The sequence below is a fragment of the Rhineura floridana genome, chromosome 6 (genome assembly GCF_030035675.1).
Source record: "Rhineura floridana isolate rRhiFlo1 chromosome 6, rRhiFlo1.hap2, whole genome shotgun sequence".
NCBI lineage: Eukaryota > Metazoa > Chordata > Lepidosauria > Squamata > Rhineuridae > Rhineura > Rhineura floridana.
Genome location: NC_084485.1, coordinates 23,370,397 through 23,611,934, shown reverse-complemented (window position 1 = coordinate 23,611,934; position 241,538 = coordinate 23,370,397). Strand labels below are relative to the sequence as shown.

The 241,538-nt window shown below is 42.3% G+C and overlaps 3 protein-coding genes and 1 long non-coding RNA gene across 10 annotated transcripts; 2 read left to right on the top strand and 2 right to left on the bottom strand.

The window, feature by feature from the left end:
- Positions 1-15,114: 15,114 nt before the first annotated feature.
- Positions 15,115-79,720, top strand: CASS4 (Cas scaffold protein family member 4). Of its 2 annotated transcripts, XM_061631200.1 has the most exons (8): positions 15,115-15,401; positions 20,298-20,384; positions 49,714-50,145; positions 59,650-59,754; positions 63,423-63,572; positions 71,295-72,656; positions 74,601-74,678; positions 78,225-79,720. In XM_061631200.1, the coding sequence occupies exons 1-8, from the start codon at positions 15,366-15,368 to the stop codon at positions 78,636-78,638; spliced, it is 2,664 nt and encodes an 887-aa protein (XP_061487184.1). In that variant the 5' UTR covers positions 15,115-15,365; the 3' UTR covers positions 78,639-79,720. The 2 variants fall into 2 exon arrangements, with proteins under 2 accessions (XP_061487184.1, XP_061487185.1); XM_061631201.1 differs by lacking the exon at positions 20,298-20,384 and having other exon boundaries at positions 78,225-79,719.
- On the bottom strand, positions 49,682-73,986 carry LOC133387110 (uncharacterized). 2 transcript variants are annotated; one of them, XR_009763371.1, is made up of 3 exons: positions 73,900-73,986; positions 58,439-58,484; positions 49,682-49,996 (listed from the first exon to the last, which is right to left on the bottom strand). It is a non-coding gene; the product is annotated as an uncharacterized LOC133387110 (long non-coding RNA). The 2 variants fall into 2 exon arrangements; XR_009763370.1 differs by lacking the exon at positions 73,900-73,986 and adding an exon at positions 58,667-58,729.
- Positions 79,721-86,761: 7,041 nt separating the features above from the next.
- On the top strand, positions 86,762-165,189 carry RTF2 (replication termination factor 2). 2 transcript variants are annotated; one of them, XM_061631206.1, is made up of 10 exons: positions 86,762-86,912; positions 87,362-87,394; positions 88,993-89,087; positions 89,191-89,284; positions 90,415-90,554; positions 97,970-98,048; positions 159,038-159,151; positions 162,140-162,194; positions 163,254-163,346; positions 164,198-165,189. In XM_061631206.1, the coding sequence occupies exons 1-10, from the start codon at positions 86,844-86,846 to the stop codon at positions 164,383-164,385; spliced, it is 960 nt and encodes a 319-aa protein (XP_061487190.1). In that variant the 5' UTR covers positions 86,762-86,843; the 3' UTR covers positions 164,386-165,189. The 2 variants fall into 2 exon arrangements, with proteins under 2 accessions (XP_061487190.1, XP_061487191.1); XM_061631207.1 differs by lacking the exon at positions 87,362-87,394 and having other exon boundaries at positions 86,763-86,912.
- Positions 89,492-153,904, bottom strand: LOC133387108 (beta-1,3-galactosyl-O-glycosyl-glycoprotein beta-1,6-N-acetylglucosaminyltransferase 7-like). Of its 4 annotated transcripts, none has more exons than XM_061631204.1 (6): positions 148,979-149,084; positions 143,266-143,428; positions 142,749-142,882; positions 140,286-141,324; positions 138,050-138,145; positions 89,492-90,239 (listed from the first exon to the last, which is right to left on the bottom strand). In XM_061631204.1, the coding sequence occupies exons 4-6, from the start codon at positions 141,262-141,264 to the stop codon at positions 90,226-90,228; spliced, it is 1,089 nt and encodes a 362-aa protein (XP_061487188.1). In that variant the 5' UTR covers positions 141,265-141,324; positions 142,749-142,882; positions 143,266-143,428; positions 148,979-149,084; the 3' UTR covers positions 89,492-90,225. The 4 variants fall into 4 exon arrangements, with proteins under 4 accessions (XP_061487188.1, XP_061487187.1, XP_061487186.1 ...); XM_061631203.1 differs by lacking the exons at positions 89,492-90,239; positions 148,979-149,084 and adding exons at positions 127,829-136,161; positions 153,817-153,904; XM_061631202.1 differs by lacking the exon at positions 89,492-90,239 and adding an exon at positions 127,829-136,161.
- Positions 165,190-241,538: the final 76,349 nt, after the last annotated feature.

Sequence of the window (241,538 nt, the reverse complement as noted above, 5' to 3'; positions counted from 1 at the left end):
AGGTCAATGGAAGGATTGCTATTAGAAACAGTAGGCTTCAAATTGGATTTAATTGTTAAGAACATGAGCCCTGTTGTAACAAACTAAAGGCCTATCTAGTCCAGCATCCTGTTTCCCACAGTGGCCAACGAGGTGTCTGTGAGAAGCCCACAGGCAGGACATGAAAGCAATAGCCCTTCGGCTGTTGATCCCCAGCAACTGATGTCTCTAGGCACGGTGCCTCTAATCTTGAAGATACCATATAGCTGTCATGAGCAGTAGCCATTGATAGCTTTTTCTTCTGAATTTGTCAAGTCTACTTTTAAAGCCACCTAATTTGTTAGCTATCATAATATCTTATGGCAATGAATCTCATATGTTAACTGTGATGTGAAAACAAGTAATTTCTTTTTGTCTTCCTGAATCTCCCACCATTAAGCTTCGTTAGATGACCTCGGGTTTTAATAATAGAGAGGAAGAAAATCTCTGTAATAACTTTCTCCACACTGCATAATTTAATGCACCTCTATTATGTTTCCCCCTCTCTTACCTTTGTTCCTAAAAGGCCCCAAATGTTGTAACTTTGACTCACAGTGATGTTGTTCCAGCCCCCTGAAAGTATCTGTTCTAAGATGCAACAACCAGAACTAGACACAGTACTCCAAATGTGGTCACACCATAGATTGCTATAAAGGCACCAAAGTTCTCTAGAAAGGCATAGGTTTCTGTTAGACTCAGCCCTCATGCTGATTGTCTGAATGAGTTGAACATGCAAAAGAGAGGACAAATTTTAGCCAGAGGTATGTATCCTCAGTGAAAACACTGGCATCAGGAGTGTAATGATCTTATGACCTCAGCAGTTTAGAGCTGATTAGAACTTTTAATTTCCTTTTGAAATTGGATTAAAGCCTTAAGAGACAACAGCATGGGAGATGAGATGTTGTTTAGTAGATACTAACACTTATCAGCCATTGGCTGGTGGAATGTCTGCTTAACAGCAGTTTGAATAAATACTAATTTTATATAATGCACATCTAAAGAGCACACAATAGATCTGATAGGCTGCGGGATTCAAGTTTTACTAGTACAAGGGTTCCCAAACTGGTCTGTGGACCACCAGTGGTCCACGAGCCTCATTCAGGTGGACTACAGCATGTCTATATTAAATATATTGATTTTAATTGTATTTTATTGCTTTTATTTCTTATATTGTATTTTATTTCTATGGAATTTATTTCTCATATTGTATTTCATTGTGTTAAAAGTTGAATTCTATGGAATTCAAATTGTAATGCAATAAAATGCAATATAAGAAATAAAAGAAGCAATTAAAATAGAATTAAAAATCAAGGGGCATCTAGCATAGCGCATGACAACTGCTATAACAGGCAGGAAATGGTTAAGTAGTCCACCAAGATCCTCAGCAATTTTCAAATGGTGCATGGGGGGAAAAGTTTGGGACCCAAGCTCTAGTAGATCTAAAGTTACAAAATAAGAAATGGAAATAGAATTAATGTGCACCCGAATGAGTGTACCTCCTTTACTTTTTCCCCCTTAGAAAGAATGGCACTATCCCTATATTGGACATATGAAAGTACTAAACTTGGGGACAGTGTTGCAATGAGGACAAAAAGTGCTGCATCCCTGACACTCTGTGAGTCCACCCTCATGGACAGGGATGTGATGTGTCTGTGCAGAGTGTATAGAAACACTTCCACCAGAGGTACTTGCAATCTGCAATATACTTCACATTCATCATACCCATCATAACTGACATTTTGTCAATATCAAAGTAGCATTGGTTTTTCTCATTGATAATGCCACATTACAACGCATTAAACACAGTGAAATACTGTATATACTACTTCTAGCGTTCAGCTTCTCAGCTTTTCAAAGTTGCTTTTTATGCTCTTTTGGCTAACCGTTTAACAGCACCAAAATAGTCTTAATCCTAACAGGAAGTGAAACCCTTGTTGGTATAAACAATACCCAAGAAAAGCCCTGAGTTACTTTTACACATTTCATTTAGCTTGTCCTCTGTTTTAATGTCTTCTTTGACCATTCTCAATTTCAAAGCTGTTTCAATGCCCAGCTTTTATATTACTATGTCTTACATGATGACTATTAGAGAAAAGTAATCTAAAACAGCAATTCCAGTTAAAAAGGAGAGTGGTGTATCAGTGTAATTTTTAATAAGTGGCTGCTTATACACCCAGTGATGTACAAAAGGTGTGTGGATGTAAGTGTGTGTTTCAGTGTTGTTTTCATCTGGAAATTCATTTTAGATAACTTTTTCATTGCATTGCCTCAAAATAATAATGATAATTGCCATCAGCCTTACCAATAAGTGTAGAAAAATACGTAGCTGTCAACTATTTCTTTTAACTATGTCACCTTCCTAAAAGCACAAATGTTAATCATTAATAACGTAAGTGAACAAGCCATTTCTGTAAAGTTTCCTAGCCTGCTTTCCTGGAGCCAGTTTTTTATCAGGGAATCAGACTACTGGTTAATGATAACACATGGCTTAGATTACATGTGACTCTAGGAAGTTGCCTTCTACCAGGTTTAGAGGATGTGTCCACTTAGCCCAGTCTACTTGGACTGGTAGGATCTCTCAGGGTCTCAAATAGAGGTTTTTTATATCAACTGGTAACTCTTCTTTTTTCCAAACCAAACATATTTTATTGCTTAAAGCTAGATAGCCGCCACAAGAGCTGGGATTAAAATACATAAAATACATAAATATATAAAATTTGTAGAAGAGCTGGGTAAAAGGTAATAAAATCTGCCGTCGGCCATTAGAGTAATACATACTTGGACATCAAAGCTGGGTAAGGACAATATGGTCTACCGTCAGGACAGGAGGGTTATTATGTGTATAGAAGGTGAAGGTCTGCATAGGAATGAACGTGAGCATAAGGAACCTGCTCCACATAGCCCTATAATTAACAATTACAAGCCTGCATTGATTGTTTAACAAATGTAGACCTGATCTTCTTGGCTGCAAGGGCAAAATTAGCAACACGTGTTGTGACATGTTTGTCCATGCCAACCAAGAGGGTGGCTATTTGTTCCGGGACAGGTCTATCTAACAGTGGGTAAATTAGGGGGAAGATAAATTTAGATCTAGGGTCATCAAAGAGTGGGCATCTCAGGAGGTAATGAGCTACATCCTCCAGTTCACCAGATTGGCAGATGCACACTCTAGAGTCAAGGGGAATATTAGCGTAGCGGCCGTCTAACATGGCCATGGGCATAGTTTGGAAACGGAGGGAGGTAAATGCCATTCTTAACTGTGGGGGAATCAGGAAGGAAAGGTAGGGTTCCACCCCAAATGACGTCTTGTACCAAAGGTACCATAGGGAAAAAGGTAATTGAAGTGCTGAGTGGAGGGTCCATCTTTGGGCGTATAGTAAAATCCTTTCCTTAAGCAGTCGTCTAGCCCTTGGTGAGGGGTAAGAGGGTAGGAGAGCTATGGCAATCCCATAGGGAGACAGTTTGAATTTGGCTTGGGAGAACCAAGTAGATTGATGGTATGACTGCATTTGCTCCAAAAGGCACTTTTTGGGTAAGTGGGAGTCATCCATCCCGGATAGACGTAGCCAATAGGAAGCCAAAGCATCGTGGACCATAGCCTCCAAGGGATGCGAGCCAGTCTCTAACCTCAGCATGGAGGCAGGAGTACCGCAAGGGGTTGCCAAGATAAACCTGAGGAAGCCATTCTGGACTACTTCTAGCTGTGAAAAGTTGCTGTAGCCCCAAATTTCAGCCCCATAAAGGAGCTATGGAATGATTTTCCAGCAAAAGATTTGCAACGCGGGGGAGATCAGTTTGCCACCCCTGCTAGAAAAGAAGCGGCATAACTGATGTACAGACCGGGAGGCCTTCAATTTAGCAGAATCACAGTGAAGTTTCCAGGACAGGTTGGAGGTAAAGTGTACGCCTAAGTACCAGTAACTCCGTTGTTGTTGAACTATTGCATTATTAAGTCTCCAAACATGGTTGGTCCTTTTCCCCCCGAATACGACTACTTTCGTCTTAACATGGTTAACGCGGAGGTGCTCCCTAGTACAAAAAAGGCCTAATTTATATAGCAACCTCCTCATGCCGATTTGAGTTGTTGAAATAAGGGCCAGATCGTCGGCATACAGTAGGACAGAGAGTTTGGTGGCAATTATAGTCAGGGGGAAAAACGTTGGGTCAGAAAGTTCGTGAACGATGTTATTAATAAAAAAGTTGAAAAGAAAGGGGGCCAAAAGGCAACCTTCACGGACCCCCCGGGAAGTAGGGATCACGTCAGAGAGGAGACCATTGGCTCCCAATCTGACTCTAAGGGATGTATCGCAATGCAGGATTTGGAGCAGCAGGAGTAACCTTCTGTCTATATTGGTATCCCCAAGTTTCTGCCATAGGCGGCTCCTGTCAACCAGATCAAAGGCAGAGGAGAAATCCACAAATGCAACAAATAGTTCTTTCCTGTTATGGAGAGCATATTTTTGGATAAGGTGGGAAAGAACATAGCAGTGGTTGATTGTAGATTTGCCTTTAACAAATCCTGCTTGTTCCTGGGCAATAGCACCATTCTCGTCTGCCCAGGTGACCAATTTAGCTAGGAGATACCTTGTGTAAAGTTTGGACGCTGTGTCTAATAGTCTAATCAGCCTAAAGTTTTTAGGATCTGATTTGGGGCCACTTTTATGAAGCGGGATCACCGTGCTGGAGCACCAGCCCTTGGGAATAACTCCATGGGCATTAATAGATGTAAATAGTTTGGTGAGGATAGGAGCCCACCATTCAGGGTTAGATAGAAATAGCTCTGCCGGGAGCATATCCTCTCCCGGGGCTTTGTTAATGGGCAGTGAGCCGATAAGCAGGGCAGCCTCCTCAGGAGAGACCGGATCCCAATCTGGGCAGCAATTTAATAGACTAGCCAGGGATACAGAGCGAGATTAAAGAGGGGACGGGAAGGCGTTTTATAACTCAGAGAAATGAACACTGATCAGAAGTTATCTGATTATCGGTAATAACACGTTCCTCCCTCATTCCCCTGGTGACCAGTTCCCAAAATTTAGAAGAATTTTTCTCTCGGGAGGCTAGACCTAATTCTCTCCATGGCAGTTGAACAAAATTTGCTTTTTTAGAATTAAGTTTTTTATAAGACCGTCTGAGCACTAGATAAGCGTTAAAATTATCTACTGACTCATCCTGTCTTAATGTCCTGATGGCCCGGTTTAGCCTACATTTTGCCAGGGTACAACAATTATCGAACCACCCACGTGTCTTTAGGGGGATTGGTTTAGAGGTAACCAGTAGAGGTTTTAACATCCGGACTAGGGTATCATAGAGATTAAGAGGATCCTTAGAGGACAGGAGACGGTCTCTCATGTCCAACATTTGAGGAGAATTTAAAAGGGAGTTGATGGACTCACTCACTTTGCCACTCCAGCAAATCCTTCTATCTCCCTGGGGCAATAGGGAATTGGAAGGGATAAGGGCACAAGGAGTGAGGTTAAGGGAGAAGGAAAAAGCAGCATAAATGGGCATGTGGTCACTGTCTGGTCTTGAAATAACCTCAAAGGAATTTATAAAGGAGGTAAGGTTGTAGGAGAGGACCATATAATCAATTGTACTCCCGCCCCTCGGGCCCAAAAAGGTGTAAACATTAGATTCGGGGAACAGGTCGGAGCCATTACAAATAAAAAAGTGAAATTTGAAAATTAATGTAAAAAATGAGAGCCCTGCAGAATTTATAGATGAATCTATAGAATTCCTGCAGGGGAAGACAGAAAGATCGTCCAGGGAGAGCCCCAGTTTGCTGCCAATAGCTGAATTGTTAGAGCCTATCCTGGCATTAAAGTTGCCGGCTAATAATATTAAGGGGTCTTGAAACTGATGAAAAAGGGATGACACTGCTTGATCTAATTCCCGCCAGATAGAGAGATGCTCGTCGCCAGACTTTACACTCATTGGGGGGACATAAACATTGATTACTATTAATTCAGGGGAGTCAGGCCAGGAGACTTTTATGATGAGAAAGTTATTAGACAGTATCGTCACAATCTCAGAGGCCGTTGGATTCCAATCCACCGAAACTAGCGTAGCTAGACCTCCCTGGGGTCTGCCCCCCTTGGTGGAGCTAATAGCAGGGAAGAATAGGCAATATAACCAGAGGGGGAAGGGAAGTAATCCAAGATTCCTGAATACCAATGATCTGAAAGCGTTTACAAAATTCCATAAAGCCATAATCCGCCGGCTTAGAAAGCCAACCCGCTACATTCCAAGAGGCCACAATAAGGAGGGGAGGAGCAGATCTCGTGTCAGACACTGCGTGTCATGTCGGGGTAGGTTCCTCCTGGTGAATCAGGGCCTCACAGTGCGACACAGGATTATAAACATTCGGCCCAGTCTGCAGAAGGGAGGAGGAGGATGGCAGCTGGTCTGAAATAACACCCTTAGAGGGTGAACCTAATTCAAAGTCCTCCAGAAATCTGGAAGGCGGCCTTTTGCCTTGGAGGACTTTAAGTAGGTTTTGTAAATTGTTTATAATATCCCGTTGGGCATTTTCAGACAATGTTGGAAAACTATTTACCAGCTCCTCCACCCCTTCACAGGAAAAAACAAAGGATTCATCCTCTAGGTCACCGGTGCAAGCCCTCTCAGGGGGTTGTAACTGAGGCTCACACGGGGACGAAGAGGCAGGGGAAACACTTATCTCGTCCACAACAATAAAACTGTCATTAGATAAGTCTAGTCCAAGGCGGTCGGACTCATTTAGAGATCTAGAGGGTAGTAGATCCATGTCCTCCTTTGAGGTGTCAGTTCCAGTAACTGGGGCGGAGAGTCGCAACAGATTCAAGGGCAGGCTAGATTTGAGAGTTACCAACACAGGGGACTGGGGATCCTTTGGAAGTGGTAGAGCCCTTGCGGAAGAAACTGGCTGGTCTCGAAAGGAACACAGGGGGCGGGGTTTCGCCTGGTTTAGAAAATGTCTTTGCACATGGATTCCACGCCTAAGTAAGGAGGACCGTCTAGCCAATATGAGACTAGACGACAGCTGGTGTTTAAAGGTGAGAAGGACTGACAGTTTTGTATCGAAACTAGGCAAAAATTCCACCTTTACAATATCCTCTGATTTGATGAATGTCAGGTTCAGGGAATGTAGGATTTTATAAATGTACCCTTTCTTGTTAGCATTAAAGGATCTGAAGCAGGAGATGGGTAGATTTAATAGAGCAATCAAGTTCCGATTATATTTCAAAAACCAAAAGTTCACATCCTCAGAAGGGTGTGGGCCCTTAAAGAGGCCATCCATGGCAGCCCGCCATTCAGGACTCGAGTTTACCACAACTGGCTCATGGGCCATGGAAAGGGAAATTTGGGGATGGCAAAACAGTCTTGAGGTTTACGCAAAGAGTCTTGGAGAGGGAAATGTCGAATGGAGTTTTCCTTTGCCCTTCCGGTATTTAACAATGTTTCTAGTAGTTTAAAAAGCTTCTGAAAATCCATCTTCTTACCTTTAGGGTGTTTATATCCTTTAATGTTTTTGGATTTTTTAACATTCAGGGCCGCTTTGGATTTCTGTTTACGTTTGCATTTGTTACCACGAAGAGGGATTGAACTTGATCTGATATTGGTGAAATTTTCAGGCTTAATGATTGAAACTATTTTTAAAAATTCCTCTGTGAGGGTCCTTAATAAACCATTAGTCTCTGAAATAAAGTTTTTGATACATACTATCTCCCTCGAAGCAATTGTCAGTTGAGTGTTTAGGCGTAGGTAATCAGACTGAAGCCGGGTCTGTCTCACATTGTCACTTTCCAACTCCATTGTCTCTGGCGTATAATGAAGAAAAGATAACGGACCCTGTGAACGTTGAAGATTCAGGACTTCAGGATTATCTGTAGCCAAGACAGAAACCCCCGACGGGATCCCTGAATGCAAATTTAACGGATTTGATGGAAGCTCAGCCTGAGCTAGCTCCTGTACAAGGTTTGAGTTGACTGGTGGGGACGACTCCACATTTGTGTGGATATCTCTGAGATCTAGTGACCAGTCTAGCTCAGCACCAGGAGGGAAGGCTGACAAAATGGAATTAGAAATGCAGACTGGCTCCTTTAAATTTAAAACTGCATCTCGATTGTGGGAGCAAGGAGCTTTCTTCTCGGCATTAAATGAAGTGAAGAATTGGGTGATTTTAAGTTGTTTCTCGTCTCCATAAAAATCTTCCGAAGCCTCTTCAAGCTGAATAACCTGGTCTTGACACATCTTCCTTGTAAGCACCATGATTTATAGAAGAGAGGCAAGGCTTTCCACCGGGGTGTCTTATCATGCCTTAGGCCATAAATCTTAATACCCTTAATGAGAGGGAGTAGAGTATAGAAAATAAAACAAAACGGTAACAAAAAGAGCAGGTTCAAAACAGGCGACCGACCTTCATAGATAGAGGGAAACAGTTGGTAAACTGAATTCAGCACAGAGCAGCGTTAATGAGCTGCAACCAGCTCGGCAGCCATCTTCGTCTCCCCTTCATCAACTGGTAACATTCAATTAACAAAAAACCTTTCAGTTTAGCCTGTTGTGATACGGCTTTTGTGTGTTCACTCAAGCTCCAAATTGCCGGGAAATTGCAGGTATTAAGGGCCCCACCCTTAATATTTGCATTACTTGGGCAAATTGCATATGGTATCCTATGTTGTGGTTAGTTCAGGCTTCACCACTACTTTTGAGCTGGATAGCTGTCAATGGCAGAGGGGTGGACTTCAATTCCAAGATTTGTCTGTAGGAATAGACACATGGAGTCTTATGCAACTGGAGCTGCCCTTCCACATTAGAAGGGCCCATGTTACAAAAGTGTCCAAATAGAAGGATGGAATTGGAGGGGTCCTTGAAGGTTATCCAATCCTGTTGTCATTCCCCACTCCCTCTGTTTGATGATACAAAGCAGTGACATTGGGCAGTATTCAATTAACTCATCCCATCAGTGCAAGAATTACTGGTAGTGCAACAGGACTTTCCATGTCTCCAACCCCATGCCCTCCCCATATCTTCTCCAGAGGGTTGGGGGAACCCCAGAACAGATTTAGGGGATGCGCGGGGGAAGGCGAAGGGGAATGTCCCGTTGCACTAGCTGTAATCTTTGCCCTAATGGGACTCTGATTTAGCACCAAGTTGGGTGCAACCCATAATCTGGAGGGAGGACACCATGTGGCAGCTGACTAGTTTGCATAACCAAAGTTGGGGAGAGGGCAGAGAATCTCAGCAGCATTACCAGTGGCAAGAAGAAAGGCCAGCATCGGGTTGGCATTATTGGGCATGGACCCAGGTCCAGGTCCCAGTATGGAGCCCACATCCTATCCCTAGAGCCTCAATACTGTTGCAGCTATCTCTTCGCCTGCCTTTTCTGAGTCAGTGACCAAGGCAAAGAAGCAATAGGTTCCACGGGCCTTGTCCTCTCTTGCTGGAAGGTGGTGCAAACTGGGCTCAGAGGAATAGGCCAGTGAGTGGGCAGCATCACTGGTGGTGAGGAAGTGGGCCCTCTGAGAGCATCTTGTCAAAGAACACCCCCAACTGGAGTCCCCCTGGAGCTGGCACTCTCCAGACACCAGCTGGGCAAAGTCGAGAGTGAGATGCCGGAAGGCAATATTGAACTGTCTGTTTTCTAGTTGGAAAGAAATAGGGTGTCCATGCCCAATATTCTAGGAGCTGGTTTTGAAAATAAAGATGTATATATTTTTTGAGTGCAAAGTGAAGCACTCCTCTGATTTTAATCCAGGAAAGAGAGAACAAATACATTGTGCCCCACGCATCCAAACCTTTCCAGCAAGCTATACCAGCATTTGGAATGCTTCGTGCCTGCCAGCTAACACTGATTATTGGATCCTGGACCTCCTGCAAAAATCTATAAAAGAATAAAAATGAAAAAGTTTAAATTTATGGTAATAGCATGTTGTTATATGCCAGGACTGGGTGGTACTTTTTCTTTCTTTTTTTCCTATTATTATAATTTTTTATATGTACCTATTTGTTTAGGCTACATCATGTTATGCTACATTAAAGTTTACTTCTGTGCTACCTTTCAGCCAAAGGGAAAGGGCAGCCTGCATAGTTAATGGGAAATTAAAGAAAAATAATTTTTAAAAAGCTCGGGAAACATTGGCACAGAGCTTGGAAGATTACTTTTAAAAAGTAATAAATTACAGTTAACATTACATGGTCCAAAAAAAAGTAGTAATTACCGTTACAATTACAATTGTTCTGAAAGTAACTGCTTGCTTTACTTTTCCTCCAAAGTAATCACTACAATTACATTTTAGTTACTTTAAAAAATGGCTACAAGGTGCTGGCCTTGGCTGCTGCACATCTAAGTAGCCTAAAACAACATTAAAAATAAACAAACACATACAGAGCTAGCAGAATAATTACTTTTATTCATAAGATAGCAATGGTGGTCTCTCCGCTGGTAAGGGTGGTGGGGAGGGAGGCTGAGGCTACTACTCAGATCTTTGCAGATCAAACAAAGTGCAACCCCTCCACTCAGCCAGCCAGCATAATCTCTCTCACTTAACCACCTCCCAGACCCTGCTCTCCCACCAACTAAGGGACACTCACTCAAGCAAACATTTTCCCCTGAGATACAAAAGAGTTAAAATACTGCAAATGCAGCACAGTAGCCAGAGAGGGTGGTGGAGGCCACTTTGTGTGCCAAGTGCAAACAAAGTACACACACACACGTTGTCATCTTTCACCTCCACAGTTCTTTATCTCCATTCTGCTGCTGCCTCCTTCTCCTCCTTTATCCATGTTCTTGACCTCCAGATCCTTTTTCCCTCCACTCCATTCTTCACCACCACTATCCGTTTTTTAAAATAATTGTTTTCTCTACTCCACCCCGTCTCACTCTCCGCCTCCTCCCTCGTCACCTCTGACCCATCCACAGAGCATGAGGAAAGAGCAACACTGCACAGAAGCCCAGTTTGAGGCACATGATTTTCATCCACAAATCTGTCCTGTTCAGAGCCAAAAGTATGAGGCTGGAGTGTGTGTGCAAGTAAATCTCGTTTTATTAGAGTAATGGATACATCAAAGGCATTGCGCTTCATAGGAAACCCTACACTAACTCACTAAAGTCCCTAACTATACTCTAGACATGTTCTGCAGCGTGTGAAGGAAGTTGACTCAACGACCCCCCACTGGGAGCGGCAGGCTTATATAGGAAATGTTTTTGAACGTAATCTCTGACTCCTTCGTAATTCCTGTCTTTGCCCTGTCTGTTTCTCGCGGCGACGGGAACGAGGAGACAGGGGATGTGCATCCAACAGCTCATCTGAAGACACCTGCTCCCAAGTAACAGGCTCGAGGTCAGGGGGCGGTGCCACGCTGGAATCCTCCTGGGAACTGCTTGGAAAAGGAGGAGCTGGCACTGACTCTGAAGCTTCCTCCCCCAAGTCCTCTGCATCAACTGGGGGCGGTGCGCTCGGCTCCTCAGAAAGGGTGTTACTCGTGGGAATTGGCTGAAGAGCAGGCTGCCCCCCTCCCGCACGATCCTGCTCAGACACAACAATCCCCAACTCGGCTTCTTCTGGCTGCGGAGGTGCCTGAAACTCATGCCTCCCCCCTTCCTGTCCCTTCTGAGTTGGCTGCAGCACAACAAAATCAGAGGAGCAGAAGACTTCCCCTGCCCCCCCAAGTAATGCCCAAAAGTAATTCTGGAAATGTTACAATTACTCCACAAAAGTAGTAAAATTACTCCTAGTTCTATTACAATCAAAATGTAAAGGAATTACCCACTCGTTACTCAAAAAAGTAAAGAATTACAAGTAATTCGTTACTTGTAACTAGTTACTTCCAAGCTCTGCATTGGCATAACACAAAAAGTGAAGTGAAGCAGAAAAGGCAGATGGAAAGGATTTGGAGCATTTGCTAAACTCTGGATGTTTTCATATGAAAAGGAAGCTGCCCTAGGTGACAGCTCTAAGTGTTGTTCTTTGTTGCATCTCCTGCATATAAATGAGAAAAGTCAGCAGCTGGTCCATTTTTCTCTCTTGCTTCCTCTGCTATCAGCCTGGCTTAACCAGATGTGCCCAGCAGTGGGGGGGGGGTTTGCAGGGAAAGGAGAAGGAGGCCTGGGGAGAAGTAAACTATCGAATATGATTATGGGAGATGATGAACAGGAGCATTCTATGCTGCAACATTTTGTTACAGGTCCCACTTGTAAAGTGATATGTGTGCTGCTCTGTGAAAGAGACTAGAGCTACTTTGAGTTCCAGCGATTAAGAAAATTGTTATTTTTTGAGAGCTCCACAAAAGGGATTCTAATCTTGAAATATCAACTTATTAGAGAAGAATTGGCCAGAAGGGGAGAGAGAATTGTATTGAGCATGTGGGAATTGGCTGGAGGTCCATCTTGATTAATCACCCATTCTTTGTCTTGTCTACAGATATTAATGAGGTTGCTTTGCTATAGTCTGGGGCCTGCTGTGAGAAAATAATACTTGGACTGCAGTCCTTTGCACACTTATATGGGAGTAAGCCCACTGAATTTAATAGGAATTACTTCTGAGTAAACATGCATCAGATTGGGCTTTAATGTTTACATAGTGCTTCTTTCATGTTCAAAGTACTTTGAATTTGTTATCTCAGTAATTTTTACAACCCACAATGTAAGGAGCTAAGTCCTCATGGTGAGGTGTGTCTCCCTCATTACTGATTTTCAGGAGAAATTTAAAAACATTCCTATTTGCATTAGATGGCTGAAAGATACTGGCCATGGCAACCTTGAAACAGCAAACTGTGAGGGTATGGTTACTTTTAAAAGTTTTTAAAATCTTTTTATATGGTTTTTAATTTTTTTATTTAATAAATTTAATAAAATAAATATATTTTTATTATAATCATCGTCATTATCGCCCTCATATTTCAGGCAGGGAATGGTAACAGTAGCTTGCTTAAGGTCACAGAGTGAAGGCTGGAGGTCATCTGAGAGCCAAGCTTGGCACCAGGGATTTCCCAGATCATAGTTCAGTCAGCCACTGTGCTAGCATACATCTATTTTTCTCTTTAAATTATCACCTGGCAAACTACAGATAGCCCCTGTATCATTTGCAAGCTGCTATGCATTCATTTATACACCACCTTTCCATAAAAAGATGCCTAAGGTTGCTAACATTAAAATCCACAAAGAGAGGGGATCCAATACACATAACATAATAAGCAATTTGTTGTTATGTGCCTTCAAGTCAACTACGACTTATGGTGACCCTATGAATCAGCAACCTCCAACATCATCTGTCATGAACCACCCTGTTCAGATCTTGTAAATTCATGTCTGTGGCTTCCTTTATGGAATCAATCCATCCCTTGTTTAGCCTTCCTCTTTTTCTACTCCTTTCTGTTTTTCCCAGCATTATTGTCTTTTCTAATGAATAAGCAATAACACAATAAAAATGTATACAAATTAGGTAACAGCAGATAATTTTTTTAAAGAAAAGCAGCCAGTTAAAAACATAGAGCAGCATCCAGCTAAATAGATCCAGTAGCAGAAGGACTTTGGGCTGCACAAAGGAACTTCCCCTCCCTCTCCTCTCCCCATGCACCCACCTCCTGTGCTCCCCTAAAGGTTAGGAACATTGGGAGGAGCCATACGCTGAATCAGACCGTTGGTCCATTTAACTTTGTACTGTCTACACTGACTAGCAGTGACTCTCCATAGTTTCAGGCAGAAGCCTCTCCCAACCCTAACTGGAGGTGCCAGGGACTGAACTTGGGCCCTTCTGCATGCAAGGCAGTTGCTCTCTCTGCCCAACCTTTATGAACAGATTTGGGGAGGGAGCACAGGAGGAAGAGAGAGGGGGAAACGTCTGGTACACATGGGGAAGTCCTTGCGCTAGTAGATCTGTTTAACTGGATGCGGCCACCCATAATGGATTGTATCCAACTAAATTTTACTCAGAGTAGATCCCCTGAAATTAATGTTCTTAAATTAGGCATGGTCCAGTCAACAGCCTGGATGTAGCATTCTGATCCAGCTGAACAGTCTTCGTGGTCAGCCCCAGATAGAGCATGTTACAGTAATCCAAAGGAGCTGTAATTAAACCATGTCATCACGGCCCGAACCTGACACCTCTAGGAATGGGTGAAGATGGCACACCAGCCTCACCTTGAGCAAAGGCAATGCTCGCATGCAGTTCCCCGCATATAAGATTATCCTTGAAGGAATGCTGTCCTCAACAGGAAAAGACTTCCCACCCATGCCGTAGGGAAACAGCCAAGGCATCAAACAGAAGGTGCTGTTGGAAGATTCCTGAAACCGGTCCTAGAGGAAGCACTAGAATCACTGCAAAACGGTACCACTCAATCTCATCCCAGCCAGGTGGGCAAGGATTCCATGGCTGATGGTATGAAAAGGTGTGTAAGTGTTCTAGTGGCACCAACATGGAAGCGCTCTCCCTGTCTCGCTCCTACTAAGGTGACTGAATTTGTCTTGGTCCTATAATTGGGCCTGAAACCAAACTGAAATGGCTCTAGATATATCACCTAAAAAATCTGGAGTTCAGATGCTGCCATGCACACAAGCATATTAGGGACTGGATGGAAATTGCAGTCGGATTCAGAGAGGTCTTACCATATCTTCTTTTGGGCCCAATGGAACAATTTATCCCTCTAGAAGAGAGACATTGACCACTCCCATTACCTACTGGGCCAGTCCCTTCCTTCCTTGGAACTCACTGGGACTTCCCTCTGAGGGAAGAATCATTCTCATGATTCTTGCTAGTAACATTTTACATTCTCCTGCCCGCCCCCTGACCTCCATCAATAGCCTCAAGTCCAGCATTCAGCTGTGTTGTATACAGATCACATGTGCAGAGTAGGTATGACCTCCAGCTCTTGTTGCATTCCCAGCATGGCCCATCAAGAAAAATGCTCTTTTAAAAAGGGTGGCTGTTGAGTTGTCCCCTGCTGAAAGTCAAGCACCTGCCATGCCGAGTTCTTACAAGAGGTTTGCAGCGAGCAAGCTATGCTGTTCCTCCTATCAGCTTTTTAAAACAGGAACTACAGGAAGATGAAGCAAATGAAAATTGTGTTTACGTGTGTGTTTTCCTGTGTGTGGGTTATTTGCAGAAAGGCTGTGACCAGTCATGAGAACTCACTGCATTTTAAAATTAGAATCCCTCCTCTGAGTCCTTAATGAAAATGTTTTGCTTTTGTTGTTGCCGTGAAATTCCCTTTTTCCAGGAACTTTTTTCCCCCACCAGTATCTTTTGAAGAATACAGTTTTGAATCCTATTTCTTGAGAAATACTTTGTGACATAAACTGACTTTGCAAAACATAGGCTGTACTGCTTTGATGATGATACAGGAAGGTGCACCAATTGTTGATAACAACTATGGATAGATCTATTGGACCCAACAGACTTGCAAAGGTAGGTCAGCAGAGACCACTGTGACAAAATTTAAGAGACTGACAGAACAATCCTTTGGATGCCTACTCAAAAGTAAGTTCCATAAACTTCAATGTGACTTAGTCCCATGTAAGCATTAGGTTGCAATCTTACTCACACTTTGCTGGGAGTAAACTCCACTGGACACAATTAAGTGGGACTTCTGGGTAAACATGCATCGAACTGCATCAGTAGGCTGAAATCTATAAGCACAAATGTAAGAGTAGCTTACTTCTGCTCTACATACATAAGACTGTACTGTAAGGCTGGGAGGATGTGTTGAGGAAATTCAAATTATTGTATTGCTAATATGTTCAGGAACGAACTGGGCAGAGAAAACACCTCTATTTGTCCTTGTAGATTGGTCTAATAAAACTGTTGAATATATTCTCTTTGCATTGGTATTTGTGAGCGTTTCACTCTTATTGATTCCAGAGAATGAAAGATACAAAATAAATTGGAAATGATTGCCTTAATGTTGTTTTTTTAAAACCATTTTATGTTCATGAAAAAGACCTGCAACCTTTACATGAAAAATCTGACGTGGATGAAAAATGCACTCAGCTGATGAGGTGGGATATAAAGAGTTAATAGTAAATAGCATGCAAGTTACGTAGTGTGTGAGCCTGCCAAAAATTAAATATTCCTAGTCCCATAGATGTTAATTTCCATTCAGATGGGATGTTGTATAACCTGAAACCTAGCTTCTCTCAGACTAGCCTACCTCACAGGATTGTTCTGAGAATAAAAATGGGGAGAACCATGTATGCTGCCTTCAGTTTCTTCAAGGAAGGTGGAATATAGGTGTAATAAATAAATAGATAAATAATGGCAGAAATGTAAACCCATGCTAAATTCTTTCCTATGGAAATTAATAGGGCTTTAAAATGCAACTTTTGGTTGGATCATATCCTAACAACTGCATCCTAATCGTGTTAATTCAGAAGTAGTAAAATGTGTTGATTCCAAGCAATTGTGCTTGAGATTGTAATCTGCAGTGTCAAGACCATGTGCAGCCTGATCCTATGCATGTTAGAAGTGTGCATAGGATTTTCAAACTTAATGTGGATTAGTCAGAGCTTGGAAAAGTTACTTTTTTAGAACTACAACTCCCATCAGCCCAATCCAGTGCCCATGCTGGCTGGGGCTGATGGGAGTTGTAGTTTTAAAAAAGTAACTTTTCCAAGCTCTGGGATTAGTTAGTCCTTAACACCACTTCATCCTAACTGTAGGCAGGATCAGGAGGGTAAAATGGTAGACTTTACCCACACTATTTACTCGTGCTTATTTTTATGCTTCTGAGTAAAGTGGAGAATCAAACACACTTTAGTGATAACTAATATAGAACAAGTGATGGTAGTTTTCCCCAGTTAAAAAAATACACGGGTGTGATCTTACTTGATGAGGTGTAGAAATTAAGACTGCATCCTATGCACACTTATCGTGCACATGCACACTCAGAAGCAAGCCCCACTGAGTTCAGTGTGACTTACTCCTACGTAATTGTGTACAGGATTGCCATTTTTACCTAAGAATATGCTCCATTGAACCCAGTGGGACTTATATCTGAGTGACATACATATAGTGATGCCATAATATGATTACCACACAAACGTCACGCAGCCAACTAAGGGTGGCCCTTTGTCCATCTGATGAAATGGACACTGGTACATGAAAACGTATGCCACCAAAAAACGTTAGTCTTTAAGGTGCTACAGGGGTCTTAATTGTTATAAAGACAAGTGGTGCTCACTTTAGCGCAGGAATAGGGAACCTATTGCCATCTTTGTATCGTTGGACTCCAACATGGACTCCAGCATGGTCAATGGTCAGACAGGATGGGAGCATAATCCCACAGCATCTGGAGGGCCACAGGTTCTTTGGGTCTTGGGTCTCTGGCTAAGGTGGCACTCTGTGGATGGGCTGCTATGGTGGCAGCACAATGGCTCTCCTTCAGGCAGACTCCTCCTCATCAAAGGGCCGTAGTTCAGTGGCAGAGCATCTGCTTTGCATGCAGAAGGTCCCAAGTTCAATCCACAGCATCTCCAGGTGGGCTGGGAGAGAATCCTATCTGAAATCCTGGAAAGCCGCTGCCAGTCAGTGTAGACGATACTGAGCTAGATGGACTAATGGGACTTGCTTCATATAAGACAGCTTCCTATGTACCTTCTCCTTAGAGATGCTTAATCTCCAAGGAGGCTTTGCTGTGCAACTGGTGTCTTTTAATCGAGTAGATTGCAGCTCAGTCCCAACCCGGTTGATCTCTCCGAAAGTCCCATTGAGTTCAGTGGGGTTTTCCATCTGGTAAATGTGTGTTTGGGTTGCAACTGTGCAGCGCAGCCTTATGCAACAAAAGTTTATTCCTTTGTTCATTCCTTCCTCTCCCTCCCTCTTTTCAAGATAAGAGCATGTAGGGTGAGAGATGAAGGCTGCAATCCTAGACAGTTACATGGAAGTCTCAGGTGTGTGTGCATTGTGTTTGTCCCCCTCTGTGTGTGTGTGTGTGTGTGTGTGTGTGTGTGTGTGTGTCCATGTGTATGTGTATATATATCCATTTCACACACTTTTAGCTGTGGCCACACTCGCCATTAGAAGATATTTCTGCTGAGGCCCTGTGGACTTTGACAGGAAGACTTTTCTCACCCCTGCCTAAGGTAAAAAAAAAAAGCAATAGCTTGAAGATTTTGCTAAAGCACTGTAAGGGGTTGTGCTCACCTTTGACTGGTTATTGTGATGACTGATGGCCAAGAACTACTACCTGACTGGCTGATAAGGCCAACTCCTTTCGAACTTGTTACAATGACTAACTGGTGGGTTTCTGTACCTGCATGGCTGTCTTCCGGTTTCTGATTTTAACTTGGACAGCAACCGTAGAAAACATTCATCGTTTCCATGCTGTATTTGTAGTATGCAAAGTCTTCTTCTATCTTTTCTGTCTCACAAAAAGGTAAATTATTACTATCCTCATTTTCAGTACAGGGAACTCAGGCTGCAACTTAAAGGCTATCATCTGCATTGGCGATGGTTCAGATGGCTAGCAAGGTGGCAGAACTCACCCATAAAGCTCTGGGTAACTTTGGGCCATTTGCTACCACTCAGCCTAATCTACTTTGCAGGGTTATTGGAGAGAATGGTTGAGGATCCTCATTCCCTGAGCTTCTTGAAGCTAGGGTAAGGTTCAAATGTGACATATGAAAACATTTGAACCCAGGCTCTGGTTTAACCCTGCTTTGCATATAGTCACAGTGGTCCTTTTTTTAAAAAAGTACCTTTTGTGATCAGTGGTACTCTCCTTAGAAAGCCCAAGTGGGACCCGCAAAAAAAAAATGTTGCAGTTTGGAGCACTCCTGCTCAGGTTTCCAACCAGCCAGCCTGCTAACTATATCCTCTTTTTACATACTCCATTCCACACATATCACTTTTCTGTTTTATTCTTCCCCTTCTCAAGAGTAAGTCAGCATTCTGTGGCCATTGAGCATGCTCAGTCCTCATTGGGCTGTTTTGGAGGAATTCCCCTGTCAAGGCTTCCCCCTTCCAAAATATTTTGTATACTTTTGCAAACCTTGGGGTTCTCCCAAGCCTTCTGATTCCTCTCTCATGAGTGAGGGTGATGCCATTTGGAGGACATAAGGATGCATGCTCATTGAATGAGTTTGTCATATATTTGTTGTTATATGCCTTCAAGTCAATTACGACTTAAGGTGACCCCATGAATCAGTGTCCTCCAAGAGCATCTGTCATGAACCACCCTGTTCAGATCTTGTATGTTGTTGTTTGGCCTTCCTCTTTTTCTACTCCCTTCTGTTTTTCCCAACATTATTTTCTTTTCTAGTGAATCATGTCTTCTCATGATGTGTCCAAGGTACGATAACCTTAGTTTAATCATTTTAGCTTCTAGTGATAGTTCTGGTTTAATTTGTTCTAGCACCCAATTATTTGTCTTTTTCGCAGTGCATGGTATCTGCAAAGCTCTCCTCCAACACCACATTTTAAATGAGTTGATTTTTCTCTCATCCTTTTTTCACTGTCCAACTTTGTTTTATATATATACATACATACACATGTGCATGCATTTTATTCTCAGAAAGACTTTTTCCCCCGTAAAAAGAGTAAGGTCTAATTCAAGAAAAGGAAAGGGGGGGAGGAGATAAAGGAAAAGGGTGATGAGTAAAAGGAACGAGGGGTGCAACTGCACAAAACCAGGGCATGTTAAAAAGTGATTAAGCAGCAGATTCCAGCCAAGGAGACCAGATGGTCAATTTGAATAGTCAGGCCCCAGTGAAAGTATTTCATTTTCATGGTGCTGATGTGCTTTGTTCTTTCTGATTATCTCTCTCTGCCTCTAAAAACGATGTCATTAGGGAGCCTTGATTTTTGTAGCTTTAAAAGGAATCACTGAGGCAGGACAAGGACGGTGGAGTAAGCAAGGGAAATTCAAAGCCACCCTGCACAATCCTGAACCTAAAACATCGACTGGGTTCTTGGAAGTCTACTGGAAAACCGCTTCCAAATCCGTGCTGCTCAAATTTCTCTCAGTGTATTCATGATGCGTTGTTTTCAAAGGTGTGAAGAACTAAAAGAGAACTCTCTCTTTGTGGCTTTTATTTGCCGCCCCCTCCCTTGACATTGGAGACTCCAAATCTCCACGGGGGTGGGGGAACTTCTGCATTTCCAAGTACAGGCCAATTGCAACACTGGGAGAGGATTTACTATGTGATTAGCTCCTTTCCTTTCATCCCCGAGGGCTGTTGTTCACTTCACTCAAAAACTACTTCCCGTGCTGGGGAAGAAGAGCAACATTAGGGAGTTAAGCTTACCAGTCTGCAACCCAGCCTTACCATACGGCAGGCCTGATTGTCTGCTCCCGTTTGATAAAAGGCAGAAAAAAGAGAATCTGTTTGGAGAGTGCCTTTGGGTGATGGACTCACTGAGGGTCTAGGTGAAGACAGCAAAATGAAAGTGAATGTGAGTATTGGACATTCCTTTTAGCTCTGTTCTGCTCTATGGGGATGGGGGCATTGTTTTTTCCAAGGGTTATTTATTTGATTACGGTGTGTAGCTGACGTTAAAATTATTTTTAAAAATGTATAGGCTACTGTTTTGAGCAATATAGGCCGCCTCTATAGATGCTGCAATATGTTTTTATGTACATGCTTTTATTGATGAATGCTAACACTTCATAATCACGCACTGGATGAAAGAATGTTTTCAACTGTATCTGTTTTTAGAATGTGTTTAGATGCGTTTGGGAAGAAGAAGGGAGGAATATTATCAATCAATAATTAATAATAACAATAATAATCTTTGCACTCACCCTCTTCAATTCAATCCAGCACCAAGCATGTTTATTCAGAAGTAAGTCTGACTGAGCTCTATGGGGCTTACTCCCTGGTACTCAGGATTGCAGCTCAAGCCTCTGAACAGATGATAATGCAAGAACCCAGAGGAGTTTCTGTGTGTGCGTGCTTTGGGGAGAAGTTTGAATTTTGTTGCCCTCTGAAAGACAAGAGGTTTATTGACTGCAGATGCTCCATTCCCTGTTTTAATTTTATAATCTTTTAGATGAATTGTAATGGAGTATTTCCAAATGAATGGCTGAGCATTTGTGGCATTCACAAATGTCTATCCCCCCTCCCTCCTTTTTGAGACGGAACACGTTTAACTGCTCCTGAGCAATACTGGGAACATAGGAAGGTGCCTTATATCATTGGTCCAGCTACCTCACTATTGTCTACATTGACTGGCAGTGATTCCTCAGGATTTCAGGCTAGGGTCTCTCCCAGCCCTACCTGGAGGTGCTGGAGATTGAACCTGGGACCTTTTGCATGCGGAGCAGGTGCTCTGCACTGAGCTACAGCTCCTCCTATGGCTTCACAATCGATTAGAAGTTTTCCCGAAGGAGCCCCATTGAAATAAACAGGAGCAGCTCAAGAGTGTAGGGATATGGTTGGTTGGGCTGGCAGATTGTATGCTCTTTTTATTTCAGCGAAGAACACAGCTTCCACTACAGCTGCCTCCTACAAATCCTGCTGGTTGCCTCCATTGTCAATGGGCCAGTGTGGTGTAATGGTTAGAGTGTTGGACTAGGACCTGAGAGACCAGAGTCCAAATCCTCACCTGGCCATGAAACCCACTGGATGACCTTGGTGAGGGTGAGCCGGTCACTCTCTCTCAGCCTAACAGAACTTACAGGATGGGAGGATAAAATGGGGATAATATCATGTGTGCCACCTTGAGCTTCTTGGAGAAAACATGGGATAGAAATGTACTAATAAATAAAATAATGTCTTACATGAATAATCTCCTGCCTTTCAGCTGGCATTCTGACTATGTGCCTGATTACATAACGTTATGGCAAAACTAGGGTTGTCAGGCAGGTTCTAGCCTGTCTTTTTCCTCTGCATGCTACTTTTCTATGTGCAGGGGGCTGTGAGCTTCATTCAGATGCCCCATGGCTTGTCCACGTTAAATATTCATATTGTTCTTAATTGTATTTTTATTGCTTTTATTTCTTCTATTGCTCTTTATTGTACTACAATTTTAATTTTGTAGATTTCTATGGATTTTATTTCGTGATTTGTTTCTATGGAATGTATTTCTCATACTGTGTTTTATTGTCAAATTGCAATGCAATAAAATACAATCTAAGAAATAAAAGGAACAATTAAAATACAATTAAAAATCATGCAGCATCTAGCACAGTGCATTGCAATTGCTACAGCAGGCAGAAAGAAACATTAACCAAGACCCTCAACAATGTTCAAATGGTCCATGGGGGGAAAAGGTTTGGGAGCCACTGGTCCATTTATTCATAACCCCATCTGCTGCCTCAAGTGGTACAATCTACCTAGAGTGGCACCATGTGATTTGTGTTGGTTCTGAGCTAATAGATGCCATTGCCACATCTTATGGGAGTGAATTCCATGTTAATTATGTGTTGAATGGAAAAGAGCCTGTCTTGGAAACTACCACTAAGCCATTTAACCACTTAAAACTGAGCTCTAGCATTGCTAAGAGAAAGAGACATTTATCTCTATTCAATTCACAGTAAAATTCTTTTGGTGGGGAGGGGGAATCTCCTGATTTCTCACTAAAGGGCATTGGGGCTGAATGGGAGGGGAATTTACCTCACCTTTGGGGAAGGGCTCAGTGGTAGAGCATCTGACTTGCCTGTAGAAGATCCTGGGGTCCAGCAGTGGTTGGTGGCTCCATGTCAGTGGGGCAGTAGAATCTACTCCAGGTATTAGTCCGAACTTTCGTGGAGCTGTCCAAGGACCACATTCAGTTCAGTGGGGTCCAGATAAGCATCACATCCAGATGCATATATGCATGGAGTGCAAGTGTGTAAGCCAGTTTCCACAGGTATGTTTCTCCATGCTGGACTGAGGTATATGTTTTTAACAAATATTTCAAAAGTATTTCAGAAACCAAGTTTTTAAAAACAAATTCAAAAAGTCACATTTTTTGGTGACTCAACTTTATGATGGTACATAAGGACAGGCTGCTAGCTCAGGCCAGTGGCCCACATAGTCTAGCATCCTATTCTCACAGTGGCGTACCAGATGCCTGTGGGAAGCCCACAAGCAGGACCCGAGCGCAACAGCCCTCCCGACTTGTGATTCCCAGCAACTAGAATTCCGAGGTATACTTCCTCCAATAGTGGAGACAGAGCATACCCAACATGGTTAGTAGCCTAGCCACTGATAGCCTTATCCTCCATGAATTTGTCTACCCTTTGAAAACCATCCGAGTTGTGGCCATTGCTACCTCTTGTGGGAGCAAATTTATTTTGCCTGTCTTTAATCTTCCAACGTTCAGCTTCATTGGATGTCCCGAAGCTCTAATGTTATGAGGGAGAAAAGGAGTTTACACATTTTCTCTCGTTATGCCCGTATATATACTTGCCAACTTAGGATAACACTTCATGCATTTGATGAAGTGGACTGTAGTCCATGAAAGCTTATGCTGTAAAAAATTGCACGTCTCTTTGATGATTTACTCAGTGGGATTTATTCCCAAGTAAGAATACACAGGAGTGTTGCCGTAAAGTCAACAGAAACATAAAATAGCAAAGTTTTCTGTGTCTGCAGTATTCCACCACCAAGTTACACAGTCTTTAAAACTGCTAAGTGCCAGTCTGCCATTAGCTGATTGTTAAACTAAAGTTATGAAGTTTAGGATGCTGTTCCTATTTGATTTGTCTGGGAAACCTCAGCAGGAACTCCATGTTTATTTGCTCAAAGGTGAGCAGTTTAAACAGTAACTTCTGTCAGCTTCAGAACAGTTGCTATGTTGCACAAAACAATAAACAGTCTTTTGGCACCTTACAGACTTAGGAGATTTATCGTGGCATGTAAGATTCTCTGGACTACAGAGCCCACTTTTTCAGATCCTGAAGTATTATCCCCGATTTGAAGTTGTATGTGCATATTGATACTATGAGTGGGTGTTGGAGAGGATTGCAAATACTTGACCCATGAAATTCAAGGGGTAACAGTACATCTGTGACATTTTTATGCAGAGCCCAAATGTATACAAGACAAAAACAAACTGACCCATTAACAACAGCAGTCACTGTGATAATACTATCACTAAAGATAATACTATATTTCTAGCTATGCTAGAATAATTTAACAAGGGCATGTTGTGGGAAAGATGCCCACAATCTAGATTAAGTCCGAATTGACTTTAATTTACATTTGACTCAGCAGTTTAATGCTGAGCTTTCCTTTGAAGTTTGTTGTTGTAGTAGTTAGAAACTTCGGTGATTAAGCAGGACATAAATATCTGAAATGAAATAAATAATACTTTGACTTTGAAGGCAGCCACAGAAATGTTCTCCCACTGACTTCTGGGTTGGAGTTTCTGTCAGGTGGCCTGTTGCTGCTGTTGAGTAGCCTTTTTAGATTAGGTATAAGGTAGTGTTGATATGGCAATTGCATAAATATAAATAAATAGAGGGAGTATCCAGAAAGTGAACCTGTTACACAGATTCATCTTAATTTTGGTTGATGTTGGGGGTAGAAATTATGTATTTCTTTTAAACATTTGCCCTCTGCATTACTACTCCCAGGTCTGCTGAGAGATAATAATGCTTATTTTTAACAGTAAAAGAAGATATAAAAATAATAAATAAGACATAGCAGAGGTTGTAAAAACTTAGCAGCAGCAATATCGATTCAAACGTTTTAAAAGCAATGTTTGAATACAATATCTTCACTTGCTGACAAGATTACATGAGGTTGCTGCCCGGCAAATCTCCCTGGAACAACTGGTCTAAAGATGGGGAGGGGAGGCATAAACAAGTAGAAGGTAGGATACCCGGGGAAGGCCCTCTAGAGATGACATCAGTCATCTTGTTGTTGAAGTCCTGATGGAATTCCAAAATGCCTTCTTCCTGAGGATTCCAGGTGATCATGCAATTTATGTTTTCTTCAGGAGATGAAAAGTCTTTGAAGGAAGAAGTTAAGCAAGTGGTGCTCCAAGTTAGCCATGAATGTGTTGGCATACTACAGCGTCTAGTTGATGGGCTGGGATCTTACTTGAATTCAGGGCACACTGCAAAAGGAAAAATTGGGCCACTGATGTCATGGTTATGTCAGGTGATTTTCCTCCACCCACATGGTGCTGACTTATACTGAATTATTGGTCCATCTAGCCCTATAGTGTCTACTTTGATTGGCAGCCTGTCTCAGTGGCTACAAGATCACTCCAAGAAATTTAACTTGTTATAGAAGTGATCCGTTTAGTTTCAGCCATGGGGCAAAAAGCAGCTCCACATAGGTTCAGCCCTTGGAGGGCTGCTGCCAGAGTAGATAAAAGTGGATTAGATGGTCTGACTTGGCATTAGGCAAATTCTCGTGTGGCCTAGAGACATGCACACAGGTAAGCCATCAGTTTACTAGGGATTAAAATAGGTGAGTAATCAAATAAACTGCTCAGCCTGCAACCATTTATTAAGAGGGAGGAGCCAGTGATTGGATCTCTCGAAAAACTTCAGGTTTTATCACCAGGTAGGGAAAACTCCATCAATACACAGCAAATGGAGGGCAGAACCTGCAGGTTTTTCCACAGTGGCAAAAGATTCATTGTTCACACTAGAACCGATGGGATTGCTTGAATCTGGAAAGTTAGTGCCATTGCTTTCAAAGATGTAAAGAGCTCTTGTGCCCTGTGTTGCTGAAGATCAGACAACCCAAGCAAAATTTGGCAAATACATTTTAAAACATTGGATTTGAATGTAATAAATTTGGCCAAATTGCAAAATTTGTGTGAATTTTTGTTCCAGTTCCACTCTTGAAGCTGTCACTGGTGTTTATCAGCTACTAGAGATGTAGCCAAGATTGTTTCCCATCACTGAATCACACTGGCCTGTTTGGATATTAGGTCTACATTAGTTCTTGCTAAAGCACCTGAAAAACTCGAGTGGCTTTTTAAAGTGCAGCTGGCCAAGTTAATACTCCAGCCAAGGCATTTTTTAAGTAATAGTTGTGTGCCGAAATGGACACCCAGTCTTTATAGAGACATAAAATTTAATCAGTGAACCAGTAGCACAAATTCAGGTTGGCAGCCACTGAAGCACTGATGAGAGGTATGAAATCTTGGTGAAACTGAATAGAAACAGTGGAACAGAGGGGCACATGATACAATAGTTCTTAGGGTTGTTACAAACCACCAGTATTTTTTTAAAAAACGTCTTAACATCTCTCTCCTGTCCCTGTTCACTGTGATGTCTGGTTCTCTGTATCTTCGTTCTTTTTTTCCTAAGAAACCAGTCGAGGGAAGAAAGAGGCATGTGGCTAGAACAGGGAACTCAGGGTTTTGTGTCATGGATTCTGCCTCCGACTTTATCTACAACCTTCTGACAGACTAAAAAGGGCAAACCTCTAGGAATTCATTGGAGCACTGATGAACAGATAGAAGTTTCTGAACCCTGGAGATGTGCAGAGTCTAGCTCAATTCAGAAGACTTCAGATGCTGCATATTGAACAGAACTGCCCACTATCTTCTTGGACCAACTATTTTAGCAAGGTACAGGAGGGCACTCTGTCTTCTCCATCCTGAGATAGCATACTACAGCAGCACACTCCAAAGTGCAACAGATTTGGCTGCCATGATATGGAATGCCCTTATTTTGAAGGATCTCTGTAGTATTACAGAGTTTTGCGCCTGTGGAATGTAGTTAATGTGAAAGTGGAACATTGCGAAGAACTGAGCCCACTGCACCTGCCACTGGTTCAGCTTGCAGGCCAACTGGAAGCTCTTAAGTTCTCATGGTTGCTATGGATCTCCACTTTGTGCCGAACTCCCTCCAGGAGGTGTCGCCAGGTCTCAAACAATCACAGATGGCAAGTAACTCCTCCTAGACCATGTAGTTTTTTTCCACACTAGTCAGCTTTCGCGAGAAGTAAGTGCAGGGTCCTAACATCCCCCCCTTTTGGTCTGGTTGTAATAACACCACTCTGATGGCAACATCTGACGTGTCAGTCTCCATCACAAAAGGGCATTGGGGGTCTGCATGCTGGAGTATTGGCTCAGAGGAAAACAGCAGCTTCAACTCCTTGAACTCTTGTTGAGCCGCTTCGGTCCATTGGAAGGGGCCTGGTCCCTTTAGGCAGTCAGTGAGTGGGGATGTCAAGTTAGAGAATGCCACAATGAGACATTGATAATAGTTGGCAAACTCCAGAAACCGCTGCAGGTCTTTCTTGGTTTGGGGGAGGGGCTGCCAGGAGAGCATGCAGCGCACTTTCCCCGGATCCATTTTGACTCCTCCGGGGGTGATACGGTAGCCCAGAAAGTCCAATGTGGTAAAGTCGAAACCACACTTCTCCAGTTTGGTGTACAGATGATGCTCTCTCAGCCTCTGCAACACTGCCCACACGTGCACCTCATGCTGCTCTGGGGAGTCAGAGTAAATAAGGATGTCATCTAAATAGACTATCATAAAGCTGTCCAGGTAGTCCTGAAATATGTCATTCATGAAATTTTGGAAGGCAGCTGGGGCGTTTGATAGCCTAAACTGCATGAACAGATACTCAAAGTGGCCATACCAGGTCTTGAAGGCAGTTTTCCACTCATCGCCCTCTTTGATTCTGACAAGGTTGTAAGCTCCGGACTAGCTTGGTATAGATCTTGGCTGTACACACACGCTCCAGCATCTCACTGACGAAAGGCAAGGGGTAGCTGTTGGGGATGGTGATTTTGTTAAGCTCCCTGTAGTCATGACAAGGGCTTGGCTCCCTGATTTTCTTCTTGACAAACAGCAGTGGGGGACCGGCAGGCGACGGTCAAATGAACCCTCTCTGCAAGGTGGTGTCCAGGAGCCCCCTCAGTGCTACCAGGTCTGGCTCTGACAAGGAATAAATGCACCCCGAGGGGATGCTAGCCCCCGGGGCCAAGTCTATAGTGCAGTCGTAAGGACAGGGGGGGAGCTGGTCAGCTTCCTTTTTATCAAAAATGTCCTGAAAGTCTTTGTGTTTGTTAGGCAAGTGGGTCTCCTTGGGTGGGAATGTGGCAGACAGCATTGCTGGGACAGCCATCTCTGCAGGCTGGCAATGCCACTCACAGTAATCCAATTGAAAGGTCACTGTAGCCTTTCCCCAAGAGATGAAAGGATCGTGCTGGGCCAGTCAGGTCGTTCCCAGTACCACCATGAATCGAGGCAAATCAGCTAGGTAGAACGCCATCCTTTCCACATGTCCTGGTATCTCCACCCTCAACTCTGCTGTGACCTGGGTGACCGCCCCCAAAGTCAGAGGCTGTCCATCTATGGTTTCCATAGTTAGTGGCAACTCTAGCTTGGTGATTGGCACGCTGAGCCTTTTGGCAAAGATCAAGTCCATAAAGTTGTTGGATGCACCAGAATCCACCATAGTAAACACCTGGATATCTTGCCCTGTAGGCAAGCCTAGGTGGACTGGCAAGTGTAAAGCGGATTTTGGCGGGAGAGGCTGAACTTGAGGTCACTGACTTACAGCTGATCCCAGCTCATGGACCTCTACAAGAGCTAGGATTTGTAGTTTTCCTGCACTGGAGCCTTTTCCAACTTGGAGGGGCACGTCTTGGCCAAGTGCCCTGCCTTCCAGTAACATAGACACAGCCCCTCTTTTTGATGCTTCTCCTTCTACGCTTCCATCAGATGTGGCCACACACCCCATCTGCATGGGCTCCACCCCCAGTGGCATCCGTTCCCACGCCAGGGGGAATGCAGGGGCAGGGGAGTGGTATCATCTCAGCCTTGTCCTCCTGGAGACCTTCAAGCTGGCTGTCCATCTGTAGGCACAAATGGACCTATTCTGGGAAAGTGCTCAGCTGTGGGGCACGTGCCAGCTCGTCCACAATGCGCTGAGTCCATTGCGGTACAAATACATTAAACCAACGTCATTAAAGTCAATTTACTGGGCAAGGATACGAATGTGTTAGAATAAGTCTCAACTGAGTTTTTTCCTTGCTGCAGGTTTCCCAGTTGGTGGGACATGGTTTCTTCTGAAAGATCTTGGCCATGGCATCAAGAAAGGTGGTATATTGGGACAAGATGGGGTCATTTCAGAGCAACAATGGGGTGGCCCACTGGGCAGCTTCTCCCTCCAGGAGACTGATGATGAATGCCACTTTCATATCATCATTGGGAAACTCCAACTGCCGCACTTGTATGTAAGGCTCGCACTGGGCTATGAACGTGGAGAATTGCTCTATCTTCCCTCCATAGAGGGCAGGCATTCCCACTGGAGACTTGATTTGGGGTGCTCGCATGGGCGGGACAGGTCCCTGTGCTTGTTGCGTGGGGATCTCGTAGGTTACTAGTTGAGTCATTTGGAGGTACAGGGTCTGATTCTCAGTTTGTAGAGACTGGGTTTCGGTTGGAAGGCTCTGAAGTTTGGTTATCAGAGTTTCCACGGCTCTCTGTAAGTTCTCCCAGGCTCTACCACTTGCTTCCATTCTGTCCATCTTGGGGGCGTCAGCTGGAGGAGGTTGTGGCTGAGTCAAACTGTCCTGTCTGAAGTTGAAGGACTCAGTTTCAGACGGGTCTGTGGTTTTTTCTCTTTTTATTAAAGTTATAGTTACATCCAAAGCTGTGTGCATCATTAACCTAACTACGCTTTCTAGGAACTCTTGCCCTGAACTCACACTGACTAAGCATGTCTTCACAGCTCTAAGACATTGACTCAGCAACTGGGTTCCCCCTTGAGTCCCATTAAGTAGGCTTGGATCATGCACGCACATGCTGGCTCCTCCTCAGCTCTGACTGCTGAATTTCCTGCCTCAAACTCCTCCAAGTGCAGGGCAAAGGTGGTTTGACCTCAGCTTCCATCTCCGACAGAGGGGGGCTGCTAACTGACAGGTCAGGCGGGGCAAGTTGGGCAGCATTTGGCTGGGAAACGACTGATGTGGAAGGTGCAACGTCTGACGTACAAGCTGAGGCCTCTGGTGGCTGAGGGGGCAGAGTTTTCCAAGATAGGGGCTGGGTCGCCCTGTGCGTCTATCCTGCTATCTGTCCCCTCTCCAGTTTTCCGGTCCAAGTCCTCATCCTCTGTTTCACTCTCGTCTATCCGCCCCCTCCCTGATTGGCTAACAACAATGAGTGAAGAAACTGTTAAAATGGTTAAAGATAGAAGGAAAGCAAAAGCAAAAGGAGAGAGAAACACGGTTAGAGCCCTAAATGCAACAATACAGTGACTAGTACGTAGGGACAAAGAGAACTACTATAATTATTGTACAGAAATAGAAGAGGATAATAAAAAAGGTAGAACAAGAGCCTTATTCCAAAAAAATAGTGAAATCAAAGGGGAATTCAGAAGAAGAGCAGGGATGTTGAATAATCAACAGGGGAACACTGACTAACTGAGATAAAATAAAAGGAAGATGGAAGCAATGCAATGAAGAATTATATAAAAGAGAGGCAAGGATGACAGATTCATTCATGGAGGAATTGTATGAAGAAGTACCAAAAATTTTAGAATCTGAGGTGAAAGCTGCTCTTAAAATACTTGGAAGAAACAAATCACCAGGAATAGATGGCATACCAACTGAGTTACTTAAGCAGAATCTGTCCAAATTTTGACAGATTTTTTCAACGAATATGGAAAACAAAACAATGGCCCACAGACTGGAAGCATTCAATGTAAACCCCAATTCCAAAGAAAGGGGACCACAGGGAATGCAGTAATTATTGAACTATTGCCTTAATATCCCATGCAAGTAAAGTAATGCTCAAGATTCTAGAAAGACTCTTGCCATATATGGAGCAAGAAATGCCAGATGTCCAAGCTGGATTTAGAAAGGGAAGAGCACCAGAGATCATAATAAGATCTCCTTCATTCATGATTTAATTGTGGATGAGGCAGCCAATCTGGCATGTATCACCAAGACCTGGGTGGGTGAGCAGGGAGGAGTCAGTCTCTCCCAGCTATGCCTGCCAGGGTACTTGGTTCAGCATCAGGGTAGACCTGAGGGTCGGGGAGAGGGGGTTGCTGTGGTCTATAGGAGCTCCATCTCCCTCTGCAAGCACCCTGCCCATGTGACTACTGGTCTGGAGTGTTTGCACCTTGTGTTGGGTCAGCGGGACAGACTGGGGATTCCGTTGGTGTATCGCCCACCCCGCTGCCCAACAGACTCCCTAGCTGAGCTAATGGAGGTGGTCTCGGGTGTACTGTTGAGATCCCCCAGACTGTTGGTTCTGGGGAATGTCAACATCCATGCTGAGGCCACCTTATATGGGGCAGCTCAGGATTTTATGGTTTCTATGACAACCATGGGACTGTCCCAATATGCCATTGGCCCAACACATGTAGCAGGGCATACTCTAGACTTGTTTTTTGCAACTGGACATGGAGATGGTGATCTGAATGTGGGGGGCCTTATATCAGTCCCTCTGTCATGGACAGATCACTGCTTGCTGAAGTTTAGACTTACAGCGGCTTTTCCCCTCTACAAGGGTGGGGGACCTATTACGTTGGTCCAAAGGGCTCTGGGGAATTTTCTGGCTGATAGGGCTGGCACTCCTGTTGAAACCCTGATTGAACTGTGGAATACAGAAATGACCTGGGTGGTTGACATGATTGCTCCTGAGCGCCCTCTCCTGTGTAGAGCTCATACAGCTCCATAGTATACCCCAGAGCTGAGAGCGATGAAACAATATAGGAGACGGCTTGAGTGCAGATGGAGACAAACTCCTGGTGGATGCAATTGTACACTGGTAAGTGCCTATGGTAAGCTGTATTTAGGGGCAGTGAGGGCAGCAAAAAATAATATTTTGCTGCCACTATCAAATCATCAATCTGCTGCCCAGCAGAGCTGTGCAGAATTGTCCGGGGGCTATTACACACTGGCCCCAAGGACATGATAGAACTATCTGAGGCCCACTGTAATGAATTTGCTAAGCACTTCCAGGATAAAATTTTTAGCATTCGCCAGGATTTAGACTCCAGTGTTATAGCAGATGAATCAAGCAGGGTATCCAGACCACAGCCTTCTCTCGATTTCTTGGATGAGTTTCAGTTGGTACAGCTTGAGGATGTTAACAACATGCTTGGACAGGTTCGTGCAACCACTTCTGTGCTGGATCCTTGCCCTTCTTGGCTAATAAAAGCTAGCAGGGATGGAACAGCCAGCTGGGCCAGAGAAGTGATTAATGCCTCTCTGTGAGTGTCCGGTTCAGAGCAGGAACCACGAGTCGGAGATGAGGGTGCAAGGAACTCTTGCTTTATTAACGTAATGGATACATCAAAGGCTGAGCGCCTCATAGAAAAGACCCTATGCTAACTCACTACAAGTCCCTAACTACCCTCTAGACATGCTCTGCAACGTGTGATGAAAGTTGACTCAGTGCCCCATTCACAGTGCGGCAGTCTTAAATAGGAGAGGTCTTGGAGCGTAGCCTCTCACTCCTTCGCACACATGCCCTCTGCCCTGTCCGATTCTCCCTACGTCATGAGCGCGGTGAAGGGGGGTGAGTCTCCATGGGCTCATCTGACAGAACAGGGTCCTTATCTGCAGACGGGGAAGCAGAGGGCTGGGAAGCATCAGGCGTCTCTAGGATACTGCTTGGCACAGGAGGAGTTACTGCTCTTTTGGAATCCTCCCCTAATGGCTCCGTGGGGGTGCTTGATGGCTGAGCGCTGTCCCATTGAGGGGCAGGGCCATCCGTGGGATCTAGCAGGGCGGCTAGCTTGCTCTCTTTCTCAAGGTCTGGGCTAGACTCAACAACAGCTGGATCATCCATGCCTGCTGACGGCTGAGGCGCCTGCAACTCATGCCTTCCCCCTCCTTGATCCTCAGGAGGAAGGCTGGGCTCAACACCCCTGGGCTCAACAGTGAGAGGGGGTGGTTCCTGGCTGCCTGAAAGAGGTGGTAGTGAGACCACTCCTGAAGAGACCCTCCCTGGACCCAGAAAATCTTAATAACTATAGGCTGGTATCAAATGTTCCATTCCTGGGCAAGGCCCTTGAACGAGTGTTGGCAGGCCAGCTCCAGACCCTATTGGATGAGACCGATTATCTGGATCCATTTCAGTTGGGTTTCAGGCCTGATTTTGGCATGGAAACAGCCTTAGTTGCCCTGTATGATGACCTCTGTCGGGAGAGAGACAGAGGAGGAGTGTGACTCTGTTGATTCTCCTTGATCTCTCAGAGGCTTTCGATACCATCAACCATGGTATCCTTCTGGGAAGACTGGCTGAGTTGGGAGTGGGAGGGACTGCACGGTGGTGGTTCTGCTCCTACTTGGTGGGTCGGCTCCAGAAGGTGGTGCTTGGGGAACATTGCTCGGCACCCTGACTCCAGTATGGAGTTCCGCAGGGGTCAGTTCTGTCCCCCATGCTGTTCAACATCTACATGAAATCGTTGGGTGCAGTCATCTGGAGCTTTGGAGTGCATTACCATCAGTTTGCTGATGACACGCAGCTCTATTTCTCCTTTTCATCTTCTTCAGGTGAGGCTGTCAATGTGCTGAACCAGTGCCTGGCTGCGACAATGGACTGGATGAGGGCTAATAACCTGAGGCTCAATCCAGACAAGATTGAGATGCTGCTAGTGGGTGGTTCTTCTAACTGGATGGTGGATGTCCAACCTGTCCTGGATGGGGTTGCACTCCCCCTGAAGGAGCAGGTTCATAGCTTGGGGATTCTCCTAGAACCATCTCTGTCACTTAAGGGTCAGGTAGCCTTGGTGACACGGAGTGCCTTCTACCAACTTTGGTTGGTGGCCCAGCTGCGCCCCTGTCTGGACAGGGATAACCTGGCTTCAGTTGTCCATGCTCTGGTAACCTCCAAGTTAGATTACTGCAATGCGCTCTACATGAGGCTGCCTTTGAAGATGGTTCGGAAACTGCAGCTTGTGCAAAATGCAGTGGCCAGATTAGTAACAGGAACCGGACAGTTAGAACATATAAAACTGACTCTGGCCCTCTCGCACTGGCTGCCTGTATGTTTCCGAGCTCGATTCAAGGTGCTGGTTTTAACCTATAAAGCCTTACACAGCTTAGGACCACAATACCTGATGGAACGCCTCTCCCGACACCAACCCACCCGTACATTACGCTCAACATCCAAGGCCTTCTTCTGGGAGCCTACTCCGAGGGAAGCTGGGAGTGTGGCAACAAGGGAGAGGGCCTTCTCAGTGGTGGCCCCCAAATTATGGAATGATACCGTTGACAAGATGTGCCTGGTGCCAATGCTGTTATCTTTTCGGCGCCAGGCATTTTAGCATGTGTTTTTAAATTGCTTTTTAAAAATGTATTTTTTAAAATTTGTATATTTGTTTTTAATGTTTTTAATTGTTTTAAACCGCCCAGAGAGCTTCAGCTATGGGGCGGTATACAAATGTAATAAATAAATAAATCAAATTGCAAACATATGTTGGATAATGGAACGGACCAAGGAATTTCAGAAGAAAACCATCCTGCAGTTTGTAGATTATAGCAAAGCCTTTGATTGTGTAGATCTCGAAAAATAATGGAATGCTTTAAAAGAAATGGGGGTGCCACAGCATCTTATTGTTCTGATGCGCAATCTATACTCTGGACAACAGGCTACTGTAAGAACAGAATATGGAGAAACCAACTGGTTCCCCATTGGAAAGGGTGTGAGACAGGAGTGTATTTTATCACCCTATTTGTTTAATCTATATGCAGAACATATCATACAGAATGCGGGATTGGACCAAGGAGGTGTGAAAATTGGTGGGAGAAATATCAATAATTTAAGATATGCCGATGATACCATACTACTAGCAGAAACCAGTAATGATCTGAAACGAATGCTGATAAAAGTTAAAGAGGAAAGGACAAAAGCAGGAATACAGCTGAACGTCAAGAAGACTAAACTAATGACAACAGAAGATTTATGTAACTTTAAAGTTGAGGACATTGAACTGGTCAAGGATTATCAATACCTTGACGCAGTCATTAACCAAAATGGAGATAACAGTCAAGAAACCAGAAGAAGGCTAGGACTGAGGAGGGCAACTATGAGAGAACTAGAAAAGGTCCTTAAATGCAAAGATGTATCAATGAACACTAAAGTCAGGATCATTCAGACCATGGTATTCCCAATCTCTATGTATGGATGTGAAAGTTGGACAGTGAAAAAATTGGATAAGAAAAATCATTTGAAATGTGTTGGAGGAGAGCTTTGCGCATTCTGTGGATTGCGAAAAAGGCAAATAATTGGGTGTTAGAACAAATTAAACCAGAACTATCATTAGAAGCTAAAATGATGAAACTGAGGTTATCCTAGTTTGGACACATCATGAGAAGACATGATTCACTAGAAAAGACAATAATGCTGGAAAAAACAGAATGGAATAGAAAAAAGAGGAAAACCAAACAATAGATGGATTGATTCCATAAAGGAAGCCACAGACCTGAGCTTACAAGATCTGAATAGGGTAGTTTACATCAGATGCTCCTGGAGGTCACTGATTCATAGTGTCACCATCTATAGTGTAATTGTTTACAGTTCTTTTTTAAAAAAGATGTTTTTGGTGTTTTGTTGTTTGCTGACCTGGGCTCCTTTGGGAAGAACGGCCTGATATAAATTTAATAAATAAACGACTACTGTGTCCTGGCACCTGCTTGCATTGCACTCCTATCCCTAGGTTGTTGTTTTTTTAATGTTTAAAGCTTTCAGCTTTTCACCCATCTATAAATATGTGCACAAATGATTGTGTACAGTGGGTGGAGAATAGCAATGTGTAACAAAAATGAATGGAATGGACAGGGACTCAGATTAGGAGTCTTACTTAGTGTGCACAAAAAAGGTTACCTGTGAAATGTTGGAGGAGATGCAGTTGATAATAGGGTAGGAATGAGAAACCTTTTTCAGCTTGAGAGCTGCATTCCGTCATGGACAACCTTGCCGGGGGGTGGGGAGGTCACATACCAATGGTGGGTGGGGCCAGAGGCAAAAGTGGACAGGTCAATTAGATGTGACTCTTACTTTTATACAGCAGGTATCTACATTCTCCACACACACAAGAACATAAGAAGAGCCCTGCTGGAAAGGCCCATCTAGCCCAGCACTCTGTTTTCATAGTGGCAAACCAGATACTCATCAGAAGCCCACAAGCTTCTGTCCTGCATCCAGGCAAGCAAGAGGCTTTATCACAGCCAAAGTTCACTTTCCAGCCAGACCAGAAGTCCTCTAGGAGGAGATGGAGCAAGGCTGTGGAGGGATGTCCTGGCTCCCAACCGGAGAACCAGACTTGGGGACTGGATTTTGCACAAAACTTTATTCCAGAAGTCAGTACCAGAATGCAGCATTAGGCATTCTAGGCATGATTCAAGATACAGAACAGGAGCAGACTGGGCATATCTCAGGATACAGTCTAGACATGTGGAAGCAACAGCGGACTTTGTTGCAATGACTTGCGACTTTATCAACTCTTATCTTAATATAAGAGTGGTGGGCAGGCACCCTACTTGCACTAGTTACTTGGGCATTTTCTAGCTTGTGCTGCAAGGTGAGAGCTCCTTCTGGGGAGAGAAGCTAATTCCTTCAGCTGATGCCTCCTTTTCTCCATTCTATGTGATCTTGTCAAAATTGTTATCTCTGACTCTGTGATACTGCTTTCAGTTTGCTCTGTCTGGAAGAATCCAGGTTGTTCATTAAGTTTTATCTGTTCAACAGCTAGGTCTGGGCTGGGTGCCAGATGGAATGCCTTTCTCTCTGTCATAGACATGGGGAGAGGGGGTTATAGGCACCATTAGTCTCACCAGACTCAGAGCTGCCAGAGATTTCTGTAAACATTTCTCCCATAGTTTCCCTAGCTCCCTGTGTGACATCTGTAATCCACTCTTCATCCTCCCATTCATGCCAGAGGTTCTCCTTGGGGCCCATGACAAGGGGGTATGGTCTGAGGAGAGTCCCAAGGGCCAGACGGAAAGTCCTGGAGAGATGCATTTGGACATTGGCCTGGTTGTCACAGGAATAGCTAACACTTTTAAAAGGCTAAAAGAAGTTTAATTTACACCTACCAATTACTCTGCAGCACTACCCTTCTGTAGTCCATCATACAATAGTCCTGCCTCCCTTGTTTCAACAAAACAGTGCAGAAAAGAGTTTTGTCTATGGCAGGGCTAGAGAACCTGTGGGCCTCTAAATATCATGGTTTGCAACTCCCATCACTTTTCACCATTGACCATGCTGGCTGGGGCTGATGGGCGTTTGAGTCCAACACCTGGAGAACCACAGGTTCCCCTCCTCTGAACTCTAGGGCTTTTAAAACCAAGTGGGTCTTTGAACAGCACTTGCCCTGCAGCTGCTCAGCTTCTGCCATATTGCAGCCAAAATACTAACACAGATAAGACTTGTGCTACAAAAGTCCAACCAATTTTCTCATTCTTTTATTCCTCGTCAGCTGTCAATGTGCTGCATGAGTCACTGTGGCCAAACTGTGAAAAAGGAAATGAGAGAGGGGAAAATACCATCCTTAATGACAAAGTGGAAGATGCTCTGCAGCAGAGGCAGGGCTGTAAAATTTGGCTTCCTCTTCCAGAGTAAGACAGGGCTGCCATTTCCTTTTCTTGCAAGCCTGGTTGCCATGGATTGCAAACAGGACCCCAAACTGTTCCGTTGATAACTGCTCAAAAAAAAGTTCTTTGAATATGCAAAGTGTCTCTTGGTACTATGTGTAATTGGTGCTGGGCCGTATTTCTAGCAGCCTTTGAGGGGAAGAGTTCAGCTATGGATGTCACACTCGTATGTCTGGAGCTCAGGCTCTATCTGCACTGCACATTTAAAGCAGAATCATGCCACTTTAAATAGCCATGGCTTCCCCCAGAGAATCCTGGGAACTGTAGTTTGTTAAAGGTGCTGAGAGTTGTTAGGAGACCCCTATGCCCCTCACAGCACCCTTAACAAATTACACTTCCCAGAATTCTTTGAAGGAAGCCATGCCTGTTTAAAGTGATATAACAGTGCTTTAAATGTTTAGTGCTGATGGAGCCTGAAATTCAGCTTTGCTTCGGGGGTGGTGTTCATCTTTTAGTGGGATGCGTAGGACTTGTCCTTATTAAGTTGCTGGATAAATATTTTAGGTATTTTATATTATGTAATTTTCTGGTTTTAATTGTTTTTATCTGTTGTATTTTATCTTGTTAAATGACTTTGAAACTTTTTTGCATAAGGTGACTAACAAATGTAATCATTATTAATAATAAATTATAGTAATTTTTTCTAACTTTGCATCTATACATATAAAATTAGCATATACAACTTTGATGCTAATCTGTGTCCTCTCGTCTCCTAGTTGTCAATGTGTAAGTGGCCACCCAGCTTACTTGTGCCTGCCTACTTGTTTTCTACCTGCTCAACGTATATATTTGCAAATAAAAGGACATTAGGACTTTCAGCACTTTGCTCTTACAGGAGACTGATCCTATACAGTTGCCCTTACAGGCATATATCTTAAAAAAAATAATAATTTGTGGTTAAATATACAGGCACCAAAAAAAGAAAGAAAAAGGAAAAACACAGTTTAATAATAATACAGTTCTAAATTAAGAGGAAGAAAAGACAAGTGTTAAAGAAAACTGAAAAACAAAATTCAGCTTACTGAGTAAAGTTCTCGATTGTCCCATTTCTAAGAATTCCATGCAATCCAAAACTTACAGATGTAAGTAAGTACATGTTTGAAGCACCCTTCTTGTTCTGCCCTCAGACGCCCTCCCTGATGCCCATTAAGATTCCCTGCCCTTTATAATTAGTTTTTTTAAAAGTAGGCATTAGTTTTGTCCTTTGCATTTTTGTTGTTTGGTTGTTGCCTGGCTTTTTATCTGTTTCACCTGGGGTGTTTTTTTGGGTGGGTAGGCATTTTGGCTGTTTTTAGAGTACATTCCAAACATTACCCATTTTTCTTCTGTGAAATGGGTATTCTGTGGTGCCCACAACAGTTTCTTAAGATTTCCATATGTGCCCCTGGACAGACCCCAAAAGGGACCCTTTACACAGGGTTCAGTGCAGCTGTGGTTGGGTTCTGTGACACTGCATTTGGCTTTCAGCCCTTGCAACTCTTCTCCTTTGCTTTGCAGACAGAACTGATGATTTGCCAGATGGATGTAAAGGCTTTGGGCTGCTAGCTGTGGATACTAAAAATATACAAGATCCTCAAGCAATAGGGAGGAAGTTGTGTTTTCACAAGATAATACCTTCTCAAAGCAGAAGGAGTAGGATGCGAAGTGTGAATATAAGGGGAAATGTAGTATACTCTGATAGAAATAGACTTGGGGTCATGATAACTAGGGATACTGAAGTAAGGCTTTTCAGTACTTCCTGTACACAACTATTTTCTTATTTTTCCACAGGATTTACTGCTTAATCATAAAAAGCTCTAAAATAAAACATTGATAAAACATACTGGTTAAAATCCAGTGTAAAAACCAGTTGATCTTTTTTTTTCCAAAATAGAAGTAAAATCATCAGTTAAAAAAAACACATACATAACAAAATAAAATCACATGTTGACACTACATGGATAAACAAAAAAGTTTTTAGCTAACACCAAAAACAATACAGTGAAGGCACCTGCCGAACTTCCATGGGCTTGGAGTTCCAGAGTGGAGGTGCTGCCACATTGAAGGTTTGATTCCTTGCAAGTACGGAACAAGCCTTATGTAGTTATCACATCAGACGTATATTATGCAGGTCTGGCCCTATGGTGACGCAGAGTGCGACTGTCACCTAAGTGGTGGATGCTGGGGGGCAGAGCTGTGGGTGCCCCATGGTCTGCCCTTTATCCCCTCAAGCTATCGTGCCGCCCTCAGATATGGATGGTGGAGTATGTTGTCTCATCAGCACTGTCGATGTAAGATTCAACTGCCAGTCTGGCTGGCTTCTGTACTTGGAATCTTGGGGGATGCCATCTTGTCCACCTCAGGCAGCAAAATCCCTCAGAGTGGTCCTGAGAACCAGTGCAGCTATCTTCTGTTTATAGTATGCATATGACTTTCACCTTGTCCACTTAAGATTTGCTAAGCTTACTCAGACCCTTCTTCCAGTTTGATGGCCTTTTGGACCTTTTGCCATTCACCACCTGGATGCTTTTGGGTTTATCAGCTTTGCAACTGAACAGTGGAGGTTGGTCCATTTGGATGAATGGGGCATTGTCCCACCAACCTCAGTGTACCCTCAAGCCATCCCCCACTTGCCTGTCTTATTTACGGCCACTCCAGGGGGATGGTGGTACTTGTCAGCTTCCTCCTCTTTAATCTCAGTATTGTCCTTGTAGAACTCAGCAAGAAAGAGGATGGGTACAAAACTAGAATCAGTTGGCTCTCCCTGTCATTGGTTTTGGCTCCACCCATTGTTTGGGCTCCCTGTCTTCTGCCCTACCAGTCCTAATGGGCACCAGCCACCACTGTTTGTGACTTGTGCCAAACACAGATCTCCATATGAGATTTTATACAAGTGTTGCTGGTACTATTTTTCCCTGGTACAACAAGATTGCTGGTGAAAAAAGGCTAATATCCAACAGGTTTGGGGCCTCTCTCTGTACTTATACTGTACTAGAAGAAAAGAGGAGACTGTAACAAAAGATTGGACTTCTGTATTTGACACTCCTTGAAAAAGGACTTGAGAGGTCTGAAAGACATAGGATATTAATTACAGAATTAAAGCAATCTTGTACCTCTTTTTATTGATGTATTTCCTCTATTTTGGCAATGGGTAAGTGGCCAGTCTATCCTTCACTGACTGCAAGCCTCAAGTCTGAGTAATGGGCTAAACTCTGTTCTTTTTTAAACTTGAGCTATCTGGATGCTACTATGCTGATCTGATTAATTTAAAATAGTAATAATTTCATCATGTAGTTCCTCTTTGGACTTGGACAGGTCACTTTAAACTGTGACTCAGTAATCTGTAGTAAAAGAAAACTGCTTTTGCTAGCCTTATTTTTGCTTGCTTCTTCTAATGCTCACGAGCTGTAATAAAAGCTGTTGTAACCCTCCCTGTAAGCCATGCTAGCCCAGGAAATGGCACTGCTACTGGTACCCTGTTGCCCCTTTGCCTGGCTGTCCTCATGCAAAATGCATCTTATGTTGTGGGGGAGAGGGAATCAAGTTAAAGAACGTTTACATTACAGTAAGTGACGTTCATAAGTCTTAAGGGGCAACAATACATAAGAGAAAAGGGATGCATGTAGGTTCTACTGCAGAGGTGGGCAACCTGTGGCCCTCCGGGTGTTGGACTCCAGCTCCCATCAGCCCCAGCCAACATGGCCAATGACTAGGGTTGGTGGGAACTGGCAGGAGGCACAGGTTTCCCATCCCTGTCCAACCTAGTGGCCATCATTACTCAACGTGCACTGCAGAACCCCACATCTTTAACTCTGAGTTAAAGTTAAATTAAATTCCTATGGTGGTGTAGGAATGTATGTATATATGCTTTTGTCTCCCAATGCAGCACTTGGCTAGATCAATTTTTTTTAAAAAAATGTCAAAATAGAATAGAGCATTGGGCTGTAATTTGTTAATAGAAACAGGTTGGTTTGAAGCAGATTGCAACACAAGGTAAAGAGGACTGTTCCTGTCTGTCTCTGACAGCTGTTAGGGCAGTTCAGAAGGCAGAGTGTTGCCAAACCAGGCATTAGAAGAGATTCATTGTTCCCAGGCTATCACTGCCAAAGAAGTTGATGTTACCAACAATGAGCTGCTTTCATCATCCGAGCTGGCAAATACATATCTTCTCCTGATACTCCAGAGCAGCTGTTTTTTTTAGCAAATGTTGTGAGTAAAAATATGAGCCTTGTTCGCCTCTTGCACTTTGGATCTTGCACTTTGGGTAACACATTCTTGCCATCCGGTCTTCTGATCGGAGATAAATTGGCACAGTGGAAAGTGCCTGTGGCTTACCTCCTGTTTTTCTATGGAAGTTCTGGAATTCAGCCCCCACTCCACACATACCCAGCCCTGGCTCCGAGACCAACGCTGTCACAGAAGCAGGGTTGTATCTCGACATTTCTAGGCCCAGAGTAGGCTGCCAATTCCCAGGAAACAGTGCTGGGGAGGGCTTAAGAATTGCTACGGACGGACAACTATGGCTCCTGATGCTGACATTCCATTGCTCAGATAAACTGCTCCTGTTCAGCACTTGTTGCATAATAAACCTGCAAATTGCTGCTGTCCAGTGTTTACATATCTCCAATTTTCTTTTTCTACAGTAGCTTTATTTGACTGATGAATGCACTTTATCGTGTTAGGTCACAAGGACAGTGAGAGGCTACAACTGCCCCACTCTGATCTTACCATGCTTCCGAGTAAGCTGTATCAGGCTTTTGATTTACTCTCTTGGAAACCTGGTTAATTTATTCCATGCTAAAAAGAAAATATTGCCCAATTTAGCTTTACTTTCACAGCTACCAATATATTGCATGAACTCCGTTGCTCATTTTGTGCCCCTGCCCAGGTTGCAGAAGGGCTGATGCTGCTACATTGCACTCCAGCACAGAGGTTCAGGAAGGGAAAGGCTGCAGAGAATCCTAATCCTGGCAGTTAATACTTGGGTGGGTTACTTTGGATGGCCCCTGGAATACAGCCAGACATTTGGAGCTTGACTTTCCTTTTAAGAGGGGAAGAATCAAGAGTATTGGAGACAAAGCTCTGACTTTCATTAATACTCTGGGGGGACATGAAAGCATGGACTTGGGATATTTTGACTAATCTTTGATGCACTTCCCCACTCCAGACAGCCTTCAACCTCCAAATCAATGAAAAATTAAATCTTTTTGTGTCAGGGCAGGTGTGGGGAACCTTTGGCCCTCCAGATGTTGCTGAACTCAACTCCTATCTTCCCTGGCTGTGGCCATGCTTGCTAGGGCTGATGAGAATTGTAATTCAACAACATCTGAAGGGCCAAGCATTCCTGGCACCTGTGTTACGGGGTGAGGAACGAAATGGTGAGAGAGTTTGTGTTGCTTATCACTGATCACATCACAAGCAATATCCAAGAAATGCCAGGAGCCCTTATTTATTTATTTAAAAGCCTTTGCATACCACTTAATGTTTCAGAAACCTCTAGTCAAAAATCTCATGCATCCTCTACACCAGCCTTTCCCAGGCTTTGGGCTTCCAAATGTTGCGGGACGACAATTCCCATCATTCCTGACCCTTGGCTGTGTTGGCTGGGGCTGATGGGAGTTGTAGTCCAACAACATCTGGGGACCCAAAGGTTGGGAAAGATTGCTCTACACCTTGGCTAGCCAATGTGGTACCCTCCAGGTGTTGTTGGACACCAACTCCCATCAGCCGCAGCCAGCATGGCCAATGGTCAAAGATGATGGGAGTTGTAGTCCAACAACATCCAGAGGGCACCACATACCTCTGCTGTACACAGCAGTAGCATTGTTTGGTGCAGCGTGTGCAATAACGGGGGTGAAGTCTTTGGGAATTTTCACCACTTTGTCAAGTTAATCTGAGAGAGAAACCTCAAACTCTCCAAAGACCTCTGGAGCAAACTAGACATGATGAGGCAGCCACATGTGTAATATGCATATGTCTGCCCCATAGGCATATAAAATGAGGGTGGCCTGTTCTGCTCTTTACATGAAGAGGAGCATGTAGGGGGGAATGGAGTGAAACCTGCCCCCCCAACTTTGCTGTGCTCTGTTGCATTAAGCAATTTCCTCCCAGTCCCACTCACTCTCAGCATCATGAGACAGGCTGAAAGAAAACTGCTTAAAGCAGCAGAGCACATCAAAGTACAATGGGTGGGTTTGGCTCTGATTCATGCAAAACTGTAGACACACGGACACACATTTTATACAGTATATGAACAGGAGAGAAGTGTGAATGGCTGCCCCATTATGTCTACTCTGGCCTAGAGGAGTTATGTGTCAGGCCTTGGCCAAACCCAGAGACATTCCATCACTGGGGTCCAGTTCTAACACAGGTAGACCAAGGTTCAGAGATCCAGAGATGCTTGAAGATGGGGTGGGGGTCAGGTTCTGGGACAGGCAAATGAAGACCAAATGGAACCAAGTGCAAAATGCAGCAGCTCAACTACTCACTGAGGCAGGATTAACTCTGCTGCTGAAAGAATTGCACTGGCTGTCCATTAGCTACTGGGCCAGTTTAAAGGTTCTAGTTTTGGTATGCACAGCTCTATGCAGCTTGAGACCAGGATACCTGAAAGGTTGTCTTACTCTTACCCCTTATATACCTAGTCAGTCTCTGTGCTCTGCAGGTGAGGGCCTCCTGCAGATACCATCTTTTCAGAAGGTCCATTCCGCACAACATAGGAAGCAGACCTTTAGTGTTGTGGCACTGACACTTTGGAATTCCCTCCCCTTAAACATTAGACAGGTGCCATCTCTGCTATTTTTTCAGCGCCTGCTGAAGACCTCCTCTTTTCAACAAGCTTTTTAAGTAGAGACCTTATCCTAGTTTGCATGTGTGCTGAAATTGCTTTTTAAGATGTTTTTAAAGATGTTTGTTAGAGATGTTTCTAAAGATGTTTTCTTTTAATATGTTTTCAAGGCTTTTGTTTTTAAGATGTTTTAGAATGCTTTTAGTGTTTTTGTTTGCCGCCCTGGGCTCTATCTGGGAGGAAGGGCAGGATATAAATTTAAAGATAGGCTGATGGTCAGGTTCCAGATCAAAGCAAGGCAAGGTGGACTGTGGGGGTACTTAGTAAGACAATTAGCTCAGATTGCAGAGCCAAGCCTAGAGCAAATGTTATCTAGGTTATGAGCTGCTAATCGAGGTGTGGAGAACCTTTGGTCGTCCAGATAGTTCTGAACTACAATTCTTACCAGTCCTAGCTAGCATAGCTAGTAGCCAGAGATGAGAGTTGTAGTCCAGAAACATCTGAAGAGCCAGAAGTTCCCCACACCTGTGCTAAACCCTTTTTGACCCTTTTAAGGGTGATGCTGCAGCAGCACAGAGAAGACGTTCAGACCAGTAATTACTTCAGCTCGGGCTGTCCTCTTCACCTTCTCGTTTCCCTCTCTTCCTCCAAGGCGGCTTCTTTCCTTCCGTGTATTTATCACTTATTGCACTTTTTATGCTCCATTCTGGTTTGCCGCAACCTTGTCTGTAGATCAGAGCAGGGGTGGGGCAGGGGGGGGTCAGTAATTGTGCATGAATGTTTGGGTCAGAGTAGGAAATGGGGAGAAATGTGGTTCTGTTCCATACAAGGGAATATGGCCCTCAGACTGAAAAGGAGTTTCCACCCCCTGCACTGTGGAGTGAAGAATTCCTGTTTCCTGATAGGGTATACCTGTCCTGTGGGAATGTTAGGGATGCTGAACTGTTTGTTCTTTGGCTTATTTTAGTACTGTCTGCATCAATTACAAGGTTACATGTTGAGGTTGTCATGCTATGACAGCAATTTCCCAGTAATTCATGCTATTACTCATCTCTTGCATCCTGTGTAGGGTGCATTACCTTTATCTTGTTTCTAACAGACCATTTTTCTTTCCGACTGAGAGCCTGTTGTTGGCACTTGCTATGAAGGGCACTGGGTGGGGTCTTTTCAAGGTATCCACCAACATCCCCGGACTCTCCTGCTGTTGCACTTACTAGTGGTTTCGAGTTGACATTGTCTGCTCAGAAGTTCCCAGGGGTGAGAGAGAAGGAAGAAACTGGTGAGCTGTGGAGGAACCAACAGAGGCACCGCATTACACTGCATCCCATGGTTTCTCCCTTGTGCAAGCAGCCAGAGGGTTCTGTGGCAAAAGAGCTCTTGCTACAGCCTTGGGTGCAGGCAGCAGGTGCAGTAAGATTCAGGAAGTTCCTGTCGCCTGCCCCCTTCTTGGGCACATTCTAGGTTTAGTTGTGATAAAGCAGCATGTTTTAAGAGTACTTGTTGTGAAGCTGGATTGAAGCTCCAGATCCAGGATAGGGAGGTGGAGGATCTTTCCAGAGTTTGGCATACATAGTTTCATGTGTCAGTGGCTACCAGCCACGATAGCTATGTTCAGCTTCCACTTTCGGAGGCTGCATGCCTCTGAATATCAGGAATCACAAGTGGAGAGAGTTTAAACAAGGGAACATAAGAAGAGCCCTGCAGCTTCAGAGCAAAAGCCTATCTAGTCCAGAATCTTGCTTTCTACAGTGGCCAGCCTGAGGCTTATGGGAAGCCCATGAACAGTCCTTTCCTGCTGTTGTGCCCCAGCAACAAGCATTCAGAGACGTGCTGCCTCTGATCCTGGAGATGGCATATAGCCATAGTGAGTAACCACTATTGATAGACTTATCCTCCATGCATTAGACTAAAAAGGTAAAGGTGTCCCCGCACATATAGTGCGAGTCATTTCCGACTCTTAGAGTGATGTCTTGCGACGTTTACTAGGCAGACCGTATATATGGGGTGGGATTGCCAGTTCCTTCCCCGGCCTTTCTTTACCCGCAGCATATGACAGGTACTCATTTTACCGACCACGGATGGATGGAAGGCTAAGTGGACCTCGACCCCTTTTACCGGAGATTCAACTTCCTCCTTCCGTTGGAATTGAACTCCGGCCATGAGCAGAGCTTTGGCTGCATTACCGCCACTTACCACTCTGCGCCACGGAGGATCTTACATGAATTAGACTAATCCCCTTTTAAAGCCATCTTAGGTTACATAGGAAGCTGCCTTATACAGGCCACTGGTCCATTCTAGTTCAGTATTGCCTACACTGAGTGGCAGCAGCTCTTCAAACTTTCAGACAGGGGTCTCTCCTAGCCCTACCTAGAGATGCTAAGGATTGAACCTGGGACTTCCTGCATGTGAAGCAGATCCTCTGCTACCAAGTTACATTCCTTTCCCAACGTTGAGGGCCATCATCATATCTTGTGCTAGCTGATTCTACAGTTTAACTATGGAAAGCCCTTCCACTGTGTAAAGCCCCATAACTATCACCAGGACAGGGTGTCCTGACCACATGGAGCCCCAACACATAAAGGCGTAAGGTTTCCTTTGCAGACATCTCCAGTCAGTGTGCAGATGTTTGGGGGGTAGCCAATGCTGCAGCCCTGCTCCACCATGTGACTGCACTACACGTGAGTAAGACTAATAGGACTAATATCTGTCAAGGATATGTAGAGAGAGAGAGACGCACATATATTATAAGGTACAGGACAGCATATTTTTGGAGTAAGGAGTTGGACTATATAATTTATTGGGTTTCAGTTCAACCATATGATTCCATGGTCCAGTTCTGTCTTAGCACTGAGTTTATGGGCTGCACCATTTCAGATTGCAGGTTGAACCTCACTTGATTGAATGGTCCTCATGTATAAAAATATATATTCCTTGCACATATTCCTTTTGTTGCACACAGATAACCAGTGTGACAGATAAAACATTTGGTGAAAACTCTTCTCCCTGACATCTACATTTTCTTTGTGCAGGGAATATGCAGGTGGGCCTTCTTTGTGGTAGCTCCCCGCTTCTAGAATGATATCCCCTCTAAGGCATGTTGAGCACTGTCATAATTAACTTTTCACCAGCAACTGAAGATGCACCTCTTTGGGCGGGGTTGAGATTATTGAGCCAGCTTCCACATATTGCTGAAGTTGTGTATTTTATTAACATGAACTTTTATAGTGCTGTTCGTTTTATTTTGTTTTTGTCTCATGTATTTCCACCTTTGGACCATATGGTGAAGAGTGGACTATAAATAGTGTAGATTTTGAATGGAAGATTATTCAGTCATGGGAGCCCTTGCCCACAGTCTAGTGGTATATCTCAGAGGTGGGTTTTTACTACCTCAGTGAGCAATGGTACTATCATTAGCAACTCAGAAACATCAACAAATTATGGCTGTGAGCACACTTGTTACCAGAAAAAGTGTTTCCACAAGCCATACCTGGAGGGGAAATGGGTTGATCTGCTGATTAGTTGTGAAATCTCTTTGAAGCTGAAATTGTTTTTAAAAATGCACTCGAGATGATCCCACCAGGTTTTACAACAAAAAGGGGCAGGGGTTGACTAGCGTTGTGTGACCCTGTTTTCAGAAAAGAGAGGTGGAGATGGATTGGAACCAGCAGAACAGTAAGTGTGTTTCTACCCTAACTGTGTTTCTACCCTATGTGGGACTACTGGTTAATTTCAAAAAGAGTAAATGTTGGGATCTAAGTAGATTCTGAAACTGAAACCAGAAGTTCTGAGCCAGAGATTCATGTGACACATAATCTTTTAGTTGCATCAGATGTCTTGTGAAGACATCTCTTTTCCCCCAGAGTTTCCTTGATCGAAACAATTGTTGTTGTTGTTGTTATGTGCCTTCAAGTCGATTACGACTTATGACAACCCTATGAATCAACGACCTCCAATAGCATCTGCTGTGAACCACCCTGTTCAGATCTTGTAAGTTCATGTCTGTGGCTTCCTTTATGGAATCAATCCATCTCTTTTTTGGACTTCCTCTTTTTCTACTTCATTCTGTTTTTCCCATCATTATTGTCTTTTCTAGTGAATCATATCTTATCATGATGTGTCTAAAGTATGATAACCTCAGTTTCATCATTTTAGCTTCTAATGATAGTTCTGGTTTAATTTGTTCTAACACCCAATTATTTATCTTTTTCGCAGTCCACGATATACGCAAAGCTCTCCTCCGACACCACATTTCAAATGAGTAGATTTTTCTCTTACCCGCTTTTTTCACTGTCCAACTTTCACATCCATACATAGAGATCAGGAATACCATGGTCTGAATGATCCTGACTTTAGTATTCAGTGATACATCTTTGCATTTGAGGACCTTTTCTAGTTCTCTCATAGTTGCCCTCCTCAGTCCTAGCCTTCTTTTGATTTCTTGAGTATTGTCTCCATTTTGGTTAATGACTGCCAAGTTATTGATAATCCTTGGCAAGTTCAGTGTCTTCATTGTCAACTTTAAAGTTACATAAATTTTCTGTTATTACTTCAGTCTTCTTGACGTTCAGCTGTATTCTTGCTTTTGTGCTTTCCTCTTTAACTTTTATCAGCATTCTTTTCAAACCATTACTGGTTTCTGCTAAGAGCATGGTATTGTCTGCATATCTTAAATTATTGCTATTTCTCCCTCCAATTTTCACACCTCCTTCATCTTGGTCCAATCCCACTTTCTGTATGATATGTTCTGCGTATAGATTAAACAAATAGGGTGATAAAATACACCCCTGTATCACACCCTTTCCAACGGGGAACCAATCGGTTTCTCCATATTCTGTCCTTACAGTAGCCTCTTGTCCAGAGTATAGGTTGAGCATCAGGACAATCAGATGCTGTGGCACCCCCATTTCTTTTAAGGTATTCCATAGTTTTTCATGATCTACATAATCAAAAGCTTTGCTATAATCTATAAAGCACAGGGTGATTTTCTTCTGAAATTCCTTGGTCCGTTCTATCCAACGTATGTTTGCAATATGATCTCTGGTGCCTCTTCCCTTTCTAAATCCAGCTTGGACGTCTGGCATTTCTCGCTCTGTATATGGTAAGAGCCTTTGTTATAGAATCTTGAGCATTACTTTACTTGCATGGGATATTAAGGCAATAGTTTGATAATTACTGCATTCCCTGTGGTCACCTTTCTTTGGAATTGGGATGTACATTGAATGCTTCCAGTCTGTGGGTCATTGTTTAGTTTTCCATAATTCCATAATTCCAAAAGATTAGACATTTCCAGATTCCTGGTTTTCCTTTGTTGTTTTTTTAATGATGTTTCGTATGATATTTTATTTGTGTGTGTGTACTGTTTAGGCTTTTTTTTTAATTACGTGGGCTAGAAATGCTTTTCAAGAAAAGAAAGAAAATAATACCTGAAGCTTAAATATGAGCTTAGTAATTACTGAACCAGCTTGGATATGACCTCACATTGAGTCTCTTCCATTCCAGAACACCTTGGCAAAAGCACTGTATGACAACAAAGCTGAGTGTCCAGATGAACTTGCCTTTCGCCGAGGAGACATCCTGACGGTTCTTGAGCAGAATCTCCTTGGGAGCGAGGGTTGGTGGAAATGTTCCCTTCATGGAAAGCAAGGCTTGGCACCAGCAAATCGCCTCCAGCTTCTCACCCCTTCACAGGCCTCTCCATCCAGTCAGCATGACTCACCAGGACCAACCAATCCATGGACTACCTACCAGGTTCCCTCAGTACATAGGTTTCCTGCGCCGTTACCTGTGTATGAAAAAATGGACAGGTGGATCACACCTCCTCCTCCTCCCCTTTCTTCCTCTGCTCCTTCCCCACTGACACAGGAAGTGTACCAAATGCCGGCATTGGCTGCCAGACTCCTCAGTGAAAAGACCCAAAGTTCATCAAATCAGGTAAAGATGCAAACAAACCTTTGGAGGTGATAGGAACAGTGAGAAACAGACAGACGCCGATGGAGAGCCACAAAACAATGTGGATGTTTTTGTCTTGTTCATCTCCTCTCTCTCTGAAATATGTGTGTGTTTGCTCCCAAATACAGACCTCTCGCATACAAAAATCTACTTCAGACATAGGAAGAGTGCAGTCCAGTGCAGACCATTTGCTGATTTTTCAGTGGACCGCCTGCTGGTTGATGAGCTCTTGCAAAGCTTGAACATTGGAACATAGGAAGCTGCCTTACACTAATTGGTCCATCTAGCTCAAAACTGTCTACACTGACAAACAGTCGCTCTCCAGGATTCTCTCCCAGCCCTGCCTGGAGATGCCAGGAACTGAACCTGGGACCTTCTGCATGCAAAGCAGATGCTCTACTGCTGAGCTACATCCCTTCCCCTGGCCTAGGTGGACTCCGAAACCACACCAAAAGATACAACTCATGAGAGTAGGGATGTCTGGAAGCACTCACAGATTTCTCTTCTGGTCTCTGGATGTTTTGCATGCAAACGTTCCCAGATTCAGTCTTCAGCATCCCCAGGTAGGGCTGGGAGAGACTCCTGTCTGAAACTCAGGAGAGCTGCTGCCACTCACTGTAGTCCAGGCCTGGGGGTCAAATGCAGCCCTCCAGGCCTCTCTGTCTGGCCCTCAGGATATGCCTCCTCCCCAGCTACAACCCTTCTCCACAGTCCACACCCCTTTATGTTTTTGCCTGGCTAGAATGTATCCTTGAACTCTGATAATGCTTCTTCCTTGCTTGTATGGAGAATAGAGCGGGATGTGTGATTAAATTAATATTTGTTCCTCCACCCACTTTTGCTTCTGGCCCCTCCCACCAATGGTGTCTGGTCCCCTTAAAGTTGCCTAGGAAGTCATGCGGCCCACAGGCTGGAAGAAAAAAAAACCCACTCTGGTGTAGACAGTACTGAGTTAGATGGACCAATGGTCTGATTGAGTATAAAGCAGCTTCCCATATTCCTGTGTAGTTGTCGTAGGTCCAGGTACCAGGCTTTTTCCTCTGGAGGGAAAAATGGAAGGATGTGGGGGCGGGAAATGGCTGGGGGGTGAAATTACCAGCCCACAGAAGGAACTCCTCCATTCACCTGCTGAGTCTTCTGGTCTCTGGCAGATGATGACATGTCCAAACTTCCCTCCACCCCGAAGGGAGTGGACTTTCCCACAGGCCTCAAGAACCTCACAAATTCTGGAGGAATAGCCAGAGGCCAAGAGGCACTCTGATTCAGTCTGCAGCCCAACCTTCTCTTCTTAATCTTCTCTACGCCCATCCTAAATGGAGATGTAGGCCCCATGGATGTTGAGTTGCCCTTGGCAAGCACTACAAAGCAGCAAAGGCAGGTATTGTGAGTGTACCCTAGACGTGCCTGTACTAGAAGGTTCTCTCACTGTTTAAAAGAGGATTTCCCCCCAGACCGCTAAAATGAGCTTCCTTCTGGGGAAAGGCTAATTTAGAGCTTCTTGGGGTGCTTCTAGACAGGAACTTCATAAATTTTTAACATCAGCTTTTCACAAGAAAGGGTAAATCTGGATTAAATTGAGGGGTGCGGGGAGGAACATAAACTGGTATTGTGGTACCAACATCACCTTGTGGACTCTGTGAAAAACTTGCATGCCTGAGGAATACATTAATAAACACCTTGTCTGGAAGTATTTTTAGTTTAGCGAGAAAAGCGGAGTGAGGTGGGGACAACCATAGATGTTTTTAGAAGGATGAATGGTTTGGGGTGAATAGAAAGAAGTCTGTTCCTCTCCTATAATGCTAAAATATGGTGTGCCAAGCACTGAAAATGATTTGTAGTAGGTTCAGGATGGTCAGATTCATTACGAAATGCCCTAATCATTATGAAATGATATGGAAAGAAGACACTCACTTACAAGACTTTTTCAAGACAGAAGCTATTTTGGGGTGGGACTTAATCACATACCGACAAAATCAGATTGCACAACTATAGTTGATTGGGAGGTCATGCACAACAAACCTGCTTCCTCAAAAGATCTGACTTTTTGCAGTAAAGGAAGTGATTGGAAAAATATACTGGAAAGTGTGAAATAGTACTGGCTTTGACTCAACGTTGTCTAACCTCCTCAATAACAATGCTCAATAAACATGGATGGGCCCTCCGAGAAATTAATGAAATATATGTCTTTTGGTGGTTATTGGGTGTGGTTAATCATGCAGTGGTAGTGTACCTCTGAGTATCAAGTGCTGGGGAGAAGAAACAGAGGATGGCTATTGCTGCACCAAACTAGATGTGGGAAGAGCCATAGTAGCTTGGTGGCAGAACATTTGCCTTCAATGTAGAAGGTCCCAAGTTCAATCCCTGGCATCTCCAGGTAAGGCTGGGAAAGACTCCTGCCTGAAAAATCTCCATTCCGATCTTGGGGTGTGTATGCAGGGATAAGCCTCCCTTTCTGGGCTGCCCCACCTCTGTAACTAGTTAAGGAAAAACAAGATAGGCTTCTGCTTACCACCTATTAAGCACAGATCTAGTTTGGCTCATTGACATCTCAGCTTTCCAAAGGCATTTGGTTGACCATGAATGGAGATAGAATGCCAAACTAGATGCAACTTGGCTTGATCTAGTATGATACTTGTTCATTTTCTAAAATGGTTGAAGATGCTGATAAAAAGCAATAATTGTAACTATCTTACGCAAAGAGTTCTTTGAAGCAGGTAGTTTTTAAAAAATCCAACCCTTTCAGATGTGAGCCCTGAGAATTTGAAGCTCTCTGGGGTTACGTCTTACACAGAATCACAGTTGTTGCTACAAAGGACAACTGTACCATAGCAATTCATCAAAACATACACATTTATACATGCACTTCAAGAACGTGGAGGGTGAATGGCCCCAGCTGGGTCCAGGAATAGAAACAGGGTAGACCAAATCACACGGAGACAGCTGGTATGTCAGATCAGCTGTTCCCTGAGCAGTTGGCCAAAGACTCTTAATACAGAATCTGGCTGAGGAAGACTGAGTATTCTCTTTTATATGCTCCAATCCTTAAGCTTGTTTTCTTGGAAATCTCAAATATTTCAGTGGCCCTTTCCTCTAAACATGAGTCAATTCACACACGACAAATTGGTACAGTGAGAGTCTAGCCTTCTTCATGGGAGCAATAAATGCCTGAAGAAAGACCCTCGGTCCCCAGTGTCACCCCCCTGCCATCCATACATTGAGTGGAATGTGCAGTAAGAAGCATAGAATCATAGAATAGTAGAGTTGGAAGGGGCCTATAAGGCCATCAATTCCAACCCCCTGCTCAAGTATGTCTGTACAGTTCTACACGTGTAGACTTCATGTGATCAAAACACCCAATTACATAGGTGCCCACTTTTTATGTGTCCCACTCAAGGGTCACAAAGGGATGGGATTGGTGCAATGGGGCACAGCCAGTGGGATGCAGTCCAGTCCCCTCTCCATACTTAGGTTGTCTATACTTCATATATTTAAAGCCCATGTCTTCCTGCAAAGAAACTTGGGAACGTACATCTGAGAGGGGTAAACTACAGTTCCCAGGATTCTTTGGGGGAAGGTTTTGGGGGGGCACAGAGGGGTGCATTGGGTAAGAGGGATTGATGAAAATCAGGTGCCCTGACATGTTCAAGAGAATCCACTCATGGATAGGGTCCACTACACTATCCAGTAGGGATGGAAAGATCTGTCAATTTTGATTTTCTCAGTTTCTAATTTTTCCAATCTTAAATTCTATTCTCCACATTTCTACAGAAATTTGTGGATTTTTTTTTTTAAATCCTCATGAAAATTCTACAGTATTTGCCTGTTAATCCGTATAAAAAGCCTCCTGTCTACATTCATCATTTTCTTATCTATACAGCTAAAGAGATTTGTCAAAGTAACAGCAATTGAGATAACCTAGGTGAGGTAAGACTTTCCTTTTTTTATTCACGGAACTAAGAGGGAAGAAAATATAAATAGCTTATCTTTTTTTTATTGCAAAAAGCTAACATGGAAAATAGCATTTTAAAGATTACAACGGACGAGAGATTTCTGATTGGAAGAGATAAGAAATCTTTTTGATTTATGGCTGGGACTATTTTTCCTGATCTACTTTTTTTTTGACGAATCTGCTCATTCTCTCTGCTACTAGCTATTTCGACGCTGTGAACTAAAGCCGTTCTTACACTTCCGGGCAGATAAGAGATAAGGGCTGTCTAGCGTGTGACGTTAGTTGGTTGGAAAGATTAACTCCTTTGTAACTGGTTAAAGAAATAAGCTGCTCTTTGTTTGGGACATTGAAAATTGAAGGAGTTTTGTTCCTTTGGCTTTAAGAATGACAATTAAGAAGATCATGGATGTACAAGAAGGAATTTATCTCTAGACATGTTTCAGACAATAATGAATGGGATTAACTCAATAAAACAAGAAGTGAGAAATAATAGACAAGCGTGGAGAATTGAATTTCACGAAATGAGACAGGAGCTGAAAGAAACTCAGGATTCTATGAGAAAGGAGAATAAAGATAGATCTGGAAAACAAAAAAAGGATGAAAGAGAAATTAAAGGCAAGGTTCAAACTATGGAGATTGGCTTAATTATGGACATGAAAAAAGATTTGGATTTCCTGGCTGTGATGGATCCTGAAGACAAATATTACAGTTTGGAATTCAGCGCTGTCCCTGAAGGAATTGAAGAGATTGGAGATAAAGATATTATCGGTTCAAAAAAATTCCTGGACTGGAAGGATTTGATGGAACTTGAAATGGAGAAAGTTAACAGAATTAATCCCTGTTTTGTGTCAATGGAAAAATCTTCAAGAGATGTACTAGTGTATCATGTGGAAAAGAGGAACAGAGATGCGGCTTTGCAACAATACTTCAGTGATACATTTGGATTTGATGGCAAGAAAATATCTGTGATGGAGGAAATTCCTATCAGACTTTTATTATATGACTATGACAGCAAGATTTTTGGGTGCGTAAAGATGGAAGATGGACCCAATATGGATAATGACAGAAGAGCGATTTAAAATTACTGGACTTAGTAGATTTGATGAGTTGGATTAATTGATATGTTTATTTAGTAAAAAAATTGATTGATATATATCTCAAGGATTGGAAACTTCTCTTTGACTTTTTGTGGAAGATTAAAATGATAGGATGTTAATGAGATTTGAAACCAACTAAGATAACCGCTGGAGGAAGGTGATTTTATAATCTATTAAGAGATAGGTTTGTTATATATTATAGATTTATAGCTGAACTATGACAAATCGGAAGTCAATATTCTTTCTTTTATATATATATATATATATATATATATATATATATATATATATATATATATATTCTTTTTGTATTGTACTAGTTATTGATTTGTGTTGTTTTCTTTTTGTATTGTTTTGGTTTTGAAAATTGGAATAAAAATTAATTAAAAAAAAGAAAGAAAATTCTACAGTATTTTAGTGCAAATTTCTTCTAATAAATACATTTTTGTATGCCGTTTTGACTAATGTACACATTTTTTGCAAGCTATTTATCCTAATATAATGCATGTTAGATGTTATTTTCACCAATATATTCATTTTGTGTACACTTTCCCATAATACATACTTTTCTGTAAACATAGTTTGTAAGCATTGCAAAATTCAGATAAGTGTGAATTTCGGATGGCTGTGTTTCGGTTCTCATGTTGTTTCAGAAAATGTAAATTTGATAAATTTGGCTTTAAATGTGAACTGAACTGAGTCTCTCCTCCATCCCTACTATCCAGTTGCTCAGTGTCGTGTAAAGAAGCTCCTAATTGGTGTATGCTGGGCATTCTATTTTTTTTAAAGTAATTAAAATGTGGCCAGTTATTTGCATTTAGCTTTTCACTGCTCCCCTGTGACTTATGATTTACCACCACCCTCTTGTGCCCTTTGGTTTTCTACCACAACAATATTTCTGTCTCTGGGGAACAGCCGAAGGATGGGAAATCAGGGTGTGGAACTCACCCCACCCCCAAACATTTGATTAATGCTTTCCAAGGAAGTGCTTGGCAGCCTTATGGGTGGTTGAAAAGTTGTCTTGCCTTCCTCTTAGATGTGCTCTGCCCATGGAACTCTTGAGAGTGCGGTCAGTGTTGTGATAAGGGGGCTCCCTTCCCTTTCACACCCTCTCTGGTATTTTTAGTTTTGTAACATCCTACTTCAACTCCTGACCCCGCCTGGAAACGGTGTGACATGCTTGGTGGTGCAATCTATTTACAGATGTTTCTGGGGCGGAATGCTTTAAGCGGTGTTTTCAATAGGTAAATGTCCCCCTCTCGGCATTTATCAGGCACAGCATTTTGCTGCTAGCAACGCAGAAGTTTCAGTGGCCTTCTCTGGAGAGTTCATACCTTCCAGCATCTCTCTGATGAAAATATGCTTATAAACTCTTTTAAGGGAGGGCCATAGCTGTGCATGCAGGTCTCATGTTCAATCCCTGGCATCACCAAGTAGGACTAGAAATGTCTCCTTCCTGAAACTCTAGATAACTGTTGCCAGTCAGGGCATATAATACTGAGCTAGATGTAAGGCAGCTTCCTATGACTACTCTTGGCTGAGAACACACCATGCATTTAAAGCACATTTAAAGGCTTATGATGTCCCCCAAAGAATCCTGGGAACTGTAGTTTACCCCCCACAGAACTATAATTCCCAGTATCCTTATCAAACTACAGTTCCCAGGATACTTTTGGGGAAGTCATGTGCCTTTAAATATGCTTTAAATGTATGGTATATATGCAGCCTTTGTCAGGGCTGGTTACAGGATGAGAGGACAAAGTGCTCTCTGGGTCCCTGCTAGCATCAGTAGGCTAACCTGGTGAACTTACCTGGTGGCAGTGCTCTGGTCAGACCCTTCAAACTAGTTTGTTATTGTTATGTGCCTTCAAGTCAATTATGAGTTATGGTGATCCTATCAATCAGTGATTGTTATAAACCACCTTGTTCAGATCTTGTAAGTTCAGGCCTGTGGCTTCCTTTATGGAATCAATCCATCTTTTGTTTGGCCTTCCTCTTGTTCTACTCCTTTCTGTTTTTCCCAGCATTATTGTATTTTCTAGTGAATCATGACATCATTTAATACATCACTTTTTTTTCTTTTTTTGGTGTTCAGAATAAAAGGGAAAAAAGTATGTCCAAAGTATGATAACCTCAGTTTCATCACTTTAGCTTCTAATGATGGTTCTGGTGTAATTTGTTGTAACACCCAATTATTTGTCTTTTTTGTGGTCCATGGTATCTGCAAAGCTCTCCTAACACCAGAGTATAAAGGAAATAGGACCATTCTGTCCTATACCTTTCAGACCTTCCTCTCCCTTTAGGTCTCTATTGCTATGTTATCGTTTCAAAAGCACTTTAGTGCAAAGTGTTTTAATATACTTATAGTGTATCAGTCACAATAACCCTGCAGGCCACTACTGGTTATATTTTTTCAATGTAAAACTGTGGCTGAGAGAATGGCTTGTTCAAAGGCATATGTTATTAAAGTTATATCCCATTTTTTCCTCCTCTGAGGACCTCAGTGTGGCATACAAGAGTCTTACTCCTCTCCATTTTATCCTTACAACAACCCTGTGAGGAAGGTTAACTAGAGAGGCAGTGACTAGCCCGAGGTCACATAGTGAGTGAGAATTCCTGCCTAGGGAGCTGATTGTGCATTTGAACCCGTTGGATATAACCCACTTTTTAGAAGCAGTGTGGTACATTGGTTAGCATATATATAACATGGGGATCATAACATTTATCTGACATACAGGGCTGTTGGATGGATAATGTGCATGAAATAGTCTGAGTGCTATAAAACAGGTATGGGGGAACTTTTATCGACCTGGCTGTATTCTAACATGGGCATCCTGGTGGAGAGACATGTTTATTATTTTTATTAAATTTATACACTACTCTTTGTCAAGAGATGCCCAGGTGGTTTACTCACAGCACATAACAAACCATATATCAATACTTAACCTAATATAAGAACATAAGAAGAGCCTGCTGGATCAGGCTGGTGGCCCATCTAGTCCAGCATCCTGTTCTCACAGTGGCCAACCAGGTGCCTGGGGGAAGCCCGCAAGCAGGACCTGAGTGCAAGAACACTCTCCCCTCCTGAGGCTTCCAGCAACTGGTTTTCAGAAGCATGCTGCCTCTGACTAGGGTGGCAGAGCACAGCCAGGTAATATCTGTACCATACAAAAAGTAAAGCAATTATAATAAGAAGAAATACATAATAAAATACAAATTTTCAACTTACCTCAGCTATAACTGTAAAACATAATACATATTTACACAGCAACAACCTAAGAAATAAGGGAAGGGAAAATCAGGAGCAATATACAATACAAAAACAATATACAAGTGCAAAATCTATTCTCTATACAAAAGTAGTGCTTAATTACCCCCTCCCACCCTCACAGAAATCATGTTAGATGTGGACGGAGCCTGAGGCAAAAGTGAGCCGAGCAACAGCTGTAACTCTTACCTTTGTATGGTAGGCTGCATTCCAGCCATGCAAATGTTCAGAAGTTTCCACCCTTTCCCTCCTCCATCCAGGAAAGCAATTCAAGGATGTACTCTAGACAAAAAAAGGGGGGGTGGAAGGGCAGGAAAGCTGAAGCCCCCCACAAAAGACTTGGGGCTCAGGCCCCTTGGAACACCTCCTAACAGCACCCTTGTTTATGGCAATACAGCAAGCTCACCCCTTCATGGTAACTCAGTTCCACAGGGATCCCACTTCACTGCCCAATTATTGGGGGTAGGATGGGGTGGGTGACAGGCTTCAGATTATCAGCCTTTTCTCTGGGAGTAAACCTGGCAATAGAATAGAGCTGTTCCACAGGCAGATGCTAGTTGTTTTCAGGATCTGGCAGGGACTGTGATAGAAGTTTATCTAAAAATCTGCCGAAGTTGTCTTCTAACAATAAACTGAGTTTGAATCCCGGGAAGATGGGGCTCTGTGGGTAGGTAGTTTCCATCTCAGGAAGACAGGTCAATGGCCTGCTTTGGAAGGGGTTGCACTCCCTCTGAAGGAGCAGAAACATAGCTTTGGGGGCACTCCTGGAAACATCTCTGTCATTAGAGGCCAAGGTGACCTCGTTGGCTAGGAGTGCCTTTTACCAGCTTCATCTGATGTGCCAGCTACGGCCATATCTGGATCGCGATAGCCTGGCAGTTGTAGTCCATGCATTGATAACCTCACAACCGGACTTTTGCAGCCCTTTGGGCCTGTTCCAAAAGCTCCAGCTAGTACAAAATGCAGCAGCTAGACTGCAAATTGGGGGAGATGGCTGACAGCAAATACCACTTCTGTTATAACATCTGCACTGGCTGCCCACATGCTCCTGGGGCAGGTTACAAACAAACAAACAAATAAACAAACAATAGAGCCTGATTTCATAAAATGTTCACAGAACCTGCACATTGATTTCAATTTCTTCATCATTTTTTCCCTGCTTTCCCCCCCAGTACCTCTTCACTCTTCCCAGAGCAACCTGGGCATCAGCGCTGGAGAGGAAAAGTGATATATATGATGTTCCATCACCACAGCATCGTGTATCCTTATTCACTCAGGTGAGCCCCATCCCCTCTGATTTGGTGGAAATGACCATCAGGTAACAAAGAGGCAGTGGCCTGAAAATCATTGCCAGCCATTCTCAGTTGGCTCATCTGTAAGTCAACAGTAAGGACTGTTACCTGCTGTTCAAAGGTCTCCTACTGTGAGAAAGGGCAGGATATAAACCTAATAAATAATAATAATACATAATAATAAAAGGAAAATGGCCAGGACCTGATAAAATTTATAAAAATTTATAAAAAATTATAAAAAAATTATAAATTTCAACGAAACATGAAAATGGAGGTCAGATTTTGTTTGGCAATTGCTCTGGTATTCCAGTGTGACGGCAAACTGTATTTATTGCATTACTTAAGATTTGACAATAGCATGCACTTACCTAACACTAATAAATTTCTTTTTCTAAAAGAAAAGCAACAAAAGCTATTAACACACTAAATTTAGCATGCGCCAAAGATGTGCATGCGTACATGTGTACACACACACGTGTCTTAGTGACAGTAATTAAAAAATTTTAAACTGCCTAACTTAACTGGCACTATATCCATTAATTGGCCATGTTCAGACAATTGTTTGTCAGGTTAATAAGCCAAGAAATGCACAAGCTTTTTGCCCCCATGCCCTGTCCTTTTCTTTCTCCATCTCTTCTTGCCACAGTTCAAGTCTTAAACTAACCATAGTTTTATCCAAACTGGGAAACTATGGTTACCAACTACAGAACAAGCTAGGATCTTAAACCACGATTTGAAGTTGGTTTAAGATCCTGGCTCGTTCGAAACCTGGTGACCATAGTTTTTCAATTCGGATGAAATAATAAACTATGGTTAATTGAAGACTCCATGTTGGGAAGAGAGAAGAAAAGAGATGACATAAGAATAGAGTGTACAGGCAGAAGGCTTGTGCATATCTCAGTTTATTGAGCAAAGATATGATCGTCTGAACATGGCCAATGAACAGATAACAGTGCTGGTCAAATTGGGCAGTATAAGTAAAAAATCACTCATACCTGCTTTGCAGCCGAGCGACAAAGTAAGGTCAGTCCTAAACCCCTTGAAACGTATAAAGAAATTTTAAAGCAATCTGCAGAAGGAGCAGAAAAACAGAAGCCTCTTTCACAGGGGAAGAAAACTTTTGAGAAAATGGAGGACAGATTTCGGCACAGCACTATTACAAAGCTGCTGTTCCTGCCTCCTCCATCGGAACAACTTTTTGCTCAGCATAGATAGCATGAGCTCTCCAGCTCCCATAGCTAGCGCATCCTGCCTCGTTGCACTCTTTCGCCCTGTATCGGTTGCAGGCAGCTGCCAGTCCTGACAGCAGGTTGCTTTTCGTTGTTACTTTCTTTTGAATCTGGCCTTTCTGGGTTACCGTTTAATTTCGTAACAAATGTGCTAAGCTTCTTGCTAAGCTGCCACAGAGGATTCAAGCATCTTTTCCATAGCTAGCATATTGGTGGCAGGAAAATCTTGCTTTCCAAGCAAATGGCTGTCTTTTTTTTTCCCCAGTAGGAACAACGGTTTCATTCTCTTCTCTCCCCCCACCCCCATCTCTGGGTCCGAACATGGGAAGGGCCATATCTCAGTGGTGGAGCATCTGCCTTGTGCACAAAAGCTCCCAGGTTCAATCCCCAATGGCATCTCCAGCTAGGGCTGGGAGAGACCCGTCTGAAACCCTGGAGAGCTGCTGCCAGTCAGCGCGGACGATACTGAGATATCTGACTCATATAAGGCAGCTTCCTACATTCCTGTGTCTCTTGCTTTTTGGAGTGGCATGTCTACAGTAGTCACTGCAAGTAACATAGGCACCCAGGACCCACCTTTAACCCGAACATTTATTTTGGGACTAATTTCTTATTTTCATTTATTTATTTATTTGGCCATATATCTATATGGTGGTAGTCCTGCTATTGGGACCCATCTTAGATCAGACCACAGACCAGTACCGGGTCCTGACCTACCAGCTGAAGACCGATGAACTAGTGCCTGTGACACTACAAGTGTTGGATAACACACACTCCCCTTTCTGCTTGCCCCATTTTTCAGACGAGCTTTTTAAAAGTCGTCTTTCATTTTTAGAGGATGAGCATGCCTTGCTGTACCACTGCATCGAGTGGATCCATGTTTGAATTCAGTGCTCCGGAAATGTGTTTACTCTGCCATCTAGTGCTCGTCCTCTTTCAGTATGCTATTATAATAGGTCGTTTTTGGTCTTAGAATTGCGACAGAATTCTTGACATCAATTAGATAACCAGAAGCCATGCAGACCCCTCCAACTCCAGCACTGAAATTCCTGCTTAGCCCCATTCTCTGGTTTTAATAAGCTGCACCTATATGTTTGCATATTTGTCTGCGCAATCAAAGTGTTAGTAACATATTTTAAAAAGTGAAAACACTGAACTCTTAATGTTAGTCAGTCCAGGGCTATGAACAACCATATCAAAATCTAGGTCTGGAGAGAAAATTCCCTAAATTTGGGGGTCTTGAGGTAGTGGCAAGGGGCAGCCAATGGAGCCTAAAGTACATCAAGCAGAAGGCCAAGTTCATAATACTTATACCAAGGCCTTCATGTTAGACATCTCTATTCCCTGTGAGGCCTAAGCCCGTACGTGGCTAGACACAAGCCCTCTACTTCCTGGTTCAAGCTCAGGAGTGCCTGACAGGCCAGCTCCAGGATTCGGGGTATGCTTGGCATGGTGCTCCCTTATAGGGCTCTCCTGTGCCCTCCCCCTGCCCCACTAGTCTTACCCAGGGCCGGTGCCAGGCATGCTGGGGCCCTTGGGCACCAGCCTGCCCCGGCCCCGACACACACATCTCGCCTACCTACGTTTTCCTTTAAGTGAATGCTGCCCACGCTGTGCGTACATGCCTGCCATCAACCGAGATGGCAACTGAGACTTCCCTAAGGGGCTTATGCCTCTACTGCCATCTTGGTTAATGGCACACATGCGTGCTACACACTTGCATACCTGCCATCAACCAAGATGGCAGCAGGGGCATCAGTCCGTTAGGGAGACCTCGGTCGCCATCTTGGTTGATGGCAGGCTTGCGCCTGCAGCTCAACCAGCATTTACTTCAAGGGAGAGGTAGGTGGGGCGGGCATCGTGGATCTGCGCAGTAGTAGAGGGGGTGCCTGGGAGCTCCCTCTCTGCGATCCATGGCAGGGTCGGGACTCGGGAGCCAACACTGCTGTGGATTGCGGAAGGGAGTGCTACCCACCCACCTACCCGAAGGAGGGGCCCTTTAGGGGCCCTCAGCCAGAGCATGACCTGGCTGCCCTCTGGCACCAACCCTGGTCTTACCCAACAGCAGTGCTTCTCTTGAGGAGCTGTCATTTAAATTTTCCACAGTGTCCCAGAACAATGTGTAAGGAGGGGGGAAGGGAATGTTAAAGTGATGTCAGGACAGCCTGGTCCCTGACACTGTTCCTGTTCCAAATTCCACACTTGCATGGGCCAAGCACAGAGATATAGAAGGTAGGTTAAGTATGTGATTGCTGCCAGGACTCCTTCCATTCCTTTTCTCCTTTTTTTTAATTTAGGGAGACTTGCAGTGACCAAATCTCAAGAACTTGTACTGTGCATGGATGAAAGGAAATGTATAAAATGATCCCCCCAATGCTGCTGGTAAAATATATAGATTAATTTCTTTTTAACCATTTAAACTAGGGTCTTGCCACTCCACCCTCTTCCAGAAAGGGCTCCAAACTATTCCCCTTCACAGAATGTTACCTGGAAAAGGCGCAGCAGCTTTACGACATCCCGCCGAGCCCAGAAAAGGCACAAACTCACATGCGGCAAGAGTCTTCAGTAGGCAATGTAAGTAGAGCATGAGTAAATATGTTGTGTGAATTATGAAGCTGTGTCAGGTTGTCTCAGCTGCTCTTGTTTTGGAGTCAGGGCCATAGAAGGGCTGAATTCAAATCCAGACCTGGAGTATGACTTCTAGAAAACCCAGGTTTCTGATGCTAGTTGCTGGAGCAAGAGGTTGGAGTCTAAAATACAATATGGCTATTGGCCATGATGGCTATGTTCTACCTCCACTGTCAGAGGCTGTATGCCTCTTGTATGCCAGTTGGGAATCACAAGTAGGGAGAGAGCTATTGCACTTAAGTCTGGCTTTCAGGCTTCCTGCAGATAATTGTTTGGCCACTGTGAGAAAAGAATTTTGGATTGGATGGGTCTTTGGCCTGATCTACAAAGGCTCTTCTTATGTTATCAACATGGAGAAGGGCAGATTCCTGGTATTTATATCCGGCCTGGCCAATCCAGAGTTCATACTGCCTGCCAGTCACAGGAGCTGATGCTGCAGAACGCAAGTGCATTGCAGAACAGGCAAGTGCACATTGCAAGTGCATTGCAGAACATAGGAGAAGGCAAAAACAAATCGTATTTTTTGTGTTTTTTTTCTGGAAACAAACAAGAATCTTGTAGCACCTTAAAGCAGGGGTGGCCAACCTGTAGTTCAGCAACATGTGGGGGCAACAGCTCCCATCATTCCTGACCAATGGCCATCTTGACTGGGGTTGATGGGATGTGAAGTCTAAAAACACTGGGAGAGCAGAAGTTCCCTATCCCTACATTAAAGATGAACAAACTTATTATGGCACAAGTTTTGTGGACTAGAGTCAACTTCAACCAGCGCATAAATTGTTATCCTCAGCTGGCAAGTACAGGGGAGGGAAATGGTTAAAAGTAGAGCTAGATGGCAGTGACATGCAAAAAGTAGTCTGTGACAATTCAGTTACAGCTTATATGTAATAATATAAGTAATACTGTATGCAAAATAAGCAAACTGATCAAACAGCACTAGTTGATGATAACATCTGAGTGCATTAACATCTCTAGTGGGACAGGAAGCCATTTCTTTTACTCCAATCCAAACTCAGTGCAGAATGAAACACTGTTGATTTCAATGCAGCTAAAGTCTTCCTCTGAAAATCCTCTCTTGGAGAATGGCAACTTTCTGGTTGCCAGCAGACGTGCACATATTACACCTGTGCTGGGGGAATGCACTGTCTGCAGATCAGGTGCAGGGCCATGTTCAGGGTTTTGTTGTTAACATATAAAGCCCTGAACAATTCAGGACCAGGTTACCGGAAAGACTGCCTGCCCCTGTATAGGCCTGTAAGTTCGCTTAAATCATCTGGGGAAATTCTTCTCATGGCATAACTGTTGATGGTTGGCAGTTCTTGCATGAAACAACACGTTACGTTGGATGTAAGATGGTATAGAATCATCACAGAGGCTTGAGAAAGTTTAAGAGTCTTTTTACTTAGACATTAAGGCCAAAGGCTTTTAAAGTAGATACATGTAGAGTTCCCCCCCCCTTCACGATAGAACTAGGTAGAACTGCTTGCTTCAAAGACACACGCAGAAGAAGAAAAAACTAACAACAGGCTGTCACAACTTTCCCAGCTGTTATCTCCCGTTACCATGACAACCTGTCTGGCCTCGGATGTCTGCTCTCTCAGGCCAGGCATAGCTGATAACACAGCTCCATTCCCATACATCTTGAAACATTTCAGACTTGATGAAAAAACACATTGGTAGTACGGCCTAGTAAGCCAACATTTCCCCCTTTCATCATGTCTGTAAATCCATTACAACAATAACAATAACAGTAATACATTTCTACAATACAAAGGTAATACATTTCAATACATTGCATCATACAGATTCAGTTTACATTTCAGTACAGCTTAAACTTTATTAATCAAACTTCAACTCATTCCAAGCCTTGTCACCAGTTTGCCAAATTTCTCCTCACACAACGGCTTGGTCATGATGTCAGCCATCATGTTGTTAGTGTCACAAAATGTCAGGTTAACAAACCCTGCTGCACACAATCCCTTACGTGAAAGTATCTGACACTAATATGTTTTGTTCTTTTGGTATGAGCTTCTGACGTGGCTATTTTGATGCAGGTCTGATTGTCTTCATATACAGTGATCGGAAATTGTATTTCAATGCCTATCTCCTGCATGAGCATTGCGAACCATTGTAGCTCATTACAGGCCTGTGATAGAGCCACATACTCTGCTTCTGCACTTGAGGTGGCAACCACATTTTGTTTCTTGCTGCTCCAGTCAATGCACGACCCGTGCCACATCACAACTATGCCAGAGGTTGACTTACGACTGCTCAGCTCCCCTGCATGATCTGCATCCACAAAACATTCAAGACCTCCTGTCTTTGCTCCTGACAAAACCAGACTCTTTGTCTTCGTGCCTTTCAGATAATGCACTACCCTTTTAACTCCCTGCCAGTCGGCCTCTGATGGATGCTCTACCTTCCGGCTTAAAATGCTGACTGCATTACATATGTCTGGGCGTGACACCTTCACCAAATATTGCAATTTCCCTATTATGCGCCTGTACTTCTCAGGGTACTTCTCAGGTTCTGTACAAGGCGTCTCTTGCACGTTCTGTTGGAACGCCACAACCATGGGAGTCTTCACAACATTGCATTCTGTCATGTTGCATTCTTCTATGATCTGATTTATTTTACTTTCCTGACTCAATGTTATGCTTCCGTCTTCTGCACGCACAATATCCGTGCCTAAATAGTGTGTGATAGGCCCCAAATTCTTTGTGTCCACCTGCCTGCCCAGCTGCTCCCTGAATTCCCTTTCCTCTTGTTGATCATGATACATGTACATAATATCATCCACATAAACAGCACAGATATTGGTTTGTGTTCCATTTCTCTGGACATATACACAGGGATCTGCCTTGCACCTTTGAAATCCCATCCCTTGTAACACACTGTCCAATTTCTCATTCCAGCAGCGTGCACTTTGCCGCAGTCCATATATTGATTTCTGCAGTTTACATACAAACCCGTCCTTTGACACAGAACCCGGAGGCAGTTCCATATATATCTCCTCTCTTAAATCACCGTGGAGGAATGCTGTCCCTATATCGTAATGATTAATGTGCATTTTCTGCATCGCTGCTAGTTTCAGTAGAACACGAATAGACTCATGTTTCACAACCGGGGCGAAAACAGCATCAAAATCTGTTCCATGTTGCTGGGTGAATCCCTTGGCTACCAAACGTGCCCTGTACCTCTGTACTTCCCCGGAACTTGCTTTCTTCTTCTTAAACACCCATCTGCAACCTATGGCCTTTTCCCCCATAGGAAGCTTTACTAATGTCCACGTGCCATTCTGTTCCATGGCTTTCAATTCTTCCTGCATGGCCTGTTGCCACTTATTTTGCTCTGCCTCAGGCATCAGCCTGATTTCATTAAATGAGGATAGTTCCGCACATTCCACGTGCTCCATCTGAATAGTTAATGCCGACGGTGTCTCAACAGCAGTCTGTTTACAGCCCTGACTGTCATTCACTTTCCGCTCCATTAACCTCAAGTCATTAACACACTTCACACCCATGGACATTCTAAACAGCCCTTGTGTCATAAATCCCCTACAGACAACTTCGCCTCCTTTTTGCACAAAACATTTGCCTCTGTCAAACAGCACAGAAAACCCACAACTGGTCAATTTTCGAACATTCAAAATATTACAAGACAAGTCAGGAACAAACAAAACATCAGAGATTATTCCAATCTTATCCAATCTCACCGTTCCTCGGGCCTTCACATTTTTCCGCGATCCATCCGCTAGAAGAACAAAGTCCTGCACCTCTTTAGATGTGTGAAATAAACGTAAGTCTTTTACGAGAGTATGGGACGCTCCACTGTCACAAATCCAGTCAGTCTCTATAATCCGAGGTTTTTCTTTACTGACAAAGTTCACACTTCCCTGTTTCCAGTCTCCGTCCCTGGAGTTTCGCTTGACTGCACAGTCTCTTTGAATGTGCCCATGCGCTCCACAGAAATAACAAGCCTTTAGCCGTTGCTGCTCCTGCTTGTAATCCTGCTTGCTTCTGACAGCCTCCCACGGCTCGGCACTTTTCGCCTCCTGTCTCCGCTGCCATTCCTGGGACAAATCCTGCAACGCGTCCCACATCTGTTTAGCCGACGGCTCATCTCTCACATACATCAGTTGAGAATCTGATAGAGCCAAGATTATAAACGTCTGCGCCCTCTGCTCTCGGCGCTTCCAGGCCGCGGTCAGTACCGCCGGGGGGTTTCCTTCAATAATGTCCCATAAATCCTCTTTTATCAAGAAAGCACGCATCCTCAGCTTCCAGCTGGCGTAATTCTTTTCATTAAGTTTCTCCATTGGCAAGCCTCCAGACATGTTTACAGCCATGTTCGCTCACCTCTGTCTGGCACAATCAATCAAGCTGCCCTCTGGATCTCCGTCTGCCGTTCAGACCAGCCACTTACTCCTGTGTAACGCGCTGTGGATCTGGGCCCATAACCCTGTTGATGGTTGGCGGTTCTTGCATGAAACAACACGTTACGTTGGATGTAAGATGGTAAAGAATCATCACAGAGGCTTGAGAAAGTTTAAGAGTCTTTTTACTTAGACATTAAGGCCAAAGGCTTTTAAAGTAGATACATGTAGAGTTCCCCCCCCCTTCACGATAGAACTAGGTAGAACTGCTTGCTTCAAAGACACACACAGAAGAAGAAAAAACTAACAGCAGGCTGTCACAACTTTCCCAGCTGTTATCTCCCGTTACCATGACAACCTGTCTGGCCTTGGATGTCTGCTCTCTCAGGCCAGGCATAGCTGATAACACAGCTCCATTCCCATACATCTTGAAACATTTCAGACTTGATGAAAAAACACATTGGTAGTACGGCCTAGTAAGCCAACAATAACATCCTACAGAATGTCATAGGGCAGTGACCCAAAAATGGGCATTTTCTGCTGTTGCCCCAGTTCTGTGGAATGCCCTCCCCAGTGCCGTAACTAGGCAGGAACAGGTGCACAGGCACAGGACGAAGGGGCCCCTGAAATGGAACTGACAAAAAAAAAGTCATATATAATAATATTTTCAAATTTTAAATTTCGCCGCCGTGCTCTGCTGTGCGGTTCAGATGTCGGTGAACCGAGTGCGTTGAGTGGGCCCAGGCAGCCCATAGCGTTATTTAGCGGTTTAGCGATTGGTCATTGCGTTGCTCAGTCCCTGGACGCCCTCGACGCCCTCTGCTCACCAACATCTGAATGACTGAATCGCAGGACTGATTTACGCGTCACGCGTGCGACAGGGAGCAAATGTTTATGTCGTGGTTTATGCTGCTTTTTACCCAACGACCACAGCTGAAAATATTGTTGATGCTGTTTGTTAACTAGTTAACTAGTCTGACTTTGACTTGTGATTCGATAACGAACGAATTACTTTGTTTTCGCGTTTATGTGTTATTGTGAAAACAGGTAGGTAAGCTTTATTAAATAATAAAAATCTCAGAAATATGTTTGTATATTTTAAGGTTAAGGTGGCGAATCATCTATTTGAATTTAGCGATATTACATTATTTTGCTACAATTCGATACCGGGGTAGATATTTTATATTATATTGTACATAAATTAAATTAAATTAAAAATTAAATACGTATGTGATTGTGAAATGTAATTTATAAGGCATACAAAAACTTAGTTCATAATTATCGTTATTATTAAAGTAAAGATAACATCCAATGCAAATAATTATAAATATAGGAACGTATTTATATAAAATATTATCACTGCAATACTTAAGCTCTTAAAGTTTCAGACGATTTGATTTTAAATTTTTTGAGATTTTTTATCAATTTAAAATTTGTATCAATTTAAAATTTTCTTGTGTACACAAAAATTATTTATAAACAATTGTTATATCGTATTTGTTTTATTATTATTCCCCCCCCCAAAAAAAAATTAAGGGGCCCAAAAATAAAACCTTGCACAGGGCACATGAAAAGCTAGTTACGGCACTGGCCCTCCCCACTGCCATATGTGAAGCAGCAACCATCAGTAGCTTCAGACATCTTGTGAAGACTTCCTCCCAACCCACAGCCTTTCCCTGATGCATATGATTTGACCCTGTTTTACAAGTTTCCATCCTCTGATTTTGGGTTTTTTTAAAAATGTGTTTTGATATTGCTGTTTTGATTTGTTTTCGGTTGTGTTTTTTGTTCTTGTTTTAATAATATAGTGCCTGTTTTTTTAGACTGTAAGCCGCTTAGAGGTTTTTGAAATATTAAGCATTATAAATTAATTAAATTAATAATATTAAGTTTATAAATTCATTTAAATAACTTGGCACAGTCATTAACCGAAATGGAGACAATAGTCAAGAAATCAGAAGAAGGCTAGGACTGCGGAGGGCAGCTATGTGAGAACTAGAAATGTCCTCAAATGCAAAGATGTATCACTGAACACTAAAGTCAGGATCATTCAGACCATGGTATTTCCGATCTCTATGTATGGATGTGAAAGTTGGACAGTGAAAAAAGTGGGTAAGAGAAAAATCAACTCATTTGAAATGTGGTGCTGGAGGAGAGCTTTGCACATACCATGGACTGCGAAAAAGACAAATAATTGGGTGTTAGAACAAATTAAACCAGAACTATCACTAGAAGCTAAAACGATGAAACTGAGGTTATCATACTTTGGACACATAATGAGAAGACATGATTCATTAGAAAAGATAATAATGATGGGAAAAACAGAAGGGAATAGAAAAAGAGGAAGGCCAAACAAGAGATGGATTGATTCCATAAAGGAAACCACAGACCTGAACTTACAAGATCTGAACAGGGTGGTTCATGACAGATGCTCTTGGAGGTAATTGTTTCATAGGGTTGCCATAAGTCGTAGTCGACTTAAAGGCACATAACAACAACAAAGTCCAGGAATGGGGAACCATCACCCAGCAGCCAGCATGGCCAATGGGCAGGGATGATGGGAGTTGTAGTCCAACAACATCTGGAAGGCCACAGGTGTCCTATCCCTGTGTAGTCTGTGCTTGTGTGTTGTGGCCTGTTCATTGCTGGTAAGTAGCTGCTTTGGGTTGTGGGTGGGGCGGGAGGGCTGTCTGTAAGCCAGGACAGACCGAAGTTTCCAATTTCTGCTCTTAAACCCACTTGTTCTCCATCTGTAATTCTGCAGTTCCACCATTGCAGAGGCCTCTGGGGCATCCTATTCTTTTGTGAAAGATCTGTCAGGTTGGTAGTGGAGTGGTCAGGATGAAAATGGGGAAGAGGGACTGCACAGAATCAGGACTTTAGCCCTAAATGAAGATATTGGTATATTCCTAATTCTGTATAAATTCTGAAGGATTTGTTCAATAGTGCTGCCAAAACTTTGGAATGCCCTTCCAGATTAGATTCAGCAAGCCCTCTATTTCCACTTTTAGGCAGGGTTTGAAACCCCATATTTTAAAAGACAGACTTTTAAATGTTTCATGTTCTGTTGGGTATAGTTGTTTTATCTGTATACTGCTGCTTATAGTTTTAATGTAGGGTTTTTATTGGAGGTTATTTTATATTTATATTGTTTCAGTTGGTTTATGAATTGCTAGCATGAAATTCTGTTTTTTCCTCTGTTCTCTGCTTTGAGTATAAATGGTTATAGAAAAGTGGGACAAAACTGCAATCATTATAATAATAATAGGCAAATGTTTTCTGCTGCTTTCCAGGTGTATGTTATCCCCACATCAGTTTCAAGAGAACATGACACTGTTATAGAAAGAGGGCTTCTAGGAAAACCTCTGGGTCCTTACAATACCTTACCAAACCTTCGGAAATCAGAATGGATCTATGATGTACCTGTGTCGCCTGAAAAAGCAGGGTTAAAACAAACTCCTCAGAATCGTTCCCCAAATATGCAGGTGCTTTATGATGTACCACCAGCAAGGTTTGATTCCAGTATGCAGAAAATTCAAGCGATAAACACTGAAGGCAAACTGGGGACTCTGGAAGTATATGATGTTCCACCTGTACAAAGGAAATTAACTCTTCCAGAGATTCCCCTTTATGATGTACCATCCACACATGATGTCTTAGTGCAGCGTCAAAATGGTAACTATGATGTTCCTTCAGGTGCTCTGTCCTCCATGACTGAAAAGGAGAACTATCAACACACTCTTTATGATATTCCAAAAGGAATGCCTCTTGCTTTGTCACAAAAGAAAGAAAACGTATATAGCTCTGGAGAAAGCACATATGTTTTTCCTCTACCATTGTCCACAGATGGCAAACAGGACCAAGACAGATTATCTGTTTCCAGTGTAGACAGCAGGACCAGCACTATATCAACATTGTCAAGTTCTTCTACTGAGTCCTCTTCATCTGTAGCATCCTCATCTGCTCCTTCATCTTCAGAAGAACCCGCTAAAGAAACAACCATGGAACTTGAGTTGGCCATAGAAACTTTGACTAAGCTCCAGCATAGTGTGTCTAGTTCAATTGCAAGTCTAATGATCTTTGTGAGCAGCAGGTGGAGGTACCAAGAGCATCTAGAGGGAAACATTGAGGAAATACATCGAGCAATTGATCACATAAAAGTATCTTTGGGAGAATTCTTGGACTTTGCTCAAGCAATCGAAGGAAACTCTGCTCAGGCCTCTGACATTAAACTTCAGGCAAGAATTAAAAAACAGCTAAGTATTCTCACAGACTCATTTCAGATGCTGGTGGAAACGAGAGATGCACTGAACAACTGCAAATGGTCACTCGATCTTCTAGTCATTAAGAAACCTCAAAATAACCCAGACGATCTGGATCGGTTTGTTATGGTGGCTCGCACCATTCCAGATGACATCAAGAGATTCATATCTATCATCATAGCTAACGCAAAGCTACTTTTCAGAAAGGACTGCAAAGAGAAAGAAGGCAAAGGGAGAAGAGTTGGTGCAGAGCATGAAATAGCTAAGTCCAGACTCGAACATCAAGTAGATTCTCTTTTAAGAAATATTTTGGATAAGCCAAAAGAAAATATCCCATATTTGGAGAGAGCAAGAGCTGACATCACTGAAGATTGTGATTATATTCAGATACAGGTCAGCAGGGCTGGGATTAGGACAATAAACACTCTTGAGATACATGCATAGTATCATGCCTTTCACTCCAGATTAATTAGACTAGAATAACTACCATCCCAATTTTGGATGTGCAATCTTTCATAAAAAGATTATTAAGCATCTCAGTCAAAGATTCATGAGGCAGCTAACAGATTGTAAAACAAAAGACCATATTAAAAATCACAAAGACTAGAATAAATAAAAGAGTAAAATCCTAAAAGAGGTAGTCATTGGCTAGTGACAAAATACCACTGAAAGCTAGACAAAAATGTCTTTACCTGTCTTTACTCATAACTCAGTGGTAGAGCATCTGCTTGCATGCAGAAGATCCCAGGTTCAATCCCTGGCATCTCTAGGTAGGGCTGGAACAGATTCCTTGTCTAAAATCCTGGAGGGCTGCTACCAGTCAGTGTAGACAACACTGAGCTAGATGAACCAATGGTTTCTCAGTCTAACACAGCTTCCTATATTCCTGTTTATTCTTATTATTCTTTCAGTGAATTTCCTGCCCTTCACCGCAAGGTCCCAGAGTGGGTTTCAACTATTTAAAATACAATATTAAAACCAGTTTTAAACAAATTATAGTCACACGAATATGGTGGGTTCTAAAACCTGTCTACCTATCCGGCATCAAAGGCCAGGGCAAAAAGATATGTCTTCTATGGAAATTGCATAATGAAGGCATCAGATGCACTTCTGTGGGGAAGGAATTCTACAATTTAAGAGCTGCCACAGAAAATGCCCCCCCCTGGAATTTCTGAGGGTAGTGGAACTACCAAGAGGCCCCCCTCTGCTGATTTTAACCCCCAAGAGGGTCTGTAGGGGAAAAAGTCTTTCTGATAAATGCAGTGAGGGTGGGTCCTGGTAGATTGCTGTGGTGGGAAGTTCCAGAGATGAGGTGCCACACCTGACAAAGCTCTACTTTGCAGTGTGACGCAGTGGAAGTGCTGAACCAGTGCTTGTGCACACTGTTGGACTGGAAGGGGGGTCATCATAAACTGAGGCCCAATCCAGATAAGGTTGGAGGTGCTATTGGTGGGTGGTTCATCAGCCCAAATGTATGGGTCACACTCTGTTTTATAGGGGTTGCACTCCCTCTGAAAGAACAGGTTTCCAGCTTAAGGGGCTCATTGATCTGTCTTTGTCACTGGAGAAGCAGGTTGCCTCTGTGGTACCGAGTGCCTTTTATCAGCTTAGGCTGGTGTTGCAGCTAAAGCCTTACCTGGACAGAGATAGCCTGGCCTCAGTTATCCTTGCTCTGTTCTCCAGACTAGACTACTGTGATGCATTATACATGCTTCTGAAGACAGTTTGGAAACTAAAGTTAGTTCAGAATTCAGTTGCATGCTAGATTGCTAACTAGAAGCGAGTGTTGCAATCATTTTCAGCTGCAGTACCTCACAGACTTTCTGGATTCAATTCAGAGGGCTGGCTTTGACCTTTAAAGCCTTTCATGGCTTGGGACCAGAGTACTTAAAGGATCACCTATCTCCACATGTGTCTTTCTGTACACTGAGATCCTTGTCCAAGGCCCTTGTATGGTAAAGCAGGTGGCTACTAGGGAATGGGCTTGTTCAGTGGTGGCACCCTGATTATGGAATGCACCAACATATACTCTGGATTTTTTTTTGTCTTATATAAATCTGGTTGCTCCAACATAACTCAGAGAATCTCTGCTTTGTGTTTTTTTTTTTTAAGAGTAAGTTTCTAGACCTTATGGTTTGTGAGAACTGATCTGACAAAGTTTGACAAAAGTGTTTTTTATTTTTAAAAGTTTAAGGGATTAGAGGGCATGTAGACAGGATTGCCAGTATTCTGGAAGCAAGATGTCCATCATTATACTGCTTGTAGTCTTTTCCCCATTTAAGGATTATAGCCATCTATGTTAAGTATTATACATACATCTTTTTCTCCCTTTTGCAGAAATCACTGGGACTGGGACAGGTGCAACAATCTCTTTCATCTAGCAAGGTGGAGAAGAATGCTGAGTTAGAAATAAAGGTAAAATCCTTTTTTGCAGCAAGGCTCTAAAATGATTAGTCTCATCCAGGGGCAGGGAACCTTTTTCAGCCTGAGAATTGCATTGCCTCGTATGAAACCTTTTGGTGTCACATACCAGGAATTGATGGTGCTGGATCAGAAAATTGGTAAGGCTAGTGCCACCCCAAGCTTGCTTGCTTTCTTTCTTTCTTTCTTTCTTTCTTTCTTTCTTTCTTTCTTTCTCTCTCTTTCTTTCTTTCTTTCTTTCTTTCTTTCTTTCTTTCTTTCTTTCCATGGGCCCACCCTTCCACATTACCATGAGGCTTTTAAAAAGCTTCCATTTGCATTGGAGGTTCCCCACCCGGGCTCAGTCCTTCAAATTACATCCAGTGTTGTAGTGGCAAATTCAGAAGTGCAGGGTCCCTTCATGATAGTCATAGCACATGCCTGAACAGCCACACGCCCTTCTAAGATTATACAACCTTCTAGGATTATGCAATAACATGAGCTTCCAGTTAGTCTATTATTTTGCTTGGAGTACTTTCCCTTCCTGATGCATTGCAACAATCAATGCAGATCTCCATGTGTTGCCTTTCAGCTAGATCTACTAGTTTCTGTGCACAGATAAAGGTAAATGTACTACGATACTGTAAGATAAGGAAATTTCTTGTTGAGTTTCCCTTCTTGGTTTTCATACTAAGACTAAAGAGTAACTGCATTTGGGCAGAACTTATGAGTTTTAGGAGAAAGGTTAAGCATGGAAATTCCTGATCCTAATCTCTGATGTTGTCTGCACCACTACCTCTCACTCACTCTTATGCATGGTCAGTGAAATGCAAATGATATGCCTAACACATATATATTGAACATCATTAAAAGCTGACGCACCATCATACACATACCTTCTCCCCCCACCGTAAATTTATTTCTTCTGTCTTTCCCTTCTCCTCCAGTACTACTCCTGGCTTTGGGCTGGAACAAAACCACATATCTTCTCCCCCTCCCTTTTTTTTTTTTTTGCTGCTGGGATGAGAATAACTGGAGGCCATGCAGGAAAGAGAGAGAGACGCCCCTTCAGTTCAAGTTCTTCCCTACCTTACCTCCTTTTTCACTTTCTCATGCTTGTTTGCTCTCCATTGTCGTCTCCACACTCCACAGTCCTTCCTACTCGTGCCTTCTCCCACAACAGATGTTCCTAGGAGCCAATCAGCATGAAAGGGGAGTGTGTTAGCTACCGAGAAGAGTCTTCTCAGTGGCTGACACATCTGATTTTCACTCTGATTGGCTCCAATCAGCAGGAAAGGATACTGGAGACATTGGGACCCTGCTACCAAAAAGGTAAGGGGACCCCCAAGGACGCTAGATTATTACACCCAATTATACCTTTGTGTCATTAAGATTATGACTTACAACATTTAGTTGATTAATGGTTAGTAAATGAATTGATTAAAAAAAACATTTTGACCAATTTAAAAAGTTTCCTTCAGTTAATCAGGCAGCACATTTTTAAAAATCTATTATTATTTTCATCACAAGCACTTAGAAAAACCGCTGATGTACCATGTTTAGAAGAGGCATTCCCTCCTGAGTGAGCAAAAGGAGAATGCCTCTTCAAAGATGATGACTGGCACATGCATGCATCACCTAAAAACTATTTTTATCACATGCACATTTTATTTTATATAACTAATTAATATATGCAAGTAATTTAATAACACTTCTTAAATTGGGTTACAGCCCCGGTTCAATCCTTGGCATCTTTAGATGAAAGAATTTTGTAGCAGGTGACTTCTGCCTGAGACCTTGGAGAGTTGCTGTCAGTCATTATAGACCAAACTGGGTTAGATGGTCTGATCCAGCATAAGACAGTTTCTGATGTTCCTAACTTGAGGAAGAGCCATAACTCAGTGGTAGAGCATGCTGCTTTGGATGCAAAAGGTCCCAGGTTCAAACCCTTAGATAGTGCTTGGAAAGTTCCCATGTCTGAAACCGTGGAGAGCCATTGCTAGGCAGTATAGACTACCGATGTTTCTGCAATAATTGGATTTGCCATAGGATTAATTATTATTTCTGATATGCTCTATCTTTGCACCTGGTTTCAGATACATTCTTCTTTATCTGATTTTTTAAAAAAAAAATCACTTTGAAATCATTGATAGTGTGATAGTTTTATCAATGTATTTTAAGGTCTTTTTATGATGTTTTAAAGTGTTTTTAGTGTTTCTGTTTGCTGCCCAGGGCTCCTGCTGGAAGGAAGGGGGGGTATAAACAAAATAATAAATAAATAAATAATCTACTTTCTATGTGATCAGTTCAAATGTGTACTTCCTTTCACTGATGTCAGTGAAGTGTTGATTGCAACTGACAGACAGAAAGCAGCAGGGGGGAATGAGGAGTTGATTATAAGTAGCAGGGGGGACGTCACTGACTTCATTGTCTGCCTTTATCTGCTCTGCAATGCACTTGAAAAGGAATGTAAACAGGCAATAATTACAGAGTTCTAAGTAAAGATTGATGCCAGTGGTGAATAAATAGCAATTATAACATCAACAATATTGGATATCAAAAAAATTAAAAGATATTGGGGGGAAGAATCAGATTGTTAACAACCACTGGGGGTCACACTTAAAAACAAAGCGTAAAAAAGGAGAGGATTCCATCCCTAGTATAGACTAGGTGCAAGGAATCTTTGGTCTTCTAAATATTGCTGAACTGCAATTCCCATAATCCCTGGCCATTGACCATGCTTGCTAAGGGTGATGAATGTTGTAGTTCAGTAGCATCTGGAGGGCCAAAGGTTCCTCACTCCTAGTGTAATGCTGAGCTACATGGACCAATGGTCTGACTCAAGGCAGGTCCATACCATACATTTAAGGCACACAACTTCCCCCAAATGATCTAGGGAACTGTAGTTTGTTAAGGGTGCTAAGAATTTGTAGCTCTGTGAGGGGGAAAACTACAGTTCCCATGATTCTTTGGAGAAGTAATGTACTTTAAATGTGCATTGGATGTGCTTTAAATGTGTAGTGTGGATTTGCCCTCAGTGTAAGGAAGCTTCTCGTTCCTAACTGTGGTATTTGTATTTTTTTTATCTTTCACACTAATACAGAGAAACTTATAGAACGACAGAGAGAATAAAGCCAATGAGTGAAAAATAATTATAAAATGCCATTTTGTATTAAGGTTTGGACACAAGATTGGATTATCAACATCATTTGTATATACAATGTACTCCATGTTTGTTGATTAACTGTTCATTTTTCTGTATATTCTGAAAAATAAAATAAAAGATAATTATTAAAAAAAAAACTAACTGTGGTATTTGTGAGTATACCAGTATTAGTATGTCACTGGTACTTCTGATGTGATTTTTTTTAGAAACAGCTACACCAAGCTTTCCCCATGTTCATGCCTTCAAATTACTTTTGGACCACAAATCCCATAATCCCTGATCATTTGGGGCTGACAGGAGTTGGAGTCCAACAACATCTGGAAAGTACTAGGCTGGGGAAGGCTGAATGCTGACTATCTCAGTAATATTTCTTATTTTTGTTTTTCCCTCTTTAGGATTCTCCATGTATGATGAGACATAACATTTTGAGCAAGAAGGATCCAGCCAAGAAAATGGTGCTCTCTGATCTCTGCATACTGTATTTTGGCGCTGTTCAGAAGGCCATTGATGTTTTCCACAAAAAGCTTAGCAATGATCAGGCACCTGAAGGTTTCATAGGCAACAGCAAAATGATCATCATGGTGGGCCAAAAGTTGGTGGACGCCTTATGTCAGGAAGCCCTTAAGAAGGGCAATCGAAATGAGATTTTGTGTGGCAGCAGCAACTTTTGTGGCTTGCTAAAGAACTTGGCAGTTGCCACTAAAAATGCTGCAGTGCAATATCCAAGCCCTGAAGCAATGAAGGAACTTCAGGATCAAGCTCATGGATTGTCTAAGTATATGCAGCAGTTCCGAGCAATGATGGAATGAAGTGATCATTCTTCTAGGGTTCTGAGGATACCTCATGTTAGCAGGTCCCTATACCCTATTCATGCATTTGCTCAGGAATCCTGTATGATCAAGGTTCCTGAATGTGGGGAGGATTGTAACTGCATTCAGCCAAACACATTTACAATCCCCCTTCAGGAAGGTTGGGAGTGGAGGGAATGGGGCTGCCATCTGCAACCCCTCCACGATACAAGTGACAAACATCTGAACAGGGCTGACCTGAAGCTGAGTCTCAACAAGACAGAGGCTCTGTGGATGAGTGGTTCCCAGATCCGAGAATTAAGCGAGTAGCCTGTTCTGGAAGGATTGCATTTTCCCTGAAAGAATGGGTGCATAGTTTGAGGGTGCTCCTGGAAACATGAGTGTCAACCAGATGCCCAAGTGGAATCCCTTTACCAGTTTCAGCTGGTATGCCAACTACAACTATCCCTGAATTGGGATATCTTGGCTACAGTGACCCATGCATTGATAACCTCAAGATTGGATTACTGTCATGTACTCTGGGTGGGGCAATCTTTAGGCTTGGTTTGGAAGCTGCAGGTGGTGCAGAATGTGGCAGCTATGCTATTTAGTTGAACACCTTATTGCATGCATGTGACACCTCTCCTGAAGCAGATGCACTGGTTGGCAGTAGTTTACAGAGATCAGATTAACGTTTTGTTATTGACTTGGAAGACCCTAAACAACTTGGGACCAATTAATCTTAGAGAGTGCCTTCTCCCATATGAACCTGGCTGCTCACTAAGATATTCAGGGGAGCCGCTGCTGCTGGTGCCATGGCCTGCAATGGTCCGTCTTGTAACAAACAGAAAGAGGGTATTCCATAACCTGTGTAATGGAATAGTCTCCCCTCAGAAATAAACCTTTTGTGGGTTATGGTTCCACCGACAGTTAAAAACATTTTTATTCACAGAAGCATTCACTGGCCATTAATGTTGGCTTAAATGACCTCTGCTCATTTGTTTTGTCATGTATTTATGCAATTTTATGTAATTTTATTGTAATTTTATCATTGTACACTGCTTTGGTACCCTTTAAGTGAAAAGTGGTATATAAATCTTTTAATAAATAAATAAGCAATCTCAAAATTCAGTTTAATATATAGATGAGAGAGAGACTTAATAAATGAAAGAGAATGGGTGCTCATTTTCTGCCTGCACAAGGAGGATAACAGTGCAGGGATTTGGTGACAAAAAATATATGCATATTTGGTAAAATGCTTTGAGGTTTGTAAATGTAAACCTGGGGCTGCTGTAAAAGTCCTTGAACAATGGAAGCAAGCTGGCTCTGAAGGACATCCTCATACTTATCGTTTACTAAGAAAAAATATGGTGATACTCCTGGATGGTGCTAATGAGATTATTATCCATAACTAAAGATTCAAATGTCAGAATCATGTGCTCCTATCTCTCCTCCCAAATCCTCCTTCTTGTGAATTGCCTGTTTACTGTATCCTTCAACAGGATTCGTTTACGTTTAAACAGAGTTGAGAATAGTCAGTGTGTGTGTTATGTGCCTTCAAATCGATTACGACTTATGGCCATACTGTGAATCAGCTACCTCCAAGAGCATCTGTTGTAAACCACCCTATTCAGATCTTGTAAGTTCAGGCCTGTGGCTGCCTTTATGGAATCAATCCATCTCTTGTTTGGCCTTCCTCTTTTTCTATTCCCTTCTGTTTTTCCCAGCATTATTGTCTTTCCTAGTGAATAATGTCTTCTCATTATGTGTCCAAAGTATGATAGCCTCATTTTCATCATTTTAGCGTCTAGTGATAGTTCTGAATTTGTTCTAACACGCAATTTGTCTTTTTCACAGTCCATGGTATCTGCAAAACTACCCCCCAACACCACATTTCAAACGAGTTGATTTTTCTGCTGGGAAAAACAGAAGGGAGTAGAAAAAGAGGAAGGCCAAACAAGAGATGGATTGATTCCATAATGGAGACCACAGATCTGAACTTACATGATCTGAACAGGGTGATTCATGACAGATGCTATTGGAGGTCGCTGATTCATAGGGTCGCCATAAGTTGTGATAGACTTGAAGGCACATAACAACAACAACACTTTTTTCACTGTCCGACTTTCACATCCATACATAGAGATCCAGAATACCATGGTCGGAATGATCCTGACTTTGGGGTTCAATGATACATCTTTGCTTCAGTGATACATCTTTGCATTTGAGGATCTTTTCTACTTCTCTCATAGCTGCCCTTCCTAGTGCTAGCCTTCTACTGATTTCTTGACTATTATCTCAATTTTGGTTAATGACTTCGCGGAAGTATTGATAATTCTTGACAATTTGAATGCCCTCATTATTAACTTTGAAGTTACATAAATCTTCTGTTGTCATTACTTTAGTCTTCTTGATGTTCAGCTGTAATCCTGCTTTTGTGCTTTCCCCTTTAACTTTTATCAGCATTTGTTTGAAATCATTACTGGATATTGTCTGCATATCTTAAATTATTGGTATTTCTCCCTCCAGTTTTCACACCTCCATCATCTTGGTCCAATCCCGTTTTCCATATCATATGTTCTGCATATAGATTAAACAAATAGGGTGATAAAATACACCCCTGTCTCATACCCTTTCCGATAGGGAACCAATCAGTTTCTCCATATTCTGTCCTTACAGTAGCCTCTTGTCCAGAGTATAGGCTGAGCATCAGGACAATCAGATGCTGTGGCACCCCATTTCTTTTAAAGCATTCCATAGCTTCTCATGATCTACACAATCAAAGGCTTTGCTGTAGTCTATAAAGCACAGGGTGATTTTATTCTGAAATTCCTTGGTCCATTCCATTATCCAAAGTATGTTTGCAATATGATCTATGGTACCTCTTCCTTAAATCCAGCTTGGACATCTGGCATTTCTCGTTCCATATATGGTAAGAGCCTTTGTTGTAGAATCTTGAGCATTACTTTATTTGCATGGGATATTAAGCAATAGTTCGATAATTACTGCATTCCCTGTGTTCCCCTTTCTTTGGAATTTGCATGTACGTTGAACGCTTCCAGTCTGTGGGCCCTTGTTTTATTTTCCATATTTGTTGACGTTTTGTCAGAATTTGGACAGATTCCATCTCAGTAACTTGTAACAACTCTACTGGTATGCCATCTGTTCCTGGTGATTTGTTTCTTCCAAGTATTTTATAAGTGCAGCTTTCACCTCACATTCTAAAATTTCTGGTTTTTTTCATACGATTCCTCCATGAATGAATCTGTCATCCTTGCATCTCTTTTATATAATTCTTCAGTGTATTGCTTCCATCTTTTATTTCATCTTGGTCAGTCAGTGTGTTCCCCTGTTGATTATTCAACATCCCTACTCTTGGTTTGAATTCCCCTTTGATTTCTCTAAACCTTTAAAACAGAGCTCTTGTTCTACCTTTTTGTTGTCCTCTTTTATTTCTGTACAATAATTATTGTAGTAGTTCTCTTTGTCCCTAGGTACTAGTCGCTGTATTGTTGCATTTAGGGTTCTAACCATGTTTCTCTCTCCTTTTGCTTTTGCTTTCCTTCTGTCTTTAACCATTTTAAGAATTTTGTCAGTCCTCCATTGAGGTCTTTCTCTCTTTTTAATTAGAGGTATTGTCTTTTTGCATTCTTCCCTGATACATCTCTGACTTCATAGTTATTCTGGTTCTCTATCAGATAGGTTTAAAGCCTCAAATCTGTTCCTTATTTGATCCTTAAATTCTTTTGGGGTGTTATTTAAATTATGTTTTGGCATTATGATTGCTTTGTTGTTCATCTTTAGCTTTACTCCGATTTTCAATATGACCAGTTCATGATCTGTACCACAGTCTGCTCCTGGTCTTGTTTTCGCAGAAAGTATGGAACTTCTCCATCTTCTGCTTCCAATTATCTAATCAATTTGATTCCTATATTGACCATTTGGTGATGTCCACGTGTACAGTCATCTTTTTGGTTGCTTGAAAAATGTATTTGCAAGAAACAAATGATTGACTTCGCAGAATTCAATAAGTCTCTCTCCTGATTCATTTCTATCTCCTAAACCCCATTTCCCCACATTTTCTAATTCTTCTCTGTTCCCTACTTTTGCATTCCAGTCCCCATGATTATCAAAGCATCTTGTTTTGGTGTGTGGTCAATTTATTCCTATATTTCTGCATAAAATCTCTGCATTTCCTCTTCTGTGTTTGCCGTTGGAGCATAGACTTGAATGATGGTTATGTTGATAGGTTTCCCATTAAGTCTCATTGATATCGCTCGCTCAGACCTTGCGTTATAGCTCCTAATTACTTTTGCTTGCTTCAGTTGCATCATTAGTCACAGCGCTAGTTGTACTTGTCCACTGTTCTTCCCAGGAACTTAATGAGTGCCATCTGACCTGGGGGTCTCATCTTCCAGCACTATCTCGCATTGCATTATGGATAGTCTATTCATAGGGGGTATTCAGAGGTGGTTTACCATTGTCTTCCTCTGAGTCTGGATACATCTAGTCTGGTGTCTCAGCTTTGACCGTTCTGCCTTGGGTGCCCCTGCTAGGAGTCTATCCTCTTGGTCTAGACTCCTGATGGCATTGTTGTCAGCTTCTTCAGTACTCTCAAACCCCCTCACCACATTAAGGTGTGCATCCTAGAGGGGGGAGAATAGTCAGACATACCCCTTTATTTTGGTGTTGGATTCAGTGGGTATTTAAATACACAGGGCCAGAGCAGGAGCATAAGATCCTGCATCCTGATCCTGATCCCTAAACCAGGAGTAATGGCTATATGTGCCTCAGCCTGGAACCTCATGATAAAGCTTTCCAGCATCCATTACTTTTGCAGTCTAGCGAAGGATTCAGCAGAAGCTACCATAAATGTTAAGTGCACACGTTGGATTTGTTCAACTCCTACTAAGAGTAGACCCATTGAAATTAGTAACCCTAAGTTAGTCATGTTTATTTACTACATTAGTTTTACTCTGAGTAGAACTAGCACTAAATACTACCCCTTATGTTGTATCTGGGGCATGGGCTCATCCACATTTGAGGAACTACTAATTTGGTGCCCACTGTACAAGGGGCCATGGCATGTCTTCCCTTTCTAGGAAAAGCAGGCAACCACTTCAGGATGTGTAACAAACAAAATGGTTTAGTTTAATCTTTACCAACATCAGCAACAGTTCCACTCATCTTGCCAGAAAAATCTCAGTCTTTTTATAGGCTCCTCTCTTCACCCACCCCCCTTCTTGTGACTGCCCAGCTAACTGTAGCCTCTGCACTCCTCTCCCAGACAGCATGGTCCATCACACTTTGGGCCTCCTACTCCTCCAACTTCTCCCCTTCCATCGCCTCTGTCTCCAGGACCTGCTTTAAGCTTGGGGCCATTGGCTCTGCTTCATCCTCAATCCCCTTTTATAATTAATCCCTTCCTGACTCTCCCTGCATCCTTGCCTGAGCCCCAGCGAGACTCCTCCGTCACAGGCCCTTCTTCCTGTTCTCTTGGTTGTCTTTGTTGCTTCTGTGACTCCTCTGATCATCCCTGGCAATCTCACAGACACAAAATCATCAAACCAGGAGAGAGAGAGAGAATCTCAAGAACTTGCACTGTGACAAGGAATCACATCTGACTGGCACAAAGTCAGTCTGGGCAGACAAGTCTTGCACAGGGAAATAGGTTCAGCACAATGCAGTACATATTGAGTACAGCTTCACTCATTTCTGGTTTTGTGTTGAGTTAATATGAGATGTTCCTGTGCAGATATGCTAATCACTGATGATGTTATAGGAGTGGGGCTTTAAACTGGCTATTGCATTAAATAACACTCACAGAAAGTCACCGTATCAGTCTTGGAAACCAGCACGTCCCAAACTTTTTTCAGATAACATCAACCAAGAGAACCGGAAGATGTGTTACATAAATATAATTATTGACACGTTCACAAAAAGGTAAAGGCACTGCAGGGCTGGTTAGCAGTATGACAATCACCAACAATTTTTCATACAGTATAAACACTGAATGCTATATGTAGGAAATACTGCATGTCTTATTTGATATCCATGCAGCAAAAGCTGTATGTTGATGAAATGTTCTCCTAGATATAAGTAGGTACACCCCACACACACACACAGATGTGGTTTGGGGTGGGATTTTAATGACATCAGAAGGAAATGAGATGCAGAAAAGTATGCTAATAGTGTAATTATCATCATCTGTACTTTTCTGAATTTCATTTCCTTCTGACCTGTTTCACACCTATATGTATAAATATTCCTGAAATTTAGGGTAACACTTCATGCAGCTGATGAAGTGGACTGTAGTCCACTAAAGGTTTGTGCCATATTAAATTCATTTATCTTTCAGGTAACACATTACTGTATTGTTTTCAATGAAATTTAGGCTCCTTCAGATAACCTGCCTATTGTACATTGATCATGCTTTGCTTGCTCAATGTTTACATGGAAGTTAGATTATATCCAGTCTTTCCCAAGCATTTGTCTGTGGTAGGTTATACAGCTTTCATGCTGATTTGCTTGTGGGGTGTTTATACATCATCCCATTAATCATATGTGCATCCCACACTTTACTGTGCATTTCCCCATCACTTTCCAAAACTGCAAAAAGGTTTTTTTTTAAGTGAACTTGTTGCACTATGATGATAGAGTACTTTAACCCACTTTAACTACGCAAACCTACATTGCTAGTAAGCTCTTGAATCCCTCCTGAAAAATAGTGTTTGGAGGTACCCTTGAACTGAAGTATACCTCTTAAACTTGTAAGTTCATCTTTAACAGTTGTATTTTATGATGTTTTATTGTTATGTAAATTGTTCTAAAAACATGATGGTTAAAAGGCAGTATAGAAATTTCTAAAATAAATTTAAAAGGGGGGAGAGGTAAGAGCATAAAACTGCAGCCTTGCAGTCCAATCCTGTGCAGCTTTACTCAGAAGTAGGGCTCCTACTGGGATGAAGGGGCGGGATATAAACAAACAAACAAACAAATAATAGGTCAGTCCCGAAGAAGGCTAGGACTGGGGAGGGCAGTTATGAGAGAACTAGAAAAGGTCCTCAAATGCAAAGATGTATCACTGAATAATAAAGTCAGGATCATTCAGAACATGGTATTCCCGATCTCTATGTAGGGATGTGAAAGTTGGACAGTGAAAAAAGCGGATAAGAGAAAAATCAACTCATTTGAAATGTGGTGTTGGAGGAGAGCTTTGTGCATACCATGGACTGTGAAAAAGACAAATAATTGGGTGTTAGAACAAATTAAACCAAAACTGTCACTAGAAGCTAACATGATGAAACTGAGGTTATCATACTTTGGACATATAATGAGAAGGCATGATTCACTAGAAAAGGCAATAATGCTGGGAAAAACAAGGGAATAGAAGAACGGAAAGCCAAACAAGAGATGGATTGATTCCATAAAGGAAGCCAGAGTCCAGAGCTTACAAGCTCTGAACAGGGTGGTTCATGACATATGCTCTTGGAGGTCACTGATTCATAGGGTCGCCATAAGTCTTTTAAGCCTTTTAAGTTGAGACCTATCCCAGTCTGAGTCTGTGTTAGAATTGCTTTTAATATGTCTTTTAATATCTTTAACCCTTTTTAAAAAAATTATGATTTTAAAGTTTTTTTAATGTTTTTAACGTTGTTTTGTTTTAATGTATTTTAAGGTCTTTTATGATGTTTTTGAGTGTTTTTGGTGTTTCTGTTTGCTGCCCTGGGCTCCTGCAGGGTATAAATAAAATAATAAATAAATAAGTCATAATCGACTTGAAGGCACATAACAACAAAGGTCAGTCCCGCTGAGTTTAGTGGCGCTTTGGTGCCATGTAAAGAGGCGCACAATTGCAGCCATACAACCAGATCCTCTGCACCACTGTGAAGCTCAAGGAGTTCAGTACAACTTATTCTCAAGTAAGTGTGCCTAGGACTGCAACCTCACTGCTGAGCAAAGGCGTTTGGGATCTTTCTTTCAGTCCACAACCCATCCCAACCATATTAATGCAAAAGCAACCTAAATTCCACTGAAGTCTATGCCATACAGTCGGCGCCGCACGCCAGAGGCCATACCTCTGGTTGCTAGTGTACCTTAGCAACCGCAAGAACAGTACGTCATTGTTCCTCGCCCTCTCGTTTTCCGCTCTGCGCCGGAAGGGCTGCCTTTCACGACCGGAAGTGTCTTTGTTGTGTAAAAGACCGGAAGTGCAAGGAAGGAAAAATGGGTTGCGATGGGGGAACTATTCCTAAAAGGCACGAGCTGGTGAAGGGGCCTCGTAAGATCGAGAAGGTGAGGAGGGAAAGATCTGCGTGGGGAGGGCTCTAGCTGGTTGGCTTGCCCGCCCATGAAAGTCTCTGGGCTGGAGAAAACTTTGGGGAAGGATTGGGGCCTTGAGGCCTTTTTAGCCCCCGGAGTAAAGAAGACGTGCATTCTGTTTCTCTGGGACGGTGGAGCCCTAGTCGCAAAAAGTGTTACGAGGCACTGGTCAGCCAGAAGTAATTAACTAACTCCTGGGAAATAGGTGCCACAACAGAAGAGATGGGGTAGCAAAACAAAGCATAACACTACTCGCTGTAGTCATCCCTCTTTCTGAAATGTTGGTAAGACTTGCTGCTTTCCCCAGGCCCACCCTTGTTCTGTCTTTCCATTTTACCCGTTACACTTACCTTGTATTTGTTACACTTACATTCTGTAGCCAAGTAACATTTCTGGTCTGTTTGGTGGGTTTGTACTTGCAGCCCTTCTGTCTTCCAGAGTGCAGCGATAGTAAGGTAGGTATAAACCTTTGCCTGACACTTTTGATCTTCATGCAATTGTTCTTGCAAAGGATCGTGCTTGGGCTGTGTAATGTTAGGCTGTTCATGGACATGGCAAGTATACAAGGTAAAGGAGAAGGCAGAACTGGGGTGAGTCTGAGTCAAACAATGGGTCGAGCTTGAGAAAGTTACATTTTTTGAACTACAACTCCCATCAGCCCCAGCCAGCATGACCACTGGATTGGGCTGATGGGAGTTGTAGTTCAAAAAAGTAACTTTTCCAAGCTCATTGACATTTAAGAAACATGAGATGTGGTGTTCCTCTTCCCCTATTCCTGTGGAATTGTTTCCCGGATTGGTTGCTTCCTTGAGGGTAAGCTGTGTGTCATGAGAGCTTTGTGAATGGTCTATAGCCGGAGGGAAAGGGTTGCAAGACAATAAACATTCAGACATTGTTCTGAGTAGCAAACTCTGACTAAACAAAGAATTCCAGGTTATTTTCTGTCGTTCCCAATTGCTGACTCTCATGGGTCCTTGTCCTGTTACTGTGCATTTTTATGGAATATCCCAAAGCAGGTAACTCTTCAGTTGTTTACACAATTGTTTATGCAGGGACAGAAAAGGAAAATGGAAACCTCTGATCATTCCTCTAGTTGCTGACTCTCTTTCAACTCATTTTAAGCTAGAGCATTATCACCTAAATGCACAAACATATTGGGGACTGAAGTGACTCCAAATATGATTCATATAAATAGTCTCAAGGTAAAAACAAGAGTGACAGAGGGTGAGCTGAAAGTGACAGGCGGGTCTTGGAAATTTTAGTTTGTGGGCTGTGTTTCTGCATTAAAAGAATGTGCAGCCTTATATGTAGATTGCTGCATGTTGAAATTACTGCATGTAATTGCTGCATATGTGTACTTTTTTACTGCATGTGGTATATATATGCCAAGAGGCCATGGCAAATTCTGACTTCCCAACATGTTGTGCACAGAGAACAGTTTTTGTGAAAGGAAGTTGCTTACTCCTAAGCAGGGCATAGAGACACTGCAAGGGACCATAAGTGTCACTGTGCACCCATGAAATTGTGGGGCAGCACTACAAGCATTAGAACATTTGAATACACTTCCTTTAAAAACACTAATTGTATATATGTTCACTAGTAATTCTTGTTTTATGTATTAAACAGCAGCTCCCCAACTATTTCTCCATGGATCACTTGAAAATTGCTCATGGTCTTGGTGGACCACTTAATTATTTTTTCTCTGCTTGGTGTAGCAATTTTAATGCACTGTGCTAGAAGCTGCATGGTTTTTGGTATATTTATTGCTTCTTTTTTCTTATATTGTATTACTGTATTACAGTTTGAATTCTAAAAAATAAAAAACCCAATAAAAATCAATATGAATATTTGATGTGGATATGCTGTGGACCAACTGAATGAATCTTATAGAGCACAGTTTGGGAACTCTGCATTAAAGCATATGGTATATGCAGCGTCTTGGGGGAGCTAGGTTTTAAATAGAAGGGGAAAGTGTAATGCAAGGTGGATGTAAATGCTTGGGCTTTAAGAATTGCTTTTTGCTGAAATGTTAATAATTGTGTGTATTCCTCAGGTTGACAAAAATGCAGAATTAGTGGCCCAGTGGTACTACTGCACTCTAAGTCAAGAAAAATTAAGCAGGCCTATAGTAGCTTGCGAGCTTGGCAGGTAGGATTACAATCTTTAGCTGCTTTTCATGAAACAATCTTAATTTCCAAATAAATTGCAATAATGAAGTTTACCTGTTTTCACAATATACCTTATATTTTAGGCTATACAACAAAGATGCAATCATTGAATTTTTGCTGGATAAATCTTCTGATAAAGTCCTTGTGGAAGCAGCATCCCATATCAAGAGTATTAAGGTAAAATTTTATGCTTGTGATCTGTCTGAACCTTTTCAGATATTAGAGCCTATAACTATTGGGCACAATTCAGAAAAAGTTAATTTTGTTTCTTTCCTTAACATAAATCCTATTTATTTTAATGAAACTTTGAAGCACCTAATTTTTCTAGCATGTTTCCATGTTTTTTAAAAAAAATCATGCAGTCTTTAAATGCTGCATCTTCTACATAACAAAAGCCTCTTTGACTCCTTTCTCATACATCGTTTATTGATCTACTCTTGCTTATTTCATAGTATTTCTTACACTTGAAATGGCCTTCGTCCTTTACCTATCAAGCCTATTACTTCTTTCTTAAATTCATATTCAAAACCTTTCTATTGTTATGAGGAATCCATAAATTCTGACTGGCCTTGATAGCCAGGCAGACATTTGTGGTCACAGAACTCTGTCCCTTCCCATGGTATGGGGTCTTGTTCCTCACCTTGTACTGTGTTTTTGAAACTCTCCCAGCTCCTTGTTTGGAGTTGCACTATGTTTCAGAGGCCCTCCAAGTAACTCTGAAGCACTGCACTGCTCCAGTGGTTCATCATACCCCTCAGAAGGGGATGGGAAACTCACTGTGATGCACATAATTGTAGATCCCTGGTTTTTACTGTTTGAGAACTCCCAGCTTTTTCTTTCTGCTTTACCCATGACTTGACTTTATTTTATCCTGTGTTTCCTCTTCACTTTTTCTCTCTCTCTTTGATTAAAAGATCTTTGGGTAGAGAGAGAAAAAGAGCCACTTTTGTTGTGTCTCTGATGTTTAATACAGTACCATTAAATTGTTAAATAGCAATAACAGAATGATGGCAATTAAAGCTTGGTATGCTGTGCTTATATATCAGTAGATTAAAAATGTTTGCCATGTCTTGTCTCTATCAGGTGAATTGCTATTTTAGAAATTAGTTGGAGTTGTATCAGTTGAGAAGATCTGTGAAAAGAAAAGAAAAAGAAATGTTCAGTCAGAAGTTGGAATTGAACCTTAAATGTTCCAGAAATAGCTTTATTAATAATGTTGAAAGGAAGAACTGCATTGTTTGAGGACAGCTCTTCAACTTGCTTCTGTTTAAAAGCGTGTATAAGAATTTTTCATTATTTCCTTTCAGAATGTCATAGAATTGAATCTCACAGACAATCCAGCTTGGACTGGTGACAAGGGGAATACAAAGGGAGATAAATATGATGACATCCAGAGTGCACGTTTTATTTGCCCTATAGTTGGTTTGGAAATGAATGGAAGATATCGGTTAGTATTTAACATTTAGTCATAAGTAAGAATAATATTATGAATGGTTCTGTTAACCTTAACTATTTTTGTTAACATAGTTAATCATCTGCATTGAGTAATCTAATATGGACCAGCCTGGCATATGTAGTTCCCTTTTATGGATAAGGGTCTGGAACTCTGTCCAAGGGTAAACAGTATGGTTGCCAGGTGTCCAGTTTCTAGGTGGTCTGGTTCCTGAGATATATACCAAATTGTCAGCCACCCCCCCGCAACTTCAGTTAAATGAGCTCGTGGCTGGCTGCTCTAATCCTGCCCTTTCAGGTTTGTAGCCAATAAGTGAAGTCAGGGTTGTGATTGACAAGACAGTAACTAGTGCCCTTTGCAAATCAGAAAACTTGTCTTTTCCTGCTTTTCTGTAAAATCTCAAATTGAGTAAGTATATAGCTTTCAGTCTTTTTCTCTCTTATGTGCAGGAGTCAAACAAGTTTAAATTTTCCTGGGCTGTTGAAGAGGGCACTGTTTTGAAAACCTTCCCAATATGCAGCTTTAATCCAGCACTTGCTTTTCTGGAAGTAAAGCTGCAATGCTAATCTCACATAACCAGAGTAAACCACACTGAATTCACAAGGACGTACTTTTGAGTAGACATGGTTAGGATTGGACTGTAGATTAATGGGACTTTTGAGTGAATATAGCAAAGAATTGTGTTTGTGTTGTAAATCTTTCTCTTCCTCCCCAATCCTATTTTTTAAAGCAATTAGGCAGGGCTTACATAGGTATCACTGTTTCTATCATGTAGGAAACTAATACTGATTTTATTTTTTTAAAATGTTCTGCAATGACCAACTGGTTTTGACAATAACGTATTATATGGGATGTATGTATTTTTACATCTGCAGTTTGTGTGTGTGTGTATATGGAGTCTTTCCAACAACCGTATGAGGCAGGGTTTCAGACTGGAAACCAGGGCAGCTCACAATAAGAAATAAATCACTTTAAAATCCAATAACCATAAAAACAAGTATAAACAGTTGCAAAACAGCTTAAAATGGCAAGATTCTGAATTTTGGGTTGGGTGAATGAAGTTCCTTATCACTTGAGGTTGCAGTTCTCTGCACGCTTCCTTGTTTGAGTAAGCCCCACTGAACACATTGGGACTTGCTTTTGAGTAAACAAATGTAGGATTGCACTGTAAATGTCTTTACAGGTTGTGTAAATAATAAACATATTTGATAGTCATGTTTATATAAATATTTCTTCACACTATGTCCCAGAAAGTATCTGATTTCACACTATGGTTGTACAATATTAGTTCCTCTACATTTTCAGTGTGCCCTTCTTCCTTGGGGTGTTCATGGTTCCCCTCTGTTGTTTTCATCCTGAGGGGCAGATTAGGCTGAAAGATGGTGAGTAGCCCATGGTCACCTAGTAAACCTTATAGCTCATTTCCATTTTTAAAAAATTATTAAAACGATTTACAGGCAAAGTTTATTAAGTAGATCCACACAATACGTTATCCAACTCGCATTTAAAGCACATGACTTCCCCTAAAGAATCCTGGGAAGTGTAGTTTCCCCCTCAAAGTTATAGTTCGCACCACCCTTAACAAACTACACTTCCCATGATTCTGTGGTGCGATTCATGTGTTTGTTTGTTTATTTATTTATTTATTTTTATTTTATTTATATCCCACCCTTCCTCCCAGCAGGAACCCATATGCCTCAAATATGTGTTGAATATGCTTTAAATGAATGGTGTGAATCTGTACTAGATGATGTGCATTCATTGAAAAGAACAATTCTAAAAGGTATTTTTTAAGCGGGAGGGTTTTTTTTGTAGCTCAGTGGTAGGGCATATGCTTTGCATGGAATAGTCAGAAATTCAATTTCTGGAAAAATCTATTGCCTGGAATCCTGGAGAGCCAATGCTGGTCCATCAGTACTTAGCTAGATGGCACCAAATAGCCTGAGTAGGCACAAGGCAGACTCCTTTGTTCCTAAAAATGGGAAGAGAGCCAAGGGCCGCAGTGACTCTAAAATTTATTTATGTATTTTAATTACAACATTTAAATAGCACTTTATTGTAAAAAATCTCAAAGTAGTTTACAGAAAGAATTAAAACAATAAAATTATTGGCAAAACAGTTAAAGACAGGTATTTAAAAATATTCAAAATAATAAAAGCAACAATGAGGTAAAAATAGATAAAAACATAATAGCTTCTACATGCTGAGTAGGATTGCCTAAACAAAAATGTTTTAGCAGGTGCCAAAAAGAGTACAATGAAGGCACCTGCTAATGTCAACAGGCAGGGAGTTCCAAAGCGTAAGTGCTGCCACACTAAAGGACTGATTGCTTACAAGAGCAGAACAAGTACTATGTGGCACCCATAATATGGAAAGCACACTTTGAACTTGAACCAGTGCAGATTTCAGAGCAGAGGTATTATGTGCTGATAGGGTCTCACTCAAGTCAGCAATAGCGCCACAGCATTCTCCATTAACTGTAGCCCCCGGGTCAGGTTGTGCTGCATGGGGATTTCTGTGACCTTGGCTAACTGGCTGCCAGGATTTTTTAGTTTTGGTTTTTGGTTAGGAATCCTGACTGGTTATGGGATGCTGAGTTTTTTGCCTTACTCATAGGAATCTTGTGGTTGGTATGGTATTGTATTTAGGAAATCATCACTGTCTTCTTTTTTTCTTTTTCTATTTGCATTTCATTTACCTTTATCCTCACTCCCTTTCATCCATAGAAACAACAACAGTGGTTCCATGAGCTCCGCTCAACCCCCTTAAATCCACTGATGATGCACCTTGTTATTTGCATGACAGTTTGTTTCTTCCCCAATAGTGGTAAAAGAGAGTTCACATACTGGGCAGCGTGGCTGGAATTGTTGTTGTTCCCAAGCTGCTGCCTGTAAAGGTAGACTAAATCATGTGTATTTTCTCTCTGTCAATTATTACTCACTGGAATTGAGTTGGCTGTCAAAGTGAGTTTATAGTACACCCCACAGGATAGGCAGAAAAGGGTAGAGAATCTTCTTATTCTTATTCATTTCTCAGACCTCCTTCTGAAGTGAAGGATCAACTCTGTAAAGAAATGTGGAGCAGCCTGTCAGGATCCCTCCTGTGTCTACCACCCTCTCAGGGTCCTGGTCTCTTAACGGTTCTCTCACCGGCCCTAGCACAGATCTCTCAAGATTCCATTGCTAGGCAGCACCACCTGACACTCCCTGTAAACAATATTGCCTTGAGACTGCCTTCGTCTCCTCCTGGCTTATTGCTACTTTGTGTCTGGGTGTACTTACAGGCCACAACCCCCCTGTCTTTGTGCCTATAAAGATTACAGCCCTGGGTTGTTTTGGATACCTGATGATGTTACACTATCTCTTCACCGCTGCCACCATTGATACTGTTTCCCAACCTTGGTGTGTGCCCTGCCTGCCCTTCTGGTCTGTGAAATCCAGCCAAGGATCAGGCATTTTGGTAAACCAAGAACTATTTATTTACCAGGGAATAGCAAGATTACTTAAAGGTTCAATCAACATGCGTGTAGTTTCACAAGATGAATTACTCTTTATATTTCTTAGTCATAAATAACTTGCCTCACTACCTGCTTAAATCCAATCCACCCAACAACCCTCTCCAGAAACCCCTCTCAGAACTCCAACCGACCAAGCCCCCCAACACTTGTCATCCTCTCATTTATACCTTCAGACGCTCAGCCAATCATCATACAACATTCTTCAACATTCCAACCCATGTACTCCCCCCTCTCACTCAGTCTACTTACCACTTATACTCTAATAAACCCGCACTTACCATATTTACAGTAATTATATTTACAAGGGCATCACACAGCCATGTTAAAAGTTAGGGGGCAGGGCATTCCAGACAGGGGGTTGCGAACCCTACTTGCATATCGATATCTTTGCAGAGGATCAAGCTTTACCAACAACACAATCCATACCGTATCTCCTGAGAAGTAGTCCTATTGAGTTCTATGGGGCTTAGTCCTTTAGTATGTTTAGAATTGCAGCCTTCAGGGGCATCCATCTTTACTCCTGAGTGCTCCTATCTAAGATCACCACAAGACTAGGCTCCTTTCTTCCTACAATGGCCTTCTGGTGACTGGCCTGGCCTGAGGACACTTAAACCCCTTTTTCCAGAAGCAAGTTGGCTAGATTAAATGTTTCCTGCCCAGGCTCCCATTCTCTATCGATGTAAATGTTGGTCAGTGAAACAGTGGATAAGAGAAAAATCAACACATTTGAAATGTGGTGTTGGAGGAGAGCTTTGTGCATACTATGGATTGTGAAAAAGACAATAATTGCTAAAATGATAAAACTGAGGTTATCGTACTTTCCCCCAAATCTCAGGGTTTGGGATGTCCTGACCTGACAACCCTTGTAAACGGTTGTCTGACAAAGGATCCTTTGTACCTTGGTGACTGTATTTTACAGAAACAACATTGGAAAATAGGCTGCTTTGATTCTCATATCACTGGTTCTCCATGACTTACTGAATTTATACCCATCTCACCCTCGGTGGCAGTTGGAACATCTGAGGGCTGGTGGCTTATAAACTTATTTTGTAGCACCTCTTGTGTCTGCCACCAGGTGGCGTGTCTTTTGTTTGAATTTTGAGATCAAAATGGGGCGTCAAAAAGGAGGCTGTTTCTTTTGTATACCGGGCCTAAATCTTCATGGTAGTGCAAAATCCTAACCTGGAAGTTCACAATACTCCATGTTTCTGTACTACACAAACATTAGTTTTATTATTTATTTGTTTTTTTGTTGATTTTATATCCCGCCCTTCCCTCCAGCAGGAGCCCAGGGCGGCAAACAGAAACAATAAAAACACTTTAAAACATCACAAAAAGACCTTAAAATACATTAAAACATAACAGCGTTAAAAACATTAAAAAAACCTTTTATGTAAATAAAAGCCTTAAATTTTATATAAATAGCAAGCCTCATATCTACCATCATACAATATGCTTCTGAAGCTGATAATATATCTGTCCTCTCCTGAGCATGAGCAAACACCCTTGGAACTGCACATCTGCATTCTGTTCATCTTGGCAGATGTCTTACAAGCACACCTACCCTTAATGGGTGGATAAAATTTTACACATTTATTTAACTATGAAATTGTGAACTTTTGACGAAATACTTCATCAGTAATACGTAATCTCAATTGGTTGTTCCCAAACCTTTCCCCCCATGGACCACTTGCAAATTGCTGAGGGTCTTGGTGGACCACTTAGTGATTTTTCTGCCTGTTGTAATAATTGTAATGTGCTATGCTAGATGTTGTGTGATTTTTAATTTTATTTTTAGTGCTTTTATTTATTCTATATTGTTTTTATTATATTACAATTTTGATCTTATCAAATTCTAATGGTAAGAAATAAAAGAAGCCATAAAAATACAATTAAAAATCAATGTTTAATTTAATGCGATGGTTGTGCTGTCTCCCATCTTCAGCCACAAATCCACTGTGGACCACTTTAATAAAGCTTGCAGACCGTTGGTGATCCATGGATCACAGTTTGAAAAGTGCTGGTCTGAATCATAGAGTTGGAGGTGACCTTGGAGGCCATCTAGTCTAAACCCTGATCCGTGCAGGAAATCCAGACCTAGAGCATCCCCAGCAGATGGCTGTTTAGCACAGCCTTTCCCAACCAGGCACCATCCAGATGTTTTGGACTACACCTCCCAGCTAGCACAGCCCTGTTGGCTGGGGATGATGAGACTTGCAGCTGCAAAATATCTCTCACAATGTTCAGCTGAAATCTACCTATTCCTGCCTTATGGGTCTCGTCCTGCTCTAGTCCTGCCTTATGGGTGTATGGAGAACAAGTCTTTGACCTCTTCAGTGTGACAGCCATATAGATATTTGGAGAGTACTATCATGTCCCTGCCAGTGCAAAACAGGGCTGTGGAGTCGGAGTCGTGGAGTCGGATCCGGAAGCAATTTTGGGTGGAGTCGGAGTCGGTAGAAATGTACTGACTCCGATTTCAAAATAAAATTAATATTAATATTAATACATTAATATACATTTGCCATTTATGAAGGAGTCAGAGTTGGACAGTAGAAAAATAGAGGAGTCGGAGTTGAAGGTTTGACATACTGACTCCACAGCCCTGGTGCAAAACATACCCTGTTCCTTCAGTCTTTCCTCACAGGACAGATTTCCCATAACGCCGACCATCCCCATTGCTGTGCCCTGAATTTATTCCATTTTCTCGGTTTCCTTCTTAAGTGCAGTGCCGGGACTGAACACATTCGCTTTAAAGCAAATGAAGAAAGATCCAGTTTTTCCCCTTCCCTTTTGTTTCCCTTTCATATGTTCTGTTATATGTAAATATAGTGATAGATATTTTACTCCTGTGTGGTGGAAAAAGATTACTTGGATTGTTGAACATGTTTTTGGAGAAGTAAGTCGCGCTGAGTTCATTGAGATATGTTACTTAGTAGGTATTCTTAAGGTTGCAGCTTTAAGGGAGTGGAGCCAAAAGGGTCTGCAGCTGTTCTGTTTAGGGCTGACAATGCTGTCCTGCAAGGGTCTGAACAGGAGCATGATGTGCAAATGTGTCACATACAGCCCTGTGCTGTGCATGTTTACGCAGAGGTACCTCTCCCTGTGCTCAGTGGGATTACTCCCAAGTAAGTATGAATAAGATTGCAGGATTAATGACCAAAATCCAGATATACTCAACATTTGCTATGAGAAAAATCACTTCCTATTTATAAGTATCTGTGTACTTTATCAAGAGACAATCTGTATAGATCAACTTAGGAAGTATCTCAACACATGCATATTCTAAATTTTCTAAGTGTTAGTGAAGAATATGAAAAACTTGTGAAACTTGAATAGCTGCAAAACTAAATATCTACTGTGACAGTACTTGCTTGATTTTTATTTTTTGTTTACTGAAATGGGATAGCAGTTATTACAATAATACATATTGCAATTTTGCAGAGGCTTTTTCTTGGCATGTACTTCTTGTGTTTACAACATGGGAGTATTTTGGAACAGATAGGTACCAATGTCAATAACAAATGGAAAGGTTTTTATATTCTGTGACTTAATTTTTTCCTAGAAATTCTGTCCTTAGTCCAGCTAAACTTAAATCTAAAGTGTAGCTCATCCTATTCACCTTGGAAGTGTTAAGTCCCACTCAGTGTGATGAGGCTTACTCCCATATAATGATTACAGCCCGAGATGGAAATGGGTTGAACATGTTAGCCACAATTATTATATATCTCACTGCTTATATTGGGAAGAAAAGTGCAAGTCTATATACGTTTACTCAGAAATTACTCCTAGTTAAGTATATATAGGATTGCAGCCTTAGCCATAGCTGATTCTAGCTAGATTGAGAGCTGCTTATTTAACCTGTTCTCATTGATTTCTTTGCTTCTGCAAGGTTTTGTTTCCTGCGCAATTGTGGATGTGTGTTCTCTGAACGTGCTCTCAAAGAAATAAAAACTGAAGCTTGTCACAAGGTAAGTTATATTCTTTCTCTCTTTTCCCTCTCTCCTGCACCCCCACTTTCTAGTATAAGTTTGTGCTGCATCCTAGCCCAAAGTTACTTAAGTTCTATTGACTTAACCCAGGAATGTGCAACTGGATCAGCCAGAGGGCTGGACACAGATGTGACCAATCCTCTGTGGGCCGCTTTGACAGAGTGTATCTGATCCCTGGTGAAAACAGTGTGGCCAGATAAGGTGCTAAATACAACTTGCAGCTGCAAAGGAAAGTTGAATTTGGCACTGTTTTAAGCCACAACTTCTGCAGTCCCATTCCTGATATCATGTGATGTCCAGCGATTGACAGGTGGGCATGGCTCCACCTAAATGTTCTGGTGGGCTTAATCAGGCCCGTGAGCTGGAGGCTCCCAACCTCTGACTTAAACAGTGCTTTTATCTTACATAACTAGGGACTAGATTGCAGCTGTGAGTTATGGAAAAATTCATCCTGTCTCTCCTTGATTTCATTTTGCATGCTCGTGTGTGTTCAGAGGAAACAAATTATTTAATCCATGGGGGCTTTGGGCTTATGTTGTTGGTACACCAATGAAAGTTGTTCAAGCATGTCACTTTGTGCCAAACTGACATTTTATTTTCTCAGTTTCCCCAGAGCTAGGAATTTGTTTGCCTTGTTGTCTGTTAGGATTATATTTATATAGTGCATGCTTTGAGAGAGACTATTTGTGAATTTATTTTCTCCTTCATTCCAAAGGTCCTAGATCTTTCCCAAAGCTAGCAACTTCCTTAGGCATTACCTATGTGGCTCCCATATAACCTAGACAGCTGTTGCTACTTGGATCCTGCAACCCTCTGAACCACTTTGCCCAGCTCCTATAAAAACATGTTGCGTCTTCCCCTATACGCATACTTTCTCTGCACCTTTTCTCCAGGTACATTCTCAGAGGTAACTTCATTTTCACGAAATGGGAATTTGTGGTCCCACTTGTTCTTCTCAGTGATCCCAGCAGAGACGTGGCCAGCACCTTGGGAAGCCCTGAGCATTTACTGCTCATAGACGTATTACTAATAAGATGTGCCAAGTTGTTTACGCTTTCCTAAGGAAAACCATTTTACCAGGAAGTCCATTCCGCACAATATAGGAATTGGGCCTGTAGTGCTGTGGCACATGCCCTTTGGAATTCCTTCCCATTAAATATTAGACAGGTGCTGTCTCTGTGTCCTTTTGGCACCTAATGAAGACCTTCCTCTTTCAACAAGCTTTCTAAGTAGACGTCTTTATCCCAGTCTGCATCCGTATTGGAATTGTTTTTAGATGCGTTAATTGTTTTTATCATTAGTATTTGCAGCACTGGGCTCCTTCGGGAGGAAGGGTGGGATATAAACAAAATAAATAACAAGGAACTTCGCCCTTGCCACCCACAGTTGGACGAACTCTGTTTTAGTCAGTTGCTGTGAAACACTTTTTTCTTTTATTTTCTGTAGGCTAGCCATGTGTTTCCACATCTGTCCTTTCTCCACAATGCTGTCATACTGTGGTTTAACTTAGAATTTAGTTTTGTGAACACACACACACTCCTCTGATAACATTTGTGATTGTGTGAAATGAGGATTCCATGTCGACTGGAAGCTGAAGAAGGTGTGGAGAGGTAAAAGTAGAGTAGTCTTCCTGCAGAGGTTGCGGTAGCAAAAATAATTGATTTAGGATAAGTTATGCTTCATAAATGTAATGTAACTGTGATTTTATAGAGATAGTCTGGAATTTCAGTTGCAGGCCATTATGTAAAGAAAAATCCCTGCCCTCCTTAAGATTTTGTTTTGTGTGTGTTTGTGCGAGAGGGTTCAGTCTGGAACACTGGGGAATACTACAGCTGTGAACTTCAGAGCAGGCCCATTACTCAGTCATAGAGCACATACTTTGTATGTATATTGTTTCACACCTAATTCTTGGCATTTCTATTTAAAAGTGATGGGGAAAACCTCTACCAAAAATCTTTCCCAGGGCCTGTTGCCAATCAGAGTAACCAACATGGTATCAGATGTACCAGTGACTTGACTTGGTATAAAGCAGCAGGGTCTATCTTATTCACAGAATCTAAATGATTGGTATATTTCAAGCAGGGAAGGAATTTTCCCCAGGGCAGAAGATTGGCTAGTGGTCCTTGTCATGCCCTAGCGCCAAACCCAGGCACTCAGTATAGTCCCAGGACCCAATTCCCCACCCAGGGCAATTGATCCTGGCAAAATATACCTATCAAGTCGTAATTCCCTCCTGTATTAAGAGTACAAGTTCATCCTGCTTGTTTCCCATGCTCTGCGCATTAGTATACAGACAGTGAAGACCATGTGATTTGTGGCTTGGCTTCCTTACTACATTTTTCTAAGGACTGTTACTGGGGCCTATTAGAGCCGATCTCTCTGTTCCCGTTACTGTGCACAAGTCTTCATCAATCGTTACCACTAAGTTTACATCTCCCTCCCCCTTAGGATTCAGTTTAAAGCCCTCCTGATGAACTTCTCCATGCTGTGGCCAAACACATTCTTCCCAGTCCTTGTGAGATGCAACCCATCACTTGCCAGCAGTCCATCTTCCAGGAAGCATAGCCCGTGGTCCCAGAATCCAAATCTCTCATGTTGGCACCACATTCATAGCCATTCATTCACACAGAGTATTTTTCTTTCCCTTTCTACTCCTAAGTACTGGAAGGATGGATGAAAAAACTATGTGGGCCCCACAGTCCTTGAGTTTCCTTCCCAGAGCTTCAAAGTCTGATGTGATTTCTTCATAGCTCCGTTTGGCAGTATCATTTGTTCCCACATAGATGAGGAGAAAGGGATACAGGAATACCCCAAATTAACATACGCAATGGGACCGGAGCATGTATGTAAAGTGAAAATGTACTTAAAGCGAAGCAATTATCTATGCATGTACTGCACTGCAATCGCCACTAGATGGCAGCGGCGTCATGCCATTAAGTGTCCGTAATTGCAAAGCGCACGTACATTAAGCAGGGTATGGTGGCGTATGGAGCATGTCCGTTATCGCAAGGGTCCGTTAAACGAAGGTACGTAAATCAGGGTATTCCTGTACCTGTCAGTGGGCTTGAGGAGTGATGGCAACCCTTCCATCACATCTCAAATCCGTCCTCCTGGTAGACAGCATACCTGGCGAGTCCATGGATCTTCTCGGCATACTTGGGTTTCGATCCCACGCAGTAGGGAGTCTCCCACTACTAGTACTCTTCTCTTCTTGTTCTGGGGTGTGGTTTCATTGGCCCTGCTTCAGCCTCTTACTCGTTGCACAGGGTCTCCTGTAATTCTTCCACCACAGTTTGTCCTCCAGTCTCATCCTCGAGTGGTTGAAAACGATTCCATAGTTCCACTGGTGCAGGGTGTCTTCTAGCTCTTCTGCTCCTGTCACCCTTTCCCACAGAGTTTCCTCCACTTCGTTGTTCCTCTCCAAAGCAGTCTCCTCTTCTGCTACCACATGCTGTTGTTCTTCCACCTCCACTTCTCTTTGCTGCTGTTGTTTCAGCTTTCTGTCTAAGAACTCTTCATCTTCTCTTATAGTCCTGCATGTGTGGCCACCTGCTGTTCCAGGCCTCTCACTTTTTCTTCCAACAGTGCCATGAGCTTGCACTTGTTGCACGTGTACGCCATGTTGTTCTCAAGCAAGGAAACAAACATGGCACACACCTTGCAGGTCACAACCACTGGAGTATCCTTCCCATTCATACTCTCTTCTACCTTTTGTTTCTTTCTAACTACTTGTTTTGGAGTGGCCTGTGCTTTGTCTTGTCCTACTTTGGGGTAAACTTGAGAGTCCCACTGGTATGCTGTGCGCTGTACAAGAATTATTAGTAATTTTTTTTAAAAAAAAATTAGGGACCTCCCCTTGACCTGCCCTTTTGAACTCCTTTGTCAAAGTCCCGTTTGCTCCCCCCGTTTGCTCCCCCCGTTTGCTCCCCCCGTTTGCTCCCCCCGTTTGCTCCCCCCGTTTGCTCCCCCCGTTTGCTCCCCCCGTTTGCTCCCCCCGTTTGCTCCCCCCGTTTGCTCCCCCCGTTTGCTCGCTCTCTGAAAGCTGGCTTGCTTGCATCTCCTGTCCTTCGGACCAGCAGTGACAGCTTCCTCTGCTCTCCTCAGGAGTCAGGAAACAGAATGTCTTTTGATAAAGAGGCAGCAGCATTTTTTGCGGCTTCTCTACAAGATTCCAAACTCTCATCTTCCCAGAAAGCTTTTTTAAAGTCTTGAGATGCTGCAGTCTGCAGCTGAAGCTCCACTGCTCCCCCACTGCCCATTCTTCCTCCTCCCTCTGGAGTTAAAAGGACTTTTTTTTCTTTTGCAGTTGGCAGGCCGGTATCTGAAGCACTACATTCTTGCACCACAGCAGCATCTGGTGGCAACCCCACATTAAACATAAGAACATAAGAAGAGCCTGCTGGATCAGGCCAGTGGCCCATCTAGTCCAGCATCCTGTTCTCACAGTGGCCAACCAGGTGCCTGGGGGAAGCCTGCAAGCAGGACCCGAGTGCAAGAACACTCTCCCCTCCTGAGGCTTCCGGCAACTGGTTTTCAGAAGCATGCTGCCTCTGACTAGGGTGGCAGAGCACAGCCATCATGGCTAGTAGCCATTGATAGCCCTGTCCTCCATGAATTTGTCTAATCTTCTTTTTACACAGTTTGGCTCCTTGTAACAGCATTAATTCTCATATTTTGCAAATTATGCTTATAACTCAAAAGTTCCAAATCCATTGCAAATAGAATTGACCAAAAATTAGGAGAAGGGTGTGTGTGCAAAATCACCCTATGTTTCCCAGTCCAATTTTTATAAGAAATTAAAACTTCAGCAACTCTTGCCTGAATAGGCTGTTGGGCATAAGGAGAAACAGAGTAAGAAAAACTCCCTTCAGAATTTGCTCAGGTTTCACTAGGTTACTGGCCAAGCTGGTTACTTCACTTCCACTGTCTTTATGTCCAGTAAATTTAACACAATTAGCATAAATAGTCACTGAGTATTGAGCTTGGACCCAGGACACTTGTTCAAGGGAAAGAGGGCAACAAGAACCTTTCTCAGGGAGCTGATTGCTCTGTTCCTCTCCTTCTGCTTTCCCTGACATGGTCTGGGTAGCACTTACTGAAGTTGACTTGAGAACTGGGTGCGTTAGAACAACAGGGCTATTTTCTAAGCTAGGGGCTGAAAAATTAAAGTCCGAAGAAGTCCCTTCCCCAGCGGAAGACCATCCAGAAAGTTCCGGCAATTCTGGACCCCCCAGTTCTTCATAATCTCTTGCCTGCTGGATGGGTGCAACTTTTGGGCCCTTACTCCCAGTTGCAACAGGTTTCTTTGCCAACTTTGGACAGGGCTTTTTGGTGTGTCCCACGCCCTGGCATCCAAAACATATTATATCCACTGGGGTTTTAGTAGAAGTTGAAGCAGTAGGGGTCCTGTCCCCACTTTTCTCCTCTTTGGCTCTCTCTTTTCTTGCTGGCAGCTGCCATGGTTTCTTGGTCCCGGGAGCTCCCCTCTCAGGTTGCTTGCTTTGAAAAGTCCCTGGCTTCTTCACAAAAGGAAGCCTTTGGCCATCCCCACTTCCCTCTGTGGGATGCTGATTGGTCCGCCAATATCCCAGCCTCTCGTGGAGTGCTTGGCCTTTGATTTCTGACCAAAAAGGCTAAGTCTTTCGGCAAGCATTTTTTTAAAAAGTTCACGCATAAACAGATCCTGAGTGTATTCTTGGGTTCTGGCGTCTGCAGTGGTCATCCATAGTTCTGTGGCTTTTCCAAGCCTGGAAGCTAAACGCAAAAAGCTTTCTTTTCCCCATCTCTGCACAGCCTCCAGCCTGCGATAACACACGTCTGCAGATAGGCCAAAATGTTCTCTAGCAAGGCCATAAAAATGGTCAAAATCGTCAGCAAATTCCTTAGACGAGGTGCCCAGCAATTCTCTCAGTTTTCCAGATGCTCGGGACCTTAACACTCGCATCCTCTGCTGTTTGGGAACCCTTTGATCCTCACAGGCTTGCTCAAAAATCTGGAAATAAGTGTGCACATCCTCTCCAGGATAAAAAACTGGAAACAACTTTTCGTTGTGGTTTCCCAGGCTTTCTTGTGCCATTCTCTGCTCTCTCACTTGGAAATCACGGTCCTTCTGTGCCCATTCCAGGTTCTGACGTTCCAACCAGCAGCAGTCCATCTCCTGTTTAGGCCAGCCTTTCCCAACTAGTGCGCCACTAGATGTTGTTGGACCACAATTCCCATCTTTCCTGACCATTGGCAATGCTGGCTGAGGCTGATGGGAGTTGTTGTCCAACAACATCTGGTGGCCCACTAGTTGGGAAAGGCTGGTTTAGGCGATCTTCCCGCATGGCCTCAATTTGCAAAGACATAAATTTAATTTGTCTTGCAAGAAAACGCTGCATGCCCAGCAGCATGTCAGCAAAGTCATGTTCTGACCCAGGCAATTCCCTCGGCTGTCACCACCTCTGCATCTCAAAGCAGGATGCTCCAACAGCTTATCTTTGTCAAATGATGTCAAGTCAGATGGCTGGGCAGACACCCCCCCTCCTGCTTCCAAGCCTTGCAAACTTTGCCCCGGCTCCAGAAGTGGCGTGCTCTCATCCTCGCCGTTCCAAACAGCCCCATTTCCCTCCAAGGATCTTCTTGACCTAGTCTGAGGCATGACTACCCAAAAATAACAACCTTTTGTGCCAGAAGTCTCTCTTAAACAATTACCAATTTTGCCACAGTGCACTTATTCCAACAGTGTGTTCACCAGGAGTTAATTATGACCTTGGATCCCACAGCTACCACCATGTCATGCCCTAGCACCAAACCCAGGTGCTCAGTGTAGTCCCAGGACCAAATTCCCTATCCAGGTCAATTGATCTTGGCAAAATATCTCCCCTTGCCAAGGTTGTGCAACCCTGCAACAGCCCTGCAAGGTAGGTAGACTGCCACCACCCCTTAACCTGATTATGCACTCTGAGTCAGGGGAAACCCAGAGCACAGGAACAACCCTACCAGGGATTCCACAAGACAAAAGCCAGACAGGCAGTCCTCGTCTTGGAGCTCCAAGCAATCCCAAAACACAGTAGTCAGTGGCCAGTGGCCAAGGTATCAGATTCAGAGCCAAACTTCTCCTCCCGCAATGAACATACATAGGTAAATAGAAGTAGCTTTATTGAATAAAATAGAGTGCACAATTAATAGCAGCAAATCAGTCCCTTAAAACCCATACCCAAACAGGGCTAGGTAAAATACACATAGAGTTGTCACACAACACAAAATAACAAAACTAACTAACCTATTCTATACTTACTGAAGAGGTAGTTGTTGCAAAGTCTCACCTCTCCCCAGAGAGGCATAGCATAGGTAGTGAAGGCAGTGGATTCCACACAGGTAACCACCCAAACAAGATGGAACCCAGGGGAACAAAGGCTAAAGATTTCACCCCTATATTTAAGGGAAAATCCCTAGTAGCAGACCACACTAGCCCAATCAGGGGCCTTTCTCATGATGTAATTCTTCAGGTCTTTGCACCTAACAAGCACGTACGCCTCTCTCTTCTCAGGCCAAGCTGACCTTGGTACTAGGCTCTCAGAGATCAGCAGGTGTCTCCTAATCTCCTAACGATCTCATAATTAGCAGCAGCTGCTGAGGAATGAAACAGCAATTTTTTCCAGTCACACAAAGACTGCATTTGTAAACAAGATGAAACCCCACAATTCTTTGCATGAGAGCCATGTTACATTCAAACTTTTAACAAGTTCTTGACAGCCCTTAAATAATTTGCCCATCCCTGAGATACGTGCAGTGGCTCATTTCACTGAGTCTTGTAGAGCTATCTACTCTGTGGACATCATTCTACTTCCTTCTGGTGGAGAAATTTACAAAGTGACCGTAGCTTTGCAAGTTGACTTCTTTATGGTGGCAACAGTAAACAACTGGACTCGGTTAGTGGACTAGGATGAGGGCTGATAAACTGAGTCTGAATCCTAGCAAGATGGAGGCACTGTGGGTGGTTGGTTCCTGAGTCCAGAGAATTCGTGAGTTGCCTTCTTTGGATGGGGTCATACTCCCTCTGAAAAAGCAGGTTCTTAGTCTGGGGTGCTCCTGGATCCATCTATGTCACTAGAGGCCCAGGTGACCTCAGTGACTCGGAGTGCCTTTTACCAGCTTCGGCTGGTAGGACAGCTGTGGCTGTTTCTGGGCCAGGATAGCCTGACCACTGTTGTCCACACCCTGGTAACCTCCAGGCTGGATTATTGTGATGCGCTCTATGTGGGGCTGCCCTTGAGGTTGGTCTGGAAGCTGCAGCTGGTGCAAAATGCAGCTTGACTGCTCACTCGGGCAGGATATCACCAACGTATTACCCTGCTGCTGAAAGAATTGTACTAGCTGTCCATTAGCTGCCGGGCCAAGTTCAAGGTGCTGATTTTGGTATATGAAGTCCCTCACCATTGGAATTTTCTCACCTTAAATATTAGACAGGTGCCATCTTTGTTACCTTTTTGGCACCTACCGAAGACCTTCCTCTTTAAACAAGCCTTATAAGTAGAGACCTTATACCAGTCTGTGTCTGTCTTGGAATTGCTTTTTAAGATGTTAAAGATTTTTTAAAAATGTTTTTTAAACATGTTTTTAAGATCTTTTGTTTTTGAGATGTGTTAAGATGTTTTTTGTGTTTTGTTCTTTGTTTGCCACCCTGGGCTCCTTCTGGGAGGAAAGGTGGGACAGGATGATGATGATGATGTAGGTGCTTCCATAAATTAAATGCCTTAATAAGCAGGAGAATTACAAGTCGTCTCCCAGCTTGCTTAGTCCCTGGTGGCTGCACTTGAGAATTACTGTGCTCACTAGCTTATGTGGGCTGATCAGAGTGGGAGGGTGGGACAGTCCTGAGGTATGGAGTGATTGTTTTATGGTAGGCATAGGCTGAACTTAATGACCTTTTGTTCCTTGCAACTTTGTGAAGTAAATGGAAAAAGTGGCATGGTTATGCATATCAAAATGAAGCCAACAGTGAATGATGCAGTCCAACTGCAATAAATGTATGACTTTTTGTATAATGATGCTTTTTTGGCTTGGTATATTGAAATGTCAATAGAAGCTGATATATTACTGGGTAATTGTGTTGATTTCTCTTGGAGCTGGTTGTTCTATTTGTGCTGGTTCTCTTCCTTATTCCTGACAGCAAAATAATATTAAAACAAGCTTAAACATTATGCAAGGGCGCTTTCTGTTGAGGCTGCTGGACTGGGAAAAGGACATCTGAGCTGAAAAGACAGTTGGAATGTCAATAGATGTAATGGATAACTTTGAAGTATCCCATATATAATGCATCTAGAGCTCTATTGTGCATGTTGCCCATAGCAATAAATCTTTGTGCAATGATTATATAGACACTGCACTTTAAGAAGGGTACAGACAAATTGAAACAGGTTCAGAGGAGGGCAACAAGGGTTATCAGGGGACCAGAAACCAAGCCCTATGAGGGGAGACTGAAAGAACTGGGCATGTTTATCCTTGAGAAGAGAAGACTGAGGGGAGATATGTGAGCACTTTTCAAGTACTTGAAAGGTTGCTACACAGAGGAGGGTCAAATCTCTTCTGAATCATCCGAGAGTGCAGAACATGGAATAAGGGGCTCAAGTTGCAGGAAGCCAGATTTCGACTGAACATCAGGAAAAACATCCTACCTGTTAGAGCAATGGAACTAATTACCTAGAGCGGAAGTGGTGGGTTCTCGAACACTGGAGGCATTCAAGAGGCAGCCATGCTTTAACTTGGACTCCTGCATTGAGCAGGGGGTTGCACATGATTGGCTTATAGGCTCCTGCCAACTCTACTGTTCTTTAATTTTACAACTATCAAGTCTGGCTATCTTGCAGATTGTCATCAGCATATGTTTTAAATGAAAACTAGATTTTCAAGAATCAGATTTAACGCAAGTATTTATTTTGTTTGTTTGATTTAATTGTGGAATAATGGCATTGACTATTCTGCAGAATAGTCTCCAGTGGACCTCAGGAGTGTCTCAGTTTGCACAAGATAAAACAGTGGGAGGTGAAATATATTCTAACAAAATTCTAGGTGTGTTCTATGTTTTTAATTGACCATGCCCACCTTGCCTTAAATAAAGTGGTTTAAACATAGCAGGCTGAAAACATGCATCCTCTTTTTTCCCCACAGCTAAGAGTCATTGCTGAAGTAGCAACATATTGTAATCAGTCTGATTTTACATGAAACTGCAGTTTCAGATTCAACTGTTAATTCACCCAATATAGAAATAGAACATAACCTCCAATTTGAAACACAAAAGGCTGTCTTCACCATCATATGACATTGACCGATAAAAAGGCTTTCAAATTAATAAAAATAAATTTGACACAGATTTCTAGGATGAATAATGAGGGAAATAAAATTTTCTAGTTTAGATTCTCTGTAGAAACATTAGTAACACAGGAAAGAAGCAAAGTAAGAAGACCAATAATTCTCCATCTTTGGAGATGGCAGGTGTTGCCACCACTCACCATATGCTCAGAGGCACATGTTACCAAATTCTTCCAAGCTACACAGCAGGTGGATTGAACTGTGAAAGACCAACCCAAATTGTGTTTGCATTTTGACAAATGTGTCGGGCAGTGCAATATCTCAGAGAGGAGGTCAGGTCTCCTGCTCCCCTGGTGCATTCACTATAGCTGCCCAATTTCCCTCCTTTTTAAGGTTTGATATCTGTGGGCTATAGGTACATTCTTGAACCACAAGGATTTTTGCCTATTAGTGAATAGTTTTATTGGGAACTGTAATAGCTCAATCATGTCTGTCCCAAGGTATTGATAGTCCTTGACCAGTCCAGTGTCCTGATTGTCAACTTTAAACTTACATAAACCTTCTGTTGTCATTATTTTAGTCTTTTTGATGTTGAGCTGTAGTCCTGCTTTTGTGCTTTCCTCTTTAACTTTCATCAGCATTTGTTTCAGATCATTACTGGTTTCTGCTAGCAGTATGGTATTGTCTGCATATCTTAAATTATTGATATTTCTCCCTCCATCTTGGTCCAATCCCTCTTTCTCTATATGTTCTGCATGTAGATTAAACAAATAGGGTGATAAAATATACCCCTGTCTCACACCCTTTCCAATTGGGAACCAATTGGTTTCTCCATATTCTGTGCTTACAGTAGCCTCTTGTCCAGTGTATAGGATGTACATCAGGACAATCATATGCTGTGGTACCCCCATTTCCTTTGAAGCATTCCAGAGTTTTTCATGATCTACACAATCAAAGGCGTTGCTGTAATCTATAAAGCACAGGGTGATTTTCCTCTGAAATTCCTTTGTCCTTCCTATTATCCAACGTATGTTTGCGATATGATCTCTGGTACCCCTTCCTTTTCTAAACCCAGCTTGGACATCTGGCATTTCTCGCTCCATATATGCTGCTGTTTGCTACTGATAAGATGGGATATAAATTCTGAAAATAAGTTTTCCCTTTTACATCTTCCATTGTAACCTCTGCCAAAAATCCTAACGTCTACAAGTTTTACCTGATCTTGACCCATTTTGGAATTAGGGAAAATGCAGATTAATTAGATTTATTCATATAGTGAACTCTTTCATTGAGTGTAGATCCCTGTATAGCCAAAATAGCACCATCCATGCATAAGAGAGAAGTAACAGCAGGCTCAGGGTGTGGTGAAAACCCTAAAACAGCCCAGTGATAGCTGAGCATGTTCATTGGTCATGGAATACTGACTGATTGTTGGAGAAGGTGGGGGAATGGAATGGAGTATTTCAAAAGAATGCATGGCTGGCTAGTATCCTGAACAGAAGGGTTCCATGCTGTACCATTTTGAAGCAGGTCCCACTTGTATTGTATGGTTTCCTTTGCAAAGTAGGAATCAGGTGTGCACATATATGTGGAGTTACAGATTTTGTCTTTCCTTACTCCCTCCCTCATGCATTGAGCCCTGATAGGCATATTTTCAACTGAGCAAGGGCTGTAGGGTTAAACAAAGTTGGCTTTGCCCGATGACTTTCACTCACATGAGCTGTGACCCACACAAAGGGTTCTTTTATTGCCTGTCTTCCAGCAGTTGTGGCAAGGGGGGAGTTCTGCCAAAGCCTCTCCTGCTGTCCCAACTACAGCTAAAGGTTAACAAGCACTTTGCTTGCCTCTCAGCTTGGAAGAAAATTGTTTAGGTGCATTGTGGATGGGTATAGCTGGTCCTCTGGGTTAGGGGCTATGCTAGGAGTCAGATGGGAAATCTTGGAAGGCCAAACCTGGCCTCTCCAGTTGTGTGTGTGTGTGAGAGAGAGTGAGAGAGAGAGTGAGAGTGAGAGAGTGTGTGTGTGTGTCATATGTATAATGGGCCTATCCCATATATATAAAAAAACCTGGGTTGTTGCAACATGTCATAAATTACCTGTTTAATAAGCTCATTCTGGCCCCAAGTTGAACCCTTTAACTATTTGCAGAGTCCTTTGTAATGGATAAACATATGTGGAACGAATGGGTGTTTAATTTTTTTTTGTGATAGTTATTTATTAGAATGTTTGTATTCCTCTTTATAGCCCCATGAGGTTGTCACAATAAAATTTCACTCAAGTGTAGTCCAGGGACAGAAACTGCATGGTGTCTGTACAGGGACAGGATTATATGGGCAGCATTTCCTACTCTTGTCCTTAGTCTTCCCTGGTGTTGCCCTTTGTGTCAGTTCATCTGGAAACCTCGCCTTTTCCTGGTTTGCAAGGGCCTGATTCATCTCTTGTTCTAGATTTTATCAAATCCCCAGCTCCTTCTCCATGTTTTCCAGTAAATGCTTGTGTGGGGGATTTTTTTTTGAAAATGTCTTAATTCCAAGTACATGACACAGCCTTCAGTTGTGACCTTCCTAGTGCTATTTTTAAAAAGATTTCCTGTTGCCTTTCAGTTTACAGTATCTCCAAGAGTGGCACACAACAACATAAAAACAATAGTACACAATCTTAAATCAAGTAAGAGTAGTATTTCACCAGTAGAAATAGTCCTCCTCTTGCCTACTTCTACAGAACATGAGGATAAAATGGGAGGGGAGGGGGGAACCAAGTATTTCACCTTGAGCTCCTTGGAGGAAATCCAGGATATAAAATGTGATAGATATTCACTGATAGGCAAATAACCTTGCTGTTTAAGAATGTACCTATAGCCCACATATATTTCTATCAAACTTTAAAAAACAGGGAAATTGGGCAGCTATAGTGAATGCACCAGGGGAGCAGGAGACCTGACCTCCTCTCTGAGATATTGGACTGCCCGACACATTTGTCAAAATGCGAACACAATTCGGGTTGGTCTTTCACAGTCCAATCCACTTGCTGTGTAGCTTGGAAGAATTTGGTAACATGTACCTCTGAGCATATGGTGAGTGGTGGTAATACCTGCCATCTCCAAAGATGGAGAATTATTGGTCTTCTTACTTTGCTTCTTTCCTGTGTTACTAATGTTTCTACAGAGAATCTAAACTAGAAAATTTTATTTCCCCTCATTATTCATCCTAGAAACTTGTGTCAAATTTATTTTTATTGATTTCAAAGCCTTTTTATTGGTCAATGTCATATCATGGTGAAGACAGCCTTTTGTACTTCAAATAGTTGGTTATGTTCTATTTCTATTTTGAGTGCATTAACAGTTGAATCTGAAACTGCAGTTTCATGTAAAATCAGACTGATTACAATATGTTGCTACTTCAGCAATGACTCTAGCTGTTGGAAAAAAGAGGATGCATGTTTTCAGCCTGCTATGTTTAAACCACTTCATTTAAGGCAAGGTGGGCACAGTCAAAAACATAGAGCACACCTAGAATTTTGCTAGAATATATTTCACCTCCCACTGTTTTATCTTGTGCAAACTGAGACACTCCTGAGGTCCACTGGAGACTATTCTGTAGACGTCAGTGCCATTATTCCACAATTATGTTTGGAGTTTTTTTTAGTGTAAATTTTTCAAAGGTATTGCTGTACTTCACATATTCACAGAAATAGAAACAAAAGAAAATGATTTTCTATAGGAAACTTCACTAAAATTGCAAAGTAAATCAGACATATTTAAAGTGACCATCTGAACTATGTCAACTGTCTTAATAATGTTGCTTCCTCCCTGCTAAAACAAGATCAGCACAGCACATAATAAAATAATAATAATAAAATTTTATTTATGAGTCGCCTATCTGGCCGAATGAACGGCCACTCTAGGCGACGTACATAACACAGTAAAATACAATATAAAAACAATGAGGACCACAATCACTAATTAATCTAAACACCACCCTTCCAGTTAATGTCTTCTTTCTATTATTTGGGCTGATTGCAGGTGTTGCCACCAGTCACCATATGCTCAGAGGCACAAGTTACCAAATTCTTCCAAGCTACACAGGAAGTGGATTGGACTGTGAAAGACCAACCCAAATTGTGTTTGCATTTTTACAGATTTGTAGGGCAGTCCAATATCTCAGAGAGGAGTCCAGATCTCCTGCTCCCCTGGTGCATTCACTATAGCTGCCCAATTTCCCTGCTTTTTAAAGTTTGATAGAAATATCTGTGGGCTATAGGTACATTCTTAAACCGCAAGGGTTTTTTTTTGCCTATTAGTGAATTTTCCTGCTTTTTAATCTGGGAGGTAAGAAATGGGAGCCTGTCCAAGCTTGCTGAGAATGGATTGATCATTTGCATGCTTATTGAGTTCAGTGGGATTTACTCCCCTGCAGTCATGCTTAAGACAGGTGAAACTGACCACAGGGATGGGGAGGGCAGGAGGAGGAGGGAGGGGAGGAAAGGCAGAGGGGAGGACTTGGATGGGAGCAGGCAGGAGGGGGAGTGGAGGAGAAGGACAGGCTTGATCATTTGCATGTTTATTGAGTTCAGTGTGATTTACTCCCGTGCAATCATGCTTAGGATAGGTAAAACTGACCAGGGGGAGGGAGGGAGGGCTGGGGTGGGCAGGGAAGGAGGAGAGCGGAGGAGGGAGAGGAGAGGGGAAGGAAGGGGAAACCATTTGCATGCTTATTGAGTTTAATGGGATTTACTCCTATGCAATCATGGCTAGAATAGGAAAAACTGACCATGGGGGAGGAGGCGGGGGAAGGGGAAGGAGCGTATTGGAGGGGGCAAAGGAAGGGGAGGGGAGGGCAGGTTTGATCATTTGCATGCTTATAGAGTTCAATGGTATTTATTTCTGTGCAGTCATGCTTAAGATAGGTAAAACTGACCATGGGGAGGAGGAAGGGGAAGGAGGGAATTGGAAGAGGAGGGGGAGGGAGAGCGAGGGGATAAGAGGGAGAAGGGTGGGTGGGTTTAATCTAGGGTTGCCAGGCTCAGGGCCTGAGAATGATTCTGTATCTTTTAAGAGAAGAGAAAATTCAGCCAAGTGTAGGTTTTCTTGCAACACTGTAATGGGAAAAACCACAAGGTGAAATTCTCCCTTCCCCCTGCACAACTTTTAAAGATATAGAAGACCTCTTGAAGGCTGGGCCTGGCAACCGTAGTTTGATTATTTGCATACTTTTTGAGCTCAGTGGGATTTATTTCTGTGCAATCATGTTTGAAAAGGGAAATGGACTGCCTTCAAGTCGACCGAACTTATGGCGACCCTTTGAATAGGGTTTTCATGGTAAATGGTATTCAGAGGTGGTTTTACCATTGCCTTCCTCTGAGGCTGAGAGGCAGTGACTGCCCCAATGTCACCCAGTGAGCTTCATGACTGTGTGGGGATTTGAACCCTGGTCTCCCAGGTTGTTGTCCAACACTGACCCGGGGGAGGGGGCGCAGGCATGGGAGGGGAGGAGATTGGGTGGGTGGGCACTGAGCAAAGGGGAAAATCCTTTCCTTTCCAAAAGGAAAACATTGTGAACAGTATCATCGCTTTTCAGCATTTCCCTCACCTTTTTATGCTACAGCAGGCACATGAAGCCTCCCACCCAAATTTAAACCAAAGCTGTCCTGGCCACATCCACACTAGGCCTTTATTTCACTTTGGACAGTCACGGCTTCTCTGAAAGAATCCTGGGAAGTGTAGTTAGTGAAGGGTGCTGAGAGTTGCTAGGAGACGCCCTGTTCCCCTCACAGACCTTCAATCAGCGTGGCTGACTGTTAAACCAGTCTGTCCACTGGAGCTCTGTCAGTGGAATAGGAGTCTCCTCTCAGCACCCTTCACAAACTACACTTCCCAGGATTCTCTGAGGGAAGCCATGACTGTCACACCTGAAATCAAAGTCTGGTATGGGTGTGGCCCCCTGATTAGGCAAGACAAACAGCTGTGAGTCTGGCTTTTAGAACTCTGACAGTTGGTCCTTACTGAGCATGCTCGCCCTTATCATTGGCTTCCAGCCAAACTTTCTTAAATTAATTAAAAATCAGCCAGGCATTTTTTAACGTTTAAACTGCAGAAGTTGAAGGTCAGAGTATGGGGCAAGGTCAATATTAGGATTACAGGTACCCTGGGAACATGGCTGATTTTTAATGAATTTCAACAGATTATGAGAACTCTCAGGGGGGAAAGTCCAAAAGGGCTCTGGGTTTTTTTTCTCTCTTTTTAGACTTTGAACTCTCAATTCTCTCTGACTGTTTTGTGTATCACCATGAAAATTGACAGGATTGTTAAGCAAGCGTTTCTGAGTTCAGGACTATAGGTTTTGTAAGGTTTTGTTTTTAAGTGAGCTTATATAAGGGAAGCATCAGAATGGCATGGAGGGGTATTTTCAAGTTAACATTGCGGAATGTGAAAAATCCTTGCTGGCTATAGTATACAGCCACTCTCATGGCTATATAATATAAAGTTCTCTTTGAAATGGGAAATGAGACTTTCAGAACTAGGTAGGTTTAAAAGTAGGTTCACTCATTAGTGTTCAAGAACTCTTAAAATTGACAAGTTCTTACAATGGCCCACTTTGCATATCATTTTATATCATTGTTAAGTTTAAGTTTATGAACATGCAGTGTGCTGGTGCTTTGCTCCTGCTGCTGGGAGCTAATCTGTGGTTTGGCTTAGCATTGCATCTTTGTGGTTTGTTTCTCTCCAAACCATCCACAAGCAGTAACCAAGGTTGCACTTGGCGTACCGCACATGCTTTGTTTTGGGGAGACAATCCATGAGCCCGGATTTGGATGTAATGCTAAGCCAAACCATGGCATAGTTCCGAGCAGCACAGCAGGAGGAGGAACGTGCCCACAATTTTAGCCCCATACACCAACATTTTGTGGGTTCATCTCTCAAGCGTGGTTGAGCTTTGTCATGTGCAAGCTGGCCTACTGTTTAGCAGTTGGATAGTTATTGAGAGCACTCTGTGAAACAGTTGAATTCTGGCAAGGCTTGAGTTAATCCCTTAGCAATTGACTTGATTCTCTCTCAGCACTCAGATGTGTAGGCTTCTAAAACTGAGATGCTAACAGAGGGTTCCAACAGCATTTCAATGAGTATTTTCTCAGCCCATGTTGAGCATGGGGTGGACTGTTTTGGCAGCAGTCTTTCCTACAGCCTTGTAAGGTAGATTGACATTATCCCCATAATTGCAGATGAATGGGGTGGATGTGGGGGTGGAAAGAGTATAGTGAAGAGGCTGAGAAAATAGACTTAACCGTAAGGCTCCTGATAGAGCGAGGCCTATCTCCTAGTCTCTTTTGTATCTTACTGTATAAAACTGAGAGATGAGGGAAAAGAACAAATGCCATTAAGGTTCTTGTAGTCTAGGACAGTGGTTCTCAAACGTTTTTGGTTCGCGGCGCACTGTAAAGCATACAAAAATTTTCTGGCGCACTTAGTGTACAAAATTAAAAATAATATATTTTAAACTATGAATAAAAATAACTTAAACTATAGAAAACTATTACTTACCCTATACAAATGGGTTTCTTCTCATTTTTAAAATATACTTTCATAATATTTGAGACACACCTAGCCACCTCTTAGGGCGCACCAGTGTGCCTGGGAGCACCATTTGAGAATCACTGGTCTAGGAGCTGGATGATATGACCTTGTGTGTCATATCAACTCAACCTCTGGGATGTAAATTTCTGAAGTGCTTTTCTCTCTGTTCAGATGTATACCCTCATGGTGTTAAACTCTTATAGAGTTTTGAGCCAAAAACATCCAAGTATACATTTCCAGGCCTGCCTACAACCTTGGTCTAAGCTGAGAAGCTTGAATAGAAGCAACTTAGTCAGCAAGATTTAGTGGCTTTAGGTTTATTTTATAATTTAAGCAACTTTTTTTTTTTTAAAAGCCAGCTTTTCTTTCAGACTCAAAGCTGTTTACAATATGTATCAAAAATGCAGAACAGGGATTTTTGTTATAAATTAATGCTTTGGGCATGCTTCATATCCTTCTGCTGTTGCTCAGTGAATCTAAATTTTTTCAGACGAACAAAGTAAGTTGAGGCTGCTGTCTCTTCTGCTGGTACCCTTTTGTGATGCCACCATTAGTCCTGCCTGTGGAAAAGCTTGAAGAGACTGGACAGGATTTGGCCACCAAAGTCCCAGATGTACTGGCATGACTGGCTCTCCCCTTGTGTCAGTGGAGCCCTAGAAAAAACTCCAGACAAATTGGATTTCAGGAGGTTACACAATGCAGCTGCTATGTGGGATCCCCCATCACTACCACAACTGGTTAGAATAGTTCCAACAGCTCTAATTGGGGGGAAAGGCTGCCATAGGCTTGAAGCTCCCTGTGGGGTGTTGTGATTACTTCAGTTGGGTATTGCCACTGCCTGTACAGAACTGGTTTGTGTGGCCTCCGAATCCCAGATCTGCTGGAACATGGCGGCTGAGGTGGAAGTTCAAATGGTAAGGTTTAATGGGATTGTGGGTTGTGATACAGTCTAACAGTTACAGCCTTATTTTAAGCCAGTGTGTTAATATTCAAGTATAGGCTAATAAACTATCCTGCCATGTGCAGTGAAGTGCATCCTACATGATGTTTCTGGCATTTGTTTACAATGCAAGTTTGGGTTTATCATAAGTATTGCACATGTTTGCATTTTTGCAAATAGACATAGTCACAGTTTTCTAAATCCAAAGGCTGAGATCTTGAAAACAATCCAACAAGCCTACCCATGTAACAGTTGGATGAATGAATCTCCTGGATTTCTTCTGCAAGTCCACTGAAAATAACTGCCATTCAGCACAGAAATAATATGTTTAAGGAACGCAGCATCTTAAAATGTCAAGCACTAATCCTCAATCTCCTTAACCTGGAGTAGTCATACTTAGAACAGTAGTATTATTCTGAAATGATTGCCACTCTGTTGCATTAAAGATTGCAACATACATTCAAATAAACAGTCCAAATATGTGTACATCCCAATGATACTCGCTTCAAACAACTGAAAATCAGCTCTTATTTTCAAATAAATGCCTTTGTTTCAAGGTTACAGGGTTGAGGTCAACTAAACCCTACTCAGAGTAGACCCGTTGAAACTAATGAACCTAAATTAGTCGTGTCTAGTGGATCTCCTCTGAGTAGGACAAGCATTTGTATATCCTAAATTTCTACCTTTAATGTTTGTAGTTCTCTCACACACACACCCAGCTGGCCTTACAGAGCAGCCTACGCATTTAGATTCAGAAGAATGTGTACAGAAGTGTCAAATTCAGACATGGATACCCCAAAGTATCTGTAATTCCTTCTCATTTACTTCTGCTCTGTTGTTAAGATTGAAAACAGACTGCAGGTTACCCACAGAAGTATAACTGATGACATGTTCTTAAGATAAACTAAAGTACAGCAAATGGGGCCAAAGGGAGTTGGTTGCTGTGTTTCTCGCCGTTAATGTTTTGTTTTTTATTTAAAGCGGCAATTAGTGCTATTCCCCAAGTGATCTCCCCCTTTAAGCATTTACAGAGAGGTGAACTAGACCCAATACAAGCATGTTAAACACACACACACAAATACATAACAGTATTCTACATTTCTCTCATATGACATAACTAACTTACATGTAGTAACCCTTTCCATTGCCCTGGGCCTCTGGAATAAAAATAATCCTTCAGGAGCGGCACTCTAGCTAAAGATGAACTTTTCTTTGACAGCTAAGAATAGGAGCTATAGCTGTGGACCTATCATTGCTTATTACAATAGAGGATAATTAAGCATTCTTGTTTTATTCATTGCCTCTTTTGCACACTCATCAGGATTTAGATTCATTGTTGTTTTCACTTAGCACTCCATCCCTCTCCCAACCTCTGTTAAGTCACTTCACCCAGTTTGCATCTTTTTGGTACTTCATGTCTGCTGTGACATGTGCATGCATCAAACAAAGACAGTTTTTCCCTTTAAAATGTGTTTATTCATCAGCAGCATTTTTCAGATTTAATTGATGAATTAAGACTGATATGATTGATTGACTCTTGCCTACAATCCAATAACTTGGTAGATGGTCTTCTGCAGCCAGCCAAGTCGCCAGTTCACTCAGTCATGAGCTTTTGTCCTGGTAGCTTACTATACTCAGAAGCAACCTTGACTGACTTTCCAAGAAGCAGTTAGTGTACATCATTATCTATACATAGTGAAGATGAGCATTTTCCTTGGAAATTCTTCATGCATTCCATATTGCTCTTCTTTTTATTCCGAGTTACTTACAAAGCACTTGATCAAAATGTAGTAAAGCCCCAGACCAATAAAGAAGAAACCTCCATGGCATTACAGCTGAGGAGTGTTGACGTGTGAAAATTTCAGGCATAGTGTGCGACATGTCAGCTTTATAACATACAATCGCAGGTTCAGCTTATGATGGCAGTGAGCGTGTGGAAATTATAAACAAGGTCATAAAAAGTGCGTAATGCCACAAAATGTCCCCTGAAATATATGATCCCAGAATAATATGAAGGTCTTCTGTGCCTGTGCGCAAAACAGTGGGCTCTTTTGGAAATGCCACAAAGCCTCCAGCACTATGAATGTTATTACTCTTTGAGAAATGGGGAATGGGTTCATAGATCTCTGTGACAGCAAGGATACATCGTATCTTATTTATTTATTCTATTTGTATGCCGCTTTTCCACACAAATGTGCCGACGTGACTCTCAAAACAAAAGAAAAAAAGGCATATTGATATAACATTACCACCGAACAAAGAATTCGTTTTGTTAACATAAATGTTGTAGCATTTAAAATACATTATAAAATACACTATCAGAACACATGAACCAGAGTCAGACATGAAAAACATTCTGAGTACAGTGAAATATCAACAAAAGTGTAAGCAGCAGTCAGTTCTCCAAAAATGCCTAATGCTGGACACAGCAAGCAGATTTCTTCAAGCCTGAAGTAAAATGTTTTCTCTCCTCCCTTGGTGTAAAGGCCGCTGTTATCAGGCAGAGCGGGAGAACAGCAGCAGGCCGACAGGGCTGGGTGAACAGTTCACTTGCCCAGCTGAGTGGTTCCAGCTACTGCTTCCTTCCAACACACCTGACCAATTTCATTGGCTGCTGTTTGCAGGGAATTGTGAAATCCTGAATGCAATGAAGTTGTGTCACACATTTTTTTTCATCAGAATTTAAACTGGGAGATGTGTCTGAGTGTTAGGCCTCATCTTGAATACTGCGTCCAGTTCTAGTCTCCGCACTTCAAGAAGGATGCAGACAAACTGGCAGGTTCAGAGGAGGGCAACAAGGATGGTCAGGGGACTGGAAACAAAGCCCTATGAGGAGAGACTGAAAGAACTGGGCATGTTTAGCCTGGAGAAGAGATGACTGAGGGGAGATATGACAGCACTCTTCAAGTACATGAAAGGCTGTCACACAGAGGAGGGCTGGGATCTCTTCTTGATCATCCCAGAGTGCGGGACACGGAATAATGGGCTCAAGTTGCAGGAAGCCAGATTTCAACTGGACATCAGGAAAAACTTCCTAACTGTTAGAGCCATACGACAATGGAACCAATGACCTAGAGAGGTAGTGGGCTCTCCGACACTGGAGGCATTCAAGAGGCAGCTGGACAGCCATCTGTCGGGAATGCTTTTATTTGGATTCCTGCATTGAGCAGGGGGTTGGACTTGATGGCTTTATAGGCCCCTTCCAACTCTTCTATGATTCCAATTACATATCCTCTATAACATTTCTTTAAGCCCCATGAAGCCTCATGTAAATCTAATAACGTAATAAAAACAGAGACAAACTATGTGTAAAGTTAAATCTTGAGAGGAGGAGATCCACATTACTTAGCCTTTATTTGATCAAACAGAGGTTCCACACCCATCCTCCTCTTGCTGAGAAATAAACTGAAATGTTGTAAGTATTCTTTTCAGGAGCAGGATACGATTTCATGAATTGAATTGGAAGGTGCTTCCTTTTCAACCACAAACAAAAGCCCTACATAGTCTCTGGTGTAGAGTTCAAAAGTACAGCTCTTCACTCGGTTATACAAAGATGTTCTAGGGAATGGCCTGAAGGCACATGAGACTACCAGTTTGCTAAAGCCAAACAGTTCTGGGACTGGGCAGTGCCTTAATGGGTGATTGTCTGGGAGCCATGTGTACCTTGCCTTGGGTTGCATGATGGAAGAAAGGCAAGGCATTAATATAATAAATATATTATAATGTAATAATATAATAAAATTAATAATAAAGAGCATTGCCAGCAAAATAATTACAAACCAGACTTTACTGTATCCAGTTTGCAACTTGTTCATATACATATTTATTTGGAAGTAGGTTCCACTGGGTTCTTTAGAGCTTTCACAGAAGTGTGCTGAAGGCTGAAGCTGTAGGAATCAGGGGGTTGTTACTTTAGAAATGTCAAGGTATAGATGAGGGGTAGCTAGTATGGTGTGCTCCAGATATTATGGATTCCAATTTCCATCAGCCCCAGCCAGCATAGTCAATGGCTGGGAATTATGGGAGTTAGCTACCACTGAGTTGGGATTTTTTTTGTGAAGTTGTGTTTTGTAATGTTGTTCCCAAAGGATATCATATTGAGGACAACTGGTTTCTTTTCCTTTCTCCATTTTGTCTTTTTTTCTGCTGTCTTGCTCTTGTGGCAGACAACCCAGGTTTCAAAGAACCAAAATCTTTTACTATGAATAACTTTTTCAGAAGAAGGTTGAAATTGCAAGGACAGTGTTGTTGAAGAACAGTGGGGAGACAGGAATATTAAGTGGGGATGGTGGGATAAATGGTCCCAGGCTATGGTCTGAAGGCACATGAGGCCAGCACCCTGTTGAAGCTAAGCAGGGTCAGTTCTGGTCAGTGCCTGGATGGGAGCCGCCTTGGGTTTCTATCATGAAAAGAAAGGCGGGGTATAAATATAACAAATAAATAAATAATAAACCATTTCAAACAAACTCTTATTGCCATAGGTTTCAGAAACCTTCTTTCTCCCCTTTGGAGTATCCTGTTTATCGAACAGAATCATAAACAATGGTTGTGAATGATATAGTTGTGTATGGTTATGATTGGAATGAGCTATAGCTTAATGACTGCAGTATATCTTTCGTATGCAGATGGTCTCATGTTCTATCCTCACCATGCCCAACTCTGGTGGCCAGGCTGCCTAAGACCTTGGAGAGCCACTAACAAAACAGATAATACTGGGCTATATGGATGCATATTGTTGTTGTTTTGTTGTTATTATTATTATTATTGATACTCAATTTATATCCCGCCCTTCCTCCCAGAAGGAGCCCAGGCAGCAAAAACACTAAAAGCACTATAAAACATCTTAAAAACAAAAGATTTTAAAACATATTGAGACAAAACATTAAAACATATTTAAAAAACGTTAAAAACATCTTAAAAAGCAATGCCAGCACAGATGCAGACTGGGATAATGTCTCTACTTAAAAGACTTGTTAAAAGAGGAAGGTCTTCAGCAGGTGCTGAAAAGATAACAGGCTAATATCTAAGGGGAGGGAATTCCAAAGTGTCAGTGCCACAACATTAAAGGTCCGCTTCCTGTGTTGTGCACAACAGACCTCCTGATAAGATGCTATTGGTCACCTGCAGAGCACAGTGATCAACTGGGTATATAACGGGTACGACTATATTTCAGGTATTCTGATTCCAAGCTGCATAGGGCTTTGTACACCCAAACCAGAACCTTGAAGTTGGCTCAGTAGCTAATGGACAGCCAGTGCAATTCTTTCAGCAGAATAATCTGACGATATAAGGTAGCTTCATGTATCCTGCAAGTTTCTCTTAAAAATATTGTAGAAATAATTACCTTACCCACAAAGGATGAAAAGCTTGAAGATGGGCTTGTACCTGTCTGTAGCAAGTAAATTAGTATCCACAAACCTTCTTTAGTGTGTCTCTTTCTCTGTGTGTGTCATGGCTATTGCATGAGGAACATCCTCCTCCACTGTTCTGTAGCTTCCCAGTTCTGTGGTTCATTCTTGAGGCACACTGGTGCTCATCATTCTAGCCTCACAAGATTAAGATCCCCAGCTAGTTGTGACTGTACCTTTTGAACCCAATAACTCCCAGTGCAGAAACCACAGCTCTGGAGTTCCATGCAAGATTGGATGCTGTGTGTTGAGGTATTCTTATTGGAGCTGCAAGGCCTATTTTCCACTTTGTGAAAATAGCCTCCAGGCATACCCTGTACTAGGCCTGCTTTACCAGAACTGCCTGTTACAATGTTCTTTTTCTCCACTACCTTCAGGCAGCATGTCAGAGCACGCTGGGTCACGTTCCTGCTGTGGCAGAACAATATTTCTACCACGTCTAAGATCTTAGCAAGCTCCTTGCCTCAGCCACGATGACTGTGGTGTCTCCAGTTTCTGCTCACTGTAATTTTTGTTTTGAAGACTTGCACCCCCAGACCGCCTTTGGATTGGTCCTCAATGTGGCCTGCAACAATGACAAACAAAACCACACATACAGCCCAGCAGCAGATAGTGAATTGTTCCAAAGTATGCTTCCCTTCAGTTGTGCCATCGTAGGGCAACTAGCAGTTGGAGCAGAGTTCCTCCTGGCAGTGAATGGGGGCCAAGCTGATATTCCCCTGTCACCTAATTCTTCCCGGGAGGCAAAGGGTGCATCTGCAGTTGGACCTTGGGCAGCACTTTGCTCCTGTCAGCTCAGCAGTTCTAAAAGGGCGGCCACCTGAAGCAAAGAACCCCCCCCTTTAGTGACCCACTGCCATCTGCAGTCTTTCCAAATAAGCCCAAGGAAGCAGCTGTGTGTCAAGACATTGCAAGTCATCCCAGGATGATGCAAATCCTCTAGGCCTTGTTGTTTTCACTCCCCCCCCCCAGCACCTTAATACTTTTTCACCTTGGTGTAGGGGCTAGATGCTTCTCCCAGGAGCAGCAGCTACTGATGCTGCTCTGCAAGTACAGTAGGGCCCTGCTTTTCGGTGGCCCGCTTTTCGGCAGTTTTCAGTTAGAGTAAGGCCCCACTCATACGGCTCTTGTTCCGCTTTTATGGTGTTTTTCAGGCGTCTGGCACCATTTTATTAACGGAGTTCTGCTTTTCAGCGGGTTTCACTTTTTGCCGGGGGTCTGGAATATAACCCGCTGTATGAGTGGGGCCCTACTGTACTACTGTAAGATAAGATCATGCACATGAAAGGGTTTGGATACTGTAAATTGACCTCTATAAATCCCAAGTGCTGGTGGTGATATGTACTGTGACTAATAATGTGTTCCCAGGGGCCCCTCCCCCCAAGTTCTTTCTCAGCCCTGTCAAGAGACTGGAACTCTGTGCATGTACAGTATGTGCTCCCACTGAGCTCCGGCCCCTCTCTCTGAAGGTATAGCGACCATATCCTCATTGATAGTGCCTGTCCTGAACCCAGATCAGTGTGCTTATTTTGATACATCAAATAATATGGGCAAGAAGCAGGATTTTAGAAAATGGGTTCCTACACATCGTGTTGGTCAGGCAACCTCCCCCCAGCCACAATATGATATATTAAACACAAATGTTGTTGCTGGGCTGCAAGCACTGCGGGGTGTGTGTCTTGGGTTTATTTTTGAAATATACGTTGTTGAAAACAACTGAAGCTTAAGTGGGATTGATCTGTATCAGGAGAAGGAAGGAAGCTCTGAGCATCAACAGCAGTTCTCATATTTAATCTGCTTATTATTAGATTTGTAATCAAAATATTATTGTACTTTGTTCAGAAGCTATACAAGTTGCTAGGCATTCTGAAGGAGGGTTGTAATTCACTCGTCTTCAGAACAATTTTCTATCCCCCACCCCTTCTAGATAGCTGGTTGAATTAATCTCTACACACACATATGCACACACTAATAAGAAGCTATTATCTCACTGTAACTAGGTTATGGCTGAAACATGCATCAATTAGACTTTTCGAAAAAGAAAAAGAGAAATAAACCAACTGTTCCCCACTCCCCTCTCCTCCCCTGAGTTGCAGAAACTTTTTTGGCTGGAGGTAATTCTTTGGTCCTCTTCTGACATCACCTTTGCTACATGAGATGGAACTACAATGCAGCATTTCCTGTATTTGCAATCACAAAAGTCACCCATGTTTTTTGGACCAGAGGATACATTTCAAATTTTGAGAGTGCTGGGGGCACGAGTCACAAAATGGCTGCCATGGGGGCATGGCATAACACAAAATTAGAGAGTAGTCATGGTGAAGCTTTCCCCATGATTGTGTTTCTGTACTGAAAAGGCTTGACATGTTGAATTTCTGCCTGCCACACAGCTGTTAAAGGCACAAGAACTCTGCTTTTCCCCAATGTCAACCCTAAACCAAAGCCTAGGCTGCCATCCTGTACCTGTTTACCTGGAAGTAAGCCCCATTAAACCAAAAGAAACTTACTTCTGAATAGGCATGTATACTGTAAGTTAGCTATACAGTGAATGAGTCCCTGGTCTTTAGCTCCTGCAAAACTAAAGCCTCTTTGCAGTTTTCACATTTGCCTTTTGGAGGGAGGGGAATTATTTAACATTTCCCCACACTTATTGTTTAGTAGTATTTGCAGAAAGTAACTGCTAGGCACTACCTAATCTCAGGTAAATCTAGCACAGGAAAGGAGCATCCTAGTTGCTATAGGGAAAGGGCAAACAATGGAGTTTCCAAGAACTTTTTTAAAAAGTCAGAATCAGGAAAAGTGCACTAAAAGCGAGGGCAAAACAACAGCGCTTTAGGACTCCAGAACTTCCTACTACCTGATGTTCAAGCAACTCACTTATCAGTCACAGCTCTGCCTTCCCTCATTGGCTAATAACATGGCAGGAGCAGGCACACTAGCTCATTTCACAGAAATGAAGGCTAGAGACTTACTTTTTTAAAAAAAATGAAAGCTCAGATTCTGGGCTACCTGCCATGGGCGCCAGGTTGGTGACCCCTGCATTAAACTATAGGTAAAAAAACATATGATTTAATATGGTGGTTTGATGTGACGTGCGAATTGCGTCACTGTGAATATAATATCAAAACATGTTGGGACTTGCCACAGGTGACCAGCCAAGTGTCTGTTTATAAACTTGAGTAAAATGCTAGTTTTATTGCAAATGTGTGGATTCATAAGAGATGCATGTCATCAACAAGCTTCTGAAACTACTAACTAGGCTGCTTATAATTTATAACAGAGGTGGCTATCCTGTGGCCCTCCAGATGTTACTGAACTTCAACCCTCAGCGGCATTTCTGGCCATGCTGCTGAAAGTTGGAGTCCAGTAACATCAGGAGTGCACAGACTAGCCACCCCTGCCATACAGCAAACTTTGAACTGGTTCTTTATTTGGTGAGCGTTGTATAGAAACGTCTAGTGTTTATTTTAATTTCCATCCTCTCAACAATTTTGCACTGTGTGAACTTTTCAGGAAAGAAACATACAAACCCACTAAATTTGTTCAGAGTTGATCCCTGGTTCTAAGCTTGATCCCAAAATAGAGGGCCCAGGGGTACATTTGAAAATCTAAGAAATGGAAATTTGGAAATAGGCATCACAAAATATAAATTTCACAGAAGAAAAACTGATGATGTTCAGAACCTCCCCGCCCCAGAAAAAACTGGCAAAACACCTACACAAACCTCAATACAAAATAATGTAGAGACCAAAAACGACAACCTTGTATCAAAAGAAGGTCCAAACACCCTCAGTTTTTTTAAAAAATGAGACACTTGAGAAACTTTAGTGGGCATCAAGGGGGGTTTCTGAGGGAGCCGTAGTGTACATGGCTGCCATGTTGGGGACCCCAGCCGTAATACATCCAAACATATTTTGACACGCATCTTTTGGAAATTCACTGGATTTCAGCAGAATCCCTGCAACTAGTAAGCACCATTATTGTGATTGTTCTTAAGAGCCTGCATAACAGACTCAATTATACAGCCACAAGAGTGGCTGTATACTATAGTCTGCATGGATTTTTCACATTCCGCAATGTTAAATTGAAAATACCCTCCTATGCCATTCTAATACTTCCCATAAGCTCATTTCAAAACAAAACTTTGGAAAACTTATAGCCCTGAACTCAGAAACTCTTGCTTAATAACCCTCTAAATGTTTGTGGTGATACACAAAACAGTCAGAAAATCGAGAGTTCACAGTGTAAAGAGAGAAAGAGAGAAAACAGCCCTTTTGGACTTTTTTTCAGTCAGAGGTCTCATAATTTGTTGAAATTCATTAAAAATCAGCCATGTTCACAGAGTACCTATAATCCTATTACTGAGCTTGCATCATTCTCTGTAGAAACAGTAGTCACACAGAAAAGAAGCAAAGTAAGAAGAACACCAACAAACATACAGAAATGTAATTCTCCATCTTTGGAGATGGCAGGTGTTGCCACCACTCACCACATGCTCAGATGCACATGTTACCAAATCCTTTCAAGCTATACAGGAAGTGGACTGGACCGTGGAAAAACCAACCCAAGTTGTGCTTGCATTTTGACAAATGTGTCGGGCAGTACAATATCTCAGAAAGGAGGTCAGAGCTCCTGCTCCCCTGGTGCATTCACTATAGCTGCCCAATTTCCCTGCTTTTTAAGGTTTGATAGAAATATCTGTGGGCTATAGGTACATTCTTAAACCGCAAGGTTTTTTGCCTGTTAGTGAATTATTAGTGTGTTCTTTTAATATACATCATGCATAAGGGCAGATACTTATTCCAGATAACTTGCAGTGCAATCCTATGTACATCTACTCAGAAGCATGCCCCATTGCATTCAGTAGGACTTTCTCCCAGGTATATGTGTGAAGGGCTGCAGTCATAAGCCTGATTTGTAAATAGGTATTTTGCCTGGATGTCTGTGGCAAGTCAAAATTGTCACAGGAGTAGTTGTAGTACAAGTGCTACTTTTTCCAGAACTGAGATTGTGGGCGAGTAGCCACCACAGGGCCTTGCTGACTGCCTTAGCTTCTCATCTCTCTATGCCAGAGGATGAACACACACCTGTAGCAGCAGGATTTTCTGTAAAACCTGCCAAGTGGGAGTGTGTTTTCCCCCTATGTGAGCTATATGAGCTCCAGTGTCTCCTTTTCTTTCAACTTAAAGATGGATGTATTATGAAATTATGTTTACATTGGTAACAAATGAAGGCCCAGTTACGGATTCTGTAGGGCACACTTCATGTACAAACATCCATATATTTATCATTAATTAGAGGTACACAAAATGTGAAATTATGAAGACTTATGAAAGGGCTTGAGTGTGATCGTACGTATTTTGTTTTTAAAAAGATTCATTTGGTGAAAAGATTCCCTGCTGGGAAGAAGGGCAGGATATAAATCAAATAATAAATAAATAAATAATTTCATCTTGCTGTCATACACACACTTGCATTAGTTTATGTCTCTTTATTATTTGAAATTGTGCACTATTTGGATCTTGGTACAAATATATATTGAACCTGGTTATAATAGCTACTACATATGAGCCATGGCTTTCAAAAGTAATTGTACAAATTATTTTGTTGTACATGGAATTAGTTCATAGGCTACCTGTTAGGCATCTTTGACATAAGAGACAGTGGGAATAATTAAGTTAACATCACACTATTGCACAAATCTAGTCAACAGCAATGGATACGATAGATCGCTTTAATTCTGAATAGTCTATCTTGAGTCGATAAGGTGTATGTGATAAAGTTCATCACAATTTTATGACATCAGCTATTTTAAATCTCATTAAAGCTCTGTCACTCTCAAAAACTATCTACACACTAGAAGTGCTACCCAGTACATGTATACTTAGAAGTAATTCCAGTGGGGCTCGCTCCCAGGTAAGTAATAGGATTGCAGCCAAGCACGTGTAAGATCACACTATTAATTTTTTTAAAAAATCTAACAAGCATTACAGTTCAATATTTTGTTCAAGTATACTCTCTTAACAGATCAGTTGGCCCAAGGTATTCATACTCTGCTTTAACTTTTAGTTAACATTTTGTAGTAGCTAAAATGTAAGATAGGTAGTTAAAGAATATCACATCTGTTCTGATTTCTTTTAATTAGTTCTTAAATTAGTTTTTTTTAATGGAAAGGTTTTGAGTCATACATTTGTCATTGGGATCCACATTTGTTTCCCTTGATTATCTAGCATCTTCCTGTATTGTAATGAGAGGACCACGGTAGTCATAGTTCACATGTGGTTCTTGGAAAACTTTGTGAGTTCTGCAGCCTCTTGCTGCGACGATCAGAATGTTTGCTTCCATGTTATGTTTTTGGCCACCTTGGTTGACTTCACGAAGGCAATATACTCAAAAGCCTCAGTAACCAGAAGGTGAAGGTGTATATTCCCAGTTATCTTTCTTATTTTGTTTCATGATTGGGGTGTCTCAGCGTGGGTTGATAGTGCCAACTGCATGAGGCAGAAGAGGCAAAAGGTAATTGGGATTTTGTTAACATCCCTGGTTTGTTGCCCACCACATTCCTGTCAGTGGTGTTGATTATCATATATACAAGCACCAGTTCACTAATGTGCATCTTAGTCAAATTGGGTTTCTGGTGCTGGGTTCTTTTGTAGGGGAGACATCCATATACGGGTTCCCACCATTATAAAGATCTTGGTAAGGGGATCCTTCATAGTACTCTGTTGCCTTCTTCCACAGAAGCTGGAGGGACTTTATGGGACTACAGTTGGGGGAAATGGTGATTAAGGCAAACTCTTCCCCCTTTCCAAAAGTAAATACAGCTCATCATACTGATGAACACTTTGGTAATGTCCTAATAAGTGTTTTAGTGGTTTCCTTTCAGTTCATAATATTTTCTCTGTTCTAAGCCCTTGGTTTTGAAACTAAGCATTATGGATCCCTTTAACACTGGCTCTCACAAGAAAGCCAGCATTATGTTTACTTCCTTGAAAATCATGTTGAACAGATAAGCAGCTTTTTAAACAACCCACTGTAACGTGCTAATTCCAAATTACTGTTGCACATGAGAAAAATCCCCACCTGCAATAGCAGCTTTCAGCCAGTTGCTCTAGCTTAAATCTAGGGAAAATATTTTTGGAGTCACTTTTTCTTTTCCTGAAGAAAGTGTGGTCCACTGAAGTCTGTGATGCTCTATATGGAATTTAGTACATAAGATTAATATGATGATGCTTTAAAAAAAAAATTAAACGAGAGAGAGATAAAAACGGGGGTTAATTTTCCAAATAAATAGTGGATCAGATGACCGGTGCTAAGGTTAGAGTTTATTTAAAATAAACACTACTACCAAGGAAAATGTTTAATTACTTGTTCCCATGGTTTTCTGGTTAAGCCACAGGTCAAAGCAGTAGGAGGCTTAACTACATTTTCACTGTGGTAGGAGGCCTCAGTCCAGCTGCTGTACAGTAGACCTGTCAACCCCACTGGAGTCACTGGTAACAGTAAAATCTTTTTGAAGCTATGAAAGAAACCCAGTTCAGCAATGTGTTGCTACTGCTACTTTTCATGGCTCAGATTTTCCATTTATAAAAGCGGAACAAGCCTCACTACTGTATACAGAGTTGAAGGCATTCATAATTAGAACATTCTTCTGTGTTCAACATGAAGGAGCATTTATCAAAGGGCAAAATGATGGCCTGTTTCTAAGAAACCTAAGCATTCACTATAATAGGATTCCTCATTCTCTTTCCATGTGGACTTAAAAAGATATGACAAACACTTTTCCTTTTATTGGCTTCTAAGGTCTTGAGATACAGTATGTTCTGCTGTAAAAAAAAGTGCTGATCTAGGCCATTACTTGGATCCCCATAATTAATGTACCGCCTATTTCTAGGATCACGGTATCGGAGGTACAATATGGCATACTGCTGCCCCCTTGCCAAACAATCCTGCCAGTCTACTAAGAAGCAGAAGGAATTGGGCTCTCTTGGTTTTGCTGTATGCTTTCATGGATCAAGGGACATAATTGCAAACCTGGACTAGCGATGGAGTCCTGCAAGCCAAAAGCTTTACTCCCAAAATCAGTGTTTCATGATTGCTTAGAGTTGCTGGGCAGGGGCACTGCCTGTAGCTGTTAACTTTTGTTTGTTTGTTTTTCTAGATCCTATTAAGAGTTTCTTGTTCAGTGGATGAAAGCAAGATGTTTGTCTGGTATATATTCCTTTTTGGCTTTCGTTATAGTAGTGATCGTGTGCAGCATAATTACAAAATAATTTGGTTGCCCAGTCACATCCAGATTCCTTGATCTTATCCATCACCATGTCCATAAAGAGGCCACCTTAGTTTGCAACCAAGCTTTCAGCAGTTGTTTCTAAATATAATTTTCATGTTCAGCTTGCAAGTTTGTGATGCATAGGGCAGTAGTTATAAAGTGACATGTGTTTGCTTCCATTGGTGCAAGATTTTTCACACATAAAATGAAGGTTCTTTCTGTGAAAGCAGACCTCATCATTGGTTATTTTACATATAGCCAAGTTGTTGTGAGACACAGTTTTTGTGGGGTTAAAAAAAAATGTTGGTTGATCTTTCCTTTTCTGAGCCTTCTTTGTTAAATATTGTCTTTTTTGTTCTTGTGTCCAGACCTTCAATCTTCTGCTTGAAAGAATATGGATAGCAACCTAGCAGTAGACTAGATGCAGCAGAATGAGATTATAGAACAGATTTGCAACTTTTGGGAAAACTGCAGATGGAAAGAGGTTTATCAGTTTTTGAAAATTGCACAGGCCCAAATCCAGCATAGGGTTAAGCAGTGAGCCATTATCTGTATTCCTGGGGAAAGCCTGGGGGGCTAGAGTATATTTTGCCATACAACATGACTCCTTCATAGCTGATCAGGTTTTACCTAGCGCATAATGGGGTGGATGATCTTTTATGGAACAAATGCTTGGCTGGAGCATTTATTATAATAAAGTTCAGAGAGAGGTAACATTAAAGTGTGGAATTCAACTGCTTCTCAGCACTTCTAAAATAATTTCCCTTTCCCTTACAAGTGAAACAGTGGACCAATTTGTAACACATCTTTATTAACAATAAAATTTTGTTCTTTGGACTGTGTTTGGCTCATAGGCCTTTTGTTGTTCATCCCTGTTCTAAAACATTCCACTTAAATTAAATTAAAACAAATATTCACATACACTGTTCTGAAAACCATGTATTTTCCATATTCACACACATACACACAGTGGTGTCACTAAGGGGGTGCGGGCCGCACCTGGGTGACACCATGAGGGGGGGTGACACCCAGAGCCACCCCTAGGCAAGGCACCAGGAAGCGAGGCAGGTGGAGAGCTGCCCTGCCCGTGCTAACACGTGAGGCGTGAGGGAAGAGCAGGGAAGGGTGCCGCTGCCGCCACGCCAGCTGGATCTCCCGCGGGGCGGGGCCTCGAGCAGCATTGCAGCCGTTACCAGGCAGGCTAGGCTAGAGCCTGACGCTGCTGCACCACCACCACCAGGGGTGACTGCGCCACGTGGAAGGGAAAGGCAAGTTTCTGAGGCGGCCAGTGGGCACACGGGGCATTTTGGAGAGCTGAGCTGAGCGCGCCTCCAACTCTGCCTGGGCGACACGGGGAGCACCCTCCGCACCCGCAGCCCTGGCCGGTCTTTGTGCAAAACCTTCCCTTCAGCCCTCCCCACCCCAGTCTGTAGAGAGGGCCGGCAGCGTTGCTTCGCCTGCCCTGCTTTCTGACACCCTCCCGAACCTGCCAGCCCACGTCTCTTTGTGCGCCATGGCGCAATCCTGTGCCCAGTAGCCGTAAATTCTGGGGCGTCCAAGAAGGGAGGGAGGCTTGCTCCCGATTAATTGAAGGTAGGACCGGGATATGATGGATTTTTAGAGTCCTTTTTATTACATAAAGTGCTCCTGGTTGTAGAAAGCTAACTTCGCTATTAGCAGGCTGCCTTTAGGTTTTTTTCCTGTGTATACACGCGCGTGCGGTTTTTAAAAAGGGGGTTATCCTATTCCCCCCCCCCCATAACTCATCTAAGTTCTCAAGTATAACTGGAATGTATTGCCACCCTGGGGTTCTTCGGGAGGAAGGACGAGGATATAAATTTAATAAATAAATAATATTTTTGTTTTAAAAATGAGGCTAATTTCGCTGCGATTGCTTTCCCATTTATCTCACGTGTATGTATATGATTATGATTCCTTGCCTAATGCAAAATACCTCTAGGCAACTTTCAATCAAAATATACAGTACCGCGAATACAAATGTTTAATGCGCATAAACTTCATAAACCAAACTGCAACTGCAAGACCCCGCTGAGTAGAAGTCCAAATAAACACAAACTCCCTGTTCAGAAACAGCAACCTCGATCGACGATATGAAAACCAACGGTAGAGAAGTTAACAGTAGTTAACTCCCGGATGCTAAAAAGTGTTTCTGTTGTAAATATGGTTAGACTGCTAAGATTATTTCAAATGGGGGTGGGGAGGGAAGTATTGTAAAGTGGGTGCCAGGCAGAGCATTAAAGGGGGGGGGCTTTGTATTAGTCACCAGTCAGATGGCAAAAGCAGATTTTCTTGCTCGCTTCCATACATGTTTATATGAGCAAACTGGTGATTCTTCTCTAAGCTGGTGAGTTTTGGGGGCTCATTTAGCTGTTTACATAGAAACAGTTTCTCTTGATGTGTGGTGTGGTTGACTGTTTGGGCTTGCAAATTTCCCTGGAGCTGGCAATAGCTATTGGGGACTGGGTTTGCTGTTATGGCAGTTCGTCCTACCATGGGAGAGATCCTGCAAGGATAGGTGACACATGTCACAGCAGTGGTGTGAAAAAGCTGTTGTGCGCAGCAAGGGGCCATTCTCCATGGCCTCCATGTGGGAATGTGGGAACTGCTCTTGAGGGCAGGTTCTACCCTAGTCACATTTGGGCACTGGAGGCCTCTTCCCAGGTGAAGTTGCCACGCCTGGGTGGTGTTCTGCACTTAACCTTTTTATACATAGATCAAGAATGCCAAGGTTAGGAGGCGGCATGCAGTTTTTTTAAAAATGCCAAGTGTTGCCTCTTTTGTACAGGATAATATTTGTGTTTCATAGGGTGAACTCAAGGATCTTGTGGACATCTTGGCATTTCAAAGTAATGCTCAAATGTGGTGTTTTTTTCCCCTGCATGCTTTTTGGAAGCTCAGCTTAGAAAATAAAACTTCTCTCCGGGAGTTAAGTTAACCAGATGATTTGTCTGGTGTACCGAGTCCAGTGCTTGACACATTGCACTGTGGCAAATCACAGTCCCATGGTGTTAGTATTTGTATGACACATGTTACTGGAACTATGTGTACGCTACATGTGCACATTGCAGTGTTATGAGCGCATAACACAAAATGCTTGGCACTTACCTATAAAATTGTTTGGGTGAAGCAGCCATGAAAAGTTACTCCTATCGCAACAGTTTATAATATGGGAAGGGAATTTTTGAGCCACAGCCAAATACATATTTTATTTACATTTCTATACCACCCTTCAAAAATAGAATTCTTCCCAAGGTGGTTCACATAACATACAATAGGTTACATTTTTAAAAGTCTCAATAAAACAATTCCTTATTATGCGAACTAGCAATCCAACATCAAAAACACACCGGGGCCAGGTCAGACAATTGCATCCTCTACCCCAGTTAGTTTCTGTAAGTCAAGGTAAATAGAGGCCTGTTTGAAAAGATCCAGATTTGGTGCCTGCTTAATATTGGCTGCCTGGGTGCTTTCCCACCTAACTTTCTTTGTTGTTGGGCTTCAGACACGGGTACGGGCAGGCTTGTATGGATGTAGGTGAGCCTTTAAGTCACCTGGTCCCAAATCATTCAGGGCTTTAAAGGTCATCGCTGGCATGTTAAATTAAGCCCAGACTATCTAGACGAGATTAGGGTTGCCAGGTTCATGGCCTGAGACTGATCCTGTATCTTTATGAGAAGAGAAAGTCAGCCAAGTGCAGGTGTTCTTGCAACCCTGTAATGGGAAAAACCACAAGGTGGAATTCTCCCTTCTCCCTGCACAACTTTTAAAGATACAGAAGACCTCTTGGAGCCTTAGGCAGTGTCCATTTAAAATGGGCCTAGGCAATGCAGTGTGCTTCTGATGCAGTTGGACTACAGCAACCCTGCTTGCGGGCTTCCCCCAGGCACCTGGTTGGCCACTGTGAGAACAGGATGCTGGACTAGATGGGCCACTGCCCTGATCCAGCAGGCTCTTCTTATGTTCTTATTTGCAGAAGAAAGTGGTGGAGAAGCACTAGAACCAGCAGAACAGTGAGTGCTTTTCTACCCTATATCTTAGTGGTAGGCTGAGCATGTGCTTTGCATGCAGAAGGTCCTGGGTTCAATCTTTTGCATGTCCTTGTGAAATGGAAAAATATTCTAGGTTTTTGTGTGATGATCCCAAAGCGCTCTCTCTCTCTCTCTCTCTCTCTCTCTCTCTCTCTCTCTCTGTGTGTGTGTGGGGGGGAGTCTTTCCAACAACCCTTTTTATTGTGCAGGGATATTCTATCATGCCACATGGAGTGCATAAATCAACGAGGCCAAGTGGATGCCAGTGATATATGGGAATTACGATTTACGAGTAACAGTACAAAAAACATTACTAAGGATCCTGTATGGTCTGGTACTGGAGGAGGTCCATGGGGGTGACACCATGAGTTACCGCACCGGGTGACACCAACCCTAGTGACGCCACTGCATACACACACATAAACAAAAATACATCCAAGTGTCCAGTATGGATTTTGCCTTCTTCTTTTTAGCTGACAGTAGGTAACCATCACAGTTATTATCTTCAAAACGTCTGATTTCAAAAGCTTAGGCCATAATAATTAATTTAGTAGTTTATAATTTAGCATGTCTTGTTTTACAAGATTGTCCTTTCCCTGTAAGCCGCCTTGTGTAAACTTTCAGTTCAAAACACGTATAACTTTTGACATTCAGCTGAAATCTGAAGTATTACCATGTAATGCCTTAATTCAGTCACATCTAGCCCTTCACTGTTTTTTTTCCTTGCAGTAAACGGCTTAATTTTTCCTTCCATCTGATTCAAGAGATATGGAACACTGGGTTCCAGCTTTTACTGGAGTCTTTATTTGGTCACATGATAATCGTAGAATGTATATGCACTGTGTTTGCTTCTCTAGTTAAGATATAACTTGATTTTTTTGCGGGTGTGTGTGGATTTCTGTCATCCAATTAAAACATTTAAGAGCACTCCTAACCCTTTGAGCAGCACTGCAGGGAAGGCCTCTGCTGCAGTGGAGGCCCCCGCTGTGCCTGCTGAAATGGCAGGTGAGAAGCTACCACTCGCAGTGGTATTAAAAATACTGTTCGATATTTTAAAATTTTGTTGCTTGATTTTAATCAGAGGAATCTTTAATTGAACAAGGAGTTGATTAACTCCTTAAGCAACTTAACATTGCAGCTCTATTTTGGGTTGACATTAGTAGTCTACAGAAATTATTATTGGTAAAGATACTGGATTTTTTTTATGTCTTCAGATACAGAATATGGTATGGTTTTGCACAGATTCCATAACTGATATGCGCTTTGGAATGTACACTTCAAAAGAACCTTTCTTTTTTGTTCTGCTTTGTCCTCCAGATATCGGTGATGGTTAATTCAGGCATTCGGCTTCAAGTTCCAAATGTGTGTTCTTACAAATGCCAATGTGTTTCCAATGGGACTTCAGCTTCCTGAAGTACCTTAAGCCTATAATGCCTCTCCAGGCATTCCATAACAAGTGGATATGTTGCCGACTCAAATTTGTTGGCAAACAAGTTGGGAGATTCAACGATCCACTTTAAGTCCCCAATGCCATATACACAAATGTCTCTGACATAATGACCTGTAAAAGAGAAATTGTAAATTGACAACCTCAGATTGGATATGATCCAGAAAGTGAAATGTGTTATACGTTAGAGGTAGGGAAAGACAGTTCTGTGGCTTATGCCTGGTCCCATTGTACTCCCCATCTTGTAAATTGTAATGCCCCTAAGATTCCTATTATTTTTGACTCCATCTGCTTTCAATCCTGCTAAAGTGCTATCTTTTGGAGCCATATTGACCAAGGCTTCTTAAAGACACATGTGAGGAGTGGGTGCAAGTGGAAGTAGCAAAAGAAAGAAAGATGTTTTTCCTCTCTCTCCTCCCCCTCCATTATCAGTATCACATTTTTTCTTGGAATTGTTTAAGGCTCAGCAAAGGTGTTGCTATACAAGGGTGGAAAGGATATGTGTGCAAATGAGAAAATGAATGCCTGTGTGTGTGCAGTTATGCTTGGTTCTGTATGTAAGTTATTGGATGTGACCCACTAGCAAAGTTAATGTTAGCAATGTGACTCCCAAACAAAAGAGGGATCTCTATATCTGGTACAAATTAAGTTTTGGGAAACCAGCACATTATATGTTTTAGTATGGATGGATGAAACTTTCATATGCTGATGTAATATAGTACAGTAGGGCCCCGTTTTGCGGCGCTCCGCTTTGTAGCGTTCCACCGATACAGCGATTGTCAATCGCAGAAAGGCCCCTCTCCTACGGCGCTTGTTCCACTTTTACGGCGTTTTTCGGGCGTCAAGCACCATTTTAGACAATGTTAGTCAATGTGTTCCGCTTTACGGCAGATTTCTCTTTACGGTGGCGGTCCAGAACAGAACCTCCCGTATGAGCAGGGTCCTACTGTATCAAATATATCAGCTCAGGAATAAGTCCCATTGAGTTCAGCAGGGCTTACTCCCAGATAAGTGGGTATAGGATTGTTGCCTAAGGTTCCAATCCAATAAATACTTACCTGGGAATAAGTCCCATTGAACACATTGGAGCTTACTTCTGAGTAGACATGTAGTGGATTACACTGTAAGAGAAGTTTATAGAGTATCTTTATTTATTTATATCCCACCCTTCCTCCCAGTAGAAGCCCAAAGTGGCACATTCATATAGTATAGAAGACCATTGCCAGCCGCCCCATGTTCTATTTTCAGTTGCATCTGTCTGAAGCCTTGAGGAAGGAAAATAAAATCTCAGAGGCAAAGGGGACCTATCTGATTGTGATTCATCACATTAAAAAGATTGTCCAGCAATATCCTTCATAAATATAGCCAGATCAGTTTCAAAATTAATGTAAATATTTAAGGAATAAGTGAACCTTTTTTCTTATATATGACATTATAGACAGTATAATATAGATGTTAGTTTATCAGAGTAGGAATGAGACCCAGGTTAAAATTACCACTCCTTCATGAAGGTCACTTTGTGACCTTGGTCACTCTTAGAGTAACCTACCTCACAGGGTGTTGTGATGATGAATTGAGGGGGAGATAATTATGTTCAAATGCCTTGAGCGTCTTCAAGGAAAAGTGGGGGAAATGACATTATTGCAAAATTGCTACTGGATTCTCAACCAATTATCTCTGTTGTTGCATATGTCCATGTATGTTTCTTTAAAAAAAAAATACTTTGTGAATGAATATTGAGGTATATATTGGGGGGAAGTCATGGTACTAAGTGAATATTATAGCAATGGATTTGGAGTTATGATTATTCAATAGGAGCAACTCATCACTTCAGAGTATAATCTTCCCAGCTCTACTGCTATACAGCCCTCATCTTCCCAGCAGGGATTTTGTGGGTTCTGCTGCTCAATTTCCATCAAAATTAATGGTGGTTATGCATCATTGGTGTTTGACAGAAGCCTTTCTCAGCGGATTTGTGCTATGTTCAGTTTATTACATTTACCTTGGCAGCCGTTGTGGGCTATCCCTTCTTGGTCTCTCCACTTGATAGCTCGAATGTTTCCTTCCCACTGTGCATCTGGTGTTGCCCCTGGAGCATCTAGCAACCAAATTGACAGCAGGGTTACCCATGTTGTGCTTGTTTTCTGTGAATTCAAAGGCCACCTCTCAGTACTGCTACTCCTTGGGCGGAGGTTCTTCTATAGTGGGGTTCCTCTTCTGTTTGCAGTTCCAGGATTTCCTCATCCCATGAGATAAACTGATTATTCAGCAATCATAGTTATCTTTAGAAAAGTACGGCTTACTGTTCTAAAAATGTGGGGGGTGTGGGGATCCTTCAGTGCTCGATCAAAAGGTGATGATGCAAGTCCTAATATCAGGAGAGGCCTCTGAAAACTCTGACAAATATGGACTTGCTTTATGTTTATATCATGTGGATGGGGATGCAAACTATTCACTGTGAAAACACCACCCAGTCCAGTAGGGAATTACCGTGCCTGATGTCGGAAAATTGCTTCAGTGCAGACTGTGGCACAACCACCTTTATAATTCCTCATTGCTTACAGGGAGCAACCTGCCAAGAGCTATCTAAGGCAAAGAAAGCCTAGGAGACTGTAGCTGTTACGAGGATGAATTCTGCTAGCTCTGCCACTCCTATCAGGATGTCAAGCTGGCAAATTGGAGATGCTGTTGCCAGACCCTGAATGATTGAGGACTTTGACTTCATTCACTAATCTCATGCTCATACCTCTAAATCTACAGACCCTCCTGTACAGAACCCTGGATCTGGGACATCCTAGAAAGAGGTTTTCCAACTTAACCAAGGTTTCACATAGCCTCAAGGGGAAATAGCACGGAACCTACTCATTCTCAATCTTATATTGCAGGAGAGCCAAAGGTACTATAGGTGTACCTCACCCAAGACCACCAAGTTGGCAGTTTTTATTCTGATCAAAGGTGTACAAGAGAAAAGACACGAAATAGATCTGTTATAAAACAAGGGTGGGTAACCTCCGGCCTGTGACGCTAGTTAGGCCCCCAGGCCTCCCCATTTGGCCTGTGAGGCCATTTTGGCCAAGCCACTCCCACTTGTTCTATACCTGATGGCCTACATGACATCAGGTGTGTGGCAGGTAAAAACACAGCTAGGCCAAAAGGGAGTTTTCAGGCACTGCTGATCAGCTAAAAATCAGAACAAAAACCAGTTTGTTTTGTTTTCAAACTGTATGGGCAAAAATGGGTTGCCTGATGTCAGGTGATTAACAGGTTACTGGCCTCACCCCATGTCAAACTGGGCTGGTGGGAGAGAAAAGGGACCAGCCTCCTGGCTGGATCTAATACCCCACCCCTGTTATAAACGTTGTCTAGAACACCAAGTAGCATAACAGTGTATGAAATTGGTAGCTCATATATCAAGAACCAATGGCTTTAAATCATTATTTTCTATAGAAAGACTTTGATTTCTAAGTGTTATATAAATTCAAATAAATCCTTGGGATTGAATAGGCTGACTTTTCCTTCCTATAAACCAACAAACAATTATGTGGAGTCGGGAAAAGCTCTTAAAAATTCAGGATTTTTTCTTATTCAATTCCTGGCAGGTTGAGGTAGCATTTCAGTGTTGAATATGTTGGTCAGTATTTACTGAATGGTTAAAATGATGGATGGGAAGACAGCTTGGCAACTTGGGCTCCTGTCCTCCTGGGCTGGAATATTCAATACTTGGGAACAGGGCCGTGCCGGGGCCCTTGAGCACTAGCCTGCGTCGGGCCCCGATGCACTTGTACACGCATACATACACATGCGCAAGCATGCAACTACCTGTCTCTCACAGAGAGGGAGCTTCTTCCGCCCGCCCCTTTGCCGGCTCCGTCTCTCCTGTCTTTTGAAACTGTGCAGGCTGCTACACATGCATCGCTGCCATCAACCAAGATCGCAGTGGAGGCTTCAGCCCCTTACAGAAAGCTTGGCTGCCATCTTGGTTAATGGCAGTCCTGCATGCGCAGCCGCAAAAGACAGGAGAGATGGGTAGGTGGGGCCAGTGAACAGGCAGGTGGAAGAAGCTCCCTCCCTGCAGTCCACGGCAGCTACTCTGCCATGGATCGCAGAAAAGGAGTGCTACTCCTCCCCCACCCTATCAAGAGGCCCCTTAGGGGCCTTTGTGGCTCCAGGGGCCCTCGGCCAGGGCCCAACCTGGCCGCCCTTTGAGACCAGCCCTGAGCATAACTAACTCTGCTTACCTGGTAGGCGGTTCAGGGTGACCCAGTAGTGCTCATCTGGACTATAGGTGTCCCTCGACCATTCAAGCAAATCTTTTGCACGTATGTCAGTCAGAGTAAACTCTACAAATTCCCTTGTGAGTACATAGTAGGCACTCCCAAAATATATAGTCAAATTATGGGGAGGTTCACTTTTCACATTCTTTGTTGGATACACATAAGATTTTTCTGAATGCACAAATTCTTTGTAACTCACATGTGTTCGGTGTTTCATATGAGGTGGTTGAACAATTCCTGGAGTCATATTTTTGCCATTCCATTTGCTTTTGATGTATTGCATAACTTCCTTGTTAGTTTTGATGGGATAATCCTGGCCACAAAGATTAATAACATAATTCCATTGATTTTTTGAATGAACCAAATCCTTCATACAATTGATATCTGCTTGTAATCTGGAAAATCCTGCATAAACAACATTCTCGACCTTTGAAGCAATAAAAATGTTTTCAAAGCAGTTAACCACGGTTTGCACAGCCAATTTGTAATCCTTTGATGACTTTTCATCAATGTGTATACAGTAAACATTCTGAGGCACATAAATGGCTCTGAGTAATTTTATAAACATGTCCAGCTCCTTGTGAATGGTGATGATGTATGCCAAAGAGAAGTTTCCTTCTTCTTCTGATAGCGGACTTGTAATAAAGTGAAGTTCCTTCTGAAGTGTCGAGCAGTTGCATGGCATCTCTATACAGATAGACATTTCTTGTCTGCGAAGAACCTGCTGGCACAAATGGCCAATTTGGGAAGCTGCAGCTTTCCCTTCAAAGAGGGCCGAGCAAAGCTCATTGGGGTAATCTCCACATTCTGCTATTTCTGGGAAGAGTTCTCGCTCATTGTCTTCCTTGGGGATTGTATTCCGTACGTAGACAAAAGCAAAGATGATAATGCAACCCACAATGCATACAAAAAAACCCAATTTTGCTGCCTCAAGTAGGTTCATCTTTTGCCCTCCAGATGTTTTGTTCTGACCATTGTTTAGTGAAACAGCATTCACTTGTACCTGAGATGGAGAAAGAGAAAAATCAGCACTTCAGTACCTTCACTCTGATGAAGGTCTCTTCATCCAGTAAGAGGCAAAGACATTGTTTCCCTGGGGCTGAGCATGTGGCAAAGTTTCGTTTCATAAATTATAGCTGTGCTGAAAGATAGGCTTAACAGTTCTGCCTTATCCATCTGCAGTTTTGAATGTAGCATTTTTGCTGTCTGTTAAAACCAGTTTCAGTTTCTGTTCAGGGTTAAACTAGGCATGAGAGTCAGGAGTGTTTTTCATACCTTCATTCTGTCCACATATGAACGGGTGAGAATCTTTAACAGTTAAATGAGCAGATTTGGGGGGGGGTTCTTGAACCTCTGTACTGTACCTCAACTACCCTTGGTCTGTTTCTCCAAGCATTTTTCTCCCTTCCCCAGAGTCAGAGCTGAAAAAAGTGGCTATAAAACTGTGCAAAGAGTCTTGTGGCACTCTTAAAGACAGATAAACTGTTGTGGAGTCCAGCCCACTTTTCTGCACCAGCTTCTATTTGGTGGATCTCTGGAATTCTGGTAAAAAACAAAGTAGATCCTGCAAACCTGAAGCCTTCTGCATTTCTTTAGGTTAATCCACAGCCCCCCTGGGACAAGAGTTGGGAGGAAGCTGGAGGCAGGGTTTTAGTTTTGAGGGAATTACAATGTCTTATCTTTTTAAACTAGGATTAAAAGAGATATTTAGTCACACCCAGCTGTTTTGTTTTTTTTTCTTTCTCCGCACCCCTTTGAAACTTCCCTAAGTTTGCCATTCAGAATTTTTGCAGGTTGGGAGCAATGTTGCCATTTGAGAAACACAAATGCAAAGTCCTGCTACGTAGGCAAGTTTATGTTCACAATTCTTTGGATCCTGGCTTTATTTTTTTTTAGTATGCATATCATATAGATAAGCCTTTTCCAACCGGTGTGCCTCCAGATGTTGTTGGACCACAACTCCCATCAGCCTCAGCCAGCATTGCCAATGGTTTAGGCTGGTGGGAGTTGTGGTCCAACAACATCTGGAGGCACACCGGTTGGGAAAGGCTGAATTATAGATGCATACTGTATACTACTTCAAATGGATTTTTCTCCAAGAAGAGTAGGGGATTTCTGTTCATTTACCACTTTTGCAGCATTTTTTTTTTGCCTGTAGAAAAGACCACAGTCTGTTGCCACTGTTGTAACAAAATCTAAATTAAGACACTTTTATTTTCATCTGTTATTTACATTAGCTTTTATTAGCACTAAGAGTGCTTTTGAATGCAAAATATAAAATGAAAACTAGCATGATGAACACACTTCAAGTTTGTCCTGCTAGATAGAAATTTCTCACTCGCACTGGTGCTTTCCCTTGCAGTGCTATTTAAAGTTAACATTACCAAACCTTTTTTAGCAAAATTGTTTACTATTGCACATTTTTACCTTTCTGAACGTGGTCTTGCACAAACTTGACTTTGTTGAAACATCTTTAGTTTCTCAGTGCAGCAGTATGTTTCCTTAGAGCTCAGAAGTGAAGTCTCTGTCCTTGAACTCTTAGCTGTCGGATATATGCAGCACTAGACAAAAGATTTAGCAGAAGGAACAGTCTGTTAAAATGCTTTGTGACGGTTAATATTGATTTTACCTTGCTTGACACACACTTGAAAACCTTATTTAGCTGAAAAAATGCTAATATGTGAAATCAAGAATATCTTGTGGTTGCTATTTTTTCAAGCATTGATGATGATTTGAATTTCTCATATCTCATCAACAGCTGGCACAGCAAAGTCTTTAGCTTATTTTTTGTAGCTTATGTTTTGGTAATAATAGGATTTAAACTTTAGTTTAAATCAGTTATATTTCTTCAACCTGCACTGCAAGCTTTCAAAGGACAACATACAAAAAAGAAGCACATTCAAAATGCACTAACATGAGAAGAAATGCATCTCATTTTCCTTACTGGCATGTCCTGGGCTCCAAGTCAGAAGATGCTCCTTTCCCCCACTTCATTGTGCTGATGGAATATTTTCTGTGGAGTGCTTGATGGAAGATGCATCCATTTTGCTGCTTAGTCCTGTCTCTGCCTTAGCCACACTGCTCTTCTGCGGGGCTGCCTTGCGGGCCTAAGAAAAACATCAGGAAAAGTAGTCCCAATAGAATAGTGTTTGCCTAGAGGCTCATAAGGGATAGGCTTACTGTGTAAACATACACATGGAAGCAAGCATATTCTTAATACAAGCCTCGCACATTCACTGAATCGGCAAATGTTCGGCTCTTGCATCTGTTTTTGGATGATGTGGAGAAGAGGGGGGAGGAGGAGGAGGGAGTCTTTGAAAGGTGGATGTAAAGTTTCTGAGCAAAACAGAATCACGCTTGCTTGAGATTGCAGTCTGCTGCCAAGTGACGAACAGAGCCAAGAATAGATTAGCATAATGGACATTATGTACCTTGTAGTGAGGGTTAGGGGAGTGTGTGAGGGGGTGTTACAGTAGGGTAGCACTGCCTGTGTCACCAAACCAGAAATGCTGTGTTACGGTGAACGAGTTATTTAAAAAGGGAACAGCAAAATCACTCTGGATTAGGCAGACCTTCAGCCCTGTCACTGGGAAGTGCGTGAGCAGAGCTTTGGGGGTCAGCAAATCCTACCATTCACTAAAGGTTTTAAAAGCCTGTTTGGATGTAAATATCACTAGAAAGTCCTTAAGATCCCTCTTACCCACTGAGGGGATACAGACTGAAACCATTTGAGTTTGTAACTGACATTTCCCTGCTATAAGCCCTCCAAAGAGGTTTTGAGGAGAGCTAGCTTCGGCTCTGTTCAAGGTCACCGATGGCAGGACACCCAAAGTGCAACCCCAGCTGCTACCAGTACATATTGCTGCATGCCCTCCAACATGTCCTAGATGGAAATAGTAATGTTATTCTCTACTTGTCACACCTCTGTTTGAACACAATGAATTCCTGCCTGAGCAACAGTGCTCCAAACAGATTGCGGAAGACTCGTCTCCACCTGCCAACAGTTGTGCTGATACACTCTGCAGCACTGTGTTCTTCAAAGCGAAGAAGGTTTTGTTCTCTTGGGTAAAGATACTAGGAAAATATCATTTTCCTTTAATACATTGTCAGCAGTTCAGAAGGAACCAGTGTTTGAAATGGTACTAAATAGCACTGGTTCCTGTGTCAGCCCATCTGAGTTGATTTGGCATTTGCACAAGAAATTATGCCACTTGGAAGGGGATTAAAAAAAGTCTCATGACACCTTAAAATCTAGCAAATTTATTACGGCATAGTTTTCATGGGCTGCAGACTAGTCCATGAAAGCTTATGCCATAATAAATGTGTTAGGGTATATCCAGCACTAGTGTTGCTCAGAGTAGACCCACAGAGATTAATGGACATGGCTAATTTAGGTCCATTAATTTCACTATCCTGAGTATGATTTAGATACAATCCTTAATCTCAAGGTGCCACAAGACTCTCTTGTTTTTGATGCAATGAACTTAACACAGATAGCCCTCTGGAATTTTAAACAGTCGGACTGATAAAGAGGTTGCCTCCTGTGCTGAATCCTGAGAAGAGGAACAACAAAAACAGAATGATTCTGGCCAGCTATTTATTCTGGATTGGAAGGGGGAAACTGATGTTAAAGAAATGCAAAACTAACTAGAGGCAGTGTTTCAACACTGATAAATATAACGGGGGAGGGATTGTCCCTTCAATTTCAAGTACAGTTTCTTAGCCTGTGCCACCCCTCCTGCACCCAGTTTTCCACTCTGTGCGTACATGTGTTGGCAAAACCTACAAATAGCATTTTCCTATTTCTTATCACATCTGAGTATACAACGTAAACATTTTTGATACTTTTCAGTTTCTTTATTTGCTATTTAGAGAGGTTTTTTTAGACTGCATCTCATATGTGTACTGGGGCAATAGAAAGATGTCTGTGTTCAGTTTGTACTGCAAAGGCATAACATAGCAACTGACAGGATTGGAGTGGACAGAAGTGCTCAGAAGCAAACTTGTACAGAACCTGAGCAAAGTACAGTCATTCCTTCCTTATTAATTGCTGCAAGCTTGAGAAGGTTATTTTGTAATGGCAATGTTTGCATTATAAAATAAATAAATAAATTTTATTTCTAGGCCGCCTATCTGGCCGCACAAGCGGCCACTCTAGGCAGCGTACAAGATAAAGTAAAATACAACATACAAACTACATAAAAACCCAAGAACTACAATATAAAACAAAACCGAACCCACCCATAGCTAAAACCAATGGCACCCAAAAGAAAAGAAAAACAAAACAAAAGACAAAAACCCAGGCCACCTCAGCCAGCCGGCTTATGTATCCCTCCAAAGAGGGACAGGTGATGGAAATTAGTCACAGCTGGCTGGGTACCTGGGACCTGGTCCTGCAGGAGGCACATCTGCCAGGCAGCAGTCCCACTGGGAAGGGTGGTGGAGGTGGTGTTCCAACAGCAGCAGCAACAGCAGGCTCTCCTTCCCTGGGTGGCGATGTTCTCCTTCTTCCTGCAGGCACTGGGTCTTGTTAATGGGGAAGGGGGCAAAGCTCAGTGGTAGAGCATGTGCTTTTTGTGCAGTAGGGCTCAGGTTCAGTCCCAAACAAATCCACAGGGTTTCAGATAACTCAGCTGGGGAACTTCAAGATACTTTAAAGAGTGGCTGCCAGTCAAAGTAAACTACACTGTGCCAGATGGAAACAACAGTCTGGCTATTTGATTATATTTGATTATTTTTTGTGCAGATTGTTGAGAGATTCCTACAGTATGTGCATCTTTATCAATTATAATCTTTCGTCATATTCGGATTTTCTTTTCACTTGGTCTCAGGATCATTTTGAACATTATGCTTTTCCTACATAGAAATCCTATTTGTATAGGAAATTGTGTGAAATTCCATGTGTAGATTGTTATTTGTCTTTTATTGCACATATTTCCCAGCATCTATGCTGTGGCTCAGTTCAGACATAATACCAAACCATGGTTTGGTGCACAGGCTTATGGACAGATTCGCTTTTCAAATAGCTTTTGCTAACCATCATTGACTAGTGGTATCTAAGCTGGCAAATTGTTTGGCCTCCAAATCACAATTTGCAAAACTGCAGTTTGAAGTGGGTTTGCAAATAATAGGCTGGTGGCCCTTAATGTGATTTAATTGTTAGGTTGTATAGAAACTTATAGTGGAATACTTGTAAAATTTTAAAGACAATATCATGCACTTTCCTTACATTATTTACATTTAAGAAGATAAAAAAACAAAAGTATTGAAAACTGTTGAGACTATTTTAGGAACCCAAAGAATTGTGAATGATGTGCTGACTCACATGCGTGCTAGGAGTCATCAGCTTTGAAGCTGCCAAGCTTGCCTAATACTGTATTTGCAATTAGGCATCCATTCGTTGTTACTAATGAATTTGCAAAATGGATTTTTTTTCCCCATGGAAAAATAAAGCACTGAATTTTCCCCCAGAAAATTTTCTCCCCCACTTCACTGGCTCACAGATGTGCTCCTAGTTGCCAAACCATAGTTTGCTACATGAAAACATACAATGTATGAGTGGCACTGACACGGACCCAGATTTCTGGAATAGCTCAGGATGGGCAACTTATTGGTCAACTCAAACCCTCTATTTGATGTCCAGAGTTCAAATGCTGTGGCTTTGCACATTTTTGTAAAACAGGAAAAAGTAAAAGAACAGTAACTTTGGCATAACCATAGCCTCAGCAACGAGATAAGCCACTTTGTCCACAAAGCAGGGAATCATAAAGCTGGGAGAGACTAGAAGAGTACCAACTCTAGCTGTCTGTCCCAAGACAAGACCTTTCACACATCAGTTTCTTCCACAAACTAAGCCACGTAATTGAGACTGCAATGGACAGCCAAGTGAGCCACACACCACAGAGGAAGACTTGCTGCTAAATAAACAACATAAATATCACTCTCTCAGAAATAGGATTGCAGCGGTCTAAAAGTTATAAACCTATAGCAGATGGCTCTAGTCCTCCTCCTAACCGAGGAAATGTATACATTTTCTTTCAAGCAATCTTTTATATGAAAAAAAACAGCCATCACCTTTGACTTGAAATATATCTAAGCATTGGAGCAGTGGATGACCTTTCAGAATTCACGAGAATGTGAAGTGCAACCTGTATCTCATACTTTGGTTTTTCAGATGAAGTCTCTTCTTCTTTCAAATCGGGAGATGAAATGAAACATTAATGGCAACTAGAAACCAACAGCTTTAACCCTTTAGTTGCTTTTGGGGGGGTCTTGACCAACATGTTTATTCACAAAATTATTTTGTGTTCCAAGAACTCATAAGTTCAGGAGTCAGAGAAGATGACAGACACTGGGCTGTTTTGTATGGGTATTTATTTATTTGTTGCATTTGTATACTGCCCCATAGCCGAAGCTCTCTGGGCGGTTTACAACAATTAAAAACATTAAAAACAAATATACAAATTTAAAAACACGTTTTTTTAGAAAGCAATTTAAAAACACATGCTAAAATGCCTGGGAGAAGAGGAAAGTCTTGACCTGGCGCCAAAAAGATAACAGTGTTGGTGCCAGGTGCATCTCGTCAGAAAGATCATTCCATAATTGGGGGGTCACCACTGAGAAGGCCCTTTCCCTTGTTGCCACACTCCCAGCTTCCTTCAGAGCAGGTACCCAGAGGAGGGCCTTGGATGTTGAGCATAGTGTACGGGTGGATTCGTGTCGGGAGAGGCATTCCATCAGGTATTGTGGTCCTAAGCCGTGTAAGGCTTTATAGGTTAAAACCAGGACCTTGAATCCAGCTCGGAAGCATACAGGCAGCCAATGCAAGCGGGGCAGAATCGGTTTTGTATGTTCGAACCGTCTGGTCCCTGTTACCAATGTGGCTGCTGCATTTCGCACAAGCTGCAGTTTCTGGACTGTCTTCAAAGGCAGACCCACGTAGAGTGCATTGCAGTAATCTAACTTGGAGGTTACCAGAGCATGGACAACTGAAGCCAGGTTATCCCTGTCCAGACAGGGGCGTAGCTGGGCCACCAACTGAAGTTGGTTAAAGGCTACCTGAGCTTCAAGTGACAGCGATGGTTCTAGAAGAACCCCCAAGCTACAAACCTGCTCCTTCAGGAGGAGTGCAACCCCATCCAGGACAGGTTGGACATCCACCATCTGGTCAGAAGAACCACCCACTAGCAGCATCTCAGTCTTGTCTGGATTGAACCTCAGTTTATTAGCCCTCATCCAGTCCATTGTCGCAGCCAGGCACTGGTTCAGCACATTGACAGCCTCAGCTGAAGAAGATGAAAAGGAGAAATAGAGCTGCGTGTCATCAGCATACTGATGGCAACTCACTCCAAAGCTCCGAATCACAAGGATTTTCACTATTACGTGAACCAAAGTTTCTTTCTCCTGTTTTAGAAAGTTTTAACACACATACTAAGAAACAGATTTACACATAGATTCGATAAAGTGCTTGTGGCTGAAAATAAATGGGTGGTAGACAGATGTGTTATTTTTTACAGTGCAGTCCTATACAAGTCTACTCAAAATTAAGTCTTATTAATGGTAAGTAGATATGGGATTCCCCTGTAAATGATTGCTGATTTTAGATCAGGTTGTAGATTTTTTTAGAAATACATGAAGTTCAGAAATAATAAACTCACCAGTACTGGAAAAGTTAGACGATTTGGACCCAAATTTGAGAAATAGGAGAGAAAGTTCTTAGGATCCACTGCTTTTGAGGCAGATTCAGACTCTTAAGTCCTTCCATTTTGTTTGCCAAGACCTTTTGTCACATGAAATAAGTTAATGTTTAACGTGAAATGTTTGTATTTTAGGGTTAGTTTACCTTAACCACTTAAGCCCCTTGTTTTGGGATTCAGCAGCAATAATTTTCTGGAGACCACAATTAAAAATAGTTTGCGGTTTTTTTAGATTGTTTTCTTGTTCTGATAGTCTTTTTAAGGCAGTGAAACCAGTCTTTGTACGTGAGATCTGTAGATACTGCATTGCTGTTTGTTATAAATAGTCTTAGTATGGCTTTAACTTTCAGACTGCTTGCAGAGTGCCGTGAACAGTGTGAAAAAATCTTGTTCTTTTAACTCTCCAGTTGCGGTAACTTTCCACTTGTTGACAGGCATGTGAGAGAAGTGTCAGGTTTTCTTTTGGGGCTACCAGGAAAGTGTGAAGTAATGATGAACCAGACTGAGAAATCTGGCATTGGGCCTTCCTCCCAATCTAAATAATTTCACTTCTCCTTTGTTGCTTTAATGCGTGAAGGCTTCCCCCCCCCCCATTTAAGCAGTTGGCTTGAAAGTTTAAATAATGAATTGAGAGCTATCATAGGAGTAAAGGGGGGGGGGAGAAAGATTTAAAGTAGTATGTGTGCAGAATTCTACAGCTGCATTGTAATTTATTTCATTGAATTAATGAAAGCTACTATCAGAAATAATAAGTGTAGACACTGCAGTCAGGGGCTATGTACATGTGGAAATAGGTTTCTATGTGCATATTCCTAGCTGCCTGAAAACCCCCATGTACAAATAGGCAGGCAGGGGTGTCTGTGTCCCACATTCTGCTGCTGCGGCCATGCAGTGAGCTTGTTCTAGAATCAGAAATTGTTCCTGTCTAGGGGGCAGCAGGGGCTGGATTTTGTCCCCTTCCGCTCCTTCTTCACTAGCAAATAGCTTATTAGTGTGCTTACTGCTTTTTAAATAGAGCTGTGTTCACACAATGAGACTGGGACTTTCAGAAATACTCAAACAAGAATATTTTAGCTCTGAATTTTTACTGTTGTTTTTTTTTTTTTAAAAAGGGGGCTGCAGAACGGTTTCCATGAGAATGGAAGACTACTAATAGACTCTAGTTATTTGCCACCTTTTTCATGAATTCAAAGATATTTTATTATGTTTTTAGGCTGTTGCCTATAAAAACACTTGCTACAGTAAGCCAGTTAGATTGCCATCAACCATCACCAGCCATTTTATTGTATAGTGTAGCCTTTGACAATCTGTGGGGCTGATGGGAGTTGTAGTCCAAAACATATGGATGGCACCAGGTTGGCAGAGACTGATACAGCGGATTATAATTACGTAGCTGACTGGCACCATCCACCAGAGAGATTTTTTGTGACAAACCAGCTATAGAATAAGACAAGGGGTCACTGTCGGCACTATACCTCTCTCCCCCCCCCCCAAAAAAAAACAAATTAACTGTGGCTGTTTGTAGAGTCATAAGAGTCCCTGATAGTGCAGCACCTCTACACGTTCTCTGTTCTGGGTTAAGCCCAAGCAGAAACACTGTTTGTCATTATATTTGTAGCATAGATAGAAAACTATTGTTTGCAGTACAGTTTTTTTTAAATGCATTTTTAACAACCTTATAAGTACAATAAAATCTGTACGTTCCTGGTAGCGCACAGACAACTTCCCTGTTGCGGATTTAGCACAAACGGAAATCCTATCTGTCATACTGGTAGCAAAGCAGCAGAAAACTCAACTCATTGGCAGTGTACTGTAGCTTTTTTAAAAGCCTCATCAACCTTTTAAGTGCAATTTAAAAATTTCAGGGTTTTTTAAAATTACTGGTCTTAATATGCAAGCTTACTCCTATATTAACTTCTTTATTCCCCTTTATCTTCTTGTTTTTCATCCCAATTATGTCCACTTGTATATATATATTTATATATTTATTGCATTTGTATACCGCCCCATAGCCGAAGCTCTCTGGGCAGTTTACAACAATTAAAAACATTAAAAACAAATATACAAATTTAAAAACACATTTTTAAAAAGCAATTAAAAAACACATGCTATTAGCCAGTGAATCTTTTTCACTTCATTCCTAATGCAAGCACTGAATCAGGTTGTTTATAAAATTAAACCTTTGTAAAATAACCTTTCATCTTTTGATTATTGCTGGTTAATCATTGAAGGAGGTGAGCAGCTCAGTGTCCCTTCTATTAAATTCTTCCCTTTCAAAGGTTCTACCTTTGCTCTGGAGCATTATAATTCATTAAGGCAAAGGCAACATATTATTTGTTAGGATAATAATGCTTATATTGTTTGTGAAGAACAGATATTTCTACGTCACAGGATTTCTTTTGTTCGTTCTTTCTTTCAATCTTTCCACCGTTTTTATACTACCCTTCATCCAATTGATTCCAGAGCACTGTGCAAGGTTAAAAATATAGGGTGATAGCCTGCTAAGCCATACTCCGAATAGACCCATTGAAATTAAGGTGCAACTTCTTGTTTACAGCTCATGGTTAGTGAGAAGGGGGATGGAGCTTGTCCACAAGTCCCAGTTTGGACAACGCAGTACGTCAAAGCTTGGCTTAGCTCAGCCCACCATGATAGCAAAAATGGTCTGGGAGAGGAGCAAAGTGGCTGCAAGCTCCTCTCCAGGAGCCTGGACATTAGTGCAATGTCGCTAAGCCAGGATTCAGCCTAGCCTGTTGTGCAGGCCTTTATATGCAGACTAAACCTGTCCTGCTTCTTAGCTAATTTCTTCCTTAGAGCATCCATACATGGCAGGAACACAGTGTCTGTTGTTCCACCTGAAACTGTCAGGGGCAATACTGTAGTGGCAAATTCGGAAGCGCAGGGTTCCATCATGACAGTCACAGCTGCGCCCCCCCACAGACACGCCCCCCCTCCACCTTCTCTCCTCTCCCCTGCTCTCCATATCATCTCTCGAGTCCACACTCCACCACAACAGACATCCCCAGGAGCCAACCAGCACGAAAGGGGAGGCTGTGTGCCAGCCACTGAGAAGAGTCTCCTCAGCGGCCGAATCACCACCCCTCACCCCGATTGGCTCCAACCAGCACAAAAGGACCAAAGCTCTTCCCAGCGGCCAACACGCCCCTTTCACGATGATTGTCTCGTACTTGGGGATGTGGCTGGGACCCTGCTTCCCAAAAAAGTAAAGGGACTGTGACCCCATGCAACCCTGGATGACTGCCACCTTAGTCAGAGGTAGCCAATGTGGTGCGTTCCAGATGGTTGTGGACTACAACTCCCATGATCCTTCATCATTGGCCATGTTGTGATGGGAGTTGGACAGTAATATCTAGAGGGCATCACATTGCGTGCCTCTGTATGCTATGCAGTATGTAGAGAATACAAGAACTTTCTTTTTCTTGTTGCCAATCAGCTTAGAAACATTTTTCTTAAAAAGAAAGCAGAGACTGGCATTTCACGGAATCTTTATTATGGCCCTACAGATTTTGTATATCTGTTTATTTCATGAGATCCGTAAGGGCAGGGGTACCTAATGAGGTGCCCTCCAGATGTTGTTGGACTATCCTCACATCATCCTTGACCTTTGGCAAAGGTGGATGAGGCTGATTGCCACACTGGAGTCCCAACAAGATCTGTAAGGCACATGGCTACTCATGGATTAGGTATCTTCTTAAATGTGGAATTGTGGTGGTGGTAGTAGTAGTAGTTTTGGTGCTGTGAGTTACTTGCTGCTTTTCCCTTTATGGTGTTCTGATTTATGAATTTCTTTTCTGGAAACATTGCCAAAGGCAGGATTTCATCCATGTTCATTCACAAATCATACTTAAGAAATAGGCATAACAGCATGCCAGAGCACTCTGTTCAGAGTGCAGTTACATCAGACATTTTAACAGCTCTAGTCATTGGGTGGTGTTAAATGCTAGTCCTACTCAGAATGAACCTGTTGACTTTAGTAGATAAGACTAACTTAGGTTCATTAATTTCAGTGGGTCTACTCTGAGAAGGATTTAGTTGAATTCAGCCCTTTATATTAATTTTACATAGCACACTCATGGGATAGTAGTGCAGGGACCCATCTATTTCTGTTGATGTTGATAAGCTACTGTATAAATAATATTAGGCATTGGTCCTGGGTGAGCCCCAGTGCCAAAGATTAGCAGCTGCTGCAAAATTGTTCTGAGAGAATTAAATGTATGAGAGAATCAGTCAACTAATTTCAGTTTGGCCATCTCAGCTCTCATTTTAAAAAGCAAATTTGAAAGGAAATCATGTCAAAGGCAATCTGTGGTAAAGTAATGTAGCTGTTGGCCTTAATTTCCAGTGGCCATGAGACTTGAGGACTTGGCAACCCTCCACAGTTCCCATCACAATGTTTCTGTATCCCCTGCCGCCAGTATGTCCCCAGTCTCCTTGCCCTTTCTTCCTCCATTACTTTCCCTCCTTGATCTGTGCACTCCTAACATTGCCAAACAAAATCCTTTGCAGAACAAATTATGCAAAGAAAATATATACACAAGTGTACTGAATCTGAACACATTGTTTTGACAGAAGAGTATGGATTTCTTCTGGTGTAGCATACGCCCAGACTACTAAACGAAGGATAATCTCATGCTCAAGGTGCCCCCAAGCTCTAATTTCTCTAAGCAAATAACAAAGGATGACTCTGTAATTGTTCCTTGAGCATCACCTCTGAAGGGTCAGAAAAATACATTTTGACAGCAAAGCAACAGTAGATCAAGTAAAGCAAGTACACTTACCCAAAAATGTAGAGTTAAAGCACAGAGCCAGGCTCGTTCTGTGACCACACCAAGGAGCGCTCACCTAAAAACTAACTTTGGAACTGCTGCTTCTTGGGAAACATGCAAATGACTTACATGTGCATTCAGCGCCTTTGAGCCTCAGGGTCTTACTGTAATGGTTTCCTGTTACGTAATTGCTGGAAAGGCTGGAGGAAGAAGAAAACTGCAGAACTGAACCATAAAGCTGAACACAACAACCATTAAATGATACTTGATCTCTCTCTTTTTCTAATTTTCTCATCAGTTGGCATCAACTATCCACACATGTGCACTGGCTTCCTGTCATTATGAAAGAACATTGCTTTCCTTTGTGGGTATGCATGCAAATGTTACCAGGATTGTGTGTCTAAATGAGATAATAGAAGGCAAATCTTAACAAAAGACAGGTGCAAATAGCAAGGAAGCCAGCAGCAAAACTGCACCGTTTAGCTCTTTTTGATTCTGAGAGTGTCAGTAACTTTTGAGATTTCCTTTTCTGGCTATCATCTCTCGATGGCACAGGTTGTACATCTACTGTCCGCTAATTTCTTTATTCTGCCTGCTGTGTCTTCCATGCATTCTCCATACTGATCATTGTGCCTGGAACATTTTTCTGCTTTGGTCTGTCAACAATTGTTCTGTGTTGTGTATATTCTATGCATTTTTTATTTTAAAAAAAAAATCTCTGCCAAGGTTTTATAGCATATCGACCAGGGTTAGTATCATTTTGCATCACTAATTGTATTCTAGGGTTAGTGAAACTGAGAAATGATAGCATAACTCAAAGCTAAAAGCTACAACAAATTGAGGTCCCATTAATAATTCAGCAGAACTGGCTCTCAGGAAAAGCAGCTCTGAATGTGTGCATTTTGGAAATGCAACTTTTTAGGTAGTACTGGGACACAGGAATATGCAAAAACTTCAGTTAACTGTGATTTAAGCTGCAACTTTCACTAAGTAGCAAACCCTGTTAAACTCTCTTTCTTTCTTCTGAGGAGACATGTACACAATGGTACTGTCAAACATGCAGTTCTGTGCAACGTGGGCATCTTGTCAGGGTGGTTACTTGAAACACATCATCTGCCAGGAGGAAGAACAAAGCTCTTTAAGCAGTAAGAGAAGCATGCTTAGAGAGATCTAGTGTTTTGATTTGTATAGTATAAAGCAGTAGTTCTTTGCCCGGGTTAGGTATGGATTTGGTTGTTTGGAACTACATCTTTACATCTCAGATCATTGAGAATGTCATCATCATTTCCAGTTCATCCTTCTGACAGTTTCAGCTGTCTAATAAACTCTCTGGTCTTGATGGAACATGAACCTACACTTACAGGCTCTGTGTCTCTGTTACATTCTGCTTGCATGCAGAAAGTCCCAGGTTTCATTTTTGGAATCTCCAGTGTTTTTTTGGGCGGGGGGGGGATGAAAGAGAAAAGTATCAGGTGGCAAGTGATGGGAAAGACCTTGGAGAGCCACTGCCAGTCCGTAGAGCAGAACTGGGTAGTGACTGGTATAAGTCAATCTAGCGTTCCCCCCCCATGAAACTTCAAACCTGGGAGGATGGGATCAGAAGCCTCTGCCCCAATGCATTCCCCTCCCTTTTAATACGGTTCCAGTGAACGTAACTTTTCTGTAACAACAGATGGATTCTGCCACCCATTTATATTATGCAAATTAAGGAAATTTGCATCTGTCTTTGCAGAATTCAGGTCTGGCTAGCCAAGTAACTATACTGGAACATCATCCCCAAGTCACCAGCAATCCTAGGAAGGTTTCCCCATCACTACCTCCTAGCTTCTGAGCTTTCACAAGGCATCGCTTGGACACTTCACAGCTGAGATGCTTACAATGTGTCCTGCTGTTTTTCTGTTCTACATAACCTTCTCATGTTATGTTCTTGTTGTTGTTTTGTTACATTTATATCCTGCTTTTCCTCTCAAAGGAGCCAAGGCAACAAATAAATGTTGTAAATAAATGTGCAATTATAATATTAAGCAACATCAGCTTTCCCCAACCTGGTACTCTCCAGATACTGTTGGATTCCAGCTCCCATCAGTCCTAGACAGCATGGCTCTTGGTCAGGAATTACTGGAAGGTACCAGATTGAGGAAGGCTGAGTTAAATGTTGCTTTGGTCAGAGGGGCACAGGATGTGCTTTCTAAGCAAATATATTTAAAAATCTGTTTGAAAGTCTATGTCTCTTTTGTTTAAAGCATTGAGTAGTGCTATTTGGAACAACTTGCCGTAGGGCTCACTTTAGAAAAAATGCTGCTTTGAGGGAGACTCTCTTTTCTTTCCTGTTGCTCAGGGAATTGTTTTGTATAAAATTAAAATATATTGGAATCAAACTGGACTCTTTTAGACTTTGCTGTAAATAGGCACCAGGCAAGTCAGGTTAGCTACTGGCAAACAATAATATTATTTAGTATTGTGGCTGCTTAAGCGCTGGCTGTTATGAAATGCTATGAACAATTAATGGATGGCGATGCTGTTGTTTGTAGGGTGGACTGTGATGTTCCTGTATTAATGTATATATGGTAAGTGCTGTTTGTATAGAAGATACATGGTAAGTGGAATGAAAGAGGAGGGGGGAGTAAATGAGCAGTAGAATGCTGGATGATTGGCTGAGTGTTTGGATGGCTGAGAGTATAAATGGAAGGAGGACAGTTGAATCTGGGTGGACGTGAGTGGGTTGTTTTGGTGGAGTTTGGAGGTGGGTGTGAGTTGGTGTATGTCAGGAGAGTGTGGAGAAAGAGGGAGGTGGAGTTCGGATTAGTAATAAGTCAAATATCACAGTAATAGATGAAACCATAAGCTTGTAGATCATTATCAAAGTTATCTTGCTATTAATGTTATTTAATAAATACTGTTTTGGTTTACCAAAGGCCTGATCCTTGGCTGGGGTTTCACAGACCAGAAGGGAGGGTAGGGTAATAACCAAGGCTGAAGGGAAACAGTAACAAATTGTGGCAGCGGTGAAGAGGAGAAGATAACATTATAAGTATCCAGAGCAACCCCGAGTTATGAGTTATCTGCATTGATACAAGGGGGTTGGGAACAGCATAGGCACGCAGTCACGAATGTAACCGGATAGAGAGACTCAGGCAAGGTCTCTGGGAACATTGGTTGTAGAACGTGACTGGTGGTGCTGCCTAGCAGGGGGATCTATTGAGATCTGTGCTAGAGCGGAGAGAGAAACCATAAAAAAGGACAGTCTGGACTGGTGGAGACCCTGGTGGTGCCTACTGAAAGGCAGTAGCCATGAGCAGGTAGGAACCTGACAGGGAGAGAGCCAGGGAAGGGCGTCACATGGACACCTGACTTCTGTGCTATTTTATTCCATTTCTATTCATGATCTGTCCCGGAGTCTGCTCCTGGTCTTCTTTTTGCAGAAAGTATGGAACTTCTCCATCTTCTGCTACCAACTATACAATCAATTTGATTCCTACATTGACCATTCAGTGATGTCTATGCGTGCAATCGTCTTTTCGGTTGCTCAAAAAAGGTGTTTGCAAGAAACAAATTATTGGCTTCACAGAATTCAAGAAGTCTTTCTCCTGCTTCATTTCTATCTCCTAAGCCCCATTTCCCCACAGTTTCTAGTTCTTCTCTGTTCCATACTTTTGCATTCCAGCCCCCCATGATTATCGGAACATGGTATCAAACTCCATTTCAGAAGCTATGCTGCATAAAGGATAGAATCAGGACTATCAGGGAAGGCAAGTGTTCTAATCCTGACTCAGCTAACTGGGTAGCCTCAGCCAAATCATTTTCTCAGCTCCTCCCAGGATTGTGCATAAAATCCTAAATCTTCTCGTGACTGCCGTGAGCTCTTTGAAGGAAGGGTAGAATAGAATGTGATGAATTAAATCAATCTATTTAGGCCAGGAGTGGCGAAATGTTTTTGCCCAAGGGCTGCATTCACCCTTGGCCAACCCTTCATGAACACTGCATGCCAGCAGTGGGTGTAGCCATTTCTGGTACACCCAGAAGCACACAGGCCCCCTCCTTAGTTAATCCATACATATCAGATGGGGAGATGGGATTATCACCATCTCTCCACTCATCAAATTATCTGTCTGATGACTAGGGAGGGGCTATTTGCATAGGGGCACCAAGTTCTGCCTATGCCAGTTCTGTGTCCTTCATTTTTCTTCTGTTTTCATCACCACTGTCAAATTAGTGAGGCCTTGGGGGCCGGAAAAATTTGCTTGAGGGGCTGGATCAGGCCCCTGAACTGCACATTACCCACCCCTGCTTTAGGTTATATGAAATCACTAGCTTTAAAACAACGAAATCCATACAGAGTTAATAGAACACACAGCCCCAATCCAGAGGGAGCAAGCCAGTCACATTTACATCCCATTGCAATCAGTAGGACAAATTCATTGTGACTAATTTATTTCTCATTTATTTCAATATGACTTATGTGCTAGCAACTTACTTCTGGATTGGGCCTATGGTCTAAGGTTAATTGGGCCTAAGGTTAATTGGGCCTTTGCTCCCACAAGATGCAGTAATGGCCACCAGCTTGGATGGCTTTAAAAGAAGATTAGACAAATTCATGGAGGACAGGGCTATCAATGGCTACTAGCCGTGATGGCTGTGCTCTGCCACCCTAGTCAGAGGCAGCATGCTTCTGAAAACCAGTTGCCGGAAGCCTCAGGAGGGGAGAGTGTTCTTGCACTCGGGTCCTGCTTGCGGGCTTCCCCCAGGCACCTGGTTGGCCACTGTGAGAACAGGATGCTGGACTAGATGGGCCACTGGCCTGATCCAGCAGGCTCTTCTTATGTTCTTAATGGGTCCAGACTAAGCTATTCACACTTAGATCCCATTGAAATTAATGTGACTGATGTTTGTTGCAACTAACTTTTCTGATTGATTTCTTTGGGGCGTAAATGTGATTAATTTGTTTGGAACCAATCCTGTTCTGTAGTTCTACAAATACCTTGCTTGCTTAATGGCCCAACAAGATGCAGGCTTATTGGAGAAATGGAAAAGAGGATAAACATCTGAGTATAAGAATGTAAGCAAAATATTCACATTTGATTCTTAATTTTATTTTGTGGTTAAAAGCAAAACACTTATTACGGGTATGATATAATTTGTACTTCCCCTTTGTTATGTATATTGAGCACATTATGTTGTTGCTTGTATGAAGTCATAAAAATAATGTCTTATCTTTTCCTTTTTCTCATTAAAGTGTGGGATCACCTTTCAAGATGATGATGTGATTGTCCTTAATGGTACTAAAGAGGATGTGGAAGTGCTGAAGAAAAGAATGGGAGAGAGAAGGTTAAAGAGTAAATTGGGGAAGGTGAGGTCTTTGTGCATTTTCTGATGTATTTGCACATGCAGTTAGGGAATACTTCAGGAACTAAGCAAGAAGTGGTTGGGTGGCTATGTTGGTGCAGAAATACATGGTTCTGGAACATTGCTGTTGATAGGTTTTGGTGTCCACGGTAATGACCAGAATTCAAAGATCTATTCTGGACATGCCAAAGGAAAAGAACATGCCCAGTGGATTTCCTTTGTTTCATATAGCAAACCTTCATGGCAAACAGCTTTTTAAATATTTCCTCAGTGGTTTCCTCAGTGGTTTCCTGTTCAAGCAGCAAAAGCCCAAAGCCCCCTGCATAGAACTTTACGTGCAGCTTTATTTGCAGGCTTCCCCTGACAGAGCTTCAGTGGCCAGAATGGTTTAGCAGTCAGCCCTTCTTCCCAGAGAATTCTGGTGATTGTAGCTCTCAGAGAGGAATAGGGTGTCTCCTAACAACTCTCAGCACCCTTCACAAACTACATTTCCAAGGATTCTTTGGGGGAAGTCACAACTGTTTAAAGTGGAGTAAATGTCTGGTATGGATGTTGTCAGGGACAGCTTTGGTTTAAATTTGGGTGGGAGACTACATGTGTCTGCTGTAGAATAAAAAGGTGGGGAAACTGAAAAATAATGATACTGTTAATAATGTTGCTTTCTCTCTGCCCAGTGCTCACCCACCCAATCTCCTCTCCTCACTCCTCCTTCTCCCCTCCTGTCCCCTCCCTCCTGTCCCTCCCGTCCCTCCGCTTACCTTCCCCCCACCTCCCTCTCCCCTTTCCCCTCCCTTCCTCCCCTTTCTCCTCTTCTCCACTCCAGCTCTCCCTCCCCTGTGGTCAGTTTCACCTACCCTAAGCATGAATGCAGGGGAGTAAATCCCACTGAACTCAATAAGCATGCAAATGATCAATTCATTCTCAGCAAACTTGCACAGGATTCCATTTCTTACCTCCCAGATTACAAAGCAGAGAAATTCACTAATAGGCAAAAACAAACCTTTGCAATTTAAGAATGTATGTATAGCCCACAGATATTTCGATCAAACTTTTAAAAGCGGGGAAATTGGGCAGCTCTAGTGAATGCACCAGGGGAGCAGGAGACCTGACCTCCTCTCTGAGAGATATTGGACTGCCCTACAAATTGGTCAAAGTGCAAACCCAATTTGGGTTGGTCTTTCACAGTCCAATCCACTTCCTGTGTAGCTTGGAAGAATTTGGTAACATGTGCCTCTGAGCATATGGTGAGTGGTGGCAACACCTGCAGTCAGCCCAAATAACAGAAACAAGACGTGCTGTGCTGATCTTGTTTTAGCAGGGAGGAAGCAATAATATTAACACAGTTGATATAGTTCAGATATCCACTTTAAATATGTTTGATTTACTTTGCAATTTTAATGAAGTTTCCTATGGTAAATCATTATCTTTATTCTTTTTTGGTGAATATGTGAAGTACAGCAACACTTAGATTCGTAAACCTTAAAGATTTTTTTGCCTGTTAGTGAATAATATATACAGCAGACCCGTGCAGTTGGTAACCACCAAGCCAACCTTAACCCACTGGCTGCATATGAAACCCACCAAGGGCTGCATACAATGTCTTGGTTTTGCTGCCTACCTCACCCTGCACAAAGTTGGGGACATTATCTTGCACCTGTTAGCTACTACCTGTTAAGTCATACTGCATGGCTAGAGCTCTGTGTCCCACTTGTTGAATCAGAACTGGAGCAGGCGTGATGTATTCTTGCATTTTTGGGTGAAAGGCATGTCTTGACTTCTGTCCGCTATAATATGTGCCTAACCCTCCAGGGCTGTAACCTATGGTCTTTTCTCACGTGCCTCTTTTTTCCTTTGGGGGCGCTTCCAGTACTACAGAAAAGACACAAAGGGTGAGGCGTGACTTCTAGAGGAGATGGGTCTTGTATTTGCAACTGACCCCTTCAAAAGACACATCTGTGGCCATTTTTTTCAAGTGGTATTTTCGCTTGCAAGCCGGGATATTTAGCTGCAGGAGCAGCCCTAAGTTTTTTAAAAGAGCAAGCTTCCGAGTGTCTGGTAGTCTCATTTATTCTAATTTAATAATGGCATTCTAAATCTCAATTATCTGTCTGATGAGGAGAAGAGGCGTGGCAGAAGGGAAGGGTAGAGGGAGGGCTGTCTTCTTCCATGCACTTTCTTATCCTTCCAGGTGCTAGAGAAAAGCCCTCTACTGCCACCTGGTGGATGAGATACGGGTAGATATTTGCTATGTGATCCTTTCCTCACAACTAATCTTACATATGATCTCTCTTTCCTCATAGATAGAGGGCATGTTTTTTAATTATTATTATTGACCTTCCTGTCTTCTTATACAGAGGAGTTGCCCATCTTTGGTACAGAGGACGATATGAATGGAGTAGCCTTGCCCACTGCATATCTGTTAGACATTTATATTATTTGCACACATATATTCAACCACCTCTCCATGGAAAAGCACCCTAAACAATTTCTTTATTTTAGCAAAAATACTGGCAACAACCTGCTTTGCCAGATGAAAGGGCTCACATGCTGATTGTCTTAATCCAGTCAGTGTGTGTTGGAAGGCCGAGTGTTCGTTTTATATTTTAGTGTTTTGTGGTGTTTGCCACTCTGGAATCTGTTAGATGAAGAGTGGTGAGCAGCTATTTTAAACAAATAATGTATGGCACTTTTAAAATTTACAACCCATCAGACTAGTTACCCCTGGCTTCCCTTCCATAGTGGTGAGCATCAACGATATAAATATATTCACATATATGACAATTTGTTCTGACATGGGGCTTCCAGTGGTTTCTCATCCAAAGGCCAGAACAGGTCCAAACATCAGCTTCAAAAATGCTGCAGACTCAGCTGCTCCCAGACTGTTCACTGGATCCCAAATAAGAAAGTCTTAACCAATATTCAAACACATATTTGGCTGTTGTCACTCTTTGACCTGTTCAAATAGTCTCAGGTTTGTCTCTCATTATTTCAGAAATCCAAGAAATCTAAGGCAGCAGAGACCACTGTGAAATCTGAAGCTATGGAAGGTAAGGTTGTTACTGTGTGCTGATGCAACAAAGGGCCGATCTGGATTACTGCTATTTTTAGTTGTACGTAGTGATTCTGTAGCTGTTACCTTTGTTGGCCAGGGTCCACGCATGGTTCCTCAAAGTAGTGCTTCTGCAGAGAAAACAATTTTTCCCAGCAAGCACATCTATTTTCCTGCAGTTTGGAGGGGATCTTTGGATGTGCTGTCTCTTCCCATTCACTCCACTGGGCAGGAATATAGAAATGAGCAGAGCCCATCTGAGTGGGACTGGTAGCCCCTCTCCACTTCCTGTGAACTGAGAGAATACTGCAGGGCGTGTTCTCCCAGCTGTCTGTCAGCAGTGGTAGTTCTGACAACCTGGAGCCATACGTCTATGGAACCAATTACCTAGAGAGGTAGTGGGCTCTCTGACACTGGAGGCATTCAAGAGGCAGCTGGACAGCCATCTGTCAAGAATCCTTTGATTTGGATTTCTGCATTGAGCAGGGGGTTGGACTTGATGGCCTTATAGGCCCCTTCCAACTCTACTATTCTATGATTCTGTGATTCTTTCTCTTGTGACTTGATTGCTCAGGACCACTGTCCTTATTTAAAAAAAAACATAGGAAGGGAAAAATATCAGTCTATGTGCGAACCAGGCAATTAACTAAGCACGCAGCTGATGATGCAATGAGCCATTTATTTCTCCCTCCCTCTCTCTGTAACATTTAGTAGAACTGTTGTGATGTTTCTCTCCTTCTCTTGCCTGTTGTGGGTGGGGAGAACATGGAATATCATGATGACACAACACATTTAAGACGATACAGAAGGAGTGAAGGACACTAAATACACAATTGTCATTTTCAGTAGCAGACCCCAATGTGTTTCTCACTTAGTCGGCCCTAACTCTGCGTTTTTATCGTTCAGTTACTTTTCAGTTGCCATTCAGTCCTGTTGAACAAATGTTTTGCTGTTGATTTTAACAGGATGCAAATTGCACCTTTTACCTTTTTAATTTTCTCCCACGCACATTACTCTCCCCTCCCTTTTCTGTTTGTTTGTTTGTTGTGTTTTTAAGATTTGCCCACATCATCTCAAGTAAATGCTGAAAAGGATGCCACAAACATCAAATCTGGAGAAAATAGAAGCATTGCCTTCTGTAAGGGTACAGGTTGGTATAATGTTTCCAGTGCAATTTCATAGCATTACATTCAGTAATATTGCAGATAACCCTTGGTTAACCATTTGCAGCTAGATGTTCATACAGAACTCAATGTTAAGCTGGTGCGGCTGTAACTGGGCCCGTCCTTTAACTGAAGGATCAGTGGCTCATATGAGCCATCAGATTGCAGACTCTCGATCACTTGCCTCTTGAGTGTGAATTCACTCCTCCCTCACATTTCCACTGCTGCCTTTAACCATGGCTAGTTACTGTGCCAACCTTAACCATGGTTAACACTAGGAACATAGGAAGCTGCCCTTATACTGAGTGAGGCTATTGGTGCATCAGGCTCACTAATCTTCACACTGACTGGCAATGGCTGTCCAGTGTTTCAGACAGGAGTCTCTCCCAGAAAGATCACATCACTCATGGCAATTTTGCAAATTAAAATGGTGACTCCCAGACCTGTTTACCTGGTTCTGATTTTAAATTGTTTTAAGGGAGATCTAGGGTAGATAGCAGCAGTGAACCTGCCTAAGGATCTCAAGTTCTGACGGTGCAAATAGATACAAAAAATAGAAGCTTAAGCAAATTCATCTTGACTTTAGTTTGAACCAGCCCTGACATTAAATGTGTGGCTGTACATCATCTGTTAGTATTGACCATGTGTATTGGGGCTTTCTCCAGCCTCTGAGGGTGATGGGAGTTGAAGTGCAATAGGATGTTGTAATGGGAGTTGGAGGGCACCAAGTTTGGGAAGACTGCCTTAGTATGTGGTGTGTGTGTATACACAGTATATATACATACCGTTTGATTGATAACATCAGTTCATGTCCTCTGTTTGTTTCATTCTATGGCAGTTAATGAAAGTCCATCATCTTCATCTGGAAATGGCAGCAAAAATTCATCTGGTGCCCCCAAGCGGTCCATTGCAAGCAGCGCAGAGAAATCAGAAGCATACAAGTCTATTTTTACTTCCCACAGCTCAGCCAAACGCTCTAAGGAAGAGTCTTCCAATTGGATTACACATACAGCATACTATTTCTGAAACAGTAAAGTGTTCTGTTTTTAGCAGGTCCTGCCCTTTTCCTCCCTGCAGCTTTTCCTCTGAAAAGGGAGGACTTTGTTTTCTGTTATGTGCAGTTTGCAAACAATTTATAAAGACCATCCATACCTAACTATGTAAAGCAGATAATAAAAGCATTTAGCATAAATCAGCTTTTTTTTTTTAAGGGGGGCAGTAATTTGAACAAGTACCAATTGTTGGGATTGCAAGTGATGAACCCAGTGGTCCTGCTCATTTTGAATAATTGGGATGCGTATATCATAATAGAACAGAAACAGGTGTCCAGTCTACATCATCCAGCTTGCATGGGTGCCGTCTAATATTCTTCAGGCATCCTTTCCAACCCTGTTTTAGTGTGGGATTGAAGATAAGGGATGTGGAATAACAATAGAAGACTAGCATTACTACTTCCGGCCAAGTTCTTCCCCTAGATTTGTTACAGCTTTGAATAGATAGGTCAAGATGCAAACTGGGATGTATCAGCAAATGGAAGATGTTCCGCCATGTCCTTTCCCAAGTGTGAGATGACTTAATGTGTCCTGGTGCCACACCAGGAGCAATCATTTGAGAGGACTGCGGGGTGTTGAACCACACTATACAGTTTTGTGGCCTCTAGCCCAGTTTATCCATCTTTACCAGTGTAGCTGTTACCAAGTTTTTAGAAGTGATATTGTTGAATATTTAATTTTGGTTTCCAGTGTTGTACCTTGTCAAAGAAGCAAAGCAGAGTCTTATGTAATATTTCTGACATCTTGTCCTTACAAATAAAAACACAATATTCCCAAATTGCCTCTTGTAAAATATTGTGTGATCAACAGCTGTGAAGTGCAGCACACTTCCATCTTAAGATTTTTGAAAATCATTTTGGTTCATATTAGAAGAACTGAACAGAAGGAGAAAATGTATTAGTACTTTTAGTTCTAGTGTATTGATTTATTTCATTTAATATATTTATATACCACTTAACACTTATGACAGTCTTTAAGCAGTTCACAATATAATACAATCTATATAACTAGTAATGAAACTGAACAACAATATTAAACAAAACTACAAGGCAGTAAAATCCTAAAAAGCAAAAACACAGCAGCACTTTTTAAAGATTGTTAAGAGTCAGGGATCCCTTCCCTCTTCAGCCTCCCCTCTTGCCAAGGCACTGATTCACAAAATGCAACACTCACCCCACCAACGCATATACATTGCACCCAAATCCTGCCTTACATCTACACAAATAATACAGTGTTTACCCCTCATTCAGTATCACTCATCCCATTCTAACACCACACATTCACCAATATACACAAATGCACCATCCACCCAGTCACTAACCACTGTCACCAGTCACTCTTTTCACTACTGCAAAAACACCAAGGAGACAATGAAACCATTAACTTGACAGAACTGCATAAATAACAGTACAACTTGTCACCTGTCAATCACACAGAAGTACTGTTCCTGACAGCAATCTGGCTCTCACCCAGGTTGCCATCTTCCACCCAAGACTCTTGCCCAAGGATGAATGGAACTGCACGCTCTCTTCCCTGGTACTCCTTCCTCACACCAAGAAGCACCCTCAGACAATTCAACCCACATAAGAGGCACTCCACACAAAAAAACAAACTTGTAGGAGGGCACCATCGTTAGAATCCTGAGCCCCTTGCCTCAGGGGTGCTGGCTTTGTAGATTCTCACAGAAGATTTCTTGCAGTAGAGCACCACAGATCAGAGGTTGTGTTGCAGTAAATGGGGGGGGGTCCTGACCAAATGTAGCTCTCCAGCACCTTTTATCTAGCCTTTGGAACACTCACCACACCCTCTCCCCAGTCATACCCCTGACCACACCCTTTACCAGTCCTGCTTTGCTTCCCTGGTTGGGATGCCTCTTTGAACACATCTTGCTTGTCTGAATGGAGGTTAGAGAGGTGTGTGTGTGTCTGTGTCTGTGTGTGTGTGTCTGTGTGTGTGTGTGTGTAAACTACTCTACTGTACAAAGGTACACTTGTGCTTCCAGCCCCATCTATCCCTGTCATGGGGCCCCAGAAGGGAATGCCACCCTTGGACTGAAAAGGGTTCCCTACCCCTCTGAGTAAAGTAAACATGGTAAAGGAAACACACTTTATAGCATAAAACTGTGTGCGTCTTTAGAAACAGGAGTTTGTGCAAATGGAAGAACTCCAGGTTTGGGATCATTTTAATCTTATGCCCTGTTGGACTGCCATCCTGTGAGTGAAAGGATTTTTGCTATCAGAAGGGCCTTTTTAATGCAAGCTTTTTCCTTGAAATAATTTGGTGATGCTACAAGTGTTATTTCCCACATGTTTGATTGTGGGAGGGCCTCTGAATAGAAAAGCTGTCCTTTGGGATCAGAAGGCAGGGCCAGCTTCTCTGACTTTACTAGGGTATTCAGATTGGCAGCAAGAGTACAAGATCCCATCAGTGGTCTTGAATGAAACAGAGGGCTTCATCTCCCAACCAGATTTCGATAGGAATGGAATATGCAGTGCCCTTCCCATTCCTAAAAAGCTTTGGGCATCTCTCAGTTCCTCGTTGACCCATCATCCAGATCCTGGGGGACAGGTAGAAAAAGCACATGTAGCCACCTAAAGATACATCAATAGTGATTTATTTCTTTGTATTTATTATTTAACATAAAACCATAGATAACAATAACCAACAATAAAGCAGCACCATGGGAAAATAATGTATCCACTTAATAGCCAATAAAGCATCAGATGAATGCCCTTGGGGGAGCATTCCATAGTTGTGTCACCACCAAGAAGGCCCTATCTTCAGTCACCACCTGCTGAATTTCTGAAAGTAGCAGAGCCTGGAGCAAGGGCATTGGTGGGGATCCTAACAAGTGATCAGGTTCATATGACGCTATTTATCATGACTTCCATTTTCCCCTTTCCATTCTGTATCCATCCATCTATCACCATTGTCAGTAATGATGGAGGTAGACATTTCAGTTTGGTTGGGTGAAAGTTGGGTGAACACAGAAAATCTGTTGACGCAGTCAATCTTCAATTTCTTGCCTTCCCCATTGGCTAGCAAGTAGATGCACTGCAAGTTTCTTTAGCAAGTATGAAGGCAAAAGATGGGTTCCTTCCATACAATCCTGGGTGTGTGCTTAATTTCTTACACAGGAAGATCAAGAACAACAGAAGGGTTCATACCCAAATCTACAGAAGCTTAAAATGTAGATTCACAGGAAGACTAACCACATGAATTATCTTGGTTTATGTATTTAATTAATTAAATGTATATTCCACTCTTCCTCCCAAAGGAGCCCTGGGGGGCAAACAACAAATGAAAAAACACCTAAAACATCTTTAAAAAATGTTTAAAACATAGCATCTTTAAAACATCTTGGTTGTTCCATGTATATACACACTATTGAAATGAGGGCGACGAGGATGATAGCCGGTATGGAGAACAAGTCTTATGAGGAAAGGTTGAAGGAACTTGGCATGTTCAGTCTGGTGAAGAGAAGGCTGAGGGGTGACATGATTGCACTCTTTACCTGAAGGGCTGTCACATAGAGGAGGGTACAGATTTGTTCTCTGCTGCCCCAGAGGGTAGCACTAGGTCTAATGGTTTTAAGTTGCAGGAGCGTAGATTCAGGTTGGACATTAGAAGGAACTTCTTGACAGTAAGGGCAGTTCGGCAATGGAACCGACTGCCTAGGGAGGTGGTGGGATCCCCTTCGCTGGATGTCTTCAAGCAGAGGCTGGACAGCTATCTGCGGGAGATGCTCTAGCTGCGGATTTCCTGCTATGAGCAGGGGGTTGGACTCGATGGCCTACAAGGCCCCTTCCAACTCTATGATTCTATGATACTGTAGCTATCACGACTAAATTCCAATAAGCTACCTGCTAGCAACAGAATAAATTAAATTTTCTACATTAATACATATATTAAGATACAATATTTCAAAACATTGTAAAACCATGATTTTTATTAGGCGGTGACTATATTTTCCACTTCATTCGATAAAGGGGGTCCAGTTTGGCATGAAATTGTCTTTTTTCTTTTAAGTGGAATATAATGTATTAATTTAGCCATTGAGGGAAACTCCCATATTCTGTCAATCCATGAAGCAATAGATGGTGCCATTGACAATCTCCACTTTCCTGCATATAACATTGTAGTGCAAGAATGTGGAATCTATGGCCCTCTAGATGTTGTTGGCCATGTTAGCTGGGGGCCAATGGGAGCTGGAGTCCAATAACACCTGGAGAGCCACAGGTTGCCCATCCTTATTCTAGGGCTGTCACCATGTAAGAAACCAATTCCATCTCACCAACCTTCTGTATTATTCAATTTAAAGCAAACACTGGATCTAAAGCAGTCTTATATCCTAAAATCCTTCTTAGCTGAGTATTGCTTTCCAAAATCTTGCTACCTCACCTTCCTACCATGTTAAAAAATCCCTTTTTCTAACATTTCCAAAAGTTAGATGGATAGTTTTTATTGATTTAATTATCACTGGAGTATGATAGACCTTAGAGGAGATTAGCCATCTTGTATCCAGCTAGACTAAAGCAAGCAGAAGTGTAGTCATATTGGATCCAACAAAGCCTAAGGGAACAGAGGCCTAAGATCTTTCTCAGGGACACTTTCGGGCTAAAGAATGTTCTAACTTTGCTTGGTAGTTGTATTGATAAATGTGGGAGCCTTGCTTCTCTATGCTGTGGCCTCCGGGAGTGAATGTTCCAAAGCTGTTGGTAAGAAACCACTCTAATAAAATATTTATGGATTATTTTGAGATGATTGTGCTCTGTATATCTGCCTGCCTGCTGGCCTGCTTTAATTTTAAGATGTGGGATTTCAGCACAGAAGAGAAATGAATTAATTACATGTGTATGGGCTATTGATTTTTTATCCATCCTGTTTTATTTTTATGTATAAATATAAAGCCAGGAAAGCCTTTGCCTGGCACCAGTGGTCTTACTCGATATAAAATAGCTCCCTATGTTGGTTGAAGCAGCAAGTAAAGTCTGGTAATCTCGTTCTGACATTAGGAACTCTTTCTCTTGCATGCGTGTGTGTGGACACCCCCCTCCCCATTACCATATGTTGAACAACTAATAAAAAATGTTGACGTCTCATTGGGCCTACAAGCCTTCCATTGGTTGCCGATCCCTAATTTAAATGAAGAAACCACAACATAGTTTTAGAGGCTTTGTTTACCTACCAGGATTTAGACTTGTTTTGAGTGGAGATGCTTAGTTTGAAAAGTGTCCCAAACTGCACCTGGGAAGGGTTGATTAGAAATTCAGATGACTGTATTTACACTCGGGCAGGATTTCTGATATGCAAGTGCTGACTATAATGGCTGGAATCGTTTGTCGTTTCATAATTATAATTAGTCATATTTTCCACACAAGGGGCTGTCATGTAATTTGCATACTATTTCTCTTCTCCCACCTTGTTAACCTCTAAGAAGCTTTTTGTCACCTTCAACATTTCCCCCTGCCCCTCTCCTGGATCAAAACATGGTGAGTTTTTGCTGCGTGTCAAGGAAGCATTTTGCCACATTTTCTATTTATAAACGAATGCCTGGCATTTTCCTTCTCCTGTATTTCTTGCCTTCCCCCTCTTCTTTCCCCCTTTACTTTATTAAAAAACTGAGACAATAAGCTTCTCGTCGTTGAAGGCACACACTGTGAAAGTCTAATTCACAGCGTCATTGAGTTTTGACAACATCTCTTTACATTTTCTCCAAGGAGCTTGTTAGCCTTGGGGAAAGAATGGCTAGAAATGCTTATTATATCCTGACTTACTATATTTGGTTCACATCCTAACAGAAGACCAAATCCACCAGTCCATGAGCCCCGTGGCTTGGGCCACCCCTAGAATTCTAGGTATGGTTAACTTCAGGGAGATTAAGATCGACAATTAGTAGCCTTTGGGTCGAATTTGATAGGAACTTAGGGAGTCGACTTCTGCCGAGTCAGACCATTGGTCCATCTAGTTCAGTATCGTCTGCACAGACTGGCAGTGGCTCTCCAGGGTTTCAGGCAGGGGACATTCCCACCTCTACCTGGAGACACCAGGGATTGAAACTGGGGCCTTCTGCATGCAAAGCTGATGTTCTACTACTGAGCTATGGCCCTTCCCCACTGGGATAATGCTGCAGTGTTACATTTGGCCGCTCAGTTGCCAAGCAGCAGTCAGTGGAAGTTGTGGGCAGATATAGCCGTGAGATTTGCTGGCAATCTGCTGTCCATCCCCTCCTCCAAATGGACATCAAATGAAGTTAGATGCCTACCAGTGTATTAGGAACTTGTTCTATTTCTGTGCTCCAGACTGGACAAGAGGGTTGCTAGGTCTCTGCCTGGAAAATGGGGCCTGTCCCTTTCAAACCTCTGGGGCACCCAAAAAGGATGCAGCAATTGTGCTGTGGCATTTTTCATGTTAATGGGCTTATTGTGAATGCAAGGCAGGGGGAGGGTTGACAGGCATCAGCCAAGGACAGTACTTTCTAATACGGATGTGCTTGGACACACACACCCATCTGATTTGTGGAACCCATCTGTAAGTGCAAGAAGTTGGCCAAATAAACCACGCAACCTGTTGTGCTGAGAGGCACATGTTACCAAATTCTTCCAAGCTACACAGGACTCTGAAAGACCAACCCAAATGGTGTTTGCATTTTGACAAATTTGTAGGGCAGTACAATATCTCAGAGAGGAGGTCAGGGCTCCTGTTCCCTTGCTGCATTCACTATAGCTGCCCAATTTCCCTGCTTTTTAAAGTTTGATAGAAATGCCTGTTGGCTATAGGTACGTTATTAAACCACAAGGTTTTTGCCTATTAGTGAATTTCTCTGCTTTTTAATCCGGGAGATAAGAAATGGGATCCTGTGCAAGTTTGCTGGGAATGGATTGATCATTTACATGCTTATTGAGTTCAGTGGAATTTACTCCTCTGCAATCATGCTTAGAATAGGTGAAACTGACCAAGGGAGGAGAGTGGGAGGGAGGGCTGGGCAGGGGAGGAGGAAGAAGGAAGAGGGGAGGGGAGGAGGAAGGGAGAGGAGAGGGGAAGGAGGGGATTGGAAAGGGAGGGGCAAAGGAAGGGGGAGGGAAGGGGCAAAAGGGAAGTGATGGGAGGAAGGAGGAGAAGAGGGCAGGTATGATAATTTGCATGCTTATTAAGTTCAATGGGATTTACTCCTGTGCAATCATGCTTAAGATAGGTAAAACTGACCATGGGGAGGAGGAGGAGGAGAGGGAGGGGAGAGGGAAGGAGGAGATTGGAAGGGGAGAGGGAGGGATGGAGGGGCAAAGGAAGGAGGAGGGAAGGGGAAAGAGGGAAGGGGAAAGAGGGAAGGGAAAGAGAAGGGAGGGTGGGTTTGATCATTTGCATACTTTTTTAATTCAGTGGGATTTATTTCTGTGCAATCATGTTTAGGATAGGTGAAGTGACCGGAGGGGGGGTAGGAGGGGAGGAGATTGGGTGGGTGGGCACTGGGCAGAGGGGAAGCCCTTTTCCTTTCCAAAAGGAACATTATCATTGCTTTTCAGGGTTGCCCCACCTTTTTATTCTACAGCAGGCACATGTAGTCTCCCACCCTAATTTAAACCAAAGCTGTCCCTGGCCACATCCACACCAGACCTTTATCTCACTTTAGACAGTCATGGCTTCACCTAAAGAATCCTGGGAAGTGTAGTTAGTGAAGGGTGCTGAGAGTTGCTAGGAGATGCCCTGTTCCCCTCACAAAGCGTCAGTCAGAGCGGCTGACTGTTAAACCAGTCTGTCTACTGGAGCTCTGTCAGTGGAATAGGAGTCTCCTCTCAGCACCCTTCACAAACTACACTTCCCAGGGTTCTTTGGGGGAAGTCTGACTGTCTCAAGTGAAATAAAGGTCTGGTGCGGGTGTGGCCCCTGATTAGTCAAGCCCAGTAGCTGTGAGTCTGGCTTTTAGAACACTGACAGTTGGTTCTTGCTGAGCATGCCCAACATTATCATTGAGTTCAAGCCAAAATTTCTTAAATTAATTAAAAATCAGCCAGGCATTTTTTTAACTTTTAAACTACAGAAGACGAAGGTCAGAATATGGGGAAAGGTCAATAATAGGATTGCAGGTACTCAGTGAACAAGGCTGAGTTTTAATTAACGTCAACAAATTATGAGAACTCTGACAGAAAAAAGTCCAGAAGGGGTGTGGATTTCCCCCCCCCTCTTTTTACACTTTGAACTCTCGATTCTCTCTGACTGTTATGTGTATCACCATGAAAATTTAAAGGGTTGTTGAGCAAGCGTTTCTGAGTTCAGGACCATAAGTTTTGTAAGGTTTTGTTTTGAAATGCGCTTCTGGGAAGGATCAGAATGGCATGGGGGTATTTTCAATTTAACATTGAGGAATGCAAAAAATCCACTCTCGTGGCTGTATAATGAGAATGTTTTAAGGAAGTGGTGAGTGTTGGGGAGGAGGGACTGAGCAAGTAGAATGCTGGAGTGTACTGGTCAGTGATTGGCTGAGTGACGGAGAGTTGAATGGTTGTCATTGGATGTAGGACAGTTTGGCAGTCGGACAGGGCTTGGGAAGGGTTGGGTGGAGAGTGGCAGATAGTGTAGGGTCAATGTTTGATTATTACTTTGGGTTTAGAATAAGGAAGGATGGAGATAGATTAGGTATATTTTAGAATGGGTAGGAGAGGTAGGATTTTAGTGAAAGACCAAGAGAAGCCATACACTTATGAACAAAGTGATCTGGCTCTTTTTAACGATGCCTGTCCTTTAATAAATATTGTTCTGTTCTCTCTCTCTCTCTCTCTCTCTCTCTCTCTCTCTCTCTCTCTCTCTCACACACACACACACACACACACACACACACACACACACACACACACACACACACACTTGTCATTGGCTATGCTAAGAGTGAGTCAGATATATTTATCTGTGCTGGCAGCAAGTACCTGAGGGCAGGCTACAGTATCAGGTTGCAGGGGCTCAAGTCACAGCTGTGGGCTTCAAAGAGACAAAGTGCCACAAGAGAGTTGAGGCTTGCCTGGATACCTGAGCCATTATAACAGCAGGGCTGCAGGAATATCAAAAGGAATCCCTAACACAGCATTGCTGTATTTTGGTGCGCAGAAGGAGAGCACAGGCCTCCCTCTGCTAAAAGAAGTGCGTTACCAAGGTGAGGGCATGACAACCTCTTGCCAAAAAAAGGGATTTAAAACTGGCTATGGGGCAACTCCTGATTGCATTTCGTGGGTGGACACCCCTCATTCTAATATCAATTAGGGGATTAGGTGCAATCCCCTAATTAATATAAATCGTTTGGATTATCTGAGAGAAACTAACAGATTGCTCAGGCACATTCACTGTGTAACAGTTTGACAGTCTTAGCTTGTCCGTCTTTATTTTATCTTTACTTCATCTATGCTGCAGTGAGCAAAACTAAGAGCTGTTAAGGTGGCTACTTCTTTCTGGGAACTAATAAGGTGTTTACTTACGGTGTAATTAGTAAAGACTCTTCTATCACCGTTGCATATTGGGCCAATTTAGGCTGGCAACAGAGAGCAGCCCAACAGCACCTCTAACAGTTCCTTGACTGGCGGATGTTCAAAAGGTTCAGCTTTCCTTCACATGGGAGATGTTGCAAAGGAGAAAACTGTGTCTGTTTATTTATTTATTTATTTATTATTTTATCTATATCCCACCCTTCCTCCCAGCAGGAGCCCAGGACGGGAAACAGAAATGCTAAAAACACTTTAAAACATCATAAAAACAGACCTTAAAATACATTAAAACAAAACGTTAAAATTTTTAAAAGAAAGAAAAGCTTTAAAAACATCTTTAAAAAACAGTTAAAAACATATTATTAAAAAAACAATAAAAAGCAATTCTAACACAGATTGGGATAGGTCTCAACTTAAAAGGCTTGTTGAAAGAGGAAAGTCTTCAAAAGGCGTCGAAAAGATAGTAGAGATGGTGCCTGCCTAATATTTAAGGGGAGGGAATTCGTAGGTGCTGCCACACTAAAGATCTGTTTCCTTTATTGTGCAGAACAAACCTCCTGATAAGATGGTATCTGCAGGAGGCCTTCACCTGCAGAGCGCAATGATCGACTCGGTATATAAGGGATAAGATAGTCTTTCAGGTATCCTGGTCCCGAGCTGTATAGGGCTTTGGACACCAAAACTGGAACCTTGAACTTGGCCCAGTAGCAAATGGGCAGCCAGTGCAACGCTTTCAGCAGCGGGATGACATGCTGGCGATACCCTGCCCCAGTGAGCAGTCTCGCCGCCACATTTTGCACCAGCTGCAGCTTCCAGACCAACCTCAAGGGTAGCCCCACATAGAGCACATTACAGTAATCCAGCCTGGAGGTTACCAGTGTGTGGACAACAGTGGTCATGCTATCCCGGTCCAGAAAAGGCCGCAGCTGTCTTACTAGCTGAAACTGGTAAAAGGCACTCCTAGCCACGGAAGTAACCTGGGCCTGTAGGGACAAAGATGGATCCAGGAGCACCCCCAGACTATGGACCTGTTCTTTCAGAGGGAGTACGACCCCATCCAAAGCAGGCAACTGACCAATTATCCAAACTCGGGAACCACCAATCCACAGTGCCTCCGTCTTGCCAGGATTCAGACTCAGTTTATTGCCCCTCATCCAGCCCACCACCGAGCCCAGACAGCGGTCCAGAGCTTGCATGGCCTCTCCCAATTCAGATGTTATGGAGAAATAGAGCTAGGTATCATCAGCATACTGCTGACACCTTGCCCCAAAGCTCCTGATGACCATTCCCAAGGGCTTCATATAGATGTTAAACAGCATGGGGGACAAAATGGTACCCTGCGGCACCCCACAGCACAACTGCCAGGGGGCTGAAAGACAGTCACCCAATGCTATTCCCAATGCTAAAACAGTGCCTCCAATACCCATCTCACCAAGTCGGCCCAGAAGTATACCATGGTCAAAAAGCCACTGAGAGATCAAGTAAGAATAACAGGGTTGCACTCCCCCTGTCCTTCTCCCAATAAAGGTCATCTATCAGGGCGACCAGGGCCAATTCAGTCCCATAACCGGGCCTGAACCCAGACTGGGATGGGTCAAGATAATCTGTTTCATCCAAGAGTACTTGCAATTGCTGCACCACAACCCTCTCAATCACCTTCCCTAAAAAGGGAGTATTTGCAATTGGTCAGTAGTTGTCACAAACCAATGGGTCCAGGGTGGGCTTTTTCAGGAGTGGTGAGATCATGGTCTCTTTCAAGGTGGCTGGAACCACTCCCTCCCGCAATCATGCATTGACCACACCCTGGATCCACTCGGTCAAACCCCCTCGGCAAGCTTTAATAAGCCAAGAAGGGCAAGGGTCTAGAGGACACGTTGCTAGCCGCATCATCGCAAGCACCTTGTCTACATCATCAGGCTGCATCAACTAAAACCATTCCCAAGAAGTTGCAGCAGCAGACATTGCACTGGACACCTCATTGTGGACTACAGTAGATGTGGATGGGGCATCAAGACTGCTATGAAGGCAAGGAACTTTACCCTCAAAGTGCGTTGCAAACAATTCACAGTGGGCTTCCGAAGGGTCTAAAACTCCATTTCCCGGAGTTGATGTCAGCAGACCCCTGACAATACAGAAAAGCTCTACCGGACGGCTACTTGAGGATGTGAAGGAGGCAGAGAAGTGGGCCTTCTTCGCCACCCTCACCGCCACACAGGTTATGATATTTTACTCATGCCCCATCAGCCTCACATCACGTCTTTCGCCACTTGCACTCTAGCTGTTGTCCAGCCGGTTTCATTGCCCTTAGCTCACTGTTGTACCAAGGTGCAAGTCGGGCTCCACAATGCCAGACAGGGAGCTCGGGGGCAACTGTGGCAAGAGCCTGTCGTGCCTCACTGTTCCACAGCATGACAAGGGCTTCAGCAGGGTCACCTGCACTATCTACTGAGAACTCCCCCAAGGCATTTAAGAATCCAGTGGATTCGATTAGACTCCAGGGGCGGACCATCTTAATCTATCCACCACCCCTGCAGGGACGGATCGGAGCCATAAGTCTAAACTTCACCAGGAAGTGATCTGACCATGACAGTGGGGTGACATCCACCACCCCTACCAGACCACCCCTTCCTCCATCTGGAGCAAAAACCAAGTCGAGGGTGTGCCCTTTCCTATGTGTTGGGCCAGTGACAACTTGAGATAGCCCCATGGTCGTCATGGAGGCCATGAAGTCCCGAGCTGGAACACTAGATGCAGCCTCAGCATGGACATTGAAATCACCCAGCACTATTGTTCTGAGCTCCTCCAACACCACAGCTGAGACAGCCTCTGCCAGCTCAGTCAGAGAAGCTGCCGGACAGCAGGGTGGATGATACACCAGCAGCAACCCTAGTTTACTGTCTCCTCGGCCCGGCACCAGGTGCAGGCCCTCACAACCAACTTCAAGACAGAGTGGTTTCCTGGTGACAGAGATGGAAGGTCTGTAGACCACAGCAACTCTTCCCCCCCCATCCCTGCAGCCTGTGCTGGTGTTGCACCGAGTATTCAGGTGGGCAAAGGTGGGTCAGATCAACTCCTCCAAGCTCACCCACCCAGGTCTCGGTAATGCACACCAAATCGGCACCTTCATCCACAATCAAATCATGGATGAGAGTGGTCTTATTGTGTACCGATCTGGTGTTAAACAACAACACACACAGGCCAGTGAGCATAGCAGATGAGCAACGAGGAATCGATCCATGAGAGGAGTGGCAGCAAGGAACAAGGCGCAGATAGCCTTGCCGTCTTCTTCTATGGTAATTCACCACATCCCCATGGCTATATTTCCCTCTGCCCATAATCACTGAAATTGGGATGGCATCACCCATGTTCCTCTGTACTAAGACTCCTCCTAAACACCTGATATGGACCCAATACAAGCCTACCAACAAAACCTGCTGGAGCCAATTATTCCAGTAGGCCTCTGCAAGAATTGGGAACAGTCATACCCATTCAAGCTTTTTCACACAGAGCCCATCTACTCCCCCTTCTGTCTCACACCCAGGGAGGGCCAGCCTTCTGCCAGTTACAGACTCTCACTCTGAAGGCATCTGGCAACTTTCTCCTATCATTCAGTTCACTGCACAGGCTCCCACCCTGTGCAGGAACTACACATGCACCACACGCCCTCCCCACCACCAATCTCCTCTAGATTGGTTTAAAAGAAAACAAATGAAAAAGAAAAAGAAAAAAGAAAAGGTAATAGAATAGTTTGTTGAATTTCTCCTTCTCACAATTCTTAAGCACCGTTTTACGCCGCATCCACACCACACATTTAAAGCCCTTGGCTTCCCCCAAAGGATCCTGGGTACTGTAGTTCATCCTCACAGAGCTACAGTTTTCAGCACCCTTAACAAACTACAGTTTCCAGGATTTTTTGGGTGAAGTCATGTGCTTTAAGTGTATGGTACATACTCAGATTTAGGACAGGCAGTATAGGCAGAAGGTAGATTGAGATCTACTGACTGATCTCTCTTCAGCAAGGGTTTCTGTGACTTCCAGTAATTCAACAGAAGCAACAGCTATGACAACCCCCTATTACGATGCTGGAAAAGAATATGGAAGGAATCAGGTGTGGATTTCTGGGTGGAACGACTTGTTCTGGATTCAAAGAGCTTGGTTCTTGTAATGATCACAAATTCCTGGGCTAACCATGTGCTCAGCGGCACCCTGTTCTTTAGTGTATGTACTAAATTGTATGAATCACTATTTTGCACTATTTTCCACCTGGTTGGTGCATCTTGAAATTCTTGTAAAAGACAAAGTAGATGGTGCGAACCTGAACTCTGCCCACCCCTGCATAAGAAGACACTGCCTTCTCTTTCTAAAATGGTTTATTCCAAAACCATACAAGTTAGATTTGGCTCCTTAAAAAAAATAAATGCTAGGAATGGATGTAGTGTAGATTATGCTGGGAACCAAACTGATGGCCGTAATCGTAGCTATGCAGTAAATGCATATTTCCCGAATAGCAATTATCTTGTATGAAAAGTTCTCAGCAAGAAATATTGTTTTGCCTTGAGGAAAAGCTGTGCGTCTGGACTGTCTCAGGAACGAACATTCATGTGCTTTTAAAGAAAGCTTGAAACAGAGCAGGCACCTGTTGGAGCTTAACTTCCATCACAAGTGTCACATTTTCAGAGTAGAAGGCTCAACAGTGCTCAGCTTAATTGGATGAAAAGGGATAATTATCTTTTAATATCCCTTTGCAGGTTTAAATCGGATAAGTGCTTCTCACTGTTATGAGCTCTCACAGGGCAGCACAGAATGATGTGCATGTAAGCGATCTTTTGAGCTCACTCACAGATCTGGAGGGGAAAGCCAAATCACTGAAGGCTCCTTCATGCTGACATCAGTGGCGGCTGTTGGCTCCATGTCAGTGGGGCAGTGAAATCCGTTCTGGGTTTCTGTCCGACTTTCCAGGAGCTGTCCAAGGTGCACCAGCTGCCACTTGCCAACTTCCATTATTCTGTTACAGTTGCCAATGCCTTTCCCCATTTGCACCTTTCAAGGTGCAAACAGGGCCCCTCTAGATGACCTGTTAACTGAACATTCCTCATCCTGATTTGCTTGCACAAAGCTTACATGGAAGGTAAACCAAATTGGGTCTTTATTGAGCATTTGATCTGTTTGTATTTTACTTTATTTAAATGCCATCTTTCCACATTGAACTGTAGCCAAAGCAGCTTCTAACAAACATCTACTTATCAAAATGCTAAAAAGTGTACAAAATGTGCCAATAAACTCAAATATGACAAAATCAAAAGTTCAGCAAACATTGCAAAAGAAATAATCTAGATTTAAAAATATATGTTCTTATGAGATGGTAGAGCACTGTGATTAACTGGGTATATAAGGGGTGAGATGATCTTTTTGTTAACAGACAATAAAGTTGTGGTTGCAGGTGCTGGTTTTACTGTTTACAGAGCAGTTATAGAACAATGAGCATTCATACCACAGTCATCCTGATTTGCTTGCAGGGTGTACACACATCTTCCCTTTATACATTATTTCATCCCAAATTGTAAAAAGTCTATGTTGTTTTTTTAAGTGGCTTTGTTGTGCTAGGGTGACAGGGCATTTTAATCCACTATAAATGCAAAAAACTAACGTTCCAGTATGTGCATGAATCCCTCCCACAAAATAGTAGAAGTCTGGAGGTGGCCACAGAGAAGCAGGAGATAAAGATCCGAACTGCCACAGCATTGTCCCTCAATCTTCACTGCTCTTTTGCAGAAGTGGGACTTAATGGAACTCAGGTCTCTTTAAAGGTATGGTCTGCCCACTGTGTGATGGACACACAGAGCATCACTGACTTGACTAATCATCCTGCACAGTCGTCAGTTTTGCTGGCTATGGGAGACATTGCTATAGGTTGCACTCCTCAGGGCAGCCTCGTTCCGCCTGATCACTACCACATGGCAACGGCAGCATCAACGTGCCAGGAAAAAACCTGAACTTCTGAAACAGCCTTTGCATTGTCGGAATGGTGCAGCTCAGCTCATGTGCTTCTGCTGCTTATCAGTAACGAAAGCTGGGAGGGGATCCAACATCTGCCAGGAGGTGGGAAAGCCATGGTAGCTCAGCAGTTGTGCAGGCATGCAGCTGCTGAGGCCATGGCACTGAGGTCATCAGGGCAAGGGCCATAGCTGAGTTGTAGAGCATGCAGAAGGTCCCCAATTCAATCCCCGGCATCTCTAGGTATGGCTGGGAGAGAACCCTGCCTGAAAATCTGGAGAGCCACTGCCCGTCAGTGTAGCCAATAACTGAACTAGCTGGACCAATGCTCTGACTCAGTGAAGGCAGCTTCCCATGTTCCTATATAAATTACAACAACAGAAGAAGGTTTGTGTTTTCATGCTTTTGTGATATATTTTACAGCTCAAAAACCATAAAAACACACATACAACTGTGGTTGGGGGGCATGTCTGCACAAATACCTTGCAATGCCCTCTGCAGTTTATTTATTTTATTTTATTTACACACATATTTGTATGCCACTATTTCATTTCTGAAAAACATCAATGCGGTTTACAGCAAATAAAAACCATATAATAACAACCATTAAAAGACAACAAAAATGATGTCAACTACTGCAAAGAAACATCGTCTTAACTGCCTGCATAAGACTGGTGGAAGGGAAGTGTTTTCGGCAGGCATTTAAAGGCTAAAACAGAAGGTGCCTGTTGAATCTCTGTTGGCAAAGCATCCCAGAGAACAGGGCCAGTAACACTGAAGGTTCAATTTCGTGTTGATGTTAAATGACTCTCGCCAACTCCAGGGATGACCCGCGCCACTCTGCAAATGATCTCAGTAATCAAGCTGGAATATAAGGATTCAGGTGGTCCCTAAAGTACCCTGGTCCTAAGTTGTTCAGGGCTTTGTAAATTAATACAAGGATCTTGAACCTGGCTCACTAGCGGATAGAAAGCCAGTACAGATGTTTTAACAGTGGTGTCACTGTTGTTGTCCATGTGCCCCCATCATCAATCTGGCTGCCGCATTTTGCACCAGCTGGAGCTTCTGAACCAGGGCCCAGGGCAGACCCACATAGAGTGCATTGCAGTAATCCAGCCTTGAGGTTACCAACACATGGACTACAGTGGTCAGGCTATTCCTGTCTAGCAATGGCCAGAGCTGATGAACCAGGCAAAGCTGGTAAAAGTTGAGTTCCCCCTTCCCTTCAGTCACTTCCCAATGGCCATAAATTGTTCCATGTGTTGCCCCTGTTCACTTGATTCTCATTTAAGGGAATGTGCATCCAGTGCTGCATGAGAACAGGGTAGCTCTCAGATCCATTATACCACCCCCAGGGTGCTTCCAGACTATCGCTATTTTCATGTAGGATTCAATTGCATACCAGCAAATTCAGGTGCACAATTACAGCTCTTGCTTCCCCTAAAACCCAGACCTTTAGAGTTGAGGAAAGTAAGAGACAAAATGCAGTGAAAAGTGTGGATATAACAACTGCTGGATGTAACATTGTCTATAACCTCCTCACAAACCAATTGGAATCAATGCTCAGTTAACAGCCGATGTCATCTAACCTCCCGCAAACATTGTGCAAATAAATCAGAAGGAATGCTCAATAAACAGAATGTCTGAAAATGACCCTACATTCTGTGCTATGTGACCCATGTCAGACGCAGACGATATTTGGAATACTGTGTGCTGTTCTGGTCACCTCACCTCAAAAAATATACTGTAGAGTTGGAAAAGGTTCAGAAAAGGGCAATCAAAATGATCACAGGGATGGAGCAACTCCCCTGTGATGAAAGGTTGCGGCGACTGGGGCTTTTTAGAGAAAAGGCAAGTAAGAGGACACATGGTAGAAGCATATCAAATTACACACTTAACACTAGAACTCGTGGGCATCTGATTCTGTGATTATGACATCTGATTCTATGATTCTTTCCAATGCAGCTGAAATTTGGAAGATTCAGGACTGTCAAAAGTAAGTACTGCACAAATCACATAGTTAAACTATGGAATTCACACCCACAAGAGGCAGTGATGGCCACCAACATGGATGGCTTTAAAAAAGGATTAGAGAAATTCATGGAGGATAAGGCTATAGATGGCTACTAGCCATGGCAGCTATGTTCTAACTCCACGATCAGAGGCAACATGTTTCTGAATACCAGTTGCTGGAAACAGCAGGGGGAGAGAGATCTCTTGTGTTCAGGTTCTGCTTGTGGGCCAACCACAAGCATCTGGTTGGCAACTGTGAGAACAGGATGCTGGATTAGATGAGCCACTGGCTTGCTCCAGCAGGCTCTTCTTATGTCCTTATGAGTGCAAATGATGGTTCCTAAGGGAACCAATCATACGGTGTTTCCATCAGAAAGGCTCGATTATGAAAGAACCCCCAAAGTTCCACATGTTGTTGGATTTAGGAAACAAATTCATTCAGTAAGAAATTATACAGCCACGAGAGTGGCTGTATACTATAGCCAGCATGGATTTTTCACATTCCGCAATGTTAAATTGAAAATACACCCCATGCCATTCTGCTCCTTCCCAGAAGCACATTTCAAAACAAAACCTTACAATACTTATAGTCCTGAACTCAGAAATGCTTGCTTAACAACCCTCTCAATTTTCATGGTGATACACACAACAGGCAGAGAGAATTGAGAGTTCAAAGTATAAAACAAGAGGGAAAAAATCCAGACCCGTTGGATGTTTTTTCTCTCAGTGGTCTCATAATTTGTTGAAATTAATTAAAAATCAGCCATGTTCACAGAGTACCATGTTCCTATTACTGGCCTTGACACATACTCTGACCTTCATTTTCTGCAATTTAAAAGTGGGGGGGGGAAATGCATGGCTGATTTTTAATTTAACATTGAACTCTATTATAATGTCAGGCACGCTCAGTAAGAACCAACTGTCAGTGTTCTAAAACTCAGACTCACAGCTGTTTGGCTTGGCTAATCAGGGGGCCACACCCACGCCAGACCTTTATTTCACTTTAGACAGTCATCATGGCTTTCCCCAAAGAAGCCTGGGAAGTATAGCTTGTGAAGGGTACTAAGAGTTGTTAGGAGACTCCTATACCCCTGACAGAGCTCCAGTGGCCAGAGTGGTTTAACAGTCGGCTCCTCTTCTGGGGATTGTATCTCTGCGATGGGAATAGGGCGTCTCCTAGTAACTCTCAGCACCCTTCACAGATTCCACTTCCCAGGATTCTTTGGGGGAAGCCATGACTGTCTAAAGTGAAATAAAGGTCTGGTGTGGATGTGGCCAGGGACAGCTTTGGTTTGGGAGACTACATGCACCTGCTGTAGAATAAAAAGATAGGGGAAACCCTGAAAAACAATAATACTGTTCACAATGTTTTCCTTTAGGAAAGAAAATGGGCTTTCCATCTACCCACTGCCCACGCACCCAATCTCCTTTCCTCCCTCTCCCTTACTTCCTACCCCTCCCCTTCCTCTCCTTCTCTCTCCCTTCCCTCCCTCCCCCTTTCCTGTCCTTCCCCCAGGTCAGTTTCACCTATCCTAAGCAGAGCTTAGAAGATTACTTTTAAAAAGTAATAAATTACAGTTACGGTTGCATGGCCCAAAAAAGTAGTAATTACTATTACAATTGCTCTGAAAGTAACTGATGACTTTACTTTTCCTCCAAAGTAATCACTACAATTACATTTCAGTTACTTTAAAAAAATGCCTACAAGGTGCTGGCCTTGGCTGCTGCACATCTAAGTAGCCTAAAACAACATTAAAAATAAACAAACATACAGAGGTAGTAGAATAATTATTTTTATTCATAAGATAGCAATGGTGGTCTCTCCACTGGTAAGGATGGTGGGGAGGGAGGCTGAGGCCACTACTCAGATCTTTGCACTTCAAACCAAGTGCAAGCCCCCCACTCAGCCAGCCAGCATAATCTCTCTCACTTAACCACCTCCCAGACCCTGCCCTTCCACCAACTAAGGGACACTCACTCAAGCAAACATTTTCCCCTGAGATGCAAAAAAGTTAAAATACTGCAAATGCAGCACAGTAGCCAGAGAGGGTGGTGGAGGCCACTTTGTGGGCCAAGTGCAAACACAGTATTTTCTCTCTCTCTCTCTCTCTCTCTCTCTCTCTCTCTCTCTCTCTCTCTCTCACTCACTCACTCACTCACACACACACACACATGTTGTCATATTTCACCTCCACAGTTCTTTATCTCCATTCTGCCACTGCCTCCTTCTCCTCCTTTATCCATGTTCTTGACCTCCGGATCCTTTTTCCCTCCACTCCATTCTTCACCACCACTATCTGTTTTTTTAAATAATTGTTTTCTCCACTCCACCCCGTCTCACTCTCCGCCTCCTCCCTCGTCACCTCTGACCCATCCACAGAGCATGAGGAAAGAGTGATGTTGCACAGAAGCCCAGTTTGAGGCACATGATTTTCATCCACAGATCAGAGGAGCAGAAGACTTCCCCTGCTCCCCTCCCCAAGTAATGCCCAAAAGTAATTCTGGAAACGTTACAATTACTCCACAAAAGTAGTAAAGTTACTCCTCGTTCTATTACAATCAAAATGTAAAGGAATTACCTGGGAGCGATCATCAGGAGATTTGGGCTGCAGTGCCACCAATATGCGGATGACACTCAGCTCTATCTCTCATTCAAATCTTCACCGGAGAGGGCTGTGGAGACCGTATCCAAGTGCCTGGAATCCGTGAGTGGATGGATGGGCAGGAACAGGCTGAAGCTGAACCCTGATAAGACCGAGGTACTGCTTGTGGGAGACAAGGGAGGGTTAGGAGATGTTGACCTGGTGTTTGGCGGGATGAGGTTGCCCCTACAGGACCAGGTCCGCAGCCTCGGGGTCGTTCTTGATTCCAAGCTCTCCATGGAGGCTCAGATTTCGGCCGTGAGCCGGGCAGTTTGGTATCAATTACACCTTATACGTAGGCTACAACCCTACCTCCCTGTTCAACAGCTCCCGCTCGTAGTACATGCCCTGGTCACCTCTCGATTGGACTACTGTAATGCGCTCTACGTGGGGTTACACTTGAAAACGACCCGGAAATTGCAACTTATACAGAATGCAGCGGCGCACTTACTTACCAACAGCCGCCGCCGTGATCACATTACACCGGTGTTATTTGATCTACACTGGTTGCCGGTTGTTTTCCGGGCCCGATTCAAGGTGTTGGTATTAACCTTTAAAACCCTGTACGGTTTCGGCCCAGTTTACCTGAAAGAGCGCCTCCACCGCCACCAATTATGCCGCCCGACCAGATCAGCCACGCAAGGCCTTCTCTCAATCCCACCAACCAAAACAGCTAGGTTGGTGGGCACTAGGGAGAGGGCTTTTTCTGTGGTGGCCCCCACTCTCTGGAACTCCCTCCTGTTTGATCTTCGACATGCCCCTTCCCTTGATGTATTCCGCAAGGCCCTGAAGACGTGGCTATTTCAACAGGCCTTTGAGATCCTTGGGATGGGTTAATCTCCATGAATTCTCATCTATTATATACTGTAAATGTAAATGTTTTATGAAGGTATTGATGACTGTCCAATATTTTATTGTAACTAATATGACTGCTTTGATATTATTGTATTTTATTCCATTTTAATGTACGTCGCCTAGAGTGGCTACTTGCCAGATGGGCGACACACAAATTAAATATTATTATTATTATTATTACCCACTTGTTACTCAAAAAAGTAATGAATTACAAGTAATTCGTTACTTGTAACTAGTTACTTCCAAGCTCTGATCCTAAGCATGATTGCACGGGAGTAATCCCACTAAACTCAATAAGCATGCAAATAATCAGACCTGCCTTTCCCCTTCTTCTCTTTCCTCTCCTTCCCCCTCTCTCCTTCCCCTCCCTTTCCCTCTCCTCTCCCTTCCTCCTCCCTGGGTCAGTCTTTCACAGTCCAATCCAGTTCCTATGTAACTTGAAAGAATTTGGTAACATGTGCCTCTAATACGGTTGCCAGGTCCATGGCCTGAGACTGATCCTGTATCTTTAGGAGAAGAGAAAGTCAGCCAAGTGCAGGTGTTCTTGCAACTCTGTAATGGGAAAAAACACAAGGTGGAATTCTCCCTTTCTCCTGCACAACTTTTAAAGATATAGAAGACCTCTTGGAGGCTGGGCCTGGCAACTTGGCTGACTTTCTCATCTCCTAAAGATACAGGATCAGTCTCAGGCCAAGAACCTGGCAACCCTAGCCTCTGAGCATATGGTGAGTGGTGGCAACACCTGCAATTAGCCCAAATAACAGAAACAAGAGATGTGTTGTGCTTATCTTGTTTTAGCAGGGAGGAAGCAACATTATTAAGACAGTTGATATAGTTCAGATAGTCACTTTAAATATGTTTGATTTACTTTGCAATTTTAGTGAAGTTCCCTATAGCAAATCATTTTCTTTTGCTTCTGTTTCTGTGAATAAGTGGAGTACAGCAATACTTCGCAAAATTTACAGTAAAAAAACCTCCGAAAACAATTGTGGAATAATGGCACTGACTATTCTGCAGAATATTCTCCAGTGGATATGAGGCATGTCTGTTTGCGCAAGATAAAACAGTGGGAGGTGAAATAAATTCTAGCAATTTTCTATGTGCTCTATGTTTTTAATTGACCATGCACAACTTTCCTTAAGTGAAGTGGTTTAAGCATAGCAGGCTGAAAACATGCATCTTGGACAGGCCAAGTTTGTTTTTTCCAACAGCTAGAGTCATTGCTTAAGTGGCAGCATAATCTAATCAGTCTGATTTTACATCAAACTGCAGTTTCAGATTCAACTGTTAATTGTTACGACACGTGTCCTTGGGAACCTGAGTGTGTGAACCTGCCATCCACATGTCCCATGAAACACACCTCCTTGAGAGTAGGGAGATCTTTTGCTAGGGATAAAACCAGAGCTTGGAAAAGTTACTTTTTTGAACTACAACTCCCATCAGCCCCAGCCAGCGCCATGCTGACTGGGGCTGATGGGAGTTGTAGTTCAAAAAAGTAACTTTTCCAAGCTCTGGATAAAACAAGCGCTTTGCCGTGAGGTGTGCCTAAATGGTGTGTGTATAACCCAAGAAATGAAGGTCCAAACCAGACTAAAGCAAAGCTTTCTTTTATTGAGGGGGAATGAAGAATAGCATTACAAAATTACTGGGTGCGTGGCAGCATTAATCATTAATATTCTAACCCATTCATAACTTTATGAATATAAGGAGTGACAGGTAGGAGAGATTACCTATCCTAGGCCCCACTGATGTGAAGGAGCTCTGTCCCCAAAAGAATCTGTTTGCCTCAAGACTTGTGCCGAGACACAGAATCCCTGCCTGTTCTGTCCCTGCAGTCCCGCGTTGTCCTTTGCGAGTGTTGTTACACATGTTGGAGTTCAGATTGCCATAAACCCCCCCTTCTCTATCTCAAGCCTTGCTTTTTAAAAGACAATTTTTCTCTTCCAACTCCCCTGAAAAAGGAGGGGTCTGGGTATGAGGTGATTTTGTGTGTGTGTATGTGTGTGTTTCTAGCTGACACTGAGAAAACTCAGTGAACAATGGGATCATTCTGCTAGGCTTGAGGGAAATCTGCCTAGGAGAAGATAACATTTATTCCAGTTTTTCTTGGTTATTTTTGTTGCTCATAGGATGGCCTCACAGTACCTCAGGAACGCACGAGTAACAGGGAGTATAGGGTGGGAATTATGCTCCAGGGCTTTGCACCTCTTTGATTCCACTTGAACCAAAATGTGGTAAGCCGAGCAGTCTTAACATAATGCACTGAAAATAGAAATAGAACATAACTTCCAGTTTGAAACACAAAAAGCTGTCTTCACCATCATATGACATTGACTAATAAAAAGGCTTTGAAATTAATAAAAATATATTTCCAGGATGAATCATGAGGAAAAAATTATTTTCTAGGTTAGATTCTCTGTAGAAACAGTAATAACACAGGAAAGAAGCAACGTAAAAAGAACACCAAAAAACATACAAAAATGTAATTCTCTATCTTTGGAGATGGCAGATGCTGCCACCACTCACCATATGCTCAGAGGGACATGTTACCAAATTCTTCCAAGCTACACAAAAAGTGGATTGGACTGTGAAAGACCAACCCAAATTGTGTTTGCATTTTGACAAATTTGTAAGGCAGTACAATATCTCAGAGAGGAGGTCAGGTCTCCTGCTCCCCTGGTGCATTCCCTATAGCTGCCCAATTTCCTATCAGTGTTATTTGCTACATTTGTATACCATCTATCCAACCAAATCCTTGGGGCCTGGCTCCAGACTGTCACTATTTTGTGGAAGCGATTCAGGTGCATACTGGAACTTTTGATGTGCTGCTAAAGTAGATTAAAGTGCTCTGTTACCCTAGTGCAACAAATCCACATTTTTAAAAACACAGGCTTTTTTCAGTTGGGAAAGAGACAGGGAAAGGCATTGAATAGCGTGGAATGAACAAATGTCAAATGAAGATGTGTAAACGCTCCACAAGAAAATCGAGATGAATGTCTCCATAAGTCGGGATCTACTTGAAGGCAGTCCAAGAGGAGATAATAATAATAATAATAATAATAATAATAATAATAATAATAATAATGTTATTATTATTATATAACATCAACAATAACAGTAATGATTTCATTATTATTACTTATTTATATCATAATTATATAATAATAAATCATTTTTAAGTATTATATAATAATTTAATTATTATATAACAATGACAATAATAGTAATGATTTAATTATTATTGATTATAATTATATAATAACAATAAATTATTATTATTATTATTATTACTTGTTACCAAGGAACATACAACTTTGTTAAAAACAAAAGTAAATATATCATACCATAAAACAAAATAATAAAACCACCACCTCCATACAGCCACAGAAAGCTTTGGCAGCATACTAATACAAACAACACCATCTTCGTCTGTCAAATGCCTGGGGGGGGGAAAAGATACGTCTGTACCTGGCACCAAAAAGATGTCGATGAAGGTGCCAGGCAGACCTCACTGGGGCATGTATTCTATTGTTTATAACCTTCCCGCAAACAAATCAGAATGAATGAATACAGACCGGATGTAATCTAATCTCCACATAAACTCTGTCCAAGCAAATCAATAAAGAGGTTGTCTGGAGGGTCCCTTGGTGGTTTACAAAATAATACATACTGGAGAAGAACCTCCAAAGAAGATCTCAAGGTGCAGTTTGCCTGGTCCTGAGCTGTTTAGAGCTTTGAAGGAAGGAAGGAAGGAAGGAAGGAAGGAAGGAAGGAAGGAAGGAAGGAAGGAAGGAAGGAAGGAAGGAAGGAAGGAAGGAAGGAAGGAAGGAAGGAAGGAAGGAAGGCCTGGAGCAGCTATTTAATTGTTAAGCAAGAGCTGTGTAAAGGGCAAAGTGTTCTATGTGCACATCTTGATAAAGTTTGCAACAGCATATGCTCCAACCTGGATTTTTCCAAGCCTCTCTTAATAATGTAGGACAATGTGGTTCTGGGCTCTTCTCTATGTCTTGCAATTAATTTGTATCCCTTTGCTAGTGAAGTCACTGAGTAGTTAATAGGGATGCAAATATCAAGCCAATTACTTGTAAAGCAAGGAACAAGGCCATTTCCACCAATCCGCCCCATCCTTTTTTCAAAGGGATTATACCTTAGGTGTATAGACTGGTTTTGTGCTGAGCTCTGCCTTTCAACTCGCTGGGCTCCACCCCCAGGATTTTTTAATTTCAACAGTTGGCAAGCCCTGTGAGTTAAGCCATACAAATTATAGATTCTCTACTCATAGGGTATTTATTTATTTAATTAACTCGGTCCTGCACTCCCAAGATGCTCAGGAGTGGTGTACATGTTTTTCTTCTTTTTTCCTCCTCACAGCAATCCTGTGACGTAGGTTAGCGGCCAACTAATTTGTGGCCGAGTTGGGATTTGAACATGGGTCCCTCTAGTCCAAGTCGGGCACTCTACACCTTCACCCCATGCCATCCCTCACAAGAATGGCGGCTTTGCGGTTTGGATTGCCCTGCCCAGATAATTGATTTACTGTTATGAATGAATTGTCATCATATGTTTCAGTAGCTGTTACATCCTCTTCCATGCCATAAAAAAAACAGTAAGAGTGAATTCACCAAAGAACACTTTTGTCTAAAGTGAATATTCTCAAAAGAGATTTTTTCATAAATCTTTGATCATTTCCCACATGCTTCTCTGATGGTCTCCTCCAGATGCTAATGTGTGAATGAACATTTTCAAGTGAATCATAGAATCGTAGAGTTGGAAGGGGCTTATAAGGCCATCGAGTCCAACCCCCTGCTCAATGCAGGAATCCAACTTAAATCATACCCAACAGGTTCCTGTCTAGATGCCTCTTGAATGCCTCCAGGGTTGGAGAGCCAACCACCTCCCTAGGTCATTCGTTCCATTGTTGTACTGCTCTAACAGTTAGGAAGTTTCTCTTGACGTTCAGCCGAAATCTGGCTTCCTGCAACTTGACCCCATTATTCCATGTCCTGCACTCTGGGATGATCAAGAAGAGATCCCGGCTCTCCTCTCTGTGGCAACGTTTCAAGTACTTGAAGACTGCAATCTCCCCTCAGTCTTCTCTTCTCAAGGCTACACATGCCCAGTTCTTTCAGTCTCTCCTCATAGGGCTTTGCTTCCAGTCCCCTGATCATCCTGGTTGCATTCCTCTCAACCTGTTCCAATTTATTTGCATTCTTCTTAAAGTGTGGTGTCCAGAACTGGAGGCAGTACTCAAGATGAGGCCTAACCAGTGCCAAATAGAAGTGAACATCATGTGATTTGGAAACTAGACTTCTGTTAATGAAGCTTAAAATAGCATTTATTTATTGATTGATTGAATTTTTATACCGCCCCACTAGCATAGCTCTCTGGGCGGTGTACAACAAATATAATAAATACAATAGAATCACATAGAACAATACAAAAAAATAAATGCAAATCCATAATCTAAAGCCAGTTAAAACATATTTGCCTTTTTTGCAGCCACATCACACTGTTGCCTCATATTCAGCTTGTGATCAAGAATTCCAAGATCCTTCTCACACATAGTATTGCTGAGCTGAGTATTCCCCATCTTAAAACTGTGCATTTAGTTTATTTTTCCTAGGTGTAGAACTTTGCACTTATCCCTGTTAAATTTCATTCTGTTGTCTTCAGCCTAATGCTGCAGCCTTATAGAGATCCCTTTGAATTTTGTTTCTGTCTTCCAAGGTGTTACTGTAGCTACTCCTCCCAATTTTGTATCTTCTGCAAATTTGATAAGCATTCCCTCCACTTCCTCATCCAAGTCATTAATAAAAATGTTGAAGAGCACTGGTCCCAAGACTGAGCCCTGCGGTACCCCACTTGTTACTTCCCCCCAATTTGAGAAGGAAACATTGATAAGCATTCTTTGAGTACAATTCTGCAGCCAACTGTGGATCCATCTGACAGTTGTTCTATCCAGCCCACATTTAGCTAGCTTGCTAATCAGAATATCATGGATCACTTTGTCAAAAGCTTTGCTGAAGTCAAGATATATTATGTCCACAGCATTCCCACAGTCTACCAGGGAAGTTATCTGATCTGATTTGTTCTTCATAAATCCATGTTGGCTTCTAGTAATCACTGCATTGTTTTCAAGGTGTGTACAGACTGACGGCTTTATCATTTTCCCAGGGATCTGACTGGTCTGTAGTCCCAGGTTCCTCCTTTTTGCCCTTTTTGAAGGTAGGGGCATTAGCCCTCCTCCAGTCATCTGGCACTTCACCCATCCTCCATGATTTAGCAAAGATAATAGATAGTGGTTCCAAGAGTTCTTCAACCAGTTTCTTCAATACTCTAGGATGCAGTTCATCAGGCCCTAGAGATTTGAACCCATTCAAAGTGATTAGGTATTCCTTGACCATTTGTCTATCAACCTCAAGCTCCAATCCTGCCCCTTCAACTACATGTTTGCCAGGAGGGTCATAGACCCTCTTTTGGGAGAAGACTGAGCCAAAGTAGGAATTGAGCACCTCTGCGTTTTCTTTGTCATCTGTTATCATTTTGCCGTCCTTACTGAGCAACTGTACCACCATTTCTTTTCTCTGCCTTTCCTATGGATATACCTGAAGAAAGCTTTTTTGTTGCTTTTGGCATCTCTTGCTAACCTCAGCTTATTCTCAGCTTTAGCCTTCCTGATACTATCCCTGCAATTCTGTGCTACTTGTCTGTACTCTTCTTTTGTGGTCTGGCCTTCCTTCCACTTTCTGTATGTGAGCTTTTTTGTTTTCAGATCATCTCTAACCTTTCTGTGAAGCCACAGTGGCTTCTTCTGCTGTCTTCCCTCTTTTGTCCTTGATTGAATTGTTTGACATTTAGAATAACCTTTTTTGGAAACTCCCATCTTGGACTCCTTTTCTCATTACGGTCGCTTTCCACAGAACCTTACTTACCAATGTTCTGAGTTTATTAAAATCACCTTTCCTGAAGTCCAGGGTAGGAGTATGGCTACTCTCAGCTTTTGCTTCCTTTAAAATCAAGAACTCAAATATAGCGTGGTCACTTTCCCCCAGAGTTCCCGTAACTGCCACTTCATCCACCAAATCATCTCTATTGGTTAGAATCAAATTAAGGACAGATTATCCTCTAGTTGCTTCCTCCACTTTCTGTAGGAGAAAGTTATCTCCAACACAAGTCAGGAATTTCTTGGAGGGGCCATGTTTGGCAGAATTTGTCTCCCAACAGATATTGGGGTAATTGATGTCCCCCATTACTACTACATCATGCCTCCTTGAAACCTTGGCAATTTGTTCATCCTCATATTCTCCTTGATTGGGTGGTCAGTAGTTGACTCCAACCGCCATGTTCTTTTTATTCCTTGCCCCATTAATTTTAATCCAGATGCTCTTGATGGAGTTACCAAGTTCATCCTCCTGTATTTCTGTGCAGGGATATATATTTTTAACACATATTGTGACTCTGCTTCCATTTCTATCCCTTCTTGACTTGTTGAACAAGTCATATCCTTCAGTTGCTGTATTCTAGTCATGGGAGTCATCCCACCAAGTTTCAGTTATACCTGTGAAGTCATATTTATTCTCCAGTATTAAGAGTACATATTTGTCCTGTTTGTTTCCCATACTCTGAGCATTAGTATACAGACATTGAAGATTATTTATGGCCTGGCTTCCTTCCTACATTTTTATGAAGACTATTACTGGGCCGCATTACAGCCGTTCCCTCAGTTCCTCTTACTGTGCACAAGCTTTTGTTAGTTGTTACTGCCAAGTTTACATCTCCTTCCCCCTTATGATTCAGTTTAAAGCTCTCCTGATGAATTTCTCCATGCTGTGGCCAAACGCATTCTTCCCAGTGCTTGTGAGGTGTAACCCATCACTTAACAGCAGTCCATCTTCCAGGAAGCGTAGCCCATGGTCCCAGAATTCCAATCTCTCACGTGAGTACTACCTTCATAGCCAGTCATTCACCTGGAGTATTTTCTTCTACTTTCTACTCTTCTTCTGAGTACCAGAAGGATGGATGAGAAAACTATCTGGGCCCCAAAGTCTTTGAGTTTACTTCCCAGAGCTTCAAAGTCTGATGTGATTTCTTTGTGGATCTGCTTTGTGCATTTGTTGCATGGATAAGTAGAAAGGGATATCTGTCAGTGGGCTTTATGAGTGATGGAAACCCCTCCGTCACATCTCTAATCTGTCCTCCAGGGAGGCAGCATACCTGGTGAGTCCATGGATCTTCTTGGCATACTTGGGTTTCAATCCCATACAGTAGGGAGTCTCCCACTAATACTACTCTTCTCTTCTTCTTGTCGTAGGGCATGGTTTCATTGCCTCTGCTGGACTGAGCTTCAGCCTCTCGCTCACTGTCGTAAATGCCCACTATCAAAATTTTTGTACCCTGTATGGTGATTTCAACTCCCACAAATCTGCCACTATCATCCAATAATATCAATTTAGGAGACAATTGTGAGTTAATATAAAGAACAACACCATTTTTTTTGGATCCTGCCGAAATAAATTCTTCACCCAAATTTTTACAGATTAAATATTTAGAATCTTTCTTCTTAATATGAGTTTCTTGTAAACAAATTATATCCAATTTTAATTTTTTCAAATAATGAAATACTTTCTTTCTCTTCTGCGACGTATTAGCTCCATTTATATTCCAAGTTAGATATTTCTAATCCATTTTTAAGCATGCTATTGTTCCAGCATTCGATGTAAGAACTCTTCATCTTCTCTTATACTCTTCACTTGCACATGGCTTATGGCTAAGATTGCAATAAAGTTTACTTACTTACTTATACTCTTCAGTGTGGCCACCCACCGTTCCAGGCCCCTCACTTTTTCTTCCAACAGCACCAACTGCTTGCACTTGTTGCACATGTATGCCATGTTGTTCTCAGGCAAGAAGACAAACACTGCACACACCTTGCAGGTCACCACCACTGGAGTGTCCTTCCCATCCATAGTCTCTACTGCCTTTTGTTTCTTTCTTCCTACTTGTATTGGTACGACCTGTGCTTTGTCTTGTCCTCCTTCAGGGTAAATAGGAAAGTCCCGCTAGTATGAGCTGCACTGTACAAGGGAAAAATTTTTTTTAGGGATCTCCCCTTTGACCTCCCCCACCGAACTCCTCTGCCAAATTACTGTTAGCTCTCCCTGTTTGCTCACTTGTACATCCTCTGGACCAGCTGACACAGCTCCCTCTGCTCTGCTCAGTTAGGAGTCTGGGAACAGAATAATTTTTGCCCAAATAATTTCAGCTCTAGAACCTGGACAATATGAATCTGTGTTGTTATATCACCTGCTGTTCAGTATGTCAAATGTGACCTGTAAATTCAGCAATGTCTCATACCAGGGTCCCTTCCCTCCACTGAAATTAGGCCTGCAAGAAGTATTCTATTGTAGCAAAAACAAAACCCTAGTTGCAGTGTGTGCTTGGTTGTAGCACGTGTGTGGTGCCCACAACAGTTTCTGCAGTTTGCAAATATGCCCACAGGCCCCAGTAGTGACAGTCCCCAATATGCTCCAGTAAAGTTAATGCCAGCAATCATTCTGCTATAGTCAACAAACAGAGGATGGGCTGCAGTTGTTAGCTTTGTCCATATGGTGGTGCCAGCAGCACATTCTACAGCTGATAGAATTGGTGAGGGCAATGAAGAATGGAAAACATTTCCAGAAATAAAAATGTAAAAAATTCAGACGCAAAAAATCAAGATTGCGGCAGGCAGACTATCCATCCCAGATAAACCTTAGTTACTATACTGTAGTCACTGGTGAACAGATTAATTCTCCCCTCCCCTTTGCATGTTCATAGGTTTGTGTGTGTGTGTGTGTGTGTGTGAGAGAGAGAGAGAGAGAGAGAGAGAGATTGGCCCCACCCCATTGGATTGGCTCCATTTACCACCTGCACATGGTCTCTGACCATTTCCCCCTGAGGGAATATGACCCTCAATCCTGGGAATCCCCTGAAAATTTGCACGTGAGCAGTAATCTGAAGGCTGGTCTCCCTTGTCTAAGTCTAACTCTCTAATCCAGCCTTTCCCAACCAGTGTGCCTCCAGATGTTGTTGGACCACAACTCCCATCAGCCTCAGCCAGCATTGCCAATGGTCAAGGAAGATGGGAGCTGTGGTTCAGCAGCATCTGGACTCCTGCTGGGAGGAAGGGTGGGATATAAATCAAATAATAAATAATAAATAAAATAAATCTGGAGGGCCACAGGTGTCCCAATACATCACAATGGCTCTGCATGAGTGCTTATGTCTACAGAACCAGTGACGCTGGGTTGCATCAATCTGAGGTTGAAAGGGTAAGCTAAGGGTCCCATAATCCATGGCCATTCAGAACTGGTGATTGGGCAATACCCTCCACTACACCTGAGGGCAGCAGAAAGAGTGTAGCAAGACAACTTTAATCAGGTGGGCAGAGACAAAAATTGGGGAGGGTAGAAGGGTTGCGGCACTGGTCACTATAAAAGAAGTTTCTGGGGGGAAAGTTTTAATAGGGAATGACAAAAATAAACCCCAATTTATAAATTTTAATTAGGAACTATGACTTGTGAAGTTTATAAAAGAGCAAATCAATTTAAAATACAGTATTTTCCACATGCAAAATAGTTATGTAAACTAAATAACAGTGACTAGGAAGTAAATGTATATTGTGCAAGTCATCTCACCATCATGATCTGAACTGTTAAAAAAGTCTAATGTACTGCAATTTCCCTGAAAACTTGCAGAAGAACATTGCTTGAAATTCCTTCAAGTATGTTACTTTCAAAAGCCAAGGTTACTAAGCATGCTTTTCTCTGATGAAGCACTGCACACCTGTATGGTGTCAGCACATGTCAAAGCTGAGAATGAATTTTCACACACAGCTGTAGATGCACCAAAGGTGAGTCCTGCAGCATACAAAGTGTATATGCGTCAAAAGGCTTCCTTGTACAGGTACAATGTTTTAGTAAGCCCCTGAACTGTGAATTGAGTTGTCTTGAGGCAGCTGCTTCCCAGAACTCACTACCCTGGTCTCCTTTGCCACACTAGGAAAGCAATTAAGAGAAGTTTCACTTTAAAAACTAAATTAATAACTATAAACATAACTTTTCATAAGTTTGTCACATAGGAACTATGTTTATAATGATCATTTGCACAATTGGGTGTAGGTCTAAAATTGTTGCAACTTAGGCTCTAGCCACATTATACTCTTCAAAACCATTTTGAAATGGAACCAGCATGAAAGGATTGAAAGGATTTATTTTCCAGCTTTTTAACAAACTAGAGAAGTAATGCCCCCCAGGCACGCACGCACGCACGCACACACACTCACAATATTCCAGCTCCCCTTTGCCTGGGCTAAGTTAGTAAGGTCTGATTAGGCTTCCTGGGCCTTGGAGAGCCGGCTCACTCACCTCTCTGCTTCTTCTCAGGTCCTGCTCTGGTCTAGGCTACACTACTGCACAGTACAGTACTACACACTCACCAGATGCACTAATAACACCCACCACCTACAGAGGCTGGCTGAACATTACAGGAGAGGGGGAGATGCTCTGCAGTGCATCACAATACTGTCCTTCCCAGCTTTCCTTCCTCCAATTGTAAACCTTAGGTTTGCCAACTCCCTCCCCATCCATCAAGATTTGTGTTCACTTCATTCACATGTTTATATTTGCTTTGTTTGTATTCCCTCAGTAACTTTGCCTTGTCCCTCTCTTTGGATGCCTAAACTATATTTTGAAAAGCTCAACTGAAGTTTTAAGTTACTGCAATGCTAGAAATTTGGGGACTGAAGGAAAATTTCATTGGGGGGGCAGAATTATTTGGGGGGCAATGCCCTCATTTGACCCCACCCCTGCCACTACACCCCTGGGCAGCAACCTATATTTAAGGGGGGCCGGGCACACCCAGCTGCATTCTCCAATACCTGACCCACTGACTGCCTGCCGATCAGCATCATGCCACCGGAGGCAGTTGCCTCGCTCTGCCTAGCAGCAGGGCTAGCCCTGGATGGAGGAGAAAGAATGGGAAGGAAGGACGTTGAAAGGATGGATGGACTGAGGGCGAGGAGAAAGAGGAGTGCCTGGGGAAGCTAGTCTCTTCTCTCTCCTCTGAGGGGAAAAGGCCAGAGAGGGCACGAAAGGAAATTAGAAAGAAAGGGTTCATGTTTTTTATAAAAGACAAATATATATAATAAACTGGGAGTAGGACAAGAGGAGAAAGGGAACATAATAAGAGCAAGGAGGAGGGCTGGAAAGGAACTGGCAGCTTCAGCAGATAAACCAGGTATGTATTAAGTGGGGAAAGAGATGAGTAACAAAAAGCAAAAGCTTTGATCTGTGGGAGAGAGGAAATATAAAATAAAAACCCTTCTTCACTTTTGAGCAGAGGTGCGGAATGTCCAGCCCACCATGGGCTAGATTTGCACAATGAGGCTGCTTTCCAAAAGCCACCGCCACCTGCCCCACACCTGACATCAGATGTGAGGCAGGTAGAGATGTGGATGATCCCTGCAGAAAGCAGGACTGAACTCCCTGCACATCAGCTGATGCCTGAGGAGTTCAATCCTGCTTGTTCACACACACCCCATCTCCATGGGCAAACTTTGACAGGTAAGTGGGACCACCCAATGTCAATCACCTTCTGTCAGAATGATGCTGGATGATTGATAGGTGTGTGATTTCACCCACCTGCCAAAGTTGGCCTGCAAGTGGGGTGGAGAGATAAAGATCTGGCCCAGAAGGCCGAAAAGCTTCTCCACCCATGACTTAGAGCCTCTGGACTAGCAAAACCTGGCTAAAATGGGGAGGCTGAGCCATGATACTGCCAGAGCCAATATTGGTGCACCCTTCAATGAAAGCTGGACTAAGGAACTCCTTGCTGCAAGGAAATCATTGTGGCAAATAATTTAGCAACTTCCAAAGAGGGAGTACGTATCAGTACAAATGAATAATGTCAGTAATTGCCAGCTGATTATGCCAAAGTCCGCCTCTGTCTGCCACCATTGTGTGGCCGGTGGGCCACAGGAATTTTCAACCCTCTCAAGTGGACCCTGGGGATAGAGAGTCTAAAGCACCCCAGAGTTAAGGCAATCCTACTCTGGGGATAAGGAACCACATAAGCAACCAGGGATCAGCCTCAACCCACACTAAGAGGAGCATTGCAAAGGATTAAGTGGCAGCATAGTGGGTAGTCAGTGTCCTAGGGGTGTTCTTCTGACCTAAATAACCTGGGCCCTTCCCTTGCACTTTTTGAGTCCGGACTTTCGGTGCCTTGGAAAATTGTGCCAGGATGACTCTTCTGATGAAGTCAACTGTGCACCAAGTTCTGCCTAAATCACCAAATTAAAAAAAGAAGCATGTTCCTTTTCAACCCTTGCCAAGAAGAAGTTATTTAAACGGAGAGTACAAATTAAAAGAATTTTAAAAAGCCAGCTCTAATTAAAGACCGCAAAGAATGAGCTGAAGAGTTTTGGCTCTGCCCCTGTTATCTTGTTCGTACTGGGATGCTCTAGACAATTTAAAATGTCACAACGTTCATTAAATGTTCATTAAGGGCGCCACCAAATTGAGGAAAATGGGATAATAATACTTCACACTTGTGTCGGGTTTTCCACTTGGAGAACATTAAGGAGTTTTTTCCCCAAGCAATTATCCTTCTTCTTTTTGAGACACATAAGCAGAGGTAAGAATAAAAAGCAGTAAGAAACCAATTTGTCCTGGGAGTAAAGAGCTGGGAAGGAGACCCGAGTGACCCCAACTTCTAGGCCAGGGCTGGGAACCTGCGGCCCTCCAGACATTGCTGGACTCCAAAGGCAGCATTCAATTAACACATTCTGTCAGTGCAAGGATTACTGCTAGTGTAACAGGACTTCCCCCTCTCTTCTCCCCCCATGTGTGCCCCACACTCTCCCCAAACCTGCTCTGGAGGGCTGGGGGAACCTCTAGAACAGATTTAGGGGGCATATGGGGAAGGAGAGGAGGGAAAGCCCCACTGTGCTAGTGGTAATCCTGATGGGCCCCTAACTTAGTACTATGTCGGATACAACACCAGTTGTCCTTCTCTCCTGGCCACTGGTCATGCTGGCCGGGGTTGATGGGAGTCCAGCAACATCTGAAGGGCCACACTTTCCCCAGCCTGTGTCTGTACAAAGCTTCCCCGTTTATTGCATTTTCAGGGAATGGCCATACCTCAGTGGCGAAGCATCTGTTTTGCATTCAGAAGGCCCCAGGTTCAATCCCCAGCACCTCTGGGTAAGGGTGGAAAATACTTCCTGCTTGAAACTGTTCACCTTAGAGAGCTACTGCCAGTCAGTGTAGGTAACAGTGAGCTTAATGGACCAATGGTCTGACTCAGTATAAGGGAGCTTCCTGGGCAGTAGTGTAGTGGCAAATTCAAAAGTGTAGGGCCCCTTCATGATAGTCATGTCTCACCCCCTCACAGCCACACACCCTTTCCCACTTTCCCTTGTCTCTCTTGGTCTTTGTGTTGTCTCTGAGTCCACACTCCAGTCCCTCAGAGTCAATCAGCATGAAAGGGGAGGCTGTGCATGAGCTACTGAGAAGAGTCTTCTCAGTGGTTGATTCACCTCCTTTCACTCTGATTGACCTGAAAGGTCAAAAGCTCTTTTCAGTGGCTAACATGCTTGCCTTTCATTATGATTGGCTCATACATAGGGACCTGGCTGGGCCCCTGCTCCCCAAAAAGTAAGGAGTCTATGACCCCCCACAACCCTGGATGACTACACCCCTGTTCCTAGGTTCCTATGTGTAAAGGTATTATATTATTTACTATTTTAATTATACCTTATCTTTCTTCCACAATGCTGCTCAAGCAGGTGTACGTAACTTTTGGGGGGGGGTATTTGTATTTTTAGTACATAGGATTTGAGGTGGTCTCCCATCCAGGAACCAATCAGACCCAAGCTTAGACCCAACCGATCAGACCCAAGCTTAGCTTCAGCAAGAGGTTGCTGCATCATATGCCTCAGACCAGGGGCGCTTCCAGACTATTTTCTATAGGGATTCAATCATATACCAGCAAATTCAGGTTGTGCAGTTTCACCTGACTGGGAGGTCTTGTGCAACAAATCCATTCCCCCCTCTCTCCACAAACCAGAACATTTCTTTTCTCCCAGGCATTTGGCTCCTAATTTTGGAGGGCCTTTTGGAGAGCTCTTGATGTTGTAGCCTCCTTTAGGGGGTGAGTTGTTCTACCATTGTTATAATTATGTGTTTTTAACTTTTTGTTTTCTTTAAGTTTTTATACTGGTTGTATACCTTTTTTATTAATTGTAAGTCACTTTAGGTTCACTTTTGTGAAGAAAAGCGACTAACAAATTTAATAAACAAAATAAATAAACAACTTTTTTGTGATAACAGAAGAGATGGAAATGCATGGAATATGTGGAATAACTTTTGCTTTGAAGGATCATCTATGCTCCCCGCAAACAAAATCAGAATGAAAGCTCATTAATGCCCAATGTCATCTAATTTCCCTGCAAAGAAATCAGGATGAATGTTCAATAAACGAGTCATCCGGAAGCCCCCTGGATCAATTATATTTCACTATTTTTCTGTCAGGCAATGAACAAGGCAGGAGAACTGCTGCATCGCTCTGGGCCAAACTAGATGTGATGGTGCAGTAGCCACATGTATTTTCTCAATGTGGTCTGCCCAGTGCCCACATAGGGTTGTATCCAGTGTAGCGCTAAGCAGAAGAAGGATTTCCATTTGCTGAATGGCACTTTCCTCCCACTTCTCCCTCCATGCGTGCCCCATGCCTCCCCCCCAATCAGCTCTGGAGGGTCAGGGGAAACCCTAGGGGGCATGTAGAGGGAGGAGAGTCCAGTTGCGCAAGTGGAAATCCTTGTGCTGATAGGACGCTTGCTTTGTACAGTGTTGGGTGCACCCCATAAAGTGGGTGGGTCTGTTCATGAAAAGGGGTGTGTAGGGAGCAGCATCAAAGCCCATCCCTACCTTCTACCGTTCATTTTTGTAAAAGCATTTACAAACTGCTTAATATTATTAAAAATATATCTATCAATATTAATATTAACCAATGATAATATCATTGCAACAAAATATACAACCTAATCCCAATAAAACAGCAGCATAAATAACATGTAAAAGCATATAAAAGCAAATGAATAAAAATTTCAGGGGAACTTACCTGCAAGAGTGTCTGCAGAAATATGGGGGGAGGGGAAAGGTCTATGAATTGTTACTACAGGTAACCCACTCCACCCACCATTGTATTTAGAATGCCAGGAGTGGTCCCCCCATGGACACCCTTGCTTACCTCCCTGCAGTTCAAGCAGTCTCCTCCCAGGCCACCTCATCTCATATTTTGGCACTGGAACTGCATGGAGAGAAAACCAGGCAACCCAGTGGTGTCTTTGCTGTCCTCCAGGTGTTGTTGGACTACAACTTCATTCTTGTCCATTGGTCATGCTGGGTGGGGCTGTTAGAAGTTGTACCCCAAATCATCTGGAGTCCCTCAGATTAGAGAAGGCTGCTCCATCTCAAGACTATTCACAGCATAAATATTGTAGATTTATTTATTTATTTATTTACTCCTGTCCACTGAGCTGTCAGAAGATTCTGGTTTACTCCTGTTATATCTCCAACATGGAAGGATAGTACTCATCATCCAGAAAGCAACAGAGAAATATGTTGCCATCAGTACAGGTATTGCACATCTAATAGAAACATTTTTTTTCTTTTTCATCTTTTGTTTCTAATATTAAATGCATCATTAAGTTTATTTATTTATATGCTGGTTTTCCAAATTATGCTAAAGCAGCTCACAAGTACAGTAAACAAATCTGTATGAAGGTACAATTAAAATATAGTCGTAAATATATCAAACACATTTCATAAGTGCTTGAATCTACATTAGCAAACTAACAAAAACATTACAAAGTTCCTGTAAGAATATGAAAAATAAAGGTGTTTTTTTAATCCTTTCATAAATCCTTGCCTTGTATACTCCTTTCCAGTCCTATGATCTTTGAAGATACAGTCTTAGTAGTGCTGTATGCTCCTGAGGTTTATCTATGGATTCTCTGTTTGTACTGATATATTTCCGTGTATAATGTTGTATGTATATTCTTTTTATGACATTATTCTGTTGTTTTATATGTTTTGTTATGTACATCGCTCAGAGTGGTTGGTAAATACAGCCAGATGGGCGATTAATAAATCGAATAAAATAAAAAATAAAAAAAATATTTAATTCAATTTTTATACTGCCCATAGCAAAGCTCTCAGGGCGGTTGCCTTATTCCAGATCAAACTGTTTGTCTATCTAGCCCAATATTGGTCACAACCACACCATATATTTAAAGCACATTTATACTGCTTTAATAGTCATGGCTTCCCCCAAAGAATCCTGAGTACTATAGTTTACCACTCACAGAACTACAATTCCCAGCACCCTCAACAAACTACAGTTCCCAGGGTTTCTTGGGGAGATCCATGTGTTTTAAATGTACTTTAAATGTATGGTGTGGATGTGACCATTGTCTACTCTGACACTGGCTCTCCAGGATCCTAGGCACTGATCTTTCCCATCATCTGCTATCTGATTGTTTTAACCAGAGATTTATTTTATTTTATTTTACAGGATTTATGTGCTGCTTAATCATCGCTTATAAAAATATATATTATAAAATAAAACTACATTTTAAAATACTGCCAAATATACATGTCTGGGTAGGCTTGTTTTAACAAAAATTATTTTAGCTGATGCCAAAACAGTACAGGGAAGGTGCTTGCCTAATGTCAATGGGCAGGGAGTTCCAAAGGATAAGTGCTGCCATACCAAAGACTGATTCCTTACAGATGCAATAAGAACATTATGTGGCACTTGTAAAAGTGCCAGTTCTGTAGATCAAAGTGGTTGAGTGGATATACTATAATACATTACAGAACAGATCAGAAACACAAAAAATAAATAAAAATGCAAAATAAAAAATGCAATAAAATATACAGCGTTCTACAGTCTCAATCAAAACAATAAAAACATTAACAGTATATAACAATAATGGTTACATGTAGCTATTAAAAGTTTGGGTTTGTCTTCAAGTGGTCCTTGAAGTTTCAGGTGATATAGTTATTCTCTTGTTCTCACTGCTTTTGACAGAAATTTAGCCACTGTCAATGACACCCTTGGTGATTTGTCTTCCATTAGATATATTTACCATAAAATTGAACTGACCTCTCCAGTAAGTGTTCAATAATTGGCCAATCATATGCTGCTAAACCCCAGCATAAAAGTTGCAAAACAAAAGGACATGTTCAATGGTTTCTGATTATTACACAGGCATACCTTTAAGAAAAGAGGGGTGCCAGCAAATCTACCATACAACATTTGGGATGGTAGAACATTACGTCTAGCCCAGGCAAAAGCTGCAATATTTGGCTACATGCAAGTTCTTAAAATAGGCAGCTAAATGGAAAGGACCGGCATAGGAGATATCCAAGGAGTAAGGTGGACAGGTTGTACGTGAACTACCCAAGAGATCTTGAAAGGCAGTATCCCAAAGACTTTGTTTTATCCAAGCAATTGTGTTATCTTGTCCTAACTGAAAAAAGAAGGAAGGTGACAGTCCAATAGAAGAAGCTTTTGTGGCAAGTTTTGTCCCAACAGCCACAGGAAGAGTACCCAGGTAAGATGAAGATCTTAAGTCACATCTTTAAGGCTGTTGGCCAAGCTTTTGTCTCAAGTGGACACTGTCCTGTTTCCAATAATACAGCTGCATTGGGAACACATCTTGGGATGCAAAGAAGGGCTTGTAGGAATTTAACCTGAACATTATTAAAGTTAGACAGCACTCCACTAATCCAAATACTGTATCAGCTCCATAAAGCAACAAGGAAGTTATCTTGGCATGAAAGACCTTAATAGCTGCAGGGATATACTGGCCCCATTTGGTGCAAAAGAAAAAAAAAGCATAGTATGGTGGACTGATTAACTTGAGCTTTCTGGGAGGCAAAAGTGGCCTTTGAGTGGCCCACCATTTTGAGCAATGAGTATTGAAAACTTGTTCCAGAATCTGGCCATCCAAAACCCATATACGTAGATAAATTTTCTTTTCAAAAACTGAAACCTTTGATTCCCCATAATTGATCTTTAAACAGTTTTGCCTACATTTGGTTAGGAACTTAGAGAGCAAAAGGTTTTACCAGGTCTAGAAATAACTTCATTGCCAGCATAGAGTTTGTTGTTGTGCCTTCAAGTCGATCACAACTTATGTCAACCCTATGAATCAGAGACCTCCAATAGCATCTGTCATGAACACCCTGTTCAGATCTTGTAAGGTCAGGTCTGTGGCTTCCTTTATGGAATCAATAGAGTAGAAAACACATTTTCCTATCTCCAAGTTTTGATAGATGCCCATCTGGATCATTCAAAGCATTTTCAAAATAGTTTAAAAAACAGGATTAACAAACAGGAGCAAGAATACAGCCTTACCTAGCTTCCCTGGTCATCTCTTTGGTAAGCTGGCCCTGATTACCACATTTAATTTGTAAAAGGCTATTGCTATATAGAGCCTTAATAAGGCAGAAGAGTCTTTTATCAGTAACAATGTTATCCAACTTCTGCCATAACTTGACCCTAGTTTGTTGTTGTTATGTGCCTTCAAGTCAATCACGACTTATGACGACCCTATGAATCAGCGACCTCCAGAAGCACCTGGCTACAGCTGCATAAATTTGAAAAAGTGAGCTCACCCTTATCATCTATATATGGACTAAGGTGATCCTTCAAGTAAACTGATCCCCAGCTGTTAAAGGCCTTATATACCAATAGTGACTTCTTGAATCTGCCCTGGTAACAAACTGGCAGCCAGTGCAGATCTCTGAGCAGAGGTGTAATATGCAGACAGACTCCTTCTGCACTAACTGCAGTTTCTAGATCAAGAGCAAGCCTCACATAGAGTGCATTGCAATAATCCATCCTTGAAGTCACCAATACCTGGACTGCCAGTGACTCAATCTATAGGACCTTTCCAATGCAACACACATACTCTAGCAGAGTTGCAGTCATTTCCCTGTTCCACTTCCAGCTTCAGAAATTGGCCTCTGTGTTGAATACACACTCCAGCTCTGGTTTTTGTATGGCCACACCTGTGACCTTGGCCTGCCTTTGCAAGGATTGTACATAATGAGCAGCCCCCTCCATTAAACTCAGTTGGAGTGTTTCATTTCAAAGATAGCCACTCCCTCTTCAGCCTCTTAGTCCTGATTCCTAAAAGAAAATGTCTGCAGCGATCACAAATGATATACCTAAGAATTAAAGTGCATCATATCAAGGAATGCAGAGCACAACAGGCTGGACTGAGTTTTTGGATCATGGACTTAGGCCATGGTCTGAACGAACACGATATGTTAACATTGCTGGCAGTTAAGGAGGTCTCAATCTGGGCAATGCTTGGATAGGAGAACACCTGGGAGCCCCATTCTCCCTTATATCAGGTGTTAAATAACCTTTCGTTGGCTGATGCACTCTCTAGGAGGCATTCTTCCTTATTTTCTTTTTAAGTCTAGTGTGCTAGTCATATGTCTCCAAAGTTCACATCTGACTATCTGCACATAGATGCACATATCTGTCTGTTTCCTTGCAGTATTTGTGCAGGTGTTTTTTTTAAACTGCAAGAGAGAAAAAATAACATCAGGAATGGCATGTTGAGAAAACAATATTCTCCTAGTTCCACAAGTTTACTGATGTCCTGCTCTAAAGGTGGCTTTGAACATTACAGGAATCACTGAATAGGGCATGCCTGAACAAGCAGCACATTTATTTTTTGCTCTTCTGGGGTAGGAAGTATAGGAAGCTGCCATATACAGCATCCTGTTTCCCATAGTGGCCAATGAAATGCCTCTGAGAACCCACAAAGCAGGCCATGAAATAATGGCCCTCCCATGAGGGAAAAAACTGGAGGTGCATGTTTACACATTATCCTGGAGGAACAAAAGGCAGATCTGGGAGTCATTAATACCAGCTTCTTGTGATTTGGCATTTGCTCCGCCTCTGTAGAAGTGGTGGTATTTATAGTATTTTTTACTGTTGTGAATCACTTGGAGGTGTTTTTTAATGAAGTACAGAAAAGTTTAAAGCAAAATAATAAATAAATAAACTTCTACATCTGCTTCTTGGTGCTTCCTATAATGTGAAAGGTCACCCTAATTATATGATGAAATTGTTCTCCACTAGTGCACTGGGGGAGAATGCTACAGGAAGTATTCCAATTTGCTTCTTTAAGATGGTGATGATGATTATGATTACTATTATTATTACTATTACTATTATTATTATTATTATTATTATTACCACCACCACCACCACCACCCATCCGTCACCAGCAGGTCCCAGGGTGGGTTACAGCAAATTAAAATTCAGTATTAAAAACAGTTAAAACATGAGTGTTGGGCTAGTACCTGGGAGACCATGGTTCGAATCCCCACTCAGCCATGAAGCTCACTGGATGACCTCTGGCCAGTCACTGTCTCTCAGCCTAACCACCTCACAAGGTTGTTGTGAGGATAAAATGGGGAGGGCAGAACCATGTACACCACCTTAAGCTCCTTGGAGGAAAGGGGGGATATAAATGTAAGAAACAAACAAACAAATTACAGTCACGGGAATAGTATCTGGCTGTACCATCCTTAGCTGCCTAAACTTCTCGTTCTCCCTTAAATGGTTCTGCCCTTTCTCCCTGACTATCTGTTATAAGTGGATACCCTTCCAAGAACACCTACATGGTGCCTTCCCTTCTCCAAATTCCTCCTTAAAAACCAACTTTGGCATAGCCTCTTAAACTCTGTTTAGGATGGTGATCAAGATAAAATAAAAGGCATTTTCTTGGATTCATCCTCTGCTAGCCTACCGTCTCCTGTTTTTATTTGTCTTCCACAGACCCCACCCACCCAAAATATAGACTGTAAACTCCTTGAGGTAGGGATCTTTCTTTTTAGCTTACATTATTCTGTGAAGTGTGATGTATGGTATTTATTTATTTGTTGTTATTATGCGCCTTCAAGTAGATTACAACTTATGGTGACCCTATGAAACAGCGACCACCAACAGCATCTGTCGTGAACCATCCTGTTCAGATCTTGTAAGTTCAGGTCTGTGGCTTCCTTTATGGACCGCTCCCATGGGCTTCATATTAGGGTTGCCAGGTTCAGGACCTGAGACTGATCCTGTATCTTTAGGAGAAGAGAAAGTCAGCCAAGTGCAGGTGTTCTTGCAACATTGTAATGGGAAAAACCACAAGGTGGAATTATCCCTTCCCCCTGCACAACTGTTAAAGATACAGAAGACCTCTTGGTTGCCAGGCCCGGCCTCCAAGATGTCTTCTGTATCTTTAAACATTATGGAGGGGGAAGGGAGAATTCCACCTTGTGGTTTTTCTCATTACAGTGTTGCAAGAACATCTGCACTTGGCTGACTTCCTCTTCTCCTAAAGATACAGGATCAGTCTCAGGCCCTAAGCCTGGCAACCCTACTTCATATAGATGTTACACAGCATTGGGGGTAAGATGGTACCCTGTGGCACCCCACAACACAACTGCCAAAGGGCCGAAAGACAGGCTTGAGCTTCTACAGTTACCTTAGTCAAATTCCTGTTATTTTGCCCTCAGTTGTCTCTGCCTTTGCCTGTAATATGGGGATAAAAATGTTTGTACAGTATTACATTCATATCCCACCATTCTCCCATAGTCATGCTTGAAGATGCAAGGGACTGAAACTGAGACCTTCTGCGTGCAAAGCATATGCCCTACCGCTGAGCTATGGCACTTCATTATTATTGAGCAACTTAAGAAATATCTGTCAAAATCACAAGCCAGACCTCTTAACCTGGCTGGTGTGGCATTATATTTAGACAATCTAACCATATGAATGTAGTGAACTACTGTGGGAGAATACAAGCAACATTTTATTTTTTAACATCTAAGAAAATTTCTGTAATGTTGAGATTCCTTTCTTCCATTACTATCCTGCCCTTTCTTCAATGAGATGAGAACACTCTGCATGCATGATTCCTCCTCCACCCCCTGTACATTTCATCATTACAAACACCCTTTGAGATAGCTTAGGCTGAGAGAAAGCAACTAGCACAAAGTCACTTACAGTGCAATCCTATACATGTTGTTGTTGTTATGTGCCTTCAGGTCGACTACGACTTATGGCGACCCTATGAATCAGCAACCTCAAGAAGCATCTGTCATCATGAACCACCCTGTTTAGATCTTGTAAGTTCAGGTCTGTGGCTTCCTTTATGGAATCAAGCCATCTCTTGTTTGGCCTTCCTCTTTTTCTACGCCCTTCTGTCTTTCCCAGCATTATTGTCTTTTCTAATGAATCATGTCTTCTCATGATGTGTCCAAAGTGTGATAACCTCAGTTTCATCATTTTGGCTTCTAGTGATTGTTCTGGTTTAATTTGTTCTAACACCTAGTGGGGTAGAGTCAAAAGCTGCTTTTAGATCCATGAAGGCAGTAAATAACTTTCCTTGCAAGGGTTTTGTGTATTTCTCAGCAAGATGAGAGAGCACCAAACAATGATCAAGAGTTGAGTGATTTTCTCTAAATACTGCTTGAGAATCAGTGAGTATATTACCAGATTGCAAAAATAATAACAGATTCATCATTTTAACTTCTAGTGATAGTTCTGGTTTAATTTGTTCTAACACCCAATTATTTGTCTTTTTCGCAGTGCATGCTATGTGCAAAACTTTCCTCCAACACCACATGTCAAATGAGTTGATTTTTCTCTTATCCAGTTTTTTCACTGTCCAATTTTCACATCCATACACAGAGATCAGGAATACATAGTTTGAATGATCCTGACTTTAGTGTTCAGTGATACATTTTTGCATTTGAGGACCTTTTCTAGTTCTCTCATACTTGCCTTCCTCAGTCCTAGCGTTCTTCTGATTTCTTGACTTTTGTCTCCATTTTGGTTAATGACTGTGCCACGGTATTGATAATCCTTGACAAGTTCAATGTCCTCACTGTCAACTTTAAAGTTACATAAATCTGTTGTCATTACTTTAGTCTTTTTGATGTCCAGCTGTAGTCCTGCTCTTGTGCTTTCCTCTAACTTTCATCAGCATTTGTTTCAAATCATTACTGGTTTCTGCTAAGAGTATGGTATTGTCTGCATAAATTATTGATATTTCCCCCCTCCAATTTTCACACCTCCTTCATCTTGGGCCAATCCCACTTTCCGTATGATACATTCTGCGTATAGATTAACAAATAGGGTGATAAAATACGCCGTCTCACACCCTTTCCAATGGGGAACCAATCGGTTTCTCCATATTCTGTCCTTACAGTAGCCTCTTGTCCAGAGTATAGGTTGTGCATCAGGACAATCAGATGCTGTGGCACCCCCATTTCTTTTAAAGCATTCCATAGTTTTTAACGATCTACACAGTCAAAGGCTTTGCTGTAATCTATAAAGCACAGGGTGATTTTATTCTGAAATTCCTTGGTCCGTTCCATTATCCAACGTATGTTTACAATATGATCTCTGGTGCCTCTTCCCTTTCTAAATCCAGCTTGGACGTCTGGCATTTCTCACTCCATATGTGGTAAGAGCCTTTGCTGTAGAATCTTCTGCATTTCTTTACTTGCATGGGATATTAAGGCAAGAGTTCGATAATTACCGCATTCCCTGGGATCCCCTTTCTTTGGAATTGGGATGTATATTGAACACTTCCAGTCTGTAGGCCATTGCTTTCTTTTCCATATTTGTTGATAAATGTTTGTCAAAATTTGGGCATATTCCATCTCAGTAGCTTGTAGCAACTCTATTGGTATGCCATATGTTCCTGGTGATTTGTTTCTTCCAAGTATTTTAAGTGCAGCTTTCATCTCACATTCTAAAATTTCTGGTTCTTCATCATACGGTTCCTCCGTGAATGAATCTGTCATCTTTGCATCTTTTTATAGAGTTCTTCAGTGTATTGCTTCTATCTTCCTTTTATTTCATCTCAGTCAGTCAGCGTGTTCCCCTGCTGATTATTCAACATCCCTACTCTTGGTTTAAATTTACCTTTAATTTCTCTAATCCTTTGGAATAGGGCTCTTTCCTTTTTGTTGTCCTCTTCTGTTTCTATACAATAACTATTGTAATAGTTCTCTTTGTCCATACCTACTAGTCACTGTATAGTTGCATTTAGAGTTCTAACCTTGTTTCTATCTCCTTTTGCTTTTGCTTTCCTTCTCTCTTTAATCATTTAAGAGTTTTGTCGGTCATCCATTGAGGTCTTTGTTTTTAACAAGAGGTATTGTCTTTTTGCATTCTTTCCTGATAATGTCTCTGACTTCACTCCACAGTTCTTTTGGTTCTCTATCAAGTAAGTTTAAAGCCTCAAATCTGTTCCTTATTTGGTCTTTATATTCTTCTGAGATGGTATTTAAATTGTATTTTGGCATTATGATTGCTTTGTTGTTGTTCTTTAGCTTTACTCTGATTTTCAATATGACCAGTCCATGATCTGTACTGCAGTCTGCTCCTGGTTTTGTATTCGCAGAAAGTATGAAACTTCTCCATCTTCTGCTACCAATTATATAATCAATTTAATTCCTATATTGACCATTTGGTGAAGTCCACGTGTACAGTCATCTTTTCGGTTGCTCACAAAATGTGTTTGCGAGAAGTAAATTATTGGCTTCACAGAATTCAATGTCTCCTGCTTCATTTCTGTCTCCTAAGCCCCATTTTCCCACAATTCTTAGTTCTTCTCTGTTTCCTACTTTTGCATTCCAGTCCCCCATGATTATCAACACATCTTGTTTTTTTTTTATCACCTTTTAAATATATTTATGTATTTATCTCCTTTTAAATATATTTGTTAAGGAGATTTATAGTCAGCTAAAATAGTTTTAAAAACAGTACAAAAAACAATTGAAAACAGATTTTAAAACAATAGAAAATGAACACCAAAGGCAGAAACCTTTTCATCCAGTTGGATAATAATAAAAATAAAATAAAATAAAATAATAATAATAATACATGTGTTTTATGCAATAAATTAATGTATTACTTTTAAAAATATATTAATATATAATTTTCCAGCTGGATGAAAGGATTTATTTTCATCCAGCTGGAAATTATAAATTTATAAATTTATAATTAATAAATTTGTAAACCTTAGGTGTTAATTTTGTATTTTTAAAATCTATTTTCAGATTTTTTTGTACTGTCTTTAAAACTACCTGTTTTTATGATATGACTGTAAATCAACTGTAAATTGCCATTTTGCATATATGTTAAAGGCAATTAATTATGTGAATAATAATAGGAAGAACTCTAAAAAAACTTCTCCAAAGAACTCAGGGTTCATCCCATTTTATCTTCACAAGTTTAAATTCACAGCAAAACAACTTTATGAATAGGTAGAGTTTTCCACAGCAAACTTGTAAAGTATGAGAAAAAGATAACATGTGCTTAAATATATATGTATATTTGTCAGGTAGATGCTGTCCTATCAGGGCTTCTGTGTGTGAGAGTGCGTGTGCTCACATGCACATGTATCTGGAATGTGTGCCTTTTGCTCACACTTTGAACACTGCTATTCACGCAGCAAAGAGGATAACTGCATAAATATGGAGCCCAAAATGTCTATGCCACCCTTCAATAAAATTCTCTGCAAGGCATACAATAAAATTATAGAAACAATAGAAGTATATTTTTGGGAAATAAATAAGGGGGGGAAATTGGAGCCCACTCTGAGGTGTGCAGCTTCCTCTCTGTTTATTCAAACAGGTTTTTGTGGAACATGAAACCTTGCATACTTCTACATACCGTCACCAACAGAAGTTGGTACAATGGTAAAAGATATCAACTTACTGACTAGACTCTCTCTTACCTTTCCCCAAATTGTGACCTTAGCAAAAGAAGAAAAAAACAATATCCAAAACTTTTAAGCAACGTTTACAGCAACTCTAGATCTAGCCGTGATCACATTCTTGTAATATTTCCTTCTAAATGACCACATCATAAAACTTGCAGCTGGACAGCCGCTTGCTACAGTGACAGTAAAAATTCAGAAGATACGTGGAAAGAATTTGTGGGGGAGGAAAAAGGTTCTTTTCTGAACAAACAAGTCAACAGGTTGGACCTCTGACCTTTTTTGCAAGTTGAGAGCTTGGTCACTGTGGCAATAGTAAAAATGATGACACCCAGTTATGTTGGAGAGTCCAACTTTTAATGTGCATTTTCTCTGGTGGGTTAGACCAAAGGTCCGTCAAGAACAGCACTGTTTCCAACAATGGCCTGCCAGATACCTCAGGGAAGATCATAAGAGGAGCCTGCTGGATCAGGCCAGTGGCCCATCTATTTCAGCATCCTGTTCTCACAGTAGCCAACTAGATGCCTATGGGAAGCCCACAAGCGGGCATGAGCACAACAGCACTCTCCCCTCCTGCTGTTTCCAGCAACTAGTAATCAGATGCAAGTGACTGTCTCCTCAGAAAATGGTGCAAGTACATTGCCTCCAAATATGGAGGATTCAACTAGCTTTCAAGACTAATAGATCATTAGCAAGCTAACATGGGCAACTTAAAGTAAAAGAAGAATAAGGAGCAATTGTTCCCTCCTCATACTGGCACTGTGTTTTCATTTCATCTGTGCATCTTATGAGTACATGATGTAACTACAAACCATTTAATTCTCTCGGAGTGCATGGTTAATTCAGACATATAGCTGGGCACATTTTGTGCATTAATAAAAAATAAAGTACAATATGACATAAATGTTTGTACAGTTGGGCATATGGGATTGAATAAAGAGCTGGGTAGTTTCCTAAGAAGAAATAGATGAGGAAAACGTAAGAAGAATTAGAAAATGGAGATGAATACTATTTTCTTTCAATCTCTGCAGCCCTGATCCAAAAAATGTTCTGAATTCTGCTTGGCCCTTGAAATGACTTTTTCTGCTTAGCTGTTCAGCAGAACCTAACCCTGGTAGTTCTCTTTCAGCAAGTAGCATAGTAAATCACAGGGCAGGCCCCCCATTCTCCTTCCAGCCCTTTGTGCGGGCTCTGCATCCTTCTTCAACCCTTCTATCTCCTTTTCTCAGTTATAACAGCAGCTGTAGCATAGGACAGGTCTCTGCTGTGTCATATGACAATGTCCAGGATTCTTGGGGCTTCCTTCCTGTCTGCCAGTATTAGTTTTGTCCTTCTTCTATGTTAGAAAATTAATACTTGAAGAAGACTCATTATCACATTACTAGACTTCTGTAAGATTCAATTCAGTATAGACTCTTCAGGAGGCAACAATAAATAAAGGTTGGGGGGGAGCTCAGAAAACACTGTGTCTGCCTGCTACATAGGAACACTTGGAATATATGTAATAATAAAGGCCCCATCTGCACTATACATTTAAAGCAGTAATATACCACTTTAAAATGTCATGGCTTCCCCCAAAGAATCCTAGGAGCTGTAGTTTGTTAAGGGTGCAGAGAGTTGTTAGGAGACCCCTATTCCCCTCTCAGAGCAACAGTTCGCAGAATTCCATTGGAAGAGGGATGGACTGTTAAACCAATCTGAGAACTGTAGATCTGTGAGGGGAAGAGGGGTCTCCTAACAACTCTCAGCACCCTTCACAAACTACAGTCCCCAGGATCCATTGGGTGATGCCACGACTGTTTAAAGTGGTAAAAGTGATTTAAAGCATGTGTGTTAAGTGTTATTCAGCTTGTGATTAACAACAATCCAAAGATCCTTCTCACATGTAGTATTGCTGAGCCAAGTATCCCCCATCTTACAACTGTGCATTTGTTTTTTTTCCCCTAGGTGTAGAACTTTGCACTTATCCCTGTTAAATTTTATTCGGTTGTTTTCAGCCATATACTCCAGCCTATCAAGATTTGAATTTTGTGTCTGTCTTCCAAGATATTAGCTATCCTTCCCAATTCTGTATCAAGGCAGATAAACCTGTCCCCAAATAATTGGGGTGAGGGGGAGCAGCCCATTACTTCTCCATTTCCCCCCAATTTTTCTTGTTCCCTCTCTGCATTTTTCTTTCTTCCTCATTTTCCCAACCTTCCTGTTTCTCTCTTTGCTGCTTTCTTTCTTTAACCCCATTACCACTATTCCTATCTATCTCTTCCTGTTCTCTTGTTTCACTTAGTAAAAGTGTGGAGGGAGGCAGAGTGTCAGCTACTTCTGCAGTAGGAAGGAAAGCTTAAAATATCCTGCCTGAGTGGAGGGACTATATTTCAAAGATCACAAGGATTTTGTCCTTTTAAGAATTCTGAAGCTCTTCTTTGCAAGTGCATTTTCCCCCTGTCCCTGTAATCACTGTGATGGTAAACATTTCACCTGTGGATTTCTTTTTTCTTCAAAGCTATTGAAGGGGCAAAATCCCTTTCTCTTTAAATTTATGGACTTCCTATGACTTTGTGAGCAACTGGTTTGGGATCCATTTATTATGAATCATATAAAAAAGCAAAGGCAGTATACTCCTGTCCAAGTTGGGCAACCACAATGCCACAAAATTGTGAGCAAGCTCAGTAACATCTAGCCTGATGAATAGTTCTAGTTAGGGTTGCCAGGTTCAGGGCCTGAGACTGATCCTGTATCTTTAGGAGAAGAGAAAGTCGGCCAAATGCAGGTGTTCTTGCAACACTGTAATGGGAAAAACCACAAGGTGGAATTGTCCCTTCCCCCTGCACAACTTTTAAAGATACAGAAGACCTCTTGGTTGCCAGGCCCAGCCTCCAAGAGGTCTTCTGTATCTTTAAAAGTTGTGCAGGGGGAAGGGAGAATTTCAACTTGTGGTTTTTCTCATTACAGTGTTGCAAGAACACCTGCACTTGGCTGACTTTCTCTTCTCCTAAAGATACAGGATCAGTCTCATGCCTTGAACCTGGCAACCCTGGTTCTAGTGAACCTGAATGCTAGGCTCATTATTTTGTGACATTTTGATAGGTTATACTAAATGAATTGCTCATCTGTAGATTTTATTATGACTCAGTAAAATGATGAAACTGAGGTTATCATACTTTGGACACATAATGAGAAGACATGATTCACTAGAAAAGACAATAATGCTGGAAAAAACAGAAGGGAGTAGAAAAAGAGGAAGGCCAAACAAGAGATGGATTGATTCCATAAAGGAAGCCACAGACCTGAATTTACAAGATCTGAACAGGGTGGTTCATGACAGATGCTATTGGAGGTTGCTGATTCATAGAGTCTCCATCAGTCGTAATCGACTTGAAGGCATATAACAGCAAAACCAGATACTTAAGACTGCTTAGCAATCATATTAGGAAGCTGTCTTATACCAAGTCCATCTAGCTCAATATTGTTTGAAGCTCTTTGGGATGTCAGGCAGTTATTTCCCATTTCTACCTGGAAATGACAGGGATTGAAGCTAGGACCTTTTCCATGCAAGCATAATGTCTACCACTGAGCTCCAGCCTTTCTCGAAGGTGAAGGGGCAACTTGCAGATCTTTCTGTACTGTAGTGATGTAGCATAGAAATTCATGGTTCACATTGCTCAGGTTTATTTAATTAGTTATTATTTGATTTATATCCTGCCCTTCCTCCCAGTGGCAAACAAAAGCACTAAAAACACTTTAAAACATCATAAAAACAGATTTTAATATATCAAAACAAAACACCTTTAAAAACATTTTTTAAAAACCTTTAAAAACATCTTTTTTAAAAAAGGTTTTAAAACATATTAAAAGCAATTCCAACACAGATGTAGTCTGGGATAAGGTCTCAACTTAAAAGGCATGTTGAAAGAGGAAGGCCTTCAATAGGCACCAAAAAGATAACAGAGCTGGCGCCTGTCTAATATATAGGGAAGAGAACTCCAAAGGGTAGGCGCCACTACACTCAAGTCTGTTTCCTATGTTGTGCAGAACAGACCTTCTGATAAGATGGTATCTGCAGGATGCCCTCACCTGCAGAGCACAGGGATCGACTGGGTACACAAGGGGTAAGACGATCTTTCAGGTATCCTAGTCTCAAGCTGTATAGGGCTTTGTACACCAAAACTAGAACCTTGAACTTAGCCCGGTAGCTAATAGGTAGCCAGTGCAATTCTTTCAGCAGTGGGGTGACATGTTGGCAATACCCTGCCCCAGTGAATAGTCTCATCACCACATTTTGCACCAGCTGCAGCTTCTGGACCAACCTCAAGGGCAGCCCCACATAGAGCACATTACAGTAATCCAGCCTGGAGGTTTCAAGTGCATGGACAACAGTGGTCAGCCTATCCCAGTCCAGAAACAGCCGGAGCTGTCTTACCAGCCAAAGTTGGTAAAAGGCACTCCTAGCCATTGAGGTCAGCTGGACCTCTAGCGACAAAGATGGATCCAGGAGTACCACCAGACTAAGAACCTGCTATTTCAAGGGGAGTACAACCCCATCCAACTGACCAATTATCCGAACTCAGGAATTACCAACCCACAGCGCCTCTGTCTTGCTAGGATTCAGACTCAGTTTATTAGCCCTCATCCAGCCCACCACTGAGTCCAGGCAGTAGTCAAGGGCTTGCACAGCCTCTCCCGATTCAGATGCTACAGAGAAATAGAGCTGGGTATTGTCAGCATATTGCTGACACCTTGTTCCAAATCTCCTGATGACCGCTCCCATGGGCTTCATATTAGGGTTGCCAGGTTCAGGACCTGAGACTGATCCTGTATCTTTAGGAGAAGAGAAAGTCAGCCAAGTGCAGGTGTTCTTGCAACATTGTAATGGGAAAAACCACAAGGTGGAATTATCCCTTCCCCCTGCACAACTGTTAAAGATACAGAAGACCTCTTGGTTGCCAGGCCCGGCCTCCAAGATGTCTTCTGTATCTTTAAACATTATGGAGGGGGAAGGGAGAATTCCACCTTGTGGTTTTTCTCATTACAGTGTTGCAAGAACATCTGCACTTGGCTGACTTCCTCTTCTCCTAAAGATACAGGATCAGTCTCAGGCCCTAAGCCTGGCAACCCTACTTCATATAGATGTTACACAGCATTGGGGGTAAGATGGTACCCTGTGGCACCCCACAACACAACTGCCAAAGGGCCGAAAGACAGGCTTGAGCTTCTACAGTTACCTTAGTCAAATTCCTGTTATTTTGCCCTCAGTTGTCTCTGCCTTTGCCTGTAATATGGGGATAAAAATGTTTGTACAGTATTACATTCATATCCCACCATTCTCCCATAGTCATGCTTGAAGATGCAAGGGACTGAAACTGAGACCTTCTGCGTGCAAAGCATATGCCCTACCGCTGAGCTATGGCACTTCATTATTATTGAGCAACTTAAGAAATATCTGTCAAAATCACAAGCCAGACCTCTTAACCTGGCTGGTGTGGCATTATATTTAGACAATCTAACCATATGAATGTAGTGAACTACTGTGGGAGAATACAAGCAACATTTTATTTTTTAACATCTAAGAAAATTTCTGTAATGTTGAGATTCCTTTCTTCCATTACTATCCTGCCCTTTCTTCAATGAGATGAGAACACTCTGCATGCATGATTCCTCCTCCACCCCCTGCACATTTCATCATTACAAACACCCTTTGAGATAGCTTAGGCTGAGAGAAAGCAACTAGCACAAAGTCACTTACAGTGCAATCCTATACATGTTGTTGTTGTTATGTGCCTTCAGGTCGACTACGACTTATGGCGACCCTATGAATCAGCAACCTCAAGAAGCATCTGTCACCATGAACCACCCTGTTTAGATCTTGTAAGTTCAGGTCTGTGGCTTCCTTTATGGAATCAAGCCATCTCTTGTTTGGCCTTCCTCTTTTTCTACTCCCTTCTGTTTTTCCCAGCATTATTGTCTTTTCTAGTGAATCATGTCTTCTCATGATGTGTCCAAAGTATGATAACCTCAGTTTCATCATTTTAGCTTCTAGTGATAGTTCTGGTTTAATTTGTTCTAACACCCAATTATTTGTCTTTTTCGCAGTCCATGATATGCGCAAAGCTCTCCTCCAACACCACATTTCAAATGAGTTAATTTTTTTCTTATCCACTTTACATGGCTACTCAGAAGTCCCATTGAGCTCGATGGGGCTTACTCCTAGCTAAGTGGGTATAGGATTACAATCCCAATGAGCTTCATATCTGAAGGGGGATTTGAACATAAGAAGCTGCCTTTTACTGAGCAAAACCATTGGTCCAGTATTATTAATCATACATTGGCTCAGCATTATTTACACTGACAAGCAGTAGCTCTTCAAAATTTAAGATAGGGTTCTCTTCCAACCATACCTGGCGATGTCAGGAATTGAACCTGGGACTGTCTGCATGCAAAGCAGATACTCTGTTGCTGAGCTACTGCCCTGAAACCCAGAATCCCACTGATTGACATTCTAACTCATCAATCCCCCCCCATTGCATTTGAAATAAATGTCAGGTAGGCCACTCAGAGAAGGAGGGAGGGGTGAGTGGGAGAGGCAGTTGCCCTCTTTTCCCAGGGTTTTTTATACCATAGCTGATCAGGCTTTTGGAGAATGGCCTACAATCTGAATAGGACAAACCGCTGAATGCACAGCTGAACGCACCCTTACATGAAAATAAAAAATGTTGCAACTCCCAACTGGAATCAGAAAAGGTGCCCCAATCAAGGATTTTGATTATCTCTTTGTTTGAATCAAAATCAGATGTTAGGTTTGTATATTGTAAGGTTTCCCATAGTGTTCCTTCCACTCAAAGCATCTGCAGGTGTGTTTCCAGGATGGCAGGGGGTGGCAAAGTAAAATACTGAAAGGGAGCAGTAGGCTAATTTCTTACACACACAAAATGAGAAGAATAGTGTCTGTGCACTTGTTTCATATCTCAGATTCTACAAATGCGAGAAACTTTTTTTAAAAAAATGAAAGCTGGGAATCTGGGGGTTATAGTTCATGACTCAAAGGTTCAAGGCTCCTCCGGATAATCTGATTTGTTGAGCATTCATCCTCATTTGTTACACAAAGCTTACGTGGAAGTCTTTCTTGAACATTACGGTCTTTCTTGAACATTAATTCTGATTTGTTTGCGGGAAGGTTATACAACAATGAGCATCAAATTTGAATTCATGGTCATTTGATTGTACAGTGGCTATACATCTTCCTGTTAATAATTTGTTCATCCCACACTTTTCAATACATTTCCCCATCATTTTCTTGATTGCAGTAAGTCTGTGGTGTTTTAAGTGGATTTGGTGCACCAGAGTGCTTTCATCCATTTTAATTGCACAAGCCTAAATTTCCAGTAGGTGCTTGAATCCCTCCTGCAAAATAATGAGGGTCTGGAGGTGACCTAACCATCACCCCTCCCCTGGCCCAGCCACAATCTCCTGATCTCTCTTTGTCTTCCATCTGTGTTAACTTTGGCTGGCCTCCCCATTTACCTTTTCAGCCTGATTTGCAGAAAGACCAGGTAGTTGCATTCTTTATTCTCCAGTGTGTCCTCTTTCCTTGTTCTGCCCCCTTAGTTCTTCCCACTTCTCTCAATCCAATCCCAGGAAAAGAGGCCAAATGACCCCCCACTCTCTGGGAAACACTGATGCACTGAAACACAATTATATTCTCAAATCAGTTGCACACAGTTATAGATACAGCTCTGTTGATCCATGATAAACATCTAAACTCTGTAGTATGGTAATGCCTTTATTAAGACTGCCCCAAAAGTAACAAAGGTGTGAGCTGTGATTCCATAGCTCAATGATTCCAAAGAAGGAATCTGGCATAAAAATGATAGATTATATGCTATCATAATGGACCACTGTATTATGCTCTTCTAAACAGTAGCTGTCCGAAAAGCCTGCTTATTACAGTCAGCCAATGGTCTGCAATTTTGCAACTAAAAGCATGACCAAGGTTCAAAAACCTTAAAAGGTAATGTCTTTTCTTTTTTTAACTCAACCCCCTTTTTTAAAAGCAGTAATTTCTCAGTGACCGATACCGACCTCAGAGGTCAGAAGGTTTGACTTAATAGCCAGGAAATGTTCTTCCCCCATCCATCATTATTACCTAATTAACAACATAAAATATTTCGCAATAAATTTCAATGACACTGGATGGGTGGTTTGTGTTGTTTTTACAGAGAAACAGCTGCATTTGCATTTGAAAGGCCCACCAGGAGCTCTGGAGGAGTCCACCTGACAGCTTCTGGTGGTGCAAGTTCTCTCTCCTGTCTAGCTGGCAAGTGACCGTTTTTTTCCCCTGCTTCATGGAGGAAGGAAATTTCCACAATTGCAACACTCTTTAAATGTTATCTACATCACAGTCTGGCACTCTCTCTTACAGAGAGATCTGTAATATGTATATTTAAATATTTGATGTAGAATGTCATGGTGTGGATTTTCAAAAGGGGGGTTAAGCGTTTTGCTACCCCAAAGCACACCTGTTTTACATTAAATGAGCAAGGAGTTAATAATAGGGATGGTGGACTCCAAACTGGATGAACAAACCAGCCCCATGTAATCTGACCAGTTGAGATCTTCCCTGTAAAACATCATTGTTGAGATACTCATTGCTAAATAAAATATTGTTTTCTGTACAGTTAATTTTCACATATAAAGGTTATTTTAGTGCTCTTCCTGTATTGGGGAGGGTCAAATTTGTCCTTTTTAAAATAAATACTCTTGAATCATTTTTAGGCATTGTGTTTTATTTATTTATTTATTTATTAGATTTATATCCCACCTTTCCTCCCAGTAGGAGCCCAGGGCGGCTAGTAGGAGCAAGTATGTGTGGTTTTTAATATTGGTTATACAGTAAGTTGCTTTGGAATACTGTTTAGGTGGTATTTAACTAAGGCCTGCTCATAGCAGACCCACTGAAATTAATGAACGTAAATTAGTCACGTCTATTAACTTCAGTTAGTCTACTCTGAGTAGATTAAGTACTATCCACTCTGTGTGAAAAGTGACTACTAAATACTACTTACTACTACTACTGTTGCTGCTAATAATTTTAGAAAAATATGTTACTGCATTGTAAGAACAAACTTACAAAACATTAATAATCTGCAGAGTTGTAAAGTTTATTCTTCATAATCAATATTTTATAGTGCAGTTCAGTAGCGGGCGGTGCAGTTGGGCAGAGACTCTTACCTGACCTCCTGGCAGATGAGTCGCTGCTACTTGCCAGTAGCGGGGAGGGGTGAGGTGGCAACAAGGTTGGCGCAGTGCAAATATGCATCAGAAGAACCAGCCCTGTGCTCCTGCTGATACATTTGTACTGTGCCACCCTCCCTGCTGCTCTCCCTCTCACTAAGCATCAGCAACTGTGACCCACCTGCTGGGAGGCCAGGTAAGCATCTCCGCTCCATGAGCTGTCTGCTACTGGTATAGTCTATGCACAAGATGGATTGCATTGTGTTGCATGTATCGGTGGATATAGCAGGAGAACTCCAGTATTAGGAAGCCGCGGCACGTCAACATCCAGTATGTAACAATGAGGAAACTGTAGAGTTGGAAAGGACATTTGACGTCATCTAGTCCAACCCCCTGCTCAATGCAGGATCGCCAATGTAGGCCATCCAACCTTGGCTTAAATACCTTCAGAAGTTCTTTTTTTTAATTCAAGAATTTATTTTCTGCTTTTGTAGTTAAACCAGTTTGAGCTAAATTGTGGTACAGATACAACTGAAACAAAATCCAACCATCAGATTAAACAGCCAGACAACAACTCTTGCAGCACATTTCACAAAATGCCTATCCAATTAAATAAACATCAGGATAAAACTAGGACTGTAAACTTTAATCTGATTAACTGTTCATCTAGGCAACTGATAGGTTAATTAACTTAACGCTTTACAATACAATCAGTGGCTACTAATGCCCATTAGGGACTGACAGAGCAGAAGGCAGGGAGACCAACAGAAAGCAGAGCCAGAGCTAGTGACAAACAATGCTAGCCCCTGATTGCTTATAAGTTAAGAAGACAGGCAGGTGGGAGCTAGCTGCGGGTGGCAGGACAGTGCCCCATTCAGCCTAATAGATCAGCCTCCACTGAATACAATTATGTGGGCCACATCACTGGGGCCAGAATGAAGCCAGGCCTGTCATAGGAGGAAGCAGGCCAGATTCCAAGGGTTGTATCTCCAGTGCGGTGTGTGCGAGGTTCTGCTCATGCAAATTCTCCTGTCCCCGCACACCCTCAAAAATCTGCTCCAGAGAATCCTCCTGCGCTTGGGCTCCTTTTGGGAGGAAAGGCAGGATATAAATTTAGTAAATAATAAATACATTTTGAAGATTCATGGGGAGGGGCGCCTGGGCAGAGGAGACAAGGGGAACGTTTCGTTGTGCACACCCAAATCTACAACCCCAAATCTCTGTTCTTTCCACTTTGGAGCTCCTTAGATGGCACCTGGCAAGTGTCTTTGTACCTAGGTGGGCACGGACAGACTTCAGGACTGTGGGCTCTACTTCATTTTTTACTAGAATCCAGTAGCGGCCAGTGTGATGGGGCAGTACCAGAGGGCTGCCCTCCCAAACTGGTGACACTGTAGTTTACCTGGATGGCACTAGGGTGGGACAGGGCAGTGGTAAGATTGGGGCTGTGCAGATGCCCCAGTTGAGCCAATCCGGCATTTCTGCCAATGCTGCCTTTCCCCACCCACACCCCGTCTAGGCAAACTGCAGCAAATGTCTGGATCAGCAAATTCTGCCCAAAATGGGGAAGCTGAGTCACGATACCTCCAGAGCCAATGTCTGTACTTAACCCTACGAAATCGGAACTATGGAACTCCATGACCACCAGGAAATTGCTGTGGGAAAGTGTTTAGCAGTTTCCAAAGATGGATTAGTTATCAATAGAAAATGTTCTCAGTAATTGACAGCTGATTCTGTCAAAAGCTGCCACTTTGTGATTGCCTTTGCTCCTGCACCAACACCATTTGATGACAAGTGAGCCTCAGGCCACATTCACACCAGACATATATTCCACTATTATTCCACTTTAAATATTCATGGCTTCCCCCAAAGAATCCTGGGAAGTGTAGTTATTGAAGAAGGCTAAGAGTTGTTAGAAGGCTCCTATTTCCCCCAGAGAGCTACAATTCCCTGAGTGGTTTAACTGTCAATCCCTCTTCCCATGGGACCCTGGGAACTGTAGCTCTGTGAGGAGATTAGGAGTCTCCTAACAACTCTCAGCACCCTTCACACACTACACTTCCCAGGATTCTTTGGGGGAAGTAATGACTGTTTAAAGTGGAATAATAGTGGAATAAATGTACAGTGTGAATGCAGTCTCAGTAATTTTCACCCCACTCAAGTGAGCCCTGGAGGTAGGACGTTTGAGAGTTTGAGGACCTCAGCAGTAGAAGAACCTGCATATACAAGTGTACATTTACATCTAAATTTCTACAGATTAGAGATTCTTAAGACAAAAACTAAAACTGGCCAGCAGAACTGCACAAAGCTCTGGCTAAATGCAGTAAATGAATACTAATATTTTACAGGCAAAGAATACCAGACTGAGAGATAAGCAGTTAGCGCAGACATGGGGAACCTTTTTCAGCCCAAGGGCTACATTCTCTTCTGCTTAACCTTCCAGGGGCCATATGGCAATGGGATGAGGGGCTGGCGGCAAAAGTGGGAGGAGCAATGAATGTAGTTTTACCTTTATACACACAAAATGCACCCTCTCTATAACTCCATCCAGGGAAGCAAGCGGTATTATCAGAATTCAAGGACATATTTCAGCCAGGCAAAAAGGAGGGTGCAAAGCAGGGCCAGTAGGGGTGTGGCTGTGGAGAGTCCTGAGGGCCGGATAGAGCAGCTTGGAAGGCCGCATTGAGCCCCTGGGCCTAAGGCTCCCCACTCCTGAGTTAGCACATGTCAGCATGGTGCCGTGGTTAAGTGTCAGACTAGGACCTGGAAGACCAGGGTTAAAATCCCCACTCAGCCATGAAACTCACTGGGTGACCTTGGGCCAGTCACTGTCTACCTCACAGGGTTGTTGTGATGATATAATGGGGAGGGGGAGAACCATGTACACCAGCTTGCACTCCTTGGAAGAAAAGTGGGATATAAATGTAATAGATAAATAAATAAAACCTTGCTGCTGTTAAACTACTTGGACTGACAGGAAGCCTTGCTGATCTCTCTGTCTCTCAGAGTAGCTTACAACAAAATAATAAAATAATTTAAAACAACAAATCACACAAAAATCACAATGAAACTAAACACATCAGAACAACAAAAAAAAGATAAAACGTTGACATGAACCTAATTAGATCTACTGCAAATCACACACAGATCTCCCAGCAGATCCTGATCTACCTTTGGCTCACCCCTATCATAGCAGCACTGTAATTAATTTGAGGCTGCAATCTAATGCACATCCTAGGAGTAAGCCCATTAAACATGGTGGGACAGCTTCTGAGTAAACATGCATGGAGTCTGCTGTTAAAAGCAGTCTAACTGACCCGATAAGTATTTGTTTTGGTTCCTCTCAAATTCCTCATAGTGATTTATTCATCTATTTATTTGGAGCACAACCCAGCCAATATTAAGCAATATTAAGCCCCACTGATTTCCACAGGAGAGACTGAAGTTCTCTTCCTCCCCCATTTCTCTTTTGTCTCATCCATGGTTCCATCTGTAAAATAACACTGTACACCAATAGTACTATAACTATTAATAATAAACCATAGTACAGGCGCTCCCAGCTACAGTCCATGGACCACCAGTATGCGAGCTTCACTCAGGTGGTCAGCAGCATGCTGATATTCAATCAATATTCCTGTTGATTTTAACTGTACTTTAAATGCTTCTTTTATTTCTTATATTGTATTTTATTGTATTAAAATTTGAATTCTATGGAATGCAACACAAGAAATAAAAAAGGGAAAAAATAGAAATCATACAGCATTTAGCATGACAGGTTACAATTGCTACAAGAGGCAGAACAATCATCAAGGGGTCCACCAAGACCATCAGCAATTTTCAAATGGTCCATTGGGGGAAATGTTTGGGAACTCCTCCAATCGTGAATAATAAAATTATATCCGTGTTTGGATTAAAGCTTGGCACCTTCTTGGACAGCTGGTGAATTTTTCTACATGCATTCTCTTATACAATAACATATATGAAGCAGTCATAGAATCATAGACTTGGAAGGGACCTATAGGGCCATCGAGTCCAACCCCCTGCTCAATGCAGGAATCCAAATTAAAGCATACCCAACAGGTGGCTGTCCAGGTGCCTCTAGAATGCCTCCAGTGTCAGAGAGCCCACTACCTCTCTAGGTAATTGGTTCCATTGTCGTATCACTCTAACAGTTAGGACATTTTTCCTGATGTTCAGCTGAAATCTGGCTTCCTGCAACTTGAGCCCATTATTCTATCTAAAAGAGATCCCGGCTCTCCTCTGTGTGGCAACCTTTCAAGTACTTGAAGTACCTCAGTCTTCTCTTCTCAAGGCTAAACATGCCCAGTTCTTTCAGTCTCTCCTCACAGGGCTTTATTTCTAGTCCGCTGATCATCCTTGTTGCCCTCCTCTGAACCTGTTCCAGTTTGTCTACATCCTTCTTAGTGTGGTGCCCAGAACTGGACGCAGTACTCAAGATGAGGCCTAATAGTGCCAAACAGAGGGGAACTAATACTTCATGCGATTTGGAAACTATACTTCTGTAAATGCACCCTAAAATAGCATTTGCCTTTTTTGCAGCCACATCACACTATTTGCTCATATTCAGGTTGTGATCAACTACAATCCCAAGCTCCTTCTCACATATAGTGTTGCTGAGCCAAGTATCCCCCTTTTTATAACTGTGCATTTTGTTTCTTTTTCCCAGGTGTAGAACTTTGCATTTATCTCTGTTAAATTTCATTCTGTTGTTTCAACCCTGAAAGTGACAACAGAGGGGGGTGGATATCAGATGGCCACACACACACACAGAGAGAGAGAGAGAGAGAGAGAGAGAGAGAGAGAGAATGAGAGAGAGAGAGAGAATGAGAATAGGGTTGCCAGGTTCCGGGGAGACTCTGCATTTTTGGGGTGCTCTCCAGGTCTCTGAGTGAGTTAATTTCCAGACTCTTAGCTTTCATTTTTTAAAAAAATTAAGTTTCTAGGTGATCTGGTTCCCGAGATATATACCAAAACATCAGCCCCCCCACAACTTCAATTAAATAAGCTCGTGGCTGGCTGCACTAATCCCACCCTTTCAGGTTTGTAGCCAATAAGTGAAGTCAGGGTCGTGATTGACAAGGCAGTAACTAGAGCCATTTGCAAGTCAGAAAACTTGTTTTTTCCTGCTTTTCTGAAAATCTCATAAATTGAGTAAGTATATCGTTTTTGGTCTTTTTCTGTGTGCAGGAGTCAAACAAGTTTAAATTTTCCTGGGCTGTTGAAGAGGGCACTGTTTTGAAAACCTTCCCAATATGAAGCATTAATCCAGTACTTGCTTTTTGGGGAGTAAAGCTGCAATGCAAATCCCACATACCCAGAGTAAACCCCATCGAATTTAATATGACTTATTTTTGAGTAGACATGGTTAGGACTGGGCTGTAAATTGATGGGACTTTTGAGTGAATATAGCAAAGAATTGAGTTGGTGTTGTAAATCTTTCTCTCCCCCGCCAATCCTATTTTTTAAAGCAATTAGGCTTACATAGATATTGAGAGCCAGTGTGGTGTAGTGGTTAAGGTGCTGGAGCCCAGGGTGCGAATCCCACACAGCCATGAAGCTCACTGAGAGACCTTGGGCCAGTCACTGCCTCTCAGCCTCAGAGGAAGGCATTGGTAAACCCCCTCTCAATACCGTTTACCATGAAAACCCTATTCATAGGGCTGCCATAAGTCAGAATCGACTTGAAGGCAGTCCATTTCCATTTTTTTACATAGGTATCAATGCTTTTATTACATAGGAAACTATTACTGATTTAAAAAAAATGTTCTGCAATGACCAACTGGTTTTGACAATAAACTATTATATGGAGTGTATGTATTTTTACATCTCCTGTGTGTGTATATATACATGGAGTCTTTCCAACAACCATGTGAGGTAGGGTTTCAGACTGGAAACCAAGGCAGCTCACAATAAGAAATAAATCCGTTTAAAGTCCAATAACCATAAAAACAAGTATAAACAGTTGCAAAACAGCTTAAAGTGGCATGATTCTGAATTTTGGGTTGGGTGAATGAAGTTCCTTATCACTTGAGGTTGCAGTTCTCTGCACACATCCCTGTTGGAGTAAGCCCTACTGAATACATTGGGATTTGCTTCTGAGTAAACAAATGTAGGATTACACTATAAATATCTTTACAGGTTGTGTAAATAATAAACATATTTGATAGTCATGCTTATATAAATATTTCTTCATACTATGTCCCAATAAGTATCTGATTTCACACTATGGTTGTACAGTATTACTTCCTCTACATTTTAATTTTACCCTTCTTCCTTGGGGTGTTCATGGTTCTGCTCTGTTGTTTTCATCCTGAGGGGCAGATTAGGCTGAGAGATGGTAAGTAGCCCATGGTCACCCAGTAAACTTTATAGCTCATTTCCATTTTAAATAATTAATTAAAATGATTTACACACAGGCAGTTTATTAAGTAGATCCACACAATATATTTAAAGCACATCCAACTTGCATTTAAAGCACATGACTTCCCCTAATGAATCCTGGGAAGTGTAGTTTCCCCCTCAGTTATAGTTCCCAAACTATAGTTATAGTTAACAAACTACAGTTCCCATGATTCTGTGGTGTGATTCATGTGCTTCAAATATGTGTTGAATGTGCTTTAAATGAATGGTGTGGATCTGCACTAGGTATGATGTGCATTCATTAGTGAATTAAAAATAAAAAATTCTAAAAGATATTTTTGTAAACAGGGGAATGGTTGTAGCTCAGAAGTAGGGCATATGCTTTGCATGCAAAGGTCCAAAATTCAATTTCTGAAAAAGACTATTGCCTGGAATCCTGGAGAGCCAATACTAGTCCATGTCATCAGTACTGAGCTAGTAGGTATAAGGCAGATTCCTTTGTTCCTAAAAATGGAAAGAGACCCAAGACCCACAGTGACTCTAAAATTTATTTATGTATTTTAATTACAACATTTATATATCGCTTTATTGTAAAAAAAATCTCAAAGCAGTTTACAGAAGGAATTAAAACAATACAATTATTGGCAAAAACAATTAAAGACAGGTATTTAAAAATATTCAAAATAATAAAACCAACAATGAGTTAAAAATAGATAAAAGCATAATAGCTTCTACGCGCCTGGGTAGGCTTGCCTAAACAAAAATGTTTCAGCAGGTGCCAAAAAAGAGTACAATGAAGGCACCTACTAATGTCAATAGGCAGGGAGTTCCAAAGCGTAGTTGCTGCCACACTAAAGGACTGATTTCTTACAAGAGCAGAATAAGTTCTATGTGGCACCCATAACATGGAAAGCACACCTTGAACTTGGCCTGGTAACAAATCAGCAACCAGTGCAGATTTCAAAGAAGAGGTATTATGTGCTGATAGGGTCTCACTCATGTCAGCAATTGTGCCACAGCATTCTGCACTAACTGTAGCCCCCGGATCAGGTTGTGCTGCATGGGGATTTCTGTGACTTTGGCTAACTGGCTGCCAGGATTTCTTTAGTTTTGGTTTTTGGTTAGGAATCCGGACTGGTTGTGAGATGCTGAGTTTTCTGCCTTTCTCACAGGAATCTTGTGGTTGGTATGATACTGCATTTAGGAAATCATCACTGTCTTTTCTGTTTGCATTTCATTTACCTTTAACCTCACTCCCTTTCATCCATAGAAGCAACAAGAGTGGTTCATGCACTCAGCTCAACCCCCTTAAACCCACTGATGATGCACCTTGTTGTTTGCATGATGGTTTGTTTCTTGCCCAATAGTGGTAAAAGAAAATTCACATACTGGGCAGCATGGCTGCAATTGTTGTTCTCAAGCTGCTGCCTGTGAAGGTAGACCAAACCATGTGTATTTTCTCTCTGTCAATTATTACTCACTGGAATTGAGTTGGCTGTCAAAGTGAGTTTACAGCAGCCCACAGGGAGTCAGGAAAGGGTAGAGAATCTTCTTACTCTTACTAATTTCTCAGACCTCTTTCTGAAGTGAAGGGTCAAATCTGTAAAGAAATTTGGAGTATCCATGTTAAAAGTTAGGGGCAGGGCATTCCAGGCAGGGGGTTGCCAACCCTACTTGGATATGGGTATCTTTGCAGAGGATCCCTGGTCAAGCTTTATCAACAACACATTCCAAACCATATCTACTCAGAAGTAAGTCCTATTGAGTTCTATGGGGATTAGTCCCTTAGCAAGTGTGTTTAGAATTGCAGCCTTCGGGGGCATTCATTTTTACTCCTGAGTGCTCCCATCTAACATCTCCACAGCACTATGCTCCTTTCTTCCTACAATGTCCTTCTGGTGACTGGCTGGGCCTGAAGGCACTTAAACCCTTTTTGCCAGAAGTAAGTTGGCTAGATTCAATGTTCCCTACCCAGGCACCATCTTTTAGCTAAATTCTGTCTTAATTTCCAATCAGAGAAACGTTTTTGTTTGAATTGTATCATGCTTAATAACATCACTCAGCCCGCCCCATGACATCACTCAGGCCCGCCCCATGACATCACTCAGGCATGCCTCTATGACATCAGTAGGGCCCACCCCCCAAAATCTCAGAGTTTGGGATGCTTCTGATCTGACAACCCTAGTAGTAAAAGAACGTGAAGGTGTCACAGGCTTGCATGGGCTATCCCCTATCCTCTGCTGAATGCAGCAGTAACACTTTCTGTTAGCCCACATGTTCAGCCAGTGTAGGAAGGGTTCTATGAACATACAGGTACATGCACATAAATGTCATCCATACAAATGGTGGGGGAGGCTGATTTAATCATAGTTCCTTGTTGTGAGAGGAACTCTTCACACATACATTGGCCAAACGCAGGGACAAAAGATGGGGTACTGTCAGTGTGAGAGGCTAGCCCATGTGGTCCCATGGGAGGTTTTTTGGAAGTACCATAATGATAGACCATCCATCAGCCTGGTCATAAGAAAAGTTTTGCTGGATCAGGCATCTAGTACAGCATCCTGTTCTTGCAGTAGCTGAACAGATGCCTATAGAAAGCCCTAACTGAGGATCTGAGTGCAACAGTGCTCTTCCCACTTGTGATTCCCAGCAGCTGGATTCAAAGGCATACTGCCTCTGACAGTGGACAGAACCTAGACAACATAGCTAGGTGGTCAGTCCAGCTTTTGGGTCCTCTGCTCCCAGAACTTTATCTGTCTGGGATTGTTCTACCTGTCTACATCAGAGGGAGAGGTGAAACAGCAAGACCTGTCCATCAGCCTGTCTAGGACTGACTGCCATTTGTCCTCTCTCCTCTCAGAATTGTCTTCTTCAAAGCCTGAATGTGCTTGTTTTCCTTTCTTCTCCCTGTCCATTCTCTCTTTTGTTTGGTGTCTATTAAATTATAAGCCATTATTTTAAACTATAGTTCATTTGCAGAAAGATGGCATATACATGTAGTTAAGTAAACTACTTAACTGGCTGAGAATTTCAAAACCGCCCTAGCCTAATTTCATATTCTCTTATTTAGATTCTTAACACACACACACACCTATCTCCTGGTGCCCAAAGGCCTCTCTGAGCAGTGAATTTACCTAATTAAAAACATTACAGATTAATACATTCAAATCCAAAAATAAAGATTAAAACTATAGCAGTCTATCTTTACATACTCACATAATGAACAGTAATTGTAATCAGTCCTGACAAGGCCTTACTAAGTAATGATTAGAATACCTTCATCGCCTTTGCTTGACGAGAAAGTGCAGCTCAGGGGTGGGGAACCTCTTTCAGTCCAAGGGCTGCATCCCCTCATGTGCAACCTTCAGGTCATGTCATGCCAGTGCATAAGAAGAGCCCTGCTGAATCAGGCCAATGGCCCATCCTGTTCTCACAGTGGCCAACCAGATGCCCCAATGGAGCACCTTCAAGCAGGACCTGAGCGCAAAAACACTTTCCCCTTCTGTGGTTTCCGGCAACTGATATTTGGAAGCATACTGCCTCTGACTATGGAGGTAGAGCATAGCCATTGTGGCTTGTAGCCATTAATAGCCGTTGTTGTTGTTGTTATGTGCCTTCAAGTCGATTACGACTTATGGTGACCCTATGAATCAGCAACCTCCAAGAGCATCTGTCATAAACCACCCTGTTCAGATCTTATAAGTTCAGGTCTGTGGCTTCCTTTATGGAATCAATCCATCTCTTCTTTGGCCTTCCTCTTTTTCTACTCCCTTCTGTTTTTCCCAGCATTATTGTCTTTTCTAGTGAATCAGGTCTTCTTATTATGTGTCTAAAGTATGACAACCTCAGTTTCATCATTTTAGCTTCTAGTGATAGTTGTGGTTTAATTTGTTCTAACACCCAATTATTTGTCTTTTTCGCAGTCCATGGTATGTGCAAAGCTCTCCTCCAACATCACATTTCAAATGAGTTGATTTTTCTCTTATCCACTTTTTTCACTATCCAACTTTCACATCCCTACATAGAGATCGGGAATACCATGGTCTGAATGATCCTGATTTTGGTTTTCAGTGACACATCTTTGCATTTGAGGACCTTTTCTAGTTCTCTCATAGCTGCCCTCCCCAGTCCTAGCCTTCTTCTAATTTGTTGACTATTGTCTCCATTTTGGTTAATGACTGCACCAAGGTATTGATAATCCTTTATAATTTCAATGTATCAACATAGTGCTCAGTAGAAGTCCCGTCAGGGCAAAGAGTCCACTTGTGGAATGGGACTTTCCCCCTCTCCTCCCCACCTAAATCTGTTCTAGTGGTTTTCCCCAACCCTCTAAGCAGGCACAGGGGGAGGAGTGGGGAAGTCCCATTGCGCAACTAGAAATCTTTGCGCTGACACAAGGTGTTAGTCAAGGTGCTCATATATACTGGCAAATTTCAGTTTGCACAGTTGAAGTGGAGTTGGTGCTCTTGCACAACAAACCCACTTAAAAGAAAACAGACTTGGTGCAGTAAGGGAAATTATGGAAAAATGCACTGGGAAGTGTGGGATAACAATCATTTGACACAACATCATATACTGTAGCACATTATGGGTCCCACGAATCAGGTCTAATTTCAGTGTCAGAAGGAGAGGGTTCTGTCTCTGAAAATGTGCAAAGTGCATTTTCCTCACTGTTGGTATCCACAACTGGGGAATTAATCATATAACTGATTTTGAGTCACTGTAGTAGCTATCAGGGCTGTGGAGTCGGTACGCCAAACCTTCGACTCCAACTCCTCTATTTTTCTACTGTCCGACTCCGACTCCTTCATAAATGGCAAATGTATACTAACTAGTAATAACAAATTTACTGTAGTAAAATGGTAGCACAAGGCATTTCATTGCCATCACGTGAATCATCAGGCTAGATTGAAATAACATAAAATATATTTCTTTGATTAAAATTTCTGAACAAGAAAACTTTCCTAAATTCCTATGAAAGTTTTTATTTTGAAGCCAGAGTCGGAAGAACATTTCTCCACCCAAAATTGCTTCCGACTCCACGACTCCGACTCCACAGCCCTGGTAGCTATAACTGTGAGTTGTGAGAGAGGAAGCCTTGAATTTATTAGGGGGCCTTAGGCAAACTATCTCTCAGCCTCCAAATATTTGTGGCATAGTGGTAATACGGACCTACCCTACACTGTTTTTATATATTGATTTCATTCGATCCCACCATTCTAATAAGGAGCTCTGGGTGGCATGCATAGTTCCACTTGCCCATTTTGTCCTCTCAACAGCCCTGTGAGATGGGTTAGGCTGAGAGCTCATGAACAGCCCAAAGTTTACCCAGAGACTTTCATGGCTAAGTGCGGATTTGAACTCGGGTCTTGTCAGCCCTAAACCAAAGGAACATAGGAATTGGTCCATCTAGCTCAGCATTGTCTCCACTAAGTGGCAGTGGTTTTCCAGGATTTCAGGCAGGGGTCTCTCCCATCCCTACCTGGAGATGTTGGGGACTGACCTTGAGACCTCCTGTATACAAAGCAGATGCTCTGCTGACTACCTCTGAGCTCCAGCCCTTTTCCAACATGCTAACCATGACCCCACAGTGATCTAATATATACAAAATGCTTTGAACACTAAAAAAAGAGAAAAGATCAGCAGTGTGGTTTTAAAGGTGCAATCTAGATAGATCTAAATTTAAACTGGGGAAAAATTGCAGTTTATTTTAACATTTGTGATGGTTACTTTCCTGTAGCTCATAATATTTATTATTACATTTGCACTCCATCTTTCCTTCAAGGAGCTCAAGGTGGCATACGTGTTTGTTTATTAGATTTATATCCCACCCTTCCTCCTCCCTCTCTATTTTATCCTCACAACAACCCTGCGAGGTAAGTTAGGCTGAGAGAATGGGACTGGCCAAGATCACCCAGCAAGCTTCAGGGCTGAGTCTTCCAGGTCCTAGTGCAACACTCTAACCATTGCGCCACACTGGCTCTCCAGTACTAATGTTATCAACACAGAATTTTAAAAAATTACTTTTTCTAAGCATAGGAATTTGTGCCTTTGGTATGGATACATCAATTTCATTGTGTATGAGGATACTTTCTCAGTCTCTGGAATAACGTAGGGGTTGGCAGCAGGTAGATTGGGATCTATTGGCAAATCTTGGAGCGATTGGCACAACAGCAAGGATTTTTTACTCCCAAGTGTATAACTTTTTAAAAAACAAGTCATTTAAGTGGAGATTCGTATCCCAGCCTGTATCAATATTGGATTTGAAATTACTTTAATATGCTTTTTATTGTTAATCGCTTTAGGATGTTTCATGGGGAGTGATTCATAAATGAAACAAACAAACAAACAATAAAGCAACCATAAACTACAACAAAACAACTTTCCCCACCTAAATGCTGAAACGAAGAAAGCTAACGGGGAAGGTATGTGAAAAGACTGTGAGCTCAGTTCACTACTAGCATTGAAATCAAATTTCTAGGTTCAGAATGTGCTATGAAGCACTCTTTAATTCTAATCATATGTCCTTTGCATTCCTGGCTCTGGTTAGTCAGAACATAAGAAGAGTCCTGCTGGATCAGACTGCAGGACCATCTAGTCCAGCATTCTGTTCTCACACTGGCTAACTTGATGTCAATGGAAAGACCATAAAATGGACAATGAGCATCTTATTATGACCCCTAGCAATGGGTGTTCAGAGGCATACTGTCTCTGATATTGGGGGTAGCACATAGCCATCATGACTAGTAGCTATGGATAGCCTTATCATCCATGAATTTGTCTAATCCCCTGTTTAAAGCCATCCATGTTGCTCGCTATCTCTACATCTTGTGGTAGCAAATTCCTTAGTTATCTTATGCACCTTTTGAAAGAGTACTTCCTTTTGTCTGTGCTGAATCTCCCAAGGTTCAGCTTCAGGAATTGGGGGGGTTCTAGTAAAAAAAAAAAAAGTAGATCTGAGGAGCCTGAAATCTGCCCACCCCTGCAATAAATAATGTGTAAAAACACTGGACATGTAGAGAATGAGCACAAATGAACTGCGGATTGCCCCATTTATTGTAAACAGTCTCGAAATGATGTTGAAGAAAGTGTACAACTTGACAGCATTAAACAAGGCATTGCAAACACAGCCTGATCACTATGCATATTCTTCTCTTGGACATGGATTCACCTTCACCAAATGTGTGAAATACAACCACTAAGTAAGATCACTTGAAGGTTATGCATATTCCCTTTTCACCTTGCTAAAATATAGCACATTCTCTACAATGTCTGGTGAGTGTCCACAATAGCCAGTGTTTATGCACATTCTCCATTCAGCTCACATTAACTCCAACATGAATAAAGACCCTGGATCCTGAAGGATTATCATACTTTGGGAGTTTCCTTATCCCTATTTTTCACATTGCTTTGATCTCATCTCTTTTCCCAGCCTTGGTGAGTTTCAGTTTGTGGAATCAAACTATCTCCTCCTCTTCCCCTGCCCCCAACAGTTGTACTGTATTTTCTGTGGAGCCTAGAAACTATTGGTTGGATTTAATTAATTTTAGTAACATCCAGAGAGGTGTCAAATGCTTTCTCAATGGGGTGACTGAGTTCAGACTTCTTTTAACAGTTTCACATTAATCAATGGGTTGGTGAGACTGTGATTGGGTTATGTAAATTCATTACTCACCGCCAATCTTTTAGTTCCATTGTTCAGCATGTGCTGCTAGATGATACAATGGAGTCATTATCTTAGCAATGCAGTGTTGTAAAAGAATCATAATAATCATACAGGTTGCTGCTTAATTTAATACTGTGATTTTTGCAACACTCCCTACTTAATAAAAAAAATACAAAGACAGTGTTACATCTCATAATTGCATATTCAACCAACTTGTTCAACTAGCGGAAGCCGGTGCAATAATTCCCACTAGTGCAATGGGGTTCTCCCCTCTCCTGCCCACCATGTGCCCCCTGAAATCTGCTGTGGAATGTCAGAACTCCCAGAACAGCACACAGGGGGAACAGAGGGGAGATTCTTCTGTCGAGCAAGCAGAATGCCCTCCATTGCATATAACCCTGTATCTGTCTTGGATTTTAAATTGCTTTTATACATAAAATTGTTTTTACATATGGAATTGTTTTTATTGTTGATGTTTTACCATCAAATCACTTAGAGATATTTTATCAGAAGTGACTCATAAATGGAACCAAATAAATAAACATAAAGATCCACCGGCAACTTGAAAATTTTCTGTATCATATTATTATCACAATATCTTTATCATGTATTGATCGCACAAGGATCATTACTTTGGATTTTGTTTATTACACTGACCTTTCACACTTCCTTCCAATAGCTCATGGCTAATTATATACAGCCATATGCTGCAGCTGCCTCTAGTTACCAGGGAATGAACCTAGTTTCTGGTACCTATCTCTGGTGAAACACTATTTTACCTTTTCAGGAGATGGTGAATCTCAAGGCTGGTAAACCTGTGGCTCTGCAGATGTTGTGGATTCCCAAATCCTATCAGCCCCAGCCAGCAGGGTCAGTAGTCAGGATTTATGGGAGTTATAATCTGATATCTGGCGGGTGGCAGATTCTCCAGCCTTGCAAGTTAAGCTTTAGAGGCAGGAACAAGATGCATTTTGATTGTAGTGCACAAATGTGTAAACCAGATGTTCAATAATCTCATGGTTTGCTGCTGCTGGTTCCCCAACAGAGTGCCTGTGGGCACCATGAATCCCCTCATGGTGCTCACCACAGCCCCTGCACTTCCCGATTTTTACTTTTTTTCTTGGTTGGTGGCTGGGCTGGCTGGAAAGAGAAGTACAGGCATCCAGCTGCCTGCCCACTTCCATTCCTCTCTTCAAAATGTGCAGGAAGAGGATGGAGCAGCTGAAGGCCTCCCACTTTGCTTTGCAGCTTCTGCCTAAACCTCTTCAGGAAAAGGATCCGGCTGATGCTTCATAATTTTGGGGGGATGTGGAGTGACTCAGGAGAGAAATTTTCTGTTACTTGGAAGAGGATATGTGTGTTTTCCTGGATGCATGTGTTGGGGAGATATTTTACCATCTTTTTGTGGTTAGCTGGTTTTTAGGGTGAGTAGGGGTGTTCTGCCCATTTTTTTGTTTGTGGGTTTTATCTGCATTTGGGGTGTTTGTTCTGGGGTTGGGAATGCCTGCCCTCTTTGGGGGGAGGGGTTGTCTCTCTTTTTGATGGATGGGGGTCGCTTGCCTGCCATTTGGGGAATTGCCTGACTGTAATGGGGGGGTGTTCCTGTAGTTTTGTTGGGGGGGAGGTTGTCTGAGCATCTCTAGTTGTTGTTGTTTTCCTGTGAAATGGGTATTTTGTTAAATTATTAGGAGTCAGTTGCCAAATACCTGGCACTGGCAGGCTACAGCACTTACTGGTGAACTGTTGTCAGTTTCGCTGGTCATAAGTGGTAGAGGCCTGATTGAAAGGTGTTAGTACAACCTGCACGGGAAACATTTTAGCAACAGATTTTATCAACTGCTGCAAGATAGATCTCTGGCTGAAAATAGACACTAAGGCTTAAACCCTATAAAGCCCCTTGCTTTTTAGGCAACATTGCAGAGCTCCGTAGATGGGTGGAAGGACCAGCACTGCAATTTCCAGCACTAGTCAGATTTTATCACTAAGAGCAACCAGCTGCAAAGGAAGACAGAACTTGTATTTTAATTGCTGTTTAGCAGAAGAGGGAATTTTAGCAGGTGCTGTTGTTCATGGTATCTGCAGCAGGGAAGAGAAAACCTCCACCTGCACCTGCCAGTAAGATTGCTGATGTATTTACTGGCCCCACTCCTGGGCTATTAGGCAGAAATTTAGCTGCAAACGTTTTCCTGGGATTGAGATAAGTGGTGGGGGAAAGTGTCACTGGCTTAATTTCTGCCTGCTATTAAAGGCAAAGGAACAGAGACAGTAAAAAAAAAATGTTGGCAGCCTTAATTCTGTCTTCTACACAACTCTTCAAAGATAACAGGAACCCTAAATACTTACCTGTGTCTGATTACTCTGAGCAACTTGAAGGGTAAATGGCAAAAAAAAAAAAGAGTAACAAGAATACATTTCCCATGCTAAGTTATTCTTTGGTTACTCATTTATGGTAACTATGACAGCTTGTCATTCTTTTTTTTAATTAAAAATATTTTTATTGATTTTTTAAATTGCATATTCATTAAAGAAAAAAGAACAGAAAAAGAAAGGGGGGAAAGGGAAGAAAAACAAAAAAGACACCACCCCACATCAGCTCACACTCATTCATCATTGGCGATCACTCGATCAGCTATCATTCATTGGTGATCACTTGTGGCCGAGTAAGATTGTCTTCCAAGATAAGGTCTTTAACAGTAGGTCCGTAAGTGACTGTGGAAGCCAATTCTGGATCCACACAGCCTCCCAAGTGAGGACATTGGTTTCCAGATGGAAGATGGTTGTGATGAGGATTTTTTTGATGTGCCTTCCATTTAGCTCGTTTGTCCCATTCGCCCTATATTTATACTTCTTCAAAGTCCACAGACCTTTGATAATGGCTGACCTCCATTTGGGACGTTCATGGGCCAAGACTTCCCAGTTGTCAATGTTCATATTACATTTTTTTAGATTCACTTTAAGAACATCTTAAAACCTCTTTTGCTGTTCACCGATATTCCGTTTTCCATCCTTAAGTTGGGGGTAAAGTAACTGCTTTGGAAGACAGTGATCAGGCATTCAAACAACATGGCTGGTCCAGCAAAGTTGATGTTGAAGGATTATTGTTTCAACACTGGTAGTCTTTGCTTTTTCCAAAATGCTAACATTAGTCCGCCCATCTTCCCAAGTAATTTGCAGAATTTTCCGGAGGCAGCGTTGGTGGAATCTTTCAAGAAGTTGGCAGTGGCGTTTATAGATGGTCCATGTTTCACAGGCGTACAGTAAGGTCAGTAGTACAATGGCTTTGTAAATAAGCGTTTTGGTCTCCCTGCGAATATCCCGATCCTCAAACACTCTACGCTTCATTCAGGAGAATGCGGCACTCGCAGAGCTCAGACTTCAGTACATGGGCAGAGCAATCCAACTCAGGGGAAGCCAGAGGAAGGGGTGCCTGCTCCACGGCATCCATTTGCCGTTTGGAAGCCGCCGAGCTGGCAAAATGTTGGCTCAGCCAGGAGCTGCACTTATGAGTGGAAAAGAAAAAGGCAGCTCTCATGGGTATCCCTACTGGCGAGTGAGCGCACCTCATTGATTTCCAGTAGAATTGTTTGCTTAGACCAATATTTCTCTCAGTGTAACTTTGGCCTGGATCAGGAGCTGCAGGAGCACTTCAAACAGGATGTGGATGTTGCATAAGTCCCCCCCTTGGCTCCTCCCCCTGCATGCCCCTCAGAACGCCCCCGTTTGGGGCCTTACGCTAGCTTCTGCTGGCACCCCTTCTGCCAGGCTGGGCTTCCCTGAGCCAGGGATCTGCTATGTCCAACTCTTCTCAGACTGGAGTAAATACAAAGTGGAATACATCCTTAAATATCAAAACATATCTTAGCTTATACATATAGATCAATATATGTCATGTTTTTACTTTTTTAACAAAATATTGACCACCCCTGTGGGTCTCCCACTGTGATGCCTTGATGCCAAAGGTTTTTTTTGGTGCCCTTCAGGTTCCCTTAATTTTTGTTTTATAATAATAATAGTAGTAGTAGTAGTAATATGGTAACTGTCCTTGTAGGTCCCTTGTTGTTATTCTGTGATCTCAAAGGTTTTTTTTGTGTCCCCAAGGTCCTCCAAAATGTTAAGTTTGCTGCTCTACTTTAGGAGTCAAAATGTCTTAGGCCATTGGTTGCCAAACTTCCCCACACACACACACACACTTGAAAACTGCTGAGGGCCTTGATGGACCATTCAGTGATTTTTCTGCCTGTTGTAGCAATTGTAATCCACTATGCTAAATGCTGTATGATTTTAATTGTTTATTCCTTTTTTATTTCTTATATATTGTATTTTATTGTATTTCCATGTGGATTCCATAGAATAAAATTCAGTATAAGCAATAAAAGAAGCAATAAAAATTCAATTAAAAGCCAATATGAATATTTAATGTGATGGATATGTCAGTACTTTTATGGTTAAAAAAAATGAGGTGCTGGTACTCTGTTACTGGTGAGTACTGTCATAAAAAAAAAACCCTGCATATGCTGTCTCGTGTCCTCAACCACCCATCCATAGACACACTGTGGACCACCTGAATGAAGCTCATGGACTACTGGTGGTCCATGGACCACAGTTTGGGAATCCCAGTCTTAGGCTGTTCTTGGAAGAATTTAGGATTTATCTCCATAAAATCATTCCTAAAGAATTCCCATGAAAGGGAATTTTAAGGTGCAGCTATCCCTGAGCTTATCAAGCATCATTGCATGCAGTTCTCATGCTGTTGGAATGCGGGCAGTTTCATCCAGCTCAAAAGGTTGGAATGTTAAATAGTGATAGCCACCTTCAACTACATTGATGGGAAATCTAATCTATATGTCTCTGCCATGATATTCAGTTTAGTGGTATTGAGGATGTAACCAGTTACCATGATTGGACTTCTAAAGTGGTTGAATGTGTGCTGATTGGCGTTTTGTGAGGACACTGGAAGGTTAAATAAAAGGGTATGGTGGGAAGCTGAAATGAGTCCCTTTTGTAATGCAAATAGTTGATGTGTTAGACTTGCAGTCCTAATATCACTTACCTGGGAGTAAGCATCAATGAATTCAATAGGGCTTTATGAATTACTTCTGAGTAGGCATGGTTAAGGTTATGTTAAGACTTTCAAAAAAGAAAATGAATACAAGGAATTCATTCCCATTTTGCATGTATAAAACTTTGATGGATATTGTAGTATTTATTATATTTAGAATATTTAGACTACCCTTCTGTTACGAAGCCTACAGTGCAGTTCATCAAGCCTAGGTTAAATTGAAATAATTAACAGCAAAATCCAGATAAAATGAACTTTTAAAAATCCACAAAGAAAATGGGGAGTTCTTGAAAATTAGTTTACCAGATCTAAAACTATTTGATTTTTCTACTGTGTTTCACTTTTACAAAATGAATTGTGTTTTTTTGGGGGGGGGGTATTAGGTTTTGACACATTTTGACTGCTGAAAACATTTCTGAAGATGTTATATGATCTAGGGTTGCCAGGTTCAGGGCCTGAGACTGATCCTGTATCTTTAGGAGAAGAGAAAGTCAGCCAAGTGCAGGTGTTCTTGCAAAACTGTAATGGGAAAAACCACAAGGTGGAATTCTCCCTTCCTCCTGCACAACTTTTAAAGATACAGAAGACCTCTTGGAGGCCGGGCCTGGCAACCCGGACTACAACCTGGGAAACCAGGGTTCAAATCCCTGGTTGAGGGATTGAGTGGTTGAGCAGTTAATTCCTCTTGCCAGAGAACTCTGAGCATTGTAGCTCTGTGAGGAGAATAGGGGTCTCCTAACAATGCGTAGCCCCCTTAAACCACAGTTCCCAGGATTCTCTGGGGGAAGCTATGACTGCTTAAAGTGGAATAATACTGATTTAAATGTATAGTGCAGATTGTAATGTTTTTCAGCCTCATTTATCTGTGGTAGGGTTGCCAGGTTCAGGGCCTGAGACTGATCCTATATCTTTAGGAGAAAAGAAAGCCAGCCAAGTGCAGGTGTTCTTGCAACACTGTAATG

Excerpts from the sequence above, each read along its gene's own strand:
- RTF2 (XM_061631206.1), top strand. The coding sequence starts at position 86,844 with ATGGGTTGCGATGGGGGAACTATTCCTAAAAGGCACGAGCTGGTGAAG. Across the intron at positions 89,088-89,190 it reads GTAGCTTGCGAGCTTGGCAG|GCTATACAACAAAGATGCAA; the intron begins GTAGGATTACAA and ends CTTATATTTTAG. Across the intron at positions 159,152-162,139 it reads TAAAGAGTAAATTGGGGAAG|AAATCCAAGAAATCTAAGGC; the intron begins GTGAGGTCTTTG and ends TCATTATTTCAG.
- CASS4 (XM_061631200.1), top strand. The coding sequence starts at position 15,366 with ATGGATAGATCTATTGGACCCAACAGACTTGCAAAG. Across the intron at positions 50,146-59,649 it reads CCCAAAGTTCATCAAATCAG|TACCTCTTCACTCTTCCCAG; the intron begins GTAAAGATGCAA and ends TTTCCCCCCCAG. Across the intron at positions 63,573-71,294 it reads AAGAGTCTTCAGTAGGCAAT|GTGTATGTTATCCCCACATC; the intron begins GTAAGTAGAGCA and ends GCTGCTTTCCAG.
- LOC133387108 (XM_061631203.1), bottom strand. The coding sequence starts at position 141,264 with ATGAACCTACTTGAGGCAGCAAAATTGGGTTTTTTTGTATGCATTGTG. Across the intron at positions 138,146-140,285 it reads CACCCTGAACCGCCTACCAG|ATGCTCCAGGGGCAACACCA; the intron begins GTAAGCAGAGTT and ends TTTGGTTGCTAG. Across the intron at positions 136,162-138,049 it reads AGCCCACAACGGCTGCCAAG|GTCATTATGTCAGAGACATT; the intron begins GTAAATGTAATA and ends TCTCTTTTACAG.